The 288,358-nt window shown below is 41.1% G+C and overlaps 8 protein-coding genes, 1 non-coding gene and 1 pseudogene across 19 annotated transcripts; 4 read left to right on the top strand and 6 right to left on the bottom strand.

Annotated features, from left to right (window-relative positions):
• Window positions 1-281: 281 nt before the first annotated feature.
• REXO5 (RNA exonuclease 5) lies at window positions 282-64,984 on the bottom strand. 4 transcript variants are annotated; one of them, XM_089896044.1, is made up of 19 exons: window positions 64,377-64,984; window positions 59,483-59,595; window positions 58,388-58,514; window positions 56,982-57,078; window positions 53,632-53,775; window positions 51,232-51,320; window positions 50,172-50,287; window positions 48,570-48,708; window positions 48,333-48,427; window positions 47,292-47,394; window positions 44,589-44,689; window positions 43,713-43,833; window positions 32,750-32,854; window positions 32,121-32,258; window positions 28,857-28,949; window positions 28,008-28,224; window positions 27,590-27,774; window positions 26,543-26,661; window positions 282-21,600 (listed from the first exon to the last, which is right to left on the bottom strand). In XM_089896044.1, the coding sequence occupies exons 1-19, from the start codon at window positions 64,515-64,517 to the stop codon at window positions 21,555-21,557; spliced, it is 2,289 nt and encodes a 762-aa protein (XP_089752170.1). In that variant the 5' UTR covers window positions 64,518-64,984; the 3' UTR covers window positions 282-21,554. The 4 variants fall into 4 exon arrangements, with proteins under 4 accessions (XP_089752170.1, XP_089752169.1, XP_089752172.1 ...); XM_089896043.1 differs by lacking the exon at window positions 282-21,600 and adding an exon at window positions 23,464-23,649; XM_089896046.1 differs by lacking the exons at window positions 282-21,600; window positions 64,377-64,984 and adding exons at window positions 23,464-23,649; window positions 60,321-60,581.
• On the top strand, window positions 11,899-40,604 carry DCUN1D3 (defective in cullin neddylation 1 domain containing 3). Its single transcript, XM_022588596.3, has 2 exons — window positions 11,899-12,330; window positions 13,626-40,604. Exons 1-2 carry the CDS (start codon window positions 11,900-11,902, stop codon window positions 14,107-14,109), a joined length of 915 nt encoding a protein of 304 aa, XP_022444304.2. The 5' UTR covers window position 11,899; the 3' UTR covers window positions 14,110-40,604.
• Window positions 64,985-64,996: 12 nt separating the features above from the next.
• ERI2 (ERI1 exoribonuclease family member 2) lies at window positions 64,997-118,187 on the top strand. Of its 8 annotated transcripts, XR_016387797.1 has the most exons (11): window positions 64,998-65,083; window positions 67,376-67,443; window positions 67,530-67,613; window positions 68,152-68,279; window positions 68,909-69,065; window positions 70,439-70,539; window positions 71,011-71,092; window positions 76,810-76,898; window positions 77,099-77,204; window positions 87,496-92,122; window positions 92,764-101,377. XR_016387797.1 is itself a non-coding variant. In XM_089896049.1 (10 exons), exons 1-10 carry the CDS (start codon window positions 65,061-65,063, stop codon window positions 101,416-101,418), a joined length of 873 nt encoding a protein of 290 aa, XP_089752175.1. In that variant the 5' UTR covers window positions 64,998-65,060; the 3' UTR covers window positions 101,419-118,187. The 8 variants fall into 8 exon arrangements, 7 of the variants coding, with proteins under 7 accessions (XP_089752177.1, XP_022444315.2, XP_089752175.1 ...); XM_089896049.1 differs by lacking the exons at window positions 87,496-92,122; window positions 92,764-101,377 and adding an exon at window positions 101,384-118,187; XM_089896048.1 differs by having other exon boundaries at window positions 87,496-101,377.
• Window positions 78,888-107,568, bottom strand: ACSM3 (acyl-CoA synthetase medium chain family member 3). The gene is given in 16 exon segments (XM_022588617.3): window positions 78,888-79,549; window positions 80,430-80,549; window positions 83,428-83,527; window positions 83,632-83,701; window positions 83,704-83,758; window positions 84,740-84,829; window positions 88,935-88,966; window positions 88,969-89,014; window positions 89,928-90,054; window positions 92,006-92,085; window positions 92,358-92,514; window positions 92,641-92,784; window positions 95,381-95,581; window positions 106,543-106,686; window positions 106,688-106,758; window positions 107,340-107,568. Coding segments are annotated over 16 exon segments (1,722 nt in total). The 5' UTR covers window positions 107,541-107,568; the 3' UTR covers window positions 78,888-79,465.
• Window positions 118,188-118,290: 103 nt separating the features above from the next.
• On the top strand, window positions 118,291-128,286 carry THUMPD1 (THUMP domain 1 NAT10 acetyltransferase adaptor). Its single transcript, XM_022588616.3, has 4 exons — window positions 118,291-120,918; window positions 122,466-122,640; window positions 123,620-123,868; window positions 124,321-128,286. The coding sequence occupies exons 1-4, from the start codon at window positions 120,688-120,690 to the stop codon at window positions 124,740-124,742; spliced, it is 1,077 nt and encodes a 358-aa protein (XP_022444324.2). The 5' UTR covers window positions 118,291-120,687; the 3' UTR covers window positions 124,743-128,286.
• A 58-nt stretch (window positions 128,287-128,344) lies between these two features.
• Window positions 128,345-136,709, bottom strand: LOC111182306 (acyl-coenzyme A synthetase ACSM4, mitochondrial). Its single transcript, XM_089895396.1, is given in 7 exon segments — window positions 128,345-129,086; window positions 130,293-130,606; window positions 131,256-131,374; window positions 133,172-133,283; window positions 133,535-133,806; window positions 136,193-136,458; window positions 136,611-136,709. Coding segments are annotated over 7 exon segments (1,263 nt in total). The 3' UTR covers window positions 128,345-129,005.
• Window positions 136,710-138,059: 1,350 nt separating this feature from the next.
• Window positions 138,060-141,567, bottom strand: LOC111182307 (14-3-3 protein epsilon pseudogene; annotated as a pseudogene).
• Window positions 141,568-147,400: 5,833 nt separating this feature from the next.
• Window positions 147,401-191,084, top strand: LOC111171037 (acyl-coenzyme A synthetase ACSM1, mitochondrial). The gene is made up of 14 exons (XM_089896042.1): window positions 147,401-152,649; window positions 155,903-156,144; window positions 165,121-165,331; window positions 167,611-167,818; window positions 169,381-169,521; window positions 170,295-170,454; window positions 172,360-172,439; window positions 174,910-175,033; window positions 177,199-177,279; window positions 177,819-177,920; window positions 186,112-186,239; window positions 187,323-187,422; window positions 188,716-188,835; window positions 190,334-191,084. The coding sequence occupies exons 2-14, from the start codon at window positions 155,953-155,955 to the stop codon at window positions 190,418-190,420; spliced, it is 1,734 nt and encodes a 577-aa protein (XP_089752168.1). The 5' UTR covers window positions 147,401-152,649; window positions 155,903-155,952; the 3' UTR covers window positions 190,421-191,084.
• Window positions 191,085-213,018: 21,934 nt separating this feature from the next.
• LOC149747407 (acyl-coenzyme A synthetase ACSM1, mitochondrial-like) lies at window positions 213,019-263,438 on the bottom strand. The gene is made up of 14 exons (XM_089896066.1): window positions 259,793-263,438; window positions 256,532-256,774; window positions 246,345-246,555; window positions 243,847-244,054; window positions 242,155-242,295; window positions 241,221-241,380; window positions 239,108-239,187; window positions 236,738-236,861; window positions 234,466-234,546; window positions 233,822-233,923; window positions 217,834-217,961; window positions 216,653-216,752; window positions 215,432-215,551; window positions 213,019-213,942 (listed from the first exon to the last, which is right to left on the bottom strand). The coding sequence occupies exons 2-14, from the start codon at window positions 256,721-256,723 to the stop codon at window positions 213,856-213,858; spliced, it is 1,734 nt and encodes a 577-aa protein (XP_089752192.1). The 5' UTR covers window positions 256,724-256,774; window positions 259,793-263,438; the 3' UTR covers window positions 213,019-213,855.
• Window positions 263,439-269,778: 6,340 nt separating this feature from the next.
• On the bottom strand, window positions 269,779-269,851 carry TRNAR-CCU (transfer RNA arginine (anticodon CCU)). Its single transcript has one exon. It is a non-coding gene; the product is annotated as a tRNA-Arg (tRNA).
• Window positions 269,852-288,358: the final 18,507 nt, after the last annotated feature.

Below are 288,358 nucleotides of genomic sequence, written 5' to 3' on the forward strand. Positions count from 1 at the left end.
CCTTCCCAGAAAGGTAGCTGTAGGAGCTGCAGTGTCTGTAGTCGGTTTTGAGTGAAGGAAATGAATGTGGTTGCAGTGCAGGTAAAACCCTCATGCAGTTCAAAAAAGTTGCAATTTCATGGACCCTCAGTTATGTGGTGCAAAATTTGAGTGTGTGTACATATGCACAGCTTATTTTGGGATCCAAAGCTGTCTTCCGATTTTCAAAGGTGGTAACAAAAAGAGCTTGTGGCATTGCTGCTTTATTTTAGGATTTTCTCATATTGTTTTTTTGGAAAATAGGGCCTACCTGCTAAGGCAGAGTTTATTTGTGTGTGTGTGTGTGTGTGTGTGTGTGTGTGTGTGTGTGTTATTTATTTATTTATTTATGGCTGCATTGGGTCTTCGTTGCTTTCTCTAGCTGCGGCGAGTGGGGGCTACTCTTTGTTGCGGTGCGCGGGCTTCTCATTGCAGTGGCTTCTCTTGTTGCAGAGCGCGGGCTCAGTAGTTGTGGCTCGCGGGCTCTAGAGCACAGTCTCAGTAGTTATGGTGCACGGGCTTAGTTGCTCCGCGGCATGTGGGATCTTCCCGGACCAGGGCTCGAGCCCATGTCCCCTGCACTGGCAGGTGGATTCTTAACCACTGCGCCACCAGGGAAGTCCCAGGGCAGAGTTTTAATAGACAGCATTGCAGTTGGCCATTAGGTGGTGGCAATTCTGTCAGATCAGTATGGGCGGGAAGTGGGTGGGAACTGGGCTGGAATCATAAGATGTCTTACTTTGCCAAGCCTGTAATACCATGATGCCAGCCACCAGGTATAAAGCTCTAATTTTTATATGATTATCTGCTTATCTTTACCCATGTTAATGTACCCTTTGGCCTCATGCCATATGAGTGCACATTTGTGAAATAAGTAACTTGAAGAAAAAGGCTCAAACCTTGGGACCTCAACCAGCAGGGAATGTATTTCCAATAAAGACACACTAACGTGGGCATTTCCTGTCACCGTCTTCAAAACCTGAATGCTTTCTAAATAGGCTCTTCAGTACTTGAAACCAAAGAGAAATTGTTTCAATAATAGTCATTGAAACCAAGAGGGTAGCAAAGTTCTGGTTAGGTCTGGTCTTTCAGTTTCATAGGATGTGGTTTAGATCAAATAACCTATTTTAGTCGGAAGATTGATCATGTTATTGCATAGGGAAAGACTTCCAAGAGCTTTTGCTTTACGGCCTTTCACGTGGTGCCTGAATGCTGGGAGGAGGTTCCTCCTTGGGAACATGAAGATGACAGAAGTATACACAATAGAAGAAAGCAGCTGTAAGTGCTCTGTGGCATATTTGCTTGAAGGAGGCTTAAGGTTGTAAGAATTGCAATTGGAAAGGTTCTTTTTCTCATTAGTCATACCATCTTTCAAATTCTTTTAAATAGCATTATCATGGTCCACCCAGTTGTAACGGAATTTTATAGTTTGCTCGAGTTTGGGATCATTGGTCTTAGGGTTCAGCTCAGGGGTCTCTTGATACATTGGGTTGAAATTGTGGCCTAGTAAGTTGGTCTTCGACCATGGTATCAGATCTTCTGTTTCTTTGCTCTGTGAGTAGAAGAGGTCTGAGTGACAGCTGTATCTTGGTAGGGACTCTCTGTTGTGGCAGAAAACCTGACTTCTGGCTTACGAAAAAGGAGAATTAATTGGCTCATACAACTGTAAAGTTCAGGCTTTGATCTGACTTAGGTACAATTGGATTCTGGGCGCAAATAATGCCTTCGAAACTGATTTTCTCTTTGTCTCTTGGTAGTGATTTTATTCTGGTGTCTTACATGCATTTGAGGTGAGACCCATCTGATAAGAAGGGACAGTTTAACTCTCACAGTGACCCTTGGATAGGCATTATTATTTTCCCTGGTGCTCTTTCTGGCAAGATGACCAAAGCAGCTCCAACCTCCTTTGCTTTCGGTGCTAAGATTCACTTTGTCTGACTTAGGTTACCTGCATATTCCTGGCCCAATCATCGAAGCCAAGGGCATAGGAGGCTTTGGTGGGCTTGAGTCACATGGTCCATTATGAGCCCCACCCAACTTACATGACCAAGAGTGAGGGAGAGGAATCTTCTAGTGAAAATTGGTGGCCACCTGATGAAGAACCTGGAGGCTGGGGGAGCAGACAGGTCTGTGCTGTAAGCGATAATATCCTTTGGTCCAGTCTGAAGCTAGAAAGCCATATAATAAGTCTGTGGTCTAAATCCAGCCTATTAACCATCTCAAGGGTGCCACAGTTCCATTTTGAACGAGCCTCTTGCTCCCTGGGCATGTGATTCACTCAGTTTCAAGTCCATGGGTCAGACCCTTCTACCCCAACGCTAAACCTATGATAAGAGGACCTCATTAGACCTTAGGATGGGCGTTATCTTTTTTGTGTGTGTATGTGACATAGGGGAAGTTTCATTTTCTTTTCAAAGAATAAATTGGGGAAATGTAGGTATAATTGAAACATACCCTTATGATTAATCTCTTCCTGTCCCCCACACCGTACCCCACCCCCGTCATTTAACAACACTGTCTTGAAATCCTTGGAGCCAAAATAGTTGGATTTGTCAGTCTTTTGATGTGATTTACAATGAAGCAAATGGTCTCTCTCTCTTGTTTTCCATCCTCCTTTGGCAGTTTGATATTTTTTCTTAAATATGTCTTAAAGTGCTTTTGGTAAGTTGTTTTTTTTTGGCTTTTTTTTTAAGTAATTGAATTAGTTGACGCATATTACAAGATGATGTAAATACTCCCAGTACACTCCCATCGTGTAAGTTGACACTACTTTTTTTGAATTCACATTGAATATTATATATATAATATTTTTTTGCACAGTCTTTGTTGTTCCACTTCTAGGAATTTATTCTCAGGAAATAATTACAAATGTGCTGAATTTTAGCTGCTCTTCTGCTTATTATCCCAGTATTATTTATAATAGTGAGCTATTGGAAGCAAACTAAATGTCCAACAATGAGAGTTTATTTTAAATCGACAAATTATCAATGAAAGACCTATCTGGCTATTAAATCTGTTTTAACAGAGAGTCTCAACCTTTCTGTAACCCCTCTGCAGTGCAGCACCAAATTTTTGACAGATTGAGTAGTAGGCTATAAATAGTTTATGGGTTGTGTGAAATAGCTGGTGTGTCAGTGGTGATACCAGTACTGCCATTGAATGCTGCTCTTTTAAAAGCATTTGATGAGAGATTTATATGAAAAAGTATAAAATGGAAAAATTTGCAAAATAGAATGTACAATACAACCCAGTTTTGTTTAAAAGTTCAATGTGTGCAGTACGAACATGCATGTGTTTACTTAGGTGTGCCATCCATATGTGCTTATATAAAACACTGAAAGGATATACTCCAAAATATTAATTGTAGGTGGTGGGATACTAGGGGACTTTTTTCTCTTTATGCTTCTCCGTATTTTCTAAACTTTACAGAATAACTATGTAATGCTTTTGAATTTGGCAGTGGGTGAGAAAGTCTTAGTGGCCTTAGTTCTCTGACCAGCTTACTGATGTGGTTGAAAACGGATATTCTTTTATTATACAGGTCTTTTTTCTGTCCCTCTTCCTCTTTCCATCTACTATGCATGAGCAGTCAGCTTCCGTCATGGACCTCTAGGAAAAAACTGATAAATGTGGCCTTAATGAATTTGGATTTTTTATTTTTTAAAGAATTAGCAAACATCACATTAGTTACCATGTGATGAACCTGAGCTCTATTTAGAAGAAATGTGGCTCTAGAAACCACATCTGTACATTTGTGGTCATTCAGGTGCCCCTCTAAGACGTCTGCATGCACTCATTTATCATCTTTATATTGGGTTCCTTTCTCATCTTTTGACTCATTTCATAGTTTCCTTTCTTGCCTTTCTTTTACTTAGATGCAAAGACCAAATCTCAACTCCAGTTAACTATTTTTCAGTCAGTTATTGACTACTGAATTCCTCAGGTGACTGAAAGGTGAACAGTTGATGTGGTAATTGGGTGTTTGAGAACTAATTATCTACAATCTGGTAGACCTCCAGGGTGGCTGGTATCCATATGCTAATTGGAAGCCGGGAAGTGGTGCCTAACCAGTGGTTTTACCTTCAGTATGGCCTAATGAGGCTGTGTCCTGAAGATAAGCTCCAAGCTAAAACCAGAGATAAAGAGTATAGCATATAGCAGGCATGCCATTTTTATTATGGTACCACAGAGCACAAATCCAAGACAGCCCTCTGGTTTTAAACAGGGAAAGTTAGTTAATGAAAAAACTGGTGCAGAAACAAAAAGAGTGGCCAACCTAGAAATCTGGTGCCCGTTAATGATGCGTACTTTGCAAATAAGTGGACAGTCTGACGTGTCCAGATCAATAGTGACAGCAAAAATATTCCAAGTGTGGGTCAGTAGAATAATTCAGCTCTTTTCTGGTTGTTTTGAGTCATGTGGGATTAAACATGTAGCAGCTCTGGAACCCAGAGGCCAAAAATGCTTGATTCTTTGGTATTTGGAAACTTTATAGTATACGTGTGTGTTGGCTTGGTTGTATTTGGCAAGTAGTATTTGTTCTTGCGAGCCCACACTGACTTCAGTCCTCAGACCTCAGTTGTATATATATCCTTAGTATATCTGAAGTATGCAAGATAAGGAATGTAAGAACCCTTTAAAAAGAAAAGAAAAATTGTTCTGTACAAAGCTGACTGGTCTTAGTCCTGTGACCTAAGATTATTTTACAGAAATATAACCAATTGGTTTATTTTCTTTTTTAAAAATTTTACCTTTCCTCCCTCCCTCTTTTCCTCCATCCCTCTTTCCGCACTTTTGAGATTGGTTGATGTAGAAAGTCTTGTGTTCCTACCCCTCCCTAAGTGGGACTGCTGTTTTAGCTTGCTGCTTGCAGTACATTTTAGGACAGAAAGTCTTTTAAAAGCATGAAAATAGCAGACGCGTCTCATTTGCTTTGGCAGGGGAAACAGCTTTTCCTCCCAAGTAGCTCTAGGTAAGACCTAGTCTCCATAGGTGCTCTTGTAAGTCCCAAGTTCCAAATGACAGCAAGCAGAAGACTTTGCATTTTAAAGTACTCCCTCAGTCTTTCCTCCTTGTTATTTTTGCAAGTTTACTTTCTAGGAAGTAGTTTATAAACGGACACCACCCATTTCCCAACTTCTTCTCAGGTCCTCCAGCATCTGCAGCTGCCAGTTGGGATCAAGAGGCTCTTGTGGTCTTGCTTTGAGACTCCCCAGGGGGGTGGCTTCTGCTAGTACAGCTGCTTCAGCCCCTGGCAGCTGGATGTCTGGCATATATAGTAAGAAGTAAAATCATGCGCCCAACTAGCTATACAAACTGTTTGGATGGAAGTTGGAAAGACGGGTTTCTTATTGCTCTAATATGTAGAAGCACCAACATCCGTCAGTGGCTTGTGGCTTCTGAACAGACTCTAGATGGGAACAGAATGGGAGGGGTGGATTGGATCAGTTCCTTCTCTCAAGGAAGTCATCAGAGTAGATCTCAAGTGCCTTGCTGACACTGGATTTTGGTGCCAGCCTTTGCCCCCTGTTTTTTAGCTCCCAGCCAGCTATAACAGTGAGCCAGCTTGCTCTGTTTTCCATATGTCAGGGCCTATTCCTGACCCTGCAGAGTTCAAACTAAGATGATTAGGACAGGGAAGCCTGCAAAAACAGTGTAATCTTTTACCTCTTGTTCAGATTGGAGTTACTCTGCTTTCTGTGTCTTTTTGGACTTCTCATTTTCCCTTGGCTCTAACAGGCTTGGGCAAGAAGTATGAGTGCTGTTCACTGAGGAGGCAAAATGCCTGTCCTCAGAAGGCTTGCAAATATAGAACTTCAGCCTTTCTGGATACCAAAACGTGAAGGTAGTCCTAGAGTATGAGACTTGGAAGGATTTTAATCATGGGAACACAAACTCAGAGAGGTTAAGGGAGTTGTTCAAGGACACACATTGCGTAGGGAGATCCCAGACCAGAACTGAAGGCTTCCTGGGAGTTTACTCTGTTCCTGTTGACTCAGTACCTCTGGAATACAATCAGGTGTTGAAAATGTATCTTTTCTTCTCGGGCCATCATCATCTCCTTAGGGGAAGGATATATCTTGGCATACGTCATAGCAAAGAACAGTATGTAGTGAGGCCAGTGATGTAGAATGGTGAGTTTAGAATTACACTGCCTGGGTTTGAATCCCTTTTCCTGTATCACCTCAGGCCAAATCCCTTAAACTCTGTTCAGGTTCCCCTTCTGTAAAGTGAAGGTTATATTATCTTCCTCATAGAGTTGTAGTGGGTTAAATGTGATAATTCATGTCAGTCTCCTCAATACATACATGTAACTTAAAAGGTATTGCTATTAATAAACATTTTAAAATCCTGTCTCAGCTTGGACCAACCAGATTGGTCCTTTGCCTCCTTCCTTTCCACTTTATGCTTCCAGTCGTTGAAGACCCAGAAAAAGACTCATCTTCTCTGTGAAACTTTCCCAATGAGTTGATTTTGGAGTCTTGACAGACTGGTTTTATTTCCTAGTCCCACTGCTTAGTGGTTAAGAAACCTCAGTTTCCTAATCTGTAAGGGCTCTGACAACCTAGGTTGTTGTGAGGTTTGAAGGTGATGTATATGAAGCATATAGCCCCATGTCCCACAAATACCAATTTCTCTTCATCAGTCCCTCCACCTTTCTTTCCATAACACTGGTCCACACTCCACTCTCCTTTCCTGTCTCCATTTGTCTTTGTGTGGTTTAGCCCTTCGTGGTCCTTCTGTTCCATAAGAGGTGATTCTGTTTCAGAGGTAGATAGTAAGTCCTAGAAGACAGGGACTTGCCTGATTGTCACTTCATGGAACTGCCTAAGAGATAGAAACAGTTTCCTGATCTCTTCTTCTGTGGCTGTCTGGAGCCAGAGCATCCACTGGGACCACGACCTATGGGATTGCCCTCAGCCCAGCAGTGCCAGCGCCAGGCCTGGGGCCAGGCAGGCAGCCAAGCCCATCCCCAGGAACAGCAGCTGGGGCTGGCACAGGGAGGAGGGAGGCTGGAAGCTGATGCACGGAAGCAGTGAGGGAGAGAGGCGAAGTTAGAGCTGAGACTGAAGGAGGAAAGCTGGAGGCTGGTCTTAGTCCAGCATAAGCTGAGCAGCTACTGTCTTTCAAGTAAACCCCCAAGGCTGTGCATAGAAGTAGGTTTCCTGGTTTGTGGCTTTTTTGCCCCCTTTATTCTTCTTCCTACCTTTCCTTTCTTCCCACCCCTCCTTGTCTCTCGCTCCATTTCACTCATTTATGCCACTTTAGCTGAAACAGGAGAGCAGAATCACTTACTGCAAGAACAGGAAAGCTGCTGTGGGCATTTGGGGCGTCAGCATACCTGAACTGCCCCAGGAGACCTGGCCTGGCTGCTGACAAGAGCACTGTTCTAGAAGGGAGACTTGATTCTGTCACCAACTTTGTGATAATAACAACTGTAATAAAGGCTAACACTTACTGAATACTTTTTTTTTTTTTTTTCTGTGGTACGTGGGCCTCTCACTGTTGTGGCCTCTCCCGTTGCGGAGCACAGGCTCCAGACACGCAGGCTCAGCGGCCATGGCTCATGGGCCCAGCCGCTCCGCGGCACGTGGGATCTTCCCGGACCGGGGCACGAACCCGCGTCCCCTGCATCGGCAGGCGGACTCTCAACCACTGCGCCACCAGGGAAGCCCGCTTACTGAATACTTTTTATGAGCCAGATATTGGGCAGAGGATTTTACATGGGTTATCTCATTTACTCTATCCACCAGACCATGAGGTACAACTGTCCCATTAAAGTTACATGCTGATGGTCACAAAGTTGGTCCATCACCATGATTCAGATCCAGGTTTGTCTGCTCCCAGAGCTCTTCCTCTTAATTACCCTGCTCCAGTTTCTCCCTTCCTAGATAGCTCATTGACCTCCGTGTACCTCCATTTCTCTTCCTATGAAATGGGGGTAATTATTTCATAGAGCTACATTTATATGTAGCTGTTACAATGTACTAACAAGTACAAAGTGGTATTCATTAATAATGATGCTCTGTTAGTGAAATTTGGCTCTGGGGTGCCCAGATTGTGCTGAGGCTGTCCACTTCAGAGAGGTGGCAGGAGGACCACTGGCAAGTATAAATGAGTATAAATAAGTAGCAAGTTGGAAATCCTGTCTTTTGCAGATCTACAGAGCTGGAACCTAGTGGAAAGGGAATGGAGTCTGGAACTGGCTGGAAGGCTGTCCCACGTTAGGGACAGGGAGTGACCAGCAATTCAGAGTATCCAGAGCGCACAGCAAATACCCAGCTTGATTTTATTCAGCGTCATTCACAAGTCTTATCCTGTGGAGGATCTGATTCCCCCAGGTATTTCTGACCAATGGTGCATTTGAGCAGGGTCAGTGCTGTAGTTCAAGAGACTGTTTTTGAGCAAGACCCAACTGCATGACTCAAGGCAAGGGTCGGCGGCCTTTCTGGGCCTGGGGAAGCCAAAGCCTGGAGCCCATTGTTCAGATGGGACAAGCTGGGGCTTCCGTCAGGCTAATCAGATACTACTCGGCTGTTAATAATGGCGGTCATATCAAGTGTTTTCTGTGTGGAGGACAGTGTGTGCCAGATACCCTTTATCTGCGTTTCCTGACTGAATCCTTACAACTGCTCTTTGAAGTAGATACCGTTTTGCAGGTTGAGGAAATTCAGGTTTTGATCAGGGTCGAACATCCGGTGGCAGAGTTGGACTTTAAGACCTGAAGCTTTTAACCATGCTGGTGGGCTGAAACATCACAGGTTTAAGAACTTTGGACTAATTCTAGTCCCCGCCTCTAGTGAGACTGAGCCTAACGGCATCTTGCCTGCCTGCGTCACGGTCTTAATGCTTGCCTGGGAGAGGGCAGTTGGCTAGGATGCCCTTCTTAGCACAGGGCACAGACCATGTTTTTTTTTTTTCTTTTTCCAGTGGCTAATTGTAAAACTTGCTGCTCCGTGACTGATGTGGTGACACTCCTGAGCTTGGGACCCATCCACTGGTGGGCTTTCCCGAGGTGATCTGATGTAGGCGGGCTCAGCAGTCCAGCCTAGTGGTGAAAGGTCATGGTTTCTCAAGCCAGACATACAGGCTCTGCTTGTGATCTTGGGTAATCTCCTTTGTGCCTCAGCTTCCCTGTCTTTAAATGGGGTTGTGGTGAGGATGTATGAGTGTTATTGTCCATAAAGTGCTTAACATGGTGCCTGGCATGGTATCAAGCGCTCAGCAATTGATGACTACTATTATTAGCTATTAGCCAGCAGCTACTGGGTCCAGGGAAACTTTCAGCTTTAAAACACTTGAAGTGCTGCCACCCTGGGACACACGGCTGAGCACCATGATTGAGCCTGAGAAATCTCTGGGTACAGAACTATTTTCCCAAAGAAAGGGGGGACACAAAAGAAGGGAGCCCATTGAGGAATCAGGGGACCACACTTACCATCAGATCTGAAAATACTTTTTTCTGGCTTGAGACCACAACTTGCTTCAAAGAAAAGGACCAGAATGGAAGAAAGGGGTCCCAGCCTCCTGGCACTTGCTCATTGATCATCTGTCTAAATTGATTTCCCCTCCTTTTTTTCATCTGCTGGGCATGTAAAATGCCTTCAGGTTTCAGCCAGGTAATCAAAGATGCTCTCACGTGGAGGGCTGGTTGGGTAAATGGATTAGGGCCTCTTGGGAGGCCCATCTGTTCTGTCCCTATGTGAAGGCCTTGGCACCAGTATTTGGACGAAGCTGATATAAAGCAGCATCTGTCCAATGGGGCAGGGGTGAGTAGCCTGGGGTAGGTGGGTCAGTAGGAAACCAGGAAATCCTCTTATCCTGACAGGTACCTGGGCTTCCCTCAGCAGCGGGAGCTGAGCAGCAAAGCCTGGTGAGTCAGCGTGCCTGGGAATTAGAGTTGCCAGTCTGTGAGCATGTGGGATCTGTGTAAGTTTGGGCCTTTTGTTTCTTTCAGCATTTTAGTCTTTAGAAACACAAATCTGGAAACCAGACCCTCCACATGGTATAGTCCTGCTTGTTTTGAGATAATTCAACTTGAACAGTTGCTTCCCTTGTATGCTGGTCTTCTAAGAATTAACCCCTTACCTTTTAAAATTGTAACAAGTTGTGCTCATGGCTTACTAGCTATATTCTAAAAGCATAAAAAGGCTTTAAAAAACTTACTTGGGTCTGTCATTTTCCACACCAAAACCCTTCTAAGGGTTTCAGCGTGTTTTTGAAACCTAAGTGAAACTGCGAGTCTTTTTTTAAGGGCGTGTATAATCATGTCTGTCATGTATTCTCTTTGAAGGTGGACAATGGGACACACCCCGATACAATGTGATTCCGGTAACTACAGGAATGATTCTGGTCGTCATTTTAAACTTGTACACTCAGAACATACCCTTAGAATTCCTTTTGAAGATAACTCTGAATTTATGCAAGCACTATTTGGAGGAAGCTAAAGTTCTTTAGGTAAAGTTTAAAGCTCCAGCCTTCCATTAAAAGCACCCTTCTGCCCCACTGCCAGTCTCCTTAGAGCTTTGAATTTGGATTGTGGAGGTCCCTGACCCTAGAGCTGGAGAGGCATGGGACTGACATTGATTTGGTCTGCTTTCCCGACTATCCTTCTGGCTCCTGGTCTAAATTTGTATTAACATTATAATTTCAGAGGCTGCAGTTATTATAGCAGGTAGCAAACTTTTATAAGTACTAAATTTTAGATGGATCTTCTAGTGGACTAGTTGAAGGTAAGAATAAGAGTCTGAGTAGATAGAGTCTTCAGAGAAATCACCTCATCCCTGGCCCAGAAATTTCTAGCAATTCTCTAAAAGCCACTTTTTCGTTACTTAAGTAATAAATAAATCATTGTGATGTTTGTTATGTATCAGTGCAGGCTTTTCTTTTTCATCTAGCAGTTATTCTGTCATTTAGAGACTGTATTTGGGTAAATCAGCCCTTCTTTTAAAATGGAGACGCTATCTTGGAAGACTAAGCCTGCAGGCCCTACAGGACATTCACATTTAGTGTGAACTTGACTTTCCTCTACATACCACCTTGCTGGGGGTGGGGGTTAGAAAAGAAGCTCAGCGATTGGGACCCTTGGCGTGGAGAACAGTCTTGGTGGATGGCTCCCATAGGTGGATAGAGGAAGGGTGGAGAAAGGGCATTTCACCTACTGTGCGGGTGGGTCCCAGAAAGGAATTTGAAGAAATCAAGACAAATTTTACTTTGTTATTTGGCTAGGACTCTGCCGTTAGTCTTGACTCTGCAAATTCTTTATCTCATCTTTAGGCCATTATGAAACTATATAGTTGTTTTGGATGTGGCTACCCCTTCTTCCTACTCATCCTACTTAAAAAGAACATCCGAGAATTTTGACATTAGAGACTAGAAGATGAACCTTTTATTTGTACCTTCTGGGTTAATACAGGTCCAAATAACTTTCTTATGTGACGGCAAGTTGGCAAGACAAATTTCCTTTGGAATATTTCTGGCAAAACCGTAGTCTTCCTTGATGCATTCTGCACATGAATCAACTTCTTTGTGATCTATGTTACCTTTAAGAATTTTAGGAATTTTCCGTATTGGTTCTCCATATGTGCTCTAACCACTGCATTTCTAAGGTGAAGGTATGGGCTTGCAAGGGAGGTGATGGTGAACTTGGGGTATTTCCCCTCGTTCATGGTTAGCTCATTGAAACAGAGTGGTGTTCCAGTGTGCAGTCCCTGGAGGGAAGCTTGCATACTCTGTCTCCCTGTCCAGCAGTGATTGCTCTCTAATTTCCTTCCAGGTCGGCTGGCTCCTCTGGCTGATGGCATGTTGAGGCACGTGGGCCAGTGGCAACAAGGGCATCCAATCCAGAGGGGGCCACTCTAGAGGCCAGGCCACCAGCATCATGGGCCAGTGTGTCACCAAGTGCAAGAATCCCTCATCAACTCTGGGTAGCAAGAATGGAGACCGTGACCCCAGCAGCAAGTCACACGGGAGGCGGGGTGCAGGCCACCGTGAGGAACAGCTGCCAGCCTGTGGCAAGCCAGGCGGGGATATCCTTGTCAATGGGACCAAGAAGGCAGAGGCTGCTACTGAGACCTGCCAGCTGCCAACATCCTCAGGAGATGCTGGGAGGGAGCCCAAGTCAAGTGCCGAGGAGTCTTCCTTGCAGAGGTTGGAAGAACTGTTCAGGCGCTATAAGGACGAGCGGGAGGATGCAATTTTGGAGGAAGGCATGGAGCGCTTTTGCAATGACCTATGTGTGGACCCCACGGAATTTCGAGTGCTGCTCTTGGCTTGGAAGTTCCAGGCTGCTACCATGTGCAAATTCACCAGGTTAGTCACAAGTACTTCATGTCACCAGGTGATCAGAGGAGGGAAAGAGAGCACCATTGAGGAGTGGTACCCAGCTAGGATAGAACTGGGTTGACTTCATAGGGTTTTGGGTAAATCTTATTTTCTTTTTCTGACCAATTTCTCTAAAGCTATTCAGCCTCTGAAGAACTGGGTACCAACCATCCTTGCCTGAAGTTAAATGAGGAATAATCCATGTTGCCACGCTGCTGCCCCGCCCCACTGCTGTTTGACTTTTATCTTTTCTTTCACTCCTGTACTTGTCAGTTCACTCACTTCCTCACTCGATGTTTACTGTACACCTATCAATGTGTTAGGCACTGAGTGCCAGTATAGTGAGTGCCACTGGGGATGTGCTTCAGTAACTGCATGAAGCCAGTTGCCCCTTCTAGCTCTCTGCACATTACCCTTAGCCAGCCTATGCGCCAACAAGGACAGCTGGCCCTAGTTATCAACTAGTAGTTCTGTACATTGTCATGGTCATTCACCCCTATAGAGGTTGTTTGTGGGAGACAGCATGGCAGGGTCACTGCAAGGTGTGGTTTCCAGAGCACTGGGTTATAAGTAAGTAAGAAGAATTGACTTTGAGAACCCCTCGATACAATTTTTAGTCCCTGGGTAGGTTACTCGACAGACCTCAGACGTTCTATCTTCAGCAGTTGCAGAAATCTCTGAGATGATGGTCAATGTGAGACCATGTTGTAAGCTAAAAGTGTTATTATATAGATGTTAAAAATACATACTCAATTTTTGTTTTTTAATAACGGAACTTTGATCTCTGGTGGCAGAGTTACCCAGGTTCATCCAGAATCTTTGGCTCCAAAAACTTCCCTTGGCAGTCACCAAAAATATTCCAAAAACAAACAACCCCTGGAGAATCAAAAGGAAAACAGGAAGAGACTCCCCATCTTGGAGGAGAGTCTACAGCTTAATCACTGTTGCAGAATGGGAAGCAGAACATGGAGCAGGAGACTTTGAGTTTAGCTTTGGAAAGATGAATAGATGAGTGAATGAACCATTATCAGCTGTCTACCATATACCAGGCACTATTAGAAGCAGCTGACATATTAACTTGTTTAGTCCTCACCAGAACCCTATGAAGTAAGGTACTATTCTCACCATTCGGCAGATGAAGAAATAGGACTACAGTTAGCGGAGGAGTTGGCATTCAAATCCAGACAGCCTCACAGCTACCCTCTTAATTATGATACTATATTGCCTCTCAGTAAATTATACCGTTTACAATTATTAATTGTGCCCCCTCCTTCCTGTTGCAGGAAGGAGTTTTTTGATGGCTGCCAAGCAATAAGTGCAGACAGCATTGATGGGATCTGTGCACGGTTCCCTAGCCTCTTAACAGAAGCCAAACAAGAGGATAAATTCAAGGATCTCTACCGGTTTACATTTCAGTTCGGCCTGGACTCTGAAGAAGGGCAGCGGTCACTGCATCGGGAAATAGCCATTGCCCTGTGGAAACTAGTCTTTACCCAGAACAATCCTCCAGTATTGGACCAGTGGCTAAACTTCCTAACAGAGAACCCCTCGGGGATCAAGGGCATCTCCAGGGACACTTGGAACATGTTCCTTAACTTCACTCAGGTGATTGGCCCTGACCTCAGCAACTACAGTGAAGATGAGGCCTGGCCAAGTCTCTTTGATACCTTTGTGGAGTGGGAAATGGAGCGAAGGAAAAGAGAAGGGGAAGGGAGAGGTGCACTCAGCTCAGGGCCCGAGGGCTTATGTCCCGAGGAGCAGACTTAGTGGCTCTGTCTCAGGAGCAGCAGCAAGGATCTGCCCGCTGCCCTGCAGCCAACCAAGGAATTGAACCTTTCTGGAAATTACTGAAGATCCGGATATTTTCTACTTTACACCTTTCTCTGCCTTGTATCTGAAAGGGCTCTAAAATGCTGTATCATGTTTTAGGCACTTTCTTCACTTTTTGGATATTTTGGTTATTTCTTTTTTGGGGGGAGGGTCCCCCAAAATATCTGAACCTGGCTACATGTTGTGTATCTTTTTTTTTTTTTTTTTTTGAAGCCTTCAGATAGAATAAGCCTGCCACTTCTTGCACAAATTAGATTTTTTTTGGGGGGTGGGGGAGGGTGTAGAGCAGGGAGGGGGGAATGGGACAGTTAGGTTGAATTATCATTACAAAACGATACAGTGCCAGATCTCAGTTTTGCATATTCTTGTTTTTCAGGGCAGGTCTGTACTGTGTGTAGTGCTGTTTACATCGTTGAATTTAGGTTGTAATAATTATTTTTAAAGATTTACACAGAGTTGAATAACAGTGTTAACTGTTAACCACATTGCATTAATTCCCAGGCGATTTAAAGCTCTTGGAGAGCCAAGGCCAGCCAAGAGCATTTGTAGTCTGGTGACAACCCCCTTTTAAGCTAATTTATCTGGAACCCTTATTTTCCTCACTTCTTGCTCATTCCTTCTTTGACCTATTGCATTTCATGTTGAGTTTATCCATCAACATGCTGCACCTGTCAGTCAAGTGAGCGGGTTTTTTTAGAACACGTTGTACTGAGAACCACTTAAGCATTGAATGCAGAGAAAGCAGTGCTACCTCAGTTTTGCTGGAAGTAGACTTTGATAGTTTTCTTTCTTTGATGAACTTTCTGTATTTTCACGTTGTAAGTGGAAATACTTTTTTTTTTTTTCATTTGCCTTGGAGCCAAAGTTTCTGTTCCTGGGGGTCAGAAAACTGTGCCTGCCGGCCAACTGACTTGAAGGAAAACTGTGGTATGGAGCTCTGCTTGAATTTTTTTTTTAATTGAGTATCATCAGCTTACTTGTCTGGCAAGTGCAGAAGCCTGGACTGGCTTGAACTCTGCCAAACAAATATAAAAATGTATTTAATAGTTAAAACGTGTGCCCTTTCCCTTCTTGCTGCACCCATGTTGTCACTTAACCCCCAGAAGTTATTTATTTTCTTCTTTGTTAATGTCAGGCTCATTTGGGGTAATGTGATGACTGTTTAGGTTTACATGACCCACCTCTCCTTTTCCTACCCCCAAATATGTATATATACATATATAAGATATGTATATATTTTACCTATATAAAATATATATATATACACATATATGTATCTATATTTCTTTGTTTCTTTGCCTGCTAAAACTGGCTATAAAAGGGAGCCTTCAATATATATAGTATAAGAAGAGTGCCAGGGAACATCATAATGGAGGCTTTTGAATCAGAATTTGGACCAGTTTCATTAAAGAGAAGATTAATTTTCTCAGCCTTTTCCTCACAAGAGAGTCCCAGTTCCCCAGACTCCTCTGCGTGCTCGCTCCGTAAGGCCAGCTTTGGCCAAACTGCCACACAGGAGCTGACTCTGGTCCTACCTGGTTTCAGTAGAGGGTCCTCTTGTTATTTTTCCATTAAAAAAAAAAATGTCCTCATAAAACTGTACTGGAAGGGTGGGTGGCAGGAACTTGTACTGTTCAGCTTCCAACACTTTGGAACAGATTGAAAAGGGAATCTTTTAAATAAAAAAATATTTACACTCTTGAGGTAATGAAGAGTTTGTCTATTAAACATTTGGAGTTTTCTCCCCCAACTTACCCCCATCTCCCTCCCCGGTATATGTTTTTCAGCCTGGGCAGGAATCACTTATTTTGAGTTCCTTTATTAGTAGCCTATGGCTCTGGGCTCCCATATTTACAAATGATTTAAGGAGTTTCTGCAGTCGATGTTTTTCTAAAATTGGTATTGACAATAGGGAGCATACTTGAAGTTAGATTTTCTTTTTTGAATCCTAACCCTGACAGTTGCCCCTCCTTAGAGGGATGGATGGGAAACTTTAAAGTCAGCCATAGTAGGTTGGCAGTACTGCTGGAAAGCTGATGAGGGTCCCAGTCCAGATGTCTGGCTTTGTTCTAGCCTAAGACACCCTTGTATAAAGAGTTTCTAGAGGTCCTAGCAGGTTCTGTGTCTCAACTGTAGTCAGGGCATCTAGAGTGAGGTGTTAACAAGACTGCCTTTTCATCCAGTCAGTGTGCAACCCCCAGTTTTTCCCAATTCTGGATTGGGTAGAGGTTGAATAAGGGTAAAGGCAGGCTGCTCCTAGCCAGGTAAGGCTTTTTCTGTCTCAGATCAGAAGGGTGTATGGAGAGAAGGGCACAAAAGAGGTAGATGCTGAATATCCTGAGGACTCTGGAGGAACTGGATTCTTTCCCCAGCCTATAAGAAGGCATGATTCCATGCATTAGGTGTGCTATGATGGGTGGTTTTTTGTTTTAATTCAGCTCTTCAGCTTCCTCAACAAAAAAACCATTAAAAAAATTATTTTGGGTTATATATTTAATGGTCTATTTGTTACAAAAATGCAAATTAGAAGCCTGAAAAGGGAATGGTCAGGGAGGGAGTTTCCTTCCAGGTTTGAGTCTTTAATGCAAGGAATTCAAGCTTCTGCAGTAGCCTGGGCCAGTGCTCATTAACTTTCTCATGAAAAGCAGTTTTCTGCAGAGGGATCCAAGGTAGTGTGTGTGTGTAGGGTTTGCAGTTGCACTTGTGGGAAATGAAAGGTCCCTGTTCCTCTTCACCTAGAGATAGGTTTGCTGCTTAATGAGTGAGCAGTAATTGCTCACTCAATGAGTTGAAGAGGTCAATACATGCCCCTCAAGTAAGCCATTGCACCCTTCACTTTAACAATATGACACCAGAGTGGTGTGGTGGTGTGGAGAGGGGCAGGATGTGGATACCATTTTGAAAATAGGCAAATATCAGAGTGGCTACAACAAACTGAATATGTTGGGAAATTGCTTGATTTTTGGCAATGTTTTTTTTTTTTTTTTTTTTTTTGCGGTACGCGGGCCTCTCACTGCTGTGGCCTCTCCCGTTGCGGAGCACAGGCTCTGGACGCGCAGGCTCAGCGGCCATGGCTCAAGGGTCCAGCTGCTCCGCGGCATGTGGGATCTTCCCGGACCGGGGCACAAACCTGTGTCCCCTGCATCGGCAGGCGGACTCTCAACCACTGCACCACCAGGGAAGCCCTTGGCAGTGGTTTTGTGTGTGAGCTTCTGTGGTATTTCTTTAGCAATTGATTAGAAAGCTGTATGAGATGAAGTGTGCTTCATTGAATTGCTCTTCCCCTATCCCTGCCAAATTTGAATGTATCATTCTTAGCCCTGCCTCCTGTTATGACACTTTGCTATGCTTCAGCTAGTTGCCTCAGTAGTTCTCCCTGCCAGATGTGCTCACATGTGTGAGCTGGGTCCAAGATCCCATTTCTGCCCTTCTGATAAGAAAAAAAATCGAGAGCTGGGTAAAGATCCAAATTTCAACCAAGCCCTCAGGCCCAAGGAAATCCAATAGAAAACGTACAAGGCAGTGTTTTCAATATTAAACTTCCCTAAGGAAGGCACAAACTAGCCTTTTGGGAAAGAAAGAAAGATTAAGCCACACATTATTTTTGGTCTTTTAAACAGTACGGATCTCCCAAGGACTGGTGGCAAAATTCAGTCCTCAGTGCTGGAGCCTGCAGGGTGTGGGACTCCACAGTTCACGTGATGGCCTCATATACTATACCATGCCAAATTTAAACAACGGTAGGAAATTACTGGGATAAGGACCTGGTATAGGTTTAAAAAAACAGAAGATCTGTATTTAGGACTGTGTTTGGCTTGCCCCATTTAAAGTCAAGTCTTCAGTGCAGTGAAGCCCAAAGGTAGACCCAATTACACAATTATAAGGGCTGGGAGAAAGCTGCTGTTTTGCTGTAGTAGCCCGCTTTGCCATTTCTGTCTTATGTTTGGTTAGTGATGACCTGAACATCTTGGTAATTGACAAGGTCTTCCTTGGGGGACTCCAGCAGTAGTATCTTGTTTAAAGAAGATGGACTTAAAAGGACTATTAAGTCATTAAAGTGTTAATTGGGACTCATTTGAGAACACGTGACATTGATCTTCCTCTGAATGCACAGTCTGTTTTCTGATTCATATAGAGGGGTTCCCACCCACTTCCACTTCAGAGTTTACTCCTTTGCTAAGCTGTAATTATAGCACATATCCAGGTTCACCTTGACTGGCACTGCCTTACAGTGAGGATCTGCAGGTGTTTTTCCTCATTGAAAGACAAAATTGAGTAACCATCAGATTCTGCTTCTGAGTCAGGTGCTAAGGCATCACATCCTCCTCCCTATCTCTCTTCTTGGAAACTGAGCCTGCTCTTCCAACCACCCACCTTCCCTCGTAGGAACTTTCAACACAAACCTTGGATATTGCCCAAGCCGTTCAGCAGCTGCTGTGGCTTTATTCCCAACACACATTTATTCTGAGAGAAGTGTCTTCCCTCTGACCCCGGTCCCAGCCCCGAGTCTGTTATTAATTGCTCTTACCTGTTGCACTAATGAGTAAGATTCTAGGTTTTAAAGGGGGAACTGGAAGCAACAGGCAAACGGGGCGTGGGTAGGTTGTCCTACAAGTAAGATGCCCTGCCTTAACCCACTGAGGCGATGAGTCCACTGCTCATGCGACCCTCCACCTTCGTGGATTCCTCTTGGTTTGTGACCAGTGTGTCTGTTTCTTGAAGTTGTACAAATTTGTTGACAAAAGTCAATACTTTGATTTTTATTCTCTGCACTGTTGCACTCTCCAAATGGCTCCTTGAATTTTTTAATTAACTTGTTACACACATTATTGTCACTTTTTTATTTGGAAGGTAACCTGCTGTTGGACTTAATAAATTTGTTTACTTGACTATTGATAATTCTGCAAAAAACAAAAACAAAAAACCAACCCCCAAACAAACAAAACCAGTGACTTCATTCTGGGGTGAGCTTTACCCACCAGGAGCCTCTTCCACCAACATACTGGATGGCAAATCCTGTGCTTTGTAAAATAATCCAGATGGTACAGGATCCCTAGCTACAAACATGGATCGTTGACCTCCCAGTCACCAAGCTTAATGGCTTTTGGAGTCCCAGGACTTGTAGGCAAGAAGCAAATGAGTCCTCACAGGGCCACTACCTAAACAGTCTTACCTTAGCAACTGACGTCGATTCCCTCAAAGAATAAAAAGTGAACACTGTTCTAAATGGTTGGCTCCTACATCTATTAGGTTGGCAGTGATTAAAGCAAAGGAGGCAAACTGAAAACTGTCAAGTGCTACTGCTCTGTGACCTTCGGAAAGTTAAATTCTGCGTTTCCTTTTAGTCATCTGCAAAATCAAGAGACTTATTTCTATCAGTGTTAGGATTTAGAAGAACATCTGTGATTTATAAAGCACCTAAGACACACAAGTTTAAGGTTTCCAAAAGGCTGTTAGGTGAGTAATGCAGGGAATCCAGAGAAGAAGGTTGGCATGGTCACACACAACCCTTCACAAGTCACTGCCCCTCTTGGGGGCTCAACTTCCCCCTGTGCCAAATTGGGAGGATGGGGGGCTTAGACTAACATGATCCCTGATGGCTCCATCTGGCTCTTACATTCTGGAAGTCTAATTGTGGTACATCTTAGCTTCCTTTCATTGTATTTTCTGTCTAGTTATTGTTTATGCTCAGGAAAGCAAGGGGTTGAGTACATGAGGCTTGGTGAAAACATCATTGAATATTCCAGGGATTTTAAGTTATATATCACAACCCGTTTTGAGGAACCCACATTATCTCCCTGAAGTCACCGTTAAAGTCTGTCTCCTCAACTTTATGATCACCCCCTTGGGCCTCCAAGATCAACTCCTTGGCATCGTGGCTGCCAAGGAGAAGCCAGAACTGGAAGAGAAAAAGAACAAGTTGATTGTGGAAAGTGCCAAGAACAAGAAGCAGCTAAAGGAAACTGAAGATGAGATCTTGGAGGTCCTTTCCCTTTCTGAGGGCAACATCCTTGAGGACGAGACTGCCATCAAAATTTTGCAATAATTGACAAATGGACACTATACTTAATGTGTAAAGAGACCTTAAAAATTCAGAATGGAAAATTCATTATGGAAAAGACAACAGAAACATGAGCAAAGGATATGGACAACTCTCTAAGGAAAAACAATTGGCCAAAACCTTCTGGAAAAAATAGCAGATGACAATCTAAGAGGTGTGGGGAATAATAAAGTGAAGATTAATCTAAAGGGTATTCAAATAAACAGAAATTAAACCTATAATGAAAAACTTTTTTAATCTGTCAAATTAACAAAGATTTGAAACAAATCGATGCTAGCAAACACAAGGTAAAAACTTTCCTGGAATTAAAAAATCCTTCAGTGTTCATACTTTTTAAAAAAGCCCAGTAATTTCACTTCTAGGAATTTTTCCTCAAGAAATAATTATCTGCCAAAGATGTATGTGCAAGGATATGATTGGCAGCATCATTTGGGAACAACTTAGTGCCAACCATAGGGGACTGTTTTAGAAATTATGGCACACATCAACATGTTGGAATATTATGCAGCTATTAAAAACTGCTTTTGCATAATGGAAAAAGTATGATAGAAGATTGTAAAACAGGGGCAGTCATTGACTGAGTGGTGGGATTAGATATGGTTTTAGCTTTTCTAGATTTTTCAAGTTTCCATTAATGGATTTCCTTTATAATAGGGAAGAGAATTTACAAAAAGGGGGACAAAAGTAAATGAAAATGACATGGCTGAGTGTGCTAGTAAACAACCCCACTATGGGTGAGGAGGCCAGAAAGTTGGGGAGTAATATGTTTAAAGCCTAAACCAAGTGTTCTGTGAGAACCCTTCAAGTTGCCTTTCCCCCCCAAATGAGAAGCTGCTCCTGCAGCTGCCTTGGCAGCTCTGCATTGGCTGCCTAGAAGGGTGTGGGAGGAAAAATGCACAAACGCACTTATGAATGGAATGTGTGTTTTGCAAGAGGCCAAGTTGGCAGCTTTGGCTTCCAAAAGGTGGGAGCATCAGCTGAAAGAACAGTGTGTGCAGACCGGGGCCTCAGAGACCTTATGGTCCAGGCCTACCTCTGTAGAGTTCTAGAGTTGGGGGCCCGTGGGGAAACTTCCACCCCCACCCATCCAGGAAAAGGAATGGCCTTGGCTTTTCCTAGGAGCAAAGGGAGTGCTCTTGGCACAGGGAACCTTCATCTGCTCTGTGAATATGCAGTTGGAAGATGATCCTCAATAAAATGTAGGCTTTCCCTAATTTAATTCTCACAACAACCTTATGAAGTAGGTACTAATGTTGCCATCTTTAAAATGAGGAAACTGAAGGGAGCTCCCTGGTGGTCTAGTGGTTAGGATTCCATGCTTTCACTGCTGTAGCCGGGGTTCAATCCCTGGTCGGGGAACTGGCAAGCTGAGTGGCATGGCCAAAATAAAAAAAATAAAATGAGGAAACAGGCTCAGAGAGGGCAAATAATTCATACATATCCCACTATTTGGTCATTTTCCACAAACTGAATCTTTAAATATTCATAATCATCCTTAAACGTAGATACATCCTCATTTTATACAGCTGTAGAAATGGACTCAAACAAGGTTAAGTGACTGGCCCAGGAGCACAGCTGAAGTGCCAACCTAGACAGACACTTATTTTGTGTCTCAGGACTGGAGTCTCAAGAAGTAAACAGCAGCTAAACTCCCACAGCTTTGGAGCTCAGCTGCAGGGGGAAAGAATCCAGCAACATTGTTTCAAGATGTTCTCAAGGCCTTGCAGCTGAGGTCAGCAGTATACCTGGGGAACTTCGCTCTTTACAGGGGAACGTCATCCAAAATCAAGAGCTTCAGTTCTGGCTCCAGGTTACCAACTTCCAGATCGTATAGAAGTTGCATTTAAAGGATTAAACATTGCCTCAAATGCCCAACCTTGAGAGTTATTTTAATTATTTTTTTCTAACTATGAAAGCAATATATGCTGACTTAAAAAAAAAAAGCAAAACGGCCTATATACAGAAGAGCATTTGGTAAAATCGAATCTGCCAATCCCACTAGCCAGAGACAAATACTGTTCATATTTTGGTATATAGCCTTCCAGGTTTTGTTCCAAGGCTGTGCATATCTTTGTATAGCTTTTTCTACTCAAACTATACAGATTATCCTGTAACTCTCCATGCTTTATACAACCTATAATATACTATAAATGCACTATCTCATCTTCACAACAATCCTATAAGATGTATACCGTTATTATGTACCAAGCACAGAGATGTTAAATAATTTACAGTAATTCAAGCTCACCTAACTAAAAAGTAGGAAAGCTGGAATTCAGAGTCTAGCAGTTTGGATCCAGAGGTCTACTGCTGCTTCTTGTAGATCTCTTTCACTAGAGATTTTATTTACACACACGTGCATGCACACACACGTAATTTTAAAAAATAGCTACCTAGAATTCCATTGAATAACCCCATGACATCTCCTCCATACATGTTTTTGAGGATATTACTCTAGGAGTGGAATTGCAGGGTCCCAGAGTAGAGAGAAATTTAACAAGATTTTTTGTAATGATACATACTACATGCCAGTAATTCATCTTTTCTGGAGGGCAGCTAATATCTCTATCAGTTTTGGAACTGTGTGTGCCTGTGCCCATGTCCTTTCCAACACAGAATGTTGACAATTTGAGAGTTGATTTAAAAAAAAAGCAAAGGCTTTTACTGAAATTAGAGCTTCTAAGGGGGAGCTCTGGTGTGATGGAGGCACCTGTTGGTAAAGGGTAACACTGCAGTCTCACTCCGAAAGGAAGGAAGCATCCCTGAAAATTGAAAGGGGGCTTCCTGGATTGGTTAAAAGCTAAAAGAGTCAGTCTTCAACTTTGCTCTGGTGGACCTGCCAGATTCGCAGTCTGCCTATCTTTTTCCTTCAATATTATAAAAGCCATTAATAGAAAACAGTTTGCCTTACAGAAATTTGCTTCACAGATGTTACCACTTTGACAAACTACGTAATACCTGGGTTTTCTCCACAGAGAAGTCACTCCTCCTGGTTTACTTACCTATATACAGTATACCATTTAATAGGAGCGCTACATGAAATAAGCACCTGCTGTAATACCTGTGTATAAACCCACTGACACAAAGAAAGTACAAACTGGTTTCCTCCCCTCACCTTGTCTTAAGATGAGGAATGTCTGAATTTCAGGCATTTATTGAAAATTTGTACATGTCATATAAATGGACTAGACTCCTTAAGCTGGTACAATGTTTCCACAAACTGTCTACTATATAGAGGTCTGGCAGCCTCTGGAGTGCCTGCAGCCTGACCAAATTCTCTGCCATTGCCCACGAGGGATTAAGAAATGTGGCACATGGAAAATGGTGGGCAGACTCATAAACACTAGTTTAGGATGTTGCTTTCCTCTTCATCTTTTATTCCCATCAGTCCTAGGCCAGAGAGCGATCCATGAGTGCTGCAACAGATGAGGAATAAAGATAGTTTTTGTCGACAGGGTTGAATGAACGGTTATAGACTTAGGTAGAGGAAAAAGGTGTTTTTTTTGATATGTGTATGTGCCATGGGGCAGGGGGCAGGCAGGTAGACAGCTTATGGAAAGCTGCCTGCTGAAAATGGTCCAATGGAAAGAATATTGACTAGTCCCAGATGCCTAGAATCAAATCATAGCTCTGCCACTTAACAGATGTGAGGCACATCTCAACTAAGGGTGAATGATCTCAAACTAAGACTCAGTTTCTTCAACTATAAAGAAATATTAAAATTACTATCTCACAGGGCTTTTGTGAGGACTACAGACAATAATGGCTAACATGTTAACATATATGGAGCACTTACTGCATGTCAAGCAGTTGGGACTCTGTATGTGTTCTCATTTAATCCTCCAAACAGCTAGTGTACCTTATATAGATACTGATATAGATACAACTGTTATGTCCACTTTTCAAATAAAAAAACAGGCTTATAGGCATGATATAACTTGCTCAAGTCATACAACCATTAAATGACAAAACTAGGTAATAATGGCAGTCTGTCATCAGAATCCTTTTAAGCTGCTATTAGAATTTTGTTTGCTTTATTTAAAACACTTTTGTAGCACCTATCATGTGCCAGGCACTGTTTGAAAAACTTTACAAGACGTTAACTTTTAATAATGTATGTTGTAAAACACCTAGCACAGTGCTTAGAATTTAGGAGTCATCTGGTACATATTAGTTCCCTGCCACCATGTAGTGAATATTCTTGGAATTGGGTTAGAGCGCTGAGGTGCTCTCCAAGGCAAAGGAGGCAGAAATGAGCAAAGACAAACACAGACTCTGTCTCCACCTGATGTCTGAACTTAAGCTAACAAGCCACAGGCCTTTTGGCTATGGAGGACTGGAGCTCTAAGTGCTGGAGAGTGGCTCTGGACCTAGAGGCCATCAGAATTCAAATATTAATTGTGCACTTACTAGCTGGGTGACCGTAGGCAAGTTGCTTAATCTGAGCCTTTTTCTCATCTTGTTAAATGGAGATTCAACAACCTTAACCAAAACTGCATATAAAAGCACTTAGCAGTACTTGACACATTAAGGGTTTGATGAATTATAGCAATTATTAATATTTTCAGTATTAATTTTAGCAGTCACCAGAAGTATAAGGATTAAGAGCTGAGTCAGGCTCCCAGCACGAGGAAACCTTCTACTCTCCTTGCTACTCCTTCTTCCTGAGCCACTTTTACCCTTTCCCAAGTGTTATCTGCTGGCGTCATGGAGACAGCTGCACAGATGAGGCCCAGAGAAGTCAGTCACACAGCAAGCTTATAGTCTGGGGAAATACATGCTCGTGCTGCTGGGTTTGATCATTATGGCTATGGAAATCAGAGTGCAACTTTTAAAACGAAGGAGTAACAGCAGGTTTTGTTACTACAGGATTTGCTATTTCCAGAGTTTTCTCCTGACTTGTCAAACATGCCTTAGGACCTCTGCCTCGGTCAGAACCTAAGCCTTTTTTGCTCCCTGACCCAATGCACCCTCCTCTAAGCCCTCATCCCCTGAGAACACCCCAGCTACTTCTGGGAGAAGAAAGCTTTGGCCCTCTCTTGGCTTAGTCTACCCACACGATGGGGAACTACAAGCTAAGTATTCCACTTGGTACACAGAAACCCCTATTTTACCCCTACCTCCATACACTGGCTCTGAGAAGTTTTATCCAAGCAAGTTTGCCCCTCAGGGTCCAAGCTCTTAAACAAAAGCTTTCTTTTTTCTTTCTTTGGCAATTTTTGGTCGCTTTTAAACCTCTTGCTGTTAAGTCTACCCATAAGTCTGTTTGAAGTATATCAGTCTAAGATTTTTTTTTTGCTGTAAAACCTAGTACTTATTTCTGTTTCTCAGAGACAGTAATTCTCTCAAGCTGCCCAGCAGGTAGCCTGTTTCACTAGTGGCCCTAATACATGTTACAAGAATTTTATGACAGGAAGTTAACTTCTGATCCAGGCTTCAAGGCCTGAGGCATTCATGTTTTGCCACCTGGGACCTTGGGCCTGTGAAAGAATCCTAGAATGTCAGAATTTTAAGGGACTTTAGAAATAATACAATCCAGTGATTTTCAAACTGTGCTTTTTTCAAAAAAAGCCCTCTTTCCCTCTTTCTCTCCTCCCCCAGCATACACAGTCATTCATATACCTACTCATCCATTTCAGAATTGCTCATCTTTATGCCTTAGTAAAGATTTAACATCAATTTTTCTTTTAAAAAAAGGGTTTTATAGTTTCAAGCATTTGAAAATGACTGATTTACTCCAAATCCCTCATTTTACCAAAGGGAAATTGAGATCCACAGTGGGAAAGTGGCTTGGCCACTACTTGTCAGCAGAGATAGGTGATACAGCTGGGACTGGACCCAGAGTCCTGCTCCAGTATTCCTCAGTCTTAGAAACAGCAAAACAGGCCCTATCTCTTAAAAGTTAACATAAATGGTAAAGGCGGCAAGGGCAGGGAAGGCAGGAACACACTCCTGATATGTGGGAAAGGTAGGTTATAGTCACATCTAAGCTTGGGCCTTGCCCTAGAACTTCTTGACCATTTTTACTCAAGTGCCTCTTGTTCCAGAGAGGCTGCAGAACCTAAGACCTCTGCCTTTAAACTGGGATGAGCTGTCTCCTTGAGGGACCACTAAGTGTAGTTATAAAAGCAAATACGAGTAACATGGGGATACAATACCTCTCTCTTAGAACTGTGAGAGTTAAGAGATGATTCATTTCAGTTTTCGTTTATGTGCCTGGACGTCAACAAAAGGCTTTTCTCCAAGAAAAGCTTAAGTCCAGAGAGTCCAGAGGTCAGAATCATGAAGGGGCAACCCTTCAGTCCTTACCTCTCAGTTCCTGGCAGCAGGATGAGGCAGAGGGTGCCTGAGCACAGGCTGTGGTAGAGCTTTCCTATCTTCCTGCCCCAGCGCCAGGCTGCTATCTTTGGGTGGTCCAAGTTCAGCATCTAGAATCAAAGCCAGGTGTTGACACTCAGTCAGAGTACCCACCGCTGACCTTTGGAGGGACTGCAACATTCCTCCTTAGGCTCCCGGGAAAGGCTCTGTACAAATCCTCAGTCTGAAGCCAGAGTCTATACTGCAGGGTTCCTTGTCCACTCCAGCATCCCCAGACCTCCAAGTCAGTTTAGGGTCCTGAGTTAGGGAAACCAAATCACTAAGGAGAGCTAGTCTGGCCTCTGACATTAAGTATCTCTGTGACCTGGGCAAAGTCACTCACCAGCTCTGGTGTCTCTTCCTCATCTGCTAAGTGTGGGACATTAGACCACGGCAGGGCTTCCCAAACTTAAACCATTCACCTTCTATCTTCACCCTTCTGTTGCATATTCCCTAATGGTTTTCTTTAAAGTGAGTCAATTTCTTCCTTAGCTTCGTCTAAGTAATACTATCCATGAAATCACACGTTCAATGTGGTGGTTGCATACTTTAATGAATGTTAGAAAAACAAGTTCATAACAATAAAAGTGAAAAAAAGAGGTCCATCTATGACCACCAAAAATCATATTGTGTATGTATGTACTACACTTCAGGAAATCGTAGATCACTAAAGACTTGTCCAGCTCTCCAACTTCCTGTATTAACCTCTCAAAGTCCCTTGGAGAGACACCTGGAAAACCTGATTTTAGCAAGTTTGGAGGGGGCAAAAGTATGAGAGATCTTGGAGAAAGAAAGGTGTGTCCAGGGCTGGAAGACACTGGAGAGTGAAGTAAGACTAGTGGCAGGGCAGGAAAAAAAAGATTGAAGGCTTAAGTGTCACTTGAGCAGGACTATCCTGTCTAATTTCCATAAACATCAGAAAGCCAACCACCAGAACCAGCAAACCAAGGTAGCTAGCTACCTCTCCCCCCTAACCCCAGGATACATTTAATCACTCACCTGCACGGCCTCCTGCTCCGAGGGAGGAGGTATGACACGAAGCCCTGGGGGCCTTGATTCAGGAGGTAAGCCCCTGAGCCATGAATGGAGGTGCCTGGGGGTTAGGGCATGCCTGCCTTTCAGCTTCCAGTTCTTGCCTGTGAGAATGCCAAGGGCCCTATGGGCACTGCCAAAAGTTCTGAATCCTGAAAACAAGAATACCCCCTTCTGTTATTAAGGACCAAAACCAAAACCAAAAAACCTGATCACCATCCAAGCTGGAGCCCATCCAGAGCCAAGGGAGAAGGACAAAATCAGGAGATGTTGACCTGGTCCAGCCCAGGAGGGATTACTTGTTGAACATTTCCTTTCTCTGACCTCATGTTACCACCATGTCTAATCTCCTTTCCCAAGGCTATATTCAATGGCATAGACTTACTCAAGAAACAGTAGTTTTTCTGCTTTCCATTTTTAAGATCTTTAGGCAAGATCAGAGCTTCCAGGCCCAGGAAGAGGCTGGACTGTTGCAACAGGTGTTCCTTGAAGGTTTCACTCACTCCAGACAGGTATATAGTACCTCGGTTCTCAGAATCTTGTTCCAGCTCATTCACAAGGATGTCACAATCAAGGGTGAGCTCTGTCACAGGCCTCTGCACCTAACCAAGGAAAGATGGCATTAATGGTAGAAAAGTCACCACTTCAAACCCCAGGCCTGTTACATACTAGCAAGTAGCTTAATTCTGCAGCTTCCTTATCTATACAAGGAACCTAATGATAACTGCCCCAAAGGACTATGGTAGAAACTTAATAGATAAATAAATACAAAATGTAAATATTTTTGTGTAAATAATACTCTCTTCCCTTTCCTTCTCTCCCCCACCAACTGCAATCAGTTCTCTGCCTTCTATACCAATGAAATTCTGTTTAATTTCATAAGAAACATCAAAATACCATTTGATTCCCCTGAAAGCTAAAGGGCAACCACAAAAAAACCACCCTGAAAAACCATTTGGGGTCTAAGTAGTGATAAAGAGTACATGGAAGATGTAGCCCAGGCTGATTTTGACAAAAATGAAAAGCTATCATGTTTTAGGTCACCACTATAAGAATGCCGGCCTTGGCTGAAGGCTTTCCATTACAGAAAGTCTTGTGTCTTAAGCCTCTCGAGGGTGCTTGTCTAAGCTGTTATGTCTTAGGGTGCTGTAAATACAGGCTTGAGTAAATACAAGTACTGAAAATACAGGATTGAGTGAAGTGTACTACTTTATGCTTTCTCTGGAAACACTACCTTGATGCAGGTACCTTCGACCAGGCTGCCATCCAAAGACTCTATGGCCAGCTGGGCACCTTCCAGGACTTCGTATTGTATACAGAGATATGGCTGCAGAAAAATCAAGATTTCCTTACTTTTGCTTTCCAGGCTCAAACTGCCAGAGGCGGGGCTCGGAACGGGGCCCACCTAAACTACAGTGGCCAGAGCCACCAGAATGGATGTTCTTGCTGTGCTGGGCTAGACAGTGATCACAGACCATCAATTTTAAGTGGAATCATCATGGTTCAGGGCTTGGTTTTCAGAAAATAATCTTGTCACTTAAAATTGAAGCCTTCTCTCCCTAGGTGGTATGGGGAAAGCACTAACAAATTCTTTACTACCCAACTTGCTGTTCATACCATTTATTATTATTATTATTTTGCAGTACGCGGGCCTCTCACTGTTGTGGCCTCTCCCGTTGCGGAGCACAGGCTCTGGACACGCAGGCTCAGCGGCCATGGCTCACGGGCCCAGCCACTCCACGGCATGTGGGATCTTCCCGGACCAGGGCATGAACCCGTGTCCCCTGCATCGGTAGGCAGACTCTCAACCACTGCACCACCAGAGAAGCCCCCATACCATTTATTATAAATCACTAAAGTTACCGCTGCAAGTCACAGGTAGAGATTCCCATTTGCCTTATTAGCTTAATTTTAGACAAGCAGCTTTCCTACAAGCTTGGGGAGGTTAAGTTCTTCCACTGGATTTGCATCTTCAAATTGACTTATTTTGCACTTGATTAACACCAGAGTATCTAAATCTATGTGATGGTCTGAGCCACAGCATCATCATGGAGATTAAAGTGCTCCCATAGAAAAGCTTCATTTTATTGGATTTGGCAATGATTTCCTGAATATGACACCAAAGGCACAGGCAACAAAAAAAACATGAGAAGTTAAACTTTATCAAAATTAAAAAGTATATCAAAGAACAACCATCAACAATGTCAAAAGGCAGCAGAACAAATGGGAGAAAATATTTGCAAATCACATATCTACTGAAGGATTCATATCTAAAATATATAGAGAACTCCTAAAACTCAACACAAAAAAATCAACCCAATTAAAAAATAGGCAAAGGACTTGCATAGACATTCTCCAAAGAAGATATACCAATGGCCAATAAGCATACAAAGAAATGCTCAACATCACTAATCATTAGGGAGCTGCAAGTCAAAACCATGAGATACTGTTGATACTTCACATCCATTAGGATGGCTACTATCTAAACAACCCTCCCCCCCAAACCAAAAACAAACAAAAAAAACCCAAGTGTCAGGGGAATTCCTGGCAGTCCAGTGGTTAGGACCCCCTAGCTTCCAATGCACGGGGCACGGGTTCATTCCCTGGTCGGGGAACTAAGATCCCACATGGGGCACAGCCAAAAACAAACAAACAACAAAAAAGACCAAAAAAAAAAACCCCAAGTGTCAGCTGGAATATGGAGAAGTTGGAACCCTTGGCATTGCGGGTGGGAATGTAAAATCGTGCAGCTGCTATAGAAAACAGTATGGCAGTTCCTCAAAAAATGAAATGAATTATCATTTAACCCAGAAATTCCACATCTGTGTATATCACCCCAAAGAACTGAAAACAGGGACTCAAACAAATACTTGTACATCCATGTTCATTTCATAGTAGCATTATTCAGAATGGCTAAAACGTGGAAACAATACAAATGTTCATCGATGGACGAATGGATAAACAAAATGTGGTATAATCATACAATGGAATATAATTCAGCCTTGAAAAGAAATGAAATTCTGATACATACTACATCATGGGTGAACCCTGAAGACATTATGCTAAGTGAAATAAGCCAGACACAAAAGGACAAATATTGTAGGATTCCACTTATATGATATACATAGAGTAGTCAAATTTATAAGACAGGAAACACAATAGTAGTTAATAGGCCTGGGAGAAAGGGGACTGGGGAGTTACTGTTTAAAGGGTACAGAGTTTCAGTATGGGATGATGAAAAAGTTCTAGAGAATGTACTTAATAACACTGAACTATACATAAAAATGGTTTAAAAGGCAAATTTTATGTATACTTTACAAAAAGAAAGAAAAAAAAAAAGACAAGACGACTTACAGGAAGGAGTGACAGTCCCTTGAATACCCTTTCCCATCCCTCAGTCTATGTTCCCAGGGATGATCTTTTTATTTCTGTTTTTAGGTGTAGGAAAGACAATAAAAGATTTGGGGAAAGCACATTTTAAACATCTAGGATTCTGCAGTTAGATCGCTTTAGAGACTTTAATTTTTGCTTCACTTTAATAGTTACTAAACCTAATAGTTATTAGTTGTATTATTAGCTATTACACATAATAGTTTAATGCACCAGATTAATAATTGCCTATATCAAAATTCTAAAGGTACAAAAAAATTTACAGTGAAAAGTCTTCCCCTAACCCCTGTTCCCAGTCACCTAGTTCCTCTCTCCCTTCATTGTTACCAGTTATTGTATATCATTCTACATATATTCTAAGTTTTTGTTTTCAATTCTTTTCATGGCTTCCCATCTCATAGTGCTTATAATGTTGTTATTGCTTCATATAGTAACTTTAGTCTTTCTCTGACTTCCTGCTATGACCATGAAGATAGAGGCTTACTCTATCTATACAAAAGGATGTATCTATACATCCTTTTAAAAAGTATGAATTTTTAAAACCATATACAAGTATTATTTCTTAAAAATAATTAAACTCTTTATAGGGTTTTTATGTAAATAATAAACTAATAAACAAAACTTACTCCAAGAGATTGGAGAGCTAACAGCAACAACAAAAAAAAGCCCTACTCCTCTAGTATCTTAACCCAGCTATGAGCCTACTTTGGATTTAAGCCCTACAGACTTCCCAGCACGTGGAAGCTACTGCTGTTTCTGAAAGGGCATTTTATCATTTAAAGCTGAAGTCACAAGCATGAAGCCCATAAACTACATTAAACCACTAGACATATTTTTTGTCTGGCTTACATAATATTTAAGAAAATTGGAGCCAACAATATGAAAATTGGCAGATTTCTTGATTCTCAAAACAAAAAAATCAGAAGATCTGGCAATATGGGGCACACATTCTTATGGGTCAACACTGTTCCCATGAGACAGAGCATGTCTCACATTCCAGTCGGTGACAATCAAGCTCAAATCACTAATACTTGAAGGACCCTAGAAGGCATCTGAATTTCCCACACTAGATTAGAAGGTCAAAATCTAAGTTTTCTTGTCTCATTACCTGATGGGATTCAAGAGTAAGAGTCACTGACAGGACTGGACCAAAACTCTCAAACAGCCTATTCAGAGCTCTAAGGTTACAATTTTTGCTAAATGGCCCAGCATAGACAGTTGACATCTCCATCCACTTGATCTTCATCTATAAGAAAAACAACAGAATATAGTAAGGAGGTGGATGTGGAAAGAGAATTAAGTCAAATCTAAAGAAATCATGAGTCAAAACATGGGATAATTCCTTTCAAGGAATTTCTTAACACAAACACTTGCCAAATGTACAAGGATTTGTATACAGGGATTTCATTGCATCATTATTTGGAATAGCAAAAATTTATAAAGTGCAAATGCTGAAAATAGGTATATCATACAATGGAAAACTATGCAGCACAAGGGAAATAAGATTATATAGTATTATGAACAGATGTGTAAGATATACTGTTAAAGGAATAAATAAAGTTGCAAAACAGTATATATAGTCTGATTCCCATTTTTATAAAAATGAAAATATTTTGATACATATAGAAAAAATTTAGAGAAGTATACAGTAAACTTAATGAAGTATGTATTACTTTCCTTAATGGGGAGAGATTATAATAGGTCAAATAAATCATCTAGCAGAACCCATTCACTTACTCTTTTGCTCATCTCCTCACTGAGGTTGGGTGGAAAGGGTTCAAGAGAGAACTGCACGATGCTGAAGGTAAACAGGGGGACTTCCACTCTAGCCTGCTCAAGAACCTGCAGAAAACAGCACAGCCTGGATGAAGCAGGATCACCACCTCATGGAGGTGAGCCACATTAATATAAACAATGGTTGTTTTTTTACCCATATTAAAAAGCAATATGAGGCTGACTTCAAGGTCCAGAAGAAAATGGTGACACCACACAGCCTTGTAGAAAAACCATATAATCAGGAAAGAGAATAAATAGAATCACATATGACCCAGATCTTCAGCATTACTAAGAAGCAGGCTACTACAATCTTCAAATTACCTCTAAGTAAAGAAACAAGTTAAATTCTGCAAGCCTGTGAATAAAGAGAGGGCGAAGAGAAGCAAGAGACTCTGCGGGAAAAAAAAAAAAAATCAAGGGGCATGGAAGACTTGGATGAAACAAACAAAATCAGCCCCAGAAAGAAAGTACAACAAAATGCCAAAATAATGAACACAGGTACAACTTTGATAGTTCAAGCACTTAACTACAAGGAAGAGACTTGACAGCCTCAGAGAAGCAGTGCTTCTGGAGAAGAATCAGATATATAGAGAAGAGGCAATACCCTGCTGGAGACACTGCAGTGAAGGAAAAGAAGGAAATAAAGAAATCAGGAGGGAAATTAAGGATCCTGCGGGGGGAAAAAAAATAAAACAAATACCAGTCCCTCCCAAGAGCATTATAAACTTATTTTTCCCAGCACATCTTTCTCAAAAAAACCCCAACACTTTAAAAAAAGAAAAAGAGAGCATGACATCAGCAAGATGGAGTACAAGGCAGCTTTAAGCCCTCAGTTTTCCATAGACACCTAGTTAACACTATATAGACCAGAATACCTTTGCAACAACTCTAGAGACCAGTTGAGAAGTTACAGCACCCAGAAACAACAACAACAACCAGAAGGGATTCCAGCAAAAGGGAAAGGAAAATATGTAGTTTTGTGTACTCATCCATCCCTTCCCCTATCTGACCCAGCAGGGCTCAACACAGAGGAAGTTTCCCACACTGGAGATCTTCCCTCTGGACAAAAACAAGAGTGGACCATGCAGCCAATGTCATGGCTAGGCTGGGCACTGCCTGAGGGACTAGTTTCTGTCTCACCTGACTCAGAGCACTGATAGGACTGGCAGCCTTGTTTGGAAGCCACTGAAAACATATGCAATCACCACAGCACATTAGAGCTGCAGTTACAAAAGCAGATGTCAGGAGGAGCAACAGATTGCAACCTCTGAGGAGAAACAGGGACAGGCGCTCAGGGAATATGAGACAACTAAAAGCACCTGCACAAGCTCAGAGAAGACACATCCTCAAAGTATGTTTGAGAGGTCCTGAAACCTCAGGCTGAGCTGATTAGTGAAAGTCTTCCCTTCCACCATGCCAGGCACTAACAATTGGAGAGGTAGTTGACAAAAAAAAAAAAAAGAACTAAAAGAGAACAAAGATAGACAGACAACTAATGAAATCAGGAAAATTATGCATGAACAAAATGAGTATTTCACTAAAGAGACAGCAACTATAAAACAGAACCAGACACACACTGCAGTGGCAGAGGCAATGGCGGTGGGGTGGAGCGGCCGGCCGAGCCCGGGCCAGCAGGGCCACGGGCTGCCAGTGTGCGGTGCCACCAATTTGCCTGCCTGCCCCCTCCTCGTGGAGTGGTGGTGGGGAGGCGAGAAACAGCTACTATTATATGTTGTAAAATGGATGTCTTCTAAAAATTTCCTGAGAAGATGGTGGAGTAGAAGGACATGCGCTCATCCCTCTTGCAAGAGCACCGGAATCACAACTAACTGCTTTACAATCATTGATAGGAAGACACTGGAACTCACCAAAAAAGATAACCCACATCCAAAGACAAAGGAGAAGCCACAGTGAGATGGTAGGAGTGGCCCAATCACAATAAAATCAAGTCCGATAACCACTGGGTGGGTGACTCACAAAATGGGGAACAATTATACCACAGAAGCCCACCCATGGGAGTGAAGGTTCTGAGCCCCATGTCATGCTTCCTAACCTGGGGGTCTGGAAACAGGAGAAGGAATTCCCACAGAATTAGACTTTGAAGGCTGGTGGGATTTGACTGCAGGATTTCGACAGGACTGGGGGAAACAGAGACTCCACTCTTGGAGGGCACACACAAAGTAGTATGTGCATCAGGACCCAGGGAAAGGAGCAGTGACCCCATAGGAGACTGAAACAGACCTACATGCTAGTGTTCAAGGGTCTCCTGCAGAGGCGGGGGGGGCGACTGTGGCTCACCCCAGGGACAAGGACACTGGCAGCAGAAGTTCAGGGAAGTACTCGTTGGCATTAGCCCTCCCAAGAGTCAGTCATGAGCCCCACCAAAGAGTCTGTAGGTTCCAGTGCTAGGTTGCCTCAGGCCAAACAACCAACAGGGAGGGAACTCAGCCCCACCCATCAGCAGACAAGAGGAGTAAAGTTTTACTGAGCTCTGCCCACCAGAGCAACAGCCAGCTCTACCCACCACCAGTCCCTCCTGTCAGGAAGCTTGCACAAGCCTCTCAGATAGCCTCATCTACCAGGGGGCAGACAGCAGAAGCAAGAAGATCTGCAATCCTGCAGCCTGTGGAATGTAAACCACACTCACAGAAAGATAGACAAAATGAAAAGGCAGAGGACTTTTTACGAGATGAAGGAACAAGATAAAACCCCAGAAAGACAACTAAATGAAGTAGAGATAGGCAACCTTCCAAAAAAAGAATTCAGAATAATGATAGTGAAGATGATTCAGAACCTTGGAAAAAGAATGGAGGCGAATCGAGTAGATGCAAGAAATGTTTAACAAAGACCTAGAAGAATTAAAGGACAAACACGTAGAATTAAAGAACAAACAAACAGAGATGAACAATACAATAATTGAAATGAAAAATACACTAGAAGGAATCAATAGCAGAACAAATGAGGCAGAAGAACGGATAAGTGACCTGGAAGACAGAAAGGTGGAATTCACTGCCGCAGAACAGAATAAAGGAAAAAAGAATGAAAAGAAATGACGACAGCCTAAGAGACCTCTGGGACAACATTGAACGCACCAACATTAGCATTCTAGGGGACCCAGAAGGAAAAGAGAGAGGGAAAGGACCCAAGAAAATATTTGGAGAGATTATAGTTGAAAACTTCCCAAACATGGGAAATGAAATAGCCAGCCAAGTCCAGGAAGTGCAGAGTCCCAGGCAGGATAAACCCAAGGAGAAACACGCCGAGACACATAGTAATCAAATTGACAAAAATTAAAGACAAAGAAAAATTATTAAAAGTAACAAAGGAAAACCAACAAATAACATACAAAGGAATCCCCATAAGGTTAACAGCAGATTCCTTAGCAGAAACTCTACAAGCCAGAAGGGAATGGCATAATATATTTAAAGTGATGAAAGGGAAGAACCTACAACCAAGATTGCTCTACTCAGCAAGGATCTCATTCAGATTGACGGAGAAATCAAAAGCTTTACAGACAAGCAAAAGCTAAAAGAATTCAGCACCACCAAACCAGTGCTACAACAAATACTAAAGGAACTTCTCTAAGTGGGAAACATAGAAGAAAAGGACATACAAAAACAAACCCAAAATAATTCAGAAAATGGTAACAGGAACATATCAATAATTACCTTACATGTGAATGGATTAAATGCTCCAACCAAAGGACACAGGCTCACTGAATGGATACAAAAACAAGACCCATGTATATGCTGTCTAAAGAGACCCACGTCAGACCTAGGGACACATACAGACTGAAAGTGAAGGGATGGAAAAAGATATTCCATGCAAATGGAAATCAAAAGAAAGCTGGAGTAGCAATATTCGTATCAGACAAAATAGACTTTAAAATAAAGAATGTTATAAGAGACAAGAAAAGACACTACGTAATAATCAAGCGATCAATCCAAGAAGAAGATATAACAGTTATAAACATATATGCACCCAACATAGGAGCAACTCAATACATAAGGCAAATGCTAACAGCTATAAAAGAGGAAATGAACAGTAACACAATAACAGTGGGGGACTTTAACACCTCACTTACACCAATGGACAGATCATCCAGACAAAAGATTAATAAGGAAACACAATCTTTAAATGACACAATAGACCAGATAGATTTAATTGATATTTATGGGACATTCCATCCGAAAACAGGAGATTACACTTTATTCTCAAGTGCACATGGAACATTCTCCAGGATAGATCACATTTTGGGTCACAAATCAAGCCTTGGTAAATTTAAGAAAATTGAAATCACATCAAGCATCTTTTCCGACCACAACGCTATGAGATTAAGAAATAAATTACAGGGAAAAAAACGTAAAAAATGCAAACATGTGGAGGCTAAACAATGCCTTACTAAATAACCAAGAGATCACTGAAGAAATCAGAGGAAATCAAAAAAATACCTAGAAACAAATGACAACAAAAACACGACGATCCAAAACCTATGGAATGCAGCAAAAGCAGTTCTAAGAGGTAAGTTTATAGCAATACAAGCCTACCTCAAGAAACAAGAAAGATCTCAAATAAACAATCTAACCTTACACCTAAATGAACTAGAGAAAGAAGAACAAACAAAACCTAAAGGTAGTAGAGGGAAAGAAATTGTAAAGATCAGAGCACAAATAAATGAAAGAGAAACAAAGAAAACAATAGCAACGATCAATAAAACTAAAAGCTGGTTCTTTGAGAAGATAAACAAAATTGATAAACCTTTAGCCAGACTCATCAAGAAAAAGAGGGAGAGGACTCAAATCAATAACATTAGTAAGGAAAAAAGAGAAGTTACAACGGACACCCCAGACATACAAAGCATCGTAAGAGACAACTACAAGCAACTCTATGCCAATAAAATGGACAACCTGGAAGAAATGGACAAATTCTTAGAAACGTGTAACCTTCCAAGACTGAACCAGGAAGAAAGAAAAAATGAACAGACCAATCACAAGTAATGAAACTGAAACTGTGATTAAAAATCTTCCAACAAACAAAAGTCCAGGACCAGATGGCTTCACAGGTGAATTCTATCAAATATTTAGAGAAGACCTATCCTTCTCAAACTCTTCCAAAGAATTGCAGAGGAAGGAACACTCCCAAACCCATTCTACAAGGCCAACCATCACCCTGATACCAAAACCAGACAAAGATACTACAAAAAAAGAAAATTACAGACCAATATCACTGATGAATATAGATGCAAAAATCCTTAACAAAATACTAACAAACTGAATGCAACAACACATTAAAAGGATCATACACCATGATCAAGTGGGATTTATCCCAGGGATGCAAGGATTCTTCAATATATGCAACTCAGTCAATGTGATACAACATATTAACATATTGAAGAATGAAAACCATATGATCATCTCAATAGATGCAGAAAAAGCTTTTGACAAAATTTAACACCATTTATGATAAAAACTCTTCAGAAAGTGGGCACAGAGGGAACCTACCTCAACATAATAAAGGTCACATACAACAAACCCACAGCAAACATCTTTCTCAATGGTGAAAAACTGAAAGCATTTCCTCTAAGATCAGAAACAAGATAAGGATGTGCACTCTCGCCACTATTATTCAACATAGTTTTGGAAGTCCTAGCCACGGCAATCAGAGGAGAAAAAGAAATAAAAGGAATAAAAATTGGAAAAGAAGTAAAACTGTCACTGTTTCCAGATGACATGACACTCTACATAGATAATCATAAAGATGCCACCAGAAAACTTCTAGAGCTAATCAATGAATTTAGTAAAGTTGCAGGATACAAAATTAATGCACAGAAATCTCTTGCATTCCTATACACTAACAACGAAAAATCAGAAAGAGAAATTAAGGAAACAATCCCATTCACCACTGCAACAAAAAGAATAAAATATCTTGGGATAAATCTACCTAGGGAGACAAAAGATCTGTATGCAGAAAACTATAAGACACTGATGAAAGAAATTACAGATGGAGAGATATACCATGTTCTTGCACTGGAAGAATCAATATTGTGAAAATGACTATACTACCCAAAGCAATCTACAGATTCAATGCAATCCCTATCAAATTACCAATGGCATTTTTTATGGAACTAGAGCAAAAAATCTTAAAATTTGTACAGAGACACAAAAGATCCCAAATAGCCAAAGTAGTCTTGAGGGAAAAAAACGGAGCTGGAGGAATCAGACTCTGTGACTTCAGACTATACTACAAAGCTACAGTCATCGAGACAATATGGTAGTGGCACAAAAACAGACATACAGGTCAATGGAACAGGATAGAAAGCCCAGAGATAAACCCATGCACCTATGGTGAACTAACCTATGGCAAAGGAGGCAAGGATATACAATGGAGAAAAGACAGTCTCTTCAATAAGTGGTGCTGGGAAATCTGGACAGCTACATGTAAAAGAATAAATTAGAAAACTCCCTAACACCATACACAAAAATAAACTCAAAATGAATTAGAGACCTAAATGTAAGACCAGACACTATAAAACTCTTAGAGGAAAACATAGGTAGAACACTCTTTGACATAAATCACAGCAAGATCTTTTTTGATCCACCTCCTAGAGTAATGGAAATAAAAACAAAAATAAACAAATGGGACCTAATGAGACTTAAAAGCTTTTGCACAGCAAAGGAAACTAGAAACAGGATGAAAAGACAGCCCTCAGAATGGGAGAAAATATTTGCAAACGAATCAATGGACAAAGGACTAATCTCCAAAATATATAAATAGCTCATGCAGCTCAATACTAAAAAAACAAATAATTCAATCAAAAAATGGGCAGAAAAACTAAATAGACACTTCTCCAAAGAAGATATACAGATGGCCAAGAGGCACATGAAAAGATGTTCAACATCACTAATTATTAGAGAAATGCAAATCAAAACTACAATGAGGTTATCACCTCACACTGGTTAGAATGGGCATCATCAGAAAATCTACAAACAACAAATGCTGGAGAGGGTGTGGAGAAAAGGGAACCCTCTTGCACTGTTGGTGGGAATATAAATTGATACAGCCACTATCGAGAACAGTATGGAGGTTCCTTAAATAACTATGAATAGAATTGCCATATGACCCAGCAATCCCACTACTGGGCATATACCCAGAGAAAACCGTAGTTCAAAAAGACACATGCAACCCAGTGTTCATTGCAGCACTCTTTACAATAGCCAGGTCATGGAAGCAACCTAAATGCCCATCGACAGACAAATGGATAAAGAAGATGTGGTACATATATACAATGGAATGTTACTCAGCCATAAAAAGGAACGAAATTGGGTCATTTGTAGAGACGCAGATGGACCTAGAGACTGTCATACAGAGTGAAGTAAGTCTGAAAGAGAAAAACAAGTATCATATATTAACGCATGTATGTGGAATCTAGAAAAATGGTACAGATGAAGCAGTTTGCAAGGCAGAAATAGAGGCACAGGTGTAGAGAACAAACATATGGACACCAAGGGGGAAAAGCAGGTGGTGGGGATGTGGTGGTGGGATGAATTGGAGGAGCTGGGGATTGACATATATACAGTAATATGTGTGAAATAGGTAACTTATATAAGAACCTGCTGTATAAAAAAATAAAATAAAATTCAAAAAAAAAAGAAAAAAGAACCAAACAAATTCTGCAGCTGAAAAGTACATTAAGTGAGTTGGAAAATTCACTAAAGGGGTTCAACATCCGACTTGATCAGGCAAACTTGAAAACAGATCTTTGAAGTCATTAAGTTAAAGCAAAAAAAAAAAAAAAAAAAAAAAAAGAAGAAGAAAAGGAAACAGAGTCTAAGAGCCTTTGGGACACCATCATTAGGACCAATTTACAAATTATAGGAGTCCCAGAAGAAAACAGAAAGGAGCAGAGAGCTTATTTGGAGAAATAATGGCTGAAAACCCTCCATATCTGAGGAAAGAAATGAACATACAAATTCAATAAGCTGAAAGAATTCCAAGAAAGATAAATCTAAAGACACCCACACAAAGACACATTACAATCAAATTGTTAAAAGTCAAAATTAGAGAATCTTGGAAGCAGCAAGAGAAAAGCAAATCATCACATACAAGGAAGCTTTCATAAGATTATCAGTGGATTTCTTAACAGAAACCTTGCAGGCCAGAAGAGAATGGCATGAGATATTCAAAGTGATAAAATAAGAAACCATCAACCGGGCTTCCCTGGTGGTGCAGTGGTTGAGAGTCCGCCTGCCGATGCAGGGGACATGGGTTCGTTCTCCGGTCCGGGAAGATCCCACATGCCGCGGAGTGGCTGGGCCCATGAGCCATGGTCCCTGAGCCTGCGCGTCCGTAGCCTGTGCTCCGCAACGGGAGAGGCCAAAACAGTGAGAGGCCTGCGTACCACAAAAAGCAAAAAACAAATAAAACCCTACAAAACAATGCTGAAAGAAATTTTAAAAGACACAAATAAAAGGAAACATTTCATGTTCAGGGACTGGAACACACTATTGTTGTCAACAGTATACAAAGCAACCTATGGATTCAATTCAATCCCTATTAAAATTCTAATGTCATTTTTTGCAGAAATAGAAGAAAATCATCCTAAAATTCATAAGGAATCTCAAAGGACTCTGAATAGCCAAAATAATCCTGAAAAAGAATGAAGTCAGATGACACAAACTTCTTGATTTCAAAACATATTAAAAACTACAGTAATCAAAACAGTGTGGTACTGGCATAAAGACAGACAAATAGACTAATGGAACAAAAGAGAGTTCAGAAATAAAGCTCTGTATATATGGTCAAGTGATCTTTGACAAGGGTGCCAAGAACATTCAATGTGAAATGGATAGTTTCTTCAAAAAAATGAGACTGGGAAGACTGGATATCCATATGCAAAAACAGGAAGTTGGAACCTTATGTCCTGGTATGATTTCCAGGACATCTTGTTAAGGGAAAAAAGCCAACTGCAAAAGAGTTTATTTATATAGTATGTTATCTTCTGTGTAAGAAAGAAAACGAAATAAAAAAGCATATATATATCTACTTTTCTTTACAAAAAATGGAACAAAGGAAGGATAAATCAGAAAACAACAATGTTATTTACTTACATGAGATAGGTGGAGGGCGGACTGGGTGAAATAGATATGAGAAGGAATGACACTTCTTTTAGTATACTTGTTTGTGTAGTTTTGCCTTTGGAAGCATGTTAATGTTCTATAGATCCAAAAAATAAATCAACAAGGATGGAAGAGAGAAAAAAACCCTAAAACTAAAAGCAAATTGAAACAAATGAACCCAACTGTATTCTAAATGCATAAGAGCTAATCTGAAGGGAAGGAAAAAAGGAATCCAAGTAACTTATAAAGGGAGATACAAAGATGAAATGAGGAAAAGCAACGAAGAATCCTGTGCAAGGGCTGAAATTAGAAGTACTGGTATAGACACTTGATTTCTTAAATATTTGTGTGTACATACAAATTTGTGTGTGTGTGTGCGCATATCCTACCTACATGCATATATTTCCTAACTGTCTGCTTTGAGGGTCTAGAAGCAAAGACATCCCAGTAAAAATATGCACACCCAGCATCCAGATCTTGGTTTCTAATACCAAGATGAACCTGACTTTCTTATTGTGCCAGTAGGAAGAAAATGCTCAAAAAAAATTATGGGTGCATGTCACAAGAACAGAGGGGCCAGCTTGAAGGGGCTACTGCTTACCAAATCTGAGAAATGTGTAAACTAAAACAATTTAGTACAATTATAAATTATAAACCACTGAAATAAACAGGACCGTGAGTCCACATGGAATGAATGAATGAATGAACAAATAAGGTAAAGGGAGGACTCTTGCTCATAGAATACTGAGTAACAACTAGTTAATATGGAGGAAATATATAGAGTTGGAAAACCATCATTGTACAATAAAAAGTGGCTCACAGTAAAAACTGGTTCAGATAAGAATCATCAGTTTTTGCTAAATATAAGAGGAGGTGGGGATTTTGATGAAAAGCAGGATATTTGCTGTTCTTAAAGTGTATCCTCATATATTATTCAAAGCAAGGGGAAAAAACAGTAACTCTACAGTGGAGAAACTAGACAACACCTTGTTAAGGTCATCAAAATAAACAGAAGAGAGGGACAGATGGACAACATATGCCTCTTGTTGTGGCATAACCTGAATCTAATCATGAGGAAACCCAAAATGAAATTACCAATTTCATGAGACAAAGAAAGATTGAGGAATGGTTCCAGACTAAAGGAAACTAAAAACTGAAATGTCATATAGACATAGGAAGAGCGAGCAAGAAAGTGTAAAAAGTGCAGGAGCAACCCAGCACACACACAAATAATAAAGCAAATGAGGCAGAGTATTAACAGAAGATGAATCTAGATAGAAGGTATACAGATATTCCACCATTCATGCAAGTTTCCTGTAAGTTTGAAATTATTTCCAAATAAAATGCTTAAAAAAAATTACAGAGCCTCTGAACAAGATGACATAAGTCCATGCTTTGATGCATCCCTTCTGCTATACACATATAGCAATGATAGGTAAAATATATATAAAAAAAGATAGGTAAAATATAAAATATATATATAGGAAAACCAAAAAGATATAGTCAGGCTAAAAACCAAGATAAACATCTCCATGAACCAGAAAAAAGAATAGAAATTCAAAGTGGTGTGCAAGGCCAAAGCCACAGGCCTGCTGGAATCTGGAAACAGACACTGGCAGCTGACAGTTCTGCTCCTATGGGGTAATTGAGACTAAAAGTGCTCCACACAAAATTTGAGATAGAAGCCAGACTGGCTAATGATAGCTAAAGTTGCTGATGAAAAAAAGCTTGATACTTGCATGGGTTGCAAAGGGTTACATTACCCTCTACTCTGAATGCAACCTTCAAAGAGATACTGGGTCACTCACCTCTTTATTTGAAAAGCACTTAATAGTTTGACAGTTTTTGGAAGAAGAAAGTTCAGTAGCATCTGCCTCCCGAGTCAAGAAAAGCAGCTTCTGGCCCACTGAGTCCAAGCATTCTAAAACACTGTACAGAAGAAGAGATCAAGGTAGGAACAACAGTTTTTCCTAGGCCAAGAATTACTTCTCTATACTTGCACTGTCTAACCTGGTAGCCATTAGCAACGTGTGGTTATTTAAATTAAAATAAAATAAAATAAAAATTCAGTTCCTTAACTGCACTAGTCACATGTACTATAAGGTCCATATGTATGGACCTTTTTGGACAGCACAGATATAGAACATTTCCACCATTACAGAAATCATATTGAACATTGTTGTTCTACATTTAGGGAGAGGAAGGATAAACAAAAAATATACTCAAAACTCTTTACCAAAATTTAGGCTAGATTCTAAGGGCCTGAAACATTTACTATGGTATAGAGACAAACCTCTTCTGAGTCTGTTTTTTGTTTGTCTTTTTCCCAGTCTGGGCAATACATCAAGGCTATAGCCAACTCTTCTAATCAAAATACTCACTAGTCTATCATCTCCCCTAATGCCACTTAGTTCAATGTATTTCAATGTCTTACTTTTTTTGTAAAGTGAGTTATTTTAAGACCAATCGATAGATTCAGAAAATTAGAAAAACAGATGCTATTTAGGGCAGTACGTGGTATTTTTCCATCCATGGTTTTTCTAATGGAAGAATGTTACTCATATTATTGGTAAATATTTCTCAATAGGCTCAAAAGAGGAAAAAAATATTCCAGGTTTTGTTGTTAAATAAGAAACCAGATACTCCATTTGTCTTTGCGACTATTTAGAACTGAAAAATATTACCTTGTGTTTAGCTGCTGAACTACTTCTGTATTTCTCGGCTCTAGGCCTGCTGCTTCTAGTTCTTGGTGACTAGCTAGTGCCTCCAGATTTAGTTCTGCAATCTGAAGGAAAATAAAGTGGTAAAATCATTTAATATCTTGCAAAGTATTTGAGGCTAAAAAAAAAAAAGAAACCAAACAAACAAAAAAACACCCAAACCCCCCCAAAATCCAAGAAAAACCCACTCAAGTGGTGTGCTCTGTTTCTGTAGACAGTGACTTTGCTGTTGCCACAGTCCCAGGCTGGGTTCAATAGTTACCAGATGGTTTCTGGCTGCTTAGCCAAGAATGGCAATCTGTTACCAGCTGATGATGTTGTGACATGAATATGGGAAAGGGCCAAGTAGGGCTAAGTGAAAAGCAATGGCAATTTTGGCTCATGATTCATTCCAAAGTCACTTAAAACTTACTTCTCTGCAAACATGCAACTTTTGGAAATTATAAAAGAATGGCTTTCATGGCAATATGAAAAAAAGACTTTATTGGACTAACACAGAATCATGAAAAGTATTCTAGTTTATTCTCTTTCCATAAAGTGGGAGCCCATTTGGGAGTTCTGATGTGTAGAGATACAGATATTTTTTTTACTTAGAATCATTTTAGATTTGCAGAAAAACTACAAAGACAGTACAGAGTTCCCACATATATCCAACTGCCATTTTCAACTATTATTACTATCTTAATTAGTATGGTGTATTTGACACAATTAATGAACCACTATTGATATGTTATTTTTTTTCTTTTTAAAATTTTTTATTGGAGTATAGTTGATTTACAATGTTGTGTTAGTTTCTGCTGTACAGCAAAGCGAATCAGTTATACATATACATATATCCACTCTTTTTTAGATTCTTTTCTGGAATCTTATTATTAACTAAAGTCCATCCTTAATTCAGATTTCCTGAGATTTTACTCAAGTGAGATGCAATTTTTCCTGGAAATCAAGTGGCAGCATAACAAAATGCAACTGTTCTCAAAGTGTGGCTTGAGAACTCCTAGGGGTTCCAGAGACCCTTTCAGGGGGAAGTTTACAAGGTCCTGTCTTCTCCAACTATATAACACAACAGATTGGACGTAAAAGCAGATGAGAGAGTCACTAGTCTCCTTAATAGGAGCTTAGTAGCTAGACATTAAAGAGATTTGCAAAATATGTAAAACAATGACACTCTTCCCATTAATTTTTTTGAAAATGCTTTTTTCCATAAAAGTACATTTTTTATGTTAACATGTAATTATTTTTAAAAATATTTTCAACAAATTAGTAAATATAATTTTTCTCATACGTAATTTCTAATATGGTAAATGTTGATAGATATGACCCACAAAAACAAAAGCTCTTTGAGGATAAATGGGTCCTGAGACCAAGTTTTTAGAACCTCAGTGCAGTGGTTTAGAGCAGGGGTTGGCATATTACAGTCACTGGATGAAGTCCAGCCCAATGTCAGTTTTTTGTAAATAAAGTTTTACTGGCACACATCTGTGTCCTTTTACTGACATACTGTTATAGCTGCTTTTGCACTACCAACAGCAAGTTGAGTAGCTGTGATAGAGACAGTATGGTCTGTAGAGCCTAAAATATTTACTGTTTGGCCTTTACAGAAAAGGTTTGCTAATTCCTCATGTAGAGCAAAGACAGGCTTTAGCATCTGACAGACCCTGGTCTGAATCCTGGTTCTGCCTCTAACTGTAGGACCCTCAATAAGTTATTAACCTTTCAAAACCTCTGAACGATCATATATATAATAATATCAATAGTTAACTTATAGAGTTGCTATAAGGATAAGATAATGTATATAAAGCATTTTAGAATAGTACACTTCGTAAGATCTCAGTGAATGTTGGCCATTACTCACAAGCCGCATAAGATATTTTACAATGTCACCTTGACACAAAATACTATTCTGGCTTTTATTATTCTATATGGACTACCATTTATTTCATAATGGGGTCATGCTAGAAAATATCACACAATGGGACAATCTAATAGGTTAGAATGTGTTATAACACAGTCTGTCAGAAACTACATCCTCTTCAATGCCTCCTTTATGTGCTGTTTTAATCCAGGCCCACTGAACTGCTTTTGAAACAATGATATGCTACTCACACCCCAAGAGAGCAAAAAATCTATCTAGATTTTTATAATTATCACAATTATTAGCATCAGCTACAATGAATTAAAAGTGGCATGCAGGATCTTTAGTTCCTCAACCAGGGATCAAACCCGTGCGCCCTGCAGTGGAAGTACAGAGTCTTCACCACCGGACCACCAGGGAAGTCCCTCAGCTACAATGATTAACACCACATTATGGTGCTTAATATATTCATGGCACTGTGCTAAGAGCTTTATACTACATAATATCTCATTTACCCTCACCAATATCCCAGAGAAGTGTGCTACCATTTTACAGATCTGGAAACTAAAGTTGCTCAGAGAAATTGCCCTAGATATCATATAGCCAGACCTATTTAAAAACAAGGAACTCCAACTTCAGAGACTACTAGTACTATTTAACCACTACATGATGCTAGTGATACAGGTCTTAATTTCAAATACATGTTCACCTTGAATTACACTGCCATTTTTGTAAAGAAAGGTAACAGCAGGATATGGTGGTCTGTGACTCTGTTCTAGTCTCATAATTTTAAGGAAAGCAAAGGTACTAACCTTCTTTGGGCCATATTTGAGGAAATACCGAGCCAATTCAAGGGCTGTTCTAGCATCTTCTGTGGCATCATGACCAAACCTATCTGGACACTGTATATCCTTCCTGGAAAGTCAAGGTAAAATTGACATAACTGGGAGCATTTTTAATGATAGAGTCTTTCATACCAAATATTCTGGCTACACGTAGAATTTCAGCATTCTAGTAATTAGATTTGAGTCACAATCAAGATTCCTTTATTACTTAGTGCCAGGACCTGAGAGGTACTGAGGGTACAGAATGATCAGGAATGGCTTTGTTTACAGCAAGCATATCATCAAAGGCTACTCAATAAAAAGTCTCTGGTCCACTCCCCAACCAACCCCTTGTCTCATTTTTTAGACGTAGCTGTTGTTTTAAAGTTACCTTCCAGAAATTTTCTATTATATACAAGTGTCTATTATATATTTAAAAATCCTTTGTTTTTTAAGATCTTAAAAAATACGTATGTTTATGTCTATAGATATATCTAAATCTAATCTACATCAATCAATATCTCAGTATCTACGCATCTTGTTCTGCATCTCCATTTTGTTCTCAGTAGCATCTTAGAGGTCCCCTTATTAGCACATAAAGATCTAACAAAGTATTAGTCACACAGATAACCATAATTTATTTAACTAGTCCTGTAGAATATCTGAATTCTTTTGGGCTATTTTAAATCATACTATAATGAATATCTTTGTACAATATGTGTTTGTACATGATACATTCAATATAGGAACGTTGTTTTGAAATTCTGGGTAACTTTTCTGCCTCTTCTCTGTCCAGTTCTATCCATCAACCTTCAGCTATGAATGCAACTCCTTTTTGTATTCCCACAGTTTTTTCATTTCTGAGTCATACTTCTCTCTGAAGTTAGGATCTCAGAATTCATAATAATGTTTATAAACTAAGAAGGAAAGGAGAGAGGCTGAACGTTCCAATATGCATTAAATAAGATACAATATTCTAACTTATGTCCAGTCTATCAGGACAATATTATAATATGCAAACAAACCTACCCCAAAATAACTTTGGCTAAGAACTTGAGCTTAAATCTTCTGCCCTGCTCTCTGACATAAAGCAATGATGTATCAATAACATATGGATGTATCATCTGAGAAGGAAAGAGAATAGAATGAGTAGCATCCTATGCTGAAGGAAAAAACAGGTGGGTTGGGGGACAGAAGGCTTTAGATCTGAGATTAGTGAAACAGACACATATGCTAGATAAACTAAGTCCTAAATCAGATACTCACTTTCAGTGCTCTGAGATCTAAGTCTAAGGAGTGGCCCACTAACACAGCGTTGGGAGGAAGCAGTGCTTTTAACTGTCTCTGTACATCTTTGAGTTTGGTTGTCACTGGGTTAAGAATCTTCTTTGTGATTCCTGAGAAACTTTCAATAAAAAAAGAGAAATGGACAGACCAGGATATTAATAAGCTTTCCTCCCCAGAAAGTCATTTCAAAAAGAATATTTTAAAAAATAAAAAATTAACAAATGCTCAGTGTAACAAGGTTGAAAATCAAATAACAAAGAAGAAATTAAAAACTGCCGGGCTTCCCTGGTGGCACAGTGGTTGAGAGTCCGCCTGCCGATGCAGGGGACACAGGTTCGTGCCCCGGTCCGGGAAGATCCCACATGCCGTGGAGCGGCTGGGCCCGTGAGCCATGGCCGTTGAGCCTGCGTGTCCGTAGCCTGTGCTCCGCAACGGGAGAGGCCACAACAGTGAGAGGCCCACATACCGCAAAAAATAAATAAATAAATAAATAAAAATAACCTGCCCATAATCCCACCACCCAGAGATCATTTTTTACACTTTAGTAAATATTGTATCATATTTTTTGATACATATGTATTCATGTATATGTTTCATTTTTATAATCATGGGAATTCCCTGGCAGTCCAGTGGTTAGGACTCCATGCTTTCACTGCCATGGGCCTGGGTTCAATCCCTGGTCAGGAAACTAAGATCCCGCAAGCCACATGGTATGGCCCAAAAAAAAGGAATCATAATGCCTATGCTACTTTATAATATGATCATAACATGTGCTATATATCATGAACAAGTTTTCACATCAATAAATCTATTTCAGCACATCCTTTTAAATGGTTAGTACTCCATTAGATGAATATAACATCCTAACCAACCCCCTACTTTCATTCATATTCCCATATTTCTGCAATAGTATGACAAATACCCTTATACATACATCTTTGTCACATATGACTGTTCCTTAAAAATACTGTCTAATTGTCATGTCGGCCAACAGCAGTCTTTATCACCATCATGGCCTCTCTGTGCCTAAGTAAGCATGAATTGATAGGTGCAACTACAATGGGCAGCAACGGTAATGTTTCACTGGCTTTTCTTTGCCTAATCACTGTAGTGTGTACGTTCTGAAATTACTTGCTAATCTTCGGAAAGACAGAGAAAATTTTTTGAGCTTCAAATTTCTGTTGTGGAAACACTTAGTTTTGTTTTGGTCTCTGAGGTCAAGGCAGATTAAGCTCTAAAATCATCTGACTGCCAGAAGATGATTTACAGATTTTTCAGATGGTGTCTCATCAGACAGCAAAGCTGTTTGGCAGTTGCTAGATAACGATTACAACTGTCAGGTTCTATGACAAGGAAGATAATATTCTGGTGACCTAGGTCACAGGAAGATTAGAGAGCAAGAAAGGTAAGAGCATTATACACCGACATTGTGTAATTTCAGTATTAAAATTTCTAGTTGTGGCACCCCAGCCTTTTCTTTGATAATAAATAAGTAGATAATACCTAACTAAACAGAAGCTACAGGCTATTCCTGTTAAGTCTCATTCCGCTCTAGCGAGCTGGAGGCATGGTGAAAAATACCTGGTGAGGTAGTCCACAATCTTGTTGTCAGGTTTAACAAGTTCATCCATAACACAGCAGCCTCCTTCAGCAACCAGTGAGATGCGTGTTAGTTCTCGCCCCTTGGATGTCAGGCACTGAAAGACCAGGATGTAGATAGGCTGCTAACCTGTGGAAACTCTTGCTTCCTCTCATTATTCAAGACTACATCAACTGCCATCTACTCTGCGACAATGGCACAGCCTTTTGCTGACTAGAGAATCCAATATGAATGAAATTAAAGCTAAGCAGGCTGCTGAACATTACACTTAAAGTAACAAACACAGTACAATTTCTCTGGGAAGGATGTGCCCGAGAGGGACAGAAATAATAACATCAATTATAATTGTACTATTTACTGTGTACTACAACCCAGTATTATGCTAAGTACCAAAAAAATAATTTTTATTAGCACACTCTATTATCTAATGCAATACTAAGCATTTTATATACCACCTCATAATAACCCCATGAAGTAGCCCCTAATATTATCCCTGCTTCACAGAAGGAGAATTAGGGAATTTGTCCAAGGTGACAGGCAAAGCCAGGATACACACCCTGATACGACAGACTCCAAATCCTTAGCTCTTAGCCACTCTGCTCAGTGTTGAGAAACTGTTACTTGAGTACTAAGTGAGAGGGGATACACTGCCTCTGAAAGGAGACTTACTAATTAGACAAAGTAAAACACAAGGGGAGCTTAAGCAGGAAAATCCTACTTCTGATCTTAAATGCGTAAAACTAAGCCAAACCAATGGTAATTCAGGCAAAGTCTTCAAGGCAATAACAACAAAACACTTGTTCAAAAGAGAGAAGCAATCAACTTCTAGTAATATTCCAAAATTAGATTAAATATATCAACTAGTTAGAAAACTTACGTGATATTTATTTCTCATCCTGGAGCAAAGATCCAATTTTTCTAAAATGTGATTAAATGGGTCTACTTTCAGTTATTTAAACTGAATACTAGAACTGAACGCACTCAAGAAAACTAGACCCTAGTTTGCAACACTCCAGCTGAAAAATCAAAAGTAGTACTTACCATTTCACAGTCAAGCCCAAAGAGAGGACTGTTGTTGGTTATAGAACCACAACATTTTGTAGGCACAAAGTTTTCACAGTCAGGAAAACCTAGGAGGAAAAGGAATAAAATATTTGCCTTTAGAACTAGAAATGGTAAAAATTACTCCTGTATTTATCCAGGGGAAACTGAGATACCACATTTGTGGGGACCTTCTCTATGTTAGACACTTGAAATATAAAATTAAATAAGACAATTTCTGTCCTTAATTTTTTCTCCATCTACTCATTTTTACATTTTGGGAGAATAATGTAGGCTGCTGTTATTGGAGATACTAGGGCCTAGACTTCCTTGCAGTTACCAAGTAACAATTTTTTCCTCCTTATTAGAAATTATAATTAAATTGTGGCTAAATCCAAAGTCACTGGACCTTTCCCATATAGGCACTAAGGAAGGATGAATAAAGTATGCAAATGACTGCATGTGGCATCTTTCTTTCCTAAATAAAACAAGAAAAAGTAGGAATGAGATTCCACCATAGCAGAGATCTAAAAGGATTTCATGGTAGGCAGAATGTTTAACATTCACCATATGCACTCTTGTACTCAACTCTACCCTTAAAATTTCTCCAAGATCTCTCTTTAGAAACGTGCCTCATTTTCTGGAATCATAGCCTGAAAATTCCCTACAGAGGCTCAGATATAGGCTTAAGGTATCCCTTCCATTGTGTACCCTAAGTCAGTAACCAGGCACATTCAGTTCAGAGGCCCAAAAGTGTCTGAATCATTGAAGATTCCTACCTTCAGACAGAGGCTGAAACAGTAAAGGTAATACCTAGATCTTATTTGACAAGAAACTAAGGGGAGTATGAAAAGCTTTGACCAGTTTCTATGTCACAGTACCCTGAAATTTCCAACTGATTACAATTAAAAGAACCAAAATACAGTCTAGACCAGAAAGGAGTACCCCCAAATCCTGGAGACATTATACTTGCTGCCCTCCTTATCTATATTATTAGTACCAATAATAACAAAGAATAACTTTTTAAAGCACTATGTGCCCCATGCTAAGCTCGTTTTGTACATTAGCTCAATTAATCCTCATGGCAATACTATGATATATGAACTATTAACTCCCCAAAGACAGTCCAATTAAGAAACAAAGGATCTGAAAAAATATACAAATGGCCAATAAGCTTATAAAAAGATGCTCAATATCATCAGCCATCAGAGAAATGCAAACAAAAATCACAATGAGATACTACTTCACACACACTAGGATGGGTATAATCAAAAAGGCAGAGCATAGCAAGTGTTGGTAAGGATGTACAGAAATTGGAACACTTATACATTGCTGGAGGGAATGTAAAATGGTGCACCTGCTTTGTAAGACAGTCTGATAGTTCCTTAAAGGTTAAACATAGAGTTACTATAGGATCTAGCAGTTCTACTCCTAGGTATATACTCAAGAAAAATGAAAACATATGTCCACACAAAAACTTGTATCTGAATATTCAAAGTAGCATTATTCATAACATCCCTGAGGTGGAAACAACCCAAATGTCATCAACTGATGACTGGATAAATAAAATGTATAACCATACATGGAATATCATTAGAATGAAAATAAATGAAGTAATGATACATGCTACAACACGGATGACCCTTGAAAATTTGATGCTAAGTGAAAGAAGCCAGTTACAAAAGACCACATATTGTATGATTCCATTTATATTCACAATAAGTAAATCTATTAACAAAAAGTAGTTGCCCAGGGCTAAAGGGCACTGGGGGGAAACGATGGTACAGGGTTTCTTTTGGGGTGATGAACATGTTCTAAATTGATTGTAGTGATGGTTGAAAAACTCTGTAAACATACTAGAAACTACTGAAATTGTATACTTTAAATGGATGAACTGAATGGTAGGTTAATCATAACTCAATAGGGCTTTTTTTTTTTTTAAGGAATTTTAACATGACTGCTGTGATTAAGAGGTAATAAATCAAAGGATTTTTATTAAATTCTTGCTACATAACAGACCAAGGCTCTGAGCCTAGACTTGTCCTATTTATTAAAGAAAATGGGGGTGGGATGGGTGGGAGGAGGATTAGAAGTATCAGAGAAGTGTTAAAGTTTTAAAGACATATTGACTTCTTTTCAATATACTAAGGAATGAAAGAAAAATGAAAAAGGAATAATTTTCCCACAATATTTAAGGTCATGTTCACGTACTACCTAAAATCAATAATGGTACACATCCTACACTTTAGGAAACATTGCACTGAAAGTATTTCCTCTTTAGTAGAAGATGGAATAAATCACTTGGAAAGCAGCCCATAAAAATGAACTTTCAACAGTAATATTTTTAAATAAACTGATATTCTTCCATTGTTACCAACATCAGGTTAAATCTAAACAAACCTTGTAACGGAAAGTGATATGTTTTCATTTCCTCCTTTGTGAGAAGGCATCTAGTCAAGCTTACTTTCTCAGAGCCATACTTTTTAACGATGGGGTCATTCTGCAGGTTGATGCTGACTTCTGAGCTGGAAGAAGGTAAAGACCCTGAAACAAGGACAATCGTACATATGTTAGAATCTGTGTTTAACAGCCCTCAGAGGACATGTCCTTTTAATGTTGTATAGGGTAAGCTTGATGAAGATCAAAAGATTTTTAAGACCCAGCCCCAACTTTAAAGGAGCTTGCACTCTCATACACTTATAAAGAACACAAAGAGAAAATAAGTCTCAAATGGGTTATAATAATAAAAGCTATAAAAGGGAAAGGGAGAATATACTGGCTGAGATGGTTAGAGATGGTTCAAGAGAAGAAAAGATTAGCTAAGTCTTAAAGAAAAGGCAGAATTCAGATATTTGGTGTATTAGACCAGTCCGTTACAGTGTCTGCCACTCCTAATAGCCCATTCTAGCTAAATCTACTGCAACCCTAACCACCTGCTCAAGCACCAGCAGGGGTGCTGGTTCTTTAAGTAGGGCTGGTTACTGATTGGATTAAGAGTGGGGACTTGGCTAAAGAGGGAGCTATCTATAAACTGACCAGTGACTTGATATTCCTTGTCAAGACATGCTCAAAAGGGACAAGGGTAATTAGCTAAGCTGATCAGATTGCTTGCTTCCAGAACTGAACTAGGAAATAAAGAGAACACACCAGTTAGAACAGAAAACAAAGAAGCTAAGATGCCATGAAAGGGATGGAGAACAGCTCTTCACCAGAGGCATTTAGATTCTTGATGAGTTTCTAGTCCACATGTCCTTCAAATAATACCCTCTCACTTAAGGTGGCCTCAGTGAGTGCCTGGTCCTTGCAACCAAAAATGCCAAAGAATCAGAAGTAAGGAAAGAGGGCATCCCAGGTAAGACAGAAATGTACAAAGCAAACTTGGTATGGTAGTGACTAGACCAGTCGGGGAGAAAAAAAGAGTCTTTGTAGAAGAGCAGTATAAGAAACAAGGTTGAAAGAGGAGGATAAAAGTGAATTGTAGACCACTGCGAATGCCAGGCTCAAGAGTTTGAATTTTAGTCCATCATTTCATATATAAGGTGGAGCAACAGAGAGTTCCTGAGAAGGGAAGTGGCATAACCAAACAGTACTTTAAGAAAGATCAACCTCAAAGATATGTGGAAAATGAAGTAGAGAGAGAAATGAGAAATGACTTTGCAATAATTCTGGCAAAAAAAAAAGAGTCTGGATTAAGATGATGGAGGGAGGAAAAAGGTTATAAGAAAGAAACATTACACAAGAAAAACTGGTAGAGGGACTTCCCTGTTGGCTCCCAATGCAGGGGGCGCGGGTTAAGACTGCACTCCCAATGTAGGGGGCCTGGGTTCGATCCCTGGTCAGGGAACTAGATCCCACATGCATGCCTCAACTAAGAGTTCTCATGCCACAACTAAGGAGCTCCCAAGCCACAACTAAAGGAGCCCACCTGCCACAACTAAGGAGCCCACAAACCGCAACTAAGACCCAGCGCAAACAAATAAATAAATATTTTTTTTAAAAAAAGGAAAAACTGGTAGAGCATAGTGACAGAGTAATTCAGTTCAGTCAACAAAATATTTACTGAGTACTTATTATATGCCTGGTATTGCTCTAGCCAGTAGATTCCCCAATGAACAAAATCAACAAAATTCTCTTAAATTCTAGGTGATCTTAAATTCTAGTTGGGAAGATAGACAATAAACAAACAAATACATAATATAGCAGGTGAGGATAAGGACTATGGAGAAAAGTAAAGGAGAAAAAGGAGGAAAGGGAGTGCTGGGGCAGGAAAAGGGTTAATGTCATATATTTTATAACCAGGGAAGGTCTCTCTGATAAAGTAACATTTGAATAGATTCTTAACAGCAAAGGGAATGAGCCATGAAGATTGGGTATGGGGAGCCAAAAGAAAAGTAATTCTAAAATTCAATACTGGTGGCTTAGAGAAAAACAGTACCAACAGAAAAGGGGATTTGAAGTTGGGAGTCTGTTATTTAGGGATGAGAAAAATGCTTTTATATATGCTATGATTGAGGGTACAGTGGAGTATCCAGGTAGCAACATCCAGCAGGCAGTTGAAAATGCAGGCCTGGAGTTTGGGATATCAAACCTAAAGACAGAGGAGTTATCCACAGAAGAGTGATGGATAAACTGGGGAAGAACAGATGAATATTTCAAAAGAGAACTGAAGAAAGATCAAAGTGTATGGACTATATCTTGGGGACTTTGATATTTATTTAGGTTGGGAAAATGAAGCAAAATCCTTAGGAGGACAGAGAAGTAGCTAGAACCCTCTAGCTCCTCAATGCTTACAGGATAAAATCCAAAGTCCTTAGCATGGCATTTACAGCCTGCAAGACAAAGCTTTAACCTACCTCTAAGCCTCATCTCTCACCACTACCCACCCTCTTATTCCATCTCCACCCCCAATCATCCTCAACAATCTATATTCTTCAGTCACATCAACTTCTTTTTTCTGATTACATCCTTTCTTTTACAGCTCAATGTCTTTACCTGAGTTTTGAATCTCATAATGACTACTCTGTGATTCACTCAAAGATGTTTAAAATACAGTGGATGTCAAATTAAACAAAGCTGCAGGTCCGATATGGACATCTATTAGAAGGAAAGGGGAACAATGGAAAGGTAGGAAGTTAGAAGCTTTTGAGACAGAAGATAACAGGAAACACAGTCATGGAGGATATGGAAAGGAATCACTAGTTATTCCTCACCACTTTTTCATGTCCCCTCAGTGCAACTATTCAATAATTTAATTATTTCTGAACAAACATACAAAAAGCATTATTGAACAATACTTACCTTACTATGTGCAATGAACTGTTAAGGTCTATTCCATCACTCACCTCCTCTCCCCGCAAAAGAGAAGGTCAGCTATAACTTGCTAACAGGACACAACCCAGTTTGAAAAACACTGCTATCATGGATATTTATACTTCAGCTGGCCAGCACCCTAATCTGCCACTGTGAGTAGTATTAGTGAGTATCCCCTACATTAGTCAAAGGCAAGATCTTCCTTCCCATGTGTACACTTGTGGGTACAAAGACCCAGTGGCAGTTTGAGTCCAGTGTCAGTGATATCCAGGGAGCAGACTTAGCTATCTAACCTAACCAAATGACTTCTGAGGCATGAACCCTGGTTATGTTTCCTGCTATCTAATCCGCCTTGGTACTTAGCCATTTTTTCCTTAAAACACACACACACACACACACACACAAAATTGCTTTTCTGTTTAAGTTACTTATAGTCATACCTTCCATTCCTTTAGGCAGATCCCCAATTATTTGTTTCTTTTGCAGCCCAATGATATCAGCTAGGAAATCAGATGATGGGGGAGGCAAGCAGAACTTCTGAAAATACATAATAGGTTTTTACAAAAATGCTTGAAAACAGTTAAAATACTGTCAAAACTAGACTTTTATTGTCAGCTCAGTGCTATGAAAGATCTGGACCTTAATTGTTTGCATTGTAAAATGAGGACTGTTTCCTTAAGTTGTAAAAGTGACTAAATAAGTGAAGCCATATTTATCCTACCACAGTTTTCTTTGCTTCTCTAATTACACACTATAGAAAAGAAACAAACATTACAAAAATGTATAACTTAGAAAAGCAAAGTTCCTTATATTTTTCAAAGCACTTTCATATCTATTACTTTAGTGGATAACATGCCAGGTAGATGACACAGAAAAGCAAAGAGATTGAGAGTTCAAGTCTCAGGCTCACCTGGGCTTCAATTCCAGCTGTAAATTCCACTTACTAGCTGTAACTTGGGTGCGTTACTCAGTTTCCTTATGTATAAAATGGGAATAAAAAAGTATCTCTTGGGGCTTCCCTGGTGGCACAGTGGTTGAGAGTCCGCCTGCCGATGCAGGGCACACGGGTTTGTGTCCCGGTCCGGGAAGATCCCACATGCCGTGGAGCGGCTGGGCCCGTGAGCCATGGCTGCTGAGCCTGCGCGTCCGGAGCCTGTGCTCCGCAACGGGAGAGGCCACAACAGTGAGAGGCCCGCGTACCACAAAAAAAAAAAAAAAAAAAAAGTATCTCTTATAGGACTGTTGTAAGAATTAAAGATGATGCATCCAGTATGATTAATATAGGGCCTAGCACATAGGTAGTGTTCAATAAATGAGAGCAAAAGAAGAAAATGGAGACCCAAGGGGGTTAGGTTAGGGCTCACCAATTCGAATGCTCTCAGGGGTAAATGGATGAAACAGTCTGATAAAGAATGGAAGAGGCTATGGTAAAATGGAGAGCACATGCCCTTTCTAAAGACAGCTGCTATTCAGCTCCAGATACTGTTTTAAGGGAAACTAATCTTGTGATGTTGTCAAGAGAAGCCAAAATATATAGGTTTTATGTAAATTTTACAATTTTTGAAAACACCAAAGCCCAAATAAAATGTGACAATATCAACTACAATCTGGGAACTAGACTGCAATCTGGGATTAAGGGTTTTGCCTAGATTACCAAAGAAAAAAATGAGAGATAAATCTAATTTCAACAATCTAATCTCAGGTATCAAGCGTAATCTTTTTAGCTTTCTACAACTTCTATTGCTTGTTCAATCAGGTTGCCAAGGAGCACAATTTGAGACATGTGCACTAATCTCTGAGTGTGAGGACCTGACTCAGGTCCGAATACAAAGTTTTCTTAACTTACGTGTCTGAATGCCTTTCGGAGAAGCCCAAACTCCAAATAGAACCTGTAAAAGTGTAGCTGACTCATTCCCTGCAGTATAAAAACCACCACGTTGTTCAGGTGGTTTTGGTGAAAAAGCTGGCACCAGCTGTTGAAAAATAGAAAGAACAAAGCTAAGACTGATACCGTCAAGTCAGTTACAGACATACAGAAGGGAAGTATGAAAAAAGCACTGAGCAACAGATATTGGAGTTTATCATCACTCACTGACTGCCTGGAAACGGAGAACAGCTATTACTGCACAGAATTCAAATAAAGATCTCTTGAGATTATTATTTATTCCATTCAAATCAAGTATAATACCAAGTGAAACACAATGCATTCAAATCCAAAATCCTATTAAGATTTGCTTTAAATTGGAACTAATTAAGCTCAGTTTACAAAGGCATATCTTCAAGATCCAAATCTGCTCTACAGTCCTTCCTAAGCCAGTAACGTGACCGGCTTCCAGAAAGCCAGTTCAGATAAAGTGACAGAGCAATGATAGTATCTGTTAAGGCAGAAGTGGGCTTTTGAGGCTTGTAGCCACTCTACCCCCAGACGGAAGTGTACATATGAAAATCTCTCTACTGTGTATTGGTACATACAGAAATGCAATTTTCATTAGACATTTAATAATGGCATTGAGGATATCAGAACAGTAAAATTCTCTTTGCCCTTGATTTGTAAAAGAAGGAAAAAGACTGGGATTCTTAATACATGATCATGTTATTTCAATCAGGTCTCCACTGGAGGTTATAAACAAAATACCTATAGCAGCCAGACAGATACTGCAAATAAGGGAAGCAGGCCAGGTGGGACACTGAAGTGTACATCTATAATAGGAGGCCACTATTCAGCTTCAACAAATTGTTGCCATAGGGACAGCTGCCAGAGTTTTTCGAAGTAAAAAATATGGATATAAAGGGATTCCCAATTTAAATTGTTGGCAACTTCGTAAAAAAAAAAAATTTAGGACATTCCGTGTGGCAAATAAAAAACGTCAGGTAGACATGGTCCTCTAGATACCAATATGAAACCTCAGGTCTATACCCACCATTTATGTTCTTCTCATACCTAGGTTTAGGAACACTGGATTTGCCCAGAACTGCATACTTCAGCAATTCACATAGCTGGCCATGAGTTATTTCACGGGTATCAGAAAGTAAAATGGTAGATAAGCAGGCTTTCTGCAAAGATAGAGTATAACAAATTATGATTATAAAGAACATCAAAAAAACACGGCAAATTTTTAAATATTCTAGTTTCTATTATTTTAGCATACTCTAAACATAAGGAGGGTTCTTACTAATTAGAAATGAAGGTCTAAAACAACAACCTGTGATATGACATTATTAATAGGATATTTAATAAACACCGATACAGAACCTTAATTATAGACACTTGGTTATGTGCTAGGGATAGCAGGATGAATAAAACATGACTCATGCTCTCAAGAAGTCCATTCTACTAGGGGGAAAAAATGCAGAAACAGGTAATTCCAATATAATGTGGGTGCTACTATAAAGGTAAGGGAGCAAAAGAGGCTAACTAACTGCCTTGGGGATTGGAGAGTTTTGGAGATAGCATCACTGAGATGAAAATAATGGAGTTGAACCTTGAAAATAATGAGTCAGCCAGGTAGGAGGAAACACTGTGTCTAAACACTTAGTTTGGTTTGGCTGGAGTCAAGACTGCATGTTGCAGAGCAATAGAGATATGAGACAAGAGAGAAGTGGGAGCCAGTTCATAGATGATCAATGTGGTCTAACCTAAGGAGTCAGACTTTAAGCCTCCCTTAAAATAGCTTTGTACTTAGATATAGTTATTAAAGTAATTCATGCTTGTTAAAAAAGTCAGATAATAGAGAAGGGTAAAACAGATAAAACACAACAAATAAGTGAAAATAAGTCACCTGTATTTGTACAATTCAAGTACAAGTAATACCACTTTCATTTTGGTCTGGGAGGCAGCAGGGTAATAGTGGTTAGGAGCTCAAGCCCTGGAGTCACGCTACCTGAGTTCAAATACCAAGCTCTACCATTTTTTTTTTTTAATTTAATTATTTGGCTGCGTCGGGTCTTAGTTGCAACATGCAGGATCTTCGTTGCAGCATGTGGGATCTTTCATTTTGGCGCACGGGCTCAGTAGTTGCGGCACACAGGCTCTCTAGTGGCGGGCAGGCTCTAGAGTGCGCAGGCTCAGTAGCTGCAGTCCGTGGGCTTAGTTGACCTGCAGCATGTGGGATCTTAGTTCCTGGACCAGGTATCAAACCCACGTCCCTGCACTTGAAGGTGGATTCTTAACCACTGGACCACCAGGGAAGTCCCCCAAAGCTCTACCATCTTAAGTGCCTTAAGATGTTAAGAGCTTAGGGGCAAGTGCCTTGACCTCTGTAAGACTAAGGTCTTTTCATTTACAGAATAACTACAATTCTACCTCATGAGATTACTGGGAAGACCAATGAGGTACATTGTAAGTGCAATGTACTGAGGCCAGTGTCTGACATACCCTAAGATAAGTACTTAAACACCAGGTATTATTATTATTATTATTGCTATTTTCCCCTGTGACTGTTTAAAGCTAATGTTGAACACTTATTATTAGTCATTTACAGTTCTGAGCACTTTATATCTATTAAATCATTTAATTCTTAAGTCTTCTCAAGTGGGCACTACTGTTATCCCCATTTTACAGATAAAGAAATGGAGGAACAGATAAGTGGCAGAACCAAGACCAGAATGCAAGCTACAGATAAAGAAATGGAGGAACAGGGGCTTCCCTGGTGGCACAGTGGTTAAGAATCCGCCTGCCAATGCAGGGGACACGGGTTCGAGCCCTGGTCCGGGAAGATCCCATGTGCCGCGGAGCAACTAAGCCCGTGCACCACAACTACTGAGCCTGCGAACCACAACTACTGAGCCCATGCACCTAGAGCCCATGCTCTGCAACAAGAGAAGCCACCGTAATGAGAAGCCCGCGCACCATAACAAAGAGTAGCCCCCGCTCGATGCAACTAGAGAAAGCCTGTGCGCAGCAATGAAGACCCAACGCAGCCAAAAATAAATAAAATAAATAATAAAAAATAAAATTAGAAAAAAGAAATGGAGGAACAGATAAGTGGCAGAACCAAGACTAGAATGCAAGCTACAGATAAAGAAATGGAGGAACAGATAAGTGGCAGAACCAAGACTAGAATGCAGGCTGCAAAGCCCAAACTCTTTTCATGTCTACTTTATACGTTTCCCAAGGGATTATACATTACATTGTTTTGTAACCAACTCCCGCCACCAAGAAAAAAAAAAGAGGAAAAAAAAAATTGGGGCGTTCCCTAGCAGTCCAGTGGTTAGGACTAGGCGCTTTCACTGCCATGGCCCAGGTTCAGTCCCTAGTCAGGGAACAGAGATCCCGCAAGCTGCGTAGCATGGCCAAAAAAAAAAAATAATCTGTAAATATCTTTCCATATCTGTTAAACATAACAAAAGTCAATTTTAATAATAGTCCACTCTTTCAATTTACTTAAAACATAATTTATTTGAAAAAAATTCCCTACTGATGACACTGTTGTTGTTTTAAAAAATTATGAACAGTATTATAAGCATCCTTGTACACCTATTTTCTCAGGATAAATTCCTGGTCAAAATAAGCATGTATATCTTATATTCTGACAATATTGCTAACTCCTGAAAGAATATACCAATTTATATTTACCAAACAAAACTGTATGATATTGATAATGTATGAGTAAGGAATCTATATGGCAGTGAGTAATCATGGTTGCCAAACATGCGATGTCAGAGGCTGAGCAGGGTGAGGAGGGCATCCTATAGGGGAGAAAGCCCAGGACTAGGGGTAGGAACCCAGGATATATATGCAGGACAGTGGCCCAATGTGAAGTGTCAAAGCCTGAGCGGTATGAGGAGGGCATCCATGCAGTGGCAACTGGAGAGCAGTGAGGCTGGCATCAGATGTCAGAAATTGTTTACGGTAAGGAGGACATCAATGCTGAGGGAAAAAGAGGGCTGTCACCGAATTCAAAGCCTGAAAAGGGTGCGGGTGTCCGTGTGAGAAGGATGAGGGTAGTAGCTTGTCACAGCAGCAATGAAGGCATTCAGATAGGAGAGTGACCTGGTATAAGACGCAGAATGACAAGGGCCCAAGCAGGGTAAGGAAGGTGTGAGGGTGTGGGGCAATGGCAGCAATGGGGGACTGATCAAATATATTGAAGATAATGGGAGTCAGGTTTCTCACTGTTATATAAAGAAGTTATAAACATGAAAAGGGAGAAAACTAGAATGAACCCTGTGGAATTGGATTGGAAGTAAAGATACTGATATGAATTCACAGTTTTTCAATATGTATACAGAAAAATATTTAAATGTAAGCATACGTATGTGTGTATAAACATAGGCACACATATTACCTAGCTCTCTTTTTGGGAGTAGTGACATACCAATAGCAATAAACACATCTAACACCCAGATCTTGATTTCTAAATGTCACTCTCCACTAAAAAGAACTAATCGGCAGAAGTAGCCGATTCCAGGGCTGGGGCAGGGAAAGCACAGAAGAGTCTGGAACATCTTTTTGTGCCAGAAAAATAAGGAAATGCTCAAGCATGATGGGGTCATGTTAAAGGGACACAGAAGCTAGCTTAATGGCCAAATCTGGGATATTTTGAGCAGCAAAATACAGTAATGGATTATAACTCAATGAATAAAATAGGTATCCACAAATTCATACTAATAAAAAAATGAATAAACTGCAAGTTTAATGAGGAAGCATCTTCCCACAAAACAACAGAGAAAAAGAGTAACTTTAGGGAAGTTTAGCACACACGTTCTTAATCAAGTTATCAAGGTTAACATCACCAGTAATGGGACAAATCAAACTTGTGTACAACCTGATAAAATACAAGAGAACAGAATATCACTTCTGTGATATTCCTGCCAAAGATGTATAATCTGAATCTAATTAATGAGGAAACAAACAAACCTAACTTCTACAAAATAACTGGTCCAGGATTCTTCAAAGGTAGTAATGTCACAAATGTCAAAGAAAAGACTGAACAGTTGTTTGGACTGAAGGAGACATGACAACTAACTGTAACACGTGATTCTAGACTTGATCTTAATGCTAAAAAGGACATTATTAGAACAACTGGAGAAACTTGAATGGGGTCTGAGTATTAGATGGTAGCAATATATCCATGTTATTTCCTGATTTTGATGGTTGCATTTTAGTTATGTAGATTGTTTGTAGGAAATATGTAAACACTAAAATATGGGTGGGGGAGGCATTCTGTTAGCAACTACAGTACTTTCAAATGTTGGCTGGGGGGTAGTTTTTGATACTGTCCTTGCAAATTTTCTTTAAGTTTGTTTCAAAATAAAGTGATGAGGCTGTCAACTTCCTTTGAATTTCTACCACGTTAACCTTTAAAAAATTGCTTTGCCAATCGGATAGGCCAAAAAAAAGAAAAAGGAATCCCATTTAAAAAACGTTTTCATAGCACTAATTCCCTTCTATATAACTGATTTATCATTATCTATTGTTTATCTTCTTTCTCTCTCCACTAGTAAAGGTAGTAGTGATCTCTGTTTATTCACTGACGTACCCCAAGTGCCTAGGAAGACAATAGAAATCTGATGACTAAAGGGATGAAAGGCATTATTTAGCTCTCAATAAATGACAGAGATGATCATCAATCTTATTCCCCTATGGGAATGTAAACTGCACGAGTGCAGGGGATTTTGTGCTTTTATGCACTGGGATACTTCCAGAAGCTAGAGCAATTCCTGGCATACAGAAGACTCCAATTAATATCTGTTGAACGAACATTCTTCTCGTGTGCCAGGCACAATACCTGTTTTAAACCGCCAATATCAGCCCTAAGGTATGTGGTATTGTATTATCATTTGGGAGCTCCAAACTGCCTCGGGCCGCCCATTCGGGATCCCCCGTTGCTCACCTTGGCCTCGGGCTGCTGCCTCTTCTCAAGATCCCAACGGTCTCTCATCACCTCTGACGCCCCGACCAGCTTATTCGGGACCCGCCTCCTCTTCCTGCCCTTCTTGGGGGTCCTCCCGGTCCTTTCCTTCTCTGGCTCCATGAACCTGTGGAGAAAGATCGGTTAGAGATGAGAAAACCACGACGCCCAGATGGCCCGGGCCGTCTCCTGAGTGGGGAGCACAAGGGTTTCGACAGCATACAACCCTCCTCAGATCCTCTCCTTAATTCAGTTTACGAAGCGCTCCCCGCCCCCCTCGGAAAGGGAGGGTGCCAACGGTCTTCCCCGTTAACGCGGCAAAGAAAACCACGCCGCACCAACCCAAACGGTTTTACAGTTGACGCCGGAGGCCGGATTCGATACGCTTCCCCAACCGCAAACGCGCCTCCGCCTGCTGGAAAAGAGGGAAGCGGGGGGCGCTATCTAGCTGCTTCCCTGCCAAAACCACTCCCCACGCCCCAGATTTCCCGAAGACGCCGAAGAGAAGCAGGGCGGAGAGCACCGACAACCACCGCCGCTGCCTCAGCCTCGGGCGGAGCCGACGGTGTAACGGCCTCCGCAGCGGCGCGCAGCTTTTGAATGGGCCGGAAGAGGAAGTACAGCGACTTCCGGCAGTTGGGCTGTGAAGAGAAAGGAGCGTCGGGAATGGCAACCAAGAAGCTTGCACGGTACGCTAGGGGGCTCCGGGCGGCGCGGGGGTCGGTCCTGGTCCGGCGCTGGCGTCCAAAGTGTCAGCCTCCGTTCTCTGCAGCTCGGGCGTCCCAACCTGTACTGACCAGCCCAGGCTGAAAGGTCTCTGCCTGGACCTCAGTCTCGAGCCTCAGGCAGCCCTCTGCGCAAGAGTGGAAGGACCAAGGCTCTCGACTCTGTGCCCTTGAACCACAGTCTGCCTATACCAGGCCTCGGGAAACTATTAAGAACGACCCTGGAGGGCCGTTCGGAGGTTGCAGGGAGCCCCGACCGCACTCAACAAGCCGTTCACCCCACCACTTACTCGTGATCCCTTTAATTCACAATGTGAATCATTGTGGCCTTTTTCCTAATTCTTGGACACGCTGTTCACGTTTGTGATTAATAGAAGAAGTATAATGCATTAGTGAATAGCATGGGTTTCACAGTTGGATGATCCTTGGTTCACAGACTAAATATGTGTTTTCTGGCAAATTGCTGAGTTCGTTTTCTCATCCATTAAATATAGGTAGCAAAAGTGACTACTTTGTACAGTTGTTGAGGATGAAAGGAGATCACCATCTTAGTTCAGTGCCTACTGTGTAGTGAGCAGTTAGTAGGTGTTACCCATTATTCTCAACTCCCCATCACAGGTCAAACAAAAAACTAGCACAGGAGGTGTCTACCTAGTTAAACTCTACTTAGCACAGTTTCGTCTCAGGGCACTTAGGACCTCAGTAAGCATGTAAGCTGTTAGGGTAGGGGTTCCCTGGAGAAAGAGAACCAGGCATGGCTTTCTTAACATAAGAGAAGCCATTTTTGGCCGAAGCCATTTTGTAATCTAAGCCTGGACACAATGCTTGTCCTTGAAGAGGTCTCAGTAAGTAATGATCTTAAAGGAACAAAAGAATGCAGAAACAAACGACTGTTAGGCAAGAGAAGCAACAGTGGCAAAGATAATATATTAGTTGTAAAGACCAATGGTTCTGGGAATTCCCTGGTGGTCCAGCGGTTAGGGCTTCTCGCTTCCACTGCAGCGGGCACGGGTTCGATCCCTGGTTGAGTAACTAAGATCCTGCAAGACACGTGGTGCGGCCAAAAAAAAAAAAAGACTCCTAGTTCTGTTTCAGTGGTAAAGATTAGCCTGAGGTGCTCAACCACCAGATCAGCTGGAACCCAAGGGATGATGATGTTGACCTTTTTTGACCCTCTTATATCAGCTAAAGCTTGGAATCTTTCATGAATATGCATGTACCCTTAGCTGAAAACTTCCCCAATTTTGCAGTTGGGAGAAACACTGCTTTGGAAAGGATCCCCGCTGTTCTACTTACTTGCTGCAAGTAATAAATCCTTCCCTCTCCTGCTCTTTTTTTTAATTATTTTATTTTATTTTATTATTTATTTTTGGCTGCGTTGGGTCTTCATTGCTGCACGAGGGCTTCCTCTAGTTTCAGAGAGTGATTGCTACTCTTCATTGCGGTGTGCGGGCTTCTCATTGCTGTGGCTTGCCTTAGTTGCGGAGCACAGGCTTTAGGCGTGTGGGCTTCAGTAGTTGTGGCACGCGGGCCCAGTAGTTGCGGCTCACCGGCTCTAGAGCACAGGCTCAGTAGTTGTGGCGCATGGGCTTAGTTGCTCCGCGGCATGTGGGATCTTCCCGGAGCAGGGTTCGAACCTGTGTCCCCTGTGCTGGCAGGAGGATTCTTAACCACTGAGCCACCAGGGAAGACCCCCTTCTCCCACTCTTTGCCTTGGTTGTGTCTTTTGGCTTGACAGCCACCAAGAGGGGAGCACAGTTTTCAGGTAACAAGCTCTTCCCTTTCTGTGGACTCAGCATGTTGCCCTTAAGGACCCTTTATCATATATTACCTTTCAGTAGTTTGCTATGGGTATCTAGTTTCTTTACCCAGATATTTTAAGCTCCTAGAAGACTGGACCTGCCCTGTCTCCTCTCAGCTGTGCTGTACACATAGCAAGGGCTTGAAAAATGCAAAAGAAAAAATAACTTAGCTTTTCAATGCATCTTTAAAATCACTTGAGTTCCTCAGTATTACTGTAAAATAAGGGGAGCACAAAGAATTGGTCTAAGTTTGCAAATATGCACTTTGAGGCCCATGCAGGTAGAATGACTACTAAAGTCAAAAGAGTGCAAAGAACCAGTCTAGTTCAATTTCCTCTCAATCACAATACATCAAACCATTAATAATGAGGGTTATACCATCAGTTTGTTAGCTTATATAGGCAGGAGTATGAATGAGTTTGTTGAGCATACCTGTATTATTTTACATTTTTAGGCAGCTTGGATTAATTAGAAGAAAGTCAATTGCACCGCCAAATGGAAATCTAGGAAGAAGCAAATCTAGTAAGTAGTGTGCTTCATTTCTTTACTTTCTGTAGCCTTGCATTTTTAACACTGGTAAAACATAAGGACACTCTGATCTTTTGCAGAGCAGTTGTTTGACTACTTAATTGTCATTGATTTTGAGTCGACTTGTTGGAATGATGGGAAACGCCACCATAGCCAGGAAATAAGTAAGTCTGAACTTGACTGCAAATGGCCAAAGGTAACACTAGATAAGTTACTTTAAAGTTTATAGATATAAAATAGTTAACAGTTAAAGAAAACAAAATGATCTATGAATTGGTAATTTACTATAAAATCTGACTTGACAAAAAAACCCGAAAACCTAATACCTAAATATGTCATCATATAAAATAATTGTTTTAGGATTATATACAAAATCTCAATTGCATAGAAGCTGAAAAAAACATAATGCCTTTGCAAAAAGAAGTATGTTTCAATTTTCATATGGTCTTCATATTTAATTATGGAAATATATTCAAGAGTTTTAAGTAGATATACCTGTAACTTTAATAGTTTGACTTATTCTTTGGTATAACTTTAACCATTACATTACACTGCTTTGGTCATTTTAATATGGTTTTACTAAAACAATGATTGTTTAATAATGAATGCTATATGATGGTAATATATATTTAATTTAGAGTGATTGCAGCATTAATTTAACAATTGTATATTCAAGTGTCAATTGATGATTCTTTCATGTAGTTGAATTTCCAGCTGTATTGCTAAACACATCAACTGGAGAGATTGAATCTGAGTTCCATGCTTATGTTCAGCCTCAGGAACATCCAATTCTTTCTGAATTTTGCATGGAACTAACAGGCATAAAGCAGGTATGCCCTTCTCTTTTCCTCATTTCTCTTCTCATCCTCCCACCCCAACAAAAAAAAAGCAGGCAAGATGCATATATTAAAATTCAGAAATCAGTTTCAAAAAGAAAATAAAAGCTATATGCCATTTGGAATTAGATTTATTCACTGTTAGGAGATATAATGTCCCCTCCAGAATCTTGGAATCTTTAAAAATTAGAAAGAATTGGACTTTCCCATGGTTAAGCCGCTGTACTTCGAGGGCACAGGTTCGATCCCTGGTCAGGGAACTAAGATCCCACGTGGTGTGACCCCCCCCAAAAAAAAAGAAAGAAAGAAAGAATAGTGTTATAGAGATGTATATCAGTTTCCATACTTTATGGAAATTAAGTGACATCAAATTTCTGTCGATCGAGATATATTTATTGTATTTCTTTGTGATTTAGATTGATCAACCGAATTTTTCTTACCTTGCAGAATTCTAACCATTATATTATTTCTCTCCCATGTGTTTTAACATCTTTTCACTAGATGAACTCTTTGCCAGTTAGAATTTCTTCTTCTTTGTTGTATATCCCCCACACACTGCCTACTTATGTGCTCAATAATTATGGAATTCAGTTGTTGAATTCAGATTTTATGACTCTATTCAGGTTCAAGTTGATGAAGGAGTCCCTCTGAAGATTTGCTTATCTCAGTTCTGTAAATGGATTCAGAAGATTCAGCAACAGAAGAAAATTACTTTTGCTACTAGGGTTTCAGATATTTCTACTTCTGAAGTAAAATTATGTGCATTTGTTACTTGGTCAGGTAAAAAAAAAAAGTTGTATCTATCAATCATAAATGAGTAGTGTTGCCACCGTATAATTCTTTATCTCTGGTAGGAATTATACTTGTTAGCTTCCTGGGCCACAAAAAGAAATCTAAGTGTCTAGCAGATGTTAACCAAGAAAAGTAAATTTATTCATATTTTAAATTTTTTAAATGCCTTAAAAATTTAAGCCCTAACTTTAAAGAATCTTTCTAGACTGCTCCTCTCTGTTCTCCTGAATCCAGGCAAAGACTGGTGAAAACTCTTAGCATGCTATTTTCTATAACTTTGAAAAAAAAGAGTCCTTATTCAACTCACAACCTTTGCTTTTATACTTTCACACTTCTAATGTAGACATCAAGGAAAAAATGGGCCATTTAAAGTAGACCTTTTCTATGCCCATGTTAGAGCATTCCCGTTAATAGTCATTGATAGCAGTGCTGTGCCATTGATAGCATAGCACTGATAGTCTTGGGTCTGTATGATCAGGCCACTCAGGATGGCTGTTCTCTTGTTCTCTGTACATCCCCTGATTGACCAGTCCCTGCTTAACACCCTACTCATATGACTGACCTCCCCTCTTAATACATACTTGCCCCTGGCCCCAGCTAGTGATTGTTCTAATTTTTAGATCAGAATATCTCCACCATGATAGCTTATCAAAGGGGCATAAGGGCTTGCTCCTCAGCTGGTTTCCCTGGGAACTCATGAGCCAACCTGATGGCAATTCCCCCGGTAACACTTAGCAGAAGACTGCTGCCATCTGCTTCGCATGGTGGAGTGTCGCTCCATGACCTTGCTTCAGACATGTATGATCCCCCTGTTCATTAAATCCTTGATGTCTGTGTCACCGATTCAGGCTCTTTATTCTGTCTTGAGGTTGGGCAAGTACAGGGCTTGCAGACCTCTGGGGTATAGCCCAAAAGGGTCCCTGTAAGATGTTTGGCTTCTCCATTACATTAATATTTTCTAGAATGTTGAAAGCAGATAATCTTTTCCATCTAGGCCTTGTAATGTGACACCTTACTCTTCTTCTGAAGTATCTGTGTTTTAGTGTGTTTTTAAGAAATCATTTTGAAACTTAATTACCAACCTAATTTCTTAATAGTAAGTTTTGAATAATTGTTAGATATTACCAGGGCAATTAAATCTTACTCTTCTATTATATATTATATAGTATGTTATATATACCATATGTAGTATATATTATATTTAAAATATAGTATACTATTATAATATATGCTTTCATATATTATTCTAAGTCCTGCTATTCTGTTTTATGTCATCTTTCACCATTTTATTTGTAAATGATAGCATAAGTAAAAACTGCTGACATCATTGACTTTGTTCTATTTTAATATACTTAATGCAGACTGGGACTTGGGAGTTTGCCTGGAGTATGAGTGTAAAAGAAAACAGTTGTTGAAACCTGTGTTCCTTAATTCTTGGATTGATCTCAGAGTAACTTACAAGGTAAGGGTCAAAGATGGGGGCATGTTCACTTTCTTTCTATTAAAAAATGATTAAACTTTATCCCACGCATGGGTATGAGTTTCTACAAACAAAATATTTTGTTTTGAAACATTCACATAAATACTTTTCTTAAAGTATATAGAACAACACAAAAATAAGCACATTCCAAATCTAATAGAATAAAAATTATGAGAAGTAAATGGTTAATACCTAGCCCCTAAGGGACCTCCCTGGTGGTCCAGTGGTTAAGACTCCACACTCCCAATGCAGGGGGCCCAGGTTCGATCCCTGGTCAGGGAGCTAGATCCCACATGCCACAACTAAAGATCTCATGTGCTGCAACAAAGATCCCACAGCTAAGACCCTGTGCAGCCAAATAAATAGTAAAAAAAAAAAAAACTGTTTTAAAAAAATACATAGCCTTTCAAATAGTAATCATTTTTTAAGACATATTGTCTTTTATTTGACTAGATTTTCTACAGGAGAAAACCAAAAGGACTAAGTGGTGCCCTGCAGGAAGTGGGAATAGAATTCTTGGGACGAGAACATTTCGGTTAGTATAATTTAAAATTTTATTATGTAAGTCATTCTATTTTTATACAGTCTTTCATTTGAACCTCATTTTTTGATGATATCATTAACAAGGAATATGCTTCAGCCTGAAAAAAGCCCTAATCTATACAATTCAAATTATTTCCAAGATTTTCAAATTACCACTTTCATAAAATATTGTAAGATAAAGACTGTCATGTAGTGGCTTTCTACTTGCTAAAAAGAATGAAAAGAATTAGCCAAATCAAATGGAGATTATAAACAAATGCCCAAATAATACAGTGGACTAAGGAGAAAACTGAGCAAGACTATTAGATTACTCATAAAACATGGTCCCTACAGAATGTTGGTCATATATTATTTTTTAATTTTAATTTTATTGGAATATAGTTGATTTACAATGTTGTGTTAGTTTCAGGTGTACAACAAAATATATGTATATACATATACATATATTCATTCTTTTTTAGATACTTTTCTCATATACTTTATCACAGAATATTGAGTAGAGTTCCCTGTGCTATACAGTGGGTCCTTGTTGGTTATCTATCATATATAGTAGTGTGTGTATGTTCATCCCAAGCTCCTGATGTATACCTCCCCCCAACGTTTCCCCTTTGGTAACCATAAGGTTTTTTCGATATCTGTAAGACTGTTTCTATTTTGTAAATAAGTTCATTTGTATCTTTTTTAAAAAATTAGATTCCACATATGACCAGTATCATATGATACTTTGTATTTTTCTGTCTGACATACTGCACTTAGTATGATAATCTCTAGGTCCATCCATGTTGTTTCAAATGGCATTATTTCATTCTTTTTTATGACTGAGTAATGTTCCACTGTATATATGTACCACGTCTTCTTTATGTACTCCTCTGTTCATGGACATTTAGGTTGCTTCCATGTCTTGGCTATTGTAAACAGTGCTGCACTGAACATTGGGGTGCATGTATCTTTTCAGATTATGGTTTTCTCTGGATATATGCCCAGGAGTGGGATTGCTGGATCATATGGTAGTTCTATTTTTAGTTTTTTAAGGAACCTCCATACTGTTCTCCATAGTGGTTGTACCAATTTACATTCCCACCAACAGTGTAGGAGGGTTCCCTCTTCTCCACACCTTCTCCAGCATTTATTGTTTGTAGACTGTTTGATGATGGCCATTCTTACCGGTGTGAGATGATACCTCACTGTAGTTTTGACTTGCATTTCTCTGATAATTAGTGATGTTGAACATTTTTTCATGTGCTTTTTGGCCATCTGTATGTCTTCTTTGGAGAAATGTCTATTTTGGTCTTCTGCCTATTTTTCATTTGGGTTGTTTGGGGTTTTTTTGACATAGAGCTGCTTGAGCTGTTCGTGTGTTTTAGAGATTAATCCCTTGTAGGTCGCTTTGTTTGCAAATATTTTCTCCAATTCTGTGGGTTGTCTTTTTGTTTTGTTTATAGTTTCCTTTGCTGTGCAAAAGCTTTTGAGTTTAATTAGGTCCCAATTGTTTATTTTTGTTTTTATTTTCATTACTCTAGGAGGCAGATCAAAAACAATATTGCTGCAATTTATGTCAAAGAGTGTTCTGCCTAGGTTTTCCTCTGTTTTATAGTATCCAGCCTTGCATTTAGATCTTTGATCCATTTTGAGTTTATTTTTGTATACAGTGTTAGAGAATGTCCTAATTTCATTCTTTTACATGTAGCTGTCCAGTTTTCCCAGCAGCACTTATTGAAGATACTGTCTTTTCTCCATTGTATATTCTTGCCTCCTTTGTCATAGATTAATTGACCATAGATACGTGAATTTATTTCTGGGCTTTCTATCCTGTTCCGTTGATCTATATATCTGCTTTTGTGCCAGTGTAATACTGTTTTGATTACTGTAGCTTTGTAGTATAGTCTGAAGTCAGGGAGCTTGATTCCTCCAGCTCCCTTTTTCTTTCTCAAGATTGCTTTGGCTATTCAGGGTCTTTTGTGCTTCCATACAAATTAAAATTTTTGTTCTAATTCTGTGAATAATGCCATTGATAATTTGGTAGGGATTGCATTGAAACTGTAGCTTGCTTTGGGTAATATAGTCATTTTGACAATATTGATTCTTCCAATCCAAGAACACAGTATATCTTTCCATCTGTTTGTGTCGTCTTTGATTTCCTTCATCAGTATCTTATAGTTTTCTGAGTACAGGTCTTTTGTCTCCTTGGGTAGCTTTATTCCTAGGTATTTTATTCTTTTTGATGCAATGGTAAATGGGATTGTTTCCTTAATTTCTCTTTCTGATCTTTCGTTGTTAGTGTATAGGAATGCAAGAGATTTCTGTGCATTAATTTTGTATCCTGCATCTTTACCAAATTCATCGATGAGCTCTAGTAGTTTTCTGGTAGCAACTTTAGAATTTTCTATGCATAGTATCACATCATCTGCAAACAGTGTCAGTTTTACTTCTTCTTTTCCAATTTGGATTCCTTTTATTTCTTTTTCTTCTCTGAATGCCATGGCTGGGACTTCCAAAACTGTGTTGAATAGAAGTGGCGAGAGCCTTGCCTTGTTCCTGATCTTAGAGGGAATGCTTTCAGCTTTTCACTGTTGAGAATGATGTTAGCTGTGAGTTTGTCACATATGGCCTTTATTATGTTGAGGTAAGTTCCCTCTATTCCCACTTTCTGGAGAGCTTTTATTATAAATGGGTGTTAAATTTTGTCAAAAGCTTTTTCTGCATCTATTGAGATGATCCTATAGGGTTTTTTTTTTAACTTTTTATTTTATATTGGAGTATAGTTGATTAACAATGTTGTGTTAGTTTCAGGTGTACAGCAAAGTGATTCAGTTATACATATACATGTGTCTATTCTGTTTCATATCCTTTTCCCATTTAGGTTGTTACATAATATTGAGCAGAGTTCCCTGTGCTATGCAGTAGGTCCTTGTTGGTTATCCTTTTTAAATGTAGCAGTGTGTACATGTCAATTCCAAACTCCCTTACTATCCCTCTCCCCACTCACCCCTGCCAATCATAAGTTTGTTCTCTAAGTCTGTGAGTCTGTTTCTGTTTTGTAAATAACTTCATTTGTATCATTTTTTTTTAGATTCCGCATATAAGTGATATTTGATATTCATCTTTCTCTGACTTACTTCACTCAGTATGACCATCTCTAGGTCCATCTATGTTGCTGCAAATGGCATTATTTCATTCTTTTTAATGGCAGAATAATATTCCATTGTATATATGTACCACATCTTCGTTATCCATTCTTCTGTCGATGGACATTTAGGCTGCTTCCATGTTTTGGAAACAACGCTGAACATTGGGGTGCATGTATCCTTTCAGACCATGTTTTTCTCCAGATACCTGCCAGGAGTGGGATTTCACGATCATATGGTAGCTCTATTTTTTGGTTTTTAAGGAACCTCCATACTGTTTTCCACAGTGGCTGCACCAATTTACATTCCCACCAACAGTGTAGGAGGTTTCCCTTCTCTCCACACCCTCTCCAGCATTTATTGTTTGTGGATTTTTTGATGATAGCCATTCTAACTGGTGTGAGGTGATATCTCATTGTAGTTTTTTTTTTTTTTTCGGTACGCGGGCCTCTCACTGTTGCGGCCTCTCCCATTGCGGAGCACAGGCTCTGGACGCGCAGGCCCAGTGGCCATGGCTCACGGGCCCAGCCGCTGCGTGGCATGCGGGATCTTCCCGGACCAGGGCACGAACCCTTGTCCCCCGCATCGGCAGGCAGACTCTCAACCACTGCACCACCAGGGAAGCCCTCATCATAGTTTTGACTTGCATTTCTCTAATAATTAATGATGTTGAACATCTTTTCATGTGCCTTTTAGCTATCTGTATGTTTTCTTTGGGGAAATGTCTGTTTAGGTCTTCTGCCCCTTTTTTGATTGGATTGTTTGTTTTGCTGATATTAAGCCACATGAGCTGTTTGTAAATTTTGGAGACTAATCCCTTCTCAGTCACATTGTTGGCAAATATTTTCTCCTAATCTGTGGGTTGTCTTTTCGTTTTGTTTATGGTTTCCTTTGCTGTGAAAAAGCTTTTGAGTTTAATTAGGTCCCATTTGTTTATTTTTGTTTTTATTTCCATCATTCTGGGAGACAGATCAAAAAAGATATTGCTGCGATTTATGTCAAAGAGCGTTCTGCCTATGTTTTCCTCTAACAGTTTGATAGTGTCCAGTCTCACATTTAGGTCTTTAATCTATTTTGAGTTTATTTTTGTGTATGGTGTTAAAGAATGATACTAGAGACAAATGAAAACAAAAGCACAACGATCCAAAACCTACAGGATGCAGCAAAAGCAGTTCTAAGAGGGAAGTTTATAGCAATACAATCTTACCTCAGGAACCTAAAGCAACTAGAGAAAGAAGAACAAACAAAACTTAAACTTAGTAGAAGGAAAGAAATCGTAAAGATCAGAGCAGAAATAAGTGAAATAGAGACGAAGAAAACCATAGCAAAGATCAGTGAAACTAAAAGCTAATTCTCTGAGAAGATAAACAAAATTGATAAACGTTTAGCCAGATTCATCAAGAAAAGAAGGGAGAGGACTCAAATCAATAAAATTAGAAATGAAAAAGGAGAACTTAACAACTGACACCACAGAAATACAAAGGATCATAAGAGACTAGCAACTGTATGCTGATAAAACGGACAACCTGTAAGAAATGGCCAAATTCTTAGGAAGGTACAACTTCCCAAGACTGAACCAGGAAGAAATAGAAGATATGAACAGACCAATCACAAGTAATGAAATTGAAACGGTGATTAAAAAACTCCCAACAAACAAAAGTCCAGGACTAGATGGCTTCACAGGTAAATTCTATCAAACATTTAGAGAAGGGCTTCCCTGGTGGCGCAGTGGTTGAGAGTCCGCCTGCCGATGCAGGGGACATGGGTTTGTGCCCCGGTCCGGGAGGATCCCACCTGCCGCGGAGCGGCTGGGTCCGTGAGCCATGGTCGCTGAGCCTGCGCGTCCGGAGCCTGTGCTCTGCAACAGGAGAGGCCACAGCAGTGAGGGGCCCACGTACCGCAAAAAAAAAAAAAAAAAAAAAAAAAACCATTTAGAGAAGAGCTAACACCTATCCTTCTGAAACTGTTCCAAAAAATTGCAGAGGAAGGAAAACTCCCAAACTCATTCTATGAGGCCACCATCACCCTGATACCAAAACCAGACAAAGATACCACAAAAAAAGAAAATTACAGGCCAGTACCAGTGGTGAATACCTGCTCGTGGGTCTCCTATGGGTGACTGCTCTTCACACACTCCCGAGACAGTGGGGGCAGGGCTTGGTGCCTGCTCTCGGATCTTGTATGGGCAGGTGGTCTCCACGCATTCCCAGGACAGCAGGGGCAGGTTTGGTGGGTTCTTGTGGATTTCCTAGGGGTGAGGGCTATCCGCGCGCTCCTGGGACAAAAGGGGCCGGGCCTGGCATCTGCTTGTAGGTCTCCTATGGGCAACCGCTGTCCGTGCACTCCCAGGACAGCGTGTGCAGGACTCGGTCATATATTTTCGAACTGTCTAACAAAATTTCACCTCCTCTGTAAATGTGGGAAATCTTTCATTGGTAAGGCTACCAGTAGCCTTACCAATGAAATTAGTAGATGATCAGAAAACCAACAGTATGTTCCAATTTCTGCTTAAGTGCTGGTATTTTTTGCTATATTTCTTTACACTGGTACCACTAAATTCAGTGTTTGATATCTCTTTCCTCAGGGTTGGATGATTCTAGGAATACTGCCCTTCTTGCTTGGAAAATGATCAGGGATGGTTGCTTAATGAAAATTACAAGGTCCTTGAACAAGGTTAGTAGTGTCTTACCTCTTTATTCTGTTATTTCAAACTCCAGAAGTAATCATGGGCAAGTTGAAATGTAGATGTCATGTATGCTATCATTTATAAATCAATCAATGATGACATTTTTCTTTTTTGTCATACAATGTGTACTAAAGAAATTATGAATGCAGAATGTCTAAAGCTGTTGGATTTGTCTGTGAAATCATAGGTTCCCACTAAGAGGAATCCTAACATTTTCACCAGAAATTTGAATATGGATCAAGTTGAAGAAATATCAGCCTGCAACAGTAGCATTCATGATCCCAGCATATATGGTAGGGAACCTAAAAATACAATAAAATCCTGCGAGAAAGTGCAAATGAAATCAGTTGATGTGAATTTCCCTATAAAGGTACAGCAAGATCATTTACAACTAAAGGGCAATGTAAAAGCAGGCTGTCAGAATGTCAAAAGCTGTTTATCTCTTTTTAATACTAAGTCCTGGACCTCTCTGGGGCAGTTACAGTCTTCCAGTTTGAATACACCTATGCAGAAGCAAATAAACCAACATCTTACATTTAATACCAATTCTGAGTCTTCAACAGTTGGTTCAGAATTGATACTTGTTTCAACTACCATTTCATCTGTTAATAATGTTTCTGATACGGAAATGAGTTCTGCTCTTGACAGTTTACCTATGTTGGCTGATTGGGAGGATGTAGCTTTACTGCCATCATCTCAACCTGAGCAGAATATATATTGTATGCCTCCTGTTAGTGACTCAAACTTAGACACTTCATTTAATTCTGGAGAAAGATTAATGGTTTTAGAAAAATCTGAAATGTTAAGTCAAGAAAACTTTGGAGGCACAGAAGAAACTCCTCAAAAATCTGATACCTCTAAGTCTATTGTATATAAGAGTCCACATACTACTATTTATAATATAAAAGAAACCAAAGATCCAGGTTCAGATGCTTTTGACTTTAAGTTACCTGAATGTAAATCAAGTAGCTTCAACAGTGTTAATGCCAATATGTCTCATCCTTTAGTTTTGGGGAAACTTCCTCTTCATTTAGGTGGTGCTAAGAGGAATCCATCCAGTCCCCTACCTTTTCCACCAGCAAAAAAACAGACCTTCACTATTCATGAAGAAAAGCCTACATCATCTAATGGCTCCCCAGGGGGAAGTTCTTCCAGGAAGGTTCTCCCTTCTATCTTAACTTCTACAGTTAATGTACAAGATCCTTGGAAGGGTGGGAAAATAACACCTCCTTTATGCAAATGTGGCCGAAGATCTAAGAGACTTGTTGCTTCTAATAATGGACCGAACCATGGAAAAGTCTTCTATTGTTGTCCTATTGGGAAGTACCAAGAAAAGAGAAAATGTTGTGGTTATTTCAAATGGGAACAAACACTTCAAAAGGAGACAGCCAACAGCATAGTTCTGTCTCATTCCCCAGGGGGACACACTTTTAACTCTCCAGAAACAAGCCATATTTGTGACAGAAATGTAGATTTTTCTACTAAAAATTCATTGAGACTCAGACCTTCAATGAGGAATTGACTTCTTTTACATGTAAACTATGTTTTTACCTCAATGTGACTTTTACTACAGTAAAGAGAAAAAAATTTGTATAGGGCTACAAGTTGTGAGGACATAGTGTATCTGAGCTCCGTAAGCTACACTGGGGCTATTCAACACATTCTCACACATACACACACTGAAAATAGAAAAAAGAATTTCACAGGCTTCTAATTTCATTCACCATTTATCTAATCTGTCTTCTGTTCATGTATGAATCCTGATTGCCCCTTGAATTCCCACACATTATGAGTATTCTGATCGTGTCTTATACTATTTTATTTATATTTCACACATTAACCCATGCCAAATTTATCGTACTTTTTTGAAGAGCCACAAATGAAATACTTGGTAAACTGTATTTATTAGATTAAATGTAATAAGCAGCAATACTAGTATATGATATCCTTGTTTCTTTTTATTGAATTATAATTGCCATGCAATATTATATTGGTTTCAGGTGTACAACATATGATACCCTTCTTTTGCAGTTAGACCTTGAAACAAATTTTAAACTATTTTTAATTGTTTGAATAAAAATGTGACCAATAAAAATCACTAGACTGTTTTCAGGTAGATGCTTTTGTACTTTGAGAATTATGATAATCTAATATTTTAAGTTTTTCTAAAAACTTTTATAACTTATTTAGTTTTATTTCAACCCTTGAAAATTGGTTCTGATTTGTATGTCAACATATCAGAAGAATTATTCAACTAAGATTTGAAATCCAACAGGTCAGAGATTTGGTTCAGAAACGCTTCTATACTATATGTTTAAAAATTCCTTGGCAGCTGATGGTATTCTATTTATATTACCAAATTATAAGAACATTGACACTAATGCAGAGGAATTTACTGAATATTTTATTTCAGAATTCAGCCTATGATGTTATAACCACAAGATATTTTAAATCAATTAGTTTATAAGCATACTGTCACATTTTAAAATCACCTTTTCATAATCTTGTGGTTTTACAGAGCCTTATTTTGTAGATACCATGATAAGTAATGAATTTAAATTGTTTCCCATTCTTTCTTCCTCAGTTCATTTCTTATCTTCCCACTAATAGTCTTTGGCAGCTCTTGAATAAATTCTACCTGTGGATATCAAGGGAAGAAAATTAGCCCAGAAGTTTTCATCTTTAGACAAAGTCAATTATATAAAAGTTCTATTATGAACTCTAGGTGAAAGAATCAGGACACCCATTGGGGTGGGTTTTTGGTAACAACCAAAAAAGGGAGAGGGGTATTGTTGATATTTTTCTTGATATCTAGTACAGTAAGTCCCCTACACACGAACCTTCAATTTGTGAACTTTCAAAGATGCGGACATGCATCTGGTTCCAGCAAGGAACCCGAACCTGTGCCATCAGCATCAGGCGTGAGTGAAATTGCAGCTTGCCCTCTGCCTCCTATTGCTGACAATCCTTCAACTCTACCATCTCCCACCTCTTCTCCCTCCTCCAGTCAGTAACTCTTTTTGCCTGTTCACTCGATGCCAGCCCCTGTATGCCAGCTGTTGTACTGCACTGCTGTACTTTTCAAGGTACTGTGCTGTAAGATTAAAAATGTTTTCTTTATTTTTTGTTTGTTTTTAATGTATTATTTGTGTGACAAGTATTATAAACCTATTACAGTACAGTACTATATAGCCGATTGTGTTAGTTGGGTACCTAGGCTAACTTTGTTAGACTTAACGAAAAAACTAGACTTAATGAACATGCTCTCCAAACAGAAGTTGTTCGAATATAGGGGACTTACTGTATTTACTATAAGTCAGGTAAGCCAAATGACCCAACAAATTAGTTTAAGGGTTTCATTTTAATCTCAAAGATTCTGATTCTTATCCGTGTCATTAGTTTAGTTTGGAATATTTGGTATAGCATGTTTGAGGAGAATGTTCATTAAAATGGAAAAAATAAACAGCTGAAAATTTCCAGAATACTAAGCAAATATTGTTCATAATCAGAATACCTACCTTCCTGGGATATTTGTAAGGTGCTGTAGCTCTTTTTACATGCTCCTGAATCTCCTTCTTCAGTTGTTCTTGATCGTTTGACTTCTAATCAGGGTTTAGAACAATAAAAGCCTTTACTACCTAAAATAAATATTTGAACACCAGGAAGATGAGTTGTATATTCTTATGTTTTAGTGTGTCTTTTCTTTCTCTTAACTTGGGAATCTAATCTAAATACCTGATGCAGTGGGCCAAAAGGTTTATTAGGGTCTGATCCCAGCTCTATGCTCTTAAGCCAGCCAGTTGACTCCCACACCTAGATTTTGTATCTAATACGAGAGCTTCTGGAACCCCTGCTTTGATTATGATCTATATGTGAACCTTCTCATCTAACTACATCTTAAACTCTACTTTCTGACCTGTTTCTGATCATCTCTGCTCTTGACTTCTTGCCTCATCTTTTATCTCCTTCAAAAAAGTTTTCTTTTGGAAACTTGGTAATGCACTAAGCACAGTCTTTTGTAGAACAACCCAGCCTGATATAGTCTAGCTCATAGGTCAGCACCCTCAGTGTGGCCCTAATAAACAGTATTCTCATGGGTTTGCCATATCCTTATTGAAGGGAATAGTTCACTGAGTGAGACCGTCCACTCTTTATTCCATAGACATTTCTGTTGATGAAAGGCTATGAAGATTCCAGCAGTCACTTTGCTATTGCTCTGACCCATTTACCTGGCCTTCAGTAATAAGGGTAAAAGTGGTGATGGTCCTTGCTCTATAATTGGCAGAAGACAGGGAAGAATTCATCACTTCATGCTCACAAATCCTGTTCCCCAAAGTTCACCCTTCCTTGAAATGTTTTAGAAAATCCTGCCCAGAAATTTTGGACCTTTACTGGAGAAGACAGAGGCCGTTCCTCATGTGTAGTCCCCTTCAAGAGTGTATTGGAATTCTAAATGTTCTCTCCTGGGGCACTGCCAGCACTGCGATTTACTGCCTTCCCTAGAGGCAGAGCTCTAGGTGAGTCAATTAGTATGCACCACCAAATCCAGAATATCAGCCTAGGGTTTGCCATGGAATGGTGCTGCTTTGTGGGCATAGTTCAGGAGAGTCACCTGTAAATCTTATGATTAAATATTCAGCACTTAAGAGGCTTAAATCTTTTTGAATTCACAGATTCATGTATATAGCTTGAAGATAAGTTGGCAACATTACCTATCTACCTTGGTCTGGAAGTAAATAGTTGATCAAAAATGGATTATTTGAAAGACTAAGTCACTCAGGACAACTAGTTAGTGAGAAGTGAAGACTTGCAGTTATAAAATTTTCACATTTTGGCCATTGCTTACCAGTGTGCAGTTTTACAACATTTTATGAGCAATTATTTATATCTGTCTTTACCAAAACACCTTGAAAATTTCTAAATTACATGTGCCATGGAGCAGTTGTGTGTGTATGCATGTATATAATTTTATCCTATCCATTTTTTGACATTTCATAGAATTTATTTGTATTTATGCCTGCTCTATTTCTTATCAACATTTTTATGAATAAAAAAAATTATCCTTGCTATAAGTGAATTGTTCAAAGGCAAATTATTTTAAGAACTAGTGTCTAAATACTGGTTTGCATATTGATGACTTGTACACCTTGGGTAAAGTCTAATTTATCTTTATAAAAGTCTCTATAAACCATTACAGAAAATGATAAATTATTAAGGAACAATCTAACATGGTTAAGAGCATGAACTCTGAAGTCAGACAACCTGGGTTCAAGTCACACTTTGTGTGTAGTCTCAGGCAAGTTAGGACACCTCTCTCTGCCTCAGTTTCCTTCTCTGTAAAAGGAATTTGTGAGGATTAAATAAGTTAACATATGTATAGGGCTTATAACAATACCTGGAACACACTAAGTCATTAAAAATATTAGGTATTAGTTGTAGTAATTTCTTTTGCACAGAATTTCAGAAAAACTTTGAAGCCCACTTATGGATTTTGGTTAAAAAAATCTTGTACTTCTACTACTGAAACTAATATTAATATTTTAAATGACTTAATATGTTCCAGATGTTGTTATAAGGCCTATACCTATGTTAACTTATTTAATCCTCACAAGCTTTCATTTTAAGAAATTAAAAATCATTTTTAATTCTATTCTCCAGAGAAAACCAGCAAAGTGGTATAAATTATTCCTGTTTTTTCCCAATACATTTATACTTAAAAATGGAGCCATGCTATACATTACAGCCTTGAATCCTTCTCTCTTTCTTTTTTAAAATTTTTTTATTGAAGTGTAGTTGATTTACAATGTTGTGTTAGTTTCAGGTGTACAGCAAAGTGATTCATATATATATATATATAGATAGATTCATGAAACCCTACTGGTGGAGTTCAGAGAAAAGGGACAAACTTCAGTAATCATTGAATCTGTTCCCTACTCTCATTACCTGGAATATTGGAGGCCCTGCCTGGCAAAGGGGGCCTGAAGAGTGGCATGGAACCTTTAAACCCAAACTACCACGTGATCAGCCCCAACAGAAGTGAGCTTTGAGGACTCCGTCTTATTCATAGTTTATTTCCTGAACCCTCTACTTACTGACCGAGCCAGACTACTTCTGGTTACTTAGTTCCTGTCTCAGACCTTGTTCCCACTCCTGATATCTGATGCCAGCCTATCCTCCTCAGCTACACTAAAGTCCATGTTGGTTTCCAGACCTTCTGGGTAAAAACTTGAGCCTTCTAGCTGACTTCTGGCACCCTATCCTGGTATGAGCCTGGGTTGCTGGCATTCACACCGTCTTTGCCCCAGCACTCCATGGAAAGGATTCAAATTCTTTATAGTATATATTTTCCATCTCATTCTGTAGCAGTTCTCTCTGATTAGCATATTTCTATCTGACTTGCATATTTAGTAACATAGTGAATGAATCATTTGGATAATTCTGTTTCAATGAACTACTGTTTAGAAGTATGTTAGACTGCCAACAAACTATAAGATAGAGACAAATCAGTTCTCTTACCTCTCCTCTGATGGGGTCTGGGCTGCTGACGACAGCTAACTCTGCAAGTGTAGAATGCTCAGTCAGGGCACTTTCTGTCTCAAACGGTCCAATTCAGTAACTGGGAAACAAAACATATGGCAGGAATTTGTAAAGGTGAGCAAAAGGTTAACTCCAGAATACCTACAGTCTGTTAACACAAACATATCCACAGATGAAAATTACCCAGAGGATAATATGATATCATCCACTCTTGCAACAAACCAGAAATGTCCATCCTCATCCATATAGCCCCGTCCCCAGTGATATAGAAATTGCCTCATAGAGTTGAAGCTGTTTCTGTAGGATTATCCTATAAAACTAATAATTAATATTATTTTGAATGTGACTCTTCTGTTCAGTTGGATTTTTAAATATTTAAGGAGAAAGAAAACTTTGGTGTTTTTGAGAATCCTTAGAATGAAGAGGAGCAAGCATGGGAAATAGGGATGAAAGTCTAGCATTGAGCCAGCCCAATAATCAGAGAGGTAAACTGTAATTACAGAGACTAGGCATGCTGCCATCCTGAGAATTTTCTTAGATTGGTCACAAAATAAATATTGCAGGTGCTCAGAGGAGAAGGCTAAATAAGTCTTTTGCTAATTGGTTAATATCTAAACACTTGTAGGAAAAAAGAGAAGTCAATACTCAGAGTTAAAGTACCAAATGAGTCAACAGAGAGAGTTTTTTTGTGTGTGTGTTTTGTATTTGGTTTCGTTTTACACAAAAGTAGAGAATTGATTCTGTAAGTTTAGCAGGAAGAAAAAGGAAGTATTTTTACATTATGTAAAATCCACTGACAATTAGAACCTGGGCCTTTGATTATACTGATGTAAACTTTTCTCTAATTTGTATACTGTAATTAGAGATGAAAGTATGTTTGCAAACAGTAAGGAGCTTGGGAGAAAGAAAATTACTTAAGCTCACTGCACCATTCTGTCTCACTCCTTACATGAAGGGAAACCACTAATCAGATTTCAGGAAAATTATTGGGTGCTGATTTACAGCAGAGAGGATTAATGATATTAAGAGGGCTATCTTATTTCTAGGGCCCCATTCCTCTTACCTTCACGGGCTTGGAGCAGTGATCTAGCCTGGGGGGACCAGCGTGCCCTTCTCAAGCATTTGAGTATTTCTTCAGTTCCCTGTCTGAGGGATTACTGTTCAGGACAACGAATCTCTCAAGAAAAGGCCGAATACCTATCCTAGGTGTATTTTGTGGCAAATAGAGATCGTTACCAAGCACTTTTGAGAAATAAATAGAAAATGAGATGTTATTTAATAAGTCTCTTACCACATAATGTGTAAAAAGGGGAAATGGTCGGTTAGGTAGAACTCAAATGCCAATATCTCCTTGTCTAGGTGGGCCATTTACATCTAAAATCTAGAATGAAACAGAATAATTTATTTAAGGGAATTTTTATTTAATGCCACATCTGAAATCTTTGCTTTGCACGTTTTGTTTTGTTTTGGTTTTTGCCATTTAAGAATGCAGACTTCAGAAAATTTTTAAGTATACTTTAAATTCCTAAGAGAAATGTATTTATTTAAATTCTTACTGCAAAATATATTGTAAAATGCAGGTTAGCAAAATGTGAAAGAAAAATAAAAATTTTCTTTAATTCTGTCATCCAGCAATAATCACATTTTGGTAATATCCTTTGAGATGATATAGACATAGAAAAAAATAGGATCACTTTATAATATTAGTGTTTTGCAACCTGCTTTTATCATTTAGCAATATATCTTAATTGTCTTTTCCTTTCAAATAAATATTTCATTACTGGTTTTCAGACTTTGTGAAACAAACAAAATCTTACTTCAGAAGCCCAATATGAGTAAGTAGGAAAAGGGGAATGTTCTTTGGCTGAGACAGTGGTGGGTAATCCGAAGCCTTGCTCTCTTATCCTCTCGTGTTCTCTGGTACCTAATAGTAGCTAGCATCCTAAATAATAAATGCTAATGCTCTAACTACTTTATATGTACTATCTTCTTTTGTCCTTACAACAGCCATATCTGGTTAGGAGTATTATTATGCTCATTTTGTATATGAGGAAACTGCGGTGCAGAGAGTTTACGTAGCGCCACAGTGCATGATTGAGCTGGAATTCAAATCTCAGCAATCACACTCTAGATCCTATACTTTTCATCATTATACTTCTCTGTGGAATCTCTCCAGGGAGTTCAATCCATTTTCTAAAAATCCAAATAAGCATTTCTCAGATTGATTGCTCATCTCATATACCAGATTTTGCTCTTACTTTTAGCTGTTTCTAAATATGAAAACTCTACTCTGCTTTTATACACACCCTTCAAACCTGAGATGTAGCTTGTTGGAAAATAAGGGTATGATATTTATCTGGCCCTTTCCAGAAGGAAAAGCGCTTATGTCCCTAACGAGAAACTTGAAAGGCATTCTAAATGTTAAGAACTTATTTTTAAATTCTTGCAAATAAAAAGTATAAATTCCCACCCAGTCATTAAAGAATTATTTGGTTTCAGGTATCAAGAAGAGATATGTTAAGAGTTCCAATTACTTAACACAGACTACTATTTAATAGATGGGAAAATAGATAAAATATTCTATCTCTGGGGCGAATCTAATTCCTCATTGTTCAAGGGGGTCCTAGAATGTTTAAACATTAAAATTATGAGCTTTGATCTTTGAAGTTGCAAAAATCTGATATCCAGCTGGTTAGGGTACATCCCTGAATGTCAGAATGTCACTAAAGATGCTCTTAGCTAGGTAGGGAGGAGCCCAATAATAAAAGCCCATGGGAAAGAGTTAAAAATGAAGGTGGCTGCATGAGGGAAATGCAAAGCAAAACTACAATGAGATGCCATCTCACACCTATTAGTATGGCTACTATCAAAAAACCAAAATAACAAGTGTTGGCAAAGATGTGGAGGAATTAGAACCCTTGTGCACTATTGGTGGGAATGTAAAATGTGGAAAACAGTATGGCAGTTTCTCAGAAACTTAAAATTACTATATGTATAAGTGATTCACTTTGCTGTACACCTGAAACTAACACAACATCGTAAATCAACTGTACTCCAATAAAAATTAAAAATAAAATAAAATTACCATATAATCCAGCAACTCTACTTCTGGGTATATACTCAAAAGAATCAAAAGCAGGGTCTCAAAGAGATATTTGTATACCCATGTTCATCACAGCATTATTCACAATAGCTAAAATATGGAAGCAACCCAAGCACTCATCAACAGATGAACGAACAAGCAAAATGTGGTATATATATATATATATATACACACACACACACAATGGAATATTCAGCCTTAAAAGAAAGGAAATTCTGACACATGCTACAACATTGATGAACTTTGTGGACATTATGCTAAATGTAATAAGCCAGTTACAAAAAGACAAATACTGTATGATTCCACTTATACATAGTACTTAAAGAGTAGTCAGAATCATAGAGGCAGAAGGTAGAATGGTGATTGTGAGGGACAGGTGGGAAGAGGAATTAAGGAGTCATTGTTCAATGGATATAGAGTTTCCGTTTTACAATATGAAAAGAATTATGGAGATGGATAGTGGTGACACCTGCACAACATTATTTAATGTGGTATTATTTAATACCACTGAATTGTGTACTTATAAATGGTAAAAATGGTAAACTTTAAGTTATCTGTCTTTTACCACAATAAAAAGAAATTTGGATAAATAAGTGAAAGTGGAGATGCTCATGGGGGATGCATGGGGCCATGCATGGCTCATGGGGCCAATCCTCTTGGCCACACGATTTTTGCATTCAAAGATAGTTACTCCAATGAATCACTGGGCTTAAATGAGTGGGGAACTGGTGGTACACTGCAGTTGGGATGGCTGTGCGTATAGCTATGCCTGTGAGACTGATAGCCATGCATGTTGGGAATTGTCATCAAGAGAAAACATCTATGTGAAATGCCAATTTTTGATTACTTGTAATGCATATATGATAATGCTTAATTATCAGTATTTCTTTCTCTGACCTACGGCAGCCTATTAACCAACGAACTATTGTTACGTCTTTTTACAGAATGTAACCAATGCTGCTCTACCATCTCTTCTTAGAAAAGTTTTTCAAAGGAAAGGAATTCCAGGGAGAGGTGAATAATAACAGTGCTTATCTTTTGGACCTTTATTATGTGCCAAGCACTTTGCTATGCTCTTTAGAAATATTACCTCATTAATCCTCACTAGAAACCTATGAAATCAGTTCTGTTATTATTAGGGTTACCAACCATCTTGATTTGCCCGTGACTAAGGCAGGGGGTGTATCCTCAGAACGTACTACTTTCAGGGCTAAAACTAAGTAAGTCCCAGGCAAACTGGGACAGGTTGTTCACCTGGTCCCTGTTTTACAAATAAGGAAACAGACTTTAACAGCTTAACCAAAGATACTCAGCTAGTGAATAGCAGAGCCAGACCAAAACCATCAGGCAATCCTACCTTTAGACAAGGTTCCATAGTAAAGTGACAGTGAGGGAAAGGAACCAGCATCTGGTTTATTCCATAAATAGTGACATCAGCAACCAATCTCATCTAAACTTTCTCAAACTTACCTGATTATAAGAATTACCTGAGGTGTTATTAAAACACAGATTTCAGCATCCCACCCTAAATTTATTGAATCAGGCTCTCTAGAGAAGGAGCCTGAGAATTTGTATTTTTGACAAGTACCCATGTGATTCTTTATGATCAGATAAACTTGGGAAACATTGGTCTCATCTACGACTAACCCTCAGTTAAGATTGATTCTGAGGTCTCTGTAAACTCATCCATTTTGTGTTTTTGTTGCTATTGTTTTCTTCTAGGTATTAGTGTAAGTTCCTTTGGCTATACTTAGCTTTGGCTGGGTTGATCTGAGAACAAGTCTAACCCTGTACAAAATGTGCTGATGGGATAATAAGATGCCCCCTAGGGATCAAGTGATGAAAATGGCAGTGGTTACATGACAGCCAGGAACTGGCCAGGCAGGCTTAGGAAGAGAGAGAGAACGCTGCAACCATTGTAAACTGTAGCCTCTTTTGGCCTACTTGACCCTTTTAGGAGGTCTGGAGCTCCCTAACCAGAAGGGGCAGTGTGGTGTCACAGTTAAGAGTATGGATACTGGAACCAGATTCCTTGGGATTGAATCTCAGCACTAGCAGCTACTAGCTATGTGACCTTGGGTGAGTCTTTTAACATCTCTGGGCATCATCTGTAAAACGGTTCTAATATTGCCATGTCTCTCATAGGTTCCTTCTGGAAATTATTATTTATAAAATGCTTAGAACTATTTGGCATAAGAACTGCTTTTGAGAGAAAAAAGAGACAAACTAACATTTCTAACCCATTTCCATCTTTATATGGAAGTTAAGATATCATAGAAGTAACATAATCATCACCAAAACTAGGAATGTAAGGGAGTAGAAGCGGGGTAGGTGGTAAACAGATTGGGTTGTTAAATATTTTCCTGGGAAGGGATGTACAAACCTTAACATCAAAAGCAGGAGAAGGCTTCCCATTGAGCCAGGCTTAATTTTCATTCCCTTAAAATTTCCACAGATTAGTACCTAGTTAAGAAGAAGAAAGAGTAAAGTAACATGGCAAATAACTTAAATTTATTCATTCATCCACCATGCATTCATTCAACAAATATTTATTCAGAACTTACTGTGAATCAGGCTCAAAATAAAACAAATTCTATGCTCTCATGAAGTATAGAGATAGACACTAAACAAATATAATAAAGTTATAACACTAAGTAAATTTATAATTGCTAAAGTATCCATATTTATGAAAACATTTGTACTCATTTCGCATGATACTTGTTATGCTGTTTCTATTTAATACGTCAATTTTTGTTTTTATTTTATTTTTGGTATTCTAATTTTTGACCAGGTACTACTTTCTCATGGTTCATAAATTGAAGCATTATAAAAAGACACACTGAAAAATTTCTTTCATCCTTTCCCTTATCTGCTCCATTTTACCCCTCCCTTTCCTACATAATAACCACTTTTGTTATTATGTCATTCATTTCCTCTAGAATTTATTCTTATTTCTACGAGCTCTTTAGATAAACCTTTTTAGAGTGTGCTTATCAAGGAGTTTTCCAGCAAACTTAATATTTCAAGTAACAAGGAGCTCAGCATTTTCTATTTTTAAAGTAGCCCTAAGAAATTTCCTCATTGCATAAGGGGAGATCTTTTTGTAGATCTGGTATTTTTTAATTAAAAAAATTTTTAGTGCCCTGGTCCTGATCAATTATATAGTGGCTTTCCTCAATGAATGGCTATTTAAACTGTATCTGTTACAGAGCTTTTTTGCAACTATCTTCCCTCAAGTTTGTTTTTTTTTTAACTGTTCTTCTAATCACGCCACTCCCTCCCTATCCCTCAACCACAAAGATATAATAAACACTTTGGTTTTTATTCATCTGACTGAATTGAGTCCAGCCCTGTCTTTTCAGTGAAGTCTGTATACCATTTCAGTCTGTCCATATCCTTTGTGGATATCCAGACCTGTCCTGTTTCTCCATTGTTCAGTCACTTCAGAGTTGACTGACTCCCCAGCACTTACACAGTGCTTTAAGCTTTTGAACTTATAGTTTCTCAGAAGACAGATAACGAGTTAAATTTAGGAGGAAAATGGAGAAAAAAATGGAAATTAGGGTTATTTCTAGTGAAATTTCATACAAAGTGTTTTCGTTTTTCCCCCAACTCCCTTCTCCAATGCAAAATAAACCATTCTACCATAAATTGACTCCCGAAACACCAGTTTTTATTTTTTTTCTTTTTCTCCCTTTTATTTGGGGCGGGGGCGTGATTTGTTGCAGAGAAAAGCCATGCAATCCCTAGGGAAGGTACCACATAATATGTTAAATCAGTGATGAAAGGTTTACCAATTGTCTGGTTAAATTGTGGAGTATTTATACAATAGAACACTCTACAGTTGTTAAGAAAAAAGAAGAAGCTCCTGGATTGTACTGTTCAATAGCACTTTTTGTTATGATAGAAATTTCTGTGCTGAGCTGTCCACTATTGTATCCTCTAGCCCCGTGTGGCTGTTGAGCACTTGAAGCATGACTAGTGCAACTGAGGCCCTGAGTTTTTTTCATTGAGGTATAATTGACTTATAATGTTGTATTAGTTTTAGGTTTACAGCGTTAATGATTTGATGTTTGTATATAGTGAACTGATCAGCACAAGTCTAGTTAACATCTCTTACCCTACGTATTTACAAGACTATTTTTTCTTGTGATGAGAACTTTTAATATCTACTCCCTTAGCAACTTCAAATATGCAACACAGTAAGTCCCCTGCATACGAACCTTCAAACTGCAAACTTTCAAAGATGTGAACGTGTGTTTGCATGTCCAGTCACATAAGTTAGCTCATGTGTCTGGCATACACTGTCACGTGCGCTCATCCTCTACAAGTGTTTGTGCTTTTGTGTACTTTACCGTACAGTACTGTATAGAGGACAGTAGTACACTATCTTTATTTCAAGCCCAGGGTGTCCGGAAGCAAGCGTAAAAGCAGTGGTGATGTAGCTGGTACTACTGTACTTTTCAAGGTACTGTACTGTAAGATTAAAAATGTTTTATTTTTTATGTTTGTTTTTTATATATTATTTGTGTGAAAAGTATTATAAACATATTACAGTACAGTGCTATATAGCCAATTGTGTTAGTTGGGTACCTAGGCTAACTTCATTGGACTTAGAAACAAATTGGACTTACGAACGTGCTCTCAGAACAGAATTCATTCGTGTATGTGGGGGACTTACTGTACAGTATTATTAGCTATAGTCTGGAACTGAATTTTTAATTTAATTAAAATTTAAATACCTACATGTGGCTAGTGGTTACCAAATTGGACAGCACAGTTCCAGGATGTATTGCAGGTGAAGAAAGGAAGGTCAGAACTGTGTGCATATCATGTTCCAATTATAAAAGAGAGGGGGAGAACATATGCATATTGGCTTGTGCATGCGTAGATCTCAGGGAGTGGGAGAACTGAGACTGAGGACAAGGTATGGAGGAAGACTTTCACTAATATATTCTTATATACCTATTGAATTTTATGTCATTTGAATTGTTTCCTGTTCAAAAATCAAATAAAGTCAATTTAAAAGTAGTGATCAATCCACACTTTCAAATGGAATCAGTAATAAAGGACATTCATCTTCTTTCCTGTTTGCTGGGATAGGGTTTTAAATAGGGGTGACATATATTTTCTCAGCTCAAGTAGCAGTCATCATACAAAGGATAAACACCTTCTTATCCATAACCACTGGGCTGAACCCTCCCTTTCCTCTCCTTGCTTGAGGGAAACCGCCCTGGATATAGTAATTACCATTTACAGAATGTAAGCAAGAAGGAAGGGGAGAAGAAATTGCTAAACCCCATACCTACTGGCCTGGAGCTATGTTTCTAGGCAGAGAGATCTTTTATTTTATAAAATAAAAATATTTTATAATATTTAAAAAATATTTTATAATATTTCTTCTTCCTCCTCTCCCCTCCTCCCACTAAGTGCCCATTCACCAACCTTTCTTACCTGGTCTTATCATTCTGCACAAGTATTCTATCTGCAGTTGGTGCTGAACAGAAGACTGTGATGGGAAACTTGCAAAGTGTCTGCAATTTAGAAGAAGTGGTCTTACCACAATTTTTAGTAAGTGCCTAAATGTCTGTGGTAGATACAGCACAACTTAAAACATGGTTTATTCTAACATAAACTCGCTCACACCTTTGCTTTGTATATCCTTTCAGGCTTATTGATTTTACAGACGTGAAATACTTTAAATCATGTTGTCTACTCTGATTTCCGCAAGTTACTTTATTCACCAGTCCTGTCAGTGACAGTGCTAATGCATTTCTAAATGTTGACCTCTTTTGCTCTGCCTTACTTGCAAGACGGAAGTTGGCTCAAACCGTGGCAAATAATGTGCAAATACACATGCTCCCTGGATCCATGGAGAATAAACACTACTCCATGCAGATTTTGCCCAGCCTATGTCTGAGGTATTCCACATGACATCCGAAGGGGTCAAATCCAGCCAGAACCTGGGTAAACAAAGAACAGACTTCATATATATATATATATATATATGAAAACTAATTTAAAATAGCAACAAAGGAATCATTACCTTTGTAGCACTGACACTTCAAGCTACAGTTCTGTGAGAGTACCTTCCGTTTATAGATAATCCTAAACCAAAACTGCTGTGGGTGTGTCCGGTCATTTTAGGAGATCCGCTTGTTCCGCTGGTGAAGAAAATGGCCATCGTCTCATTGTGTTTTGTCTTCACACAGGTGTTGTTGTCACTGGCATGTCTATGAAGAAAGAATTACAATGATTCTGCACGTTAAACACAGCATCATATTTTTTGTTTTAGTTTTGATTTTTTCTTGGCTGCACCACACAGCATGAGGGATCTTGGTTCCCCGACCAGGGATCGAACCCATGCCCCCTGCAGTGGAAGCGCAGAGTCTTAACCACTGGACCACCAGGGAAGTCCCAAATACAGCGTCACAGACTGTTACCACAGAGAAGGATTTACTCAGACCTCTTCATCTCATTGATGAGGCCCCAGTGACTTAGGGTGAATTCCAAGGTAAAAGCCACCTCTCTCAGGACCTCCCTGGTGGCACAGTGGTTAAGACCCTGTGCTCCCAGTGCAGGAGGCCCAGGTTCATCCCTGGTCAGGGAACTAGATGCCACATACATGCTGCAACTAAGAGTTCACATGCCACAACTAAGGAGCACACTGCAACTAAGACCCGGCACGACCAAATAAATAAATATTAAAAAAAAAAAAAAAGCCATCTCTCTCTGCATCTTTTAAGGTGCTTTCCAGAAGCAAACTAAACTTTGTTGTCAATAGCCCATTTATAACAAGTTGACTTCATAGCTTTTTACTGTATAAAGAAGAGTTGAGGCAGTTTAAAAACTCAAGAATTTTATCATACCTCCAACAGAGAGAGGATTCTATGATCTTATAATCATGGATATGTGAAGAAAAATGTGATTTAAAAAAAAATGGGTATGTTAATAGAAGTCATGGCTAATGGTATAAGGCAGGGATAATCAAGCTATAGCCCACAGGCCAAATATGGCCTGCCTTCTGTTTTTGCAGATAAAGTTTTATTGGAACACAACCATGTCCATTCTTTTACATATTGTCTGTGACTGCTTTCTACACTATGACAGCAAGGGTGAGTAGGTATGATAAGAGACTGCATGGCCTGCAAAGCCTATATATTTACTATCCATCCCTTTTATAAAAAACATTTGCTGACCCCTCAAAAGGATGGTTTTTCTGTTTCTCATAAAAGAGTCTACATAGTTCTGAATATAGTAAACAATAAGACTGAAGAGGATCTAAGTATCCACCTAGGGAAGGAAGGGCCTCAGTTAAAGAGAAAAAAAATTTTGGTTCCAAAGGATAATTGGGCTTTGATACATGTCATACATCAGGGCGCTGAGGGGAGGTAAACTCTGCACATTAGAGTGTCTAAGAAGCATACAGAATTTCATTTGGGAATATTGAGCTGAGAATGAATGAGAAATATCCAGCCATGAGAAATATAGAAAAGCTATTTTTAAATCCTAACAAAGATAAACCAAATGTTTAGGCTATAATTCCATAATTTTTTTCTTTAAAAAAGTTACTATAGCTGTGTACCTATCACTTCTATCATAGATATGGTTACTCTTGAAACCTAAGGCAGGTTTAGTGTACCAGTCTCTCAGAAGCATTATACATAGCAGTTAGGTATGTGGGCTCAGAAACCAGACTGCCTAAGTTTGAAACCCAGTTCTGCCAGATCCTAGCATTTGACCTTATTCATCTGTATAATTATAGTTCCTACTCCCTAGGTTGTTATGATATTTAAATGAGTTAATATATCTGAAGTGCTTGGATTAGTTTTTGGCACATAATCAGTGCCATATAAATGTTAGCTATTGTGCAATTATAACATTTTTATTAGAACAGAATTTGGCCTTTGATAACTCAGTAAATGTTAACTATTTTAGAAGAGGTAGGAACAAGTCCATAGTTGCCAGCATGCTCCAAAATCATTGAGTAAAGGTAGGAAGCTCATTCCAGAAAGGGAATTTGCTGCCACCCTAAAGCTAAAATATAACCAATACTTGGCGAGATTTCCAAGTGACCCCAGGAAGCACCCCAGAGCAGGGCTTGAACGTCAGTATAATTCAGTTTTATAATTGCATCCATTAAATATTCTTCATACTATAACCTGATAGAAATGTTACTGTCATCAAGGGAATGATGCAGCCTACAAAGAAGGATTGACTGTGATCAATTTCCCTGGGAGATAACAGCTCTGTGGTTGATGCTGTGATGCATCTCCTAGATCCTGCTTCAGGATTTAAAACATACTCCCTCCAGGTGCTAGGATCCTTCTTTAGATACTACCTTGACTGAAGACAGCTGCCTTCCTCAAGGTCATGCCTCCTAAGGACAGCCCATACCCAGTTACTGATCAGCATAGGACCTCTTGCTTTAGCTGGGCAGAGCTTTGAAGGGCTATCCAAACTCCACAGATCTCAGTAGGCTGGCTGAGGGCTTTTTTTGAAGTACAATCCCACATCTTTCCCTTTCTTTCACAGGCGTTTAATGCAAGATAACTCCTCAACAAACTTCTTACACAACTAATCTCTGTCTTAGGGTGTGCTCCCTTGAGATCCCAACCTATGAAAAACACTGCCAGCTCCTTATTGCCTCAGAGCTTTGCACTATAAGTGCAGGAATAATCACCAGTTGTTCCCTTTGTCAAGAGTCCAATAATTTAATTGTTGTCTATCGTTTTAATTTTCATTTTTCTGGTCAGTCATGGATTGACTGTCTTATCAATGTTGCGTTTCTTCTTGGGAAGCTGTTCTACAACAATTATGGCTACTCACTTCATCATCTCCTTGAGGTTCTCCCATCCCTCCCTGGGGCTCTGAGACACAGTTAACTTGGAGTGCAGATTTTCACATTTAGATGCAACACCGTCTACTGCTGGAGCTAAAACATCATTGGTAATAATGCACTTTGATTTTGAAGATGGTAGTCGGTAGAGGATGTCTTTCTGGGTCATCTGAGTGGTTCCTGGATTAAAACTGTCCCTAAAGGAGAAGAAAAGAAAATGTTTAGAAAGGATTTCCTTCACCATGTTAGGGTAGTGTAGATAACTCATGTACATTCTGTATTTCTCAGAGTGAGTTAGTTGGTTTTCTAGGCAAGGTGTCTGTCTTCCTTTCATTATTATGCTTTTGCCTTTCAAGGGATCTCAAAGTCTATGACCCTTCTGACCTAACATGAAAGGGTATTAAATCCTGGATAATTATCTTCTATCTGGAGACCATTCATAACATTCAGCTTGAAGAGGGTTTTGATTGAAAAGTAATATTACCCAACATTTATTTAGGACTTTGAGTGCCAGGTGCTATTTAAGTGTTTTGCATGTTTTAACATTTAATCCCTACCAAAACCCACAAAACTCAAAAGCTGTTGTCAACTAAAAAGAAAATACACAACATGAAAGTTGAGAATTATGTTTTATTGGGAGGACTTTCTCAGGATGTAAGCCTGGGAGCAGCCTCTCAGATAGCTCTGAGGGACTGCTCCGAAGAGTGAAGGGAGAAGCCAGGATATATAGGGGTGGTTTTTACAACAAAAACCAGGTAGTTGGAACATCAAAAGATTACTGTTAATTAAAGAAAACCTGACATCTCAAGTTAATGAATTTAGTGCTTTTCTGTGTATGGGAAGATGCAAGAGTCTGGGCTCACTGAAATCATTCCTTTGATAGGCACCTCAACTGTCTAGGGCCAAGATCCTCTTCTTTCCCATCCTGAGTTCCCTCAGGGCATTACCATCAGGGGCAGCTACAGTGGCTGATGGCTTGATGGCCACAACATCCTTTGTTTGCTGATATAGCAGGTGGCATTCTTACTCCACCCTATAAATAATATGCCCAAGATCACTGAAGTAGCAAGTGGCAGTGCATGGACTGAACCCTGCAGCCTGACTTCAGAGCTGTACATTTAACCACTTTGGTTCAGTGCCTCTTAAAACATACATGAATATTTTATGGTTTCTTTCCAAAGAGAAGGATTGAGGCATTTATCTCTTCTGTGCTTCTACTCCCCACCTGCTGTAAATTACACTGTAAGGTGTAGTGTAATGGTTAAGAGTGTGTCCTGGAGCCAGACACTCTTAGTGCTTGGCCTTGAGCAAGACTACTTCACCTCTGGGATTCTCAGGTTCTGCATCTGTGGAATGGGGATTATAATAACACTACCTTCTTTATAGAATTATTAAGGACTAAATGAGTTAAAATGCATATAGAGCTTAGAACAGTACTGAATAAAATTTAGCTATTATTTTCTCTAAGGATTAATGGACTTTCAAGAATATATCTATATCTGTATCATATTTCTATCTCTGTCTCTATCTGTGTTCCAGATTCCACCACTCAAATTCCAGACCTTCAAGTAGGGGTGGAAGGCATTTAGTTTATAATGGTTTTTCTTCTTCCTAGTGACACAGCAGTCAAGGAATTTTGAAGAACATATATCTGGTCATTCCTGAACTCTTTATTTATTTAAAACTTTTTATTTATTTTTAAATTTTTGGCTGTGTTGGGTCTCCATTGCTGCGTGCGGGCTTTCTCTAGTTGCGGTGAGCGGGGGCTACCCTTCGTTGCAGTGCGTGGGCTTCTCATTGCAGTGGCTTCTCTTGTTGCAGAGCACAGGCTCTAGGCACCTCGGGCTTCCAGTAGTTGTGGTACACAGACTCAGTAGTTGTGGCTTGCGGGCTCTCGAGCGCAGGCTCGGTAGTTGTGGTGCACGGGTTTAGTTACTCTGTGGCATGTGGGATCTTCCCGGACCAGGGATCAAACTCGTGTCCCCTGCACTGGCAGGAGGATTCTTAACCACTGAGCCACTAGGGAAGTCCCATTCTTGGACTCTTGACACTGGCTCATCTTTCCATTTTGGAAAGGACAAGTCCCTCCCATGGAGTCCTTCAAGAAACAGACAACCAGGACCAAAACATAAGGTTCTTTAGAATATCTTCCCTTTCTAATCAAAGCAATGCAGCAATTTTTATGAGGCTTTAACTCCAAGGTTATTCCTTAGAGATGTTGCACCTAGAGATAAGTAGTAAGCCTGCCATGGCCAACACTTTTCCATAATTTAAAGGCACTTACAACAAACCCACTGTTGACCTTCCATGACCAAGGAGAAGTACTTTATTTAAACACATTACCCTTAGATAATTAAGTTCTGCCAATACATAATTCCTAAAATATCTTTAAAGGAATCTATTAACAGTGATCAGTCTTACCTATTAAACATCTTCCTATCCAAATTATCATTTGGGAAGCATTACGCTGTTTACTTTAAATATAAAACAATCTTCTGGTATTGCTCTGGAGTGATGTCCTAGATGATTGTGTAACAGGGAAGAGCCAATTCTGACTCCTTGTTGGATCTGTTTCTTTAACTTTTGCTTTTCGTTGCTTTTGTTATTATAATCACTGTCTATAGCTGTAAGCACACATAATGGCCTGCCACAGGGAACCCTGCCCCCCTGCCTGACTGTTAAACTAAAGTGCCTTTGTTCAGCACACAGAGAGACACTCTGACCCTGCCCACCTGTGAATGGCTGCAGAAAAGAAGAAATTAACACATCCCCTCCCCAATGCAGGCCATTCGAGGAGATGTTTTGCAAGATAAATGGCCTTTTTACTTTACTTCCTCACCTCATCCCCCTCCCTGTTCTTTAAAAGAAACTGGCATCCAGACCCCAATAAGATGGTGTTTTGGGGACCATAGTCAGCCATATTCTCCATCTGCCAGCTTTCCGAAAAAAGTCTCTATTAGTTGCCTCAACACCTCGTCTCCTGATTTATTGGCCTGTCCTGCAGTGAGCAGAGCGAGCTTGGACTCAGTAACAATTATAAATACAGTGGATACCTTTATTCATTAAAAAAGTATATTGAAGCCTACTATGTGGTGGACACTTTCCTAAGTGCTAAGGATACTGTAGAAAACAAAATGGACAGAGGTGCCTGCCCTCAACACATATACAATATCAGATGATAATAAATTTGTTTTAAAAAATAAAGAATGAGCACTTTGCGTGAAGGTGGGGGAGGAGCTGTTCTAGATAGGTTGGCTGGGGATGGCCTCTCTGAGGAGGATACCTACTAATATTTAAGTTTCATGTAAAAAAAAAAAAAGTTCAAAACTTCCAGAAATGAAATGCCCGTTTCTGCTTCACAGTTGTTATTTTGTATAAATGTATAGACATCATATATCTTTTCAAATTAGTGTTTTTGTGTTCTTCAGGTAAATACCCAGCAGTGGAATAGTTGGGTCATATGGTAGTTCTAAATTTTTTGAAGAAATCTCCATACTGTTTTCCATAGTAACTGCACCAATTTACAGTACCACCAACAGTGTATGAGAGTTCCTTTTTCTCCACATCCTCTCCAACATTTGTTATTCCTTGTCTTGTTGATAATAGTCATTCTAATAGGTGTACAGTGATGTCTTACTGTGGTTCTGATTTTTTAAATTAGATTTTACTGGAGTATAGCTGCTTAGCAATGTTGTGTTAGCTTCTACTGCACAGCAAAATGAATCAGCCATACATATACATATATCCTCTGCCTTTTGGACTTCCCTCCCATTTAGGACACCGCAGTGCGTTAAGTAGAGTTCCCTGTGCTATACCGTATGTTCCCCTCGGTTGGCTCTTTTATACACAGTTATCAATAGAGTATGTGTGTCAGTCCCGATCTCCCCATTCCTCCCACCCCACCCCTTTCTCCCTTGGTATCCATACATTTGTTCTCTATGTCTGTGTCTCTATTTCTGCTTTGCAAATAAGGTCATCTATACCATTTTTTCTAGATTCCACATATATGCATTAGTATATGTAGGTGTCTGCGGCTTCATTCAGATGCAGCCCATCACTGTGTCTTTTCCCTGTTATGGTTGCCCTAGATGTAGTGCCATGCTGTGGTGTGGAGTGAGGGGGAGCTGGTCAGCTTGGGCTGGGGTGCACGGTGAGGTGGTCTCCCCAAACCTGATAGCCACCAGGGTAGACCTCTCTCTGCCCTGCCTGCGGGCAAACCAGCCCCTGTGTTCTCCTCACAAGTGGAATCCAAGCTTCTCCAGGCTTTCTGTCTGTCCCAGTGGCTCTCCAAGCAGCCAGTGGGTCTTGTCTCCTCCACAGGTCCCCAGGGCTGAGGTGCCCAGTCTGTGGCTTGACCTACTCACTCCCTAGGGCAGGTGTCCACCCAAGGAATCTCCCTTTTCCTCTAAGTTCCCTCCCAGGGGCACAGGTCCCAACCCAATCCCTTTTTTTCCCATCCTACCCAATTGTGTGTGTGTCTTTCTTACAGCCTTAGTTGTACAGGAGTCCTTCTGTCAGTTTCCAATTAGTTTTCAGTGAGAATTGTTCCACATGTATTTTTGATGTGTTCAGGTGGGAGATTAGTGCCGTGTACACTTACTCCACCATCTTCAAGAAGTTCTCAACATTTCTTCTAAGGCAGGTGTAGTGGTGAGTTCCCTCAGCTTTAGTTTGCCTGGGAAAGCCTTTATTTCTCCTTTATATCTGAAGGAAAACTTTGCTGGATAGAGTATCCTTGGCTGACAGTTTGTATCTTTAAATATTTTGAGTATGTCATTTCACTTTCCTCTGGCCTGTGGAGTTTCTGCTGAGAAATCTGCTGATAGTCTAGAGGGGGTTCCTTTTAGGTTACTGTCTTTTTTCCCTGGACGCCTTTAAAATTCTTTATCATTAACTTTTGACAGTTTTCTATAATGTGTTTTGGATAAGTTTTTTTTTTTTTGCATTGGGGTAAGTAGCTTCCTGGTAGTTAACTTCCTGGACTTGTATGTAATTAAGGTAATTAGCTTCCTGGACTTGTAATACAGTTCCTTCCCCAGGTTTGGGAAGTTCTAGCTATTGTTTCTTTAAATAAACTCTCTGTTCGCTTCTCGCTCTCATCTCCTTATATTGCCTTTCCTAATGGAATGAGATGATTCTCTTAGAAATTATTCATTAAAAAAACAAACAACAACAACAAAAAACTTAGTTTTCTCTCTTCTCCATCCTGGGTCATTTCTAGATTTCTGTACTCATGCTTGCTGATTCTTTCTTCCATATGGTCTGCTCTATTTTCAATGCTTTCTATTGCATTCTTTATATCATTTATTGAGTTCTTCTCCAGAATTTCTATTTGTTTCCTTTTTAGAGGTTCAGTCTTTTCGTAAAATATTCCTCCTGCTCATTAATTTTATTCCTGAACTCATTGAAATGACTTTCTGAGTTTTCTTATAGATCATTTTTTTTTAAAACATCTTTATTGGAGTATAATTGCTTTACAATGGTGTGTTAGTTTCTGCTTTATAACAAAGTGAATCAGTTATACGTGTATATATATGTCCCCATATCTCTTCCCTCTTGCGTCTCCCTCCCTCCCACCCTCCCTATCCCACCCCTCTAGGTGGTCACAAAGCACTGACCTGATCTCCCTGTACTATGTGGCTGCTTCCCACTAGCTATCTATTTTACGTTTGGTAGTGTATAGATGTCCATGTCACTCTCTCACTTTGTCCCAGCTTACCCTTCCCCCTCCCTGTGTCCTCAAGTCCATTCTCTAGTAGGTCTGTGTCTTTATTCCCGTCTTGCCCCTAGGTTCTTCATGACAATTTTTTTTTTTAGATTCCATATATATGTGTTAGCATACGGTATTTGTTTTTCTCTTTCTGACTTACTTCACTCTGTATGACAGCTATTTTTAATTCTCTATCAGATTGCAATCTTCCGTGAGTTTAAGTTTGGTTTCTAGAGAACTGTCACTTTCTTTCCTGATACCTTGCCACTGTGCTTTTTCACAGTGCCTGATGACTTGTTCCTCTGCCCACCCATTTGAAGGCGTGAACACCTTTCTTATTAGGTAAGATTTGTTTACTCTGATTCTAACGATTCAACAGGTTGGTAATTAGAGGACTTTCTTTTGTTTTCCAGTAGGTGGCACTATAGCACAAGTCTTTGGTTTCCCTAACCTGACCTGCCCGTGACTGTATTGTCGAATCAGTATTTTCCACCCTTCACCACCCCTGCCAGAGGTGTCACTGGAGCCCTCATTGTCTCTGCTTGTGCCTTTGGGGTCCTTGGTGCCTTGCTGCTGCCAGTGTTGCTGCTGTTGCTCAGGTCACCCCTGGGGCACCAGGATGGCAGGTGCCTCGGCCACATCTGGGGTTGTTGGGCTTGTCAGGTTCGCGGGCACTACGGCCTTGGGCAGGGCAGCTGGAGTCTTGGGCACCACTGTGGCTGGTGGGGCCAGGGTCGCAGGCCCTGCTGCTGCTGCCTGGTTCCCTTTGGCTGCGTGTGCTGCTTCAGCTGGGAAGCTGGAGTTGTGTGCACCACCTCCCCTGCTACCGCTGGGTGTGTGTGTTCATCCCCGGATGGGCCGGAGGGCCAGGATTACGGCACCCCCTCCACTGTTCCCTTGATTCCACCTCCTATGTGCCATTCCACCCACCTTCAGACGTACAGATGTGTGGATCTCTCTGGTGTTCGGTGTACTGAGCAGAGGAACCTTTGTAGAGTTATATATGTTTTACTAGTTGTAAATTGAAGGGGAGAAACAAAGGAAGCATCTCACATTGCCACGATGCTGACTTCCCCCACCTAAATGACTTTTTAAAAATTTTTATTGGAGTATAGTTGATTTTTAAGAACTGTTCCTATTTCAAAATTTTGTAAAACTTCTAGAAAGTTCTAGAGAGTGCACTGGGCTCTACACTGACTTTCTGAATGCCTTTGGGCAAATGACAATGTTCCTTTTCCCCCATCTATGAAAGCTTTGCCTTCCCTGTTTATAAAATGAGACTTCCCCTTCCTAATCATAAGGCTCTTGTGAAGATAAAATGAACAAATGAGTGAACGTTTATTATAATTCCAGAGGGACCACGTACATTATAGAAACGTCTTCAAGACCTGTAGGCTGAGATTGGGTGTTATACTAGCTTTTTGTGGTAAATATTACTTAAAGGAACAAATTCTTGGCAATTAATATTTTTTAATAATTATATACTGAGGGTTCTGTTGTAAAGGGATTTGGCCTACAATACATACAAAAGAGTTTGAAAACTAAAATGTGATATGAGTTTGTTGTTGGCACTGGGGACTATAGAGCATATCTCTCTGAGAACTTGGAAATAATGGAAATAGATTGACTTCCAGGAGCTAAACTTTAAACTCAACATAAAATAGATCAGAACAGAGATATTCATAGTCAGTGTAAACAGACATAATGATTCACAGAGAAGCAAGATTAAACCATACCCTGATATATGATATATTAATATAGAATTGGTCTCAGAAAGGGATATTGCAGCCACAGAACATAGAAAAAGGAGACTTACTAGGGCAAATCCCGACAGTACTCATCCAAGCCTGTCTAGAGGAGAAGTCTCTGTTAGGGGATTTCACTTATTATCGTCCCTGGAATGAGGTGGCCCCTAGCCAGTACCTACATTCACACTGGACAGTTTTGATTTTCTCAAATCTACAAATTATCTCTTGCCTTAGGACCTTTGTAGAAACTTTTCCATTTGCCTAGAATGCTCCCATTACCCATGCCTTCTCCCATTGGCTGACTCATCCCTCAGGTTTCAGCTTAAATATCCCCCTGACCTTCTCTCAGTCTATAGTGTTACTGCTCTTATGCATTCTGATGGCTCCTGTGTTATTTCCTTTGTAGCACTTGTCACACTATGTGTTTACGTGACTCATGACTCTCTTTCCCACTGGACCCTAAACCCCGCAGCTCCTAAAACATAGCAGGTGCCCAGTAAACACTTATTGCTTGAAAGGATTGTGGGTATAAAGAGATGGGTGGATGAACTGGGCTTTCAAACCCCAGTGCCAATAAATTGAATTATGAAAGTTATTTGTTTTGTCCACTAAACAAACTTCTGGCTAAATTTTTTCTTCTCATGTAGGTCTGTTAACAGGGAGAGAGGGGGCTACTCATGCCAGTCTTTTGGCCCTTCAGGCAAATTAATAAGTTGGTAATATCATTTTATATACCTTGTATCATAAACATGGTAATGAGAGGCCTCCCTCAAGATGCAGAGCTCCACTCTCCACACACTAACATAAGCCAATTAGTGACCAGTGGCCAGATCGCCTCAGTTTACCAAGGTCTCGTCATTCTCCGGGCCCCCAGTAAGATAGAGGCTCACTTCCTCTAGCTCGGTGGTTCTCAAACTTGAACATGTATCAGAATCACCTGGAGGGCTTATTAAAACATAGATTTCTGGGTTTTGTATATCTCTACCCTAGTTTTAGATCCAGTAAATCTTGGGCAGAGCTGAAGAACTTACATTTCTCCAAGTTCCCAGTAATTCTGATTTCAAATGCTATATTTTAATATTATCCCTTTTCAGTACTATGTACTTTTTCTTTTTTGAAAGCACAGTAACAGTTATCTCACTACTCTCCCCTTTAGTAATGCATTTCCAAACATTTTAAGACTCCTCCTAAGACACTGTTCAATTATACATTTTTCTTTTTTTATTGCAAAAAATACCAACTGTGCAACAGAATTCATGTAGTGTATATCTACAATTTCCTTTAAAAAATATGAAAATAAGAATTATCCACCATCTAGCTTAAAAAAGAGAATTTAACAATATGTTTGATGCCCTCTGTGTGCTCTACCGCAAATTATCAGGTAGCCATGATCCAGAATATTGTGTTAACCATTCCTTTGCCTTTCTTTATCATTTTATCACATATGTATATAGCCCTATGTAATACATAAACAACTTGCAAATATTTAAATTAGCTAAGGTTTATTAAAAGGGAAAAATTATTAGGAAATTCCAACTATGAGCTCATTTCTTTTTTTTTGTTTTGTTTTTGTTTTTGCGGTACACAGGCCTCTCACTGCTGTGGCCTCTCCTGTCGCGGAGCACAGGCTCCGGACACACAGGCTCAGCAGCCGTGGCTCACAGGCCCAGCCACTCCGTGGCATGTGGAATTCTCCCAGACTGGGGCCCGAACCCGCGTCCCCTGCATCGGCAGGCGGACTGTCAACCACTGCGCCACCAGGGAAGCCCATGAGCTCATTTCTTATTCTGCCCTGAAGACTAGCACTATTAGTATATTAGATTTACCATTTATTGCCTCCCTCTCATTCTCTCTTCTAAAAGAAACTGCCTTCCTTCTGCCCACAGCCCCAGTAACCAAGCTTTATCAGTTGAAGCTGCCTCTGATAACTTCTGATTGGCCTAAGCCAAGCTGTGCCAATCAGATTCTGCCTTAAATTTTAAGAGACTGAGTAGATTAGTGGACGCAACCTACAGTGTTAAGGCCTGAGACATTTGCCTGGAAAATCAAAGCCATGCACCAACCAAAATGAAGAGAAACAATGTGTTAGCAAGAAAGAAGAGGTCAAAGGAGCAGGTGATTGTTTTTTTTTTTGGAGCAGGTGCTTGAGAAAGGCAGAGGCAAGGCAAGAGGCCCTGTGGCTTCAGAGCAAAAGAGACAGAAGCTGCTTGACGAATAGCCTATTCTCTTGTAGAGGCCAGGTTTTCTTTCTGCGCTTTTTTCCCTGTAAGATTCTCCAGTAGATGTTCCATAATTTTCCTTCATTATTGAATTAATATGAATGGATTTCTGGTCCTGGCAATGAAATAGTCTGTTACTAAGACAGTGAGCTTAAGCAGCATTCATGAAAGCAGTCATTTTGTTAAAAAACTGTGCAAAAGAGGACTGTGCAACTCCAGTGTATAATTTATATGTACACATGAGATTAGAGCATATAGCTCTCCTCAAATGCCAATGATTATAATAAATTAAGAATGGTTACTTAACGTAATGATTTATTATGATAATAAGGATGTTAATTCAACAAATATTTCACTGAGACTTACTGTATGCCAATCTTTGGATACATAGAGATGAATATATCAGTCATTGCGTTTTAGGAGCTTTCATAGTCCTATGAGAATGACAGATTTATAAACAAATAGTATCGCCAGACAATACTGTATAGGTTAAAATAGAAACACATGTGTATTTCTTTGGGGGATCCCAAAAAAGAAAGCATCTAGACTGGGACATCAGGGTGGGGCTGCTGAGAAGGTGACATTAGAGCTGAGACGTTAAAGTCTAATAGAAGTTGTCCAGGTGGTTAGGTGTGAATGAAAGGCTTTCTAAGCATAGGAAATAGTGTGCACAAAATCAAGGAGATGAGAAAGATCACAAACTTTATAGGAAACCATTTGACGTGGTTGGAGCAAAGAGTATGAGGGTGGGGAAATGAGAAAAATAAAGGGAAGATAGCTAGAGCCTTCCATGACACACCTAAGGAAGTTCAGATTTTATCTGGTGGGCAACAGGGAGTTATTAAATAATATCAAGCAGCAAAATAAAAGGATAAAATATGTGCTCTAGAAAGAACACTGGCTATGAATTGGATTGAGGTGGGGTGTGGACACAAACAAGACCAGAATTAGGGATTCTTTTGGGAAAATCCACTCGGGAGACGGTAAAGATATGAAGTAAGGCGATGGCAATGAAATTGGAGAAGAGGCGGCATATAGGAAGTCAAATTTACAAGATGTAAGAACTGATTAGGAAGGAGGAGTAGCAGATGCCTGGCTTAGGGCACCAGATTAATGGTAATTAACCAGGAGACAAATAAAGGTTTGAAACAAAAACTAGGGTGGGTTCCTTGAGTTTGGGACTGATTGAGTTACAGGTGACCATGGGTCCTATAGGAGGAGAAAAGCAGTAGGTATAAAGGTGTTCAATTGTTGATTGGCATTCACTTAAACTTATTTCATTATGAAAAACCCAACTCATAGTTTAGGTTAAAAGATATGGCATGTTTCCAACACATTTCCAAGGTTCGTGAGAATAATACTATATTTTGTATAGTTCCTCAAATAATTTGCCAAGATAAATGTCTCATGATTACTTATACGTTTTGGAAAATCTCTCATCCACCATAGTTTAAATATGATCAGATCTCAAACACTACTAGCCTGTTTGCAGACAGGCTACATATGCAAGCTACCTTTCGGGGATCCTGGGCAGAATCACAATTACTCGATCTCCCCTTTGCAGGGCACAGGCTTCTGTAAGTATATTTGCAAATTTCCTTGAAAAAGATCCCATTCTACAAACCCCATCTCACTTCTTGTCCATTTCCATTTATCTACCAGAAGGCTAGATTGGAAGGTCTCTTTCCAGCCTGCGGAAAGACAAATCAGTCATAGATTTAAAGGTGGCTGTGCAGCTAAATTCTGTTTCAGCTGACTTAGTGGTATATTTTCTCTGAAGAAAATTCACAGGTCATTAGTTAGGACATACTTGTAGTATTTGGGAATAACTCTGGAGTCCTTATTTCTAGATGTTGGGAGCCATGTCACTTCTTCCAGCATACATCATTTCTCATTTAGCCTTTTTCTTTCCGTAAAGTTAGAATTCTTGCATCCCTCTGTACTTCTCTCAATGCACTTTCTATGCCTCATTTCCTACCATTTCTTACTCTTGGATTCACTTTTCACTCTACTCCTTTTTGTTTTTTAAAAAATTAACCTATAATCATACATTTTTGTAACCCAAGCTTTTTCGACCATGGAACTCTTCACATGTTGAACCAGATGTCCTGTGCATTACAGGATATTTAGCAGCACCCCTGGCCTCTACCCATTAGCACACACCCTCCCCCAAGTCATGGCAACAAAATTGTCTCCAGACACTGTCAACTGTCCCTTGGGGTAAAATCACTCACAGTTAAGAAACTGCAGTCTGACTGGCCCTTGCTCCAACCTTTTCCATATTGGTCCATTGGTCTAGGACATCTTTAGCAAAGTTGAAATACTCTGGAATCTCTAGTTTAAAGTCCTGCTTCATGGATTCATAGTTGGAGAAATCCTGAGGGATTACTGTTCTATAATCTTTATGCAATGCTCTCAAAGAACAAGGAATTGCTAGGCACTGAAAATACTTGGCACGAAGTAATATCTGCATGGTGACAAGAGCTAGCCTCAGTCCTGCTGAATGTTTTAGCACTCAGGATTTCTACAGAGACCAACTCATCTAAAAGACAAGCAGAAAGACATGCATTTGTTTCTGGCTTGAAGGTAGCCATGTCTCCAAACAGCTGAGTTTTATTATTGTTAATCATCATAAAAGTACCATTTTCTGAGAACTCACTATGTTCCAAACACTTTGCTCAGTGTCTTACTTACATACAATTTATCATGAAATCTTCAGCGTAACCCTGTGAAGCGGATACGATTATCGTCTGTTTGCAGATAGAGAAAATGATGAGTAAGAGGTTGTCTCAGTCACCTCTGGCTGCCATAACAAAATAACATAGATTGTGTGGTTTAAACAACAGACATTTATTTCTCACAGTTCTGGAGGCTGGGAAGTCCTAGATCAAGCTGCTGGCTGATTCAGTTATCTGGTGAGGGCTCTGTTCCTGGCTTGCAGATTGTTGCCTTCTCTCTGTGTCCTCACATGGTAGAGAGAGAGCGAGCTCTGGTCTCTCTTCTTCTTCTTGAAAGATACTAATCCCATCAGGGGCCTCACTGTCATGACCTCATCTAAACCTAATACCTTCCAAAGGCTCTATCCCCAAATACCATCACATTGGAGGTTAAGGCTTCAACATAAGAACTGGTTTGGAGTGGGGTACAAGCATTCGGTCTGTAACAGAGGCATTGGTTGGCTTTGAACCCAGAACTGTCTGGTCCCAGCCCATTCTTCTGACTACTAAGGCTATTGCCTCCCATATACATTTCTAAAGAAGTAAAGATCTGAGTTACTCAGTTACTCTCAGTGAAAGCAAAAGGTTAAGCTTTTAATCTAATATCTTTCACCTACAGATTTCAAAAGGAGTGCAGAAATGTTTAGGAGAATTTTTCACAGTGGATAATCCATAGATGAAGAAACTGAGGTAGCTCAGTACCAACTATGCATGAAAGCACTGTCAAAGATCCTCTAGTTTATAGGATACAGTTCCCATACTCCAAATAGGAGCCCACGCTATCTTTGAGTCCAGGCTTGGAGTTTCTTTACCAGAGATATAATAATAGGGCTTTAGCCTTTAAGACTTTTGTCGGGGAGGCCTCTCTGGGCCACCCAGCCTTCCTGGCTTCTGTGGGAAATCATTTGATCACAATGGCTTTTAGTTGGCTGAGGTCTCATAAATGAGGCTGTTTAAAAACACTGTTCTAGGGATTATAGGGTTTTCTCTTTTATACTCTCTGTAATCTTCTGAATTTCCTACAATGAAACACCACTCTCACAATCGTTAAACCATCATTTTTAACTGCAATTCTAACTGTACGGTATGTAAGGCAGGGTATCTATGTGGAAGCATTTCTGTATTGATAAATTGCCATAAATTTTACCCTAAATGGACCTGGCATTTGGGCAGCATTTTGTTGCACCCAGTGCATGGGGAGACCTGGGTACTTCTTCTGACTCTCCAACCTATTTGTGTGAGGACCTGACAAGGCAGGGAGATTGAGCCCTCTGAGATCATCTGATTTGAGCCTACTCATTTTTCACCTGCAAAGAAAACACGGCCCCAGAGAGGGGAAGCAACTTGCTTTAATGTGATATGAGAGTTAGAACTAGACCGTTGGTCTTTGAATTTTCTCTTTATTACAGTTCAATAGGATTTCATTAGAGTAGTGATTCTCAACCCTGGTTATATATTTGAGTCATGAGGAAAGCTTTATAAATGTACTGATGCTTGGGACATGAAGCCATTACATCAGAATCTCTGGGGTTAGGGCCTGGGAAGCACATTTTAAAAAATTTCCTCAGAGGATTCTAATGTGCAACCAAGGCAGAGAATCACTGATCTATAGGTTATGATCCGTGAACAAGCAGCAACAGCATCACCTGGAAACTTGTTAGAAATGCCCCTTTTCAGGCCCCAATTTTACATTTTACCAACGTAGAGACTAATAGAACCTCCCTCAGAGAGTCATCCCAAAGATTAAATGAGATAATGCATGCAAAGTGCTTATCATGGTGCCTAGCATATTACTATCCCTTAGAACAGGAGTCTGCAAACTTTTTCTGTACAGGGCCAGATAATAAATATTTTAGGCTTTGTGGACCCTTTGATCTCTGTTGCAACAGCTCAGCTCCATTCTGGTTGAGATAGCAGCCACTGACGACACATAAATAAATAAGCATAACTGTGTTACTAAAAACACTAATTATGGCTACTGAAACTTGAATTTCAGGTAATTTTCATGTGTCATGGATTGTTATTCCTCTTTTGATTTTTTCCAAATATTTAAAAATGCAAAAATCGTTCTTGTTTCACTGGTTGTACAAAAGCAAGGGGAGGACTGGATTTAGCCCACAGGCCATAGTTTGCTAATCTTTGCACTAGAATGTAAAGTCTTTGAGGGTATGGGCGTTGTTTGTTACATTCATGGGAATTATAATAGCATTTGACCCATAGTAAGTGCTTAATAAATATTTGCTGAATCAGTAAATGACTTTTTCAGAAGGCAGAACTTTTGCACACAGTTTTTGGGTTTTTTTCCAATAACTCAGAATTATAGCAGACCTGAGAAGTGCCTCTCCTGCTTTAACCAGAAATGTATGACTACTTGCACTGTTCATATGTGGCTAATTTAGATTAATTTGAATACTATTTAAAAATCAGTTCTTCAGCCACACCAGCTACATTTCAAGGGCTTAATAGCCACATGTGGCCACTGGGTACCATATACAGGTCAGTGCAGTCACAAAACGTTTCTATCATTGCAGAAAATTCTTGTGGATAGTGCTAATCTATATTGATAACAGCTCAGAACTGGAGTGATATGAAACATTAATATGCAGGAAAATTGAGAGGAAGCATTCCCAAGATAAGATTTTTCTAAAAGTTCAGGTTTAGTAAAGTATTACGCGTCACTGTTCTCTTATCTGAGGGCCGTGGGAACAAAAGTGTTAACCAGAGATCCCTTGGCAGTTCTCTTAGGCTCTAGAAGAGGCTGCTCTTTAGAACAGAAATAAGCCCCTGAATCTTCAAGCATAATTCTTTTTGGCAGTGGGGGTTGAGTAAGAGGGACCACCCTTCTCTGCTCTTTGATGGCAAGTTACATCCTGCACATTTGGCAGGTCTCTCCCTCCTTAACAGAATTAACAACTTACTTCAGTGAGAAAGAAGAAGTTAAGTAGTCACCACTAAGATTTTAGTGTTGTAACTTTGTTTTTAATTTTGGGGCATAATATCTTCAAATGCTTCAAAAATCATACAAGGTACACAGTGAAAAATCTGCCTCCCACTCCCAGTCTCACAGCTGGTCAGTTTCATCCCACCCTCACTTCCTCAGAAAACTACTATTATTTCTATGTATCGTTTCAGGGTTTCTTTATGTGTATTCAAGTAAATGACTGTTAGTTTCTTTTTTCTCCACCACTTTTATATAACATGTAGCCTAAAATATACACTGTTTCGTCCATTAAATTTTTTTTTTTTAAGAATAAAACTTTGGAGGGCTTTCCATATCAGTACACAGAGATCTTCCTTATTTTGCTTTTTTGTTTTGCTTTTTAAACAGCTGCATGGCATTCCATTGAACAGCTGTACCATAATATCTTAAGCCAGTCCCCTATCAATCATCATTTGAATTATTTCCATTATTTTGCAATTAAAGTGAAAATTTCAAACTATTTTCTCCACTGCATTCAGAATCCTTCAAACATACGTTGAAAAGAAAACTGACCAGTCATTTGGAGCTTAAAACGAGCCTAACCATTCTGTTCCACCGAAAAGAAAATCTCAACATCCTTGTCATCAAAACTGTTAAGACTGCCTTTTTCCCAACAAAGTTCTTTTCCTGTCTTTTCAGTGATTTTAGCATTTCATAACTTACATTTTCCAGGCTTCTAATATTCTTTGTAGGTGAAAGAGCTGAGACAAGTTTCCCAGTGTGAGTCCAGATTTTTATACTGAGTCATAGAAAACTCTTCTAATAGAAACAGTACCACTACTGGTCAGACAGGCTTTTGAATGTATTTAAGGTCTCATCTGAAATGCAACCTCTACATCCATCTAAACAGCAGTGCCAAGGGGGTTTTCGCCTCCCCACATCTCCATAAATACTTTCCCCATCAAGTAATCCAAGTAATAACAGTGGCTTGGCATATATGACCTCAAAGCAAGACAAAGCCCCTACTATTCTCCCCGACATAACAAGACCCTGCCGTAAACTTCTATACAGAGTTTTTAGATCTACGCTTGACCACCTCATGGAGAAAAGTGGCTGCCCCCAGGTTATTTCCCTGAGTTTGCATGCATATGTTTCTCAAAGTTTCCTAGAGGTAGTTTGCATACTTTCTGGATGGTGCAGAAGATGGATTCCTATTTGCCACTGAGCAGGGTAGGGAGTTAAGTAGACAGTACAGTAAAACACTCAGCTGCTACTTGGACTCAATTGAATTTTTTTCTAAAACATTGTAACAAGTTAACATATGGACATAGTTTTTAAACAATTAAATAGCACAAAAAGCTTAAAATGAAAAAACTCAGCTGCTCTGTTTATAGCCTTTTGTGTGTACATACTCCTGGTTACTTACTAGATAGTATTATACAACAACTGAGAAATTCTGAAACACCCCAGCCGCCCAAGATTTCAGTGAGCGCATTCGATTTGTTGGTTTTGTTTGCTTGTATCTTTGCTCAAAAGTACATGTGCCAGCCCAGAAAACCTTACATAGGAGACAAATAAGGTGATACTCACTAAAGTGACAGATTCCGATGCAGCTGGAGATGATGGCAGATCTGCTTCCTAGGAGAGCATCCCTGAAACTTGAACTCTCACACCTGCTTTGGTCCTGGTAGTAACCAAAAGAAGAGGGAAAAGTAGTCTGACAGTTGGAAGAAGTAAGATATGCCCAGAGTGCCTTGCCTGGACTGGTGGAGACATTCTGGAGGGAGGAGCAGAAGTTCTGGGCTAAATTTATGCTGGAAGTTTACACAATCCCCCAAGGTTATCCCTTTTATAGTTAATGATTTACATACACCATAAGCTTCTGGGGCGCTGGGAAAGTAATGTATTTATAGGAGGAAAAGTGTCCGTGAAGTTGCTGGAGAGGTTAGTCTGGTAAAGTGATTGAGGAAGTTTTCTCTCAGAAGAAGGAAAGAAAAAGGGGTGGAAGAAGACATAAAGCTGTTTTGAATGGAAAGGAAAGAAAGTAAGGTATAGGTTGCTCTAGGTCTCAGTGAACCAGTTGCTGTATTTATCTTTTGGCCTGTTGAACTGGTCAGGACAAAGCATAAATACTATCAGGTTGCTCTTCTGCTCACATCCTTCAGCACTTCCTAGTTTACTCTGGGTAAAAACTCAAGTCCTTACATGGACTACAAGAAACTGCATGATCTGACACAATGTCATCTCTGACCCACTGCCCTCTCCTCTTCTCCCTCACTCTGCTGCAGCCACATCAGCCCCCTTTCTTTTCCTCCAACATACACATGTCCCAGCCTTGGGATCTTTGAACTTACAGTTCCCACTGCCTAGAACACTCTTCCCTGGGATACCCCCTTTACCAAATCCCTCATTGTATGAGATGTCCTATCAAAGAGGTCTTCCCTTATCACATTTTCTAAAATAGCATCCCTCATTTTTGTCTCTTTAACCTGTTTTAACTTTTTACATCTCTTACTACCACCCTTATGAGTAAGCGTTTGTTTTGTTTGCGGATGTATCACTATTGCCTAGAACAGTTGTTGGCAAATTTTAGGCATTCAATAAATATTTGATGGGTAAATAAATAAATAAATGACTGAGTTACAAATGACAAAAACCCAAGTCAAATTCACTTAAACAAAATGAGGAATTTATTGGCCCCCTTTTTTTTTTTTTTTTTTTTTTTTTTTGCGGTACGCGGGCCTCTGACTGTTGTGGCCTCTCCCATTGTGGAGCACAGGCTCCGGACGCGCAGGCTCAGTGGCCATGGCTCACGGGCCTAGCTGCTCCGCAGCATGTGGGATCTTCCCGGACCGGGGCACGAACCCGTGTCCTCTGCATCGGCAGGCGGACTCTCAACCACTGCGCCACCAGGGAAGCCCTATTGGCCCCTTTTTAGTGCTAGGAGTTTTTTTGTTGTTGATTCCTTGGGATTGTCCATGTAGATAATTATATCATCTGCAAATAGGGACAGGCTTACTTCTTCCTTTTAGATCTATATGCCTTTTACTTCCTTTTCTTGCCTTACTAGACTGCCTAGAATTTCCAGCACTATGTTGATTAAGCGTGTTGAGAGCAGACATCCCTGCCTTGTTACTGATATTAGTGGGAAAACATTCAGTCTTTCATGTTCAACTTGATAAAGAGCATGTACAAAAAACTTGATCAAGTGTAGGAAGTTCTCCTACACCATTCCTATTTTCCAGAGAGTTTTTATCATGAATAAGTCTTAAATCTTGGCAAATGCCTTTTCTGCACCAATTAACACCATCATATGATTCTTCTTCTTTAGCCTGTCAATAAGGTAGATTACATTGATTGATTTTCAAATATTGAACAGCCTTGCTTCCTTGGAATAAACCCCACTTGGTCCTGGTGTATAATTATTTTTATATGTTGCTAAATTCTATAGGTTATTTTTCTTGCCAAAGTTTAGAACTTTTTAACCATTCTTTCTTGGAGTAATTTTTCAGCCCTGCCCTAGCTTTCTCAACTTCTGGGATTCTGATGATACAAATGTTACTTTTTTTTTTTTTTTTTTTTTGGTGATAGTCCCACAGGTCTCTGGGGCCCCGATATTTTTTTAATGATATAATTTTCAGGTGTACAGCAGTATAGTTCAACATCTGTGTACACTACAGAGTGATCACTACCATAAGACTAGTTACCATCCATCAGCACACAGTTGACTCCTTTTGCATTTCACCCACCCTAAACCCCCTTACCCTCTGGTAACCACTATTTGGTTCTCTGCATCTATGAGTTTGTTTTCATTTATTTTATTTGTTTGTTTGTTTTATATTCCACATATGAGTGAAATCATATGGTATTTGTCTTTCTCTGTCTGCCTTATTTTACTTAGCATAATACTCTCAAGGTCAATCCATGTTGTCACAAATCGCAGGATTTCATTCCTTTTTATGGTTGAGTAGTATTCCATTTAAACACACACACACACACACACACACACACATACATATATATATTTATTTATTTTTTACATCTTTATTGGAGTATAATTGCTTTACAATGGTGTGTTAGTTTCTGCCTTATAACAAAGTGAATCAGTTATACATATACATATGTTCCCATATCTCTTCCCTCTTGCGTCTCCCTCCCTCCCACCCTCCCTATCCCACCCCTCTAGGTGGTCACAAAGCACCGACCTGATCTCCCTGTGCTATGCGGCTGCTTCCCACTAGCTATCTATTTTACGTTTGGTAGTGTATAGATGTCCATGCCACTCTCTCACTTTGTCCCAGCTTACCCTTCCCCCTCCCCATATCCTCAAGTCCATTCTCTAGTAGGTCTGTGTCTTTATTTCTGTCTTACCCCTAGGTTCTTCATGACATTTTTTTTTCTTAGATTCCATATATATGTGTTAGCATACGGTATTTGTCTTTCTCTTTCTGACTTACTTCACTCTGTATGACAGACTCTAGGTCCATCCACCTCACTACAAATAACTCAATTTCATTTCTTTTTATGGCTGAGTAATATTCCAATGTATATATGTGCCACATCTTCTTTATCCATTCATCTTACATGCATATATATATTTCCTTTTAAAACATGAATTGATTCATACTACACATACCTCACTTTGATTTTTATCCCCATTTTCCAATGTATCTTGTAAATCTTTCCATATTAACACACTAAAATATAATAAGGTATCTCTCAGGTCCTGGGAATAAGTAAATGGTGACTGGAGATACCAAGGGCCAACTGACCAACACAAAAAGCCTGGGCCTTAAACTCAATTCTGGTTTAATAAAAATTACCCTCATCAAACCTTCCAATTAGCAACAGCTACAACAAAACAGCAACAGCTAACATTTATTGAATATTTTTATCTGAGACTGGCATGAATTAGTCAATACTCACAATGACCTATAAGGTATATATTATAGCTGTTCCCATTTTACAGATGAGGAACACGAAGTTCAGAGCAGTTAACTTTCCCAAGGTCATAAGGCTAGCAAAGTAGTGGAGTTAGTATTTAAACCCAAGACTGTTGGACTTTCAAAGTGTGTTCCCAATCAGTTTGTCTCTCTGTTCATCTGTACACTGAATGCTGTATTCTAATTGACTTCCCTTCAATTTTTTAAAAAAAATATTTATTTATTTGGCTGTCCCAGTTCTTAGTTGTGGTATGTGGGATCTTCATTGTGGCATGCAGGATCTTTAGTTGCAGCATGTGGGATCTTTAGTTGCAGCATGCAGGATCTAATTCCCTGACCAGGGATTGAACCCAGGCCCCCTGCATTGGGAGCATGGAGTCAACTGCTGGACCACCAAGGAAGTTCCAACTTCCCTCTAATTTTTAATTTAAATACAAATTATTCAAACTGAGTACTCATGTAGATCATTCTTATTTGGCCTCATCTGTGCTAAAAGATCCTCTATACCTGAGTTACCCTGGGCTCCTAAATATTGGGCTGGCCAAAAAGCTTGTTCAGAGTTTTCCATAACATTTTACTTTGGCCAACCCAATACATACTATACCTACTGTGAATTTATACTTCTTGCATTAGTGTATTATTCAAGACTAGTGTTATGCATTGGTGGAATGTGCAGTTCATAGTATGATTTGAATTGCAAATGGAAACATTTCTAAGTTATAAAACTGCCTGAGATTCTACCATTAGGGATTCGTTCTTAGGAGCATTGATTAAAGTGGAAGTAAGGGGCTTCCCTGGTGGTGCAGTGGTTAAGAATCTGCCTGCCAGCTCTATTTACAATAGCCAGGACATGGAAGCAACCTAAGTGTCCATCAACAGATGAATGGATAAAGAAGATGTGGCACATATATACAATGGAATATTACTCAGCCATAAAAAGAAACAAAATTGAGTTATTTGTAGTGAGGTGGATGGACCTAGAGTCTGTCATACAGAGTGAAGTAAGTCAGAAAGAGAAAAACAAATACCGTATGCTAACACATATATATGGAATCTAAGGAAAAAAAAAAAGGTCATGAAGAACCTAGGGGCAAGACGGGAATAAAGACACAGACCTACTAGAGAATGGACTTGAGGACACAGGGAGGGGGAAGGGTAAGCTGGGACAAAGTGAGAGAGTGGCATGGACATATATACACTACCAAACGTAAAATAGCTAGCTAGTGGGAAACAGCTGCATAACACAGGGAGATCAGGTCGGTGCTTTGTGACCACCTAGAGGGGTGGGATAGGGAGGGTGGGAGGGAGGGAGTTGCAAGAGGGAAGAGATATGGGAACATATGTATATGTATAACTGATTCACTTTGTTATAAAGCAGAAACTAACACACCATTGTAAAGCAATTATACTCCAATAAAGATGTAAAAAAAAAAAAAAAATCTGCCTGCCAATGCAGGGGACACGGGTTCAAGCCCTGGTCCGGAAAGATCCCACATACCACGGAGCAACTAAGCCCATGCACCACAACTACTGAGCCTGCGCTCTAGAACCTGTGAGCCACAACTACTGAACCCACGTGCCACAACTACTGAGCCTGTGCTCCGCAACAGGAGAGGCCACCACAATGAGAAGCACCGTGTACCACAGCCAGGAGTAGCCCCCACTTGCTGCAACTAGAGAGAGCCCATGTGCAGCAACGAAGACCCAACACAGACAAAAATAAAAATAAATTAAATAATAAAGTGGAAGTAAGAAGCAGGAGGAGGATCTAGAAATACTCAAAGAAGTAGAACTAAATAATAAAACAACTAAATTTAAATGTAGATTACTCAACAAAATCTCAAATGAGTAGGGAGAAAGTACCCATGAAATGTCAGGAAAAGTTTTAAGAAGAAAGATTCATACATGTATAGGGTATAAAATTGGAGAAGAAAATTGGAGAAAAAAAGATTCATTCAACTTTTGCCTTTAAGAACCTAGGTCCACAAAATGCAAAATTTGCCTTAGAGAAGCATACCTGTCAAAATTGAGACTCCAGCAATGGTGGGATGAAGCAAACTGGGGGAGGCCAGGATCAGGAGTTTTGAACACCCAGTAGGGCTGAGTGAAGAGGCACACAGGAGCAAAGAGCCAGGCCAAATGTGGTTCTCCAGGGATAGACCCAAGTTCACATGCGTTCAAATTTAGGTTCCAGCCTGTGGGATGAGCCTGTTGGACATCTTTCTTAAGTAGCTTGCAGGTGTGATGAAAGTGCAAGTATGACACAAGCGCTGTCAGCTAAGGAGATAAATCCAGTGAAACACCTGGGGTGTCATTCAATCAAATATTGGCATGAGCCAATTGGCAGAGGTAAGGGCATGCAGGTGTTATGTATTTTATCTTATTTTACTTTGCACTATTTTATTTTTTGATTTATTTCCCTTCTAGCTTCTTTCCTAAAAGGATTAAATTTAACTTTCAATAAGTTACACATACAAAAGAAACATTGAAATAAGAGATTAAGAGATAAATAATGAATTTAGGAGACTGGATTGGGGAATGGATACTAGTGCCAAAAAAAAAAAAAATATCTAGGCTTTGATGAGCCACAACTGTTTTCAAGTCCACATTGGTTGAACAGTAACTATGAGCTTAGCACTTGTCATGCCTGACCTTAATGAATTTTCCCAGTAGCCCATGATGTGGGTATTATCATTTCCATTAAAGTGTTTTTCCATTAAAGTCAATGAAGAAACTTGACTTAGGTAACTTGCTCGGACTTCCACAGGCTGGGCATGGCAGAACTGGGATTTGAGCTTGATTTGACTTTAGAATTTGGGCTCTTAAATCTTACATGATACCGACTCTGAAGGTGGCAGGTGTTGAGCAATCAAGTCAGGAGGATACTGGGGTTCAGTATCAGAACATCTATTATCTGAAGATGCTGGGTATCAAGAGAATAAGGCAGGAAACCCTGGATGGATAGCGAGGTCAGAACATGAAGGGTATCTAAGAGTGTTGTGCTCAGGGCCAGAATGGATTCTGTACTGAACATACAAGTATAAGTTAAATGATAGTAACTTTGAAGGTTAGGAAGATAAAGCAAAAGGAAATTTAGAATGTCTTACACCAACCCCTCACTTGTTGGACTGTAAACCCTCCTGAATATGTGAAGCAAATAGGTTAGTTAGAATAAAAGGCAAATTCCTCAGAGCACCATTATACACTCCACAAGATGTCAAGTGCCACTTTCTATAATGTCAACATTTCTTCTTTAAAAAACACAAATACAGGAGCCAGAAGAGGGGTTTACAAGCCACATCATAGAGCCCTTAGTGTCCAGTGATAGATATTAGTCCACTGACCATGATTGGTGCCCTAAGGAGGTGAAAGTTCAATAAGCAGAAACTGTGTACAATTGTGTTTCCAGCATTGCCAAGGAAATCTCTCTCTAAATGAAATAATGAAGTCATAGTCATGAAGAAAAAAATGAAAAAGAATAAAGAAAAATCAAGAATAAACACAGGCTGGGTTATTTAGAGCTGGATTAAGGGCCTAGTTCAGGAGAAAGTGGAAGTGTCAATGTGAAGTTGCCACTGGATGAGGGGGAAATTTATATAATTCTGATATCTAGACTGGGGGTTGGAAGTTTGCATATTTTTCTCACCTAATAGGGTTTCTCCCAACATAGCAAACGTGAAATACAACAGAGTTTGGTTTTCAAGTTTGCCTCCTGATTTGCACCTCCAGCATGTAGGACTCAAATATGCTTAGGGGTCAAACTATGTATCTTAACTTTTATCTGTGTGCTAACTTCTAAGATCCTAACGACAGAGGGTAGTGTATGGGCAACTGAAATTCACCTAGTGAAAGAGAGGTTCTGGGGGAGACCAATGCTGTTTTCCAGCTTCTATGACATGGTTTAATGGGATCAGGACCGGGGCGTACTTTCCCTTTCAACAGCATGAGTCTTAACCTTTTTTGTTTATTGAACATTTTTTGGGTGGAATTCAATTCAAAAACATTTTCGAGCACCTACTATGGGCAAGGTACTATGCTAGGCACTGAGGATGAAAAGAAAAAAGTTTTCCAGCCAGCTCTCTCTATGCCTCCTGACACCACAGCAAGGCCAGTGTAACGAGACTGCCTTTCACAAGCAACTTAGGACCTCCAGAAATATATGCTATGCAATCTCCACAGATGACACTCTGAAAAGTAAAGGCGGAAGCAAAGATGAAAGAAAAAATGAGATGGTGATAAGATTTTTGGAAATAATGGTAAATCTGGGGTTAGAATCAAAGATTATTGACTCTCAGGTCAGTGCCCCTTTTGCAGATTACCTCCTCTAGGATTTGTAGTAACTGAAATCTGGCAACAACTTTGTACCTGAGGAGTAGTTGGGGCTGAGTGTGGGGATCACTTACTCCTCCTGAACACATTCTTCAAGAGTGGCATCTTTTCAACGATATTTGAAAGATAATATATTAACATGATAGTTGCTGAGACTAGGGATAAACCCCCAGAGAAAGCAGTGTGACAAACCACCATTCTTGGTTGTAAGTCACATAGAAACATATTCTAGCAAATTTAGGCTGAAAAGGAATTTATTGGGAACTTTTGGGAAGCTGACAGAATTATAGGGTAGGCTGGGGGAACAGGTGCCAAGGATGGTTGCGGAATCTAGGAGGCTTGAACCGGCATCAACGTTCTGGAAAGTGCCACTACCGCCACTTTTGGAATGGCTGCAAAGCCGCTGATACTGGACGCGCAAAGCCGCCTCCACCTGCGGCAGGCAGGTCACTTCTCCAGGGAAACACCTTTTTCCGGCGGTGAGGTGAAAGCGAGTGCCTGTCAATCCTGGCGAGGGTCGGGCCTCACGCCACCTCTCGGCAGCCTACCGCCCACCGGCTTTAGGACCCGGCGGAGCCGGAAATGAGGCTTGGAGGCGGGACTAGGTGAGGTCATCGCGCACACCTGACGTAATCAGCCCGCGCCAGCAAAAGTGAGGGCGCGAGGGCCGTGGAAAAGCACGATTCTTGCTTGCCTCAGCTCTCACGTACCATGGCGTCCCCCGTCCAGCAGTCTCCTCAGCCTGGCGGCGGGAAGCGCAAAGGCAAGGCTCAGTACGTGCAGGCCAAACGGGCTCGGCGCTGCGATGGCAGCGGGCCCCGGCAGCTGGAGCCCGGGCTACAGGGCATTCTCATCACCTGTAACATGAACGAGCGCAAGTGCGTGGAGGAGGCCTACAGCCTGCTCAACGAATACGGAGACGACATGTATGGTCCAGAAAAGGTACCAGCCCCGGGGAGGGCGGGCTTGAGGGAGGAGGGAAGGGTGGCAGGCCGGCTCCCTGTGTACGCATGCGCGAGGTTGGCAGCTTGCGTGGCGGTGAGGGGGCGTGTCCTCGCCTCTGTGTCCTCTCCGCCCCCCCGCAAGGTCTCGTCCTGACCGCTACCTGGTCTTGTGCTTAAATGTTTGCACTTTGGGCTTTTTTTCCCCATCATTAATCACGGTTGCTCCCATGTATAGATTGCTTCCTGCGGTTCAGGCCTTGTTTCTGAAGCTCTTTCAGAAACATTTACTTCTCATCGTAGCTTTGTGAAGCGTTGCTCACCGGGACACTGAGGTTGAAGTAGGTTAGGTAGGTACTAGCTGGTCCCAGTTCACAAGGGCACACTTCATTCGTCCTTAAGGTTTTTGCCATACCTTACCACCATTTGAACATTATGGCTGTAGTAATGTGTTTGTCCTAAGCAATAACATTTCTAAAATAGTGTTTTTAGTACTTACTAGTGCTAGTTACTTCTCAAATGCATATAAAAATACATTTCAAAAAGTAAGAACTTTTTGAAACAATACCGTATAAAGTCTCATTGTCCCATTTTGGAAATAATTATATTACTGGCTTAGGATTTGGACCAGTACACACATGCACACCCCAAGGAATTAAGTGGAGGAGCATAGTACAGAGGGCATTTAAATTCACGTACTGTCATTTACTAGCTCAGGGGATAGGCATGTTATTAATTCTGCTGAGCTAGGTAAAAAAGAGAATAATGATAGGACTTAAGAAGGTTGGATAAAAAAATTGCATATGGGGCTTCCCAGGTGGCGCAGCGGTTGAGAGTCCGCCTGCCGATGCAGGGGACACGGGTTCGTGCCCCGGTCCGGGAAGACCCCACGTGCCGCGGAGCGGCTGAGCCCGTGAGCCGTGGCCGCTGAGCCTGCGCGTCCGGAGCCTGTGCTCTGCAACGGGAGAGGCCACAGCAGTGAGAGGCCCGCGTACCGCCAAAAAAAAAAAAAAAAAAAATTGCATATGTACATAAAATAACATCCTGGTATACAATAAAATCTCCATAAATGTGTAAAATTACCATTAATGCTTGATTGGCAATCCCATTAGTGGAGCCAAGTGGGCAACAAGTGCATGTCTTGTCTACACTGACAGCTTGAGCAAGTTCTTGAGCTATTTCAGTAGAACAGGAGTAAGGATTTTTAACTTGATAACTATTTGGTTCAATCTCATGAAAGGAGAGTGTCATATCAGGTGCAGTCATATCTATTGATAGGATTAAGGTCCACCCTGAAATGATTCATCTGACGAGCACATTTCCCTCTGCCCCAGACTGTCAAGATGCTTTAGAAAACATTTTCAAATGATGTGTACCACAGTCTGAGTGAACTTCCTTCTTCCTCCACATTTTGGAGGGAATGGTGTCTGAGTAAAAAGTTTTATTGTCAATATTGAATCATCTGCCACTGGGGGTTTCACATGAGTAGTTAAGAGCTTTTAACATAAGCTGTTGTGGCATTTCTGCTCATTAGTTTTATGCAAACAGTTTGCAGACAAGGATCAGCAGCTCTCTGGAAGTGAGGCAGAAGATGATGATGTGGAGGCCGCCTTGAAGAAGGAAGTTGGTGACATTAAGGCATCTACAGAGATGAGACTGAGAAGATTCCAGTCAGTGGAGAGCGGAGCAAATAATGTAGTCTTCATCAGGACACTTGGGATAGGTGTGTCTGACTAATACATTTTAAGATGATTGATCCTGTGATATCTGGACACCTGTCTCCGAGAACACTGCCTACAAAATGGCTTGATGGGCATGGCTCAGTTAATCATTTGATTGCATCCTCTCTACACTGTGTTAGCACTAGGCATATGGAGAGGTAGAATGGGGTGGTGGACATAGGGCTTAGGAGTAGAAACCTGGCTTTGCCACTTTACCTGTATGTAACTTTAGGCAAAACAAGAATACACGGTTCTGTCTAAAAGGAGCAGCTGCTACTCAACCCCAGGCAGTTTGGAATGGCTCCAGTCATTTGGGAATGTAGTCTTAGGGGAGCCAGATCTTCTGATTTTTCAAAAGAAGTTGGAAATCTGGAGAAGTTTCTAGGTTTTTAAATGTAGCTAACTACTTTAAAAATATTGAAAACACTGAGCAGCCCAAAACAGACTCGTATATAGTCAGGATGCCTCCTGAGTACTACATTATGATCTTGTGCATTCATGGCTCTGGGGCTCCTCTGAGGTCTGAAATCTAGACTTCTGTACAAACTTAGCTAATGGATTGATTAAATCTTTTTAAGTGACTTGCAGATTTTTGTTTTGTTTTTGTAAAAAAGCATGTACTATTTAATGTTTATTACTTCGATAGTTGCTGCTGATACAGGAAAACGACAGCATGGTGTTGCCATCAGGTAAATTAGACATCACAAAGTTAACTCCAGTGTCTTCAAGAACACTTGTTTTTGATAAAAGCAGAGTTAAAATATGAGATACAGTATTAATACAGAGTAGGCACCAAAGAAATATTAATTGGGAAAAATGTTGGTTAAACTTGTTTAAAATTCATTATGATGATTTTTTCTACTCTACTGTCAATTTATGTCACTGCCAATGAAAATTCATTTTAGAGAGTTTGAAGAGTTTAAAATGAGAACTCTTAAACTTACCTGTTTGTTCTGTGCTGATTTTTTCTTTTTATTTTAGAACCTGAGAAATTGGTGCATCATATTCTCCAAGATATATACAAAACCAAGAAAAAGAAGACTCGGGTTATTCTACGAATGTTACCCATCTCAGGCACATGCAAGGCTTTCTTAGAAGATATGAAAAGATATGCAGAAACATTTTTGGAACCCTGGTTTAAAGCTCCAAACAAAGGGACATTTCAGATTGTATATAAATCTCGAAATAACAGTCACATGAATAGAGAAGAAGTTATCAAAGAATTGGCAGGTATGTTTCTCTTAGTGATTTTACATAGGTGTGCCACGGTAAATACTTGTTTATAAGATTTTTTTTTTTGAGATTTAAGGCTTACATTTTTGAGTGTAGAACAAGTATATTAAAATGCTCTTAAATAATATCAAACCTAACTTTTCAATGTGTTGGGTATGAGATTTTTTTTGGTAGTTAGATACTAAAGTCTTTTCCAAATCAAGATTGAATTTTCTTTGGGGAAAAAAGTGCTGTTGTTAAATGTCTCAGGATTTTATTTGTATTTATTTATTGAAAGCATTCAGGGAATTTGATGGAAGTCCATGTAGAAGAGTGGAATTTGATGAGTGGACTAGTGTATACATATTGTTTTAACAAATTCTAAATAGGAGGAGATGAAAGATTGTTTTTGTATCCGCCAAGCTTAAAGGTATCCTTCTTAGCCTGTTTTCCTGTTATTTTTGTTACAGGAATAGTAGGCAGCCTCAATTCGGAAAATAAAGTAGATCTTACCAATCCACAGTACACAGTGGTAGTAGAAATCATTAAAGCTGTCTGTTGCCTGAGTGTTGTGAAAGATTACACGTTGTTCAGAAAATACAATCTCCAGGAGGTGGTGAAGAGTGCCAAGGACTCGTCACAGCTTAATGCAAAGCAGGCAGCGCTAACAGGAAATGGGAAAGAAGCTAAGTTGGAATCTGGTGACAAATCAAATCAAAAGGACGCAGCAGAAGGAAAAAATAACCAGCAGGTGGTACCAGAGGATAGTGAGGAGCTGGGTCAGACAGAACCAGTATCTGAGACACATGTGGTGAGTGAGGGGGCCGCTAAACCTGAACTTGCAAGTCAAGTCACAGAAGGATCTGAGTCACATGGAAATGACCTTTCATAGGAAAAGAAATCATTTGGTGTTGGAGGTGGATTTCTCAACTGCGGTTCTGTGAGATGTTGCTGGGATTCTATATAAAATTGTTACTAAAAATATTGTTTCTGAGTTTGTGTGCTGTGTAATGCTGTACTCAAAATAATTGAGCAGCCCCGTTAATAGCTTTGTTAGAGATCTTTCAGCCCTATATGGCAGTGTGCATTTGGTTGAGCTAGAAGAGGCTATGGATAAATTGGTGAACACTACTGCACAGAGCGGAGGGTGGCGGGAGGATGATGTTGGCCTCTCCCTCTTGATTACCTTCCCCACTCCCCTGCTTCTGAAGTGCCAGCTGACTTATGGGAGTGAGCAAGCTCTGTGAATCGAAACTCAGAGGGAAATTTTCATTCTAAGGAAGGAATTTTTGCATTTTGCAGCTCAGCTGTCCCCTGCCACTTTGTTGTAAACATTGCAGAAACATGGGCCATATAGGTTAGAAGTGTATTGTTTTGTGAAGTTTTTGTACCTTTTGTGATTTTCTTGTTTAGTTTTTATGCCCCGCCCGCCTTTTTCTTTGGCTGCTCCGCGAGGCATGTGGGATCTTAGTTTGACAACCAGGGATCGAACCCGCGCTCCCTGCAGTGGAAGCTATGCCCATTTTTATGTTTTCGTAACATTTGTTACAACCAAATCTGATGGTGCATTGCTGCAATTTTTGGAGGCAAGGTGTGAGATAGAAGTGTTCATTCTAGGCATAAAATTACAGATATTTCTGATAAGGTTAATTATGAAGAATTAGTCTTCTGAGTTATTACAGTATACTAGTGCAGCAAGGCACGCAAGTTCTTTACAATGTAAGCTACTCTACAATGTAAATGGACTTATTCAAGCTGTTCCATTCCATATCCTTTGTGAAATGCAACTTACAAACGGAACATTTGCTTCAGCAGTTGTAGCTATAAATCATAGCTCCCTGACAAAGACAATTATTTTAATGGCTTTGGAATGTCAAGACAGTAAAGCTTTTGTTCAAAAAATCATGTTCAGTGAAAAGGTTTAGGAAGCAAATTATGTAGTAGCAGAACTTTTTCCAGGAAAGAAAAATTCACATAGTTGGTAAGAATCTAACAGTACCAACATTAAAATGCTAGGTCAAGAAGCAGTACAAGAAATTGAAAAGACTTTTCTCTCAATGTAGTAAATTGACTTATGTCACATGATACTAAAGAGGTTTTGTTTAAAAGCAGCAGCAGTTGCTGATGAATTAACAGATTTCATGAATATTTGTCATGCTATAGCAAGATTTGTAAATGATGAGGAAATTCGAGGAAACTTTCGCCTGCTAGGAGCCTCCCAAAACAATGGTCAGTATAAATTTAATAGGTCTTCATATCTGAAAAACAACAGTCTGCCATCTGTACTCCTGGTGCCCCATCAGTGGCTGGCTCCATGACAAGTTTTGCCTCATTTTAGTAAAAGAAAATCCTGACGTTGATGTTACAGCACACTGCTTTCTTCACAGAGAAGTGCTGATATTAAAAACTTGGAGATGAAATGAAGAAAGTTTTAAATAATGCTGCAAAAATGGTTAACTTAATTAAAGATCCATTTTATGCAAGAATGTTTAAAAAGAAAAAACAAACTAAAACCTGAACAAAGAGCACATAAATCTCCTACATACAGAAATCCAGTACTTACCAGAGGAAGAGTTCTCTACAGGATATTTGAGTTGAAAGGTGAATTACCAGTAAATTATAAGTACAGTAAAATACAAGGCCAGATTTTGCTAAATGCTTTGAAGACGAAGAATGGCTACAGAAACTAGTCTATTTAGAAGACATTTTTTTCATTGCAAGAACAAATGAACAGTTTTCTGCAAGGGACTGGAGAAAAATGTTTCTACTTAAAAGTGACAGGAGTCTTAGATTAAAAGAAACTGACTCTTTGGAATAATTATGTTGCATAAGGCACTCTTGAAATGTTTCTACAGCCACTTGGGTTTGAGAATGAAGAAAGCAACAAGTCCCAGGTCTTATTTAAACTCCTCTTGCAGAACTGCAAAACCAAATTAAATAACATTTCCCCTCCTTTTCCCAACACTGGTGTGTGACTGGGTGAGGAACCCTTTCCCAAAATCTCAGCCTGGGATTTCTTCACTGAGAGAAGAGGAAGAACTCAGAGTCCTCTTCTGACAGTTCTGGATTTCTGTGAAACAAGAGTATCTTTCAACTTAGTGCTCACACTCATTTACATTGAGGATCCCCTTAATTTGAAAGTTTTTTCAAGTGTTCCTCCAGGGTAAAACTGAAAAAAGATGGAAGAGACAGACACCAAAGAGGGCTGCAAAATTAAATGTCCGGATTGAGAATACTAAGGGGTCATGAAATTAGCTTTTGGAGTTGGATTTTATTAAGTTTTAACAAGTTTGGAAGTATTGTAAATGTTAAGTCTTCCTGCACCAATGGCTATGTTTGTTTATTGGCTAGTGAACATGGAAATATATTTTTATCCTCCTAGCTAGTGGTCCTGCTGGTAAAACGAAGGATTTGGGAGGAGCAAAGAGAATAGAAAGGGCCTTGCTGATGCAGATGAGGCTGGAACTTCCTTATATATCTTTAGATATTAGAATGTTAACTCTTAATAAGTTGAAGTTATCTTGAAAGGATGATAGGAGCATTGTAACTATCATTGGGGGAACACGGATGATAGGATTTTGGTGCCTTCATCAGACTTTTTCCAAGACAAAGATACTTTTATTTTGATAGTACAGGACTCTGGGAATAAAATTGGCTGTATGCTTATAGAACGTACAACCCTGTGGAACTGGGTTCCTTTTATTTTGTGAAAGCTGCTACTCTACAGAAAGATTTTGATTTAGTAGTTTGTTTTTAATCCTCTTTTGTATTTATTTTTATCAATATTTGGTAAGACCTTAGTGTGACAAAAGCTATTCTTCCCCAAATGTAAGGTAGTACGGTGTTCTGTTGGAATCTGAATTCAGTCATTGAAAGATTTGTTTTCAGGTTTACCAACTGTTTATTTTCACTGACATCTGAGCATGTTATTCTATAAATGACAAGATTCCAGGGTGGGAATTGAGTGCTTTTTGTCCTTTTAATTTTTATTTAAAAAAATTATGTCAGGGCTTCCCTGGTGGCGCAGTGGTTGACAGTCCGCCTGCCGATGCAGGGGACACGGGTTCGTGCCCCGGTCCGGGAAGATCCCACATGCCGCGGAGCGGCTGGGCCCGTGAGCCATGGCCGCTGAGCCTGCGCATCCGGAGCCTGTGCTCCGCAACGGGAGAGGCCACAACAGAGAGAGGTCCACGTACCGCAAAAAAAAAAAAAAAATTATGTCAGTTAAACTCCAGTGTTGTGGTTTAGTAAAACTTGTTTTGCTCTGTGGAGGAAAGAGTGTTAAATTTGATATTTTAAAACATGTTTCCCTTTAGTTAAACATGGTTTCTAAATGTTATTTTTACTTGTATTTTGCTTTTGGTATGGCCAGATATTCAGCTTGTCTTTCAGTTTCTGATGTTTTCAGAAAAATCAAAATAAATTTGTTCCCTAAAGACTGGTGTTCTCTATCTCTCCTTTTTCTTTCTGCCTCTTAGTAAATCTCTTGCTTTATTGTCATAAAGTAGATGTATCATAAAAGATGTTTTTATGTCAAATTATGTATCAAAAGTCATGTACATTGTCCAAAAAGTAAAGATACAAAAATTTATTAATTGCTCTTGAATAACTAAAAACTCTTAAGCGTTTTGTATCTTATTCAAGCATTAGATATTTTACAGTGAGTTTGCTTCAAAATGTATAGTACAGTACTTAATTAAGTTCATTTAATTGGCTTTTGAATTCTTTACATTCCTCACTTTAACATTAATATTTTAATTCACCTTAAAGAATTAGTAGCATATAAAGATTTTAAGCAGAAGAAATTCTGTCTTGAGCATTCCTGTTAGAATAGTTCTAATCTTTATTTTGAATTAATCAGGTAGTAGATAAATTCATTGTCTATTGTGCTTTTCTAATTAATCATTTGAGCCCTGCTGTTTTAAACACTACAAGTTGTTGTTTGGTCAGCGTAACAATTTTCTTCCCAAATATTTTTAGATTTTTACTTATTTATTTTTTGGCAAAGTACAAAACAAAAATTCAGTTGAATTTTTCAACCAGGAAAAATCTTAAGCATTTTAAGAGAGTAGTCACTGAATTATCAGGAAACAAGGACTAAAAGAAAGCAGCCCTGTTAACTACTTAATACCACAGTGTTCTTGTTAGGCTATGTTCAGCCCCATTCATGGTCTCTTAAAACGTTGCGTTTGATTTTCCCAGTGATCATCTTTGGGAGTTCTTTAACAAATTCCACCTAATCAACGGAAAAACATATTATGAGACACTTGATTCCATTTTTACTCTCCCAACTGTCAGAATAATAGGGGAGAGCTTTCATGAAACTCTGGCATTGAGCTTCAGGGTCTGGGTGTTGTCTTAGCTGAAGCTAATTGGATGCCTTGGTCACCAGAAGCTGTTCCATTTATATATAAAGATGACAGTGGAGCTCCATCATACTGGTTTTTAGTGCAAATTCACCTGTATGCTTTGACAGAAGAACAATCCCTTTATTCTGTTGCTTTCCTCCAGTTCGAACCAGACCTGGGTCTCTACTGCCCCAGTGAAATGGAGGCCACAACTAAATGCAAAGAGAAACATCAAGTTAATTCTTGGCTTTTGACCTTTTAAGAGCTGGGTCCTGGAGGTTACCAAGGAGATTTTTAGAGATAATTTTGAGTTTATACAATTTTCCCCTTATGCCCTGACTTGACAGTAAACTACTTTTGTTCTCCCTCAGGATATGACTACTGTATTTTAAAATGTCCTCAAACATTTCTGAAAAGCAACTAGTCACTAATTTAGTGAATTGAATGGAGAAAATGTAACTAGTTCTTAGGTTGAAATTAACTACATTTTAGCTGAAATGATGCCAGTGGAAATGGAATTCTCATGTAGAGGATCAGTCAGTATCAACTAATAGGATTCTAGGACTAGAAGGAAATTGCAGTGCCATCTGTGTGTCTTTATACAGAATTATGCTTGAATCCTTCCTTTGAAGAAGAAGGTTTCAGGAAAGATTCCACAGTTTCTTTGGATAACATCTTCATCCTGAGCCTTAAATTTGGTCACTTGATACTTAAAGGCACATGCTTTGAATTTATGAGTGTGTAATGGCCCAAGAGTACTATGATAGATAAGGTAGGTGCTGTCTTTAAAAACAATTTGCTGCCTTAAAAAAACAATTTTTTTTCCTCATATGGAATGGGACAGATTAGTCTGATAAGGATCCTTAGTATTTACTTAGTATTGCAGAGTTGACCAAAGATTCTAGTTCTTCAAACATTTGTAGTGTCCTAATATAAAATACTTTAAAGCAAAATTCTTAGGGCTAAAGTTGAAACAGTTGTCTTCTACTTATATAATGAGTTGCTATAAAGTCAAAAGCTAATAAAATCTATATACTTACTAGTTTAGATCCTTATTTGGTAACACACACTTAACTTTTGCGCACAATACTTGCCTTTCTTGGATATTTGTAAGGTGCAGTTGATTTTTTTACATGATCCTGAAGTTCAAGAGTTAATTTCTCTGGGTTGGATGATTTAAAGGGTGCAGATAAGACAACAAAAGCTTTCACTACCTGCAGGAAAAAAAATCAGTTTATATTGATAGATTTGCTTTTCAGACACATCAAGAATTTGGACCAATGCTGAACACTAACTGGTTCTTTATTGAACCAGTTAGATATTACCCACCTGGACATCATAGGGTAGTACCCTTTCCCCACTGAGCCTGGTTTAATTGCTTGCCCTTTCTGATTGGCACAAATTATTCCTTATTAAGAGGACATGTTTTATATAACTATGTAAAATTTCATTTTCTGTAGCTATATCGTGACAATGAAATCCAAGACCCAGCTTTGACTGATTTTCCCAGTATTCAGTCTCATCTTCTGAAATATATTATCTGAGACTAGTGGTTCTCAAAGTCGAGTGTGCATCAGAGTCACCTGGAGCATTGTTAAAACACAGATTGCTGGGCCCCATCCCAGTTTCTCATTTGTAGGTCAGGGAAGGGGCAGGGGTATTAGAATTTGTATTTCTGCCAAATTCCTGCGTGCTACTGATACTGCTGGTTTGAGGACCACACTTTGAAAATCACTCCTTTTGACTAAGAGTGCCATTAAGTGCACCTTGTAACTCCCCACTGGGGCTCTCTGGGGTCCTTCCCAGTGCGCTGGAAAGATGAGCTACTCAATTCTGAACCTCTTCAACCCCTAACACCTCTGAGACTTATCCTGTGTGAGGAGGAGGCAGGAACACCGAGTAATAATAATTCCCCTTCAGTCAAACGTAATTGGGCAATTTAGAAGTTTTGGGAAACACCATCACAATTTAGAGCATGGTGGGAGCACTTCAGGGGCCCAGCTGGCAGTCCTGGGGTTGAAGGGGTAAACTTAAGCTTTGTCCATTAAACATACCACCTGTCTGTCCGTAGCCCTCGTACAGCATTAGCCCAGTTTGCATTTTCCACTGTTCCAGCACCTCTGGATTGAGTGGCTCCCCTCCTATTAGGCAATGCAGCAGCTTCTCGAATTTACATCTGAAGAGAGAGTTGCATGGGGTCTTTGGGGAGAGAAGTATGAGAGGCTTTCATTGCCAGATAACTAGGACATTAGCAACAAGCAAAGAGCTAGGAGAGGCAAGTCTTAGGAAAGTTCATTCAGTGAATATTTGTTGAGCACCTACTCTCTAGCCAGACATTGTTCTAGGCACGTGGGGCATGTTATGATTAAAACAAAGATTCCTGGTGGAGGTTACACTTTAGCAGGTTATTCAAGAGAGGAAAAGGTTGGAGAAAATGCTAATAAGGATATTAAGCACTTATGAGCCAAGAAATATGGCAGCTAATATTAATTGAACTTTTTTTTTTTTTTGCTGTACGCGGGTCTGTCACTGTTGTGGCCTCTCCCGTTGCGGAGCACAGGCTCCGGAAGTGCAGGCTCAGCGGCCATGGCTCATGGGCCCAGCCGCTCCGCGGCATGTGGGATCCTCCCGGACCGGGGCTCGAACCCGTGTCCCCTGCATCGGCAGGCGGACTCTCAACCGCTGCGCCACCAGCGAAGCCCTAACTGAACATTTTTTATGTTACAAGGGCTTTTGGAGCACTCTCATAATCTTCACAAACCCTATTTTATAAATGAAGACACTGAGGCTGAAAAAAGTTAAAGAACTCTTCCAAGGCCTCCCAAATAATAAAGAACAGAGTTGAATAATCTGTACTCTGCACTTATCATTGTCAAGTATCTCACTCACCACGCATGCTGCCGACATTGAATTCTTACCAGAACCTCGTGAGGTAGCTCTTAACTATCTCTTATGGTTGGAGGTAAGGCAGGCTTAGCAAGGTCCACTATTAGAAAGTAGCAGAGCCCTGCCTGTTTGACTTTGGAGGTTGAGCTTTTAACCAGTGTCTTACTACTCAGCTGCCCAACAGGACTAAGGTGAGAAAGCTTGGAACAGCCCGACCGATACAGTGAGCCCCGAAATGGGTAGTAGGGTTTGGTAGGACATGAATTGTGTCTATTCAAAATAGAATGGCCCTTGAATTAATCTTGAAATGTGAGCAAGATGTTCACATTCTGAGGGCCACAAGGAGTTGATCAGGAAAAGAGAAGATTCATATCTACTTTATTATGTTTCTCATAGAATTCTCCCTCCTAGATGTCTACACCTTGGGGAAACAAAGGATGTCCTTTTTCTGTTTGTTTTGTTTTGGCTTTGAAGCATCCACGTTTAGGGGAGAAAGGGGTGACTGTGATGACTTAAATGGTTTCTCTCTTCCTTTCTCTTCTTATGTATTGAATTCATATTAGTTAAATAAATATACTTCATAATTTCACCTAATGTTCAGGTGATTTGGCTAAGTTGAATATAAGCTTCAAGTCATAAGACTTTATTAACTTCAAGACAGTATAAATGTAGTTGTGGGTTCTTTTAGGGTGGGGGTGATGGGAGTGCTGGGATTGTAGAGCTCTGGTTGTCTCTGGAAAAATGTCCAGTTGCCCTTAGAGGCTTTCCCAGTGATTCTTAAACTGGGGATGCGGGGGGTGGGTTGCCCCCCAGGAGACTCTAGGCAATGTCTGGAGACATTTTTGGTCATCATCACTGGTGGAGAGGGAGGTGCTACTGGTATATAGTAGGTAGAGGCCAGGTAGAATGCTGCTCAACATGCTACAAAACACAGGACAGCACTCCATGACACAGAATTATTTGGTTCAAAATGTCAGTAGTGGCAAGACTGAGAAACTCTGGGCTATCCTGTGCTGAAAAGGGGAGATCCGTGATGCTGGATTATAACTTTTGTTTGTGGTTCAAGTGGAGATTTCTGCCCAAATACCTCTTAAGGTCTTTTTGCACAAGCATCCAGTACACAGTGGGAGCACTGCACAGGGTCGTGATGGGATAAGTGGTAAGCGGCTGGATGATGGAGAAAGACACAGATGTCAGCACTGGTTAATTAAAGGTCATGACTGGAGGTGATGTCTACAACCTCTTATTCTCGTCCATTAACATATGCTCATCTCATGGTCATTCAGTAAGAAAGAAAATACAGTAATATGATAGTTTTAGGCCTTTCTGGTTGCGTAAATTTACTTGGCAAAAAGGAGAAGGAGCCAGACATGCTGCTGTGGGGATTGAATCAAGGTCAGTTCCTAAGTTCTTGCTTGATCAGTTGGTTAGATGGTATCATTTACTGAGCTAAGACATTAAGAGTTCTGTTTTGTAGATGTTTCACTGGAGATATATAAGTAGAGGTGCCAACTAGGCAATTGGATACACATGTTGGTAGTTCAGGGGAGAATTAAAAAAAACAGTTTTCCTGCCTACCTTCCACAGAGGGTGTGCCCAATTCTGAGGCTGCTCTGGGAGTGCTGGACCATCTTGGGAGAGCCTGTGGTCCCACTGGAGAAATAAATGGCCATTGGTTCTTGACCTCCTGTCTCCACACAGCTGTGCTCTGCAGAGGTGGTTCTGCAAAGTATGGGCTCCAAGATGGTGGCTGAACATGGCAGACCAGTCTAGCTCTGATATTTCTTCTATGGTATTTTTGGAGTTACGACACTCCAAAGTTGTTGGTTTGAAGTGGGGATTCCCTTTATCTTGAAAAATACTCCCCAAATGTGTAAATTTCAATGTGAAATTCATGTGAGCTCAAAGTCCTCTGTCTTCTGTGAATTTTGTGGCATCTTTAAGGTTTCTTGGGGACTCAGCCAAATGTTGCAGAGTTGTTTAGGATAGGGATCTTAGAAGTGGGGGAGCTTGCTACCCAGGGGATGTGCAAGACAACTGGCATGGGGAAGAAAATAGGAGAACTTCAAATTATATGTATTTTAGAATTCATTCTTTAAAATGTTTATTTTTGATATTTGTGTGATGCACAAAAGTACACGAATATAATTTATAAATAAATAAACATGTATTAGGGGAGTGTGGTAAAAACTATTTTACTGAGGGATGTGCATATTCAATCTGAATAATACTACCTTAGGGAATTACTACACTGCTGAATGACTTTATTAACTTGAGAATAATCATAATAGTAATCATAATTACTATAATTCTTACAGAGTGATTACTGTGTGCCAGGCATTATGCTAAAAACGTCACATTTGATTCTTCTACAACTCAGTTGTGTAGATACTATGCTATCCCTATTTTACGGATAAGATACAGAATTTTAGAGATGTTACTTGACTTATCCAAAGGTACTCAGTTTATGAAAGACACAAGCAGCATTCTCTGGCATGGCCTTGGGAGAGAATTTTGGGATTGACCAATGGGATTTGGTGTACATTAACTAGTAGGATAAAATTTTATTCCAACAAAGGAAACTGCCTTTATTCAATAGAGTTTATATGGCTTCCTTTTATAAGCTTCTCTGGAAGAATTTTTTTTTAAAAACGTAAGCTACTTAACAGCTCTTTGAAGGATAATACTATTAATTAACATTTTACTCCCTTTTTTTACAGTTTAGGAACGACTTTCTCACATATTAGCTTATTCTATCCTCAAAACAACATGAGATATGTGCAGTATAATTATCTCCATTCTACATATGAGGAAACTTGAGGTTAAGTGATCTGTTTGTTCATTCATTCCTCAGTAAGAATTTCTTAAGCACCAACTAAATGGTAGGAACTGGGGATAGAGTGATCAATCAAACAGACAAACAGTGCCTTTGCCTTCTGGGAGGTTACAATTTAGGGCAGGGGTTGGCAAATTTTTTTCTGTGAAGATCTAGACAGTAAATATCTTAGGCTTTGAGGGTCATAGTCTCTGCTGTAGCTACTCAACTCTGCTCTTGTAAGATGAGAGCAGCCATAGACAATGTGTACTCAAATGGGTGTGGCTGTGTTCCAATAAAACTTTATTTATAAAAGTGAGTACCAAACCAGAATTGGCTCATGGGCCGTAATTTGTCAACCCCTACTGTAGAGGAGAAAAATAGACAGTAAATAAAGGAACAAATGAATGGATATGATATTTGGATAGTGATGAGTACCATGAAGAAAACAACAGGATGTGATAGAGTGGCTTGGAACTCTACTCTAGACAGGTTGGTCATGGACACCCTCACTGAGGATAAAACATTAGAGCTGAAATCTGACAGGAAGGCGTCAACTATGAAAAGGACTAAGGAAGAGCATTCCAGATGGAAGAAACAGCAGGTGCAAAGGCCCTGAGATGGGCCATGTTCGAGGAATAAAATGGTGGCCAGAGGGAGTCAAGGCAGTGAGAGTGTTGGGAGTTAGGCAAGAGCCAAGCCAGGCAGGATACTCATCTCAGGCCCTGGTAGGAAGCAGAGAAATGGAAGCAGAGCTACATCCCTTCCTTCTGTCCTTAAACACTTAAAAAAAAAAAAAAAAATTATTTATTTATTTATTTTTGGCTGTGTTGGGTCTTTGTTGCTGCGTGTGGGCTTTCTCTAGTTGCAGCGAGCAGGGGCTACCCTTCGTTGCAGTGCATGGGCTTCTCACTGCGGTGGCTTCTCTTGTTGCGGAGCACGGGCTCTAGGCACGGGGGCTTCAGTAGTTGCAGTGTGTCGCTCAGTAGTTGTGGCTCGTGGGCTCTAGAGCACAGGCTCAGGAGTTGTGGTGCACGGACTTAGTTGCTCCGCGGCATGTGGGATCTTCCCGGAACAGGGCTTGAACCCATGTCCCCTGCATTGGGAGGCGGATTCTTAACCACTGCACCACCAGGAAAGTCCCTTAAACACCTTTTATTAGGTGATTCTTTCCTGGGAAGAAGCCTAGATCAACCCATAGTATGCTGAGTCCTTGGAATCAAGGAGACTCTGAGATGTAGTTGTGACTGGTGTTATTCCTGGCACTGCAGATGAGGCAGGGAAAATACTCACTGAAATAACTCTTGGAAGCTGAGCCACTGATTCTGGCTGTGTGGAGACAACAGGAATTTGGTCTTCAAGCCGGGACACTCTGAAACAATGGACTCCACTGCTGGGATCACCTCCTCACTGGCTACAGTGCACTTGGCTTTGGATGCTTGCAGCCAATGGAGGATGTCTTTTGCTGTCAGCTGGCTTGTTCCTGGCATGAAGACAAGCCCCGGGAAAGAGGGAGGGCCCTGAGTAGACTGTGGACTGTGGAAACTTGGACTTCGTGCCTGGGTGGCAAGGAGCTACGAAATCTAGCCTTCAGCTACCCTTGCCTTGGTCCCCAGGGACATCCCACAGGACCCTGATCCCTGGGAGATCCTTAGAGCACTGGCTTCAGAGTCTGACAGTCCCTGGATCTGATCCTGTCCTTGCCACTTACTAGCTTTGTGACCTTGAGCGTCTTACTTGATCTCTCTGTGTGTTCCTTTCCTTCTCTGTAAAATGGGGAAAATAATAGTGTCTGGTATAAAGTAGGCATTATAATGGTGGCCTATTATTATGTATCATTTTTGTGGAACATTTGAGTCATTATTATGTAACACTTAAATAGCATTTTACAGGTTATATCACATTTTCATGAACATCATCTCATTCAATCCTCTGAACCAGTGGTCTCCAAAGTGAGTTTGGCAAGATAATCCACTGGGGATGAGAGAAGAAATAAGAATTAAAAAGAAATTTATTTGAGATATTAGAATTCTGTTTATGACTTTATCTCATTTTCGTATGTATTTTATAATATACATACTATATTAGCAGAGTAGAACAAGTTAAATAACCATATCCAGATGGGAGTATATGTGTCCCAAATATTTTTATTGATAGATTGTGTAACCATAAAAGCTTGGAGACCACTGTTCTAAGCAACCATGTAGGTCCATGTAGTTGTTGCCATTTGATGGAATATGAGATTGGGTCATAGCTGGCAAGTGGCAGAGTCAGCCCTCAAACCTGGGTCTCCCCAGTGGTCTGGCATCATCAAAGTTCGCCTACACTACTTTGGCAATGCTTAATTTATCCCACATTCTCACTTCATTCTAAACACTGGCCTGAGATGGGCCTGATTTTAAAGTACTAGTTCCTTATGAGAAGAACATATATGGCAGAATTAGATGAAAAACACAGGGAAGACGGTTTGCACTTTCTAAAGCAAATCAATGGAAAGAAAGTGGAATGTATGTAAAGCATTACAAACCGCCACTACCATTTATTGAGTGCTTGATAAGTGCCTGCTATCTCACTTAAAATTAATCCCAGTGTATAGACGACAACCAGCCCAAGGGTTGCAAAGTGAGTAAGTGGCAGAACCAAGATTCAAAGATACACTTCCCAGACTCTAAAGACCTGTGTCATATACCAGACTCCTTATTTCTTGGTGAGTTTCCTAAAGTCAGCTAAATAGGGATATGTGGAATTGAATTCCTAGGAAGGAAACTTTAATTACTGCATATATTTTATTTTATTTATTTATTTTTTTTGCGGTACATGGGCCTCTCACTGTTGTGGCCTCTCCCGTTGCGGAGCACAGGCTCCGGGCACACAGGCTAAGCGGCCATGGCTCATGGGCCCAGCCACTCCGCGGCATGTGGGATCTTCCCGGACCGGGGCACGAACCCGTGTCCCCTGCATCGGCAGGCAGACTCTCAACCAGTGCACCACTAGGGAAGCCCTACTGCATATATTTAAAAAACTCTTACATGTCATCCCCTCTTGAGAAAATGAATAAATATGTGATGATAAGGAAGTTAATCAAGAAAACATCTCTTATCATTCACTCAATATAAAAATATAAGATTATTTATTTTGCAAACTGCTTGTTCTTAGTGGCTCAGAAATTATTAGTACTCTTGGTGGATTTGTGATGTGAATGTATTCAGTGGATAGGTTGGGGGTCAAGAGGACTAGTAATATCCACAGAAATTCACTCTTGCCTTTAAGAACTTTTGACTGTTAAAAAACAAAAAACAGCAGGGCAGGAACCTAAATTCTGAGACCAAAGGTAAAAGTCAGATTTGGTGGTTCTCAGTGACAATGGGGGAATTTCCAAGAGGGGTGAAATGGGAAGGTGCAGGGTGGTCAGAGGTGGTTTCTCTTGTTGGCTTCTCTGTCTCACTGATTTTTCATCTTCCACATCCTGCAGCGCTTCTTTATCCTGCTCTTCACCATCACCCTTCATGTCTGAAGTCCATAGTGTCAGATTATCACATAACGATTGCATGATACGTGTAGAGTCCTTGTAGCTTTCTTCAATCAGTGTATCCAGTTCTGCAGCTGAATCATCAAAAGCTGCTTTTGCCAACCTGCAGGCATGGTCAGGGGAATTAAGAATTTCATAGTAGAATACAGAAAAATTGAGAGCAAGACCTAAGTGAATGGGATGTGTTGGAAGTTCTGCCATTGCAATATCACTAGCAGCTTTGTAAGCCACTAGGCTGCTCTCTGCAGCCTCCTTCCTGTCGTCTCCTGTGGCAAATTCAGCCAGATCCCTGCCGTAGTCCTCTTTGATTTTATAAGCAGAAAGCCTTGCCCAGAATGTCCAGAAAACAGATTAACTTTAGCTCAGTCTCAACCATTTGCCAATATTCTCCCATCATTTGAGTTTGTTTTCTCCTCCCTTTTTTTTTTCTTTCTGTTCAATGCTGCTGATTATTCCCCAGGAAGCTCTCCTAGGTCCAATCACATTTTTATATGCAACAGATAGGAGGTTTCTTTCTTCAGTTGTCAACTCCACATCCATCCCTGCTGCTTTCTTCATTGATTCCACCATTTTGTCATATCGCCCAGCCTGCTCGGCTAGCTTCCCATGGTGCACCGGATCCTCCCAATCATCCACAGTGGCGGCGGCTCCCGCAGGGTCTGCGGGCCTTGGATGGAAGGGGATAGCTTCTCCGACACTCTCCCACAATTTCTTTTATTTTGTTTGATTGTTTCCTTGGCTTTTCCTTGTTTTTTTCACGGCCCTCTTCACTAGAAAGGAGCTCTTTGGGTAGGGACATTTTGTCAATTACCATTTACTTCCCAGAACCAAAATAAGGTCTGGAACATATTTGGTCAGTGAGCGAATGCATGAATGAGTGAACATGGGGACGTGTATTCATTTTGTTACTCTCAGTGAAACATTTGTACCAGTGATTCCTGAACAATTGTGGGTCACATTTTCCTTGAGAGTAGTGTGGACATAAACACACGTGACCGTGCTGCAGACAGCATCAAATGCTCTATTTTCCTTATGAAAAATTGCACCTCAGCCCATTAGCCTTAAATTGTCCAGGCTTCTTAGGCCAGAACATATGCATGCCTTTAAATGCTTTTGGGAAAAGGTGCCTGTGAAGTCGACTCAGCCCACGGAATACTTTTAACCCTGCAAAACAAAGGAAGCCTTTCCACTGCTCCTTGAGGGAGCCTGCAGACTGGTTGAGACCCACAACCAAAATTATTTTAGAATAAGGTCCATACTGCTCGCTCTGACACCAGCAACATGCACCAGGGTATTGGTTTGCTATCCTCATGCCCACTGCCAATCTGGGGATGGTAGGTGGTCAGTTTGAAACACCACAGCCTTCTCTTACGTCAAAGCAGCAAATTCTTGCTTCACCAAGTCTTCCTCTGGTTGTGAAGTGATGGAAGTTATTATTTGAAGGTAATAAAATTGGTTACTTGTGGGACTGATGGAAGTTACTTCATCCATCTGCCATCTCTAAAGCACTTTTCATGGAAAACATCAGCCAAGGATACACGCAGTAAGTTAACAACAGGTATGTGGCTTCCTCTAGGTTTGCATTCTGACCCTGTCATGTGTATGTCACCAAATGTCAACTTTTAAAGTAAGCTCTCACAATCAAGATGGTGATGCTAGAGAAATTGTCTGGTATAAGCTGAATTTCACATATTTAAAAATGACCAGAAATGTTTTTTTAAAAATGAAGAAGATGAAAGCGAAATGGAAAACTAGTGTAAAGAATGTGAAAATTTGGTTTCACCGAAATATTTTCATGGTTGAAGCCAATCTGCCGTTTAGCCTGTGTAAGTAGTAGTCTGTGTTCATGCGGCCAGTGCTTACTGCAGTACAAATTATGCAAATATATGCCTAAATTCTACGCTTCATTCAACACTCAAAAAACCCAAAGATTGGGCTTCCCTCGTGGCGCAGTGGTTGAGAGTCAGCCTGCTGATGCAGGGGACGTGGGTTCGTGCCCCGGTCCAGGAGGATCTCACATGCTGCAGAGCGGCTGGGCCCGTGAGCCATGGCCGCTGAGCCTGCGCGTCCGGAGCCTGTACTTTGCGACGGGAGAGGCCACAGCGGTGAGAGGCCCGCGTACCGCAAAACAAAACAAAATAAAACCCAAAGGTTTCTTTGTTTTCCAGCCCCTGTGGGTAAGACACGGCCTGGTAGAGGAAAGTCTTGGTTGGAGCGGTGCGCCAGCTGAGTGACCACCTCGTTGAGAATTTCCCAGAACGGCCAGGAGGGGGCGCGCGGTCATGGCTAACGGGCACGGGGCGGTTTCCCTCCATGCAGTGCGCAGCGAAAGCCGGCAGGGGGCGGGCGCACGCGTCTTCTCAGGCCAAAGGCGCCTCAGGGCAGGGCGGTCCCGGTTCCCGCCCCACGGCCTCTGTCGCTGCTTCACGCAGTGAGAACCGCAGCTCCTTTTCCAAAGGTTCCGTGTCTGATGGAGCGACTGCGGAGGCTCTGGACCAACCGCCGTGCGTAGAAAGCTTCCTCAGCTGTCTGAGCGGGGAGGTTTGTGGGGCTTCCCGGGGACCCTTGCGTTTTCCGGGCTGTTCCCGGTGTTTTATTCTTTACTTTCTTTAAGAATGTTTGAACAAGGCTTATTTTTTTACTTTTTTTTTTTTTTTTTTTAGCGGCACGCAGGCCTCTCACTGCTGTGGCCTCTCCCGTTGCGGAGCACAGGCTCCAGACGGGCAGGCTCAGCGGCCATGGCTCACGGGCCCAGCCGCTCCGCGGCATGTGGGATCTTCCCGGACCGGGGCACGAACCCGTGTCCTCTATATCGGCAGGCGGACTCTCAACCACTGCGCCACTAGGGAAGCCCTTAACAAGGCTTATTGACTGAAGTATCCGTTGGTTGAGGGCTTGACGACTCTAAATCGGAGCTGCAGTGGCTTGTTTCCTTGTTTCTGTACAAATTCGAGGATGTTTCTGGGGAGAAATCCCAGCACGAGCTCAGAGGAAGGGGAGATTCCGTTGAGTGGGACGTGAACACACTCAATACTCAATATCGAGACCTTCGAGGAGAATGAGCTGAGGACCCGCTTACCGAGTCATGTTGGAACCAGAACTCCAGGTCAAAGGCGAAAACGCACTCCAGTGCATACATGCTTTCACTAATTTTTAATGGCTCTAGTTTTCCAACAGCGTTGAAGTAGCTGAAAACTATGGAGAACCTGACAAGTAAGTGTAATAAAACTTACGTTATTTTAAACTTAAATATTTCATATATACCCAAAGCACAATTTATTATAATTTTACTGTCTTTATTAAAAGCAAGGTCACTAATAATGTTTTAAGAATATACTTGTTAGCTTGTCTCCTTTTCAGTTGAGAGACTTGCTGTGTTTTATAATTTCTCATGCTATGACGATCTTAAATAATTTTGAATGATTTCAGCTTACTAAAACCTCATTCACAGGACCCCACTGTTACTTATTGTTAATTAAATGATCAAGACCACATTACAATTGGTTAATATGGCACTAAGCAAAATCTGTGCATGAGTTTTAGAAGCAGCAGCATGATGGTGTTTTAAAATATGTGAACATTGATGCTTACCTTCATACATTTCCAATTTCTATATTTTTCTTTTTTGCGTATTTTCTTTTTTGTTGTTAAATTTATTTTTATTTATTTTTGGCTGCGTTGGGTCTTCGTTGCAGTGCGCGGGCTTCTCATTGCAGTGGCTTCTCTTGTTGTGGAGCACGGGCTCTAGGCACGTGGGCTTCAGTAGTTGCAGCACGTGGGCTCAGTAGTTGTGGCTTACGGGCTCTAGAGCGCAGGCTCAGTAGTTGTGGCGCACGGGCTTAGTTGCTCCGCAGCATGTGGGATCTTCCTGGACCAGGGCTCGAACCCGTGTTCCCTGCATTGGCAGGCGGATTCTTAACCACTGCGCCACCGGGGAAGTCCCTCTTTTTTGCGTATTTTCTAATTCAGATATTATATTCATATGTCTTCCTACATTTTACATTCATCACCCATACATTCAAGGCTTGTTTCATTTGCTGTAAGAAAGGAGTTAGGCCTTGTACTGAGCATGTGGCTTTATTTAATATCAGAATTGGTTTTTATATATCTTTATTAACTTTCAACTGAGTTGAAAATATCATCCTGTAATGACAAGTTACATATATAATCTAATCTCGTTGCATCAGGATGATTTGATTTCATCATAGTGTATTTCTTCATTTGATGTTTTATGTGTATGTACTTACTGAATATATGTATGTTAGACATGAGACTATCCCACCAGTTCATCGAATTTGAAAAAGGGGAGGTATTTTTTCTTCTTATATTCTCAATATTTTCCGGGTCTAACCTAACTTCCTAGTAGCATTTAAAATTCCTTTTGAATTTTATTACATAAATAAGGGCCATATCTCCATCCATCATTAGCTATATGGTTAGGTGTATCAGCAGTATAATAACCTATAATTCCTCTTAACTCAGAAACATTCTGAGCTTTCAGTATATTCTTATGATCTCCTAAGAAGTAAATTAGTTATTGCATGAAACTTATCAAAATCTAAGTCACTTAGATAAAATATTCTTTTATTCCTTAAATTGATTTTATCACTTGCTGGAAAACATCATCTAGTAAATTATGAGTTTGAATAATTCTTTTAAACCCTTCTGTTTTAGAAAAGACCATGGTGTGAAACTGTATCTTTGGGGTAACCAATTCTATTTATGTTCTATCAGTGAGCCAAAGATGGCTCTGGTGTATTGGCGGGCTGGTATCCCCCGTTAGCTCAAAAGCCTCCTGGTGCTAAACTCAAATTTTTATACACTGAGTTTTTTAAAACATAGCCTCAGTAAGGGAGTTTTAGTCATTTATGTTGTTCCTGATTTTCATATCCCGTGAAACTGTGCCCAACATCTGCTAATTGTAGGTAAGTTCAACCCTGTAGCTCTGTAAGACCCCAAGCTACTGCTGCCCTTCTGAGTGCTCTGAGACGCCCAGCCTGGCTGCGCAGGGACCTAATTTAGGCACATCAGCTTCCTTTCCAGTTCCCCTCTTCCCAGAGAGATGCCTGGCCGCCTTCTGCTTCTGGGTAGTAGCCATGGGAAGGTCTCCTGCTGTGATGGACTTCTCTTCATGCAAACCTTGTCAGAGTTGCCCACATGAAGCTTGTTGCATGCTACTGCCACCTCATGGTCACTTCTTTCTCCTTCAGCCTGAAACCCCTCAAACTCACTGTACATTCTGCCAATCTTTGAATATCTCTTTGAATTGGAAATATTTGATTCTGTTTGTTACTGCTGAAAGGTATTCATGGGAACAAAATAAAAACAAGGATTATTCAGAACTGAGCCAGTCACAATGAATCACTTGGCTATTTGTTCCTTTTTTGAAAATGTTCAGCCATGGTGTGAAATACACTCTCTAAAATCTCAATATTGTCTACCATCCATGGTGACCAACTTTACAGAGACACTTTAAAACCAGAAAACCACATAATTGTATAATACACAATATAATGTTATTTGCATATATATTATTTTAACATAAAATAGGTAAAATGGATGTTTCTGTGAATTATATATTATTGTGTAGTACTTGATCTAATGTATACATAATGGCAGCATAAATGCTAGTATTTAAATAAAACGGGTACAATGAGAGTAGTTGTGTCAATTACTAGTTACTAAAGATAAAACAATGATTATTAAAAACTTAATTTTATAATAGATTTATTTTTTAAATTAAATTAAATTTTTCTTTTTGGCCGCATCGCATGGCATGTGGGATCTTAGTTCCCTGATCAGGGATCAAACCTGTGCCCCCTGCAGTGGAAGCATGGAGTCCTAACCACTGGACTGTCAGGGAATTCCCTATAATAGGTTTAGATTTGTGAGAAAAAAAAAAAAAATTGTGAAGACAGTATTGAGAGTTTCCACATGCCTAAGACTCAGTTCGCCCTAATTGTGAATGTCATAACACTTGGTACCTTGTCACAATTAATATCCAAAATTGATACAGTATTATTAACTAAAGTCCACATGTTACTTAGATTTGCTTGGGTGGGTTTTAACTTTTTCTGTTCCAGGGCCCAGCCCAGCTGGCACATTGTATTTAGTCATCATGTCTCCTTAGGCTCCACTTGGCTGTGACAGTTTCTCAGACTTGGCATATTTTTCATAATCTGGAAAGTTTTGAGGAGTATTGTTCATGTATTTTGTATAACAGTCCTAGTTGGTATATATCTTATGATATTTCAGATGTTTAGACTGGGGTTATTTTCTGGGGCAAGGAGCGGTGAAGATCATGAGGCAAAATGTCATTCTTATCACTTCATCTCTAGGGTGTTTACTTTCGAGATGACTTGTTGATGATGCCTTTAATCACCTGGCTGAGGCAGTGTTGGTCTGGTTTCTCCTCTGTCCACAGTGTACCTTCTCTTTGATTAAATCACTATGTGCACATCGTAAGGAGTGGGAAGTTATGTTTCTTGTTTTTGAGGACTGAGTATCTATGTAATCGTGCAGATTTTTTCTCTATGGAAAATGTTTATTTCTCTCCATATGGACTCCTTGAAATTTCTTTTATGTTTTCTAGAATAGTGCAGTACTTCTTTATATGTTTTCTTGCTCAAATAGTTCCAGCTTTAGCCATTGGGTTCTCTTTCAGGTAGCTCCAGTGTCCTGCTTGTGCACCCTGTCTTTGTTTTTTGTTGTTTTGTTTGTTGGTTTTTGAGAACTACCTTACTTCTTGGCACTAAGGAAAATTGCTGTGCACTCACTTTGCATATCCTGCTTCAGTCTTAGTATCAGCCAGTTCTTCAAAGTGCCCTTGTTTCTCCTTTTGGAGAATGGTATTTAAAACCTAAATCAGGGAGTTCAGCGTGCTCATCACTACTAAGGTGTTCTTGATTCTTCGCCATCTCAGCAGACGGTGCAAAGAAGAGTGTGTCTATATACTAATCTGTGTATATACACATAACAGCCACTGTCTGTATGGAACAAGTTGAATGCATATGATGGCAAACATGAATTCATACAGATGACTCCACCTGTAACCTATTACGATATGGATGATCCTAGCCTTTTCCATATAAGAGGGTGTGGAGACAAGGGAACCCTCTTACACTGTTGGTGGGAATTTAAACTGATACAGCCACTGTGGAGAACAGTATGGAGGTTCCTTAAAAAACTACAAATAGAACTACCATATGACCCAGCAATCCCACTCCTGGGCATACACTCAGAGAAAACCATTATTCAAAAAAAATATTGCACCCCAATATTCATTGCAGCACTATTTACAATAGCCAGGACATGGAAGCAACCTAAATGTCCATCGACAGAGGAATGGATAAAGAAGATGTGGTACATATATACAATGGAATATTACTCAGCCATAAAAAGTAATGAAGTTGTGTCATTTGCAGAGACGTGGATGGACCTAGAGACTGTCATACGAAATGAAGTAAGTCAGAAAGAGAAAAACAAATATTGTATATTAACACATATGTGTGGAATCTAGAAAAACGGTATAGATGATCTTATTTGCAAAGCAGAAATAGAGACAGATGTAGAGAACAAACGTATGGATACCAAGGAGGAAATGGGGGGCCTGGGATGAATTGGGAGATTGGGATTCACATACATACACTACTATTTATAAAACAGATAACTCATTAGAACCTACAGTATAGCACAGGGAACTTTACTCAGTGGTCTGTGGTGACCTAAATGGGAAGGAAGTCCAGAAGAGAGGGGATACATGTATATGTATGGCTGATTTACTTTGCTGTGCAGCAGAAACTGACACAGCAGTGCAAAGCAACTATACTCCAATAAAAAAAATAAATAAAAGTTTAATTTGAAAAATGAACCAAATTACATTTGCAGTATAAAGCCGAAAAGTGGGGCTTGGTCAAGCCTTGCCCTGAGCTTTCAGTTCAAGGACACAGATATTTAGAATTTCCCAGGTATCTCGTCTTGTCCGTATCATTTCTTATATGCCCTGCATTCTTATGGAACCTGCAACTTTATGGGGAAAGAAACTTGAATATATATAATACAACAGTACACTCACTGAGAACACAGTGAAAAGATGCCTAGTTCCTCTGTTCTCCATTTCTTCATGCCTCAGTGTCTACAAAGAGTCTTGTCATTCAGGGCAGGTCTAAAATATAGTGTATTAATAGAAAATTTGAGGTAAATTTCACAGTAAAAATAAGTTTGACTCAGTAAGTCATGCATACAGTGAATGGTAGACCCACAAATAGTATTTCTTGGGCAGCTTTCAAGGGGCAAAAATCTTAGCTTTCAAAGGAGGTAACTTTGTATCTTCCCCCAATTCTAATTTAAAGACTTGATTTCACCGTACATTTACTTAGATCTTTCTAACTAGCTCCATGAGAGAAATTTGATGCACATTTTTTTTTCCAGTGAAAGAAAATTATCTTCACTGAGTCATGCATGTAGTGAATTCTATAACAGAGTTGTAGCACTAGGTTTTCTAAGTCTCCATTGACCTGAAAAAGCCTCACTTTTCAGCAGGGAAAATCTGTACCTTCTTTTCTGGTTAGAGGGAAAGTTTTGTTTCTACATTAGATAAATAGTTGTTTGTGATAAGCTGCTTGAAAATAATTGTATGGTTTTTCTGGAAAAGCTTTTTTTACTCAGAGTTTCATGCATACAGTGAATGCTAGGCCCAGAACACCAGTGTTTCCAAGATGGCTTTGAAGCTCAAAATCTTAGCTTTCAAACCAGGTAAGGATGTATCTTCCCCAGTTCTGCATTAAAGATTTGACTGAACCATATATTTATGTAGATGTTTCTTACAAGCTACTTACTTAGCTTTTAGAGAAATAATCCATGGCATTTTTGGAGTTATGACCCTCAAAAATTGTTTGTTTAAATTGAGGATTCCCTTTATCTTGAAAAAGTCACCCCAAATGTGTAAATTTCAATTTGAAAATCACATGAGTTCAAAGTCTCTGTCTCTTGTCGATTTTGTGGCATCTTTATAGTTTCTTGGGAACTCTGTAGAATGTTGCAGAGTTTTGTTTTTTGTTGTTGTTGTTGCTGAGTTTTTAAGGACAGGAGGCTTAGAAGTGAGGGTGAGAAGGGCAACTGGGATGGGAAAGAAAATAGGAGAACTTCAAATTATCTGTACTTTTTATTCATTCTTTAAAATTATTTTTGATATTTGTATGATGCACATAAATACATATGTATAATTTATAAATAAATAAACGTGTATTGGGGAGTGTGTTAAAAAATATTTTACTGAGGGGTGTACATATTCAATCGGGATACCACTACCTTAGGGAATCACTTCACTGCTGAATGACTTTATTAACTTGAGAATAATATATAATAACTTGAAAACAAAACAAATGAACACACAAACAAGACAGAAACAGACTGATAGATACAGAGAACAAACTGGTGGTTGCCAGAGGGGATGAGGGTTGGTGAGGGATGAAAAAAACAGGTGAACAGAATTATAGGTACAAACTTCCAGATATAAAATAAGTCACAGGGATGTAATGCACAGATAGGAAATGTAGTCAAAATATTGTAACAACTTTGTATGGTGATGATGTTAACTGGTCTTATTATGTTGATCATTTTATCTTTTTTTTCATCTTATCATTTTTTAAAATTAATTATTTATTTGGCTGCGTTGGGCCTTCGTTGCTGCACGCGGGCTTTCTCTAGTTGCGGCGAGCGGGCGCTACTCTTTGTTGCGGTGCGTGGACTTCTCATCGTGGTGGCTTCTCTTGTTGCAGAACACGGGCTCTAGGCACGTGGGCTCAGTAGTTGTGACTCGCAGGCTCTAGAGCACAGGCTCAGTAGTTGTGGCACATGGGCTTAGTTGCTCCACGGCATGTGGGATCTTCCCGGACCAGGGTTCGAACCTGTGTCCCCTGCACTGGCAGGTGGATTCTTAACCACTGCACCACCAGGGAAATCCTGATTGTTTAATAATGTATAAAAATATCAGTTCACTGTGGTACACCTGAACCTAATATAATATTGTATGTTAATTACAAATCAATAATAAAATAAAATAAAATATCCACCAGAATGTGAATATACTGTGATATACTCATGTCCTGGAGTCCACTAAAATTCACCAGAGTTTTATGTTTGTCCTAGTCGAGAAACATAATCTGCTAATCAAATAGCAAAACTTTTTCACAATCTGGATTTATCACTGTTGAAGGGAATATCATTTTTAACTGACACATTCCAAATTTTTTTTTTGTATTTGAAGATTATTTATTTATTTATTTACATCTTTATTGGAGTATAATTGCTTTGCAATGTTGTGTTCCTGCTGTACAACAAAGTGAATCAGCTATATGTATACATATATCCCCATATCCCCTCCCTCTTGAGCCTCCCTCCCACCCTCCCCAAAATTTTAAATCTAGCAGATTGATCATTCTGCCACTTTATCTTTCTCCTATAGTGAGAATGATTTTGATCACATCTCCTTACTCAATGCCCATCCTATGATCTCTTTACCTTCTCCAGGCTCCGGAATGAGTGATGTTGGCAACCCATACTTTTAGGGAAAATCTATGACTTACCCAAAGTACAGAATCTGCCTCTCTTCCCTTCACTCCATCTCCTTCTCCATTTGGCTTGTATATAGAAATCACAATATTAAGCCAGTACGTTTCAGATGGGCTTACTATACCTACAGGCATACTCATTTTATTGTTTCACTTTATTGAGCTTCACAGATATTGTGGTTTTTAGAAATTGAGGGGTTTGGGCAACCCTGCGTTGTTAGATGATGGTTAGCATTTTTTAGCAATAAAGTATTTTTAAATTAAGGTATGTACTATTTGAAAGATGTATTGCTACTGCACACAATAGATTACAGTATAGTGTAAACATAACTTTTATATGCACTGGGAAACTGAGAAGAATGTGTGACTGTGTTGCGATATTTGCTTTATTGCTGTGGTCTGGAACTGAACCTGCAATATCTCCAAGATGTGCCTGCACAAGGAAATCACGGACTCTTGTTTTTTTCATGATGAGATAAAAATAGACTATCTCATTCTTCCTGTCTTTGTCTAGTTAAAGCCTTTAAGATGCGCCAGTAACCTTCAGAACCAAGAAGTAATGATTGTCAAGCCCCTGTGACCCAGTAAATGTTGTGCATAACTTCCCTGGATAATCATTAGCTCTAGAGAATTCACAGACTAACTAACTTGTGTATGTGTTGATGGCATAAGTTGCCCCCGGATTGCTGCAATTATCTGTAGATAGAAGGAGGAACTTTCCCTGAAAAAGGATAGTCACCTCACTTGCATTCAATATTATTTCAACATCAGGTTCAAGTTGTGAAATATCAGAAGGAGTGGTCATTATATCACATGATAAAAAGTTTGGACTTTATCTGGACAGTAATGAACTCAGTCAACAATTTATTTCTAAATGATTACCTTGGTAACCGAGTGGTAAATGTATTAAAGGAGAATTTGAGAAATGCTTAGAAGAAGAATTCCTTCTTCTTGGAACCTGGTAACTTAGTGACTAAGTAAGGCAGATAGGGTTAAGGGCAAGGAGACACAGAAGTATGATGTCTAGGTGTTTGACTAAGTAAACTGGGAGAGGTGGTTGTAAGACTCTGAGAGGAATAAGTTTGGAGGCAGGAACACAGAATTCAGTTGTGGTCATGATAATTTATCTATGCTGTCTGTGAAATACTGAGGTTAGTGTATATTTAGTAATCAGCTGGATATTTAAGTTTGAACTCTGGGGGAAGTAAAGATTCTAATGTGGTTAGGAAATTATTGAGAGAGAGAGAGAGAGGGAATAAATGGAATGAGAGAAACTGTTGGGTGTGCATGAGTCCTTGGAGAACAACAATACTTTAATAAAGAGGAAGAGAATCCTATAATCAATATTGAGAAAGAAGACTGAGAAAAGGCAGGATGTGATAACAGAAAGGTAGAAGAGAGCAGTGAAAGGGCTGATTAACATTGCTGTTTAATTTTAGCTACCCTTAATTAAAACTTCAGTCCACCAAAAGAGCCAGTCTGTCTACAAAAGGAGAGAGAGAGGAGAGGAGTGAGCAGGGCAGGGGCATTTGCTCAGAAGAGCAGGTATATTTTCAGACTGTAAGATCCAGCTTTTTGATGGAGTCATGACTTTTTTCAGTCATTCTTCTCTACCCACCCATGGGCACCATTCTATCGTCCACGTCCCTCCAGGGCCCAGGTACTCTGAAAAGAAGAGGGTCCTGGGAGAAGAGAAACAGAGACCCCTGGGGCTGTGAGCTGGATATAGAGCCTGTCCCACAATGGGTTTGCGAGGTCCCCAGATGTCCCAGCAAGCCCCGCAGAAGGTATGAGAGAATGTGATATCTGAAATGTGTAATGCAGAAAGGGCCCTACTAGGGTCTATCAGAACTAGGCTGATAGGATCTCTGCCATATTTTGATGCTACTATCTCCCCACACAGCTACCAGGACAATTGAGTCAGGAGAAGATTATAGAGAACTCATACCACCTCTTAAATGCCCTAGTCCAGAAGTGACTTGTGTCACTTCCACCTGCAGTTCATTGTCCAAAAGTGGAATTTAATAGCCTCACCCTCACTATAGAAGAAGCTTGGACATGAGAGAGACGTGCACATGGAATCTTTAGAGAATTCTACTGTCTCTGAGGCACGAAGGGATAATAAACTCGCTCAGTGTCCCAGAGCTGGTAATGGATAAAGCTAGACTGAAACCCAGGCTGCCCGGCCCCAGAGCCTGTCTTCTTGAGCACAGTGCTGGTATTACAGTTCCACACGGGAGATCTACTGAGATCCAGAGGGCACCTTGTGCACTTTCCTCCTGTCCCCATTCTCTTCTCAAAAGTGACTGCCTCCTCTGCTTGAGTAACAGGGTGTTTTGTACTCCATAATCTTTAGCTCACTATGGCCAGTCAGCCCTGCCTTCTTACTTGCTCCTCTCCATAAAATAAGAGTCTGTCCTGAGCAAGGATTCACCATGAATGCATCGGCCAGAAAGAGCAAGACCCACCCCTCAGAAGCCCGGCTTGCCCCTCAGCCCTAGCAGGGGTGTTCTAGCTGTCTCCAGCAGTCTTTGCTGGTGGCTTTGAGCAGAGGTATCTTTCTCCCTGGTTCAATGGAGGTTGGGAGGGAAAAGGTGCTGGGAAAGTTGCACCAGGATACTAGACATCCCCCATCCCCTTACAACTCCCCAAAATGGCTCTAGAAGAAAACAAACAGTACAAGCCACTACTTGTGACGATCCGGACTTATCCAATGCAACATCAATGTCAACCCAGTGTCTACATGCCTGGGCCAGGCACGCTGCAGACTTTACATTGTGCGAACCTTTCAAAGATCCTGTGGGACAAATCTTATTAACAACCACCCACTCCTCCACTTTTCAGATGAGAAGACAAAAGTTAGAAGAGGTAAATGGCTTGCCATGGGCCATCTTATAAGTGTCTGTGCCAGCACTTAAGCTCAAGACTTTGGGATTCCAAAGACCCTGCATCTTGCCAGTACACCACACTGTTTCTCTTAGAATCCCACGTTAGTACAAACAGCCAACATTGATTACGCCAAGCACTGTGTTATGTACGTTTCATGAATTATTTCATCTAATACTAACAGTGACAACAACAAAGAGCAACCGTAGGAAATAGGTGTCACTATTAGCACTCCCATCTCACAGATAAGGACACTGAAGTGTAGAAAAAGGAGGTCCACGAAAGTCAAAGAGAGCGTAAGCGGCAGACCTAACGCTTAAACCCAAATCTCTCTGCCTGGGATCACAGGCTTTAACTACTAGGCAACGCTGCCACCTGGCTGTCATTGAAACGAGAACATTGGAGACCTGGGACTGGGAGAGGGGAGCAGGTTAGCTACAGAGAACTTGCGAAAGTGCTCCATTTGGCTGTATCCGTTCATTCACACTGCAAGGCCTCCCTACCATAACTGGAGATTACGTTATATAGTTTTTCTAAGCGATTTTCTCTCCATGAGGGCTTGTGATTGCTTTCTGACCTGTTATACGTGAGCATCTCCTCCCCCTTCTGAATCATTCAATTCCTGCCAAGTTCTCCACCCCAGCTGTGGCCAGGAACCAGGTGCTGTTGTGTGCACAGAGAGAACTGAACTTCTGATCAGAGAGAACTGAACCCGCAAAGTCCCCATCCAAGACCTAACCCCAGTGTTTCCTAGACAGTACCAGGTAAGATGGAGGTGAATGACAGCTTCTTTGGGTGGGTGGGTGTTTATATGTGTGTGTTTATCTGCCACAGGGCAGTAAAGTATATACTGAACTTAAAATCTGAAGACCCAATTTCAAATTCTGGCAGTGCCACTTACAGACCTCGAGCATGTCTTGTAACTTCTCTGACACGTCTTTTCCTTTACTGCAAAATGAGGATGGTGATATCGAGAGAGAGAGGGCTCAATGGGAATATACATGTGATATGCCTAGCACTGTGGCCGGCACATGGGTGACTGATTTAATGTTAGACAGCTCTGAATGTGGTGGGCTGTGGGAGGAGGGTACCGAGAGGGGCAAAAAAGACCCAGAAGTTAGACACTGGAAAGAAAACTCCATTATGCAGGAGTTTGTTCACAGTATATAAGGTGAATGCCTTTTATTAAAAAATATCTTTTTAGGGCTTCCCTGGTGGCGCAGTGGTTCAGAGTCCGCCTGCCGATGCAGGGGACACAGGTTCATGCCCCGGTCCGGGAAGATCCCACATGCCGCGGAGCGGCTGGGACCATGAGCCATGGCCGCTGAGCCTGCGTGTCCGGAGCCTGTGCTCCGCAACGGGAGAGGCCACAGCAGTGAGAGGCCCGCGTACCGCAAAAAAAAAAAAAAAAGAAAAAGAAAAAGAAAAAAAATATATCTTTTTAATATTTAGCATGGAAGGGGCTGGCCTCAGAATTTGCTGGGAGTTAGAAGGCACCTCAACATTTATTGAGCCCTTATTCTGTATCAGACTCAGTGCTGGCAAAGTGATTTATATTGACTATCTTGCTAATCCTTGTGGAAGCCAGATAGTGGGTGTTACTACGATGCCCTCAAGTTTGGAGGCATGAATGGTGGTCAAGATCACTCAGCTGGTACCCAGTGGAGCCCAACCTGGCTCTGTAGCTCTAGGATCCCCTATAACACGCTAAGGATGGTGCCTCATAAAATAAACAGCTTTTCAGTCCAAATGCTTGTGAAATCAAAGCTCTGTTGCAAGAACTCGTCAAGGCACTGTGTACCAGTCATATGGGATTAGGGTCCATATAATGACCTCGTTTTAACTTCATTACCTCTTTAAAGATTCTATGTCCAAATACAGTCACATTCTGAGGTATTGAGGGTTAGGACTTCAACATATGAATTTTGAGGGGACACAACTCAGCCCATAATAAAGGATTAATTAATTTCCACATTATTTCTCTTGGTGTTGTTTTGGTCTTTAGCCACTTATTAAGGGGTTGTTTGCACTGTCCTTGAGTATTTTAAGGAGGATCCTGCAGTGATGTAAACACCTGTGTATAAAAATAGCAACTGAGTCTGGCTTCTTGCTCTCAATGAGCTCATGCCTGTGGAGAGAGGTATGTGTTGGAAAAAATAGCAGGAAAAGCAGGTTTTAGAACTAGCTCTGCTACTAAACTTGCCTTGAAACCTTGGGGAAATTTCTGTCCCTCTTGGGATGTTGGCCTAGAATGGGGGTTTTAAGCTCAAATGTCGACAAGAGCTGGATAGGTACAGTAAGTGCAGAAGCAAGTAGCTGTAACAACATAGGGAGTAGTGGAAACCCTGTTGAATTGGACAACATTCCATTTAATTTTCAGCTCCAACCAGTTGGTGCCAGGTTGAAATAAAGGCCCAGTGTTGCCAGGCCTTCTGAGTTTTCAAGAGAAATCTTCAATTCACATTTTAAATGAAATCTCCCAAATTGTAAATATTGGCAATTCAAATTTTTTCCTCCAAAGGATGAGGGTCAAACGTCTGAGCCAGCTGATTATCTTAGGGTCTTTCTTCCCTTAAGTGCTCTGAACAAAAGACAGTACTGTTTATTGAGAGGCACTAAAAAGGAAGGGGACATACTTCAGTTCATGTGGTCTAAGGATCCACACAGACAAGGAAACTCTAAGGGATGAAGCTTTCCCATTATCTGTCCTCTTTTCTGCAGACAGTAGCAGGGCTCCGAGGGCAGCATCAGAATTAATTGGGGTTTGGTTATTGCGAGTCTAAACAGGTTGAAAATAAATTGAGTCAAGTTTTATTGATCTCTTTTATGGGTCTATTGTCAAACAGTATTATCTTATTGCTGAAACAGGGAGGAGGCTTAATTGTTTGCGGTGATGAAGTGCTTGAACCTCAGAGCTATCTGTGAAGTGGCTTTCTTCTCATAGAACAGAAGTTCTAGCTTAAGCCAATTTTCACAATCAAACTTCAAGAAGCATCCTAATAAATGAGCGTTCTGCTCCCATGTTAGAAGCATTTGTTGGGATCTGGACTGGCAAAGAAACTTTATTTCATAGGTCAAGTGATGGATTGGTAATAGCTACCTGGATGCTGTCCTGGGGAAAACCCTGAGGCCAGATCCCAGTCCAGTAAGGAAGGTGCTGTGATATTAGGCTCCTCTGAGTGTGGTGGTGCATATTTGTCAATATTCTTAGAGTCTCAAGTGACAGAAACCCAATCTCAGGCAGGAAAGACTATTGGCTCATAGAATTCAGGACAGGATATTACCAAGACAGGGGTAGAGATGCAGACGGGCCTCAGGAACAATAGTTCTGAACCAGAGACTTGCATGCCTCTGAGATACTCTCTGCCCCTTATTTCCATGTCTCTGAAATCTTCCATGTTTTCTTCACTCATGCAGAGCAGTTACCTCCACATGACAGGAATTATAGCCACCGACAGTTTCCAAAGTGTGCATTTCATGGCTTCCACCTTATCCACCCTTTGGTAACAAGCACACACACAGATTTTGGAGAGGGATTATGATCAGCCCAGTTTGGATTAAAAAATCGTGGGAAATGACTGCTCAGCTCTGGACCAGTCAACTTTGAACAGGGGGTGGAATCATCTAAAAATATGTCAGTTTCCATGAGAACCATACATTTGGGCTCGGTGGGAAGAGAGGTCTCCAGAGCAAGGATAACATGAGGTACAGGACTTTCAAAATGATGAGTTTCTACCAAAAAGGGGACGACCACATGGCTGCCATCCCAGGGGGTACAAAAAGAGAAGGAGACCCTCAGAAATATGTGCCAACCTTATCTGGTAGCTATAGCCCCTCCCCATCATTTTTGGCCTCATCTGGGAAGAGAAATCCCCACCTAAATCAGTAAGTTTTGCCTTCCAAATTCAAGTGAGCTGAAACAAAGTTATCACTCTAGCAGTTAACCAGGAATGTGCCTTCATTTTGTGGAATAAGTTCCTGCTCTAATGACTGACGTATTAGCCGTCTCTTCTCAAGGCAGGTGGTGGCCTGAAATTCTGTGCCTGCTTCCTGAGGACTGCTCCACCATGCGATGGCTGATGAAGTTCCGGGTCCTCTGGGACATCCACAGATCCCGCTGTGGCTTCTACCCTGCCCCTCTGTACCTGCGCTGCCAGTCTTTGTCGGGAGCTGGAGCCCCAAGATGGAATGACTACGATACACCTGAGGAATTTAACTTTGCAAGTGATGTACTGGACTACTGGACTCAAATGGAGAAGGTAAGGAGGCACCCATGCTGGGGGGTGAGAACAGGATTAACCTCTTGCTCCTAGTAGGTTGAGGGGCACAGAACTAAGAAAGGCTTCTGGCTAAGCTTACAAGTATCATGAAAAGCTTATGTTTTGGGCTTCAATTCTCAGCCTTGACTCCCTCAATTTTCTGAGCCCCAGTGGTTTTATCCGTAAAATGGGGATAATCTCATTTAAGAAACAAGACAGCAGGTGAAAGTATCTGGTACACAGTCAGGTAACTGTGACCAAGTGTCAAGTTCTAATCACAGGTCAGCAAGTTGATGTTGGTCTGGATTCTCACCTTCAGCTACTGGAACTGTGAGTCTTACTAGAATTCCTCTCATCACACTTGGGCTTGACTTCAGCCTACACCGAGAGGGACGGTACAGGCAACCTGACTGTGCACATGAACATCTGACCATGTAACAAAATCATGTCATCTATCTTCCTATGAGGATGGCAAGTACATCTGGAGTCTTCCCTATCAACTACCTACTTGAGCGTGTGGCTTTAGGGTGTGTCCAGAGAATCCTGTCCCTGTGATCTCTGCAGAAAAATGCACGTTCTTGGTTTCTCTTTTACCAAGAGACAGACCAAGAGGGGAGCAGTGGTGACACTAGGAGTTGGGGTAGACAGTGGGTGGTGTTCCAGCTACTAAGTCCCAGCTGGTAATGTCCACATTGTGAAAACCCACTGAACACTGTCTTTGTACAGAAGAAAGAATTCACCTAAGATGGAGCCAGAGAGTTGATGTATTTTTAATTTCCCATGAACATACATTCATATGTTAGTATTCAAAGCTGACATGCCTTTCATAGGGACTTTTTTCCTACCTCCATCTTTTTCCTTTTTCTGAATTTCCATAATAACTCCAGGGAAAATAGAGCCCTCAGTTATGGAGAGCCCTTTTTCATGTGCCATGTCAAGCACTTTGCACTTATTATTCTGATTAGATGGACACTTTAATTATCCCCATTTTCCAGCTGAGGAAACTGAGGTTCCAAGGGGTCAAATACCTGCAGAATTCACATACCTAATAAGTGAAGGAGCAGGATTTGGGTCCAGGCTGTCTGATTCTATAATCCACTGTTTAACCTGGTCTCACAACCTGATGATGTCCAAACATCTCTGCCTTCAGACTACAAACTGACTTTCATCACTGCCCAGACCAAAACTCAGGTTAGACCTTTTGAATCATGAGAAATGGCTGGAGAGGCCATCATTTTTTTTCTGTTATTTGTCTTCATAAAGTCCTTATTAGTTCACACATCAACCCCTGGAGATTATCACCATGTAAATATTTGCCCAGGGAATGCCGCGTCTTTGTTGGGTCATTGTCAATTCCTCCATATCTCCAAACTTCTCCTACCCCCAGCATCTCCACCCCATTTACATTCATTCTCACAACAGTTCTGATCTGTCTGTTTCTACTTTTCCAATTGCCTTGATCATGACCAGTGTCTCTCTAGTGACGTATGGTGTCTGACACCTAGCAATCCCTCAGTACACCTTTGTGGAATCCATTAATTTTGAAACTTGCCGTATGAGCACTGTATGCATTGATGTTGCTCCCGTGGAAGACCTTCTAGAGGGCACGCCACCGTAGTCCAGCCTGGCTTTCTGGGCCTCCCCTTACAACTTAACAAGCATCATTCAGAAATGGATCTGTAGCCTAATCAACAACACAACCCAAACCATAACAAATAGAATTGATTTTGACTCAATTTTCCACACATTTTACTTACTAAAAATGTTAAGTTAGAAATCCAACATTTTAATGTAACTTTTTTTAGCATAAGCCAGGCAACATACGTCCAGGGGTGGAATGTAGTCACTCATTCAGGCCACCAATTTACAACCCGTGACTATCCTTGGGAATTAAACTCTATATTACTCTAGGCTCCAAGGATACTACACTCCAACTGATTCATGGAGCAGCCTCCCAAATCTATTCATGAGAGGTCACGTTCATGTCCAAAATCATTCATTCTGTCTCTTTGATACTGCATTCATTCATTCAGTTAGGATTTAATGTGCCAAACACTATTCTAGATAAGATAGGGATAGAAAAGTAAGCAACGTACAACGCTCCATCTTTCCTCTTTTGATAGTGTGATCCACTTCATGTCTCAGGAGAGAGGAGTACAGCATCTGTGACATTGACTTCTGTTTGTTTGGGCAAAAATCATGACAGGAGCAAATTCTTCTTACCACCGTCTGATGTGATTTAGTAATAAATATTGCTCAATAAGTGTAGTGTCTGATATGTGTATTGTCACACCAGCTTTTTGTTTTTACTTCCATTTATATGGAATACTTTTTTCCATCCCCCGACTTTTTCAGTCTGTGTGTGACTTTAGATCTGAAGTGAGCCTCTTGTAGGCAGGATATAATGGGTCTTGTTTTTTTTTCATCCATTTAGCTACTCTATGTCTTTTGATTGGAATACCAATCCATTTATATTTAAAGTAATTATTGATAAGTATGTAGTTATTGCCATTTTGTTGTTTTCTGATTGTTTTTGTAGTTCCTTTTTTGTTCCTTTCTTCTTTTTTTCCTCTCTTCCCTTGTGATTTGATGACCATGTTTAGTATTATGCTTGAATTTCTTCCACTTTTCTGTGTGTGTACCTATTATAGGTTTTTGGTTTGTGGTTATCATGACATATATATATATATATATATATATATATATATATAAAATTTTTTTTTAAGTTGATGATCTCTTAAGGTCAAATGCATTCTAACCACCGTACATTTTTACTGTTCCTCCCCATGTTTGTTGTTTTTGATGACATATTTTACATATTTTTCTTTTGCATATCCATTAACTACTTATCGTGGGTATAGATGATTTTATTACTTTTGCTTTTTAACATTCCTACATAAGTGGTTCCTTATCTTGGAGAAGTGGCCTAATGTAGGAGATGTCCTATGGACCCAGCAGCACGCTCCTCTCTGGTCACCAGAGTTATATGCTCTAGGGTTGAATGCTCTATGGTTCCCCCCTCTATGGGCTATGTGGACCCTTCTGTTGTGGCATGGCCAACTACCGTGGGTGCACTGGTAGTCAAGGCTGGCCCCCAGACTGGTTGGCTGAAATTTTCTGTCTCATGTAGTGGTTGCCAGCCTGTAGCCAGGGATGGTCCCTGATGTGGCTGGCCATGTGGCCTGGGATGTTCCAGGTCTGATCTTGGCTCACTGATGGGTGAAGCTGGATCCTGGGATAGCTGGCCATGGGGAGTGGGGCACCTGGAGCTGGTGTTGGCCCACCAGTGATTGGGGTCATCTTTAGATTTAATTTAACCCTGAAATTCCTTATTATTCCTTCTTTAGATTCTAGAGTTGTTGTTTATTTATTTATATATTCAATACATATTTAACAAACATTTACTATGTACCAGATACTCTTCTAAGTGCTTTGATAAAGAATTTAAAAGTTATCACTCATTTTTTGTTGTTGTTTTATTGAAATATAATTGAAATATAATTATCACTGTTTTCCTAAAAAAAACAAAACCCAGCAGTTTTTCAGGTCAAACCCTTAACATACTAGCATTCATATTGAAATATTTAGACATAAAATTTGGGGTTTTCATTGCAGAAAAGCTTTTGGTAATGGATTTAACTTTTTTTTTTAATAGATAGGAGGTTTTAAGATTTCTATTCATCAACTTTGGAAAGTTAAAGTTTTTTAGCAATTTGTTTATTTCATTCAAAATGTCATAAAGTTATTTTTTGACATAAAGGTATTAATATTTTCATTATTTCTCTTTTAATGTCTGTAAGATTTATAACAATGTATACTTTTTTATTCTTGATATTTTTAATATGTTTATTCTCTTTTTTTTCTTGATAAGTCTTCCTAAGAGTTAACCAATTTTATAAATCTTTTCAAAACCAGTTTTGGTTTTACTATTCTCTCTTGTGTATTTGCTCTCCATTCCATTGATGCCTACTGTTATCTTTATTATTTCTTTCCTTGTACATTCCTTTGACTTAATTTGCTATTATTTTTTCAACTTCTTGAGATGGAAGGTTATGTCCTTACTTTTAAGCCTTCCTTCTTTTCCAATATCTGTATTAAAAGGATAAATTTCCCACTAAGCACTCCTCTTAGGTACATTATACAAATTTTGATTTGTCATATTTTATTATCATTAAGTTCAAAATATTTTTTACTTGCCTTTTGATTCTTCTCTGGCCCATAGATTACATAGAAATGTATCGGTTAGTTTCCTGATAGTTGAGGTGGGTTTCTCATTGTCTTCTTGTTAATGATTTCTAGCTTAATTCTATTGTGGTCAAAAAGGATACTCTGAGTTTTGAAATTTCTGGAGGTTAGTAAACATTCCAAATGCAATGGAAGAGAATGTGAGTTATATCATTGTTGGGGAAAGTGTTTTATCTATGTCAATTAGGATTTAAATTCTATGAAATCTATCATATTCTATCATTAATTTACAGAAATTATAGAAATTCTACTTGTATTTCATTTTAATTAAAAATGAAGCAAGCCCTTTCTATAGGCAATAAATTCTTATGTGTTTTAACATTCAAAAAGCATCATCTCATTCATCAATCACATGATTAATTGATCTACTTTCCCATTTTCCTTCTTTGAAGTATATTTTAGTTAGAGATTAACAAGGAGTAGCTATGTAGGTTTTTGTTTATTTAAATCAACTGTTTTGATCTATAATTTACCTAGAATACAATTCACACATTTTATGTGAAAGTTTAATAAGTTTTAGAACATTTCTACCACCTCAAAAATTTCCTTTTGTCCTTTCCTAGTCAATACCCCCCCATCCCCACCCTGAGCCCCAGGTAGGCACTAATTTGCTGTCACTAGCCATTATATTTCTCTTTCCTAGGGTTTCATAGAAATGGAATAATATAAGATGCACTCTTTTGTGTCTGGTTTCTTTTTTTTTTTTTGGTTTCTTTTACTCAGCATGTTTTTGAGATTCATTCATACTGTCTTGTGTATTACTTCTTCATTCCTTTTTATTGCTGACTTAGTGTTTTATTTTTTAGATCTATTTCTCAATTTCCATTGGCTTCAAACTTCACTGCATAAAACTGTAAATCTCATATCCAGTTTAAAGGTTGTGTTTTATGTTCTTGAAAACGTGCTAATCTTAATATCACATTATCAGATTAATTCTGAGCCCCCCAAACCGTAAGTCCTTAAGCAATATCTTCTTCAAATTGCAAGAGTTAAGAGTCTAAACTTTTATCTGAATTAAAACAATTGTTTTTACCTTGATACGCCAAACTTTCTATCATTTTGTAAACTCATACAGAAATTATATAATCTGTTCCCCTTATATAGACAGTGCACAACTAGTCATTTATAGTTGCTAACATTCCTTAATCTGTTGGAGAATATTTCTTTTCATAGCACTGATTTTTCCATAGATATGAATATATGTATATACATGTATCTGTGTGTGTGTGTTTGTATGTATATATGTATATAAGTCTTATCTCAGGTGAGACACACTCTTTTGTTCCAATCATATGAGGCAAAGATGGTAGGATCATGTTTGCATATATGTGGGAAATAATTTCTGGAAGATTATACACCAAACAGTTATCAGTGTTGACCTTCAGGAAGTGACAATGTGTTGAGAAATTTGAAGAAATTTTTCTGTTAGTAAGATTGTGCCTTGCGTGAACTTTTACTCTGAACATGCTTTGTTTGGGGAATTAAAAAAACTTTAAAAAATCGTTTTACTTGGGGAAAATAGAAGACTTTATTTAAACAAGAAAATGAAAATTGTCCATAAACATTTAAAACTGTTTACATACATGTGTATATATATGTCTTGTTCACCATTGTATCCTTTTGGTCTAAGAACAGTACCTAAGAAATAATGAGAACTTAGCAAATATATATTGAATGAATGAATGGATGCTATTATATAAGTTTGGATTTAATGTAAATGTGGTTTTCCTTTTCTAAATTGATGTTGTATTATAAGATTTTTATTGCAAAAATATTCTGAAAGTTTTTTTGATTGGTTTTATCATATTCCATCACATGGAAGTAACAATTCTGTCAACAGCATATAGTTGAATTCTGAGTTTTTTATCCATTTTGCCAATCTAGTTCTTTTGATTGGGGAATTTCATTCACTTACATTTAAAGTAATTACTGATAAGGATGACTGACTGTTGCCATATTGTTAATTGATTCCTTGATGTCACAGCTTTTGTGTCCCTCAGTTCATCCCTTACTGCCTTCCTCTGTATTTAGTTGATTTTTTGTAGTGATATGTTTTGATTTTCTTTTCGTTTCCTTTTGGGAATATTCTGTAGATAATTTCTTTGTGATTACCGTGGGGATTACATATAACATTCCAAATTATAACACTTCATTTTAAACTAATAACAACATAACTTCATTCACATACAAAACCCTACTGTTTTCCAGTTCCCTTGCACCTTCCTATATTATGTTATTGATTTCACAAACTATATCTTTACATATTGTCTACCCATTAACATAGATTTATAATTATTTTTTATGCTTTTGTGGTTTCCATACAGTGAAAGAATAAAAAGTGAAGTTATGAACCAAAATTATAACAATACTGTTTTTATATTTGTCTTTGTATCTATCTTTATTAAAGAACTTTATACTTTTATATTTAAGTTACTCTCTAATGTCCTTTCATTTCAACTTAACTCCTTTTAGCATTTCTTGTAGGGAAGGTCTAAGGATAAAGAACTCCCTCAGTGTTGTTTTTTTTTAAATCTGAGAATGTCCTAATTTCTCCCTCATTTTTGGAAAACTATTTAATTTGTATTGGAGTATAGCTGATTAACAATGCTGTGATAGTTCATGTGCAAAGTGAAGCAACTCAGCCATACATATTCTCCCTCATTTTTGACGGACAATTTTGCTAGATATAGAATTTTTGGTTGACAGTTTTTTTTTCTTTATCACTTTAAATATATAATCTCACTGCCTTCTGGTCTTCAGTCCACTGGTAATCTTATTAAGAATTTCACCTGATGAGTCACTTTTCTCTTGCTGCTTTTAAGATGCTCTCTTTGTCTTTGTCATCTGTAGTTTGATTGTAATGTCTCTCTGTGGGTGTCTGGGTTTTCCTACTTGGAGTTCACTGAGCCTCTTGTATTTGTCCCTCCATGCCTTTCCTCAAATTTGAGAAGTTTTTAGCCATTATTACTTCAGATAAGTTCTATGCTCCATTTTCTCTCTTTTTTCTCCTTCTGAGAGTCCCATAATGTGTATATTGGTCTATTTGATTGTGCCCCATAAGTTTCTTAGGCTCTGTTCATTTTTCTTCTTGTATTTTTCTTTTTGTTCTTCTGACTCATTAATTTTAGATGACTTGTCTTCAAGTGTACTGATTCTTTCCTCTGCCTACTCTGTCTGCTGTTGAGTCCCTTTGTGAAGTTTTCAATTCAGTTATTATATTTCTCAGCTCCAAAATTTCTGTTTGGTTCTTTTTATAATTTATATCTGTTTGTTGATATTCTCATTTTGTGCATATATTATTTTCCTGATTTGCTTTAGTTTTTTGTGTTTTCCTTTAGCGCTTTCAGTGTATTTAAGGCAGTCATTTAAAAACCTTTGTCTAGGAACTGCAGCCTGTGTGTCTCTTTAAGGTCAGTTTCTGGAGATTCATGTCATTACTTTGAATAGGCTGCTTCTCTTTTTCTTTGTAGACCTTGTGATCTGTTTTTAAAAATTGGATATTAAAAAAAAATAGCTTCCTCTCTCAGTCTTTGCAGCCTGGCTCCATGCAGGGAAAGACCTTCAATAATCTGCTCAGTACGACAACTTAAGGTCTTCTCTGGCATGTGTCTTTCCTGGTCCTGTCCATGTGTGTGTGTTTTTTTTTTTTTTTCTAGTTTTGGCTGCTCTTTAACATTTTAACTTTCTTAAAAGTCTGTTTCTTCTGGGGGACTTAAATGTTCTATTCTTTCTTTGTCTGTAGTCTCTAATCCCTAGGTAACCACAGGTCTACAGTTTCCACACACTGTGACATCTGCCACTGTTTTTAGATACCTCCAATATGCCATCATACCCGTCTGAGCTCCAAGTCAGTCAAGACAGAAACCAGTGCCTAAGGCCGCCTCCAGACAAGCTAGAACGTTGCACACAAGTTTCAATCTTTTTCATCTATCCCAGGGGAGGGGCTGGGAATTGGGTGGCTTCCTCTGACTACGCTGCACCGCATCAGAGAGCGGGTGGTGCAAGAATAAGCAAAAACACCACAAAATTTCTTACCATTTTGGTTATGACTTTTTATTGTTTGGGCATTTGTTGGTTGCTATGGATTTGTGACTCTTTTCTAAATTCCTACAAAGCCATCTTAGTCTATTGTTGTTTACTTGATGTTTTTGTGAGGGAAAAAGGCCCTGGAGCTTCCAAGACTGACTTCTTGCACCTCTAGAGGTACCTTAATTTAAAAAATAATTTCCTCAAATATTCAGGAATTAAATTATCCTCTTTTATTTTGTTGTAATAATAATAACAACAGTAATTTTATTGAGCACCTACTATATGCCAGACACTGTTATACACACTTGACCTTTTAAAATAATTCATTTGAACTTTACTACATTCTAGGTAGTATTATTATACCCTTTTCATAGGTGAGAAAACTGAGGCACAGAGGGTAACCTACTGTCCATGTGGAACTAAGACAGACACATGGGGAATAAAATTGTAAGTCTTCAATAAGTAACATGAAGGCTCTTCATGGTTTTATGTGACTTAAGACGAGGGGGTTACAGTAGACCCGAAGAAGTTGGCTGGATCACACCTCCCCCCAACTTCTCTTGGCGCTATAAATGCTTTAAAATGGGATCTCAGAACTTGAGCTACACTCACAGTGGAATGTGACTGTGGTAGTGGATTGGCCAAATTAGTACCCCTTTCCTTTGAATCAGGAAATAACATGTAGCATATGATCCTAACCAGGAGGGCAAGAGAGGTCCAAACCCAGCCCTGTGGTGGGTGAATAATCAAGGGGATGAAGTGAAGTGGAGTTTCAGAGAGATGACAGACTTAACCCGTCGTGCAGCCAACGTCTTCACACAGACCTGTGGCCTCCAGGAGGGAGACCATCTAGCCTTGATTCTGCCTCGAGTGCCTGAGTGGTGGCTGGTGATCGTGGCCTGCATCCGAACAGGTCAGTGACCCAAGCAGACCTTTGGGCTCACCTAGAGCCAGTTTGTCCTGAAATATTAGGTGCTTTCTCTTCCCCCCAATTTTTCTTCTTCACAGTCTTTCTTTTTCTCAGACTCACTCAAATATTATTTTACTCCTTCTCATCCACTCTCTCCCTTATACTTACACCCTCTCAAACACAATGTCATAATTCTCTCTCTCTGTCACACACACACGCACACACACGCACACACATTTTCTCTTACACGGTCTCAGACATTCTTGCTTCTTTATAAGATTCATCAATTGTTAACGTTTTGCCATATTCGAGCCCTCTCTCCCAGTGAGTCATTTCAGAATCAGTTGCAGACACTGTGACACCCATAAACACCAGGTAAACACTGCAGCATGCATCTGCTAAGATCCAAGACATTTCCTTCACATAACCACAGTAGAGTTATCACACAAGAAGTTTAACACTGATGCAATAGAGTTACCTGATATACATCCATCGTCAAAATTCCTCGATTGTCCCAATAATGTCCTTTATAGCATTTATTTCGTTTAAATCAAAAATCCAGTGCATTGCATTTAGTTGTTATATCACCCCCGTCTCCTTTAATCTAGAATATTTCTCTACGTTCTACACTGTCTACATGACAATGACAATTTTGAAGCGTCTAAGCCAGTTGTTTTGCAGAAGGTCCATCAAAATGTGTATTTCTGACTCCTTCTTCATGATTATCTTCAGGTTAGGCATTTTTAGCCCAGGTACTAGAAGGGCAATATTGTGTCTTCCTTGGTGCATCACATTGGGGATATATAAAGTTGGTTTGCCCTAATATCATTGATATTGTTTTATCACTTTAGAAAGGTAGTATCCACCTTTGTAGAGGTACCTTTTACTTTTGTAGTTAGTAAGTAATCTGTCGTATAATATTTATGGGACTGTGTGAATATCCTGTTCCCCAACTGTCTTTCACCTTATGGTTTGACAATCCACTGACGATTCTTGACTGAATTGAATATTTTAATGGTGATCTTTTATTAGGATTTTCTATTTATATCATTCCCTCTACATTTATTAGTTGGCATTCTTCTATAGAGATTTTCCTTTCCCTTTTAATTGCTTATCTATGCATTAATCTATATAATCAGTATGGGACTCATGGATTCTTTTTCGAATCACTTCAGTTGTTCTATAATGCATGCTCATACAACAATATGTCGTGCTCTTGGTCACATATTCTCTGTCTCATGTTTTCTCACAAATAGTTGATTAATCCATCAAGATCAAGAATTAACAGCAGTGGCTGAGGGAGTATAGAAAGCCATGCCATCTGTATAGTGAAGAGATGGTCCATGAGAAACCCAAGACATGACTTGAGACCTCTGGGATAAGAAGAATTAAAGAGGAGTAGAAGCGAAGGACGGAAATTCCAAGGATGGTCATAGCACATGGAAATGCTTAGAGTCAGGAGTAGCCTATACGAAGAACGGCCATCTTGAAATAGAGAATAGAGTTGTGCGAGAGAAAGATGGAGCGTGAGCAGTGCACTCAAAGTCAGGATGGGGAGTGTGGTGTTTTCCTGGAGACAGGGTCCAGGTGTTAGTGGGGAGAAGAAATGTGGAGGGGAAAAAGTCAGTGCTCCATGGAACTAAGCAGGCTAATAATACGGAAGGTGGGTAGTAGGAAGATTCAGGACAGGGCATCTGGTGGAGAAATTAGAATGCAATAGGGGCACACAAAGACTTGAGCTAATTGTTGGTGATGGAAGATGGAAGGGAAAGTAGAAAAGTTCAAAGGACATTGTAGTTAACTTTGGGTATGACGAATGAAGGAAAGAGAGGAAATTCAAGATGACACAAGGAATAATGACAACAGATGAGAAGAGATTCACGATGACAGAGAAGGAAATGAGAGGAGAAAATTGGGGGCACGGAGGCAGAGTCAGGGACACTGTCCTACTTGTATCTTTCCCAGATCCCGTGTAAATTTTTATCAAGAAGGACTCACCTGTCTACTGGCTAGATCCATTTAGAGTAGAAATTATTAGGGCAGGCTTTTCAAATTTTAATGTGCATAGAAATCCTTTGGAGATCTTGTTAAAATGCAGATTCTGATTCAGTAAGTTTTGGTGGGGGGTGAGATTCTGTGTCTTAGGGGGTGTTGATGCTGTGTACCATCCTTTGCATACCAAGAAGTTAGGGGATGTCTGTGCAGATAAACCAGGTCTGACAGCCAAGGTTGTGAGGCTGTGAAAGAGATACCGGAACAGGCAGTTTCTTTCTCATCCCTAGGGATCGTCTTCATGCCAGGGACCACCCAGATGAAGGCCAAGGACATTCTCTACCGACTACAAGTGTCTAAAGCCAAGGGCATCGTGACCACAGACACCCTTGCCCCAGAGGTGGATTCTGTGGCTTCTGAGTGTCCTGCTCTGAAAACCAAGCTCCTGGTGTCTGACCACAGCCGTAAAGGGTGGCTGGACTTCCGATCACTGATTAGGTGAGTTTCTGATGAATGTGCTTTCTGAGGAATGGCAGGAGAAAGCCACTCACTGCCTAGTGCTGGTACAGAAGCAGCCAGTGGGAGGAAGCTCACCAGGTCTGAGCTTCTCTTTACAGCTATGTCACTGATTTGCTGTGCAACCTTGGGCTAGTTCCTTCTCCTCTCTTGGCTGCAATTGTTTTATGTATTAAATGAGGAAATTTTATGTATTAAATGAGGAAATTGTACTTCTATGGCCTGTCTCTAAAATATAATCACCCCTGTGCAAAGGAGATGTGTAAAGTCAGAGGGTTATTGTGTTGCATGTTCCTTGTAGGTGGGGAATCTGAATATTATTTTTATGTAAATAATTAGCAATTAAAGAAGTTGAGCAAAAGGTTAAGATGAATTTTTAAGGTGAAACATGGTACTGAGGAAAAATGACAGGCAGCTTTGGGAGCAAACACTTTCCATGTCCTAGGGGGTGGGTGTCTATGGGGTGCCTTGAAGGAAAAGTTAGGGAAGTGCTGAAGGTAAGAAAGACCCCTTCACCTCCAAAACGCTGATTCTGCAAGTCTTCAGGCATTTTTCATATCACACAGAAACCATGCTGGATTTGTTTTCTTGAAGTACTTCCACAGTTTTTAAAGCTCTTTGCTTCAACCTCCAAGGGCAAATATTACAGTGAAATCACATCTTATGCTAGATTCTAAAGTCAGAGAATTAGATTAAAATAGCTTAAACAAAGAATACTCATTAAAACTCGTCTAAATTGCTCAGACTCAGTATGGTATCATTTCTGCACAAGAGCCAGGGCTCCCTCCAGCACTGGGATTACTTGCAGCCTCTCTGACTGAGTACTATAGGAAGCTTGCATTTACAATTGTAATAGACCCAAGAAAGAGACTCTCAGCCAAGGAGAAGCTCCCCCAGAACCGAGGCAGATGGAGGGAGCTACGGATTCTACCTTCCACCTCTAGCTCATGCTAGAGCAGATGTACATATATATATTCCTTACACTGTCATTCTCCCTAGCTTTCTCTTTCCCATCCTTCAACACCAAGTTTATGAGGTTAAATTCCCGTGAAGCTAGTCTGTGTAAAATACAAGGTTAGCAGCGTGACTAAAAGCATAGTATATGGATCACACAGTCTGAGTTAGAATCCTGGCTCCGCAACTTGCTGGCTATATGTCTTCAGGTAAGTTACCTAACCTCTCTGAGCCTCAGTTCCCTTATCTACAAAATGGGCATAAAAGCAGTACTTGCCTCTTAGGGTTGCTCTGAAGATTGAATGAGTTCTTATTTGTAGATCATTTAGAGCATTGTCTGGAATCATTGGAAATACTATTTCAATGTTTATTAAATTAAAAATAATACATCATATTTTCCCCACTTTTTAAAATGAAGAAATGTCAGTCCACCTATCCAAGTCACCCATAAACTTTTTTTGGTGCCTAATACTGGGAGTTGCAAACCCCAGTTTTCTGACTCCAAGACTCATATTGCTTCTTTTGCTTCCCCAGAGGATGGAAAAACAGGAAACATGACTTCTGTCCTTTTATATTGAATCCCTTTGCAGATCAGAATCCCCAGTTCACAGCTGTGTTAAGTCAAAGACCCTGGACCCAATGGCCATCTTCTTCACCAGTGGGACCACAGGCTTCCCCAAGATGGCAAAGCACAGCCATGGACTTGCTTTGCGATCCTTCTTCCCTTCATGGTAGGAGAGAGGGCACCAGCTTAGAAGCTGGGCCACAGATCTGGGGTGAAGTGTGTATGTATATTTGTATGTGTATGTGATGGGCAAAGAACTCCTGGTGGAATTGACCCCGTGCTGTTTATGCTTTCTGCTCTCTTTGGTTCAGACCCCTAAGGGTGTGGGAAGTATAGGCTGACAGAGGCATCTGAATGACAAAGGAGGCACTTTTGGGTCCTGCCTGAGCACCTTTACAGGAGGAATGGAGGAGATGTGGGTGGAAACAGCAGGCATTCTGCAAACCACACAAATGACAAGCCCTGTGTCCCTGTCAGTAGTTCCAGGGTTTGGTGAGCAAAGATAAAATACTCCAGCAATGTGACCTTACGTGACAGGTCCTCTTCTCTCCTTGATTGTGGACAAATTCGGCATAGAGTTTCCCCATCGTGAACTGTTAGGGAAAAATAATACCTGGAACTAAGCCACTCCAAGCCGCTGCCCTAACCTGGAACAAACATAGAGGCTGAAGCTGGGTTAACCATTTAATCAATTTTAAACCAAACTCTTCTCCCTTCTCTCCATCCCCCAACTAGTAATATTCAAACCAGACCACGTTCTATATACTTTGTACCTTATTAACCAGACCAGGGGGACAGAGAAGGCTTTTTGTAGATGGTTGGTATCTGTGCTAATGATAACAACTGAGTAGCAGAATCCTGGAGGAATGCGGGTGGAGAGAAGGGAGGATAGTATAGTAGTCAGAATGGTATCTGAGGCTAACTGTATTTTGGAGTTAGCAGGAAATTACTGCAGCTGAAGACATCTGATGTCCTCTGGTGCCTGTCAGACACAGGCTGGATTCTGGCTGTCCTGGGGTCCCTGCTTGAACCATGGACAGCGGGGTCTACAGTCTTTGTCCATCATCTGCCCCAGTTTGACCCCAAGGTCATTGTACAGGTAAGAGGACGAACCTTTCGATATCAACAAACTCCCGGAAAAAACTCATTTCGAGTTCAAAAACTGGATCCAACTGAGAAAATACTTTATTAGCAAAGAAGCCTCTTAGTATAACTCTTAGCATAATATAACCCTGGCTCTGGGTTTCTCAAAGTGTGAAGCACTGAATCAATCATCATATCAGAATTACATCAAGAGGTAACTTTGAAGAAAACACATATTCCAAACGTTTCCCTAGACCTATGGATCAGACTCTGTGGACCTGGGAACCAGAATATACGTTTTGAGAAATGAAAGCAAACAGAACAAGCTCAGGTCTCCTGGATATTGGATCCTGGCTCTACCAGGGCCAGGTGCTGGTGTGTGAATGTTGTATTTGTGTGGCTACTCAATTTAATGACATATTTAGAAACAAAGGCCTTGGAATACGACAGATCTAGTTTCATATCCCATGATTGACATTTATTGGTGGTTTGCTTACCACTCTGAGCTTCAGTTTCCTTATCTGTAAAATGAGAGTCTTAATGGTTACTATCTCCACAAAATTGTTGGGAATGTTAACGAGATGACATAGGAAAGGTGTGTAAAGTGCTTAGCCCTGAGACGCGCCCAGAGAGAACACTCAGTAAGTGGCAGCAGTTGCTGTTATGCATACACCATGATAATAACTGAGGTCACCTGCGTGAGCTCCTTCAGCGTATTTCTCTTCACTTAAAAATTGTCTTTCTGTCTCCGCTCACTCCCCTGTTTTCTGTCTCAGAGGCAGACCTGCCCCTTCACCTCTCAACGTCCAACTCCCTCCCGACACCTGCTGCCGATCCTGTTCTTTTCCCTGCCCTTGTGCTTGGAGCCCCTCTCTATTAATCTTTAACTCATTAAACCTTTTCTCCTGTATTTGCAATCTCTCACTTTTCATTGACTCTACTCCCTCAGTCCATAAACATATTCAAAGTTCCTCATCCTAAGAACACCCGCCCTTCACCCTGGTACACCTCGGACCAGCCCCCGTCTCTCCTCCCTTAAGGTCAGATTGCTCCACAGAACATTCTCCACTTGCTACAGCTACCGCCTGTTCCCCCAGCTCACCCCTGAACACCGTAGTCATCCAAGGCTCTGCCCTCAACTTTCCCTCCCCTCTAAGCAGCTTCCTTTACTTCCATTTCTCCAGCAGGTACATCCACTCAGGTGGCTCTCAAAACTGTCCAGTCTTCTCTCTCCAGGCTAGTTTCTGCCTGTTTTTCTGCTGGTTGGTTAAGTTCATCTGCTCATCCCTCCAGCACCTGAAACTGTACCTCCCACTTCTCATTCCCTGCCCCTATGTCAACATCTGCCTCTCCGTCATTATTTTCTGCCTGCATCCTGCCAGTCTCTGAGGCATAGAACTGCACGAACCACAATGAACCACCTCTCTCCTTCCCCCACCAGGTCTAATTCTCCTTCCCCTACAAGGGGTGTCCCCACAGTCTCAGTGTATTTTAAGCTTGAATTATTTCAAAGAACTGAGTCTACAAATTTACCCCAAACCCTGCATTTGAAAGTTCAATTGTTTAATTTACTTTACAATTATTACTTTCGTGAATTTTTAAAAATAAACTTTTAAAATTACTTGGTTTCAGTCTCTCCTATTGAAGATGGGAGATAGTGACTAAAACGAAAAATGTTAAATTAAAAATTTACCATTCAAATTCACAAAACAAAACTTTCCCTTCATTCCCTCCCTACCCATCCGCTGAGCTTGACACATGCCATGTACGGAATTCATGCTCCATTTAGGTATACTGAAAGAATTAACAGATGAATAAATGGGCTGTCCTAGAGGAGAGGTCAGAATTAAAATGCTAATAACAAATCTATGTTTTAAATTTTAATTGCAAAAATAAAATTTTTTCTCTCCTAACTTTCTAGACTTTATTCAAATACCCTATTACCCAATGCTTTGCTGCGCCCTCTGTATTTCGAATGATTCTGCAGCAGAATTCCACCAGGTATGGTAGAAGTGGCTGCGGTTGGTAACAGGAATCTTCGGGTAGGATTTTAAGTAATCTGATGCACTGTGGTCTGACTGATTTTAGCTATGGTGCTTTGAGGATACTGTGTGTGTGGGTGGTGGGGGGTAAATGTTGGTGGTGATATTTAGCAGCTAGTCTAATTGGTTCTTTCAACAGGATTCAGGGAACCAAACGAAACACTGAGTGAGCCTTGCATCATTGTGGGTTTTTACTTTTATAAACATTTTGTTATGAAATAAACGTACAGAAAAGTATATAATATATACATTTACACATTAATGAATTGTTGAAAATAAAACAGCTATGTAACTGCTCACTGAAGGCCCAAAAATAGAACATGGCCAGTGTCCCCAGAGACCTCCTCATGCCTCTCCATCTCCACTAAAGGAATCCACTATCTTGCCTTTTATGGTGTTCATTTCCTTATTTTCCCTCATAGTTTACACAGGAAATATCCCTAGACAAATTACTTTACTTGCTTTTGAGCTTCATGTATTCGTACATTATTCCGTAATATCTGCTTCTTTTTTCAACATTATGTTTCTAAGAAGTGTCCGTGTTGTTAAATAATGCTGGAGTTAATTTTCATTGCTGTATAACATTACATTTTATGAAAGTCGCACATTTTTGATCAGTTCTATTATTGGGCATTTGGGTAGTTTTCAGTTTGGGACTATTGATGATTAATGCTGCATTGAATTTTTGAACATGTACATAAACACGTAAACACACATTGCTGTAGATCTTCTCTGGGGGAGGAATTGCTAGGTCACACTGTCATTGCACCCTACTACCTTATTTTCCAAAATTTTGAACCAAGGTATGCTCCCCCTAGCAGGGTAGGAGAATTCCCATTGTTCCACATCTCTGACAATATTTGTTTTTGTCCAAGTTTTAATTTTTGCCAATCTGATGGGTATGTAGTATCACACTGTAATTTTATTTTTGCATTTCCCCATGTTTGTGGATTAATTTTTAGCTCACCTGAAATCTGCTCTTTGAACCTTATGGTTGTTTATGTATGTTTTAGCGACTCTGAAATTGAAATGGCTACTTTAGAATCAGAGCTAACATGTTTTAGACATAAAAGACTTAAAATATCAAGGAGTTCAATTTATGAAGATAACTGAAATACAGCTTGATTTTATTCATGAACCCTCAATCTGACAGAATTATGTTTCCAACTGTATTTCTAAGCTCATATTACAGCTACTTGTTGCAACGTTCTTGAGATGGTGAACAAACCCCATACAAATTCAACCAGGGCATGAATATTGACTCTATTGGAGACTGCCCATTTTATGTACATTGGATAAAGCTCAAGAAGAATGAGGAACATACCCTCAATGAAGCCAGCCCTGCTGTCCATCACTACAGGCTCTGTATATATGAGGAGAGGGTGACAAGGGATTCTGCCACCTCCCTCATCCCTACGAGCTGGCTCAGCTCAGCCCCGTGCAAAGTGGTACTGAGACCCCAATCACTTCCACCCATTTCCTTCAGGGAATCCATCATTATTTTGTGATGGTTTTTGTATTATTTATGGAAATCTTCATGGGGAAAATAGATGAGAGGATTTACATCGCACAACGTACCTAGCAAACTACTGCAAATATTCACAGCAGACTTTTCTGTTCTCTCCCAAATTCCTGCTCTCAGGGCTGTTACCTGTGATCCTTCTTCTCTTTACTTACATGAATCCTGGTCTTCCTTGATGTCCCGAGCAATTCATTTCCAACCCCTAATTTGCGTTCTCCGGCCAGAAACACAAAAGACCTTCAGTTCATATAAGCCCACTCTTCCCAGAAGGCAGTACAGTTCTATTACCATCCTAGCATATCCTTGGGGTCTTATCCCTCAGCCCTTATGGTTTATAAAAATAACCCTCTTAGGGCTTCCCTGGTGGCGCAGTGGCTGAGAGTCCGCCTGCCGATGCAGGGGACACGGGTTCGTGCCCGGTCTGGGAGGATCCCACATGCCACGGAGCGGCTGGGCCCGTGAGTCATGGTCACTAAGCCTGCGCATCCGGAGCCTCTGCTCCGCAACGGGAGAGGCCACAACAGTGAGAGGCCCGCGTACTGCAAAAAAAATTAAAAATAAAAAAACAACCCTCTTAGCCATGTAGAATGCTTAGAATGTGCTCCAACCATACTTTTCTCCCTCTTATTACATCAACATCCATATTCAATCCTGATCTCCCTGATTTAACCCATTAGCCTCACCACCACCACCACCTACCCCTGCCAGATGAGTTAACAGGTACCAACAGGAAATGACTTCCACTTGGACTTGACCACCAGTAAAATGCCCAGAAGGCAAGTAAGAAAGCAAAGAAGCAGAAGGATGAATGATCCAGATGACAATGCTCTGAGCTCTCCCTGGGCCTGGGGCAGAGCGCCCAAGCCCAGTCTGCGGAGGCTCTGTTTACACCTTGCCTTCCCCTCAGTCTCAGGTTCCCCACCCTGGAGCACTGCTGTACTGGTGGGGAGGCCCTGCTGCCCGAGGAGCAAGAACTGTGGAGAAGACAGACAGGCGTTCTGCTCTACCAGGCCTACGGACAGTCAGAAACGGTAGGTGAATGGTCCCTCTGGGCCAGTCAGGATGTGCTCGTCCACTGAGCCCAGCAGATGAGCTGAATCCTGCTATGAGTGTGTGCAGAGCACACAGCATTGCTCAAAGCCAACGGGAGGCTCCAGAGCTCTAGGCTTATTTGTCCAAATAAATTTGCAGAAAAGACAGTTGAAGCTCATCAACTTGTCAAAAGACCAATGTGCTGAAAACTATTGGACAAAAACTTAGAAAGGGGTCTAAGGACATGGTGCCACTATACCTGTGATAATTAGTTATAATTAAGGGCGCCCAGGAGGGGCACTGGCATAGAAGGCACTCTCCAGAGACATGGAAGCCAGCACTGCAAGTCCTGTCCACTTCACCGTCCCTTCCTAGGCAGCAACCACAGGAGCAGGCCGGAGCTAGCCCCGGAAGTTCACTAGTTCATTTCTGGGTGTTTATGAGGAGAGCACAGAGCTTTGATGGTGAGACACTAGCAGGAGGAGAGATCTTCTATATACACGCCACACACACACACACACACGCACACACACACACACACACAGTGTGATCCCAAAGAGGATCACTGACCAGTCAGGTGGGCAGGGCATTCAAAGAATAATGCATATTTTGAATCTCAAGGACTTTATCCATGATAGTATGGGCAGGTATCTCACTTCTAACACATTTTCAATGCATTTCCGATGCTGGACAGAGCCACTTTCCCCTACTTCGCTATCATCCCTTTAGCTGACAGAGGTATGACTGTCATCTCAGGGCCTGTAGCAAAATAGCTGTTTTAGTCCCAACTGACATACTTCTCTGACATTACTTTGCAAATAAATAATCAGTTACTGGGTCTGCTTCCGGGATTGAGAAATGTTAAGACTCTAGGTCTGTCCTTGCTGGTTCACAGTTTGCATTCAGACAGGGAGGGTGAGGTTGTAACTATGCGCTACACCCATGACACTAGTCCCTTTACATCAACTATTCATAACAACAGAATACTCCCCGATACCCGGATGGGGCTTTATTTCTCCAAACATTTTCACACCTATCCACTCATTTCTGTGACATTTTCCACGTGCCTGTAGGGTAAGCAGTGACATTGCAGAGGGGAAAGTACTTCCTCTCTCAGGAGCTCTGACCCCAGTTCACATCTCAGCCTTGCCAGTTATAGGCTTCGAGACTGTAGGCATATCACTGAATCTTGCAGAGTCTAGCTTCCCCATCTCCAAAATGGAAATATGCCAGTCTTGCAAGGTTACGATAAGGTAAATGAAAGAAAGTATACAAGCTCTGTCCACAGTGTCTAACCCCTATTGCAGCTATGGTTGTCAATGTTGTTTTTAGGTAGGTATTGTGTTTAGATGCTGGGGGTGCAGAGATGGATGGGACAGTCTCTATTCTCTGAATGCTCATTATCTACTGAGGGAAACAGACAAGCAACAATAGAAGTGTGGGGAAAAATACCACAGAAAGAGGATCTCCCAACTTCCTTTTATTAGGGCCTGAATGATAGCTAGTAGTAGTTGTTTACTGAATACTTGGTGTGTGCCTGGCACACACTCACAAGCACTCTAAGCGATAATGTTATGATTACCCCCCTTTGACAGAGGAGGAGATCAAGGGGGATTACTTGGTACATAGCTAGTGAGTGGTGGAGTCAGGATTCAAACCTTGGTCTCTCTGTGTGTGAAGCGCTTAACCTTAGGAAAGTGATAATTTCGAGAACCATGAAGAAGGAATAAGGTTCATCAGGAAGACGTGGGGGTAGGGGAACAACGTGAACAATCTGAATAACCTCAGCACAGCTCTGAGAAGCAGTCGAGGCAGCTACAAGTAAACGGTCGTTACATACACTCACGGCCCTCCCCGGCAAAGGGACACATGTCTGGAATACAGTGGGCACTCCGCACCCTACGTTACATGCCCACAGCCCTGGGCTCACTCCTCTGCTTCTTCATGGCCTCTCCCACTGGACTCTGTAGCCCCAGCACCGGGCTCAGGCCCAGCCCATGTCAGGTGCAGTGAATATCTGCTGACTAGAGTGGGGTCGATGCCTTCTAGCTTCTCCACGAGGGCTCTTTGCACAGCATCAAATGACATCTGTAAGCAAGGATGCTGTGTTTTTGTGATCAGCCTGGACGCTTCGCCAACCCCAGTTCTCTTCTTTTGTGAACAGGGAATAAGTTGTGGCACTCTCCGGGGGATGAAGATCAAGCCAGGTTCCATGGGGAAGGCCATCCCACCCTACGACATTCAGGTCTGGTGGTAAAGACATTGGTAGACATTAGTGCTCGGCTAGGGTTGGACCATTGTGTGACACGAGGTGACAGAACCAGTCATGCCTCCAGATTCCCCTTCCTCTTCTTCGCCTACTTTTCCTCCAGTTTCCTGGGGAGTTTTCAGTTGAGAACTGCAATGTCCTGGGCGTGAGTGCAGCTTGCCAGGACAGCCAGAGGCCTCATGCACCGAGCCTGGGAAAGAGTACTTGCAGTAGCACAGGCGGCTCTCTCCACTGCGGGTGCCTTTAGATTTTCCTGATCTGTGTTTTCTACCTTGAAGACACATTTGTGATGTCTATATATGCATGAAACACATAGACCCGTGGCTTGGGTTTTACCATTTGCTGATTTCAAAGACTTTTGACAGTTTTATTCTATTTTCTGACAGGGCTCCTCTACCACAACCTCCTCCCCCAATAACCCCCACTGTGTCACATGAATGAGCCAGGCAGTATTTGGGTGGAGCAGGAGTGTTGGGGATCCCTGCAGGGTGGGATTCACAGGTCTCTTGCTCCAGATCATTGATGACAAGGGCAACATCCTGCCGCCCAACACTGAAGGAAACATTGGCATCAGGATCAAGCCCACCAGGCCCATAGGCGTCTTCATGTGCTATGAGGTAAGGACACCCTATCTGCCCCCACACGGTCCAAGAATCCTTGCAGGGAGCTGTGTAGGTGCTAAGGGACTGGACCCAACTCTGCATCTTGAGACTTCTTCCTTCTTCCTTTATTCACTCCAAGTCAATGAAACCTGTTCTAATTAATCTCAAAGCTCATAGTGTGTTCCCACATCCCTTTCTGTCATAACCCATCTGGCACTTATGGGCTGACTGATGGGGTAGAAAATAGCCTGGCTTCAGAACCACCAGACTTGGGGTCCAGTGATCTCTTGTGGTTAAGAATGCTGGCTTTGACTGGGTTCACGTCATACCACCGCACTTACCAACAGGGTGCAAACAAATCTGTTATACTCGCTGAGCCTCCAGGGGCACTATTATCGCCACTTCAAAGAGGAAGAAACTGCAGATTGGAAGCTTTACGTGTCTTTCCCATGTCAAATAAATGGCAGGCCTAGGATTCAAAGTGGTGTGTTTTGGACCCCAAACTCTAAATGAGAAATCCAGGGACTACAGAAACCTACAATAGAGTATAAGGAAACCTGCTGTAACTCTTCATCAGACATACCCTAGCTAGCAGTGGCCACTAAGAGGAAATCCTCAGCTTCCAAGGTGGACCGTAGAAGGGTAGACAGACCCTGAAATTGACCTCAGACTCCATCTCCTTTCTACAAAGTCACAGCCACTGGTGTCACTGTTGTGCTCACACTGTGGCCTTGGGTGGGTGGGTGGGGCCCTGACCCTCTGTGGTACTATTGTCCAGAAGCAATCATGCAAGCCTTAGCCTTGATTCTCAGTAGCACAGTGTAAAGGTTGGATAAAAGGCAAAATGAACACAGAGTAACAGGTATATAGATCGGCAGTTCTTAATACTGCCTGCACGTTAGAATCATTTGAGGGGTTCTGTTTTTTTTAATACTTGGATCCAACCGCAGAGATTCTCGTTAAATTGGACTGGCATGGTACAAAGCCATGACTTAAAAAAAATTATACATAACATATTTTATTTAGCAAAGATGTCTTGGCATATGGCCACACTGATTTCCTTCATTTCACACGTTCTCATGGCAATGAGACATGTCACTCTTCCATTGAGATTTGTTGGCTTATATTCTGTTCTTTTATTTTCTTTTTATTGAGGCATGACCTAAACCCTGCTAATTAGGGTTTGTCTGATGAAGAGTTACAGCAGGTTTCCTTATACTCTATTGTAGGTTTATATATATATATGATATAAAATTTACCCTTTTCACCATTCCTGAGCATAGAGTTCAGTAGCACTGAGTAAAATTTACTATATTGCACAAGCATCACCACCATGCGTCTGCAGACAATTTCCTCCATCCTCAGAAGCAATTCTGTTCCCATTAAACAATAGCTGCCTAGCCCCCATCTCCCCGCATCTGGTAACCTCTAATGGTACTTTTTGTCTTTAAGAACTTGCCTATTTTCGTTACCTCATATAAGTGGAATCATACAACATTTGCCCTTTTGTGTCTGGCTTATTTCACTTAGCACCATGTTTTCAAGGTTCATCCATGTTTTAGCAAACTGTCATCTTTTGAGACTGAATAATATTCCATTGCATGTATATACCAAGTTTTGATGGACATTTGGGTTGTTTCCACCTCTTGGCCTTTGTGAATAATGCTGCTATGAACACTGATTGTGCAAGTAACTGTTTGGGTCCCTGCTTTCCCTTCTTTTGGTTATATACCCAGAAATGGAATTGCTAGATCATATGGTAATTCTGTTTAACTTTTTGAGGAATTGCCATACATGTTTTCCACATGCACAAGGGTTTTCATTTCCTCATATCCTTACACTCACTTGCTATTTTCAGTTTATTTTTAATAATGGCCATTCTAATGGGTTTGAAGTGGTAACTCATTGCGGTTTTGATTGACATTTCTCTAATGACTAGCATCTTTTCATGTTCTTATTGGCCATTTGTATATCTTCGGAGAATTGTCTATTCAAGTTCTTTGCCCATTTTTAATTGGCTTATTCATTTTTCTGTTGTTGTTTCTAAGTTGTAAAAGTTCTTTATGTAGGCTGGATATTAATACCTTATCAGATATGCAAATTATATGCTTTGCAAATATTTTCTCCCATTCAGTGGGTGGTCTTTTCACTTTCTTGATAGTATCCTATGACATACAAAGTTTTTAAATTTGGTGAACATTTTATGTATTCAATATTTTTCTTTTATTTCCTGTGCTTTTGATATCATATTCAATAAATCATTGTGAAATCCAAGGCAAGATTTTCCTCTGTGTTTTCTTCCAAGAGTTTTATAAGCTCAGCTCTTACATTTAAGTTTTTGATCCATTTTGAATTAATTTTTGTGTATGATATAAGCTAACTTCATTCTTTCGCATGTGGACATCCAAGGTTCCAAGCACCATTTGTTAAAACGACTGTCTTTCCCACTGAATAGTCTTGGCACCCTTGCCTAAAATTAATTGACAGTATATGTGAGGGTTACTTTTTGGGTTCTCTATGCTCTTCAAGTGGTCTGTATGTCTCTTTTTATGAACATATCACATTGTTTTGTTTGCTATAGCTTTGAAGTAAGTTTCTGAAATCAGGAGTTTAAGTCCTCTAACTTTTTTCTCCTTTCTAAAGGTTGTTTTTGCACTTTGGGATCCCTTGAGATTTTATGTGAATTTTAGGATGGGTTTTTCTATGTCTGCAAAAAACACCATTGAAATTTTGTATGGGATTGCATTGTATCTGTAGATAATGTTGGGCAGCATTGTCACCTTAATATTGTCTCAAATCAAAGAATATGGGATGCTTTTCCATTTATTTATGTCTTCTCTTTTTCAGCAGTGATTTTTAATCTTCAGTGTACAAGTCTTTCACCTTCTATACTAAATTTATCCTTAGTATTGTATTCTTATTGATGTTTTTTCAATTTTCTTTTTGGATTGTTAATTGTTAAAGTATAGAACTGCACCTTAAGTTTTGTGCATTGATTTTCTTTCCTATAACTTTGCTGAATTCCTTTATTAGCTCTAACAATTTGTGTGTGTGAGAGAAAGTTTTTTAGGGTTTTGTACATGTAAGATCATGTTATCTGTGAACAGATCTAGTTTTAATTCTGTTTCATTTTGGTGCTTCATTTCTTTTTCTTGCCTAATTGATCTGGGTAAACTTCCAATACTTTGTTGAGTAGAAATGGTGAGATCAGGCTCTCTTGTCTTGTTCCTGATCTTAAGAGAAAATCTTTCAGTCTTTTACCAGTGAGAATGATGTTAGCTAAGCTTTTTTGCCCACACACTTAACTTTTCCGAAGATATCTTTATATGGATTTGACACATGTCTAGAGTCTTTTCATTTTAACCTCTGTGTTTACCTCCCTTTACCATATCTGCTAGGGCATGTCTAGTGGTAATGAACTCCCTCAGCTTTTATCTGAAAATATCTTAATTTCTTCCTCATTTTTAAGGAGCGTTTTGAAGGCAGGATAGAGAAGTCTTGATAGATAGTTTTTTTTCTTTCAGCACTTTAAATATGTAATCCCACCAGTTCTGGCCTTCAAGGTTTCCTGTGAGAATCAGCTGATAATCTTACTGAGGATCCTTGTATGTGATGACTCACTTCTCTTGCTGTTTTCAAGATTCTATTTGGCTTCCAATATTGTGATTTTTATGTATCCTGGTGTGGGTCTCTTGGGATTATCTTATTGGATTTCTTTGCACTTCTTGTATTTGTAAATTCATGTGTTTCATTACATTTGAGAAGATTTTGCCCCTTATATCTTCAAATACTATTCCTGTCCCTTTCTCTGTCTCATTTCCTTCTCTCATAATGCACATGTTTGTCTGCTGGATGCTGTCATGCAAGTCCATTAGGCTCTGTTTGCTTTTCTTCAGTTTTTTTCCTGTTTGCTCCTCAGACCCAATAACTTCTATTGTTCTGCCTTCAACTCTCTGATTCTTTCTTATTCCTGTTTTAAACTGCTGCCAAACACTTCAGTGAATTTTTTTAGTTATTGCACTTTTCTAGAACGTCTGTTTGGTGCCTTTCCATAATTTCCATCTCTTTGTTGATATTCTCATTTTGTCCACATGTCACTTTTCTGACTTCTTGTAGTGCTTTGTCCATTTCTTCCTTTACCTCTGTGACCACATTTAACAAGCTTGATTTAAACTGTTTGTCTAGTAAGTCTTATGCCTGGGCTTCCTCAGGGATGGTTTCTGTCAATTAATTTCTTTCCTTTGAATGAGGCATGATTTTTAAAACATATTTATTTATTTAATTTATTTTTTCTTTTGGCTGTGTCGGGTCTTAGTTACGATACACAGGATCATTGTTACAGCATGCGGGATCTTTTGTTGCAGCATGTGGGCTTCTCTCTAGTTGTGGTGTGTGGATTTTCTCTCTCTAGTTGTGGCGCACAGGCTCCAGAGTGAGTGGGCTCTGTAGTTTGCAGCATGCAGGCTGCCTAGTTGAGGTAAACGTACTCAGTAGTTGTGGTGCGTGGGCTTAGTTGCCCCACGGCATATGGGATCTTAGTTCCCCGACCAAGGATCGAACCTGTTTCTCCTGCATTGGAAGGTGGATTCTTTACTGCTGGATCACCAGGGAAGTCCTGAGGCATGATTTCTGTTTCATTGTATGTCTTGTAATTTTTAGTTGAATATTGGGCCTCTCACTATTACAATGTGGTAACTCTAGAAATCAGATTCTCCTGCTTCCCTGAGTGTTGGGGTGTCTGGGGTTTTGTTGTTCTTTTGTTTTGTTGACCGTTGAGGACTATAACAGTATGTTTGTTTTGAGACGTTTCCAAACTCTTCTTGCAACGACAATTATTGGCCATGTGTGATCACACTGAAGTTTCTGATCATTTAGCTCATGTTCAGCTAATGTTTTGACAGAGATTTTCTTGAGTGTCAAGAGGTCAAACAAACAAAAATACCAATGACAACAAAAAGGAGAGAACAACCATTGTACAAGTTAGATCTGTGCTGGGGCACTCCTTCACCACTTAGCTAGGCTTGCTCTGAGCCTAGAGATCAGTCTGAGGTGCAACCTTAAGGTCTTCTTAGGACTCTTGTGAGCACACGTCTTGCTCAGGTATGCGCATGGTTTTCTAAATACCACCATGTGCACAGCTGTCTTGAATATCCTAATTTCTTGAAAGAATCTCACCCCAGCTTCTCCTCCAGACCTTGATGATCTATTGTATATCTCCACCCATAATTTCTTACCTCAGGCATCTTTCAGTTTTGTAGTCTTCCAGGTAGCTCCTATGAACAGTTCCTATTGCTTTTCCCACTTATATTCTGAGTTACATGAACTGCGTGCCTTGCACCAGTCCTCCCATTATCCTGAGACAGGTTAAAACAGGTGTGTACAATAATTTGCAAATGAGATCTTCTCTGCTCTCTTTGGTTGGAGCAGGGGAACTGGGAACTGGGCTGCCATCTGCTCAAGACCAAAACTGCCATGCAGGAGAAAGGCTGGAGCAAGGGTGAATAAAATGTCACAAAACTTTGTACCATTTTTAAGGTGGCTTTTTCTTGATTGGGTATTTATAAGGTTGTTTTAAGCCTTTGACTCTTTCCCAGACGTCGTACATAGTCAATTCAACTTCTTGTACATTTTTTGTGGTTTTTTGGGGGAAATGAGACCTTAAATCTTCCTCATTTGCCATGTTTTCTTGACATCACCCACCAGTAGCACTTTTTAAAAGTAGTCAAGGTGAAGAACTCAATTAGGTGCCCCTGTAGACTCTGACCCTCTCTGTGTGGTAGATGTGATACTATTCTCCTACCATTCAGGAGCTCTTCAATGGCTCTGAGATCTACTTCCAAGAAGTTCAGGCCCGGAGAGACAAAGGAATTCCTTCCGTGGGTGTGGGAGTCCCATCTGCAAGGTTCCAATCTCTGACCCTACCTCAGATGATTGACATCAGGAAATATCATTTCCTTCAGGGAAGACGTGTCCACAGGGATGTGTCAGGTCAACTGTATCAGAGTACACTGAGATGGACAGCAGTTCAAATGGTACATGAATTGGGGGTGGGACTTTTTCTGTACCCTTTGATGTGGTGTCTCCTAAATTTCAGTCATTCAAGTCCACGTGAACTATTTTCTGCCATATCCATGCACCATCTATACTATTACTTACATTATTTTTCACTTTAAATCAAATTACTACTTTAAAGCATTTCTTTAAAAAAGAATTTGATCTGGTATCTCAAGTGGAAAACAGTATCTCTTCCCAGAAACAGGAGGCAATTATAACCATAACTATAATACACACAAAACATTTTCTTAAATTCTAGCTAACTTGTATTTTCACTAAAAGTTCTGAAATGGTGTAATAACTCTAAATGGAAAGTTACCTTTAAAACTGTATAGAAATAAAAAATTAAAGGCAAAAAAAGCTCTGAAATGGAAACTTATCTTCCTCTTGGTAGTTCCAGAGCTTTTAAAAATACGTCCGAGAATCTCAATATAATCAGACCAATTGGACGGGACTCTAATAAAGGATGCAATTTAATGTTTAAAGATTTTTTTTCTGAAACCTCTTAAAATTATTCCATGTTCCAGAAGAAGATAAATCCCAACACAGTGCTTAGTGGTCACATGCATAGGCTGTAAATTCAAATGCCAACCCTCCCTCTGCCCAGCTGAGTGACTTTGAGTGAGTTATTGTGCCTCCTTGAACATCCGTTTCCTCTTCTGTAAAACGGGCTAAAAAATGCCAGCCTCACACAAATCTGTAAGGTTCACAGCAGCTTTATGCATAATAGTTAAAAATGAAACTACCCAGACGCCCTTCAGTGGGTGAATGGTTAAACTGTGTCTCATCCGTAACGTGAGATACTGTTCAGCAATAAATATGACCAAACTATTGATGAACACAGCAATGTGGATGGATCCCCAGAGAATGATACTGAGTTTAAAAAAGAGCCAGTCCCAAAGGTTATATACTATAGAATTCCATTTATGTTACATTATTAAAATGACAAAATTATAAAAATGGAGAATAGGTTAGTCATTGCCAAGGGGTTAGGTATGGGAAGGAAGGTGGAGGAAGGGAGAGGAGAGAGGTGGATGTGGTTATAAAAGCAACGTGAGAGATCCTGGTGATGATCGGACTGTTCAGTACCTTGACTGTGGTGATAGATACATGGACCTACACATGTGATAAAATGGCATAGAACTAGATACACTCTCACACACACACATGAGTACAAGTAAAAAACTGGGGAAACCTGAGTAAGATTGGTGGATGGTATCAATGTCAATATCCTGGTTATGATATTGAACTATATTTTCTCAAGATGTTACCATTGGGAGAAACTAGATAAAGGGTACATGAGATCTCTCTGTATTATTTCTTATAACTGCATGCAAATATACAATTATCTTAAAGTTTAATGAAGAATACCAACTTCATAGGCTTTCTCTGAGGCTCAAATAAGGTAATATTTTGGGAAGAAAATTCATTCAGCAAACATTTATTGACACCTCCCATCTGTCCAGCCACTGTGTAAATGCAGAGCTTATAACAGGGAATAAAATAGAGTTATGCTCTAGTGGTAATTTTATTTTACTGGAGTGGCACACAAAAGTGAGTTGTTATTTCTAAAAATTGTTCTGGGGACATCCATGGTAGCGCAGTGGTTGAGAGTCCGCCTGCCAATGCAGGGGACACGGGTTCAATCCCTGGTACAGGAAGATCCCTCATGCCGCGGAGCAGCTAAGCCTGTGTCCCACAACTACTGAGCCTGCACTCTAGAGCCCGTGAGCCACAACTACCGAGCCCACATGCCGCAACTACTGAAGCTCGTACACCTACAGCCCATGCTCCGCAACAAGAGAAGCCGCCGCAATGAGAAGCCCGTGAACGGCAATGAAGAGTAGCCCCGCTCGCCGTAACTAGAGAAAGCCCGCGTGCAGCAACGAAGACCCAACGCAGCCAAAAATAAATAAATGAAATAAATAAAAAAATATTGTTCTTAAAATTGGTTGAACATTGTTCCCTAATCGACCAGTGGCATGCATTGAGTGCTTGCATGTAATGAAAGTAGACTCAGAGAGATTATAAAAAATGCCCAGGTGCCAGGTAGAGCCAGAAGCAGGATTCAAACCCAGATCCGAGCTCATTGTTGTAGCTCATCATCTCTAAACTCACTGTTTTTGACAGAGGAGTGTCGTTGTCTTTGCAGAGTAACCCGGTGAAGACAGCCGAAGTGGAGTGTGGGGACTTTTACAGCAGTGGGGACAGAGCAACTGTTGATGCAGAGGGCTACTTCTGGTTCCTGGGGAGGGCCGATGATGTCATCAATGCCTCCGGGTAGGTGTGGCTGACGCTGAGCCAGAAGGTACCACCCTCACGAGCCTGGTGGGAGGTAGCATGCCCAGACATTCCTTCATGCCTTGGTGATGGACTCTCAGCCTAGCTCTGAGCCAAAGTAAGACATCATGCAAGTTAAAGGCACTGGGAAGGAAAACTTGACTTTGGGCCCTATTTGTTGAGGGAGCTTATTCTGTGTGCTCCTGTAATGAACCACGTGTCACAGAAGCACATAAAAACAACAATAATAAAATTCACCTTTATGGAATACGTATTATGTGACCGTACTCTCTGTAGAGCTTTATACGAACCACCTCCCAGTGCTGTAAGGTAGATGTGATTATGCCCTTTTTTTTTAATTTTATTTTTTTTGGGGGGAAGGAGGGTGTGTGGAGGCCCACAGTGCTTGGCATGCAGGATCTTAGTTCCCCGACTGGGGATTGAACCCGTGCTCCCTGCAGTGGGAGCACGTAGCCCTAACCACTGGATGGCCAAGGAATTCGCATGATTATGCCCATTTTACATGAGCAAACGGAGTCAGTGACCAGTGAAAAACGTTGCCTGAAGTTTCAAAGACAGTACAGGGTGCAGCCCAGATTTGAACAAGGGCAGTCTGACTGCAAGTCTGTTGTTCCTAACTCGAACATGATTTATAAAGAAAAACAATGACACGTTACACTAGAATAACATGTTTTCCTGGGAATTTCAGGAAAATTGTGTTTGTTGTTTTTAATTTCTAAAACCAATGCTGATAATAGTGAGGAACAGGCTGTAAAATTTGTACAAATGTTTAAGCTAAGGAGTTTTCATGCCAGGGGAAGCTGCTTGAGCTTGAGCCAAGCCCCAGAGCTCTGGGAGGATGAAGCATTCACCTCCTCTCTCACCTGGGGAGCACCTGAGCCTTGTATTTCTTAGCATGGAACGTTCAGGACTTCACATTTCAGTCCCATCACACAGGCCCTGGCGCCCTGTGACAGACACCCTCCGTGCCAAGGGAAGATGTGTCTCTCCAAAAGATGCGATCTGAGGGCCTGGGTCACCCTCGCCCGGGAATTGGCTCAGAAGGAACCATTGGTCCTGCAGGTACCGCATTGGGCCGGCAGAAGTGGAGAACGCCCTGGCAGAGCACCCAGCGGTGGCTGAGTCCGCTGTGGTGAGCAGCCCGGACCCGATTCGAGGGGAGGTGAGGAACGGGACGTGGAGGTCATTGTGGCTGGGCGTGGGGCTGGGAAGGCAGGTGAGGGGAAAACTTCCCGGCCATACCTACCCAGCCTTGGACCTAGGGTGAAGGGAGGGCATGGTTGATGTGCATGTGCACTTACACGATGTGGTCAGCAGGGGGCACTGTGGCCTCATCTGTGACTGAAATGAAGGTGATAGTGAATGCTGCTGCCGCTGCCATCTAGCAGTTAATCAGCTCTTACTGGGTGTCAGCTCATTTATCCCTCACAGAACACAATGAATTAAGGACTCTCTTAATACCTTTATGCAGAGAAGGAAACAGAGGCATAAAGAGGTTAAATAAATTGCCTGGATTACACAGCTAATAAGTGGTGGGAAATTGAGCACTCTGGCTCCAGAGCATGCATCCTTGATCCAACAAGTGTTTATTGAACACCTTCTATGTACAATCCGTGTGAAGTAAAAAAAAATGAGGACATAAATAATAATAGGAAACTAATAAATTACCAACATTTATTAAATGCCCACAAGGTCTTAACTATTATTAAATGCCCACAGAACTCTACCTAAAATAATAGTGAAAATGGTGATGATAAAAATGATAGGAATACAAATACATTTAAACAGCCTTCACGTTGTTTTTGTTTTTTTGTTTTTTTGGCAGTACGCGGGCCTCTCACTGCCGTGGCCTCTCCCTTTGCGGAGCACAGGCTCCAGACGTGCAGGCTCAGCGGCCATGACTCAGGGGCCCAGCCGCTCCGCGGCATGTGGGATCCTCCCATAAGAGGGCACGAACCCGTGTCCCCTGCACCGGCAGGCGTACTCTCAACCACTGCACCACCAGGGAAGCCCTGGCTTCACGTTTTATGTGTATTATCTCATGGAATCTTTACATGAACCTGGTGAGGAATGAACCTGTCCTCTCCCCATTTCGCAGAGAAGGAGATCGAGATTAAGATAGGTTAAGTAATGTTCCAGGGCAAAGAGTGGAAATTGGAAGTATTGGGATTTGAACCTGGGATTTCCAAAGGCTCTACTGTCAGTTTGTTTTCCCATTAATTTAGTAAGCATTTACTCTCTATTTTTAAATTTTTATTTATTTATTTATTGGCCGCGGAGTGTGGCATGGCACGCAGAATCTTAGTTCCCTGACTAGGGATCGAACCCGCAGCCCCTGTGGTGGGAGTGCAGAGTCTTAAGCACCGGACCTCCAGGGAAGTCCCAGGCATTTACTCCTTAAACTATACTTTGGTTGCCCCTCTCTCTGAGCCTCCACTCTGGTTCTTCACTGCAGGTAGTGAAGGCTTTCATTGTCCTGACCCCAAACTTCCTGTCCCATGATCGAGACCAGCTCACCAAGGAGCTGCAGCAGCATGTGAAGTCAGTGACAGCCCCGTACAAGTACCCAAGGAAGGTGAGCGAGAGCAGATGGATGGGGTCTGGTCCCTGTGAGTGGTTCTGGGGGCTCCACTGCCTCAAGTCTCATACAGTGTCTGGGGTGAAGCCTAAGTAGCCAAGAGCACTAATATTTTTCTCTGCAGAAGAAGCATTTCAGCTTAGGGGTGTGAGGGAGCCCACTGAATCGGGTGGAACCTCGATCCTGTGTCAGAAACTCATCCATTGTTGGAGTGTCAGCCTAAAGGAAAAAATCAGACAATTGCCCAAGGATATCCAGGAAGGTTATTTATAATCTTTCAAAATTTGAAAAAGACACCCAAACCAGCAACTTCCAAACTATTAAAAAACATTATTTGTCATGAGAAATACATTCTGTATTGCAACCCAACACACATATACATACACAGCAAACAACAAAGAACAAAATGATATTTACCCTAACAATATGTAATACATTCTGATATTTTTTGTTCAACTTCATTTGTTTTAAATGCTGTGCACAACCTATAAAACTGTGCAGCAATAGAGAAATGATGAAATTACTCATGGAATTTAATATTATTCTGTAATTTAAACTGATAATGCATTTTTAACATAAAATATCACAATAATATATTATTGAGATAAAAAAGCAGGCTAAGAAATAACATACGTAGTGCTATCTGATATGTTTAAAAACAAGTTAAAATTTCCTTCTTTTGTAGTAATACTTTGCTGCATTGTCTGAATATTTACAATCATATTATACATATTATAAAGCTATATAGCTAACATTTATTGAGCATTTACTGTGTGTACCAGGCCCTGGACTCAATGCTTTACATGCATTATTATTTCATTTAATCCTCTCCGCAACCTGAGATAATCATCCCAGTCTACAGAGAGGAAACTGAGGCTTAGAGACTCAAAGTAAGTTGCCTGAGATTACAGCAAATAGAAGCTGGAATTCAACCCCATGTGTATCTGACAACAGAGTTCATGCTGCTAACATCAGGATCTGATGCATTATCGAGAGTAGAATAGAGAATGCATACCAGTCAGGAAGGGCTACATGTTACTGTGGGTAACAAATAGTCCCAAAGTTGCAGTGGATTATAACAAGGACGGTGTCTTTCTTGCTCACGCCACTTGTCCACCATAGCTTTCCCGGAGCCTTTGCTCCACATCCCCTCATCCTGGGACCGGGATAAAGGAGCAGCCACCATGTAGGTACCTCCCAGAGTACTAGAAGAGATGGACAGAGGGTGTGGCCTGTCTCAATGACTCCCACCTTTTCTGTTAAATGTGGCACACTTCACTCCTTCTCATATTTCACTGGTCAAAGTACATCAAAGGGCTGCATCCAACTTCAGGAGGTCAGAGGAGAATCTGACATAAATGGTGAACCCCATTAAGGCCCCCACATGGTGCCAGCCTGTCTGGGGGACTGTGAGAGGGCAAGGGAGGAGAGCTGAGGGTTGATAGAAAATGACGGGGGGACTTAGTCAGAATGTGTTTGCTTTATCCTCAACCAGGTGGAGTTTGTCTCAGAGCTGCCCAAAACCATCACTGGCAAGATAAAAAGAAGTGAACTCCGGAAGAAGGAGTTTGGTCAGATGTAATTGGCAGTAAACTCAGAAACCACTGTGTGATGTTGGCCAAATGCCTGGCGGCCTCAGGTTCCTCACGATGGTGAGGGTGAGGAGAGGAACGCTGAGAGAGTTGACTTGAAAGAGAGCCAGGAGTGTCAACATTCCAGCATTTTTGTTCTTTTAAATTAATATCAATCACTATCCTTCCTCCAAGTTCCCTGTTCCTTTCAGATTGCCCAGCTGAGCGCTCAGAATGGGGCTGAAGCAAATTAAATACTGACTCAGCATCCACAGTGAGTCTGTTGTGCATTTATTCTGGGAAAGATCCAGTGCTAAATGCTGTCCCTCGTAATTCCCCCAACCCCCATCAGAGTCTGCCCCAGGGCCTGATTCTCCCTCCTGCTTCCAGAGACTCTGTGACCCAGTCGATGACCAGGACATAGAGGTCTAGGAGGAACAGTCCATGTGGCCCCCGGGGTCTGCTCCTGCCTGGCTTGCCTCTGCCCAACTGGGGGTGAGGCGGGAGGCAGGGCAAGTGTGGTGTCTGGGGAATGGAGAAGAGGGGAGGGCAGCCCAGCCTGGTGACAACACTTGCCTGCCACACCATCCCTCACCTGCACCCTCCAGTGGACCCACTGCCTCTCGTCCCACCAATAATGCTGCTGCTGTTGCTGCTTGCAGGTCCCAGCCTGGACCAGTGCAGGTGAGTGAGTACCTGCCCTCTGGGGGCCCAGGAATCCTGCAGGACTCCTCCAGCCCTTCCCAGGGACCCAGGAGCTTTGTTCCCCAGCCCCTCCCCAGGGGCCCGGAGTCCTCCCCAGACACCTCTCCTTATACTGTGTAATCCGCTCTGCCATCCAGAGCCCTCTGACCCCCCTGGCCTGTGGTCCTGTGAACTAACCCTTCACTCCATCCATCCTTCCGGCCTGAGATGGAACCACCAGAGGCTGGAAGGAGCAGAGGAAGAAGAGGCTGAGCCTGGGGGTGAGAGAAGCGCATATTGTCTCCTTCTCACCCATTCCTGGGGGGTCACCGAGAGGGAGATCCCCTCTGCAGCTGCCTTCTTCTGAGGTGCACAGATACACACACTCACAGGGTAATACACAGACATCACAAACATAGAGACGCACAGGTAAAGAATCACCCCCAGCCTCACCTGGGGACTCAGGTGTTGGGTTCATGGACAGCTCACACACAGACCAACGCAGGCAAGGACACCCTGGGGGGAACACACACACATACACAAGTACACATACTCAGGGCCATGTGAGACAGCCCCGCAGGGCAGACCCACACACACCCAAGGAGGCGCACACACGCACACACACAGACATGTAGGCAGAGACATAGACACAGAACACAGCCACATACACACAGGCACAAAAAGAAGACAAACACACAGATACAATCAGGAACACCCAAACAGACAGCAACTTCACACACAGCACAGTCACATGTAAAACACAGGCACAAAAAGAAGACAAACACACAGATACAATCAGGAACACCCAAACAGACAGCAACTTCACACACAGCACAGTCACATATAAAACACAGACACAACTCCACAGACCCATATGCCCTGAGACACAGACACACACACGGATTTGCACAACCAACGTACATTCATTCAGTGACAAAGGTGCAAACACAAATGCATACCGATAAAACCAGAGAGACACTCAATGTCTCAGTGCTGTGCAGTGGGAAATTCACGTTCACAATCGAGATGCTCACAGACACAGAAACTCAGACACACAGGTTCATACATGCAGACTAATACAACCACAGTCACACACACACATACTCCCAGACAGTTCTGGCACTCCAGTGGATACCTCCACAGGCAGTCGGGATGAATAGACCCTGGCATTGAGGTAGAAGGTAGACAGGCTCCAGGCTGAGCAGCTGGAGCTTGTCTCCTGCTGACATTTCAAGGAAAAGATAAAGGCAGGAGCAGAGAGAAGCTCAGTTCTGCCTGAGTAAAAAGACTACCATATTTTTCATTCTTGAGGTCAAGGAGACCTCCTGGACTACACATGCACAAAACGGTTCCTCAGGGGTCAGAAAATGGAGGGGGTGCTAGCCCATAATATGTCCTGCCAACCTCTCGGAGACTCTCACACTGGAATCTATCTTGGCTTAAAGATGCCTGTGCACATTGGGTAGGACCCTGAGTCAGACCAAATATGGGCACAAAGCAAGATGAATCAAGGTGATTGGCTAGAGGGAACCCGGAAAACTGCCCCCATTTAAGCAATTCAAGCCACCCCAAAAGCATGACTCTCTCTCTCTCTGAGCCCATCCGTGTGTCTTTCCGCATGTACTTTTCTTCTAATAAACGCTTTATCTGCTTCACTAACTTCTGTCTCTTTGCTGAATTCTTTCTTCAAAGAAGACAAGGACTGAGGTCCTGTTTCAAGCCCAACGGCCCTCGTGGTCTAGTGGTTGGGATTCAGCACTTTCACTGCCACAGCCTGGGTTTGATTCCCGGTCAGGGAACTGAGATCCTGCTTCAATCCGCCACACCCTCGAGATCAGCATGACCTACCCCACCTAGGCTGTCATGGAAGGGGGTGTTTTCCTGGCTCCGAACCCAGTGCTAGGCACCTGTCCCATTGAGGGCCTTCCAGAGGGCTGTGCTTATGCTCTGAGACACCAGAGAATGGCCAGGGTAGGGTGGCTCTGGGGACAGGGCACAGGGGAAGGACTGGGCTATGACAGCATGCACTTAACTTGGGGGTGTTGCATGGGGCCTAGCAGATCCCAAGGTCAAGCAAGGGAAAAAAGTGTGCCTCCCCAGGACCCGCGCTGTGTGTCAGAGTGGGCTGTGCCCTCTCCCACAATAACAAAAGTGACAGTAAAGACATCATCAGGACCGCTGTATGATAATATTATCATCACCACAGCAATGACTGACCATCAGCCCGAGGTGCAGGAGTGAGGTGTGACCATGGTCGCCTGGTTTGCTTCATCTTCTGAGCAGGGCTGACCCTGAGCCAAGGCAAAGATTCTCTCTGGCCCCTTCTCTCTCTGGAGGCCTCAGCTCCAGCTTCTTCCTCTCCCAACATTCCCCCCACTCCCACCCAGACCCAAGTCCCCCCTGACCCTTTTCTCAGCCTGGTACAGCACCTCTCCCTGACTCTCCATCTGTGCAGTGGGGATAGAGATGGTACGGGCCGTAAGAAGATGCCTGCAAAGTACGGTGCTTAGCGCAGGCTGGTAACAGGAGGGGCCTTTAAAGGCTTCACAGCCTCGAAGGTGCTTCTGGGAGGACAGTCGCCCCGGGAGATGATGAAGCTGATGCGCACAGGCGCTCAGCACGTGGCCTCCCTTTGTCCTCATGACAGCCTTTGGACACAGGACTGGGCATTTCCATCTTAGGGAGGAAACCCACCCAGGGTCACACCGCTGGTAAGCAGCACAGCTGGGTCTCAAGCCCGAGGCTCCTGGCCCTGCCTTCAGGGGCCACGGAGGGCTCCTCCCCTGGATGGGAGGCTGAACCCGCTTTGGGGATGCTTCGTCTGCTGCACGAATGGTCTCACCCTTTCCAGGCCCCTTAACTCTGTTCACTTCTCCTTCTTTCCCTCATCCCTGCTTGAGCTGTAACCAGGGTGACCCTGGCACCGTTCACGGAAGTCCCCAGTCCCTTACAGGCTGCGTCTGCCTCCCATTCACTTCGCGGCTAGTCTGACTTCCACCCCTTCTGTGCCTAGTCTGTCTCTTTATAACCACACAGCCCAAACGTGGGACTCTGTAGGCAGGCAACTGCATCTAAACAGATTTCAACACTATTGTTTAGTTATCCCTGTTTTTTGTTTTTGTTTTGCTTGTTTTTTTTAAATCATTTTTTGTATTTATGGTAAAAGACATTGATTTTCCATTATAACAGTAATAGAATGTTTCCTGTTTACAATAAGTTTCCATAATAATAAAATCTATGGGGTTTAAAGCAATGACTTTAAAGCTGTCTTGGGCCTGAATGAGCTGGGAAACCACTGTGTCAATCACACATAAAAGCACCTTTAGGAAGTTCACCTCAGGACAGGGCCCAGAATAGACTATCACCAGTGGGCTTTGTCTATCCACCCGGGTCCCTGGGCCCCAGCCCACCTGCTTGGCTCTCCCCACCCAGCACTCCTGGTACTGCCAAGCTGTTTGGGTGCTGTCCTCAGATCCCCCGAAAGAGAAGCTGATGAACTTTCTCCATTGAAATTCTCAATTTCTCGAGGTCCCTGGCAATCAATAATGAGAGTCAGACTGGATTTTTCCCCCCCTGTTTAGGTTCATAAGCTAAAGCCCATGCTAACAGGTGATGTATCTAGCCCTGTTTCAGGTGTTAAAATGTCTACGCTAATTACGGATGATTTTGAGACCATACCCGTACCATCTGTATGGTCACACAAAGTGGAATTCGCAAGCCAGAAGGAAACCTATTTTACTACCGTATTATCATGACCACGTAATGCAGTTCAACTGTAACATCTTTCCCTTCGGGTTTTCTTCTTTGCTCATATTTTATTTGTAAGTGTACTTCTCAATTACCAAACATGGGAAATTCTAGTTAGCTTTTCATCAGGACTCTTCTAGCACAATTGCATTACCAAAAAACATGCTCTGTGTGATTTCATTCCTCTGAAATATGTTGAAATTTGCTTTGTGGCCAAAATAAATAAGGTTAATTTTTGTAATTATACTATATGTGCCTGAAATTAATGTTTCCTCTGCAGTTGTTATGTGATATTGAGGGATATATGGATATAGCTATATGATTAAAATGGTTTGCTAGTAAGATCTTCTACACCTTACAGATGCTCTGTGGTGCTCATTGTATGACTTGTTGAGGGAGAGGTGTGAAAACCCCCCACTCTGCTTGTGTATTTGATTATTCTTGTATCTCTGTCATCAAATCAATTTCGGCCACTGCCCATGGGAAATCTTGGGAGTTCTCAAAGGAAGGAAGAAGCGTCCAGAAGTGGGCGACAGGGGACCTGGGTTCAGGAGGACGAGAAAACCTAAGGTCTGAGAAGTTTCCAGAGAGGACCCGGGGTTGTTTGGCGAGCGATGAGGCAGCAGGTAGGGGAGCTGCATTGTAAAAATGGGCACGTGGGTGGTGGTGTCCACTGTGATGGACCTGGGGCAAAGGCAGGGGATTTGTCGAGACAGTGTATAAAGCATTTGCATTGCTATGGCATCGTCGAAACAGGAGAAGACTCGGAGGAACTGCAGATAGGGGCTGGATAGAGGGGTGAACCTGGATGAAATAAGGATTTTTTTTTTTCCAGCAACATATATATTTACCTTAGTAATTGGAGGCAAGAAATGTAAGTTGGCAGGATGTTTGATTTTTCTATTTCATCTTTGGTGATGACACAGCTAGGTGAAGTGATTGAGCTTTCTAAGAATGGTACTCATAGATGGGAGAGAATTTAGAAGTCATCTTATTGCTCTTTGGGCCTCTCACCGCCGTGGCCTCTCCCGCTGCGGAGCACAGGCTCCGGACGCGCAGGACCAGCGGCCATGGCTCACGGGGCCAGCCGCTCCACGGCATGTGGGATCCTCCGGGACCGGGGCACGAACCCGTGTCTCCTGCATCGGCAGGCGGACTCTCAACCACTGCGCCACCAGGGAAGCCCTCTTCTTCATTTTTGAAAACACTTTAAATAGGAATCCCATTGAAATAATGTCTCTTACGTTTAAAATTCTACTAACTAAAATTTGCTTTTTTTAGGCATAAAAGTAAAGATTAAAAGTCAATTACAGATAATATGTATCTGCTGCTAAAACATTGAGATAATTCAGTTTTGCTGGGTTTTCCTACTAATCTTAGAAATTATTTTATCTCTTTTTAGTTAATTTACAGCAAATATCAGAGAAGATCAATAATTTGGTGAAGGAAAACACAGAACTTGTAGAAAATATATCCACTTTGGAACAGATGGTATCTTTGTCCTTTATCATTTTTCATGATTTCACCTTCAATTCCTTCCACCTCTGGGAGTTCGGTTATTTTGCTCTCTTTTCATTCATACTACTGTCCTATTTCATATGTTCCATAAACAGTCCAGATTCAAAGCAAGCTCCACAGACATAAAGCACTGTTCTCTGTATTTGTGGAAGGAGTCACACACGACAAGATAGTATTTATAACTCTGGTTCCTTTTGTACATATTTGCATAGGTGAATGACTCAAAGAAACATCTTCAAGAAACCACTAGACAGAATAAGATGCTCTTTGATGAAGCACTTAAATTTAAGGTAAAAATCCCTTCTCTGCCTAGATTACATTCTGAAAACGGAAGTAAAAGTAATGAGTAATTATTATTGATTCAATATATTTTGTTGAAGGATAATATCAAAACAATTGAGAGGGCTAATGAATATCTGAATGACATCCTTCAAAGTACTTGTGCTAGGTTGCAATCTGTGAGGGGTCAGAATGTCAAGAATCCGGACTTGGTAAGAGTTTGGCTGCTAAGTTTACCATAGTTTGGCTTTTGAGGCTTTTGTACGTTGGGTGAATTGAATGCTCCATCTCCTCTTGCTGTTTGCTACAGTAGAGTGTGGGAGTCTGGGAGTTGAATCTCCTTCTGAACAATGATCTGGAATTTCATGTACTCATACCTCCATGACTTTTTCTATTTCAGAGACTAGGAAGTATGTTCTGTTTTGACTATGTAGGGAGTTTTCCCACCATTCGGCACTGCCCTCCAAGATACATAGACAATCCCAGGAAATATATGAGGTGAAGGAAGATATCTAGCCAAGTTGTACAGCCCATACCGCTCTTTATGCTGAATAGAGAATTTTCAACGTGAATTTGGGAAAGTTTTCTATCTTTATTTATTTAAAAAATTTTTTAACATCTTTATTGGAGTATAATTGCTTTACAATGGTGTGTTAGTTTCTGCTTTACAACAAAATGAATCAGTTATACATATACATATGTTCCCATATCTCTTCCCTCTTGCGTCTCCCTCCCTCCCACCCTCCCTATCCCACCCCTCTAGGTGGTCACAGAGCACCGAGCTGATCTCCCTGTGCTATGAGGCTGCTTCCCACTAGCTATCTACCTTACGTTTGTTAGTGTATATATGTCCATGCCTCTCTCTCGCTTTGTCACAGCTTACCCTTCCCCCTCCCCATATCCTCAAGTCCATTCTCTAGTAGGTCTGTGTCTTTATTCCTGTCTTACTCCTAGGTTCTTCATGACATTTTTCCCCCTTAAATTCCATATATATGTGTTAGCATATGGTATTTGTCTTTCTCTTTCTGACTTACATCACTCTGTATGACAGGCTCTAGGTCCATCCACCTCACTACAAATAACTCAGTTTCGTTTCTTTTCATGGCTGAGTAATATTCCATTGTATATATGTGCCACATCTTCTTTATCCATTCATCCGATGATGGACACTTAGGTTGTTTCCATCTCCGGGCTATTTTAAATTAAGCTGCAATGAACATTTTGGTACATGACTCTTTTTGAATTATGGTTTTCTCAGGGTATATGCCCAGTAGTGGGATTGCTGGGTCATATGGTAGTTCTAATTGTAGTATTTTAAGGAACCTCCATACTGTTCTCCACAGTGGCTGTATCAATTTACATTCCCACCAACAGTGCAAGAGTGTTCCCTTTTCTCCACACCCTCTCCAGCATTTATTGTTTGTAGATTTTTTGATGATGGCCATTCTGACTGGTGTGAGGTGATATCTCATTGTAGTTTTGATTTGCATTTCTCTAATGATTAATGATGTTGAGCATTCTTTCATATGTTTGTTGGCAGTCTGTATATCTTCTTTGGAGAAATGTCTATTTAGGTCTTCTGCCCATTTTTGGATTGGGTTGTTTGTTTTTTTGTTATTAAGCTGCATGAGCTGCTTATAAATTTTGGAGATTAATCCTTTGTCAGTTGCTTCATTTGCAAATATTTTCTCCCATTCTGAGGGTTGTCTTTTGGTCTTGTTTTTGGTTTCCTTTGCTGTGCAAAAGCTTTAAAGTTTCATTAGGTCCCATTTGTTTACTTTTGTTTTTAATTTCCATTTCTCTAGGAGGTGGGTCAAAAAGGATCTTGCTGTGATTTATGTCATAGAGTGTCCTGCCTATGTTTTCCTCTAAGAGTTTGATATTTTCTGGCCTTACAAGTAGGTCTTTAATCCATTTTGAGCTTATTTTTGTGTATGGTGTTAGGGAGTGATTTAATCTCATACTTTTACATGTACCTGTCCAGTTTTCCCAGCACCGCTTATGAAGAGGCTGTCCTTTCTCCGCTGTACATTCCTGCCTCCTTTATCAAAGATAAGGTGACCATACGTGTGTGGGTTTATTTCTGGGCTTTTTATCCTGTTCCATTGATCTAGCTTTCTGTTTTTGTGCCGTACCATACTGTCTTGATTACTGTAGCTTTGTGGTATAGTCTGAAGTCAGGGATCCTGATTCCTCCAGCTCCGTTTTTCGTTCTCAAGATTGCTTTGGTTATTCGGGGTCTTCTGTGTTTCCATACAAATTGTGAAATTTTTTGTTCTAGTTCTGTGAAAAATGCCAGTGGTAGTTTGATAGGGATTGCACTGAATCTGTAGATTGCTTTGGGTAGTATAGTCATTTTCACAATGTTGATTCTTCCAATCCAAGAACATGGTATATCTCTCCATCTATTTGTATCATCTTTAATTTCTTTCATCAGTGTCTTATAATTTTCTGCATACAGGTCTTTTATCTCCTTAGGTAGGTTTATTCCTAGATATTTTATTCTTTTTGTTGCAATGGTAAATGGGAGTGTTTTCTTGATTTCACTTTCAGATTTTTCATCATTAGTGTGTAGGAATGCCAGAGATTTCTGTGCATTAATTTTGTATCCTGCTACTTTACCAAATTCATTGTTTAGCTCTAGTAGTTTTCCGGTAGCATCTTTAGGATTCTCTATGTATAGTATCATGTCATCTGCAAACAGTGACAGCTTTACCTCTTCTTTTCTGATTTGGATTCCTTTTATTTCCTTTTCTTCTCTGATTGCTATGGCTAAAACTTCCAAAACTATGTTGAATAAGAGTGGTGAGAGTGGGCAACCTTGTCTTGTTCCTGATCTTAGTGGAAATGCTTTCAGTTTTTCACCATTGAGGACGATGTTGGCTGTGGGTTTCTCATATATGGCCTTTATTATGTTGAGGAAAGTTCCCTCTATGCCTACTTTCTGCAGGGTTTTTATCATAAATGGGTGTTGAATTTTGTCGAAAGCTTTCTCTGCATCTATTGAGATGATCATATGGTTTTTCTCCTTCAGTTTTTTAATATGGTGTATCATGTTGATTGATTTGCATATATTGAAGAATCCTTGCATTCCTGGAATAAACCCCACTTGATCATGGTGTATGATCCGTTTAATGTGCTGTTGGATTCTGTTTGCTAGTACTTTGTTGTGGATTTTTGCCTCTATCTTCATCAGTGATATTGGCCTGTAGTTTTCTTTCTTTGTGACATCCTTGTCTGGTTTTGGTATCAGGGTGATGGTGGCCTCGTAGAATGAGTTTGGGAGTGTTCCTCCCTCTGCTATATTTTGGAAGAGTTTGAGAAGGATAGGTGTTAGCTCTTCTCTAAATGTTTGATAGAATTTGCCTGTGAAGCCAGCTGGTCCTGGCCTTTTGTTTGTTGGAAGATTTTTGTTGTTGTTGTTGTTGGAAGATTTTTAATCACAGTTTCAATTTCAGTGCTTGTGATTGGTCTGTTCATATTTTCTATTTCTTCCTGATTCAGTCTTGGCAGCTTGTGCATTTCTAAGAATTTGTCCATTTCTTCCAGGTTGTCCATTTTATTGGCATAGAGTTGCTTGTAGTAATCTCTCATAATCTTTTGTATTTCTGCAGTGTCAGTTGTTACTTCTCCTTTTTCACTTCTAATTCTATTGATTTGAGTCTTCTCCCTTTTTTTCTTGATGAGTCTGGCTAATGGTTTATCAATTTTGTTTATCTTCTCAAAGAACCAGCTTTTAGTTTTATTGATCTTTGCTATCATTTCCTTCATTTCTTTTTCATTTATTTCTGATCTGATTTTTATGATTTCTTTCCTTCTGCTAACTTTGGGGGTTTTTTGTTCTTCTTTCTCTAATTGCTTTAGGTGCAAGGTTAGGTTGTTTATTCAAGATGTTTCCTGTTTCTTAAGGTAGGACTGTATTGCTATAAACTTCCCTCTTAGAACTGCTTTTGCTGCATCCCATAGATTTTGGGTCGTCGTGTCACCATTGTCACTTGTTTCTAGGTATTTTTTAATTTCCTCTTTGATTTCTTCAGTGATCACTTTGTTATTAAGTAGTGTATTGTTTATCCTCCATGTGTTTGTATTTTTTACAGGTCTTTTCCTGTAATTGATATCTAGTCTCAAAGCGTTGTGGTTGGAAAAGATACTTGATACAATTTCAATTTTCTTAAATTTACCAAGGCTTGATTTGTGACCCAAGATATGATCAATCCTGGAGAATGTTCTATGAGCACTAGAGAAAAATGTGTATTCTGTTGTTTTTGGATGGAATGTCCTATAAATATCAATTAAGTCCATCTTGTTTAATGTATCATTTAAAGCTTGTGTTTCCATTTATTTTCATTTTGGATGATCTGTCCATTGGTGAAAGTGGGGTTTTAAAGTCCCCTACTATGAATGTGTTACTGTCGATTTTCCCTTTTATGGCTGTTAGTATTTGCCTTATGTATTGAGGTGCTCCTATGTTGGGTGCATAAATATTTACAATTGTTATATCTTCTTCTTGGATCGATCCCTTGATCATTATGTAGTGTCCTTCTTTGTCTCTTCTAATAGTCTTTATTTTAAAGTCTATTTTGTCTGATAGGAGAATTGCTACTCCAGCTTTCTTTTGGTTTCCATTTGCATGGAATATCTTTTTCCATCCCCTTACTTTCAGTCTGTATGTGTCTCTAGGTCTGAAGTGGGTCTCTTGTAGACAGCAAATATATGGGTCTTGTTTTTGTATCCATTCAGCCAATCTGTGTCTTTTGATGGGAGCATTTAGTCCATTTACATTTAAGGTAATTATTGATATGTATGTTCCCATTCCCATTTTCTTAATTGTTTTGGGTTCGTTATTGTAGGTCTTTTCCTTCTCTTGTGTTTCTTGCCTAGAGAAGTTCCTTTAGCAGTTGTTGTAGAGCTGGTTTGGTGGTGCTGAACTCTCTCAGCTTTTGCTTGTCTGTAAAGGTTTTAATTTCTCCATCAAATCTGAATGAGCTCCTTGCTGGGTAGAGTAATCTTGGTTGCAGGTTTTTCTCCTTCATCACTTTAAATATGTCCTGCCAGTCCCTTCTGGCTTGCAGAGTTTCTGCTGAAAGATCAGCTATTAACCTTATGGGGATTCCATTGTGTGTTATTTGTTGTTTTTCCCTTGTTGCTTTTAATATTTTTTCTTTGTATTTAATTTTTGACAGTTTGATTAATATGTGTCTTGGCGTATTTCTCCTTGGAATTATCCTGTATGGGACTCTCTGTGCTTCCTGGACTTGATTAACTATTTCCTTCCCCATATTAGGGAAGTTTTCAACTACAATCTCTTCAAATATTTTCTCAGTACCTTTCTTTTTCTCTTCTTCTTCTGGAACCCCTATAATTCAAATGTTGGTGCGTTTGATGTTGTCCCAGAGGTCTCTGAGACTGTCCTCAGTTCTTTTCATTCTTTTTTCTTTATTCTGCTCTGCAGTAGTTATTTCCACTATTTTATCTTCCAGGTCACTTATCCGTTCTTCTGCCTCAGTTATTCTGCTATTGATCCCATCTAGAGTATTTTTCATTTCATTTATTGTGTTGTTCATCATTGTTTGTTTCATCTTTAGTTCTTCTAGGTCCTTGTTAAATGTTTCTTGCATTTTGTCTATTCTATTTCCAAGATTTTGGATCATCTTTACTATCATTATTTTGAATTCTTTTTCAGGTAGACTGCCTATTTCCTCTTCATTTGTTAGGTCTGGTGGGTTTTTATCTTGCTCCTTCATCTGCTGTATGTTTTTCTGTCTTCTCATTTTGCTTATCTTACTGTGTTTGGGGTCTCCTTTTTGCAGGCTGCAGGTTCGTAGTTCACGTTGTTTTTGGTGTCTGTCCCCAGTGGCTAGGGTTGGTTCAGTGGGTTCTGTAGGCTTCCTGGTGGAGGGGACTAGTGCCTGTGTTCTGGTGGATGAGGCAGGATCTTGTCTTTCTGGTGGGCAGGTCCACGTCTGGTGGTGTGTTTTGGGGTGTCTGTGGACTTATTATGATTTTAGGCAGCCTCTCTGCTAATGGGTGGGGTTGTGTTCCTGTCTTGCTAGTTGTTTGGCATAGGATGTCCAGCACTGTAGCTTGCTGGTCGTTGAGTGAAGCTGGGTGCTGGTGTTGAGATGGAGATCTCTGGGAGATGTTTGCCGTTTGATATTATGTGGAGCTGGGAAGTCTCTTGTGGACCAGTGTCCTGAAGTTGGCTCTCCCACCTCAGAGGCACAGCACTGACTCCTGGCTGCAGCGCCAAGAACCTTTCATCCACACGGCTCCTTAATTTGGGATGATTCGTTGTCTATTCATGTATTCCACAGATGCAGGGTACATCAAGTTGATTGTGGAGCTTTAATCCGCTGCTTCTGAGGCAGCTGGGAGAGATTTCCCTTTCTCTTCTTTGTTCTCACAGCTCCCAGGGGCTCAGGTTTGGATTTGGCCCTGCCTCTGCGTGTAGGTCGCGGGAGGGCGTCTGTTCTTCGCTCAGACAGGACGGGGTTAAAGGAGCCGCTGATTCGGGGGCTCTGGCTCACTCAGGCCGAGGGGAGGGAGGGGCACGGAGGGCGGGGCGGGCCTGCGGCGGCAGAGGCCGGCGTGACGTTGCAGCAGCCTGAGGCGCGCCGTGCGCTCTCCCGGGGGAGTTGTCCCTGGATCACGGGACCCTGGCAGTGGCGGGCTGCACAGGCTCCCCGGAAGCGGGGTGTGGAGAGTGACCTGTGCTCGCACACAGGCTTCTTGGTGGCGGCAGCAGCGGCCTTAGCGTCTCATGCCCGTCTCTGGGGTCCGCGCTTTTAGCCGCGGCTCGCGCCTGTCTCTGGAGCTCCTTTAAGCAGCGCTCTTAATCCCCTCTCCTCGCACACCAGGAAACAAAGAGGGAGGAAAAAGTCTCTTGCCTCTTCGGCAGGTCAAGACTTTTCCCCGGACTCCCTACCGGCCAGCTGTGACGCACTAACCCCCTGCAGGCTGTGTTCACGCCGCCAACCCCAGTCCTCTCCCTGCACTCCGACCGAAGCCCGAGCCTCAGCTCCCAGCCCCGCCCGCCCCGGCAGGTGAGCAGACAAGCCTCTCGGGCTGGTGAGTGCCGGTCGGCCCTGATCCTCTGTGCGGGAATCTCTCCGCTTTGTACCCCGTACCCCTGTTGCTGTGCTCTCTCCGCGGCTCCGAAGCTTTCCCCCTGCGCCACCGGCAGTGTCCGCCCGTGAAGGGGCTTCCTAGTGTATGGTAACCTTTCCTCCTTCATAGCTCCCTCCCACTGGTGCAGGTCCCGTCTCTATACTTTCGTCTCTGTTTATTCTTTTTTCTTTTGCCCTGCCCAGGTACGTGGGTTGTTGTTTTTTTTTTTTTTTGCCATTTGGGAGGTCTGAGGTCTACTGCCAGCGTTCAGTAGGTGTTGTGTAGGAGTTGTTCCACGTGTGGATGTATTTCTGGTGTATCTGTGGGGAGGAAGGTGATCTCCGCGCCTTACTCTTCCGCCATCTTCCTGGAAGCCTCTCGGGAAAGTTTTCTTTATATTCCATCAAGAGCACCCACTTTTTTTTGTGTGTGTGGCGGTACGCGGGCCTCTCACTGTTGTGGCCTCTCCCGTTGCGGAGCGCAGGCTCCAGACACGCAGGCTCAGCGGCCATGGCTCACGGGCCCAGCCGCTCCGCGGCATGTGGGATCTTCCTGGCCTGGGGCACGAACCCCCATCTCCTGCATCGGCAGGCGGACTCCCAACCACTACGCCACCAGGGAAGCCCAAGAACACCCACTTTTGAGCTGTTTGACATGAACTATTTTCCACCTTTGCTTTCCCCTTGTCATCCAGTCATCTCTTCCATTATGCAGTGAGCAAGATATTTGTTGAAGCTACGAAATATTTGTGCCTTAATGTCTTTCTTTGTTCTGCATTTCTTTATGGGCTTGATATTTTTTCTGGGCCCAACCTGGATCAACTACCATCACATGAAACTTAGGGGTCGCCGTGGGATATGTCTGGTTGATGTTACACCTTTTGAGCATATCACCCAGTGTTTCCGTTGAAATCTCAGTGCAGTTGTTGTTTCTATCCTATGTGCAGATATTGGAAAAAAAAAATCTACAGAGGACTTGAAAGGTGCCATTTCAATGAACACCTCAGGAATTTTGGAGGTAAGCTACCTATATTTGCTGCAGGATTTCCATTGTACACATTAGCATTTGCAAGGAACAACTTTTTCATGTCTTAGGAGGTTAAAATGATGATATCTACTTGGCATTTTTTTTCTTGGGAATTAAGTCATCAATGAGAATGTTTTGCTTTAGGTTGAAATTGCCCTCAATGAAGCTTGTGTCAATCATGCAGAAGTGAAACCTGAAGAACCGCATGAACAGGAGAATGTTCAGCTCAACATCAGGAAGGAACAGGTAACAAGTTTTACTCCCATAGACTGTTTAAATCAGAGAACTGAAAATCATTACTTCCTTTTCAATTTTTAAAAAACTTTTATTCTGTATTGGAGTATAGTTGATTTAAAATGTTGTGTTAGTTTCAGGTGTACAGCAAAGTGATTCAGTTATACATATACATATATCTATTCTTTTTCAGATTCTTTTCCCATATAGGTTATTACAGAATACTGAGTAGATTTCCCCATGCTATACAGTAGGTCCTTGTTGATTATTTATTTTATATATAGTAGTGTGTATATATTTAACTCCAAACTCCTAATTTATCCCTCCCCACCCCTCACCTTTCCCCTTTGGTAATCATAAGTTTGTCTTCTATGTCTGTGATTCTGTTTTTGGTTTATAAATAAATTCATATGTATCATTCTTTTAGGTTCAACATGTAAGCAATATCATATGATATTTGTCTTTCTCTGTCTGACTTACTTCACTCAGTACAATAATCTCTAGGTCCATCCATGTGGCTGAAAATGGCATTATTTAATTGTTTTTTATGGTTGAGTAATATTCCATTGTATACGTGTACCACCTCTTCTTTATCCATTCATCTGTCAGTGGGCATTTAGGTTGCTTCCTTGTCCTGGCTATTGTAAATAGTGCTGCAGTGAACATTGGGGTGCATGTATCTTTTCAAATTACGGTTCTCTCTGGAGGGGATTGCTGGATCATATGGTAGCTCTATTTTTAGTTTTTTAAGGAACCTCCATACTGTTCTCCACAGTGGCTGTACCAATTTACATTCTCACCAACAGGGTAGGTTCCCTTTCTTCCACACCCTCTCTCCAGCATTTATTGTTTGTAGATTTTTTGATGATGGCCATTCTGACCGGTGTGAGGTGATACCTCATTGTAGATTTTATCTGCATTTCTCTAAGAATTAGCAACATTGAGCATCTTTTCATGTGCTTTTTGGCCATCTGTATGTCTTCTTTGGAGAAATGTCTATTTAGCTCTTCCTCCATTTTTTGATTGGGTTGTTTTTTTGATATTGAGTTGTATGAGCTGTTTATATATTTTGGAGATTAATCCATTGTTGGTTGCATTGTTTGCAAATATTTTCTCCCATTATGTAGGTTGTCTTTTCATTTTGTTTATGGTTTCCTTTGCTGTGCAAAAGCTTTTAAGTTTAGTTAGGTCTGAATTGTTTATTTTTGTTTTTATTTTCATTACTCTAGGAGGTGGATCGAAAAAGATATTGCTGTGATTTATGTCAAAGAGTGTTCTGCCTATGTTTTCCTCTAAGAGTTTGTAGCATCTGGTCTTACATTTAGGTCTTTAATCCATTTTGAGTTTATTTTTGTGTATGGTGTTAGAGAACGTTCTAATTTCATTCTTTTACATTTAGCTGTCCAGTTTTCCCAGCCCTACTTATTGATGAGGCTGTCTTTTCTCCATTGTATACTCTTGTCTTCTTTGTCATAGATTAGTTGACCATAAGTGTGTGGGTTTAATCTCTGGATTTTCTATCCTGTTCCATGGATCTATATTTCTATTTTTGTGCCAGTACCATACTCTTTTGATGATTGCAGATTTGTAGTACAGTCTGAAGTCAGGGAGCCTGATTCCTCCAGCTCCGTTTTTCTTTCTCAAGATTGCATTGGTTATTCAGAGTCTTTTGTGTTTCCATACAAATTGTAAAATTTTTTTCTACTTCTGTGAAAAATGCCATTGGTAATTTGATATATATTGCATTGAATCTGTAGATTTCCTTGGGTAGTATGGTCATTTTGACAACATTGATTCTTCCAGTCCTAGAACATGGTATATCTTTCCATCTGTTCATGTCATCTTCAATTTCTTTCATCAGCATCTTTTAGTTTTTGGAGTGCAGTTGTTTTGCCTCCTTAGGTAGGCTTATTGCTAGGTATTTGATTCTTTCTGATGTGATTGTAAATGGGATTGTTTCCTTAATTTCTCTTTCTGATCTTTCATTTGTCAGTGTATAGAAATGCAACAGATTTCTGCGTGTTAATTTTGTATCTTGCAACTTTACCAAATTCATTGATGAGCTCTAGTAGTTTTCTGGTGGCATCTTTAGGATTTTCTATATATAGTGTCATGTCATCTGCAGACAGTGACAATTTTACTTCTTCCTTTCCAATTTGGATTCCTTTTATTTCTTTTTCTTCTTTTATTGCTGTGGCTAGGACTTCCAAAACTATGTTGAATAAAAGTGCAAGAGTGGACGTCCTTGTCTTGTTCCTGACCTTAGAGGAAATGCTTTCAGCTTTTCACCATTGAGTATGATGTTAGCTGTGGGTTTGTCATGTATGGCCTTTTTTATGTTGAGGTAGGTTCCCTCTATGCCTGCTTTCTGGAGAGTTGGTATTATAAATGGGTGTTGAAAGCTTTTTCTGAATCTATTGACATGATCATATGATTTTTATTCTTTAATTTGTTAATGTGGTGTATCATTCTGATTGATTTGTGTATATTGAAGAATCTTTACACCCTTGGGATAAATCCCACTTGATCATGGTGTATGACCTTTTTAATGTATTGTTGGATTCTGTTTGCTAGTATTTTGTTCAGGACTTTTGCGTCTATGTTCATCAATGATATTGGCCTGTAATTTTCTTTTTGTTGTTGTTGTATCTTTCTCTGGTTTTGGTTTCAGGGTGATGGTGAACTGAAACCAAACCGAAACCAAACTGAACTGAATGTGCTTGGGAGTGTTCCTTCATCTGCAAATTTTTGGAATAGTTTCAGAGTGATAGGCATTAACTCTTCTCTAAATGTTTGATAGAATTTGCCTGTGAAGCCATCTGGTTCTGGACTTTTGTTTGTTGGGAGTTTTTTAATCACAGTTTCAATTTCAATACTTGTGATTGCTCTTCATATTTTCTATTTCTTCCTGGTTTAGTCTTGGGAGATTGTACCTAAGAATTTGTCCCTTTCTTCTAGGTTGTCCATTTTATTGCTGTAGAGTTGCTTGTGCAATAGTAGTCTCTTATGATCTTTTGTATTCTATGGTGTCAGGCATAACTTGTTTTTTTTTCTTTTCATTTCTAACCTTATTGATTTGAGTCCTCTCCCTTTTTTCCTTAATGAATTTGGCCAAAAGTTTATCAATTTTGTTTATCTTTTCAAAGAACCAGCTTTTAGTTTCATAGACCTTTTCTATTGTTTTCTTCGTCTCTATTGCATTCATTTCTGCTCTGATCCTTATGATTTCTTTCCTTCTATTAACATTGGGTTTTGTTTCTTCTCCTTTCTCTAGTTGCTTTAGGCGTAAGGTTAGGTTTTTTATTTGAGCTTTTTCTTGTTTCCTGAAGTAAGACTGTACTACAATAAACTTCCTTCTTAGAACTGCTTTTGCTGTGTCCCATAGGTTTTGGATTGCCTTGTTTTCATTTTCATTTGTCTCTAGCTATTTTTTTATTCCATCTTTGATTTATTCAGTGACCCATTGGTTGTTTAGTAGCATATTGTTTAGATTCCACATGCTGATTTTTTCCAGTTTTTTTTTTCTTGTAGTAGATTTCAAATCTCATAGCATTGTGGTCCGAAAAGATGCTTGTTATGATTTCAATGTTCTTAAATTTACCAAGGCATGCATTATGGCCTGGCATGTGATCTATCCTAGAGAATGCTCCATGTGCACCTGAAAAGAATGTGTATTCTGCTGTTTTCAGATGGAACACTCTAGAAATATTAATTAAGTCCATCTGGGTTAATGTGTCCTTTAAGGCCTGTGTATCCTTATTGACTTTCTGTCTTGATGATCTGTCCATTGATGTAAGTGGGGTGTTCATGTCCCCCACAATTATTGTGTTACTGTTGATGTCCCTGGTCCATCACAGTGGACACCCGAACACCCTTCCCCTACGTGCTGCCCAATTGTGCACCATCCAACCCCAAGTCCTCTCTGGGAACTTCTCAGACCTTAGGTTTTCTTGTCCTCCTGAACCCAGGTCCCCTGTCCCCCACTTCTGGACGCTTCCTCCTTCCTTTGAGAACTCCCAAGATTTCCCATGGGCAGTGGCCGAAATCGATTTGATGACAGAGATACAAGAATAATCAAATACACAAGCAGAGTGGGGGGTTTTCACACCTCTCCCTCAACAAGTCATACAATGAGCACCACAGAGCATCTGTAAGGTGTAGAAGATCTTACTAGCAAACCATTTTAATCATATAGCTATATCCATATATCCCTCAATATCACATAACAACTGCAGAGGAAACATTAATTTCAGGCACATATAGTATAATTACAAAAATTAACCTTATTTATTTTGGCCACAAAGCAAATTTCAACATATTTCAGAGGAATGAAATCACACAGAGCATGTTTTTTGGTAATGCAATTGTGCTAGAAGAGTCCTGATGAAAAGCTAACTAGAATTTCCCATGTTTGGTAATTGAGAAGTACACTTACAAATAAAATATGAGCAAAGAAGAAAACCCGAAGGGAAAGATGTTACAGTTGAACTGCATTACGTGGTCATGATAATACGGTAGTAAAATAGGTTTCCTTCTGGCTTGCGAATTCCACTTTGTGTGACCATACAGATGGTACGGGTATGGTCTCAAAATCATCCGTAATTAGCGTAGACATTTTAACACCTGAAACAGGGCTAGATACATCACCTGTTAGCATGGGCTTTAGCTTATGAACCTAAACAGGGGGGGAAAAATCCAGTCTGACTCTCATTATTGATTGCCAGGGACCTCGAGAAATTGAGAATTTCAATGGAGAAAGTTCACCAGCTTCCTTTCTGGGGGATCTGAGGACAGCACCCAAACAGCTTGGCAGTACCAGGAGTGCTGGGTGGGGAGAGCCAAGCAGGTGGGCTGGGGCCCAGGGACCCGGGTGGTTAGACAAAGCCCACTGGTGATGGTCTGTTCTGGGCCCTGTCCTGAGGTGAACTTCCTAAAGGTGCTTTTATGTGTGATTGACACAGTGGTTTCCCAGCTCATTCAGGCCCAAGACAGCTTTAAAGTCATTGCTTTAAACCCCATAGATTTTATTATTATGGAAACTTATTGTAAACAGGAAACATTCTATTACTGTTATAATGGAAAATCAATGTCTTTTACCATAAATACAAAGAAATGATTAAAAAAAAACAAGCAAAACAAAAACAAAAAACAGGGATAACTAAACAATAGTGTTGAAATCTGTTTAGATGCAGTTGCCTGCCTACAGAGTCCCACGTTTGGGCTGTGTGGTTATAAAGAGACAGACTAGGCACAGAAGGGGTGGAAGTCAGACTAGCCGCGAAGTGAATGGGAGGCAGACGCAGCCTGTAAGGGACTGGGGACTTCCGTGAACGGTGCCAGGGTCACCCTGGTTACAGCTCAAGCAGGGATGAGGGAAAGAAGGAGAAGTGAACAGAGTTAAGGGGCCTGGAAAGGGTGAGACCATTCGTGCAGCAGACGAAGCATCCCCAAAGCGGGTTCAGCCTCCCATCCAGGGGAGGAGCCCTCCGTGGCCCCTGAAGGCAGGGCCAGGAGCCTCGGGCTTGAGACCCAGCTGTGCTGCTTACCAGCGGTGTGACCCTGGGTGGGTTTCCTCCCTAAGATGGAAATGCCCAGTCCTGTGTCCAAAGGCTGTCATGAGGACAAAGGGAGGCCACGTGCTGAGCGCCTGTGCGCATCAGCTTCATCATCTCCCGGGGCGACTGTCCTCCCAGAAGCACCTTCGAGGCTGTGAAGCCTTTAAAGGCCCCTCCTGTTACCAGCCTGCGCTAAGCACCGTACTTTGCAGGCATCTTCTTACGGCCCGTACCATCTCTATCCCCACTGCACAGATGGAGAGTCAGGGAGAGGTGCTGTACCAGGCTGAGAAAAGGGTCAGGGGGGACTTGGGTCTGGGTGGGAGTGGGGGGAATGTTGGGAGAGGAAGAAGCTGGAGCTGAGGCCTCCAGAGAGAGAAGGGGCCAGAGAGAATCTTTGCCTTGGCTCAGGGTCAGCCCTGCTCAGAAGATGAAGCAAACCAGGCGACCATGGTCACACCTCACTCCTGCACCTCGGGCTGATGGTCAGTCATTGCTGTGGTGATGATAATATTATCATACAGCGGTCCTGATGATGTCTTTACTGTCACTTTTGTTATTGTGGGAGAGGGCACAGCCCACTCTGACACACAGCGTGGGTCCTGGGGAGGCACACTTTTTTCCCTTGCTTGACCTTGGGATCTGCTAGGCCCCATGCAACACCCCCACGTAAAGTGCACGCTGTCATACCCCAGTCCTTCCCCTGTGCCCTGTCCCCAGAGCCACCCTACCCTGGCCATTCTCTGGTGTCTCAGAGCATAAGCACAGCCCTCTGGAAGGCCCTCAATGGGACAGGTGCCTAGCACTGGGTTCAGAGCCAGGAAAACACCCCCTTCCATGACAGCCTAGGTGGGGTAGGTCATGCTGATCTCGAGGGTGTGGCGGCTTGAAGCAGGATCTCAGTTCCCTGACCGGGAATCAAACCCAGGCTGTGGCAGTGAAAGTGCTGAATCCCAACCACTAGACCACGAGGGCCGTTGGGCTTGAAACAGGACCTCAGTCCTTGTTTTCTTTGAAGAAAGAATTCAGCAAAGAGACAGAAGTTAGTGAAGCAGATAAAGCGTTTATTAGAAGAAAAGTACATGCGGAAAGACACACGGATGGGCTCAGAGAGAGAGAGTCATGCTTTTGGGGTGGCTTGAATTGCTTATACGGCTGCAGTTCTCCGGGTTCCCTCTAGCCAATCACCTTGATTCATCTTGCTTTGTGCCCATATTTGGTCTGACTCAGGGTCCTACCCAATGTGCACAGGCATCTTTTAGCCAAGATAGATTCCAGTGTGAGAGTCTCTGAGAGGTTGGCAGGACATATTATGGGCTAGCGCCCCCTCCATTTTCTGACCCCTGAGGAACCGTTTTGTGCATGTGTAGTCCAGGAGGTCTCCTTGACCTCAAGAATGAAAAATATGGTAGTCTTATCTTTTTACTTAGGCAGAGCTGAGCTTCTCTCTGCTCCTGCCTTTATCTTTTCCTTGAAATGTCAGCAGGAGACAGGCTCCAGCTGCTCAGCCTGGAGCCCGTCTACCTTCTACCTCAATGCCAGGGTCTATTCATCCCGACTGCCTGTGGAGGTATCCACTGGAGTGCCAGAACTGTCTGGGAGTATGTGTGTGTGTGTGACTGGTTGTATAAGTCTGCATGTATGAACCTGTGTGTCTGAGTTTCTGTGTCTGTGAGCATCTCGATTGTGAATGTGAATTTCCCACTGCACAGCACTGAGACATTGAGTGTCTCTCTGGTTTTATCTGTATGCATTTGTGTTTGCACCTTTGTCACTGAATGAATGTACGTTGGTTGTGCAAATCCGTGTGTGTGTCTGTGTCTCAGGGCATATGGGTCCGTGGAGTTGTGTCTGTGTGTTATATGTGACTGTGCTGTGTGTGAAGTTGCTGTCCCTTTGGGTGTTCCTGATTGTATCTGTGTGTTTGTCTTCTTTTTGTGCCTGTGTGTATGTGGCTGTGTTCTGTGTCTATGTCTCTGCCTACATGTCTGTGTGTGAGTGTGTGTGCGTGTGTGCGCCTACTTGGGTGTGTGTGGGTCTGCCCTGTGGGGCTGTCTCACATGGCCCTGAGTATGTGTACTTGTGTATGTGTGTGTGTTCCCCCCAGGGTGTCCTTGCCTGTGTTGGTTTGTGTGTGAGCTGCCCATGAGCCCAACACCTGAGTCCCCAGGTGAGGCTGGGGGTGATTCTTTACCTGTGCGTCTCTGTGTTTGTAATGTCTGTGTATTACCCTGTGAGTGTGTGTATCTGTGCACCTCAGAAGAGGGCAGCTGCAGAGGGGATCTCTCTCTCGGTGACCCCCCAGGAATGGGTGAGAAGGAGACAATATGCGCTTCTCTCACCCCCAGGCTCAGCCTCTTCTGCCTCTGCTCCTTCCAGCCTCTGGTGGTTCCATCTCAGGCCGGAAGGATGGATGGAGTGAAGGGTTAGTTCACAGGACCACAGGCCAGGGGGGTCAGAGGGCTCTGGATGGCAAAGCGGATTACACAGTATAAGGAGAGGTGTCTGGGGAGGACTCCAGGCCCCTGGGGAGGGGCTGGGGAACAAAGCTCCTGGGTCCCTGGGAAGGGCTGGAGGAGTCCTGCAGGATTCCTGGGCCCCCAGAGGGCAGGCACTCACTCACCTGCACTGGTCCAGGCTGGGACCTGCAAGCAGCAACAGCAGCAGCATTATTGGTGGGACGAGAGGCAGTGGGTCCACTGGAGGGTGCAGGTGAGGGATGGTGTGGCAGGCAAGTGTTGTCACCAGGCTGGGCTGCCCTCCCCTCTTCTCCATTCCCCAGACACCACACTTGCCCTGCCTCCCGCCTCACCCCCAGTTGGGCAGAGGCAAGCCAGGCAGGAGCAGACCCCGGGGGCCACATGGACTGTTCCTCCTAGACCTCTATGTCCTGGTCGTCGACTGGGTCACAGAGTCTCTGGAAGCAGGAGGGAGAATCAGGCCCTGGGGCAGACTCTGATGGGGGTTGGGGGAATTACGAGGGACAGCATTTAGCACTGGATCTTTCCCAGAATAAATGCACAACAGACTCACTGTGGATGCTGAGTCAGTATTTAATTTGCTTCAGCCCCATTCTGAGCGCTCAGCTGGGCAATCTGAAAGGAACAGGGAACTTGGAGGAAGGATAGTGATTGATATTAATTTAAAAGAACAAAAATGCTGGAATGTTGACACTCCTGGCTCTCTTTCAAGTCAACTCTCTCAGCGTTCCTCTCCTCACCCTCACCATCGTGAGGAACCTGAGGCCGCCAGGCATTTGGCCAACATCACACAGTGGTTTCTGAGTTTACTGCCAATTACATCTGACCAAACTCCTTCTTCCGGAGTTCACTTCTTTTTATCTTGCCAGTGATGGTTTTGGGCAGCTCTGAGACAAACTCCACCTGGTTGAGGATAAAGCAAACACATTCTGACTAAGTCCCCCCGTCATTTTCTATCAACCCTCAGCTCTCCTCCTTTGCCCTCTCACAGTCCCCCAGACAGGCTGGTGCCATGTGGGGGCCTTAATGGGGTTCACCATTTATGTCAGATTCTCCTCTGACCTCCTGAAGTTGGATGCAGCCCTTTGATGTACTTTGACCAGTGAGATATGAGAAGGAGTGAAGTGTGCCACATTTAACAGAAAAGGTGGGAGTCATTGAGACAGGCCACCCCTTCTATCCATCTCTTCTAGTGCTCTGGGAGGTACCTACATGGTGGCTGCTCCTTTATCCTGGTCCCAGGATGAGGGGATGTGGAGCAAAGGCTCCGGGAAAGCTATGGTAGACAAGTGGTGTGAGCAAGAAAGACACCGTCCTTGTTATAATCCACTGCAACTTTGGGACTATTTGTTACCCACAGTAACATGTAGCCCTTCCTGACTGGTACGCATCCTCTACTCTCGATAATGCATCAGATCCTAATGTTAGCAGCATGAACTCTTTTGTCAGATACACATGGGGTTGAATTTCAGCTTCTATTTACTCTAATCTCAGGCAATTTACTTTGAGTCTCTAAGCCTCAGTTTCCTCTCTGTAGACTGGGATGATTATCTCAGGTTGTGGAGAGGATTAAATGAAATAATAATGCATGTAAAGCATTGAGTCCAGGGCCTGGTACACACAGTAAATGCTCAATAAATATTAGCTATATAGCTTTATAATATGTATTGATTGTAAATATTCAGACAATGCAGCAAAGTATTACTGCAAAAGAAGAAAATTTTAACTTGTTTTTAAACATATCAGATAGCACTACGTATGTTATTTCTTAGCCTGCTTTTTTATCTCAATAATATATTATTGTGATATTTTATGTTAAAAATGCATTATCAGTTTAAATTACAGAATAATATTAAATTGCATGAGTAATTTCATCATTTCTCTATTGCTGCACAGTTTTATAGGTTGTGCACAGCATTTAAAACAAATGAAGTTGAACAAAAAATATCAGAATGTATTACATATTGTTAGGGTAAATATCATTTTGTTCTTTGTTGTTTGCTGTGTATGTATATGTGTGTTGGGTTGCAATACAGAATGTATTTCTCATGACAAATAATGTTTTTTAATAGTTTGGAAGTTGCTGGTTTGGGTGTCTTTTTCAAATTTTGAAAGATTATAAATAACCTTCCTGGATATCCTTGGGCAATTGTCTGATTTTTTCCTTTAGGCTGACACTCCAACAATGGATGAGTTTCTGACACAGGATCGAGGTTCCACCCGATTCAGTGGGCTCCCTCACACCCCTAAGCTGAAATGCTTCTTCTGCAGAGAAAAATATTAGTGCTCTTGGCTACTTAGGCTTCACCCCAGACACTGTATGAGACTTGAGGCAGTGGAGCCCCCAGAACCACTCACAGGGACCAGACCCCATCCATCTGCTCTCGCTCACCTTCCTTGGGTACTTGTACGGGGCTGTCACTGACTTCACATGCTGCTGCAGCTCCTTGGTGAGCTGGTCTCGATCATGGGACAGGAAGTTTGGGGTCAGGACAATGAAAGCCTTCACTACCTGCAGTGAAGAACCAGAGTGGAGGCTCAGAGAGAGGGGCAACCAAAGTATAGTTTAAGGAGTAAATGCCTGGGACTTCCCTGGAGGTCCGGTGCTTAAGACTCTGCACTCCCACCACAGGGGCTGCGGGTTCGATCCCTAGTCAGGGAACTAAGATTCTGCGTGCCATGCCACACTGAGTGGCCAATAAATAAATAAATAAAAATTTAAAAATAATTTTCAGTTTAAAAAATTTTTTAATTTAAAAAAATTTTTTAAATAAAATAAATGCTTACAAAATTAATGGGAAAACAAACTGACAACAGAGCCTTTGGAAATTCCAGGTTCAAATCTCAATACTTCCAATTTCCACTCTTTGCCTTGGAACATTACTTAACCTATCTTAATCTCGATCTCCTCTGCGAAATGGGAAGAGGACAGGTGCATTCCTCATCAGGTTCATGCAAAGATTCCATGAGATAATACACATAAAATGTGAAGCCAGTTTAAATGTATTTGTATTCCTATCATTGTTATCATCACCATTTTCACTATTATTGTAGGTAGAGTTCTGTGGGCATTTAATAATAGCTAAGACCTTGTGGGCATTTAATAATGTTGGTAATTTATTAGTTTCTTCTTATTATTTATGTCCTCATTTAACTTCTCAGGGATTGTACATAGAAGGTGTTCAATAAACACTTGTTGGATCAAGGATGCATGCTCTGGAGCCAGAGTGCTCAATTTCCCACCACTTATTAGCTGTGTAATCCAGGCAATTTATTTAACCTCTTTATGCCTCTGTTTCCTTCTCTGCATAAAGGTATTAAGAGAGTCCTTAATTCATTGTGTTCTGTGAGGGATAAATGAGCTGACACCCAGTAAGAGCTGATTAACTGCTAGATGGCAGCGGCAGCAGCATTCACTATCACCTTCATTTCAGTCACAGATGAGGCCACAGTGCCCCCTGCTGACCACATCGTGTAAGTGCACATGCACATCAACCATGCCCTCCCTTCACCCTAGGTCCAAGGCTGGGTAGGTATGGCCGGGAAGTTTTCCCCTCACCTGCCTTCCCAGCCCCACGCCCAGCCACAATGACCTCCACGTCCCGTTCCTCACCTCCCCTCGAATCGGGTCCGGGCTGCTCACCACAGCGGACTCAGCCACCGCTGGGTGCTCTGCCAGGGCGTTCTCCACTTCTGCCGGCCCAATGCGGTACCTGCAGGACCAATGGTTCCTTCTGAGCCAATTCCCGGGCGAGGGTGACCCAGGCCCTCAGATCGCATCTTTTGGAGAGACACATCTTCCCTTGGCACGGAGGGTGTCTGTCACAGGGCGCCAGGGCCTGTGTGATGGGACTGAAATGTGAAGTCCTGAACGTTCCATGCTAAGAAATACAAGGCTCAGGTGCTCCCCAGGTGAGAGAGGAGGTGAATGCTTCATCCTCCCAGAGCTCTGGGGCTTGGCTCAAGCTCAAGCAGCTTCCCCTGGCATGAAAACTCCTTAGCTTAAACATTTGTACAAATTTTACAGCCTGTTCCTCACTATTATCAGCATTGGTTTTAGAAATTAAAAACAACAAACACAATTTTCCTGAAATTCCCAGGAAAACATGTTATTCTAGTGTAACGTGTCATTGTTTTTCTTTATAAATCATGTTCGAGTTAGGAACAACAGACTTGCAGTCAGACTGCCCTTGTTCAAATCTGGGCTGCACCCTGTACTGTCTTTGAAACTTCAGGCAACGTTTTTCACTGGTCACTGACTCCGTTTGCTCATGTAAAATGGGCATAATCATGCGAATTCCTTGGCCATCCAGTGGTTAGGGCTACGTGCTCCCACTGCAGGGAGCACGGGTTCAATCCCCGCTTGGGGAACTGAGGTCCTGCATGCCGAGCACTTGGGGCCTCCACACACACACCCTCCCCCCACAGAAAAAAATAAAATAAAATGGGCATAATCGCATCTACCTTACAGCATTGGGAGGTGGTTCGTATAAAGCTCTACAGAGAGTACGGTCACATAATATGTATTCCATAAAGGTGAATTTTATTATTGTTGTTTTTATGTGCTTCTGTGACACGTGGTTCATTACAGGAGCACACAGAATAAGCTCCCTCAACAAATAGGGCCCAAAGTCAAGTTTTCCTTCCCAGTGCCTTTAACTTTCATGATGTCTTACTTTGGTTCAGAGTTAGGCTGAGAGTCCATCACCAAGGCATGAAGGAATGTCTGGGCATGCTACCTCCCACCAGGCTCGTGAGGGTGGTACCTTCTGGCTCAGCGTCAGCCACACCTACCCGGAGGCATTGATGACATCATCGGCCCTCCCCAGGAACCAGAAGTAGCCCTCTGCATCAACAGTTGCTCTGTCCCCACTGTTGTAAAAGTCCCCACACTCCACTTCGGCTGTCTTCACCGGGTTACTCTGCAAAGACAACGACACTCCTCTGTCAAAAGCAGTGAGTTTAGAGATGATGAGCTACAACAATGAGCTCGGATCTGGGTTTGAATCCTGCTTCTGGCTCTACCTGGCACCTGGGCATTTTTTATAATCTCTCTGAGTCTACTTTCATTACATGCAAGCACTCAATGCATGCCACTGGTCGATTAGGGAACAATGTTCAACCAATTTTAAGAACAATATTTTTTTATTTATTTCATTTATTTATTTTTGGCTGCGTTGGGTCTTCGTTGCTGCACGCGGGCTTTCTCTAGTTGCGGCGAGCGGGGCTACTCTTCACTGTGGTTCACGGGCTTCTCATTGCGGCGGCTTCTCTTGTTGCGGAGCATGGGCTCTAGGTGTACGAGCTTCAGTAGTTGCGGCATGTGGGCTCGGTAGTTGTGGCTCACGGGCTCTAGAGTGCAGGCTCTCAGTAGTTGTGGGACACAGGCTTAGCTGCTCCGCGGCATGAGGGATCTTCCTGTACCAGGGATCGAACCCGTGTCCCCTGCATTGGCAGGTGGACTCTAAACCACTGCGCCAACAGGGAAGCCCATTGCCTCCGGTTTTTGGCAAGAGATACTGTTTTCCACTTGAGATACCAGATCAAATTCTTTTTTAAACAAATGCTTTAAAGTAGTAATTTGATTTAAAGTGAAAAATAATGTAAGTAATAATATACATGGTGCATGGATATGGCAGAAAATAGTTCACGTGGACTTGAATGACTGAAATTTAGGAGACACCACATCAAAGGGTACAGAAAAAGTCCCACCCCCAATTCATGTGCCATTTGAACTGCTGTCCATCTCAGTGTACTCTGATACAGTTGACCTGACACATCCCTGTGGACACGTCTTCCCTGAAGGAAATGATATTTCCTGATGTCAATCATCTGAGGTAGGGTCAGAGATTGGAACCTTGCAGATGGGACTCCCACACCCACGGAAGGAATTCCTTTGTCTCTCCGGGCCTGAACTTCTTGGAAGTAGATCTCTGAGCCATTGAAGAGCTCCTGAATGGTAGGAGAATAGTATCACATCTACCACACAGAGAGGGTCAGAGTCTACAGGGGCACCTAATTGAGTTCTTCACCTTGACTACTTTTAAAAAGTGCTACTGGTGGGTGATGTCAAGAAAACATGGCAAATGAGGAAGATTTAAGGTCTCATTTCCCCCAAAAAACCACAAAAAATGTACAAGAAGTTGAATTGACTATGTACGACGTCTGGGAAAGAGTCAAAGGCTTAAAACAACCTTATAAATACTCAATCAAGAAAAAGCCACCTTAAAAATGGTACAAAGTTTTGTGACATTTTATTCACCCTTGCTCCAGCCTTTCTTCTGCATGGCAGTTTTGGTCTTGAGCAGATGGCAGCCCAGTTCCCAGTTCCCCTGCTCCAACCAAAGAGAGCAGAGAAGATCTCATTTGCAAATTATTGTACACACCTGTTTTAACCTGTCTCAGGATAATTGGAGGACTGGTGCAAGGCACGCAGTTCATGTAACTCAGAATATAAGTGGGAAAAGCAATAGGAACTGTTCATAGGAGCTACCTGGAAGACTACAAAACTAAAAGGTGCCTAAGGTAAGAAATTATGGGTGGAGATATACAATAGATCATCAAGGTCTGGAGGAGAAGCTGGGGTGAGATTCTTTCAAGAAATTAGGATATTCAAGACAGCTGTGCACATGGTGGTATTTAGAAAACCATGCGCATACCTGAGCAAGACGTGTGCTCACAAGAGTCCTAAGAAGACCTTAAGGTTGCACCTCAGACTGATCTCTAGGCTCAGAGCAAGCCTAGCTAAGTGATGAAGGAGTACCCCAGCAGAGACCTAACTTGTACAATGGTTGTTCTCTCCTTTTTGTTGTCATTGGTATTTTTGTTTGTTTGACCTCTTGACACTCAAGAAAATCTCTGTCAAAACATTAGCTGAACATGAGCTAAATGATCAGAAACTTCAGTGTGATCACACATGGCAAATAACTGTCGTTACAAGAAGAGTTTGGAAACGTCCCAAAACAAACATACTGTCATAGGCTTCAACGGTCAACAAAACAAAACAAGAACAACAACAAAACCCCAGACACCCCAACACTCAGGGAAGCAGGAGAATCTGATTTCTAGAGTTACCACATTGTAATAGTGAGAGGCCCAATATTCAACTAAAAATTACAAGACATACAATGAAACAGAAATCATGCCTCAGGACTTCCCTGGTGGTCCAGTAGTAAAGAATCCACCTTCCAATGCAGGGGAAACGGGTTCATCGATCCTTGGTCGGGGAACTAAGATCCCACATGCTGTGGGGCAACTAAGCCTGTGCGCCACAACTACTGAGCACGTTTGCCTCAACTAGGCAGTCCTCATGCTGCAAACTACAGAGCCCACCCACTCTGGAGCCTGTGCGCCATAAGTAGAGAGAGAAAATCCACACGCCACAACTAGAAAGAAGCCCGCACGCTGCAACAAAATATCCCAGATGCCACAACAATGATCCTGTGTATTGCACTAAGACCCTACACAGCCAAAAGTAAAAAATAAATAAATAAAATAAATAAATATTAAAAAAAATCATACCTCATTCAAAGGAATGAAATTAATTGACAGAAACCATCCCTGAGGAAGCCCAGGCATAAGACTTACTAGACAAACAGTTTAAATCAAGCTTGTTAAATGTGGTCACAGAGGCAAAGGAAGAAATGGACAAAGCACTACAAGAAGTCAGAAAAGTGACATGTGGACAAAATGAGAATATCAACAAAGAGATGGAAATTATGTAAAGACACTAAACAGACTTTCTAGAAAAGGGCAATAACTAAAACAAAAAATTCACTGAAGTGTTTGGCAGCAGTTTAAAACAGGAATAAGAAAGAATCAGAGAGTTGAAGGCAGAACAATAGAAGTTATTGGGTCTGAGGAGCAAACAGGAAAAAAATTGAAGAAAAGCAAACAGAGCCTAATGGACTTGCATGACAGCATCCAGCAGACAAACATGTGCATTATGAGAGAAGGAAATGAGACAGAGAAAGGGACAGGAATAGTATTTGAAGATATAAGGGGCAAAATCTTCTCAAATGTAATGAAACACATGAATTTACAAATACAAGAAGTTCAAAGAAATCCAATAAGATAATCCCAAGAGACCCACACCAGGATACATAAAAATCACAATATTGGAAGCCAAATAGAATCTTGAAAACAGCAAGAGAAGTGAGTCATCACATACAAGGATCCTCAGTAAGATTATCAGCTGATTCTCACAGGAAACCTTGAAGGCCAGAAGTGGTGGGATTACATATTTAAAGTGTTGAAAGAAAAAAAACTGTCAATGAAGACTTCTCTATCCTGCCTTCAAAACGCTCCTTAAAAATGAGGGAGAAATTAAGATATTTTCAGATAAAAGCTGAGGGAGTTCATTGCCACTAGACATGCCCTAGCAGATATGGTAAAGGGATTCCTACAGGTTAAAATGAAAAGACTCTAGACATGTGTCAAATCCATATGAAGATACCTTTGGAAAAGTTAAGTGTGTGGGCAAATGTAAAAGCCAATATTACTGTAATTTTGATTTGTGACTCCACTTTTAATTTTCTATAGTTTTTTTTTTAATTTATAAAAAAATTCTAAGTCTATAGTTTTGGGTACACAGTGTACAAAGATATAATTTATGGAATCAGTATCAGAAAGAGGGGACAAAGCTCTATAGAAGTAGAGTTTCTTGTTTTTGTTTCTTTTACTGCTTACATGTTTTTAATGAGGTAGCATTGGTTTATAACATCATATGTTTCATGCATACATTATGATTTGACTTCTTTATACACTACTGCATGCTCACCAAAAAAATTCTAGTTTCCATCTTTTACCATACAATTGACCCTCTTTACCCACTTTGCCCTCCAACCCCCATCCTCTCTGATAACCATTAATATGTTCTCCATATCTATGCATTTGCTTTTGTTTTGTTTGTTTTTTTAATATTCCACATATGAGTGAAATCACAGGTATTTGTCCTTCTCTGTTTTGTTGATGGTTTCCTTTGTTGTGCAGAAGCTTTTTAGTTTGGTGTAGTCCCATTTGTTTACTTTTGTTTTTGTTGCCCTTACCCGAGGAGACATAGCCAAAGATATATTGCTAAGACCAATGTCAAAGAGCACACTGTCTATGTTTTCTTCTAGGAGTTTTATGGTTTTAGGTCTTACATTCAAGTTTTTTAATCCATTTTGAGTTAATTTTGTGTATGACATAAGATAGTGGTCTAGTTTCACTCTTTTGTCTGTGGCTGTCCAGCTTCCCCAACATCATTTATTAAAGAGACTTTCTTTTCTCCATTGTAGATTCTTGGCTCCCTTGTCATAAATTTGTTGTCCATATATGTGTGAGTTTATTTCTGGGCTCTCAGATATTTCCATTGATCTATGTGTCTGTTTTTCTGCCAAATTATTTTTAATAGTATAACTTTGTAGTATGATTTGAAATCAACAATGTGATATCTCCCACTTTGTTCTGTTTTCTCAGTCAGGAATGCTTTGGCTACTTGGGGTCTTTTGTGGTTCCAGACAAATTTAGAATTCTTTGTTCTATTTGTGTGAAAAATGTTATTACGATTTTGATATGGATTGCAACTGAAGTTGCAGATTACTTTAGGTAAAATGAACATTTTAACAATGTTATTCCTTCCAATGTATGAGTATGAACTAGTTTTCCATTTCTTTGCTTCTTCTTCAATTTCTTTCAACAATGTCTTATAGTTTTTAGTGTACAGGTCTTCCACCTCCTTAGTTAAATTTATTACTAAGGATTTTATTCTACTTGTGATTGTAAATGGGATTTTTTTCTTAATGTATTCTTCTGCTAGTTCATTGTTATTATATATAAATGCAACAGATTTTTGTATACTGATTTTGTACCCTACAACTTTCCTCTTTTCATTTATTAGTTGCAATAGCTTTTGGTGGAGTCTTTAGGGTTTTCTACATATAAAATCATGTCATCTGCAAATAAGGTGACAAGTAAAATTTGTCACCTTTCCAATTTGGATGACTTTTATTTCTTTTTCTTGCCTATCTGCTGTGATTAGAACTTCCAATACTATGTTGAATAAGAGGGGCGAGGATGCTCATCCTCGTCTTCTTCCTGATTTTAGAGGGATGGCTTTCAGTGTCTCACTGTTGAGTATGGTTTTAGCTGTGGGTTTGTCATAAATGGGCTTTATTATGTTGAGGTATATTCCTTCCATACCCACTTTACTGAGAGTTATTTTTAATCATAAATGGATGTTAAACATTGTCAAATGATTTTTCTGCAACTGTAGAGATAACCATATGATTTTTATTCTTTGTTAATGTCGTGTATCACATTGCTTGATTTGCATATATTGAGCCATCCTTGGATCCCTGTAATAAGTCCCACTCCATCATGGTGTATAGTCCTTTTAATGTATTGTTGTATTAGGTTTGCTATTTTTTAAAAAAATTTATTTTTGGCTGTGTTGGGTCTTTGTTTCTGTGCGAGGGCTTTCTCTAGTTGCGGCGAGCAGGGGCCACTCTTCATCGCGGTGCGCGGTCCTCTCACTATTGCGGCCTCTCGTTGCAGAGCACAGGCTCCAGACGCACAGGCTCAGTAGTTGTAGCTCACGGGCCTAGTTGCTCCGTGGCATGTGGGATCCTCCCAGACCAGGGCTCGAACCTGTGTCCCCTGCATTGGCAGGCAGACTCTCAACCACTGCACCACCAGGGAAGCCCAGTTTGCTAATATTTTGTTGATAACTTTTGCATCTATATTCATCAGAGATACTGGCTTGCAATTTTATTTTTTGTGTGTGTTATCCTTGTCTGGTTTGGTATCCGTCTAATGTTGACCTTGTAAAATGAGTTAGGAAACAGTCCTTCCTCTTCAGTTTTTTGGAATAGTTTGAATATGATAGGTATTAAATCTTCTTTGAATGTTTGGTAGAATTCACCAGTGCAGCCATCTGGCTTTCTGGGAGGTTTTCAATTACTGTTTCAATCTCCTTAATGTTGATCAGTCTATCCAGATTTTCTGTTTCTTCATGATTCAGTCTTAGAAGGTCGCATGATTCTAAGAATGTTTCCATTTATTCTAGGTTGTCCATTTTTTGTTCATAATATTCTCATAATCTTTTGTATTTCTGTAGTATCCATTGTTATTACACCTCTTTTGTTTTTTATTTTATTTATCTGTGCCTTCTCTCGTTTTTCCTGTGAGTTGAGCTACAGGTTTGTCAATTTTGTTTACCTTTTCCAAGAACCAGCTCTTTCTTTCATTGATCTTTTCTATTGTCTTTTAAGTCTCTATTGCATTTGTTTCTGCTCTGATTTTTAATATTTCCTTCCTTCTACTGACTTTGGGCTTCACCTGTTCTTTTTCTAGCTCCTTTAAGTGTAAGGTTAAATAGTTTGAGACTTCTTTTTTTTCTTGATGTAGGGCTGTATCACTATAAACTTCCCTCTTAGTACCAGATTTGCTGCAACCCACAGATTTTGGTATGTTATACTTTTATTTTTAGTTGTCTTAAGGTATTTAAAATTTTTTCCTTTAAGTTCTCCATTGATACAGTAGTTGTTCAGTACCATGTTGTTTAGTCTCCACATATCTGTGACTTTTCTAGCTTTCTTCTTGTAGTTGATTTCTAGTTTCGTACCATTATATTCAGAAAAGATGCTTGAAAGGATTTCAGTCTTCTTAAATTTATTGAGACTTATTTTGTGTCCAAACACATGGCCTAACCTTGAGAGTGTTCCATGTGCCCTTGAGAAGAATGTGTAGTCTGCTGCTTTTGCATAGAATGTTCTATATACGTCTATTCAGTCCATTTGGTCTAATGTTTTATTTAAGGCCATTGTTTCCTTGTTGACTTTTTGTCTAAATGATCTATCCATTAATGTAAGTGGAGTGTTAAAGTCCCCTACTATTATTGTGCTGCCATCAATTTCTCTCTTTACGTTTGTTAATAATCGCTTTATATACTTTGGTACTCCTAGGTTAGGTGTATACCGTCGTTAGTTCCAGGAACCCCTGCAGATACCAAAATTTGAGGATGCTCAAGTCTCTTATAATTTGCATCTAATGTACAAACAATTTCCTGTAAAGTTTACATCATCTCTAGATTACTTATAATACCTAATACAATGTAAATGCTATGCAGATAATTGCCGGCACACAACAAAGTTAGATTTGCTTTTTGCTTCTCTCTGGAATTGTGTTCTGAATTTTTTTTGATCTGCAGTTAGTTGAATCTGTGGATGTAAAACGTGCAGATCTGGAGGGTTGACTGTATATATATTAATAAATATCATATATTCTTGAAGGGTTATCTCCTTTATTATTATGTAATGTTCATCTTTTGCTCTTCTTACCTTTCTTGGCTTGAAGTCTTTTGTCTGTTATGAATATAGCTACACCCACTTGTTTTGGCTGCCCTTTGCTTGCAGTATCATCTCGCATCCCTTCACTCAGAGCCTATTTTTTTTTAGAGCTGAGATGAGTCTCCTGGAGGCAGAATATAGTTGGATCTTGTTTTTTAATCCATCCAGCCACTGTGTCTCTTTTGATGGGTGACTTTAATCCATTGGCATTCAGGGTGATCACTGATGATATATGAGGACTTAGTTCTGCCATTTTATCTTTTGTTTTCTGGTCGCTCTGTATTGCCACTTTTTTGTTGTTTGTTTTGGGGTTTTTTGGGGGTTTTGTTTTGTTTTGTTTTTTTCCTTGTGTTTCTTTCTGCCATTTTAGTTTGGTGGTTTTCTATGTTGTTTTTCTTCAGCTTATTCTTTTTTTATGTTTTGTTTTGTGGTTACCATGAGGTTTGTATAAAATGTCTCATAAATCAAACAGCCCTTTTTCTGTAGATAACATCTTATCTCATTTGCCTATACAGGTTCCATCGTTTTCCTGTTCCCCTTTTATATCTGGTGTGTGTGTGCCTCAAATTATCTTCTCTTATACTGTAAGTGTGTTACCAGATTGAAGTACCTTAGTTATTTTTACTGCTTTCCCCCCTTTTATGCTATAACTGTTTAACAACTTATATAGAGTTGCAATTTTCTGATTCTATCTGTTTACTCAAAGTTTTGTGTACTTTTGTCTTTTCATTTTGGTAGAAGAGGTCCTTTCAACATTTCTTGTAAGGCAGGTTTGGTGACGATGAACTCCCTCAACTTTTGTTTGTCAGGGAAAACCTTTATTTCTTCTTCATATCTGAAGGATAACTTTGCTGGTTAGAATAGTGTTGGCTGACAGTTTTTATCTTTCGACAATTTGAGTATGTCATTCCACTCTCTCCTGGCCTGTAGAGTTTCTGCTGAGAAATCTGCTGATAGGCTAATGCGGGTACCTTTGCATGACAATGTCTTTTTTTCCCCACTGCCTTTAAAATTCTTTTTTTTATCATTGATTTTGATAGCTTAATATAATGTGTCTTGGAGAAGGTCTGTTTGCATTGAGATAATTAGGTGTTCTGTTAGCTTGTGGAGTCATATATCCAGTTCCTTCTCCTGGTTTGGGGAGTTCTCAGCTATTATTTCTTATTTATTTATATGCTCTCTGATCTCCTCTTCTCTCCTCCTTGTGGAATACCAATTATCCTTATATTACGTTTTCTAATGGAGTCTGATGAGTTTCTTCATTTTTTAAAATCTTATTTCTCTCTCCTACCTGAATCATTTCTAGATTTCTATCTTTGAGCTCACTGATTCTCCTTTCCATATGGTCTGCTTTATTTCCAGTGGTTTCTAGCACAGTCTTTATCTCATTTTATTGAGTTCTTCAGCTCCAGAATTTGTTTGTTTCTTTTTTCCAATCTCTTTTGTAAAGTATTCCTCTGTTCATCAACTTTATTCCTGAGCTCATTGAATTGCTTTTCTGAGTTTTCTTGTAGCTCAGTGAGTTTCTCAGTGATAGCTATTTTGAATTCTCCATTAGTTAAAGCATGCTCTTCTGTGATTTTCAGTTTGGTTTTTGGAGAATTGTCATTTCTTTTTTGGTATACTGCATTGCTATCATTTTTCATGGTGCTTGATGAGATGTTTCTGTGCCAGTGCATTTGAAGTATCCAACACCTTTCTTAATAGATAAAGTTTTGCTTACTTTGTTTCTAACAAACCAGCAATTGGTAACTAGAGGTTTTTCCTTTGTTTTTAAGTAGGTGGCACTACAGCACAAGTTTTTTTTTTTTTAACATGTTTATTGGATATAATTGCTTTACAATGGTGTGTTAGTTTGTGCTTTATAACAAAGTGAATCAGTTATACATATACATATGTTACCATATCTCTTCCCCCTTGCGTCTTCCTCCCTCCCACCCTCCCTATCCCACCCCTCTAGGTGGTCACAAACCACCGAGCTGATCTCCCTGTGCTATGCGGCTGCTTCCCACTAGCTATCTATTTTATGTTTGGTAGTGTACATATGTCCATGCCACTCTCTCACTTTGTCACAGCTTACCCTTCCCCCTCCCCATATCCTCAAGTCCATTCTCTAGTAGGTCTGTGTCTTTATTCCCATCTTACCCCTAGGTTCTTCATGACGTTTTTTTTTTCTCTTAGATTCCATATATATGTGTTAGCATACGATATTTGTTTTTCTCTTTCTGACTTACTTCACTCTGTATGACAGACTCTAGGTCCATCCACCTCACTACGAATAACTCAATTTCGTCTCTTTTTATGGCTGAGTAATATTCCATTGTATATATGTGCCACATCTTCTTTATCCATTCATCAGTTGATGGACACTTAGGTTCCTTTCATGTCCAGGTTTTTGGTTCGTCTTTCCAGAGCTGCCTCTTGTGGTATTTGAGAATCTGCACTTTCCATCTTCCATTGTCTCTGTGGAAGGTGTGGCCCCATGCCCTCATAATTGCTTCTTGTGCCCCTGGGGTCACTGGTGCCTTGCTGTTGCTGGTGTCATTTCTGTTGCTGGCATCACCACCAGGAGCACTGGTATGGCGGAAGCTTCCGCTGTGTCTGGAGTTGCCTAGGTTGTAGCCACTGCTGCCCCAGTGGGGGTAGTTGGAGGGAGGGGTAGAAGTTGGGGTCAGAGGTTGTCATGTTCATGGGCACCACCACCACAAGCAGCGGTCTGGAGTTTCATGTGCTCCTGTGGCTGAAGGGACTGGGCTCATGGGGCTCACTTCTACTGCTGCCCAGTTCTCTGTGGCCATGGGTACTGCTGCAGCTGGAAGCCAGAGTCATGTGTGTCACCTTCGCTGCTGCTACTGGATTCTCTGGGGCTGTGGCTCAGCCATGATAGCCAGGAGGCCAGTATCATGGGCACTGGTTCTGCCTCTTCTATGTGTTCCAACCCATCCACCTTCAGATTACAGATGTGTAGATCTCTCTTGTGTCCTGGTGTGTTGAGCAGAGGAACCGGTGTTGTGTTATGGATGTTTTACTAGTTGTAGATTAAAGGAGAGAGACAAAGGGATTGTCTCACACCACCATAATGCTTAGAAGTACAGCTTTTGTATGTAATTGAAGTTAATTTGGTATCAATACAAATTAGATTGTTATAATTTTAGGATGTTATATGTAATCCCCATAGTAACCATGAAGAAAATATCTAAGGAATATAAACTAAAGGAATTAGAAGAGAAGCAAAATATGTCACTACAAAATATCAACTAAACAAGAAAGAAGATAGTAGTGGAGGAAATGAGGGACAAAAAAGCATTAAGACATACAGAAGATGAATAGCAAAATGGCATATGCAAGTCTTTCCTTATCAATAATTACTTTAAATGTAAATGGGTGAAACTCTCCAATCCAAAGGCAGAGATTTGCAGAATAGATGATAAAACATGATCCAACTCTACACTGTCTATAAGAGACTCAGTTCAGATTCAAAGACACAAGTAGGTTGAAAAGATGGAAAAAGACATTCCCTACAAATAGGAGACAAAAGGGTGGCTATCTAATAATATCAGACAAAATAAACTTGAAGTTGAATACTGGCACAAGTGACAATAAATGGACATTATATATTGAAAAAAAGATTAATTCACTGAGACTATCTAACATTCAGAAACATATATGCACCTAACAGCATAGTGCCAAAATATATGATGCAAACATAGACAGAATTAAAGGGAGAAATCAAAACTCCAAATTATATAAAATAAACATTGATGGAGTTGAAGGGAGAAATATACAGTTCTACAATAACACTTGGAGAGTTCAATATATTACTTTCAATAATGGATAGAACAACCAGAAAGAAGGTCAGTAATGAAGTGGAGGACTTGACTAACACTTCACACCAATTGGATCTGACCGATATATAAAATACCCTGCCTAAGAACAACAGAACGCACATTTTTCTCAAATGTACGTGGAACATTCTACAGGATGGGTCACATAATATGCCACAAAACAAAGATTAGTACATTTTAGAAGATTGAAATCATACAAGGTATCTTATCTGATCACACAGAATGAAATTAAAAATTAACAACAAAAAGAAAAGTGAGAAATTCACAAATATGTAGAAAATTAAGCAATACAGTCTTAAACAACCAATAAGTCAAAAATGAAATCACAGGGGAAATTAGAAATTACATGGAGATAAATAACAACCAAACTACAACATACCAAAGCTTGTGATTGTAACAAAAGCAGTGTTGCTTAGGAATTTTAAACACCTACATTAGGGAAAAAAAAAAAATCTAACGTCAATAACTTAACACCTTAAGTAACAAGAAAGAGGAGAGCAAACTAAATCCAAAGCTAGCAAAAGAAGGAAATAAGTTTGGATCTAAGAATAATAAAATAGAGAATAGGAAAACAATAGAGAGAACAAATAAAGCCAAAAGTTGGTTCTTTGATAAGATCAAAAATTGACAAATTTTTAGCTATATTAAGAAAAAAAGAGATGATTCAAATTATGAAAATCAGAAATGCAAGAGGAGATATTACTAGCAATTTTACATTCCAAAAAAAGAAAAGTTTATAAGAGAACACTATGAACAATTATTACCAAAAGACTGGATAATCTAGATGAAAGAGGCAAATTTCTAGAAACACATAATCTACCAAAAATGAATCATGAGGAAATAAAAAATCTGAATAGACCTATAACTAGTAAGGAGATTGAATCAGTAATCAACCCTCTCATCCCTCCCCACCCTGAAAAGAAAGCCCCAGACCTGATGGCTTCATTGGTGAAAACTCCCGAACATTTAAAGAAGAATTAATACCAATTATTCTCTGGCTCTTCCAAAAAATTGAAGGGAGGGACCTCAATCTATGAGGTCAGCATTACTCTGACACCAAATCGAGACAAACATACTACAAGAAAAGAACACTACAGACCCTTACAAATAATTGGGGCAAAATTCTCAGCAAAATGCTAGCAAACAGAATTCAGCAACATATTAAAAGGATTATATACCATGTCCAAGTGGGATTTATTCCTTGTTCAACATATGAAAATCAATCAATGTAATGAACCATACTAATAGAATGACAGTGGGGGCTGGGGGACCCCATATCTATTCAATTGATGCAGAGAAAGCATTTAACAAAATTCAGTACCCTTTCATGATAAAAACACTCAGTTTATTTAATAAACTAGGAATAGAAGGAAACAGCCTCAACATGACAAAGGCCATATATTTAAAAAAAAAGCATAGCTAACATCATTCTCACTGGACTGAAAGATTTTCTCTTAAGATCAGGAACAAGACAGGAGAGCCTGATCTCACCTTTTCTACTAAACAAAGTATTGGAAGTTTACCCAGGTCAATTAGGCAAGAAAAAGATATGAGGCACCAAAATGAAACAGAATTAAAACTAGATCTGTTCACAGATAACATGATCTTACATGTACAAAACCTAAAAAACTTTCTCTCACACACACAAATTGTTAGAGCTAATAAAGGAATTCAGCAAAGTTATAGGAAAGAAAATCAATGCACAAAACTTAAGGTGCAGTTCTATACTTTAACAATTAACAATCCAAAAAGGAAATTAAGAAAACATCAATAAGAATACAATACTAAGGATAAATTTAGTATAGAAGGTGAAAGACTTGTACACTGAAGATTAAAAATCACTGCTGAAAAAGAGAAAGAAGACATAAATAAATGGAAAAGCATCCCGTATTCATTGATTTGAGACAATATTAAGGTGACAATGCTGCCCAACATTATCTACAGATACAATGCAATCCCTATCAAAATTTCAGTGGTGTTTTTTGCAGACATAGAAAAACCCATCCTAAAATTCACATAAAATCTCAAGGGATCCCAAAGTGCAAAAACAACCTTTAGAAAGGAGAAAAAAGTTGGAGGACTTACACTCCTTATTTCAGAAACTTACTTCAAAGCTATAGCAATCAAAACAATGTGATACGTTCATAAAAAGAGACATACAGACCACTGGAAGAGCACAGAGAACCCAAAAAGTAACCCTCACATATACTGTCAGTTGAATTTCGGCAAGGGTGCCAAGACCATTCAGTGGGAAAGACAGTCTTTTTAAAAAATGGTGCTTGGAACCTTGGATGACCACATGCAAAAGAATGAAGTTACCTTATATCATACACAAAAATTAAGTCAAAATGGATCAAAAACTTAAATGTAAGAGCTGAGCTTATGAAACTCTTGGAAGAAAACACAGAGGAAAATCTTGCCTTGGATTTCACAATGATTTCTTGAATATGACACCAAAAGCACAGGAAATAAAAGAAAAATATTGAATAGATAAAATGTTCTTCACCAAATTTAAAAACTTTGTATGTCATAGGATACTATCAAGAAAGTGAAAAGACAACCCACTGAATGGGAGAAAATATTTGCAAAGCATATAATTTGCATATCTGATAAGGTATTAATATCCAGCCTACATAAAGAACTCTTACAACTTAGAAACAACAGAAAAATGAACAAGCCAATTAAAAATGGGCAAAGAACTTGAATAGACAATTCTCCGAAGATATACAAATGGCCAATAAGAACATGAAAAGATGCTAGTCATTAGAGAAATGCCAATCAAAACCGCAATGAGTTACCACTTCAAACCCATTAGAATGGCCATTATTAAAAATAAACTGAAAATAGCAAGTGAGTGTAAGGATATGAGGAAATGAAAACCCTTGTGCATGTGGAAAACATGTATGGCAATTCCTCAAAAAGTTAAACAGAATTACCATATGATCTAGCAATTCCATTTCTGGGTATATAACCAAAAGAAGGGAAAGCAGGGACCCAAACAGTTACTTGCACAATCAGTGTTCATAGCAGCATTATTCACAAAGGCCAAAAGGTGGAAACAACCCAAATGTCCATCAAAACTTGGTATATACATGCAATGGAATATTATTCAGTCTCAAAAGATGACAGTTTGCTAAAACATGGATGAACCTTGAAAACATGGTGCTAAGTGAAATAAGCCAGACACAAAAGGGCAAATGTTGTATGATTCCACTTATATGAGGTAACGAAAATAGGCAAGTTCTTAAAGACAAAAAGTACCATTAGAGGTTACCAGATGCGGGGAGATGGGGACTAGGCAGCTATTGTTTAATGGGAACAGAATTGCTTCTGAGGATGGAGGAAATTGTCTGCAGACGCATGGTGGTGACGGTTGTGCAATATAGTAAATTTTACTCAGTGCTACTGAACTCTATGCTCAGGAATGGTGAAAAGGGTAAATTTTATATCATATATATATATATATGCCTCAATAAAAAGAAAATAAAAGAACAGAATATAAGCCCACAAATCTCAAAGGTAGAGTGACATGTCTCAATGCCATGAGAACATGTGAAATGAAGGAAATCAGTGTGGCCATATGCCAAGACATCTTTGCTAAATAAAATACGTTATGTACAATTTTTTTTAAGTCATGGCTTTGTACCATGCCAGTTCAATTTAACCAGAATCTCTGCGGTTGGATCCAAGTATTTAAAAAAAAAGAACCCCTCAAATGATTCTAACGTGCAGGCAGTATTAAGAACTGCTGATCTATATACCTGTTACTCTGTGTTCATTTTGCCTTTTATCCAACCTTTACACTGTGCTACTGAGAATCAAGGCTAAGGCTTGCATGATTGCTTCTGGACAATAGTACCACGGAGGGTCGGGGCCCCACCCACCCACCCAAGGCCACAGTGTGAGCACAACAGTGACACCAGTGGCTGTGACTTTGTAGAAAGGAGATGGAGTCTGAGATCAATTTCAGGGTCTGTCTACCCTTCTACGGTCCACCTTGGAAGCTGAGGATTTCCTCTTAGTGGCCACTGCTAGCTAGGGTATGTCTGATGAAGAGTTACAGCAGGTTTCCTTATACTCTATTGTAGGTTTCTGTAGTCCCTGGATTTCTCATTTAGAGTTTGGGGTCCAAAACACACCACTTTGAATCCTAGGCCTGCCATTTATTTGACATGGGAAAGACACGTAAAGCTTCCAATCTGCAGTTTCTTCCTCTTTCAAGTGGGGATAATAGTGCCCCTGGAGGCTCAGCGAGTATAACAGATTTGTTTGCACCCTGTTGGTAAGTGCGGTGGTATGACGTGAACCTAGTCAGAGCCAGCATTCTTAACCACAAGAGATCACTGGACCCCAAGTCTGGTGGTTCTGAAGCCAGGCTGTTTTCTACCCCATCAGTCAGCCCATAAGTGCCAGATGGGTTATGACAGAAAGGGATGTGGGAACACACTATGAGCTTTGAGATTAATTAGAACAGGTTTCATTGACTTGGAGTGAATAAAGGAAGAAGGAAGAAGTCTCAAGATGCAGAGTTGAGTCCAGTCCCTTATCACCTACACAGCTCCCTGCAAGGATTCTTGGGCCATGTGGGGGCAGATGGGGTGTCCTTACCTCATAGCACATGAAGACGCCTATAGGCCTGGTGGGCTTGATCCTGATGCCAATGTTTCCTTCAGTGTTGGGCGGCAGGATGTTGCCCTTGTCATCAATGATCTGGAGCAAGAGACCTGTGAATCCCACCCTGCAGGGATCCCCAACACTCCTGCCCCACCCAAACACTGCCTGGCTCATTCATGTGACACAGTGGGGGTAATTGGGGGAGGAGGTTGTGGTAGAAGAGCCCTGTCAGAAAATAGAATAAAACTGTCAAAGTCTTTGAAATCAGCAAATGGTAGAACCCAAGTTATGGGTCCATGTGTTTCATGCATATATAGACAACACAAATGTGTCTTCAAGCGAGAAAACACGGATCAGGAAAAACTAAAGGCACCCGCAGTGGAGAGAGCCACCTGTGCTACTGCAAGTACTCTTTCCCAGGCTCGGTGCATGAGGCCTCTGGCTGTCCTGGCAAGCTGTACTCATGCCCAGGACATTGCAGTTCTCAACTGAAAACTCCCCAGGAAACTGGAGGAAAAGTAGGCGAAGAAGAGGAAGGGGAATCTGGAGGCATGACTGGTTCTGTCACCTCGTGTCACACAATGGTCCAACCCTAGCCGAGCACTAACTGCTCTCTGCCAATGTCTTTACCACCAGACCTGAATGTCGTAGGGTGGGATGGCCTTCCCCATGGAACCCGGCTTGATCTTCATGCCCCGGAGAGTGCCACAAGTTGTTCCCTGTTCGCAAAGAAGAGAACTGGGGTTGGCCAAGGGTCCAGGCTAATCACAAAGCAGCAAGAATCAAACACAGCAACCTTGCTCACAGATGTCATTTTGATGCTGTTTAAAGAGCCCTCATGGGGAAGCTAGAAGGCATCGACCCCACTCTAGTCAGCAGACATTCACTGCACCTGACATGGGCTGGACCTGAGCCCGGTGCTGGGGCTACAGAGTCCAGTGGGAGAGGCCATGAAGAAGCAGAGGAGTGAGCCCAGGGCTGTGGTCATGTAACGTAGGGTGCGGAGTGCCCACTGTATTCCAGACATGTGTCCCTTTGCCGGGGAGGGCCGTGAGTGTATGTAACGACCGTTTACTTGTAGCTGCCTCGACTGCTTCTCAGAGCTGTGCTGAGGTTATTCAGATTGTTCACGTTGTTCCCCTACCCCCACGTCTTCCTGATGAACCTTATTCCTTCTTCATGGTTCTCGAAATTATCACTTTCCTAAGGTTAAGCGCTTCACACACAGAGAGACCAAGGTTTGAATCCTGACTCCACCACTCACTAGCTATGTACCAAGTAATCCCCCTTGATCTCCTCCTCTGTCAAAGGGGGGTAATCATAACATTATCGCTTAGAGTGCTTGTGAGTGTGTGCCAGGCACACACCAAGTATTCAGTAAACAACTACTACTAGCTATCATTCAGGCCCTAATAAAAGGAAGTTGGGAGATCCTCTTTCTGTGGTATTTTTCCCCACACTTCTATTGTTGCTTGTCTGTTTCCCTCAGTAGATAATGAGCATTCAGAGAATAGAGACTGTCCCATCCATCTCTGCACCCCCAGCATCTAAACACAATACCTACCTAAAAACAACATTGACAACCATAGCTGCAATAGGGGTTAGACACTGTGGACAGAGCTTTGTATACTTTCTTTCATTTACCTTATCGTAACCTTGCAAGACTGGCATATTTCCATTTTGGAGATGGGGAAGCTAGACTCTGCAAGATTCAGTGATATGCCTACAGTCTCGAAGCCTATAACTGGCAAGGCTGAGATGTGAACTGGGGTCAGAGCTCCTGAGAGAGGAAGTACTTTCCCCTCTGCAATGTCACTGCTTACCCTACAGGCACGTGGAAAATGTCACAGAAATGAGTGGATAGGTGTGAAAATGTTTGGAGAAATAAAGCCCCATCCGGGTATCGGGGAGTATTCTGTTGTTATGAATAGTTGATGTAAAGGGACTAGTGTCATGGGTGTAGCATGTAGTTCTAACCTCACCCTTCTTGTCTGAATGCAAACTGTGAACCAGCAAGGACAGATCTAGAGTCTTAACATTTCTCAAGACTGGAAGCAGACCCAGTAACTGATTATTTATTTATTTATTTATGCAAAATAATGTCAGACAAGTATGTCAATTGGGACTGAAACGGCTATTTTGCTACAGGACCTGAGAAGACAATCATACCTCTGTCAGCTAAAGGGATGATAGGGAAGTAGGGGAAAGTGGCTCTGCCCAGCATCGGAAATGCATTGAAAATGTGTTAGAAGTGAGATACCTGCCCACACTATCATGGATAAAGTCCTTGAGATTCAAGACATGAATGATTCTTTGAATGCCCTGCCCACCTGACTGGTCAGTGATCCTCTTTGGGATCACACTGTGTGTGTGTGTGTGTGTGTGTGTGTGTGTGTGTGTGTGGCGTGTATATAGAAGATCTCTCCTCCTGCTAGTGTCTCACCATCAAAGCTGTGTGCTCTCCTCATAAACACCCAGAAATGAACTAGTGAACTTCCGGGGCTAGCTCCGGCCTGCTCCTGTGGTTGCTGCCTAGGAAGGGACGGTGAAGTGGACAGGACTTGCAGTGCTGGCTTCCATGTCTCTGGAGAGTGCCTTCTATGCCAGTGCCCCTCCTGGGCGCCCTTAATTATAACTAATTATCACAGGTACAGTGGCACCATGTCCTTAGACCCCTTTCTAGGTTTTTGTCCAATAGTTTTCAGCACATTGGTCTTTTGACAAGTTGATGAGCTGCAACTGTCCTTTCTGCAAATTTATTTGGGACAAATTAAGCCTAGAGCTCTGGAGCCTCCCGTTGGCTTTGAGCAATGCTGTGTGCTCTGCACACACTCATAGCAGGATTCAGCTCATCTGCTGGGCTCAGTGGACGAGCACATCCTGACTGGCCCAGAGGGACCATTCACCTACCGTTTCTGACTGTCCGTAGGCCTGGTAGAGCAGAATGCCTGTCTGTCTTCTCCACAGTTCTTGCTCCTCGGGCAGCAGGGCCTCCCCACCAGTACAGCAGTGCTCCAGGGTGGGGAACCTGAGACTGAGGGGAAGGCAAGGTGTCAACAGAGCCTCCGCAGACTGGGCTTGGGCGCTCTGCCCCAGGCCCAGGGAGAGCTCAGAGCATTGTCATCTGGATCATTCATCCTTCTGCTTCTTTGCTTTCTTACTTGCCTTCTGGGCATTTTACTGGTGGTCAAGTCCAAGTGGAAGTCATTTCCTGTTGGTACCTGTTAACTCATCTGGCAGGGGTAGGTGGTGGTGGTGGTGAGGCTAATGGGTTAAATCAGGGAGATCAGGATTGAATATGGATGTTGATGTAACAAGAGGGAGAAAAGTGTGCTTGGAACACATTCTAAGTATTCTATGTGGCTAAGAGGGTTATTTTTATAAACCATAAGGGCTGAGGGATAAGACCCCAAGGATATGCTAGGATGGTAATAGAACTGTACTGCCTTCTGGGAAGAGTGGGCTTATGTGAACTGAAGGCCTTTTGTGATTCTGGCTGGAGAACGCAAATTAGGGTTAGAAATGAATTGCTCGGGACATCAAGGAAGACCAGGATTCATGTAAGTGAAGAGAAGAAGGATCACAGGTAAGAGCCCTGAGAGCAGGAATTTGGGAGAGAACAGAAAAGTCTGCTGTGAATATTTGCAGTAGTTTGCTAGGTACGTTGTGCGATGTAAATCCTCTCATCTATTTTCCCCATGAAGATTTCCATAAATAATACAAAAACCATCACAAAATAATGATGGATTCCCTGAAGGAAATGGGTAGAAGTGATTGGGGTCTTAGTACCACTTTGCACGGGACTGAGCTGAGCTAGCTCGTAGGGATGAGGGAGGTGGCAGAATCCCTTGTCACCCTCTCCTCATATATACAGAGCCTGTAGTGATGGACAGCAGGGCTGGCTTCATTGAGGGTATGTTCCTCATTCTTCTTGAGCTTTATCCAATGTACATAAAATGGGCAGAGTCTCCAATAGAGTCAATATTCATGCCCTGGTTGAATTTGTATGGGGTTTGTTCACCATCTCAAGAACGTTGCAACAAGTAGCTGTAATATGAGCTTAGAAATACAGTTGGAAACATAATTCTGTCAGATTGAGGGTTCATGAATAAAATCAAGCTGTATTTCAGTTATCTTCATAAATTGAACTCCTTGATATTTTAAGTCTTATATGTCTAAAACACGTTAGCTCTGATTTTGAAGTAGCCATTTCAATTTCAGAGTCGCTAAAACATACATAAACAACCATAAGGTTCAAAGAGCAGATTTCAGGTGAGCTAAAAATTAATCCACAAACATGGGGAAATGCAAAAATAAAATTACAGTGTGATACTACATACCCATCAGATTGGCAAAAATTAAAACTTGGACAAAAACAAATATTGTCAGAGATGTGGAACAATGGGAATTCTCCTACCCTGCTAGGGGGAGCATACCTTGGTTCAATACTTTGGAAAATAAGGTAGTAGGGTGCAATGACAGTGTGACCTAGCAATTCCTCCCCCAGAGAAGATCTACAGCAATGTGTGTTTACGTGTTTATGTACATGTTCAAAAATTCAATGCAGCATTAATCATCAATAGTCCCAAACTGAAAACTACCCAAATGCCCAATAATAGAACTGATCAAAAATGTGCGACTTTCATAAAATGTAATGTTATACAGCAATGAAAATTAACTCCAGCATTATTTAACAACACGGACACTTCTTAGAAACATAATGTTGAAAAAAGAAGCAGATATTACGGAATAATGTACGAATACATGAAGCTCAAAAGCAAGTAAAGTAATTTGTCTAGGGATATTTCCTGTGTAAACTATGAGGGAAAATAAGGAAATGAACACCATAAAAGGCAAGATAGTGGATTCCTTTAGTGGAGATGGAGAGGCATGAGGAGGTCTCTGGGGACACTGGCCATGTTCTATCTTTGGGCCTTCAGTGAGCAGTTACATAGCTGTTTTATTTTCAACAATTCATTAATCTGTAAATGTATATCTTATATACTTTTCTGTATGTTTACTTGACAACAAAAATGTTTATAAAAAAAAAACCCACAATGTTGCAAGGCTCACTGAGTGTTTCATTTGGTTCCCTGAATCCTGTTGAAAGAACCAATTAGACTAGCTGCTAAATATCACCACCAACATTTACCCCCCACCACCCACACACACAGTATCCTCAAAGCACCATAGCTAAAATCAGTCAGACCACAGTGCATCAGATTACTTAAAATCCTACCCGAAGATTCCTGTTACCAACCGCAGCCACTTCTACCATACCTGGTGGAATTCTGCTGCAGAATCATTCGAAATACAGAGGGCGCAGCAAAGCATTGGGTAATAGGGTATTTGAATAAAGTCTAGAAAGTTAGGAGAGAAAAAATTTTATCTTTGCCATTAAAATTTAAAACATAGATTTGTTATTAGCATTTTAATTCTGACCTCTCCTCTAGGACAGCCCATTTATTCATCTGTTAATTCTTTCAGTATACCTAAATGGAGCATGAATTCCGTACATGGCATGTGTCAAGCTCAGCGGATGGGTAGGGAGGGAATGAAGGGAAAGTTTTGTTTTGTGAATTTGAATGGTAAATTTTTAATTTAACATTTTTCGTTTTAGTCACTATCTCCCATCTTCAATAGGAGAGACTGAAACCAAGTAATTTTAAAAGTTTATTTTTAAAAATTCACGAAAGTAATAATTGTAAAGTAAATTAAACAATTGAACTTTCAAATGCAGGGTTTGGGGTAAATTTGTAGACTCAGTTCTTTGAAATAATTCAAGCTTAAAATACACTGAGACTGTGGGGACACCCCTTGTAGGGGAAGGAGAATTAGACCTGGTGGGGGAAGGAGAGAGGTGGTTCATTGTGGTTCGTGCAGTTCTATGCCTCAGAGACTGGCAGGATGCAGGCAGAAAATAATGACGGAGAGGCAGATGTTGACATAGGGGCAGGGAATGAGAAGTGGGAGGTACAGTTTCAGGTGCTGGAGGGATGAGCAGATGAACTTAACCAACCAGCAGAAAAACAGGCAGAAACTAGCCTGGAGAGAGAAGACTGGACAGTTTTGAGAGCCACCTGAGTGGATGTACCTGCTGGAGAAATGGAAGTAAAGGAAGCTGCTTAGAGGGGAGGGAAAGTTGAGGGCAGAGCCTTGGATGACTACGGTGTTCAGGGGTGAGCTGGGGGAACAGGCGGTAGCTGTAGCAAGTGGAGAATGTTCTGTGGAGCAATCTGACCTTAAGGGAGGAGAGACGGGGGCTGGTCCGAGGTGTACCAGGGTGAAGGGCGGGTGTTCTTAGGATGAGGAACTTTGAATATGTTTATGGGCTGAGGGAGTAGAGTCAATGAAAAGTGAGAGATTGCAAATACAGGAGAAAAGGTTTAATGAGTTAAAGATTAATAGAGAGGGGCTCCAAACACAAGGGCAGGGAAAAGAACAGGATCGGCAGCAGGTGTCAGGAGGGAGTTGGACGTTGAGAGGTGAAGGGACAGGTCTGCCTCTGAGACAGAAAGCAGGGGAGTGAGCGGAGACGCAAAGACAATTTTTTTTTTTTTTTTTTTTGCGGTACGCAAGTATGTGGGATCTTCCTGGACCGGGGCACGAACCCGTGTCCCCTGCATCGGCAGGCGGACTCTCAATCCCTGCGCCACCAGGGAAGCCCACAAAGACAATTTTTAAGTGAAGAGAAATACGCTGAAGGAGCTCACGCAGGTGACCTCAGTTATTATCATGGTGTATGCATAACAGCAACTGCTGCCACTTACTGAGTGTTCTCTCTGGGTGCGTCTCAGGGCTAAGCACTTTACACACCTTTCCTATGTCATCTCGTTAACATTCCCAACAATTTTGTGGAGATAGTAACCATTAAGAGTCTCATTTTACAGATAAGGAAACTGAAGCTCAGAGTGGTAAGCAAACCACCAATAAATGTCAATCATGGGATACGAAACTAGATCTGTCATATTCCAAGGCCTTTGTTTCTAAATATGTCATTAAATTGAGTAGCCACACAAATACAACATTCACACACCAGCACCTGGCCCTGGTAGAGCCAGGATCCAATATCCAGGAGACCTGAGCTTGTTCTGTTTGCTTTCATTTCTCAAAACGTATATTCTGGTTCCCAGGTCCACAGAGTCTGATCCATAGGTCTAGGGAGAGGTTTGGAATGTGTGTTTTCTTCAAAGTTACCTCTTGATGTAATTCTGATACGATGATTGATTCAGTGCTTCACACTTTGAGAAACCCAGAGCCAGGGTTATATTATGCTAAGAGTTATACTAAGAGGCTTCTTTGCTAATAAAGTATTTTCTCAGTTGGATCCAGTTTTTGAACTCGAAATGTTTTTTCCGGGAGTTTGTTGATATCGAAAGGTTCGTCCTCTTACCTGTACAATGACCTTGGGGTCAAACTGGGGCAGATGATGGACAAAGACTGTAGACCCCGCTGTCCATGGTTCAAGCAGGGACCCTCCAAAAGCCAGAATCCAGCCTGTGTCTGACAGGCACCAGAGGACATCAGATGTCTTCAGCTGCAGTAATTTCCTGCTAACTCCAAAATACAGTTAGCCTCAGATACCATTCTGACTACTATACTATCCTCCCTTCTCTCCACCCGCATTCCTCCAGGATTCTGCTACTCAGTTGTTATCATTAGCACAGATACCAACCATCTACAAAAAGCCTTCTCTGTCCCCCTGGTCTGGTTAATAAGGTACAAAGTATATAGAACGTGGTCTGGTTTGAATATTACTAGTTGGGGGATGGAGAGAAGGGAGAAGAGTTTGGTTTAAAACTGATTAAATGGTTAATCCAGTTTCAGCCTCTATGTTTGTTCCAGGTTAGGGCAGTGGCTTGGTATGGCTTAGTTCCAGGTATTATTTTTCCCTAACAGTTCACGATGGGGAAACTCTATGCCGGATTTGTCCACAATCAAGGAGAGGAGAGGACCTGTCACGTAAGTTCACATTGCTGGAGCATTTTATCTTTCCCCACCAAACCCTGGAACTACTGATAGGGACACAGGGGCTTGTCATTTGTGTGGTTTGCAGAATGCCTGCTTTTTCCACCCACATCTCCTCCATGCCTCCTGTAAAGGTGCTCAGGCAGGACCCAAATGTGCCTCCTTTGTCATTCAGATGCCTCTGTCAGTCTATACTTCTCACACCCTTAGGGGTCTGAACCAAAGAGAGCAGAAAGGATAAACAGCATAGGGTCAATTCCACCAAGAGTTCCTTTCCCGGGACATACACATACACATATGCATACACACTTCACCCCAGATCCGTGGCCCAGCTTCTAAGCTGGTGCCCTCTCTCCTACCATGAAGGGAAGAAGGATCGCAAAGCAAGTCCATGGCTGTGCTTTGCCATCTTGGGGAAGCCTGTGGTCCCACTGGTGAAGAAGATGGCCATTGGGTCCAGGGTCTTTGACTTAATACAGGTATGAACTGGGGATTCTGATCTGCAAAGGGATTCAATACAAAAGGATAGAAGTCATATTTCCTGTTTTTCCATCCTCTGGGGAAGCAAAAGAAACAATTAAGAGTCCTGGAGTCAGAAAACTGGGGTTTGCAACTCCCAGTATTAGGCACCAAACAAAGTTTATGGATGACTTGGATAGGTGGACTGACATTTCTTCATTTTAAAAAATGGGGAAAATATGATGGATTACTTTATATTTTAATAAACATTGAAATAGTATTTCCAATGATTCCAGACAGTGCTCTAAATGATCTACAAATAAGAACTCATTCAATCGTCAGAGCAACCCTAAGAGGCAAGTACTGCTTTTATGCCCATTTTGTAGATGAGGGAACTGAGGCTTAGAGAGGTTAGGTAACTTACCTGAAGACATATAGCCAGCAAGCTGCAGAGCTAAGATTCAAATTCAGACAGTGTGATCCATATACTATGCTTTTAGTTACACTGCTAACCTTGTATTTTACACAGACTAGCTTCACGGGAATTTAACCTCATAAACTTGGTGTTGAAGGATGGGAAAGAGAAAGCTAGGGAGAATGACAGTGTAAGGAATATATATATGTACATCTGCCCTAGCATGAGCTTGAGGTGGAAGGTAGAATCCGTAGCTCCCTCCATCTGCCTCGGTTCTTGGGGAGCTACTCCTTGGCTGAGAGTCTCTTTCTTGGGCCTATTACAATTGTAAATGCAAGCTTCCTATAGTACTCAGTCAGAGAGGCTGCAAGTAATCCCAGTGCTGGAGGGAGCCCTGGCTCTTGTGGAGAAATGATACCATACTGAGTCTGAGCAATTTAGATGAGTTTTAATGAGTATTCTTTGTTTAAGCTATTTTAATCTAATTCTCTGACTTTAGAATCTAGCATAAGATGTGATTTCACTGTAATATTTGCCCTTGGGGGTTGAAGTAAAGAGCTTTAAAAACTGTGGAATTACTTCAAGAAAACAAATCCAGCATGGTTTTTGTGTGATATGAAAAATGCCTAAAGACTTGCGGAAACAGAGTTTTGGAGATGGAGGGGTCTTTCTTACCTTCAGCACTTCCCTAACTTTTCCTTCAAGGTGCCCCTATAGACACCCACCCCCTAGGACATGGAAAGTGTTTGCTCCCAAAGCTGCCTGTCATTTTTTTCTCAGTCTCAAGTTTCACCTTAAAAATTCATCTGAACCTTTTGTTCAGCTTCTTTAATTGTTTATTATTTACATAAAAATAATATTTCAGATTCCCCACCTACAAGGAACATGCAACACAATAACCCTCTGACTTTACACATCTCCTTTGCACAGGGGTGATTATATTTTAGAGAGAGAGCCATAGAAGTTCAATTTCCCCATTTTATACATAAAACAATTGCAGCCAAGAGAGGAGTAGGAACTAGCCCAAAGTTGCACAGCAAATCAGTGACATAGCTGTGAAGAGAAGCTCAGACCTGGTGAGCTTCCTCCCACTGGCTGCTTCTGTACCAGCACTAGGCAGTGAGTGGCTTTCTCCTGCCATTCCTCAGAAAGCACATTCATCAGACCAGAAACTCACCTAATCAGTGATCGGAAGTCCAGCCACCCTTTACGGCTGTGGTCAGACACCAGGAGCTTGGTTTTCAGAGCAGGACACTCAGAAGCCACAGAATCCACCTCTGGGGCAAGGGTATCTGTGGTCACGATGCCCTTGGCTTTAGACACTTGTAGTCGGTAGAGAATGTCCTTGGCCTTCATCTGGGTGGTCCCTGGCATGAAGACGATCCCTAGGGAAGAGAAAGAAATTGTTTGTTCTGGTATCTCTTTCACAGCCTCACAACCTTGGCTGTCAGACCTGGTTTATCTGCACAGACATCCCCTAACTTCTTGGTATGCAAAGTATGGTCCACAGCATCAACACCCCCTAAGACACAGAATCTCACCCCCCACCCCAAACTTACTGAATCAGAATCTGCATTTTAACAAGATCTCCAAGGGATTTCTATGCACATTAAAATTTGAAAAGCCTGCCCTAATAATTTCTACTCTAAATGGATCTAGCCAGTAGACAGGTGAGTCCTTCTCCATACAAATTTACACAGGATCTGGGAAAGATACAAGTAGGACAGTGTCCCTGACTCTGCCTCCGTGCCCCCAATTTTCTCCTCTCATTTCCTTCTCTGTCATCGTGAATCTCTTCTCATCTGTTGTCATCATTCCTTGTGTCATCTTGAATTTCCTCTCTTTCCTTCGTTCGTCATACCCAAAGTTAACTGCAATGTCCTTTGAACTTTTCTACTTTCCCTTCCATCTTCCATCACCAACAATTAGCTCAAGTCTTTGTGTGCCCCTATTGCATTCTAATTTCTCCACCAGATGCCCTGTCCTGAATCTTCCTACTACCCACCTTCCGTATTATTAGCCTGCTTAGTTCCACGGAGCACTGACTTTTTCCCCTCCACATTTCTTCTCCCCACTAACACCTGGACCCTGTCTCCAGGAAAACACCACACTCCCCATCCTGACTTTGAGTGCACTGCTCACGCTCCATCTTTCTCTCGCACAACTCTATTCTCTATTTCAAGATGGCCGTTCTTCGTATAGGCTACTCCTGACTCTAAGCATTTCCATGTGCTATGACCATCCTTGGAATTTCCGTCCTTCGCTTCTACTCCTCTTTAATTCTTCTTATCCCAGAGGTCTCAAGTCATGTCTTGGGTTTCTCATGGACCATCTCTTCACTATACAGATGGCATGGCTTTCTATACTCCCTCAGCCACTGCTGTTAATTCTTGATCTTGATGGATTAATCAACTATTTGTGAGAAAACATGAGACAGAGAATATGTGACCAAGAGCACGACATATTGTTGTATGAGCATGCATTATAGAACAACTGAAGTGATTCGAAAAAGAATCCATGAGTCCCATACTGATTATATAGATTAATGCATAGATAAGCAATTAAAAGGGAAAGGAAAATCTCTATAGAAGAATGCCAACTAATAAATGTAGAGGGAATGATATAAATAGAAAATCCTAATAAAAGATCACCATTAAAATATTCAATTCAGTCAAGAATCGTCAGTGGATTGTCAAACCATAAGGTGAAAGACAGTTGGGGAACAGGATATTCACACAGTCCCATAAATATTATACGACAGATTACTTACTAACTACAAAAGTAAAAGGTACCTCTACAAAGGTGGATACTACCTTTCTAAAGTGATAAAACAATATCAATGATATTAGGGCAAACCAACTTTATATATCCCCAATGTGATGCACCAAGGAAGACACAATATTGCCCTTCTAGTACCTGGGCTAAAAATGTCTAACCTGAAGATAATCATGAAGAAGGGGTCAGAAATACACATTTTGATGGACCTTCTGCAAAACAACTGGCTTAGATGCTTCAAAATTGTCATCGTCATGTAGACAGTGTAGAACGTAGAGAAACATTCTAGATTAAAGGAGACGGGGGAGATATAACAACTAAATGCAATGCATTGGATTTTTGATTTAAACCAAATAAATGCTATAAAGGACGTTATTGGGACAATCGAGGAATTTTGACGATGGATGTATATCAGGTAACTCTATTGCATCAGTGTTAAACTTCTTGTGTGATAACTCTACTGTGGTTATGTGAAGGAAATGTCTTGGATCTTAGCAGATGCATGCTGCAGTGTTTACCTGGTGTTTATGGGTGTCACAGTGTCTGCAACTGATTCTGAAATGACTCACTGGGAGAGAGGGCTCGAATATGGCAAAACGTTAACAATTGATGAATCTTATAAAGAAGCAAGAATGTCTGAGACCATGTAAGAGAAAGTGTGTGTGTGTGTGTGTGTGTGTGTGTGTGTGTGAGAGAGAGAGAGAGAGAGAATTATGACATTGTGTTTGAGAGGGTGTGAGTATAAGGGAGAGACTGGATGAGAAGGAGTAAAATAATATTTGAGTAAGTCTGAGAAAAAGAAAGACTGTGAAGAGGAAAAATTGGGGGGAAGAGAAAGCGCCTAGTATTTCAGGACAAACTGGCTCTAGGTGAGCCCAAAGGTCTGCTTGGGTCACTGACCTGTTCGGATGCAGGCCACGATCACCAGCCACCACTCAGGCACTCGAGGCAGAATCAAGGCTAGATGGTCTCCCTCCTGGAGGCCACAGGTCTGTGTGAAGACGTTGGCTGCACGACGGGTTAAGTCTGTCATCTCTCTGAAACTCCACTTCACTTCATCCCCTTGATTATTCACCCACCACAGGGCTGGGTTTGGACCTCTCTTGCCCTCCTGGTTAGGATCATATTCTACATGTTATTTCCTGATTCAAAGGAAAGGGGCACTAATTTGGCCAATCCACTACCACAGTCACATTCCACTGTGAGTGTAGCTCAAGGTCTGAGATCCCATTTTAAAACATTTATAGCGCCAAGAGAAGTTGGGGGGAGGTGTGATCCAGCCAACATCTTCTGGTCTACTGTAACCCCCTCGTCTTAAGTCACATAAAACCATGAAGAGCCTTCATGTTACTTATTGAAGACTTACAATTTTATTCCCCATGTGTCTGTCTTAGTTCCACATGGACAGTAGGTTTCTCTCTGTGCCTCAGTTTTCTCACCTATGAAAAGGGTATAATAATACTACCTAGAATGTAGTAAAGTTCAAATGAATTATTTTAAAAGGTCAAGTGTGTATAACAGTGCCTGGAATATAGTAGGTGCTCAATAAAATTACTGCTGTTATTGTTATTACAACAAAATAAAAGAGAATAATTTAATTCCTAAATATTTGAGGAAATTATTTTTTAAATTTAGGTACCTCAAGAGGTGCAAGAAGTCAGCCTTGGAAGCTCCAGGGCCTTTTTCCCCTCACAAAAACATCAAGTAAACAACAATTGACTAAGATGGCTTTGTAGGAATTTAGAAAAGAGTCACAAATCCACAGCAACCAACAAATGCCCAAACAATAAAAAGTCATAACCAAAATGGTAAGAAATTTTGTGGTGTTTTTGCTTATTCTTGCACCACCCGCTCTCTGATGCGGTGCAGCATAGTCAGAGGAAGCCACCCAATTCCCAGCCCCTCCCCTGGGATAGATGAAAAAGATTGAAACTTGTGTGCAACATTCTGGCTAGTCTGGAGGCAGCCTTAGGCACTGGTTTCTGTCTTGACTGACTTGGAGCTCAGACGGGTATGATGGCATATTGGAGGTATCTTAAAACAGTGGCAAATGTCAGAGTGTGTGGAAACTGTAGACCTGTGGTTACATAGGGATTAGAGACTACAGACAAAAAAGAATAGAATATTTAAGTCCCCCAGAAGCAGCAGACTTTTTTTTTTTTTTGCGGTACACGTGCCTCTCTCTGTTGTGGCCTCTCCCGTTGCAGAGCACAGGCTCCGGATGCGCAGGCTCAGTGGCCATGGCTCACGGACCCAGCTGCTCCACGGCATGCGGGATCTTCCAGGACCGGGGCACGAACCCATGTCCCCTGCATCGGCAGGCGGACTCTCAACCACTGCGCCACAAGGGAAGCCCCCTAAGGAGACTTTTAAGAAAATTAAAACTTTAAACAGCAGCCAAAACTAGAAAAAAAAGAAAAAGAAAAAGCACATAGACAGGACCAGGAAAGACACATGCCAGGGAAGACCTTAAGTTTTCATACTGAGCAGATTATATATTGAAGGTCTTTCCCTGCATGGAGCCAGGGTGCAAAGACTGAGAGAGGAGGCTATTTTTTTTAAATATCCAATTTTTAACAACAGATCACAAGGTCTACAAAGAAAAAGAGAAGCAGCCTATTCGAAGTAACAACTTGACTCTCTAGGAACTGACCCTAAAGAGACATAGGCTGCAGTTACTAGACAAAGATTTTTTGTTTTTAATTTTATTTATTTATTTATTTATTTATTTCTGGCTGTGTTGGGTCTTTGTTTCTGTGCATGGGCTTTCTCTAGTTGCGGCGATCAGGGACCACTCTTCATCGCGGTGCATGGGCCTCTCACTGTCGTGGCGTCTCTTGTTGCGGAGTACAAGCTCCAGACGTGCAGGCTCAGTAGTTGTGGCTCATGGGCCTAGTTGCTCCGCGGCATGTGGGATCTTCCCAGACCAGGGCTCGAACCTGTGTCCCCTGCATTGGCAGGCAGATTCTCAACCACTGCGCCACCAGGGAAGCCCCCCCGACAAAGATTTTTAAATGACTGTCTTAAATACACTGAAAGCGCTAAAGGAAAACTCAAAGAACTAAAGCAAATCAGGAAAATAATATATGCACAAAATGAGAATATCAACAAAGAGATACAAATTACAAAAAGATCCAAACAGAAATTCTGAAGCTGAGAAATACAATAACTGAACTGAAATCTTCACAAAGGGACTCAACAGTAGACAGAGTAGGCAGAAGAATCAGTACACTTGAAGACAAGTCATCTAAAATTAATGAGTCAGAAGAACAAAAAGAAAAATACAAGAAGAAAAATGAACAGAGCCTAAGAAACTTATGGGGCACAATCAAATAGACCGATATACACATTATGGGACTCTCAGAAGGAGAAAAAAGAGAGAAAATGGAGCATAGAACTTATCTGAAGTAATAATGGCTAAAAACTTCTCAAATTTGAGGAAAGGCATGGAGGGACAAATACAAGAGGCTCAGTGAACTCCAAGTAGGAAAACCCAGACACCCACAGAGAGACATTACAATCAAACTACAGATGACAAAGACAAAGAGAGCATCTTAAAAGCAGCAAGAGAAAAGTGACTCATCAGGTGAAATTCTTAATAAGATTACCAGTGGACTGAAGACCAGAAGGCAGTGAGATTATATATTTAAAGTGATAAAGAAAAAAAAACTGTCAACCAAAAATTCTATATCTAGCAAAATTGTCCGTCAAAAATGAGGGAGAATATGTATGGCTGAGTTGCTTCACTTTGCACATGAACTATCACAGCATTGTTAATCAGCTATACTCCAATACAAATTAAATAGTTTTCCAAAAATGAGGGAGAAATTAGGACATTTTCAGATTTAAAAAAAAACAACACTGAGGGAGTTCTTTATCCTTAGACCTTCCCTACAAGAAATGCTAAAAGGAGTTAAGTTGAAATGAAAGGACATTAGAGAGTAACTTAAATATAAAAGTATAAAGTTCTTTAATAAAGATAGATACAAAGACAAATATAAAAACAGTATTGTTATAATTTTGGTTCATAACTTCACTTTTTATTCTTTCACTGTATGGAAACCACAAAAGCATAAAAAATAATTATAAATCTATGTTAATGGGTAGACAATATGTAAAGATATAGTTTATGAAATCAATAACATAATATAGGAAGGTGCAAGGGAACCGGAAAACAGTAGGGTTTTGTATGTGAATGAAGTTAAGTTGTTATTAGTTTCAAATGAAGTGTTATAATTTGGAATGTTATATGTAATCCCCATGGTAATCACAAAGAAATTATCTACAGAATATTCCCAAAAGGAAACGAAAAGAAAATCAAAACATATCACTACAAAAAATCAACTAAATACAGAGGAAGGCAGTAAGGGATGAACTGAGGGACACAAAAGCTGTGACATCAAGGAATCAATTAACAATATGGCAATAGTCAGTCATCCTTATCAGTAATTACTTTAAATGTAAGTGAATGAAATTCCCCAATCAAAAGAACTAGGTTGGCAAAATGGATAAAAACCCAGAATTCAACTATATGCTGTCGACAGAATTGTTACTTCCATGTGATGGAATATGATAAAACCAATCAAAAAAACTTTCAGAATATTTTTGCAGTAGAAATCTTATAATACAATATCAATTTAGAAAAGCAACACCATATTTACATTAAAACCAAATTTATATAATAGTATCCATTCATTCATTCAATATATATTTGCCAAATTCTCATTTTTTCTTAGGCACTGTTCTTAGACCAAAATGATACAATGGTGAACAAGACATGCATATACACATGTATGTAAACAGTTTTAAATGTTTATGGACAACTTTCATTTTCTTGTTTAAATCAAGTCTTTTATTTTCCCCAAGTAAAACGATTTTTTAAAGTTTTTTCAATTCCCCAAACAAAGCATGTTCAGAGTAAAAGTTCACGCAAAGCACAATCTTACTAACAGAAAAATTTCTTCTGAACAGAAAAATTTCTTCAAGTTTCTCATCACATTTTCACTCCCTGAAGGTCAACACTGATAATTCTTTGGTGTATAATCTACCAGAAATTATTTCCCACATATGTGCAAACATGATCCTACCATCTTTGCCTCATATGATTGGAACAAAAGAGTGTGTCTCACCTGAGATAAGAATTATATACATATATACATACATACACACACACAGATATATGTATATACGTATAGTCATATCTATGGAAAAATCAGTGCTATGAAAAAAATTATTCTCCAACAGATTAAGGAATGTTAGCAAGTATAAATGACTAGTTGTGCACTGTCTATATAAGGGGAACAGACTATATAGTATTTCTATATGAGTTTACAAAATGATAGAAAGTTTGGCGTATCAAGGTAAAAATAATTTTTGTTTTTATTCAGACAAATGTTTAGACTCCTAACTCTTGCAACTTGAAGAAGATATTGCTTAAGCATTTATGGTTTGAGGTCTCAGAATTAATCTGATAATGTGATATTAAGATTAGCATGTTTTCAAAAGATAAAACACAACCTTTAAACTGGATATGAGATTTAAAGTTTTATGCAGTGAAGTTTGAAGCCAAAGGAAAATTGAGAAATAGATCTAAAAAATAAAACACTAAGTCAGCAATAAAAAGGAATGAAGAAGTAATACACAAGACAGTATGAATGAATCTCAAAAACATGCTGAGTAAAAGAAACCAGACACAAAAGAGTGCATCTTATATTATTCCATTTCTATGAAACCCTAGGAAAGAGAAATATAATGGCTAGTGACAGCAAATTAGTGTCTACCTGGGGCTCAGGGTGGGGATGGGGGGGTATTGACTAGGAAAGGACAAAAGGAAATTTTTGAGGTGATTGAAATATTCTAAAACTTATTAAACTATCATATAAAGTGTGTGAGTTGTATTCTAGGTAAATTATAGGTAAATACAGTTGATTTAAATAAGCAAAAACTTACATAGCTACTCCTTGTTAATCTCTAACTAAAATATAAAGAAGGAAAATGGGAAAGTAGATCAATTACTCATGTGATTGATGAATGAGATGATGCTTTCTGAATGTTAAAACACATAAGAATTTACTGCCTATAGAAAGGGCTTGCCTTATTTTTAATTAAAATGAAATACAAGTAGAATTTCTATAATTTCTGTAAATTAATGATAGAATATGATAGATTTCATAAAATTTAAATCCTAATTGACATAGATAAAACACTTTCCCCAACAATGATATAACTCACATTCTCTTCCATTGCATTTGGAATGTTTACTAACCTCCAGAAATTTCAAAACTCAGAGTATACTTTTTGACCACAATAGAATTAAGCTAGAAATCATTAACAAGAAGACAATGGGAAACCCACCTCAACTATCAGGAAACTAACCGATACATTTCTATGTAATCTATGGGCCAGAGAAGAATCAAAAGGCAAATAAAAAATATTTTGAACTTAATGATAATAAAATGTGACATATCAAAATTTGTGTAATGTACCTAAGAGGAGTGCTTAGTGGGAAATTTATACTTTTAATGCAGATATTGGAAAAGAAGGAAGGCTTAAAAGTAAGGACATAACCTTCCATCTCAAGAAGCTGAAAAAAGAATAGCAAATTAAATCAAGGGAGGATACAAGAAAAGAAATAATAAAGATAACAGTAGGCATCAATCAAATGGAGAGCAAATACACAAGAGAGAATATCAGTAAAACCAAAACTGGTTTTGAAAAGATTTATAAAATTGGTAAACTCTTAGGAAGACTTATCAAGAAAAAAAAAGAGAATAAACATATTAAAAATATCAAGAATAAAAAGTGTACATTATTACAAATCTTAGACATTAAAATAGCAATAATAAAAATATTAATAACTTTATGTCAAAAAATAACTTTATGGCATTTTGAATGAAATGAACAAATTGCTAAAAAAATTTAACTTTCCAAAGTTGATGAATAGAAATCTTAATAACCTATCTATTAAAAAAAAAGTTAAATCCTTTACTAAAAGCTTTTCTGCAATGAAAACCCCAGATTTTATGTCTAAATATTTCGATATGCATGCTAGTGTGCTGAGTTTGACCTGAAAAACTGCTGGTTTTTGTTTTTTAGGAAAACAGTGATAATTATACTTTAATTATATCTCAATAAAACAGCAACAAGAAAATAGTGATAACTTTTAAATTCTTTATCAAAGCTCTTAGAAGAGCACCTGGTACATAGTAAATGTTCGTTAAATATGTACTGAATGAATAAATAAAAAACAACAACTCTGGAATATAAATAAGGAATTTCAGGGTTAAATTAAATCTAAAGATGACCCCAATCACTGGTGGGCCAACCCCAGCTCCAGGTGACCCAACCCCATGGCCGGCCATCCCAGGATCCAGCTTCACCCATCAGAGGGCCAAGATCAGCCCTGGAACATCCCAGGCCACATGGCCAGCCACATCAGGGACCATCCCTGGCTACCGGCTGGCAACCACTACATGAGACAGAAAATTTCAGACAACCAGTCTGGGGGCCAGCCTTGACTACCAGTGCACCCACGGTAGTTGGCCATGCCACAACAGAAGGGTCCACATAGCCCATAGAGGGGGGAACCATAGAGCATATAACCCTAGAGCATATAACTCTGGTGACCAGAGGGGAGTGTGCTGCTGGGCCCATAGGACATCTCCTACATTAGGCCACTTCTCCAAGATCAGGAAGCACTTATGTAAGAATGTTAAAAGGCAAAGAAATAAAATCATCTATACCCACAATAAGCAGTTAATGGATATGCAAAAGAAAAATATGTAAAATATGTCATCAAAAACAACAAACATGGGGGGGAACAGTAAAAATGTAGGGTGGTTAGAATGCATTTGACCTTAGGAGATCATCAACTTAAAAAAACAACAACATATATATATAAATATATATATATATATATATATATATATATATATAATGTCATGACAATCACAAACCAAAAACCTATAATAGGTACACACACAGAAGAGTGAAAGAAATTCAAGCATAATACTAAACATGGTCATCAAATCACAAGGGAAGAGAGGAAAAAAAGAAGAAAAGAACAAAAAAGGAACTACCAAAACAACCAGAAAACAGCAAAATGGCAATAAGTACATACCTAGCAATAATTACTTAAATATAAATGGATTAATATTCCAATCAAAAGACATTGAGTAGCTGAATTGATAAAAAAAAAAAAAGACCCATTATATCCTGTGAAGAGGCTCACTTCGGATCTAAAGTCATACACAGACTGAAAAAGTGAGGGGATGGAAAAAGTATTCCATATAAATGGAAGTGAAAAAAAAAAAAAAGAAGCTGGTGTGCCAATACACATATCAGACAAAATAGACTTTAAAACAAAAAGCGGGGCTTCCCTGGTGGCACAGTGGTTAAGAATCCACCTGCCAATGCAGGGGACACGGGTTCAAGCCCTGGTCCTAGAAGATCCCACATGGTGCAGAGCAACTAAACCTGGGCACCACAACTACTGAGCCTGCACTCTACAGCCCACAAGCCACACCTACTGAAGTCTGTGCTCTTAGAGCCCATGCTCCACAACAAGAGAGGACACTGCAATGAGAAGCTCGCATACCACAACGAAGAGTAACCCCCATTCGCCACAACTAGGGAAAGCCTGCGCGCAGCAAAAAAGACCCAACACAGCAAAAAATAAATAAATAAAATAAATTTTAAAAAATAGAAATAAAATAATAAAACAAAGAGCATAATGGGAAACAAGAAGGACATTTCATAATGATAAAGGAATCAATCCAACAAGATATAACAATTGTAAATATATAGGCAGCCAACATAAGAGCACCTAATGCATAAAGCAAATACAGTTGACCCTTGAACAACACAGGTTTGAACTGTGTGGGTTCTGTTGCATTTCTATACACGAACAATTAACTATCACAAAGAAAAATTAAGAAAACAATCCCATTTACAATTGCATCAAAAAGAATAAAAGACCTAGGAATAATTCTAACCGAAGAGGTAAAACACTTGTATCCTGAAAACACATGTGAGGTACTCACTAAATCCTAATTGAATGAATGAATGCAGTATCAAAGAGACAGAATGAATGATTTTGGACATGAACGTGACCTCTCATGAATAGATTTGGGAGGCTGCTCCATGAATCAATTGGAGTGTAGTATCCTTGGAGCCTAGAGTAATATAGAGTTTAATTCCCAAGGATAGTCACGGGTTGTAAATTGGTGGCCTGAATGAGTGACTATATTCCACCCCTGGACGTATGTTGCCTGGATTATGCTAAAAAAAAAGTTACATTAAAATGTTGGATTTCTAACTTAACATTTTTAATAAGTAAAATGTGTTGAATATTGAGTGAAAATCAATTCTATTTGTTATGGTTTGGGTTGTGTTGTTGATTAGGCTACAGATCAGTTTCTGAATGATGCTTGTTAAGTTGTAAGGGGAGGCCCAGAAAACCAGAGTGGGCTACGGTGGCGTGCCCTCTAGAAGGTCTTCCATGGGAGCAACATCAATGCATACAGTGCTCATACAGCAAGTTTCAAAATTAATGTATTCCACAAAGGTGTACTGAGGGATTGCTAGGTGTCAGACACCATACGTCACTAGAGAGACACTGGTCATGATCAAGGCAATTGGAAAAGTAGAAACAGACAGATCAGAACTGTTGTGAGAATGAATGTAAATGGGGTGGAGATGCTGGGGGTAGGAGAAGTTTGGAGATATGGAGGAATTGACAATGACCCAACAAAGACGCGGCATTCCCTGGGCAAATATTTACATGGTGATAATCTCCAGGGGTTGATGTGTGAACTAATAAGGACTTTATGAAGACAAATGCAGGAAAAAAACGATGGCCTCTCCAGCCATTTCTCATAATTCAAAAGGTCTAACCTGAGTTTTGGTCTGGGCAGTGATGAAAGTCAGTTTGTAGTCTGAAGGCAGAGATGTTTGGACATCATCAGGTTGTGAGACCAGGTTAAACAGTGGATTATAGAATCAGACAGCCTGGACCCAAATCCTGCTCCTTCACTTATTAGGTATGTGAATTCTGCAGGTATTTGACCCCTTGGAACCTCAGTTTCCTCAACTGGAAAATGGGGATAATTAAAGTGTCCATCTAATCAGAATAATAAGTGCAAGGTGGTTGACATGGCACATGAAAAAGGGCTCTCCATAACTGAGGGCTCTATTTTCCCTGGAGTTATTATGGAAATTCAGAAAAAGGAAAAAGATGGAGGTAGGAAAAAGGTCCCTATGAAAGGCATGTCAGCTTTGAATACTAACATATGAATGTATGTTCATGGGAAATTAAAAATACATCAACTCTCTGGCTCCATCTTAGGTGAATTCTTTCTTCTGTACAAAGACAGTGTTCAGTGGGTTTTCACAATGTGGACATTACCAGCTGGGACTTAGTAGCTGGAACACCACCCACTGTCTACCCCAACTCCTAGTGTCACCACTGCTCCCCTCTTGGTCTGTCTCTTGGTAAAAGAGAAACCAAGAACGTGCATTTTTCTGCAGAGATCACAGGGACAGGATTCTCTGGACACACCCTAAAGCCACACGCTCAAGTAGGTAGTTGATAGGGAAGACTCCAGATGTACTTGCCATCCTCATAGGAAGATAGATGACATGATTTTGTTACATGGTCAGATGTTCATGTGCACAGTCAGGTTGCCTGTACCGTCCCTCTCGGTGTAGGCTGAAGTCAAGCCCAAGTGTGATGAGAGGAATTCTAGTTAGACTCACAGTTCCAGTAGCTGAAGGTGAGAATCCAGACCAACATCGACTTGCTGACCTGTGATTAGAACTTGACACTTGGTCACAGTTACCTGACTGTGTACCAGATACTTTCACCTGCTGTCTTGTTTCTTAAATGAGTTTATCCCCATTTCACGGATAAAACCACTGGGGCTCAGAGAATTGAGGAAGTGTCCAGGCTGAGAATTGAAGCCCAAAACATAAGCTTTTCATGATACTTGTAAGCTTAGCCAGAAGCCTTTCTTAGTTCTGTGCCCCTCAACCTACTAGGAGCAAGAGGTTAATCCTGTTCTCACCCCCCAGCATGGGTGCCTCCTTACCTTCTCCATTTGAGTCCAGTAATCCAGTACATCACTTGCGAAGTTAAATTCCTCAGGTGTATCATAGTCATTCCATCTTGGGGCTCCAGCTCCTGACAAAGACTGGCAACGCAGGTACTGAGGGGCAGGGTAGAAGCCACAGCGGGATCTGTGGATGTCCCAGAGGACCCGGAACTTCATCAGCCATCGCATGGTGGAGCAGTCCTCAGGAAGCAGGCACAGAATTCTCAGGCCACCACCTGCCTTGAGAAGAGACGGCTAATACGTCGGTCATTAGAGCAAGAACTTCTTCCACAAAATGAAGACACATTCCTGGTTAACTGCTAGAGTGATAACTTTGTTTCAGCTCACTTGAATTTGGAAGGCACAACTTACTGATTTAGGTGGGGATTTCTCTTCCCAGATGAGGCCAAAAATGATGGGGAGGGGCTATAGCTACCAGATAAGGTTGGCACATATTTCTGAGGGTCTCCTTCTCTTTTTGTACCCCCTGGGATGGCAGCCATGTGGTCGTCCCCTTTTTGGTAGAAACTCATCATTTTGAAAGTCCTGTACCTCATGTTGTCCTTGGTCTGGAGGCCTCTCTTCCCACCGAGCCCAAATGTATGGTTCTCATGGAAACTGACATATTTTTAGATGATTCCACCCCCTGTTCAAAGTTGACTGGTCCAGAGCTGAGCAGTCATTTCCCACGATTTTTTAATCCAAACTGGGCTGATCATAATCCCTCTCCAAAATCTGTGTGTGTGCTTGTTACCAAAGTGTGTATAAGGTGGAAGCCATGAAATGCACACTTTGGAAACTGTCGGTGGCTATAATTCCTGTCATGTGGAGGTAACTGCTCTGCATGAGTGAAGAAAACATGGAAGATTTCAGAGACATGGAAATAAGGGGCAGAGAGTATCTCAGAGGCATGCAAGTCTCTGGTTCAGAACTACTGTTCCTGAGGCCCGTCTGCATCTCTACCCCTGTCTTGGTAATATCCTGTCCTGAATTCTATGAGCCAACAGTCTTTCCTGCCTGAGATTGGGTTTCTGTCACTTGAGACTCTAAGAATATTGACAAATATGCACCACCACACTCAGGACAGAGGAGCCTAATATCACAGCACCTTCCTTACTGGACTGGGATCTGGCCTCGGGGTTTTCCCCAGGACAGCATCCAGGTAGCTATTACCAATACATCACTTGACCTGTGAAATAAAGTTTCTTTGCCACTCCAGATCCCAACAAATGCTTCTAACATGGGAGCAGAACGCTCATTTATTAGGATGCTTCTTGAAGTTTGATTGTGAAAATTGGCTTAAGCTAGAACTTCTGTTCTATGAGAAGAAAGCCACTTCACAGATAGCTCTGAGGTTCAAGCACTTCATCACCGCAAACAATTAAGCCTCCTCCCCGTTTCAGCAATAAGATAATACTGTTTGACAATAGACCCATAAAAGAGATCAATAAAACTTGACTCAATTTATTTTCAACCTGTTTAGACTCGCAATAACCAAACCCCAATTAATTTAGATGCTGCCCTCGGAACCCTGCAACTGTCTGTAGAAAAGAGGACAGATATGGGAAAGCTTCATCCCTTAGAGTTTCCTTGTCTGTGTGGACCCTTAGACCACATGAACTAAAGTATGTCCCCTTCCTTTTTAGTACCTGTCAATAAACAGTACTGTCTTTTGTTTTATCAGAGCACTTAAGGGAAGAAAGACCCTAAGATAACCAGCTGGCTCAGACGTTTGACCCTCATCCTTTGGAGGAAAAAATTTGAATTGCCAATATTTACAATTTGGGAGATTTCATTTAAAATGTGAATTGAAGATTTCTCTTGAAAACTCAGAAGGCCTGGCAACACTGGGCCTTTATTTCAACCTGGCACCAACTGGTTGGAGCTGAAAATTAAATGGAATGTTGTCCAATTCAACAGGGTTTCCACTACTCCCTATGTTGTTACAGCTACTTGCTTCTGCACTTACTGTACCTATCCAGCTCTTGTCGACATTTGAGCTTAAAACCCCCATTCTAGGCTAACATCCCAAGAGGGACAGAAATTTCCCCAAGGTTTCAAGGCAAGTTTAGTAGCAGAGCTAGTTCTAAAACCTGCTTTTCCTGCTATTTTTTCCAACACATACCTCTCTCCACAGGCATGAGCTCATTGAGAGCAAGAAGCCAGACTCAGTTGCTATTTTTATACACAGGTGTTTACATCACTGCAGGATCCTCCTTAAAATACTCAAGGACAGTGCAAACAACCCCTTAATAAGTGGCTAAAGACCAAAACAACACCAAGAGAAATAATGTGGAAATTAATTAATCCTTTATTATGGGCTGAGTTGTGTCCCCTCAAAATTCATATGTTGAAGTCCTAACCCTCAATACCTCAGAATGTGACTGTATTTGGACATAGAATCTTTAAAGAGGTAATGAAATTAAAACGAGGTCATTATATGGACCCTAATCCCATATGACTGGTGCACAGTGCCTTGAAGAATTCTTGCAACAGAGCTTTGATTTCACAAGCATTTGGACTGAAAAGCTGTTTATTTTATGAGGCACCATCCTTAGCGTGTTACAGGGGATCCTAGAGTTACAGAGCCAGGTTGGGCTCCACTGGGTACCAGCTGAGTGATCTTGACCACCATTCATGTCTCCAAACTTGAGAGCATCGTAGTAACACCCACTATCTGGCTTCCACAAGGATTAGCAAGATAGTCAATGTAAATCACTTTGCCAGCACTGAGTCTGATACAGAATAAGGGCTCAATAAATGTTGAGGTGCCTTCTAACTCCCAGCAAATTCTGAGGCCAGCCTCTTCCATGTTAGATATAAAACAGATATTTTTTAATAAAAGGCATTCACCTTATATACTGTGAACAAACTCCTGCATAATGGAGTTTTCTTTCCAGTGTCTAACTTCTGGGTCTTTTTTGCCCCTCTCGGTACCCTCCTCCCACAGCCCACCACATTCAGAGCTGTCTAACATTAAATCAATCACCCATGTGCCGGCCACAGTGCTAGGCATATCACATGTATATTCCCATTCAGCCCTCTCTCTCGATATCACCATCCTCATTTTGCAGTAAAGGAAAAGAAGTGTCAGAGAAGTTAAGAGACTTGCTCAAGGGCTGTAAGTGGCACTGCCAGAATTTGAAATTGGGTCTTCAGATTTTAAGTTCAGTATATACTTTACTGCCCTGTGGCAGATAAACACACACATATAAACACCCACCCACCCAAAGAAGCTGTCATTCACCTCCATCTTACCTGGTACTGTCTAGGAAACACTGGGGTTAGGTCTTGGATGGGGACTTTGCGGGTTCAGTTCTCTCTGATCAGAAGTTCAGTTCTCTCTGTGCACACAACAGAACCTGGTTCCTGGCCACAGCTGGGGTGGAGAACTTGGCAGGAATTGAATGATTCAGAAGGGGGAGGAGATGCTCACGTATAACAGGTCAGAAAGCAATCACAAGCCCTCATGGAGAGAAAATCGCTTAGAAAAACTATATAACGTAATCTCCAGTTATGGTAGGGAGGCCTTGCAGTGTGAATGAACAGATACAGCCAAATGGAGCACTTTCACAAGTTCTCTGTAGCTAACCTGCTCCCCTCTCCCAGTCCCAGGTCTCCAATGTTCTCGTTTCAATGACAGCCAGGTGGCAGCGTTGCCTAGTAGTTAAAGCCTGTGATCCCAGGCAGAGAGATTTGGGTTTAAGAGTTAGATCTGCCGCTTACGCTCTCTTTGACTTTCGTGGACCTCCTTTTTCTACACTTCAGTGTCCTTATCTGTGAGATGGGAGTGCTAATAGTGACACCTATTTCCTACGGTTGCTCTTTGTTGTTGTCACTGTTAGTATTAGATGAAATAATTCATGAAACGTACATAACACAGTGCTTCGCGTAATCAATGTTGGCTGTTTGTACTAACGTGGGATTCTAAGAGAAACAGTGTGGTGTACTGGCAAGATGCAGGGTCTTTGGAATCCCAAAGTCTTGAGCTTAAGTGCTGGCACAGACACTTATAAGATGGCCCATGGCAAGCCATTTACCTCTTCTAACTTTTGTCTTCTCATCTGAAAAGTGGAGGAGTGGGTGGTTGTTAATAAGATTTGTCCCACAGGATCTTTGAAAGGTTCGCACAATGTAAAGTCTGCAGCGTGCCTGGCCCAGGCATGTAGGCCCTGGGTTGACATTGATGTTGCATTGGATAAGTCCGGATCGTCACAAGTAGTGGCTTGTACTGTTTGTTTTCTTCTAGAGCCATTTTGGGGAGTTGTAAGGGGATGGGGGATGTCTAGTATCCTGGTGCAACTTTCCCAGCACCTTTTCCCTCCCAACCTCCATTGAACCAGGGAGAAAGATACCTCTGCTCAAAGCCACCAGCAAAGACTGCTGGAGACAGCTAGAACACCCCTGCTAGGGCTGAGGGGCAAGCCGGGCTTCTGAGGGGTGGGTCTTGCTCTTTCTGGCCGATGCATTCATGGTGAATCCTTGCTCAGGACAGACTCTTATTTTATGGAGAGGAGCAAGTAAGAAGGCAGGGCTGACTGGCCATAGTGAGCTAAAGATTATGGAGTACAAAACACCCTGTTACTCAAGCAGAGGAGGCAGTCACTTTTGAGAAGAGAATGGGGACAGGAGGAAAGTGCACAAGGTGCCCTCTGGATCTCAGTAGATCTCCCGTGTGGAACTGTAGTACCAGCATTGTGCTCAAGAAGACAGGCTCTGGGGCCGGGCAGCCTGGGTTTCAGTCTAGCTTTATCCATTACCAGCTCTGGGACACTGAGCGAGTTTATTATCCCTTCGTGCCTCAGAGACAGTAGAATTCTCTAAAGATTCCATGTGCACGTCTCTCTCATGTCCAAGCTTCTTCTATAGTGAGGGTGAGGCTATTAAATTCCACTTTTGGACAATGAACTGCAGGTGGAAGTGACACAAGTCACTTCTGGACTAGGGCATTTAAGAGGTGGTATGAGTTCTCTATAATCTTCTCCTGACTCAATTGTCCTGGTAGCTGTGTGGGGAGATAGTAGCATCAAAATATGGCAGAGATCCTATCAGCCTAGTTCTGATAGACCCTAGTAGGGCCCTTTCTGCATTACACATTTCAGATATCACATTCTCTCATACCTTCTGCGGGGCTTGCTGGGACATCTGGGGACCTCGCAAACCCATTGTGGGACAGGCTCTATATCCAGCTCACAGCCCCAGGGGTCTCTGTTTCTCTTCTCCCAGGACCCTCTTCTTTTCAGAGTACCTGGGCCCTGGAGGGACGTGGACGACAGAATGGTGCCCAGGGGTGGGTAGAGAAGAATGACTGAAAAAAGTCATGACTCCATCAAAAAGCTGGATCTTAGAGTCTGAAAATATACCTGCTCTTCTGAGCAAATGCCCCTGCCCTGCTCACTCCTCCCCTCTCTTTCTCCTTTTGTAGGCAGACTGGCTCTTCTGGTGGACTGAAGTTTTAATTAAGGGTAGCTAAAATTAAACAGCAAAGTTAATCAGCCCTTTCACTGCTCTCTTCTACCTTTCTGTTATCACATCCTGCCTTTTCTCAGTCTTCTTTCTCAATATTGATTATAGGATTCTCTTCCTCTTTATTAAAGTATTGTTGTTCTCCAAGGACTCATGCACACCCAACAGTTTCTCTCATTCCATTTATTCCCTCTCTCTCTCTCTCTCAATAATTTCCTAACCACATTAAAATCTTTACTTCCCCCAGAGTTCAAACTTAAATATCCAGCTGATTACTAAATATACACTAACCTCAGTATTTCACAGACAGCATAGATAAATTATCATGACCACAACTGAATTCTGTGTTCCTGCCTCCAAACTTATTCCTCTCAGAGTCTTACAACCACCTCTCCCAGTTTACTTAGTCAAACACCTAGACATCATACTTCTGTGTCTCCTTGCCCTTAACCCTATCTGCCTTACTTAGTCACTAAGTTACCAGGTTCCAAGAAGAAGGAATTCTTCTTCTAAGCATTTCTCAAATTCTCCTTTAATACATTTACCACTCGGTTACCAAGGTAATCATTTAGAAATAAATTGTTGACTGAGTTCATTACTGTCCAGATAAAGTCCAAACTTTTTATCATGTGATATAACAACCACCTCTTCTGTCATTGCACAACTTGAACCTGATATTGAGATAATATTGAATGCAAGTGAGGTGACTATCCTTTTTCAGGGTAAGTTCCTCCTTCTATCTACAGATAATGGTAGCACTAAGACCTGGAAGACCTGTCTCGGCCCCTAGAGATGGCAGACTGCTTTTCCCTGTGGATTGTCACTCTCCTTGCTAGCCCTGACTTGTAAAGATTGGTTAGTGCCAGTAGGTTCATGCTCCAACCAGGAAGGGAGAAGCAGAGTTCACATTGGTTTGATGTACGTCCTGTCCTCTCACTTCCTTTAGCCCTTTCCTCCACCTGATTTCCCTCTTACTCTCAGTCTCTTTTAATGATTCCTCCTCATTTCCTTTACTCGCACTCACTCCATACAGGATCTCATCCAGTATTGTAGCTTGAACCCCAGCTGCCTTGCCAATGACCATACATGTGTCTCCAGCCTGGATCTCTCTCCTGCGCCCTAATCAGCTTGACCTCTCTCCTCAGATGTCTAACAGGCCTGTCAAACATGCTTTGTCCAGAGCTGAGCACCTGATCTTCTCCCCCTCAGTGAAGCATCCCACTCCGCCTGCCCCCTTGGCCATCTCAGTGAATGTTACCGCTTACGCAGCTCTTTTTGAGTCACAGGGTCAGAAAAACAAAACCCTTTCCAGATCATTGAGTGGATAATATAAAAACTCAGAGTGGAACAGTAACTTGCTTAAGGCCACACAGAAAATCAGTCTCCGGCCCAGGCCTGGAACCCTAGCCTCCGGAAGGGGGGCTCATGCCCAGGCTGCTGACTTACAGTGGATTCTCAGGCACCAAGACTAGAGCTGGAAATCAGAGGGCTCTAAGCTGCTGAGACAGACTGTGTTCCAGGAACACCCACCAAAGGAAAAGCATCTCAGGCCACCTTGGCTCCTGTATCCTTGCAGATGGGGAAAGGATCCCTGATGCCACAGCACTTCCCCGCCTGCTCCCCTGCACCCCGTGCCCACTCTTAGGGAGTTATTCCTTCGATGTGCTGGCCACCAGCCATGCATCTGCTAAAAGAGCCGTGTGACAGGCAGGAATGGGGGCTCCCTAAAAACAGTTGCCTCTGTTGGAGGCTCACAGGCCGGGGGCAAGACGAGGGTGCCGGTTACCTGGCAGTGACTAATTGCTGAGGACACGAGTGACGGAGACCCACATTAGGGGACATCTAGGGAAGCCAGAAGGGCTTAAAGATCCTAGAAGCCAGGGTCCAGGGTCTGGCAAGAGAAGAGACGAGGTATATCTGGAGAGGATACCCGAAGCAATTTGCTTTTCTCTGGGCAACCCCAGAAATAATACGCTTGAGAAACCTGTTTATGTAGAGCAGCAGCTGTGTCCTGGGAAGAATTCCGTACCCTTTCTGGAGAAATTCATAGAATTTCATCACCTAGCCCCTCCAGTCCTAAAGGTATCCATCCTTTTTTAAATACCCCTGCAAAAGGTATTTCTGAATGTCTCAAAATCACACAGTCATGAGACTCAACTGTCTTCTAGGAAGTTCTCCCCAATGTCTGCCCTAAATCCCTCTTGCTGTCAGTGCTCTGTGCCCTCTCACTACCTACTGACAGAGAGGCTTCAGAGAACCAAGACCATGAGGACAGCTATACAAGTCCTTCCCTTCTTTCCAGTCACTCCCTTTATTTTGACCTATTTGCCACAAAGAGTAGGAGAAAAGAATAAGACACCTGAGTTGCTGTCCCTGCTAAGGCTCTATTTAAGAAATAGTTGAAAACGCTTGGAAAGGGAGATGAGGCTTTCTGAAGGAATTTGATGGCAAGACATAAGAATTACCTCCTTGTCAGTTCTTGGAGTCTCTTGAGAATCTCAGGATCTCTATGGGTCTACCAGGAATCCTGAAATGGTCAGCTGTTTCTCCTGTTGCCTCCTCTCCTTTTAAAGGCTCCCCACTCCGTCTTGGGTGTCTATCAGAGACATCAAGGCCTCTCACCTCTGCTTCATTTACTTCCGTGGGTTGAGGAGGGATTTCACCTTGTCCCATGCATTCCTCCTCACTGCTGCTCTGAGTGCCTTAATTGCCTCTCTGCCTGAGATTGGATTTGTGCTTTCTTCTGTACCAGTCACCCCCTCTTCTGTGTACAAATACCCTCTGGTTCGTCAGCTCCAGTGGTTGGCAATCTCTTCATTCATGACCATGCAGTAGGATTCATGGTTAAGTATCAGGGGCCTGAAATTTGTCTAGATTTGAATATGGCCTCCTCTATTACTGAATTGTGTGCTCTTGAAGAAGTTATGTTGCCCTTGCCACGCCTCAAGCCTCAGTCTTCTCATCTGAAAATGGGGGATAATTCTAAAATACCTCTTAGACGTGTGAGGATTGAACTTAATGCACATCAAGCATCCAGCACATGAACATGTTTACAACATTTCTAGTATCAGAAATTGCTAACCTCAGCTGCTTCTGGAGAGGGGAGCTAGTTTGACCTTGAAACAGGTCAAAGTGTCCTTTTTTTTTTTAAACTTATTCAAATTTGAATTTTTATTTACTTAAAAGTTTTAATAGTTGAAAACTAAACCAAATGCATAGCACATAGTAAGCACTTAGTAAATCACAATGGGAGAGATTTGAAGGGGAGTCTTTGGACTTAAATTCACACAGCAGCCTGGGCAGGGGGCCTGGGGTCATTGACCTTCCTGCAGATCATGTGGATGCAACAGATTTGAAGAATGAGGGTCCTGATCCTGGGAACAGTAGTTAGGGTCCCACGAATGGAAGGGAACCTAAGAAAAAGTCATTTGTCTTCCCAGAAATGGAGGCAAAAGGACCCACCCGATAATTTGGTTTAGGCGTTCTGGAGCCAAGTTCCCCATGATAAGCCATGGAACACTATCTTCCCTGGAAATATCTGTCCCTGTCAATTAGCCAACAAATATTTATTGACTGCTGCTCTCAGATGGACACAGAGGTAACCAAGACAGCTCCCTCCCAGTGCGGAGGTGAGATAGCTAATAACATGTAAAATGATTAAGTTCATTTTAGATACTGTTAAGGATAGGTCAGAGGTCAGATAGGTCACGCCTCTACTCATCACCTACCAGTGAATCCTAATTTCATGCAAAAGAAATGTCAAAGTGTTTACCACACCATCCAAGGCCCCACATGGTCTTCATACACACTCCCATCCTCTGGCTTTATGTTCTGTCCATTTACCACTCACTGGGAAAGAGCCCCACTGGCCTCCTGTTCCTTGAAGGCACGTTCTGCCTCAGGACCTTTGCATGTGCTGTTTCTTCTCAGACTACTTTTCTCTGGTATCTGTGGATAACCCCCTTCCTCCTTCAAATCTTTGCCAAAGATTTTTGTCACCTTCTTTGTTACCTTGACCGCCTACTTCAAATTTCCAGCCACTGGTTCTCCCTCCCCACATTTACACAGTACTATTTTTTCCTTAATACTCATTGCTTTCTATCACATTATAGAATTTACTTACACATTATTTTTTATCTGTCTCTTTCCTTTAGAATCTAAGCTACATGAAGACAGAGCTCTTTGCCGTGTTTTGTTCATTGATTTAGTTCAAGAACTCTGTAAAATATCTAGCACCGAGTAGGTGCTCAGTAAATATCTGGATTAGTAAATAAGGGCTATGAAGAAAAACACAGATTGACCTGTAGAAAAAAGTGTAGAAAAAAGACAACACATGCCTTGGGTAAAAGGCAGGGCTGGGGAAGAGGAGCAGCTCTAAGCTGGATTTAAGTTTTGATTTAGTTTGGACTAAACATTTTTTTTTTTTTTTGCTGTACGCGGGCCGCTCACTGTTGTGGCCTCTCCCGTTGCGGAGCACAGGCTCCAGACGCGCAGGCTCAGCAGCCATGGCTCATGGGCCCAGCCGCTCCGCGGCATGTGGGATCTTTCCGGACCAGGGCACGAACCCGTGTCGCCTGCATCGGCAGGCGGACTCTCAATCACTGCGCCACCAGGGAAGCCCTGGACTAAACATTTTAGTACCTGAAAATGAGGCTTGAGAAGGAATAAAAAGATAAGGGATATGCCTGAGGATATACAGTCCTTTGGGTGAGGAAGAGAGAGGAGACATAGTGGCACTGAATATTAGTGACAGGAGTAAAAAATAGAGCTATTTTCTGACAGTAGCCCATCAAGCCCAGCCCACTCAATGTCTCCATCATTTCTGCCACCATCAGGTTAGGTAGGGTATCCTGGGATCCCCAAAAAGTTCCTAACATGGGGATCCAGGGGAGCTTTGCAAAAGGATGCAAAGCTGAGCCACATGAGCGGCTAAGTTGAGCCCTCAGGCCAGGAAGAGGCAAAGTTGAAGAACAGGGGGAAGTTCAGTAGGAAAAGGACAGGGGCGGAGCCCAAGAAGGCAGACTGTTAAAGAGAAAAACTACAGGCCCCAAATGGTATCACTTGTGTTAAAGCCATGATACCAAACTCAGATTTAATACCTGACCAAATTGCAGTTTCAACCTTCACCAGAAACGTAATCTTAACCAACCCTTTTGGAATTTTCTTATTAGCACCAATGAGGTAATCCCCTGGGCATCTGCATGATAAAACCCTTGCCCTTGCCTTTCCTTCTCCACCAAAAGAAGATGTCCTGGCCTAAAAATAATAATCCTTTCTTTTCTTTTGCTAATAGCTCCCTTGCTCCACCATTCTTCCTTAAAAATCTTCTATTTTGCGCAACCCTGGGAGCACCCTCCAGGTTGCTAGATGAGATGCTGCCCTGTTCATAAATCATCGAATAAAGCCACTTAGATCTTCAAATGTACCTGGTTGAATTTTGTTTTTTAACAAGAATTCAGAAATCTTGTTTTCCCACTGGAAAGGTTGGAAGGGGTCTTGGTAGGGTCTCCAGCTCCTGACAGAAAAAGGGGTGGAGACCCAGGGAGGAGCTGCTATGCGAGTCCCCACTGGCCTTCAGTCTCTTTATCTGTTAAACGGAGATTAATTATAATACTTTCTTCTTAGGAGATATTATAATACTTTTCTTCTTTCTTACTTCTTATAATACTTTCTTCTTATAATAACTAGAATTAGATCGGATCAGTTTTCCCTAAAGTGGGTTTTGCAAGGTGATTTTAGATGAGCAGTTTTCATGTTCATGATTATTTTGATGAGCATTAGAAAAAGTTAACTGAACTGCAGACTCCTCTTTCAATGCGTATTATATTGCTTAGGGTTTAGATATTTTCTTTGAAAGGTGAGCTGATTTCCAGCCCAGATGGTGTGTGGCTACAGCTACAGTCCTGATGGTAGAATGGGAATGAGTAAAGGTTGAGGTGAGTATTTCAGCAGAGCTTCTAGCACAGTGTGGAATCAGTTGCCAATAAAGTGACAGCACTTGTCATTGCTTTCACTACCAGTGACTTCTGGGTCTGCGTGTGCTGGGGGCTCCCTATGGTAATGCAGCTGAGAGCTTTGCTTTTGACTTTTTGGAGCAGAACTGGGCTGAGGTGACTGTGGCGCAGTTGGCTGGGGAGTCCGGTGTGTTGTGGGGTGTGGAGGGCAGTCCTAAGGGGAGGGAAACTGGGCCTCCCCCCCGCACCTTGTTATCTTTGCCTCGTTCTGACTGAAGTCTGAAAAAAAGGCCCCTAGGTGGAGAGCTCTGATTATAGCTGGAAAACAGGCTGGTTCAGCCCAGGGCAGGGAGTCCAGAGAACATCGGCCCTGCAGGCAAGGAAGCTGAGGCTTAGAGAAGAAAGCAGTGTAACCACAATGACAGAGATGGTAGGTGCCACTTCCCCAGGTGTCATTTCCATCCAAGCCCCTGGCTTTGGGGAAACTGACATTTTGGAGACTCACTAGGAATTCCAGCGGCACCCAACGTAAGACAGCCTCAGCTCAAGAACACTGGTGAACACCTGCATGTTTTCCTTGCTTCTGGTGCCCCCTCCTGGTAGGTATTGGGCAAATCACCAAAGTCCTCTGAATTTCCACCTTTGTAATAAAGCGAATTTGCCCAGTCTAGGAATGCCATAAAGACAAAAGACATAAAGAACAAGTAAATCACTTGGACAAGTTTTTTTTTTCTTTTAAAGGACTAGTGAAATTTTAGGAGGTACATTTCTCTGCCATAAACCTTCAGTGGCTCCCTTGCACTCACAGGAGAAAAACAAAATTCCTAAACCGCGCCATCCTGAATCAGTCATGAAAAGTGACGCACGTGTGGATGGTGGAGCTGGACCACCTGGCTTTAAATTCTGTCTCCGTGAGATACTGGCTGTGTGAACTTCAGCAAACTGCTTAACCTCTCTGTTCTATCTGTAAAATAAAGCATGTTGCCCACCATCCAGTTCTACAAGAATCAAGTCGTTAGCCACTGCAGTTGCTGACCTGTAGTACACACTGAAAGGAATTCAGAGCAAAGGTCAGGATGAAACATTAACAGCCAACAGGCCCTTAGATAGTTAGATATATTTCGGGAGAAATTTTTATGAACCCAGATCCTTGCATCTTCCCATACTTAGAAAAGCACTGAAATCATTAACTGGGATATCTGTTCCTCGTGACTAGCAGCAATCTTCTGCCGAGATATGCACTTGCATGCACACACCCCTTCGCCAAAATCACACACATACTGGCCTCCCCAGCCTCTTCTGAGCAGTTCCTCTGAGCAATCTGAGAGACTGTCCCCTCGGCTATAGCCTCAGTAAGTTCCCAAATAAAACTGGAACTCAGGGCCTTCCCTGGTGGCACACTGGTTAAGAATCCGCCTGCCAGTGCAGGGGACACGGGTTCGAGCCCTGGCCTGGGAAGATCCCACATGCCGCGGAGCAACTAAGCCCGCGAGCCACAACTACTGAGCCCATGCGCCACAACTACTGAAGCCCATGCGCTTAGAGCCGGTGCTCCGCAACAAGAGAAGCCACCACAGTGAGAAGCCAGTGCACCGCAACAAAGAGTAGCCCCCGCTCGCCGCAACTAGAGAAAGCCTGAACGCAGCAATGGAAGACCCAATGCAGCCAAAAATAAATAAATAAATTAATTTCATAAAACAAAAATCAAGGAAAAACTGGAACTCACAGCTTTCATGTGCATTTTTTTAAAAAAATTATTTATTTGGATGCACCAGGTCCAAGTTGGGGCACAGGGGATCCTTAGTTGTGGCATGTGGGATCTAGTTCCCTGACCAGGGATCGAACCCGGGCCCCCTGCATTAGGAGCACGGAGTCCCAACCACTGGACCACCAGGGAAGTCCCTCACGTGCATTTTTATTTCACTCAACATATCTATAAAACGAGGGTGTTATCGGTACCTGTCCAACAGGACGGTTGAGAGTTAAAAAATTTAGAATTGTGCTGACTATGAGCTGTTTTTAGAAACACAAAACCTGTCTTTCCCACCCCAAGGCCTTTGCACATGCTGTGTCCTTTGTTCAGAAAGCTCATCCCCAATTTCCTTACTTAGTTTACTTCCACTTTTCCTTTGATGCCAGCTTACTGGGGACTTCCTTATGGAAGTCTCCTCTGATACCCTGAGTACCCCCCAGTCTCAGTCAGTCCCCTCATCTGTGTTTTAACTGTACTCTTTGCTTCATGACATTTATCACAGTTGTGCCTTACTTGCCTTATTCTTTGATGAATAATATCAACCTCCCCGTTAGACTGTAAACTCCACAAGGGTAGTGTCATGGGCCAAATTATGTCCCGTCAAAATTTATATGTTGAAGTCCTAACCCCCAGTACCTCTGAATGTAGCTACCTTCACAGACAGGACCTAGAGAGATGATTAAGTTAAAATGAGGTCATAAGGGTGGCCCCTAATTTAGTACGACTGGTGTTCTTATAAAAAGAGGAGCTCAGGACACAGACATGCACAGAGAAGGGGCTACGAGAAGACCCGGGAGAAGATAGCCATCTACGAACCAAAGAGAGTGGCCTCAGAATGAAACCAACACTGCCAACGCCCCTGACCTGGGATTTACAGTCTCAAGAACTGAGGGAATAAGTCTCTTTTATTAAAGCTGCCCAGTCTGTGGTACTTTGTTATGGCAGCCTGAGCAGACTAATACAGGAAAGGACTGGTTGGCTTTGCTTATCACTGTGTTCTCTGAGCCTGGGACAGAGTAGGCACTCAATAAATATTGGTCAATCAGTGAATGGAAGTGCTAAGAGTTGGATGAGCAGCAGTAGGGTCAGTTTCCATCTGTTCTTTTCTGCATGGCTGGTCTCAGCGGCCCAGAGTCACCCCTCTCTGTTTCTGGGCTCCTGAGACACGGCTTCAGGTCCCTGTATCTCTCCTGGGTGAGCCATAACACACTAGTATTTGGAGTTGATGTGTTGGTGTGTGGAGGAAGGACGAGACATGAGTCAGAGTATGGTATTGGGTGATTATTTCTTTAAAATAATTTTTTCATTAAAAGAGTTAAATATACTTACTGAGAAAATTTGGAAAATAGAGAAATGGAGAGGAAAGGAAAAAATCTATCATCCATTATTTTCAATACCCAGGAAAATTACTATTAACATTTTAGTGTATCTCCCTCCAGTCTTTTTTCCATCTGTAGATTTTCCTTTACATTTCCAAGTGTGGTTCTCCACTATACATATATTATTTTTATACTGATTTAAAATTAATTTAGCTCAAGTTTTCCCCAACACGTATTTTTAATGACCACATAATATGTTATTGAGTTAACCGACCACAATTTAGTTAATCATTGCCCTATTAGTTAGGCATTAATTTTTTTTCCCATTTTTTTACACTGTTTTAAACAATGTTACAGGAAACATCTTTTGAATACTTTCTTTTGTGGCGATCCCCAGAGATGGAGTTTCTGAATTAAAAGGTATGACCAGTTTTTATGGCACCGGATATGATTACCAAATAGCTTCATCAAAAGGGCCAAGTGGTTACACTCCCACTGGCGGTAAGTGAGGTCACGAGCGCCCCGATACTCTGGTGACCTGTCCTTCGGAGGGCCAGCTGAAAGCTCGTAGGAAGTAAGACCAGTGGGCAGCTGCTGAGGATGTCTCCAAATATCCAGGGAACTCAAGCCACCAAACACTTGCTAGACCAGGCAGTGGCTCTGAACTCTGGGTTCAGAAGAGAGCAGGGGCTTCCCTGGTGGCGCAGTGGTTGAGAGTCCGCCTGCCGATGCAGGGGACACGGGTTCGTGACCCGGTCCGGGAAGATCCCACATGCCGCGGAGCGGCTGGGCCCGTGAGCCGTGGCCGCTGAGCCTGCGCGTCCGGAGCCTGTGCTCCGCAATGGGAGAGGCCACAACAGTAAGAGGCCTGCGTACCGCAAAAAAAAAAAAAAAAAAAAAAAAAAAGCAACATCTCAGAAGAGAGCAGATGTTCTCTGCTCTCTTCCAGGGTCATCCAGTGATTCTGGAGATGCTCATTTGGAAACTGAAAGCCTTTGATGTCTACAGGGTTGAAGGGATGATGCTCCAAGTGGGGACTAAGAGTGATCCCACCAGTTCCTTTTAGAAGCTTCAGAGATCTATGGGGCCTTTTGGGGGCTGCCTCTTATCTCCCCACTCTTGTCTTCTCAATTTACTCCTTTGGATCTTGCCAGAAACCGTCTTTGGCAGTTCTGAAACAAAGGCCATCTAGTGACCATAAAACAAAAACACTTTGAAATTATCATTCTACGGAAAGCTTTTCAACGTTACTGGAAAGCCTCCATGATTCACGGTTTTCTCCAAACGGCAACAATGAAAACAGCTAGCCTGGAGCACATGCTCTTTCCAGCAGTGTTTCAATACCACCAACTGAATCTCCTTTATGTCAGTTCTTAGGGTGGGAACACAGTGTGCTATGGGGAAGGCCCAGTGAAGAAACAGGGAGACAGGGCTGAGGCAGCAGCCAGGGTTATTCGTGTCTTCATCCTCCCAGTGCCTGATCCTGAGTGGGAGCCCAGGGAGCATGTGCCCATTTGATTTCCCAGCTTATTCAGTCCTAGAACCCACAGATGTTTGCCTTTCCTGGGGTACTTGTACGGAGCAGTCACCCTTTTCACGTGCTCCTGGAGTTCCTGAGTTAGTTTCTCTGGACCATGCGAGGAATAGGCTAGAGAAAGGACTATAAATGCCTTTACAACCTGTTGGAAAAAACAAAAAACAAACAAACAAAAAACAAAGAATCAGGCCTCATGTAACAACTCTTTTCTCCTTAGCCTAGCCTTGTGAATAAGTGCTCACGCTTACCAGCCCAACATGGAAGTTCTACCAGTGACTTGGACTTAGCCAGTTGGATACCAGTTTTTTTCTGTTGCCTGCCTTTCCAGGATCAAGTATTGGGAGTTATGGCTTTTTTGGAGTGATTTTAGAATCCTATTTTCCAAACTCTTCCCCATACCTGAAATGACACAGTTAGAAGCCAACATGCTTCCCTTAAGATGCCAATACTTTGGAGAGAGGAGATTCACAAACTCCTTAGGGTTCATTACATATAGGTTTTCCTGACTAGGAAGGCAGCTAGGTACAGGTCTGGACAGACAGGATTGGGGGAAAACGTGTACCACTTGCAAGGGGAGGTGGTCTTTCTGAGACTGCATGTATGAGTGTTTGCAATCAGCAAGCATTTTGCTGCACAGCTGTTTCAGGCATCCTGAGGGACATTCCGCACCTTGGTTCTCTCTGCCCACATCTTTCTTGCAGGTTACCTCCTGCCAAGGAAGAGAAATAGTCCCAACCTCAGGTACAACAGAACATGGTTTCTGACAGAAATGGAAGAGTTCAAAGGCCAGCATACAACTCTGTCAACAACACCCTAAGTGGTGGTTCATTGTCTTTGCATACTTCCCAGTGGCGGGCGTCTCACTACCATTTCATGTTCAGATAGATCTGGTTTTTAGGAAGGGCTTTCTCTTACTGCTAAAACTACCAAGCATTTATCGAACACTTTCTGTGTGCCAGTCTCTGTTCTGAGCATTAGACTTGGCTTAACTTTCAGCACACAGCCATTTGTCATAGCCCCAGTTAATGTGAGCCATGCAGGACTAGGCATACTTTTCCAGGTACAATTTCTCTCCCCCATAGATGGGATTCTCGCCCCGCTCACTCTATATTAGTGGCCTCAAATTTAGTGGGTGTCGGAATCACTTGGCTAGGGGCTTCTGGTCAAAATGAAGATTCCTTAAGGCTGCATTCCCAGTCCCTTTGATTCAGCAAGTCTCACTTTAGGTCTAGAAATCTACATTTTAAACAAAAATCCCAGAAGACGCAGCTGTGAGCAGTCCAGGGCCCAGACTTTGCAAATCACTCCTCTGCCCTGAGGCTTCTGAAAAATGCAGCTTGATCTTGCACTAACTTTCACAGGGTAACTATGTTATACTTTAGGGTTATGTTGGATTTACAGCCAGTGAAAAGTTCGTAGGTCTGCCTATGAGCTTATTTCTCACATACTGTCTGTTCTTCTAGGACCCACGGGAAGGAATTTGCATTTCTCCTGAGAAAAGCCATCTTATTAAATGTGGTCCTTGTTTCTGACATATCAGGGTCACTTTAGATACTTATTTTGTCATCCCTCAAGTTAGTTATCCCTCCCAGGTTAGAGCCATCAGCAACTATGTTTGGTGTGCTCACTATATCTTTATCTGCAAATGGAAAAGGACATTTTATTGGACAGGGTGGATGACAAAGCCAGCACCTGCCACTAACATCTCCCACCTAATAGCCCCTTTTGGACACAGTACCATGTCCACTTGACACCAAAGTGTTGATATCTTCCCATGGTGTCCCTCTAGAGCATATTTGTATCTCTAAAGATGTGAGGGCAATGCTTAACCAAAAGGAATGTGTGTCTGTCTGATGGTGGCATTTCAGACTTAGTGGTACCTGGATGGGGTGAGATATGGGGGAATCTGGGCCTTCCAGCTTACTCTGCTTGGTGCTAATAGGCAAAGAACCAGGAAGTAATGCTCTTGATTGCACTAGTTACCTCCCCTCTGAGGGGGTCCAGGCTGCTTGCTGACCACAGCAGACTCCAGGATGGCTGGGTGCTCAGCAAGTGCACTCTCCACTTCAACGGGCCCAAGCCGGTAGCTGCAAGAGAAAAACAAACTCTTCCAAGTGTCCTCTCCTCTCCCATGAAGCTTCAAAGGGAGAAGGAAAGAGCAGACAATTTGACCTTAAGGAATTGATCACATCATTATTTCTTCCCATGAACCAAAAGTAGCCATCCTTGTCTATGTGGGCTCAGTCCCCTGTGATGTAAAAGTCCCCTCGTTCTGATGCTGCTGTCTTCTCAGAATTGTCCTGAAATTCACAGTGAGCCCATGAAGGGCCATCTGGGCACAGTCATTCAGGACACACGGCCTGAGCAGCCCCATGCCGAAGGCTGGGGACCCCTCAACAGGAAGTCCAGTGGCTAGAAGTCCCCGCTGGACAGGGAGCCATGAATCTGTGGGTTTTCCCTCTTTTTTTTTTTTTTCAGGTTCACATCACAGATGTAGTTTTTGTTGTTGTTGTTGTTAGTTTCTGCTTTATAACAGAGTGAATCAGTTATACATATACATATGTTCCCGCATCTCTTCCCTCTTGCGTCTCCCTCCCTCCCACCCTCCCTATCCCACCCCTCTAGGTGGTCACAAAGCACCGAGCTGATCTCCCTGTGCTACGCGGCTGCTTCCCACTAGCTATCTATTTTACGTTTGGTAGTGTATATATGGGTTTTCCCTCTTTTAACTGGAAGGAAGCTGCCAGGAAATGATTAAGGATAGCCGCCCACTGCCATCCGTAGAAGGGTCTAGGCAGCATACTTGCATGCAGGTGGGTGGGCACATGGCTATTGGCTCTGTTTCTTAGGATAAAAGAGCACACTGATACTCTTTGTGCACAGCAATCACTGAAGATAGAAAGGGAGTGGCTGGCCAAGAGCAAGGGTAGGGGAAAGAGCTATGACACCAAACTCTGATTCTCAAAGCTTTGAGTAAAGCTACTGCTCAGTAAGAAAAAGAAACAAATTACTGGCACAGGCAGCAACACCCGTGAATCTCAAGAATGTTACACTGAGTAAAAGAAAGCAGACACAAACCAATGAATACTTTGATTCCATTTACATGAAGTTCTTTTTTTAACAAAAGGCAAAATTAATCTTCAGTGACAACAAACAATTTAGCAATTGCCTGAGCCCTAGGGATTGACTGCAAAGGGGCACAAGGGAACTTTTTGGGGTGATAAAAGATGTTCTATAACTTGATGTGGTGATGGTTACACAGGTATATATACATTTGTCAAAAGTCATTGACCCGTATATTTAACATAAGGGCATTTCATTGCATGTAAATTATACTTTAATTTTAAAAACGCATTCTGAAAAATAAAGAAAAAAACTATGCTGTCAATACCTAAAAATAAATCTAGCACAAAATCTGTAAGAAGCATACATAGAGAATGTAAAACTCTACAGAACATTAAAGAAGATATACATAAGTGAAAAGATACACTTAATATCATAACGATGTTAATTCTCCCCAAATTGATCTATAAACACTGCATCTCCAACTAAAATGCTAACAGATCCACAGAACTTGACAAGTTGATTCTAAAGTGTATATGAAAGAACAGAGGACCAAGAATAGGTAAAACGTTTCTAAAGAAGTTGAGTAAGAAGGAGAGACTTGCTCTACTAGATATTGAGACTTATGATAATGTTTTTGTGGATAAGGCTCTAACTTTCTCAGGGTGATGACGCTTGTTGTCAGGCTGGGCACTGGGAGATGTATTCAAAGTGCCTCCAGCAGAGCCAAGGCCCTCAGAAGGGAATGTGCTACACGAAGCTTAATAACCATATTCACCCCCAAATTGGGGGAGCTCTAAGCAGCCGTAGAAAATGAATTTTTCCCAAAATACTTAGTGCCACAGAAAAGACCCGTGACATAACTTAATGTTAAAAAGTGCATAGTACAAAGTTGTGGTATGGTGCCAATTATGTATGAAACTATACCTGAGGACCCTTTGCTTGCATAGATTTCATTTAAAAAATGTATCATTTCTGTATTATACAATTATATATCTCTTATAGAATAAATAGAAAATAAAGATGAAGGATGACAAAAGATCAGCCTCACTACTCAGATAATCAAGGCTAAAAATTTAATCTGTGTATGGGACCTTTTCATGGCTTATCTGTCATTTTATGCATATACACATTTGTGTGAATACAAAATATTCTATACATGTATTTCTACAATCCAATTTTACTTCAGTTAACAATCATGAACAATCATGAACATCTCCTCACAAGAATAAAAAAGTGTAATGAAATATAAAATATTTGCGTAATATTACCCTGTGTGGCTATAATATTATTTATTTAAACACTTTCATGTTATTAGAAATTTGGATCCTTTTTCTTTTTAGTCCTTTCCCTTTCCTTTTCTTCTTTTTCTCTCTTTCTCTCTTTTTTTTAAATATACAATGCTATAATATCATTTATATAACTAATTTCCCACTGTTAGAAATTCAGAGAGTACCTCCACCTTTTTCATCTGTTATAAACAACACTGTAATGAACATCTGTGCATTTGACAGTTTGTTTCCATAGGAAAATAAGTAGATTCCTTATCCTGGGTATAAAGTTGAAATAGGCACATTAATTGATGTGTGCAATCTCAGCTATATGGAATGTATATGCTAATGAGGGGGGAATGAGCTTACCTGGTCAGTCCTACTGACCACTCAGCATTCACAGGGCAACTGTGGCCTGACAATCTCTATTAATTTTCAATGTTCCATGATTCTCATGAGGAGATTTAATATTTTTTTCTTAGTTAAAAATGACCCAGAAAGAAAACTAAGAGCTGGTGCTAGTGATGAAAAGAAAAAGTTGAAGAAAACAAAGGTTATTTTTAGCAAATAACTTTACAACTTGACTCTCTCAATGGAATGAGCACAGACCAGAGAGGTCCTGTATTTAAGCTCTATGAGGACAAGGGTCTTATCTTTCCTGTCCAGTGCTGTATACTTAGTGGCATGAAGTAGGCACTCAGTGAATAAGGAATAAATTCTTCAGGAAAGTCAAGGATTTACTTTCACCTACAAAAGTGATTAGAAGAAAATACATTTAAATTTTCACATTATCTCTGCTTGATGGAATTACTATGTTGTTATTGTCATTGTTTTGTAGGTAGATTTCTATGACTTTTCAATAAAATACCATGAAAGATTTCTGTTGTAATCACAGAAAAGCCACAAAATACATATACAGCATTTCAAAAACAAATGGACTGATTTTTATCTGCTCCTTCCAATATTGTTGCTGATTGATGGCTTAGTATATACAGCAGATGGAGTTTCTATAAAGCTCGGCTGCACGTTTGAATCACCTTGGGAGCTGACGCACATTCTCAGAAAGTTGGCTCTCACTGATGTGGAGCTTGAGTATCAGGAATGGTTGAAGCTTCCAAGGTGCTACTAATGAGCATCCAGGACTGAGAACCATGTCAGCAGAGGTTTTTTTTGTTTTTGTTTTTGTTTTTTTTGCGGTACGCGGGCCTCTCACTGTTGTGGCTTCTCCCGTTGAGGAGCACAGGCTCCGGACGCGCAGGCTCAGCGGCCATGGCTCACAGGCCCAGCTGCTCTGCGGCATGTGGGATCTTCCCGGACTGGGGCACGAACCCGTGTCCCCTGCATCGGCAGGGGGACTCTCAACCACTGCGCCACCAGGGAAGCCCTAAAAGATCTATTTATTTGTCAACATTAAAAAGACCAGAAGGTTTCTTTCCATAAAAATTCAAGATTTTTTAATTACAAAAATCAGAAGTTCTGGAAACACTGGCCCTCATTCACACATGGAAACATGCGTTTGGAGTTTGGAGGAGTGGTGGTCCCTGCTGGATGAGGCATGTGAGCTCCAGTTCAGCGCAGTCCTCAGCACCCCCTGCTGCCTCACACCGGCCTGTTTTAATCAATTACAGTGCTATCTGGCCCCTGTACACAATCAAGTTTGTGACTGTTGGGCAAAGGGGAAGTAAACAAAACGCCACATGGGGTTCAATTTCCTCCATCTCCCAAACCTCGTGGGTGCTGCCAAAGCTCGGGCAGGTTGTGTCAGTCCCAACTGGGAGTCTCAGGCCTGCTCACTGACCTGTCCGCATACAAGCCACACTGACCAGCCCCCGCTCCGGGAGCTGAGGAAGCAGCAGCAGCATTCTGTCTCCAGGCTGCAGGCCACACGTGCCCCCCAGCACGTTAGCTGCCTTCCTGGACTGCCCCCCCAACTCCTCAAAGCTCCCCTTGACCTCTGCTCCCATGCTATTGACCCACCAGAAGGCAGGGATGGGGGGCCGGTGCCCAGCCTAGGCAGTGGTATTGGCAAAAAAGAAATAGAAACCATTGGTGAGGAATTTTGTTTGCTTGCTGTTGTTTTTCAAATTTAATTTTATTTTTACAACAGTTATTAAATTCACAGGGTTCAAAAATCAAAATATGAAAAGATATGCTTTGAGAAGTCTTCTTCCGCCATTGTGCCTATCCACCTGCTCCGCACTTCACCTGTCTCAATGAGTAACCAATATTATTAGTTTCTTGCAAATCCTTCCAGTGTTTCTTTAGGCAAATGTCAAGTATATTCTTTTCTCCATACCATCTTTTTAATGCAAAAGATAGACTAAAATTCATACTGTTGTGTCCTCCCCTTTTTTAAATTAAGATATAATTCTCCTAACATAAAATTCACCATCTTAAAGCACATAGTTCAAGGGTTTCTGGTATATTCACAAAGTTATGTAACCATCACTACCATCTAACTCCAGAACATTTTCATTATCCTAAAAGGAAATATCTCACAGATCAGTAGTCACACCCTATTCTCTCCTTACCACGGCCCTGGCGACCACGAGTCTACTTTCTGTATGGATTTGCCTATTCTGGATATTTGACATGAATGGACTTATACAATATGTGGCCTTCTGTGTCTGGTTTCTTTCACTTAGCCTAATGTTTCCAGGTTTATCCATGTTGCAGCATGTGTCCGTGTTACATTCTTCTTGATGGCTGAGTAATATTCCACTGTATGGGTAGACCACACTTTGTTTGTCCATTCATCAGCTGATGGACATTAGGGTTGCTTCCACTTCCATAATGTTGCTATAAACATTTGTGTATAAGTGTTTGTGTGCGCATATGTTTTCTATTCTCTTGGATATACACCTAGGAGCATAATGCTAGGTCATACGCTAACTCTATGTTTAACTTTTTGAGGAATTGCCAAACTGTTTTCCACAGCATCTGTGCCATTTTACATTCCCACCAGCAGTGTATGAGGGTTCTAATTTCTCTACATCTTTGCTAACCTTTCTTAGCAAACGCTTTTTTTTTTTTTGTCGGTATGCGGGCCTCTCACTGTTGTGGCCTCTGCTGTTGTGGAGCACAGGCTCTGGACGCGCAGGCTCAGCGGCCATGGCCCTCTGCGGCACGTGGGATCTTCCCAGACCGGGGCACAAACCCGTGTCCCCTGCATAGGCAGGCAGACCCTCAACCACTGTGCCACCAGGGAAGCCCTAGCAAACACTTTTTGTTTGTTTTTGTTCGTTTGTTTTATTTTGTTTATTTCTTTTATTTAACACATTTTTGTTTCTGTTTTGTTTTTGTTTTTAACTGTGTCACTCTGTGTGAAGTGGTGTCTCATTGTGGTTGGGATTTTATTCCCCTAATGAATAAAGATGTCGAGCATTTTGCCATGTGTATATTGGCCATTTGTTTATATTCTTTAGAGAAGTACCTATTTGAATCCTTAGCCAATATTTTAATTGGGTTATTTATCTTTTTATTGTTGAGTTTGAATCCTTTATATATTGCAAACATGTACAACATGTATATAGGTGTGTACATATATATGATTTATATATGTATATCAGATATGTGATTTGCAAATATTTTCTCCCATTCTGTGGGCTATCTTTTCACTTTGATCTACAAATACTAGAAATTTTCATGAAGTTTGATTTATTTATTTTCTTTCATTGCTTATGTTTTAGAAACCATTACCTAATTCAGGATATGCACTTATATTTTCTTCTAAGAATTTTATAGTTTTTGCTCTTTCATTTAGGTCATTGATCCATTTTTGAGTTAATTCTTGTATGCAGTGTGAGGTAGGGACCACATTCATTTTTTGCATGTGAATATCCAGTTGTGCCAGCACCATTAATTGGAAGGACAATTCTTTCCCCATTGAATTTTCTTGGTACCTTTGTTGAAAACCGATTGACCATAGATTTATGGGTATATTTCTGGATCCTTAAGTCTATCCCATTCATCCATGCCAATCTTTATGCCAGTACCACATTGCCTTTTTTTTTTTTTCCCACACAGTCTTGATTACTGTAACTTCGTAGTAGGCTTTGAAATGAGGAAGTGTGTATACACCAGTTTTGTGTTCCTTTTTCAAGATTGTTTTGGTTATTATGGGTCCCTTGCATTTCCACATGACGCTATGGACAAGACTGTCTATTCTGCAAAGAAGTCTACTGGAATTTTTGTAAAGCTTACAATGAGCATGTAGATCACTTTGGGATGTATCGTCATTTTTTTGCAACTTTATAATTTCTGCCTTAATGGCAAATAAGTTTTTAAAAGTGCAGTTCTGCTTATTCATACTATTCCTTTATAAAAGGCAGACTTCAGGTAAGCTTTTAAATGCATGCATAATGTAGAGGCTATTATTTTCTGTCAGTTCTTTGTTCCTGAAAGTTAAACATCAGATGTGTTTTAAACTTCTGTCAGAATAGTCATGGAGGATATGTTATTTTTACATAATGAGGTAATATCTCAGGGGTGTGCTCACTGAGATACACCAAAATCGTAACAAGTTTTTCTTTAATAAATATTTCCTGGATTACTCTAGACTTTGGCTAGTTTCTAGAGTTCTGAAAAGTTGATTATGACCACTTTTCTAAGGTTTTTATTGCTGCTATTTTTGGAGAAAAAAAATTTTAGAAAGTCCTTATTCCATCCTTTTTTCTGACTTAACCCTATTTGTTTGATTTGTTTCATTAGGAGAAGTCTTCTAAGGATGAGCCTAGTGTAAGCTCACTCTGCTTACACCCTGTAGACAGGAAAGGAGCACCCTGACTCCATCTCTTATTTCTCATTTAATTCACACAGCTTCAAGTGGCATATGAGTCCCTTTTTATAGTTAGAAAACTGAGATCCAAGGAGCCTAGGGATTTGCTCAAGGTCACACTTCAAGCGTATGAACCACATCTATTTGACAGCAAAGCTTGCTTTTACATCTCAGTCATTCTCACACCACCTCCATAAATTTTACCATATCCACTAACAGTAGACTGTTATTACATCTACTCACAGTAGTACTTGTCTCATCTTTTTTTAAAAACAAGCTCTTCTTAAAATTAACATAAATAAATTTCTTTGAGATAAATTTTATATTCTCCTACTACGAATAAAAAGTACCTTTAACATAGAATTCAGAGAGAGGCACAACAGACACATAAGGAAGGGAAAATGAAGAAGGAAGCAAATGCACAGAGATACCCAAAGAAATAGAGATCATCTGAATTCAATTCTATGTATCTGCTGTGATCTGTGAAAAGCTTTGAGCCTTAGCCAAGCTCTCTCCTTATTTAAAAGGGATGTGCACGACGTGAGGAAGATACTAAAAACAGACTAGGAGTCATACAAAACTTTCTCCTTCACTTGCTCAGAATGATCGGAAGGGAATCCAAAGGGGCGTAACTCTCTCCCTGTGTGATTTGGGCTCAGGAATGTGAGACACACTAGGGATTGGGCAAGGGTGTCTAAGGCTCAAAGACTTGGTCGTAATTGTTTTTCTAAGGTTAAACGCTAACAGTTTAAATTTTAGGACTTGAGAAACTCCCAAGTCAAAATGTCCACATGTCTTGTAGCCCTGAGTCTCACTGGGGTGCCCAAGCGTGGACAGAATCTGATGCTCAAGATGGACCCTGGGACACAGTGAGCTTCACCCTTTCCAGCTGACTCCACACATCCAGCACATCATGGGCAAAGTTGAAGTACTCAGGCACTGGCTGTCTGCCCAGGCTGATGATTTCCCAGGTGGCCACAATCTTCTGAGGGACAGGTAGAGGTGGCAGCTGCCCATGAGACACACAGATACCCCAGGCATTTCTCAGAGCCTGGAGGACCAGTCCTCTTAGCCATATCACCAAAGAGGAGAGAGAGCATCGTCATGAATTCTGGACTTCAGGGAGACTCTGAGGTTGGAGAGAAGCTTGTGGTCAGCCCTAGGGTGAGCACGGCACATATCGGCTTGTAGAGCAGAGTCCTGGGCTTTAGTCTGAGTTCCATGGTGTGATTTTGATCATTTCTCCTCCCTGGACATGAGGTCTAGCCCCTCCACCTCTACTGTCTGTGGATCTCTGTGGATCCGAGCGCAGGAACTCAGAGCCTGCTTCCCAAGGCTCAGTCCTTCAAAGCGAATCCCTCCAAAAGCCTTTGGCAAACCCTGAACTGGCCTGACAATGCGAAAGAGAACTCCAGGGCAGCACTCTCCAAAAGAAATGTGATGTGAACCACACGTACTCGTGTAATACACAATTCTCTAGTAGTTTCATTCAAAAAAGTAAAAAGAAACAGGTGAAATTCACTATAATACATTTTATTTAACTAGCTATATCCTATAATTTCAACATGTAATCAATACCAGAAATTATTAGAGAGATATTTTACAGTTTTTGTTGTTGTTCTTAATTCTTTGAAATCTAATGTGCGTTTTACACTTACAGGCACACTGCAGTTTAGACCAGCCCCATTCAAATGCTCAAGAGCTCCACGTGGCTAGTGGCTACTGTATTGGACAGAGAAGTTATAGTGCCTGGCTCTTCAGAGTGTGGCCTATGGACCAAGGACCTCAGCGTCACCTGGAAGCAGGTTACAAAGGCAGAGCTTTAGACCCCACCCTCGACCTGTGGAATTAGAATCTGCATTTTAACAGGAACCCCAGGTGAGTCGAGCACGTTCGAGTTTGAGAAGCGAAGCAGTGGCCTCGGGACTGTCTCCCCAGTTTCTTTCTGCCAAGTTCCTCATGGTAATAATAATAATAGAATATGGGAGTAATAAATGCCATGGACTAAATGTCTGTGTCCCCCCCAAATTCGTATGTTAAATCCTAACCCCCAATGCAATAGTGTGAGGAGGCTGGACTGCTGGTGGGTGATTAGGTCATGAGGGCGGAGTCCTTATGAAAGAGACCCCAGAGAGCTCCCTGTTGCTTCTTCTTGCTGAGGATACAGCTCTGAACCAGGAAGCACGCCCTCACCAGACACCAATCTGCCCACGGTGCCTTGATCTTGCACCTCCCAGCCTCTAGAACTGTGAGAAACAAATGTTGTTTAAACCACCCACTATACGGTATTTTTGTTATAGCAGAGCCCAAACAGACGAAGACAATAATCAACAATAATAATGTGTCATGGTAACAGGAAAAGCAATAATAACTGTCACCTACTGAAGGCTTACTGTGTATTAAGCTCTTGAAAAGTGCTTTAAATTTCCTTAAAGCCCCATAACAACTGTATGATGTGTTATATTCTCTATTTTATAGATAAAGTGAGGCTTGGAGGGGAAAAGTGACTTCCAGGTCTCACCTCCCAGAAAGCTAGACCCCAGCTTCTGCTGTGCCCACCAGCCCTGCCACAGGGGTCGGCGTGTGAGGCAGGACTTCCTTTCCCTCCCCTCCCTCCCCAACCCCTCACCTCTCCTGAACTCTGCCCCAAGCCCTTTCCTCTGCCTTTCACTCCTGGATTCTGGGGGCCCCTTGACGGCAGATGATTAGAATCCCAGGCCTCCTTCCCAAGTGCACAACGCCATTTCAGGCCCTGTCCTCTTTAGGCTTAATCAGTAAAGGCCTCAGGGGCAGCTGACACCCCCTGCTGAAGGATTTCTCTCCACAGTGCCTTGTTCTTGAACCCAGGAAGTGAGAAGACTTCTAGGTTTTGCTTCAGCTGAATGCAGGCCTTAATGCCTGTAAATATTCGGGCTCCGGGGAATGCCGGTAAAGGCAATTTGCTGACTCAGTCTCCCTCGGGAACTTTGGCCCCAAACGCAGCCAAGAGAAGGCAGAGCCCGAAGCCAGCGGGGGACATGTGGCTTCAGCTGGTCAGCACACTTGAGCCAGCGGGCACGGCCCCGCCACCTGGGAGATAGTACTCCAGCCCCAGCGCCTGCTGGGTGTCCGGACCTAGGGGATATTTTCCCTGAAAATTCAGGTCATCATCCAATCCAAAAAGAGAACAGGAACTTTATTATATTGTAGCAGAAAGGAGACAACAGTGACAATAATATAAATCAAATCACGTCCCTTTTCTGCGCAAAACCCTCTAGAGACAGGAAGTAGATTGGCAGTTGCCTGGAGCAAATGGGCACAGGGATCTCTTTGTTGGAAATGTTCTAAATTTGGAGTGTGGTCAGAGCTGCACAACTCTGTAAACTTACTAAAAGAAATTAATAGGGATACAAATAATTGTACACTTGAAATGAGTGAATTTTTGGTACGTAAATTATACTTAAATAAAGCTACTAAAAGGAACAAAGTCTCCTCTGGCTCCTTGTGTCGCTCAAAGGCAAAGTCTGGAAAACAGCTCTCACCTGGCTCGCTGGGCTGCAGTCACAGTGGTCTCCCTGTGGCTTTGAAGTCCTGGCTTGGGGTGGGGTTGTTGGTAAAGTGCTTCTCTGAGAACAAAAACTGCACAAGTGACTTGTGGTGTTTGCCAGTATCTACGGTTAAAAATTCCCACCATGGCCAGTTTTGATTCCCACCAGTTTCAACTTATCAAAGTTTAACAACTGACCTGCAAAGTTTCTGAATATTAAGAGGCTCTCAGGTGGCCCTTCAGGCCGGCTCCAGCCAGCACTGATTCAAGCCTTCTTGCGGGCTCCTCCGCCAGGACGCTCCATCCACATGGCTCATCGCCTTGCCACCCACAGGGCTCAGCTCATGGACCTTCAACCAACTGCCTCATCGAAAGTGGAACCCTCTCCCATCTGACACTTCCTGCCCGCCATTCTCTGCTTGACCTTCCTCCCCAGGATTTATCACTTTCTAACAGTCAGTATGTTTTCGTTTACTTTTTATAAATTTATTTTATTTATTTATTTTTGGCTGCGTGGGGTCTTCGCGTGGCTTTCTCCAGTTGCGGCGAGCGGGGGCTACTCTTCCTCATGGTGAGCGGGCTTCTCATTGCGGTGGCTTCTCTTGTTGTGGAGCACGGGCTCTAGGCGTGCGGGCTCCAGTAGCTGTGGCTCGCGGGCTTTAGAGCACAGGCTCAGTAGTTGTGGTGCACGGGCTTAGTTGCTCCGTGGCATGTGGGATCTTCCCGGACCAGGGCTCGAACCCGTGTCCCCTGCATTGGCAGGTGGATTCTTAACCACTGTGTCACTAGGGAAGCCCTCAGTATATTTTAAAATATGTTTTTATTTTTTCCAGCGTTATTGAGTGACGGCTGACAAGTGCAATTGTACATACTTAAGGTGTACGCTGTGCTGGTTTGATACACGTGCACATGGTGTAAATGATTACTGGGACAGGGTTTCCTGCCTTACAGGCACTATGCTACTCACTTTGCATGCATCATCTCGTCTAACAATCCTCCTAGGTGTTGAATGCCATTTTACTGGTGAGGAAGCTGAGCCTTAGAAAGCATAAGTCACATGCCTGAGACCACACAGCTGCTTAGGGACAGAGATGGCATCCAAATTCCAATCTGTAGGCCCCTTTGATGCCGCGCCCAGGACCCCATAGTGTGTTTTGTTTCTGGCCCTTCTTGTGATCTCCAGCCCTCCTCCCCCCACTCAGCATGGGCAGGGCAAGGCCCCCTCTTACTCAACAATGGCCTATTCTTCTCCAGGGCCAGAACCCCAGAACTCAGAACATTGCTGCTGAGGATGTTCTGACCTCGGTGTGTCCAGGAAGGGACTCCACTTCTGCCTCTGGATTTACACCCAGCTGCCTTCGGGTCCTGCTCTGGTCACAAAGGGAAGCCAGGAGCCTGCTCTTCAGGCGTGAACTTCCCTCCTCAAGGGCCACAGAGTGTGCTGCCCCGGGCCCTGCCTTGGCCCCAGTGGGCCTGAGAAAAACCAGGCTTCCTGCAGGTATGAGCTTGAGTGAAAATGGCAATTCTGACTGAAGGGCCCTGCCCTGGCAGCCTTTCTTCTGCCAAGAAGGTTATAAATTTAAGTATGAATTTCAGCATAAATGGCTACACATTAGGATCACCAAGGGGGCTTAAAAAAAAAAAAAAAAAAAAAAGATGCCCAGACTCACCCGACCCTAGATCAATGAAATTGAATCCAATGTGTTTTGAGTTCAAGTTCTTTTTAAGCGCCTGGGGAGATTGAAATGCACAATCATGATTGAGAACCACTGAAACAGACCATGGGGTTTGTGTGACAATTAAATTAGGTTATTTGTTCATTCATTAATTCGACATGCATTGAGCTCCAGATCTGGGCCGGGCACCATTCTAGGAGGAGGGGAAACAGCCCTGAACAAAGGCTGTTATATTAAAAAGTTAGAGATATAAATAAGATGCACTCAGAAATAATAATACAAAATTTGAAGCAAGCAGGGGTAATGTGACTGACAGTGCTCAAAGCTGAGGTTGGGGAGACAGAGTGGCCTGGAGAGACCCCTCTGAGTTGCTGGTGTTTGTACCGGGACACTTCAGAAAAGGCTGAATGAAGATAAGGGTAAGGGGTTCCAGGCAGAGGCAAAGGCCCTGAGGCAGGATGTGCTTGAGGAGAGGAAAGGAGACCAGCATGCCTGGTGCCCTGTGACTCGGGGGAGAGAATGGAGTGCCATCGTCAGAGGGGAAAAGGGCTATGGAGGCCAGAGCTGGCCAGAGAGAACAGACGCAGGGTTGGGTTGTCTGAGATGACAAGCCATGGACCTTTTAGTAAGACAGCAATGCGATCTGCATTACGTTTAAAAAGAAAACTGCTAACTGCTGTGTGAGGACTGGATTGGGGAAGCAAAGAGAATAAGTAGAGGGATCAGAAAGGAGGCCACTGCTCCAGCTGGACGAGGGCCGGTGGTGCTGGGACAGGGGCCCTCTCTATGGAACGCTGGTGGAGACAGCACACACTCAGTGGTCAGTGTACTGGCTGGCAGGTAGGAAGCCCCTCCGTGTTAGCTCTTCTTATTCTCAGTCTTATTAATAAAAGTTTCCCATCACGGCACTCCCCTGGAGTAGGTGGTGGGGGGAGGATGCTGGAATCTGTGGGACTGGGGCAGACGGTGCCTGAGGAGACACAGAGGGGCAGCAAGGGATGCCCGGCCAGAAGGGCAGGTACAGGGAGAACTGAGGTCCACAGGCCCAGAGAACAGAGGGTCCCAGGTGGGGCTGAGGGAACAGTGCCAGGGGTTGAGCCAGAATGTGGTCCAGAGTTTGACGGGAGCCCTGTGATGAGGTAGGACGGCGCTGTGGCCACAGTCAGTTTCAGGAGAGAGTGCAAGAGGGAGAGACAGAGACAGAGACGGAGACAGAGAGATTACTCTCCCTGCCGCCCCGCATCTACAACCTGCTCCCAGAAAGGCAAATAGTTCACTTCCTTGCTCCCTTCAGTAAAATGTCAGCTTCTGAGTGAAGCTTTCTACGTGACCCTATTTAAAATGTCAATACCCCCCTCACCTTATCCCTTTCAAATCTTCTCTGATTTACTTTTTCTCCTTAGCACTTACCAGCCTGTGACATACTCGGTATTCTTTCTATCTCATTCACTTGTTCCCTCTTCTAGAATATAAGCTCCATGA

The sequence above is a fragment of the Delphinapterus leucas genome, chromosome 15 (genome assembly GCF_059928025.1).
Source record: "Delphinapterus leucas isolate spDelLeu-1000000601 "Yukka" chromosome 15, BTC_Dleu_Yukka2, whole genome shotgun sequence".
Classification (NCBI taxonomy): domain Eukaryota; kingdom Metazoa; phylum Chordata; class Mammalia; order Artiodactyla; family Monodontidae; genus Delphinapterus; species Delphinapterus leucas.

Bases quoted from the DNA above. Each gene is read 5' to 3' on its own strand.
- DCUN1D3 (XM_022588596.3), top strand. From the start codon at position 11,900: ATGGGCCAGTGTGTCACCAAGTGCAAGAATCCCTCATCAACTCTGGGT. The intron at 12,331-13,625 runs GTTAGTCACAAG...TTCCTGTTGCAG, and splicing joins ACCATGTGCAAATTCACCAG to GAAGGAGTTTTTTGATGGCT.
- REXO5 (XM_089896043.1), bottom strand. From the start codon at position 64,517: ATGGAGCCAGAGAAGGAAAGGACCGGGAGGACCCCCAAGAAGGGCAGG. The intron at 59,596-64,376 runs GTGAGCAACGGG...CTATCTTTGCAG, and splicing joins GGCAGCAGCCCGAGGCCAAG to AAAGCCTGCTTATCTACCAT. The intron at 50,288-51,231 runs GTAAGTACTACT...CTGGTCTTTCAG, and splicing joins TTGGGCTTGACTGTGAAATG to TGCCTGACATCCAAGGGGCG.
- ERI2 (XM_022588607.3), top strand. From the start codon at position 65,061: ATGGCAACCAAGAAGCTTGCACG. The intron at 68,280-68,908 runs GTATGCCCTTCT...GACTCTATTCAG, and splicing joins AACTAACAGGCATAAAGCAG to GTTCAAGTTGATGAAGGAGT. The intron at 69,066-70,438 runs GTAAAAAAAAAA...TACTTAATGCAG, and splicing joins TGCATTTGTTACTTGGTCAG to ACTGGGACTTGGGAGTTTGC.
- THUMPD1 (XM_022588616.3), top strand. From the start codon at position 120,688: ATGGCGTCCCCCGTCCAGCAGTCTCCTCAGCCTGGCGGCGGGAAGCGC. The intron at 122,641-123,619 runs GTGTGTCTGACT...TTTTTATTTTAG, and splicing joins CATCAGGACACTTGGGATAG to AACCTGAGAAATTGGTGCAT. The intron at 123,869-124,320 runs GTATGTTTCTCT...TTTTTGTTACAG, and splicing joins AGTTATCAAAGAATTGGCAG to GAATAGTAGGCAGCCTCAAT.
- LOC111171037 (XM_089896042.1), top strand. From the start codon at position 155,953: ATGCGATGGCTGATGAAGTTCCGGGTCCTCTGGGACATCCACAGATCC. The intron at 169,522-170,294 runs GTAGGAGAGAGG...TTTTGGAGTTAG, and splicing joins CGATCCTTCTTCCCTTCATG to CAGGAAATTACTGCAGCTGA. The intron at 186,240-187,322 runs GTAGGTGTGGCT...TTGGTCCTGCAG, and splicing joins GATGTCATCAATGCCTCCGG to GTACCGCATTGGGCCGGCAG.
- LOC149747407 (XM_089896066.1), bottom strand. From the start codon at position 256,723: ATGCGATGGCTGATGAAGTTCCGGGTCCTCTGGGACATCCACAGATCC. The intron at 242,296-243,846 runs GTGAGTTTCTGG...ATCCCTTTGCAG, and splicing joins GACTTCCGATCACTGATTAG to ATCAGAATCCCCAGTTCATA. The intron at 216,753-217,833 runs GTAGGTGTGGCT...TTGGTCCTGCAG, and splicing joins GATGTCATCAATGCCTCCGG to GTACCGCATTGGGCCGGCAG.